The sequence below is a fragment of the Pseudopodoces humilis genome, chromosome 7 (genome assembly GCF_049639895.1).
Source record: "Pseudopodoces humilis isolate 2021_Gansu_Grassland_sample_001 chromosome 7, ASM4963989v1, whole genome shotgun sequence".
Classification (NCBI taxonomy): Eukaryota; Metazoa; Chordata; class Aves; order Passeriformes; family Paridae; genus Pseudopodoces; species Pseudopodoces humilis.
The window spans coordinates 7,490,373-7,767,305 of NC_142206.1; the positions used below are offsets into that span (position 1 = coordinate 7,490,373).

The window sequence follows — 276,933 nt, forward strand, 5'->3', positions numbered from 1 at the left end:
GGCTTAACTTCAGAAATAGTTTTGGCATGTTGTATTTTCTGGTTCTTTCAGAGTATACTTAGGTCGATTCTATGCATAAATTTAGAAATTCATCTTTTTAATTGATGGTCTCATATGACTGTGGGTTCCGAGAAACTCTGCTGAAAGTAGATTAGCAAATATTATGTTGTAATAGCCTTTGCCTTCACATACTTTTTACCAGCACTGAAAGGAGAGAGATCTTTTTTAGCCCCAAATTTCACTGAAGGCAGAGGCTAAATCAGTGCTGTAGGACCTAACAATGTCAGGACAGCTGCATGGCTCTGTGAGGGACTGAGGAAAACTCTTAAGTTACCCTGTGGCTTCATCAGACCTCAGTACTGGCAAGACAAAGAATGAAATGATGACATGAGGACTTCCACTCTTCTAATATCCTTTAAAGAACAAGGAAGGATTAACTTGAGGGCTTGAGAAACAGTTTCTCACCCTATTTTTGCTGACATGCTCTGACAATATATAAGAAAGTATCACAGCACTTGTGCAAGCAATGAAATCAAAGTTTTACAACCATGCTATTGCTTAACAGGATTAGTTTTCTGTTCTGAGGTTGTTTTTTCAACTCTCATTTTATCTGCAGAATGAAAGAAAAATTGGAGTGCTGCAAGTAGGTGCTGATTTTGAAACATTTCCAGAGTGAGATTTTCCTCAGTAGTGCATCCCCTCAGTGCTACCCTGGTGATGCTGCAAGTCTGACCCTGCCTCTGTTGAATGTGAGGGGTTCTCCTCGTCAGGAGGTGTAATTTGGGACACAACTGGAATTTTGCCAGTTGTCAGAGGAGGGGAATGTGTTTCCACGTGGCAGGAGAGGGCTGGAGCCTCGGTAAACCTGCTTGGAGGCTGAGCTGTGCTAAGGCAGGACAGAAAATGACAAAGCTGTAGCAAACTGCTCCTGCTACCTGGCCAAGAAAACCTCAGTGCAGGACAGTGTGAACCAGTCTGGTTTAAAGGATCATTCCAAACTGGATTTTGAATTTATTCAGGAAAATTGCCACAAAACCTACAGAGTCTTTTGGGGTTTTTGTGTGATGAGAAGATTTCAAGGAGGTCAGACCAATGCAATGCTGATCTTCTGTTTAGAATGTCTGTCATAAATCAGCCTTGGGGCTTTTCTAAGGCGTTTTAGAGGAAAATTTGCTTCCAGAGTGATTCATGGATTTTTCACTAATTAGCTAAACAGCAGTCACACTTTCTGAAAAGCAGGCACCAAAGCAGCCTAAATCCAGATTTAATGTCCATTAAAAAGGAAATGCTTTAGTGTTGGGATTTATATCAGTGTTCTGGTTCTCAGGAAAGTACCGCATTTTTATAAAAAAGAAGCTATGGGCCAAAATTTTTGGGCCAAATTCAAACCAAACCACAAGATAGATTGGTACAATATTATTTATGTGTATAAGCTTGATGTAATCTTATGCTAAATCTGAATATCGTTTTTCAGAGGCTATGGGAGCAGGATTGAGGAAATAATTTGACCAATTAGGGATGTAAGTTTTACAAAACTAATTGCCTACAAAAGTTAAAGTGTTGGTTTCAGAGTTTAAGCCATACCTCAGCTATTCAAATTATGGTGTGACAGAAATTGGAGGCAAAAGATATGAAGAGAACAAATGTAATGGATTATTATGTTCCTTTCCCAGAGCGTCTCACCTCTCTATGTCACTCCTGACAGATGTTGGAGTAATATGCCATGAAATCCTCCCCGAAAGAGGTGCCATAACTGCAATGCAACCTATTCTTGCCTGTCATTAATCTCAGTTGTAGAAAGATCTTCTCATGTGTGCTGTCTCCTTTGTTGCCCTTCAAGACTAAATATATATAATACAGTACCAGATTGCAGGTTGTTACTGTTTCATGACAAGTATTTATATTTTTGTTATCACCTTTCTCCATAGTCTTTCCTTCCATTCCGTTTCCCTAATCTTGGTTTCCCTAAATCATTATATGGGATCTCTGATAAACCTTACTGCCATTTTTCTGGACTTTCTCCAACTTGCCCAAGTCTCTTTGATCTAGATCTTATCAGCAAAAACTAGAGTGTGAGGATTACCTCCCAGGTCTCAAACAAGGTACTCCTGCTAACATACAGCTTGCTTTTACAGCAGCACAACACCATTAACTCTGGCTTAGCTTATTTCATTTTCTGCAGAACAGGTTACAATGAAATGTTAGAATGTTAGCTCTGCTCACCTTGCTCCAGGTGGCTCATAGAGCCTCGGAGCAGTGTTTGCTGGCTCTTCACAGAGACAGGATCCTGGGTCTGAAAGACCAGGCATCCACCAAAAACTCAGAGAAGTGACTCCCCAGGCTCTCCTTGTAAAGAAAGGACATGTGATTTTTACAGCTGGCTTTATCATAACTTGTCCTTAACTGAAAAATCTTGATTAGTTGTTATGAAGAACAAACTTAGAGCAGAGACCTGAATCACACTCATCTCCCTCTTGAAAAAATTACTGTTTGTGGGTCGTGGCCTCATCACTGTCCCCCCTTTCGTTGTTGTAGGGCCCACTTTTCTCTCATACAAACCAATCATAGGAATGAAGATTTTACCTGTGCAGCTCACTGTCTTTTCTTTCTTGAAGAATTGCATTTTAGTATAGAACAAAAATTGTATATATATTGTATATATATTGTATATGTATTGTATATTGTATACTTATATAAATGTGATATTTTTGTTTACCAGCATGTCAGCTGGTAGCATTTCAGAATTTCACTACAGTGTCTGTGGCTTCTCAACATAATGGCAATATTTACAGTAGAAAAATTGGTTACACTTTTAAATGTGCTGGTTAAATTATATCAAAGAGTATAATATCGTAAAGAATCTAGTGTAGAGAAAGTCATTATAAAATAGCCCAGATTTCTCTTATTCTCTACATATTAAAAAAAAAATTATTTGAAAATTAAAATCCTTTTATTTGTAGCTGGGGGTTGCATTAGATAATCTGATTTCTTAAATAAATAAAGAAAAATCCAGTCATTCCGTGCCTTTTTATTTAATCTGCTTTGAACCTATACCCAGCACTGAAAAAGGCAGAACGAGTCCCTTGGAACAGATTGTTTCAGTAAATGTCTCACTTTCTTAGTGCAGTGCTGCAAAGTACCCCCCTCTGCTAGATTTTCCATGAACACTTAACCTCTAGTTTTGGATTTATCAAGCAACAGAAGAACCTCATCCTGTGGAAATCCTGTCTCTTTTTTACAACTTCAAAAATAGACAAACTGGTCAACTGCCCTCCTTCTCCATCTCATGTACGAGAGAAGAGATATTTGCAGAAAGAAAATATGTTTGGGGAGAGCAGATGACATATAGCTAAGGGGGAGGGGGGAAATAGGACAAGCGTTCCAGCTGGGAGTCCCTCCATTAGAGCTGGCAAGGAGCAGCCAAAGTGCCTGCCAGCATCCAAGTGCTACATCATCTCTACGTGCACAGGAGTGGATCTATTGGCATTTGTACCTGTTGGTTTAAATTTACACTCCTTCCTGTGAAAGCTTAAAGTAGAAATGTTGGCACCTGAAATCCTGTAATCACCGGCTCCAGCCCCGGACCGAGCCACACTGGCAGGAGAAGGGCTTGGAATCAACCACAAGGCAAAATTTAGCTTTTCCCTCCCAGAAAGGGGAAACTGAAATACGCTATTACAACAGAATCGTCTGGAATTTTATTATTTTAACTTCAAACGCGGGAATATTCTATGTGTACAAAGAGTAAATTATTCCCTATTAACTGTTAGCATAGGAAGAGAAGAGTGGAGTTAGAGAGAAATATCAGACTGGCAGCCCAGTCTGAAATTTAAGTTTTCCTGCACTTTATTTCTGTTCTTGTAACTGTATAAATCATATTAAAACAGCAAAAGCAAAGCCGAGCCATTCCTTTAGGTGCTGCCTAATATTTGTAAATGCATCCTCAAAGAAACTACCTTAAAACCAGAACAGGAGTGGTGAAAACGGAAGAGATTTTAAATCAAATACTTAGACTTCTTCTCCCGATGGATTCCCGCGGTGAGCGTACGTGCGAGGGAGCTTCTATTTAAAACGAACTTTAAAATTTGGCAGAGCTGGGGGGAGGGAAGAAGAAAACTGTTCCAGGGAGCATCCCCTCTGCCACCCCCTCGAGGGCTGCAGCTCCTGGAGGGCTAGGAAGACCTTACAAGGGGAAGGTGGGAGAAATCAATCGAAAAAAAAAAACCCAAAAGTGGTTTGGGTTGCCATTTGGAAAAAAGCAGAACCCAAACCCCAAAAAACGAGAGGGTTTTGCAATCGTCGTTCTGCAAAACGGGGGTGGCGAAGCGGAGCAGCGCCCGCCGGTGGCCGCCCCCGCGCTGGGATGGGAGGGAACCGGGGCACCCCGAAAGGCGGATGGCGATGGACACAGAGATCCCTCCCCGGACGGCAGCCCCTCGCCAGTGGTTTCTGTACCTTCCTGCGTTTTGTTCTAAACTTCCCATCATCAGCAAAACATCCGCCGCCGCGCGGCTCTCCCGAAATTTACCCCCCTCCCGGTGAACACACGGCTCCCGCCGCCCGGGAGTGACATCGGAGGCTGTGAAAACACGAACGAGGAGCCGCCGGGATGTTCTCAGGAAAGCTTTCTATCCACTCGAACAGCGACAGGCGCCATCCAGCCGCGCTGTCCGCCTGCTCCCTGCGCGGCCCCGCAGTGCGCGCAGCGGGCGCGGGGCTCTGCTCGCCGCCGTGTCGCTGCCGGGGACGGCGGGAGCGGCACGGGCGGCCCCCCCCGCCGCCGCCGGGAACCGGGGAGCGATGCAGGGCAGCGAGGGCAGGGGCGGGGCCGCGTCACGCCGAGGGTCCCGAGAACGCTGCGCATCCCCGCCCGACCACCGCCCGCCGGGGCATCGCCGGCTGGGCAGCCCGGGTGCCGCAAAAGCCCAGCGACTTCGGGCGGGCACCAAAGGCTCTCCCGGTCTCTCGGGGGGCGGTGGAAGCGCTCTCTGCGCCCAGGGGCTGCAGAGCATCTCTCCCGGGCCGCTTCTCCCCCTTTCCGCTCCGGATGGCAGCACGGTTGTGTCCCCTCAGTGTCGAGACTCCCCGCGGCCGCCCCCGCCGGGCCGGTGGCCCGCTGCGCCTGGGCAAACACCGGCCCGGGCAAACATCCTGAGCGGGCAGGTGCTGCCGTGACAGAGGATGCTCAGCGGTGATGCATGGGCGGCGAGCAGCTGCCCGGTAATCCCCGCCGGGCAGCGCGGGGGCGAGCCCCCCTTGCCGGGTGCGCGGAAAGGCGCTGCACCTGCCCCTGGAGTTGTGTGATGGAGACGGTGGCGATGCTGATGGCTTCCTCTCGGAGCGCGGAGTTACTCCGGCCCGAGGGGGGGCGGTGCCCGGTGGGGCAGAGCGCGGGAGCCGCTCGCAGGTGCCGCTTGTCCCTTGCCCCGGTGACGAGCGGCGGGTGCCGCCGCCTGCGCTCCCTTCTCTGCCGGGGAACAGAGGGGGCCCCGGTGCGCTCCCTTCGGGCAGCGATCAGCGCCGCCGCCCGCCGTGCCCCTGCCCCGCTGCACGTCCCTCCCGTCCCCGCCGGTGCGGACCCCCCGCCACCCACACGCGGCTGCCGTCGGGGCGCCGGGACAGCGCCGGGTACACCCGGGCTGCGCTCCGGAGGCGCGGCGGCGGCCGGGGGGGCGGGAATTCCCGGGGAGGGAGCGGCCCCGCTCTGCAATGCGGCCCCACTGCTGCAGAGGTCGCCACGCGTGAGCGGTGCAGCGGCGGCAGCGGCCCCCCCGCCCCGGCCGCGCCTCGCCCCGCGCCGCGTTTTTTGTGAATGGGACGCTCAAGGAGCGGGCCATGACGTCACCGCCGGGCCCAATGGGCGCCCAATGGCGGAGCGGGCCCCGTCGGGCGGCCGGCTCGGTGATTGGCTGGCGGGCGCGCGCGGGCGCCCACGCAGGCGGCGGCGGCGGCAGGTATAAAAGGGGGCGGCGGGCAGTGCGTGACACCGCGGATCGGCGGCGACACCGGCACCGTGCCCGCTGCTGCGCTCCGCTCCGCACCCCCGGTAAGCTCCCTGCGCGGGGCGGGCCGCGGCAGCCACGGGGCTCTGCCGGGGAGCGGGGATTTGGTTCCTCCGTTCACGTGCTCGTGTACGCGGGGCAGAGAGAGCCAAGGCGGCGGGGACGGTCCTTCCCCGCTCGGTCACTTCCTCGCCGATGCGACTTGGCGTGTCCGGCCGGGACAAAGTGCTGCGGCAAAGGTCACGGCCGGGGAGCCGCGGGGAAGAGGGACATCCTTTGGAAGCGGGCTCATAGCTCCCGTCGAGTACGGGGAGCCGGCAAAAATGAGGATGATGTGGTGGTGCTTGTGATGTGCTCCTTGGAGTCCACTGATGCTGTGAGAGAGGTGTATCGCAAATCTTCAATGATAGATATTTTTATAGCTTTTGTGCTTTGATTTTTAACTTACCCTCTTTGATTTTTAACTTATGCTCTTCTCTGGTTTCAGAGTATAAATATTTATTAAGATTAAACTACTTAATTCTTAGTGTAATCTGAACTGGGATGTTAGTGGCAAGAAACAAGCAGCTTCAGGTGCTAGCAGGGGCACTTGGTTCTCAAAAATGTTAAACGCTTATTGTTTTTCCTTGTGATTTGTATCTGTCCGTGTCGGACACACAGCCTGTGACATTGTGTGCAGTAGTTGGAGGAACGTATTTTCTGCCAGTCTGAGGAAGACTGCCTTGAAGTTGAATGCAAACAGCTGCAGGTCTGAAAAGCCACATTTTTCTGCTCTGTAATAGTGCCAAGCTATAATAAAATTTTGAGACAACTTAAAGCACAATAGAAACTATCAAAATAAATGGAAAGGTGAATTTAAAATAGAAAGCTGTTCGTATTTGTGCTACTTGTGGCTAGGAAGCAATGACCTCCTTAGTGGAACTTGCAGGATTGAGAGGGTTGGAAAACAGCCATTGCTTGATGTACCTCTTTGTTGTAGAGAGGAAATCATGGTTATGCTGAAGATTTCATCTTTCCTTGCTGTTTATGCCTTGGTTGTGTGCCAGATGGACAGCTTCCAGGCAGCCCCAGTCAGGTAAGAAGCTGGTCCTGTTGCTGAGTGCTCTGTCTGAATGGTATGAAAATGCTTAATATTCTTGAGAGGTCTAGGAAGGAAACAGACCACGGTGAAGGAGAAAGGTGGCTGCTTTTTGTGCTGTGGCGTTTTGATTCCATCCTTAAACAGCCTAACGCTGCGCGTGAGGGGAGCGCATCGGGGTTTGCACATTCACACCCTTGAAAGGCACTGTCAATGACACACAGCCTGCCAGACCTCTCTCTCTGCAGCACTCCGGGGTTTATTCACCCTGTTTCCCTTGCCTCTGCCTAGACCTGGCTTGGAGTCCATAACGGACCGAGTGACTCTCAGTGATTACGAAGCTCGGAGGTTATTAAATGCGCTGGTGAAAGAGTTCATACAGATGACAGCAGAAGAGCTGGAGCAAGCCTCTGAGGGGAACAGGTAAGGACTGCAGTCCTGGGCAGCAGAAAAGCAGTGTGGGAGGGTTACATGTTTGATATTTAGCAAAAGCCATTTGAGCAGACCCTCTGCAGGTCAAGATCTTTGTTTTCTTGGGATTATAGCTAACTGGTAAAGGATGAGTCTGCAGAGAAATCCTAGTGTTGGTGCCAAGAGAATGGCTTCCACCTAGTTAACCTGCCTCTGTCTGTCTCTTACTTCTGAAAGTGGAGGGCGATTTGAGCTTGAATGAGTAGGTTGTGTTAAAATATGGCAGCAAAAGGTATGTCTTCCCAGTGGGAGTGTCAGGGGGTTACTCAGTCACTCTTGGATTCTCTGTCGTTCAAGTGCATGCTGTTGTAAGGCATGGAAAGTCCCTGGCAGGAGGGATGTGTTCCTCCTGATGCACGCAGCACCACTCTCCCTGGGACCAAAGGCATGCAGGAGCATTTGCATTATCCTAACAGGATTTGCATTGCAATGCATGGGGATGGATGAGACACTGAACAGCATGTGGGATATGGGGGAAGTTCAGCTTCCTGACCTCTGACTATATGAGCATCCAAAAGGCTAATGGACTTGCTTGTCAACAAAATTAGATTCATTAACGAATAGTGTTTTCCTTCTGACTGCTTTTGTATGGACTTGCCTTGCATGGAATGTGATGCAGAGAGTTTGGATTTATTTTGAATGAATTTTTAAGTTTCCTAACGGTATATCTTTTATGTAGGGAAGAAATGCATGAATGTGCATGTTTGAGGTTACTCTTCCTTTGGGCATGTTTTTATTTCTTTCCCCCTTGCAGCCTGGATAAACCCATTTCCAAACGCTGTGCCAGTCTGAGTACTTGTGTGCTGGGCAAACTGTCTCAAGAATTGCACAAATTGCAAACTTACCCTCGCACTGACGTCGGGGCTGGAACTCCTGGCAAGAAACGGAATGTGCTGAGTGACCTGGAACATGAACGCTATGCAAACTATGGGGAACCCCTAGGAAACAACTAGACATGCTTGTTTCTCCCCCTCTCCCTTTTTTAACCTGATGCATGTGGATCTAACTTTGATTGCTAACTTTGCTGTGTTCTTTTGATTCTGTTTTCGACAGAGAATGTTTGAGATGGACCTAATGTTAGGAAGACCAAGAACATAACATGCGTACCAAACTAGGGGAAAAAAAATAAATAAAAATGATCAGCACTGCCTTGACATTCCAAATGATTTTCTTAGACACTGATTAAAAAAAAAAATCTAAAAAAGGTTCTTCATTTCTGGCTGCTAAACGTACAAGTAGATTCTTTCTTTTGTGCATGCCATGCACTTGTTCAATAAACCTATTTTTCTATAAGGATCAGATCTGCTCAGTTTAAGTTTGTTTTAGAATGTGAGACTTCTAGATGAGGCTTGAAAAATTTTGCAACTTATCTTAATGTTCAAGAGAGGCAATGCTAGTAACTTCTAGAAAAGTTGAAAGAGCTTAGAAGTCAAAGTTCTACATATAAATTGATATTTACTGCTGTAATCAGGCATGCATGCCATGCTATTGATAGGAACCCTGAGAAGCAAAGAAATCAGGAAGGCTCATACATATTCTTTCTAACGAACTAGAAATGTAATCCTGTTTAAAACTGGGTACTGAACATGTCCAGGTAAGAATTTTGTGATCTTCTTGTCTTATTTTACAATAGATCTTTGCACTATATTTAAAACTTATGTACCTTTAAAATATTTGTGTTGATTTGCAATTCACATACATTAGGTTGTCTTGCATTAATAGCCAAACCCAGATGTCTTTACAGTTCTGTTGCAGCACTGTACTGATCTTGTAATTTGAGGCCTCTTTCAAACACTTGGCATTGATTATAAAAACAACTCTTCATTATTAACTTTAATAGATTGCTTTGTGATGCTTACTGAGAAAAAACCCTCCTACTGCAAGAAAAACTCATTGCTTTGGTAGAAAATTCTTCAAGCAAGGATTGTGTGAATGCATATTCTTTGAAGTTTCCCATCCAGCACAACTGTTAGGTGTAGTCTGAATTGTGAGCAGAGAACTAATACTTTCAAAGTCTGAACTGCTCCATGGTGAAGTTCTGCAGTAGACAAAGATCTAACTGGAGGAAAGAGAGGTTCTCCCATTTCCACTGAGTACCTGGAAGCAGTGTCTTTATGTGTGGTTGAGCTCTGAAGGCAGCTGGTCAGAGTGACTGACAAAGCTCCTGTAGTGATCAGTGATGCTGCAATGCCATGTGTTTTCTGGCTGTTGGGGAGCACAGGTGTTGGAGTGAGAAGTGAAAAATCTGTGTCTGCTACTGCCTTTCAGGAACACCGCCAGCAAAATACAAATGTGAGCTTCTGGAGGAAACAGGGATTGTTTAAATTCTCCTGATCTGAACCTCCTCAGCTCCTTTCCATGGCCATAATGCCTGGCTGGAGGCAGGCAGTAGCCCAGGTGTGCCTGAAAATCTGGCCTGGATTTAGTCTTCAGCTGCTTTTATAGAGTGAGCCTGACATTGAGAAAACCATAAAGAGGCTTCTTCTAGCAGGTGTAAGCTGTGCACAGAAGGTGCAGAAACGCCTTCTGCACAGCCAGCCTACTTTTAGTGCTGCAGAAGGGCCTTTGCTAGTCACAGCAATGTTTTGCTGCGTGCAGGGTCCATGCTGTGGGAACTAACTCTTCCTTTTCTTCCTGAAAAGCAGTGTAACAGCACAGAAGAGGGCCTGCAACACAGCCACCTGTGTGACCCACCGCCTGGCAGACTTCCTGAGCAGGTCAGGGGCCGTGGGCAAGAACAACTTCGTCCCAACCAACGTGGGCTCCAAGGCCTTCGGCAGGCGAAGAAGAAGCGTGCAGATGTAAGAAGCTGAGTGGTGATGTGAGCACGGTAAATACGAGGCACCAAACAGAACCTGGGGCATCACCAAGCTTTTAGTTTTGAGGGGGGAATAGCAGACCTGCAGCAGTAACCTCTGAGAAGACAGGGCAAGTAAGTGTAAAAAGAAAAAAAGATGTTACAAATAGAACAAGGATGTGTGTAGACTGAAGAAGAGCTTTTGGAGATGTTCCGCTTGGGTAGCTACCTTCACAGTGCATTAACTAAACACAACAATTTGGTTGGAATTATTTGTTTTACCTCTAACATTTCATTATCAACATATCAGTAACTCTGGTTTTCTTTTTTGCAGATTGCAATGAAACTGAAAACTCGACTTTAATTTCTAATGGAAGCAACTCTTCTTCATAAACCAAGACCACCAAAAAGATTAATTTTTCATCCTTCTATTGAAAATGTTTTATTTAATACAAATGAAAACACTTCTGTTATGTATAGTAAAAGAGAATCTAGTTATTAAAGTTAAATTATTGTATATTCTTTTTATATGCAACTCTATTTCAAATAAAATGTGACGGCATCTATTATTTATTTATCTTCCAGCTTATGTGACCCATGCTACTTATCCTGGCCCTACTGCCAAATCTCGGGGATTATACTAAACTGCTGCCTGGCAAGGCATATGTGTATTATACAGTGTGCTGTGCCTTGATGTAAAACACTTAACTATCCTGATTGTACAGTATGTTTAAAAAAAAAAATCACTTCAATATTGTATTATTTGTGAATTTACGCAAAATTAAAAAAAGTATTTTAGATACACTTGGATTGAGAAACTGATTTTTCATTTGGACATGCTTATGGAGACATGTGGCTCTAAGCCAACATCATTGCAGATCAGCTAGTCCATTGATCTGCTCCAGCCTTATTAACTATAAATACTATGGTTTGAGTCAAAAGTTCAGAACAGAAAGAATAGCTGCTTTTTATATATATATATATATATCAAAAAAGCCCCAAATGAACCAAAAGACACCCCTTAGTGAGACCTCTGCTAGAAAAATAAAGCCACAGGTACATCTAGTAAAAACATGGAGACAAATTTCATCATGTGTCATTTAAATATTTTTATACAGGCTCTAGTTCAGATGAAATGGCCTGACATATGTGGTAGATTTTTCTGTAAGGTCAAAAAGTGAATTAGGAAGAGAAAGAAGCTACAGAAATGTACATTTCTTTGAAGCAAATCCTGAGACAGAGTCTATTTAGGGATCAGGGATAAATAATTAGAGTGAGTGGAGAAGAGGGTAGCTGGATCCATTCCATGGACTTCTAAGTGGTGCTGCCAACTTCCTTCTCAAAGCTGCTGCTGTTTCAGTTTAGTAGCTGAGTCAGATATTTGTTTAGATTTGTTTCATGCTTTACAGCCTGACCCTAAAATCTGCTTCATCAGTTCAGATGCATCCCAGAATGGGTGAGGGAAGAGGCCACAGGGGCTCACATGGTCCCAGCTCCCTGCTCCATCCTGCAGCACACAGCACAGGGTTGCATCCGGAGGGTTCTGGGTTATCTCTGTGCAAAGCAGAGGTGAAGGTTCTCACGCTGTCTCTGTGTGTCTCTGCTGCAGGTGTAGTGCAGAAGAGGAGCTTGGCCAGCCCGGTGTGGACACTGAGGCCACCCAGTGATGACACTTCCAGCCCATTCTCACTCCTGGCTGTGGGTTCACTCCTTGGGGAGCACCTCTGAGCTGTCTTTGTGCAAGGATCTGCTTGGGTTAGGCCAAACTGCCAGTTTTGGAGCCTGAAAGCTCCAAATGTTTCAGGTATTTTCCCCCATTTTTCTTTACACAAAGTGGGGCTCATGTGCTGGGATTGCCTGGCTACCTCAGCAACAACTTTCCCTGTCACTGCAGATCCTTTGGGCACAGGTGGCAGCTTGTTTCTTTTGTTTCCTAATACAGCACTCAGCAGCTTAATCTTCTCCAAGATAGAATGCTAAGTACAATTACTGGGGTGAATATATGTGATTTAGTGATTCATATTCAATAAGAAGACAAGCAGTGTCCATAGGCCCCTTCTGGCTTTAAAATTTAAATGGTCAGTTTATTTTTTCCCATTTACAGCCATTCTCTGCTGACAGACACCTGAGGCTCTGCCTGATCAAATGCCATCTAATCTAGAAATTATTAGTCCTTTTAAGTTTAACAAAGTTATGCATCTTTCTGTCAAAGGGATTTCCTCAGACCAACACTGCACACCACAGCACAAACCTAACACATAAAACATTCTAGTAAGCCATGGTGATGGCTTTTACCTTTTCCTGAGTGTAGGAAATTTGGGTGAAACCTTTGATACATGGTTTTTGTGTTTATTGTTGTTTTATTTTTCCCCTTAGGAAGTACCAGCTACTTTCCCACCTCAAGATCTGTTCCTGTTTTATCTTCTGTCTCATTTCTCCTTAGGATGTCTGTCTGTACATCAATGCAATACACTTAGCAGTACATATGCCTGTAAAGGACAGAGGGTTGAGCACTGTGGAAGCAAGGAGAAATAAAAAAAGACCTTTTCCATGGTGTGAAGGGATAGAAGCCCTTCATCACTAAACTAAGATGCTCAGAGCTTCAGAAGAAGCAGATTGTTATTGAAACTAGAGAAAAGCAGAGATGTAAGCAGTAATATTTTAAATAAAAAATTTGTAGTTTTAAGGCAGTAAACATGGTAGAAGGAATTGCAAAGCTGCTAGAAGGTGGTCAATTGCTTTGAATGACTGTGAACAAGTGGAAGAAATTGCTTCCATTTTTAAAAGGTATTGTTCTGAGTAATATTACCCAAACTTGTCAGCTCTGAAGTAAACCCCAAATTTCTGCTCCAGGAGAAAATCTATTTTGGAATTAACATTTAAAAGAGAAAAGTGTGGTTTCTAATGTACTTTTCTTTCCATTTTAATATATTGCAGTTCTAAGAATACTTGAAGCTGGTGGGAAGTATAACATTGGTGCAGTATATGTGAGTGGCACCAAAGCCAAGTTACTTAGAATTCAGTATTCATGCACGAGTGTCTGTCTATGTTCTTGTTTATGAGGCAATACCAACCTGAGCATAGTTTGGTTCTAATATTTTTAGATGTCTGTCTGTGTGTGTTTTCTTTAACCACAAGGTTTGGCTTTTTTTTTAATCTGAGTGCAAATGAAGTCTTGGGAGACTTGGCCTTTTGCAAGCAGGGGCAAAAATGGAAGAAATTTCTGAGAAAGAAAGAGGACAGGTGGTGATCTGCTCCTAGACCTGACCCAGTTCTTGTTTCAGGATCATTCACCAGGACATTGCTGCACACACTGATAGAGCATCATTTTGAAATAACCCAAGTGGACTTCCACTGTGGCAATTTTTTTTCTCCTTCTGTTAGTGAAATTTAATTCATCTTCCTGAAAGCTTCCATTATCTGCAGTGTGAGAAAGGAGCAGAGCTAATGTTATTGCTTCTGACACTGAACACTGCCAAAAGCAACTTATATCAGGCAGTAGTAAATTTTGGTATTGGTTATCTAATCCAGCATTGTCATGTCTAATTAGCAGATTGAACATCTCTAAGAGGTGAAGAGTTTAAAACATGCTGGAGAGTTCGGATCTGTGCATTTTTCTAGACTGAACTGTCTCAGAACAGGTGAATACTTCTCAGAGATAAACTGGGTGCTTCGAGCCTGGCTTCACCCAGGTTGAGCACTGGCAGCTTGGTTCCAAACTGGTCACAATCACTGCCTCTGGCAGCTCAAAGGGCTCTGCTGTCTCTTTACTGTTCTAAAAGGCACCACATCCTTTCCCTATTCTCCACTTTGGATGCTCCTTATGCCTTCTAAAATTCTTCTTTTCTGCAGAAAATGTCCAAGGAGTATAGTACCCCTCTTATTTCCACCCACCACTCCCCCCAGAAAGGAAATGTTTCCAAATTACACCTAACACTGTCATACTTTCTCTGTGAACTTTCCAATCTCTGTGAGATTTCTGATTCAACAGAGTAATCAGAATCATTGCAACATTTATCTTTTCTTTCTATTCTTGGCTTCACCACAGCTCTTATTTTCACCAATTACTCTTTTGGCTGAGGCTGAGCTGCGATCCCAGCTAAATTATTAGTGTCACCTCCACGAAAGCAAATAATTGCCTTCCAGTCTGAATGTGAAGCTCGAGGGCTTTAAACACGGAACAGTTTGTGTGGTTGCGACCCGCGGGTGCCGAGGCGGCGTTGTCTGGGAGCTGCCTGCCAGGCACCCCAGGAGTCCCCCTGAGAGGTCCCATGTCCCACTGGAGCTCAGGAGGTGGACAGGACAGCCAGGTTGGTGTTTTCTGTCACTAGCTCCTGTCCTCACCCAGCAGCTGTGACCCAGACTGTTGGGCATGCTGGAGGGTGCCTCCTCCTCCTCCTCCTCCTCCTCTGCCAGGGCTGATGGGGACAGCAGGATCTTGGCAGGACCTCTGGAGACGTGGAAAGAGGAGCTCAGGCTGGAGCAGGTTTGTTGGCAGGACTTGTGGCCCCAAGAGGGACCCAGCCTGCTCCTGAAGGACTGCACTCTGTGGAAAGGGATCAATACTGGAGCAGTGCATGAAGTGCAGCCATGGGAAAGACTCACACTGGAAAAGTTCGTGGAGGACTTTCTCCTGTGGGAGGGGCCCCACTCTGGAGCAGGGGAGGAGTGTGAGGAGTCCTCCCCCGGTGGAAAAAGGAGCTGCAGAACTGACCACAGCCCTCATTCCTCATCACCTGCACTGCTGGGGGGAAAGAGTAGAGAAATTTGGAGTAAAGTTATGCCTGGGAAGAAGAGAGGTGAGGGGGAGGCGTTTGTAAGACTTGGTTTTACTTATTATTATTTACCTGTGATTTGATTGTAATAAATTAAGCTGATTTCCACAAGCTTAGTCTGCTTTTCCCATGAGAGTGAATGCTGAGTGAACTCTCCCTGTTCTTTTTTCATCCCGTGAACCTTATATTACATTTTCCCTCCCATGTCCAGCTGAGTGTGAAGAGTGACAGTGAATTTGGTGGGAACCTTGAGTCTAGCCAGGGTCAACCCACCATACTAAAGGAACATAATCCCGTGGCTATTTGGAGCCTTTATAGGTTTTTTTGTAGCTTTGCAAACAGTTTGAATGTTCAAATATATTGTGTCAGGCACATTAATTTGCACATTATTCTGCTGACATTCTTGAAAGACTATTACAGGTCTTCACTGTCTTTTGTTGTGGAGGGAGCCAATTATTCTAGCTAGCATATATTCCTAAAATAGTTGAATAAATAGTTTATAATTCCATTTTTAGCTCATGAAATGGCCATGATTTTATATGGAACCATATCTAATTTGTTAGTTGTAGTGGGTAGGAGTGGCCTGGAAAGTGCATCAGGGGAAGGATGACAATCCTTCAGTGACTTCCATGTGGACAGGCAAATTTTATCTATGGAATAATTTTAGTAGCTATGGGGAACTTTTTAGCATGTCAGTCCTGCTAGGCTGAAGAAGACAATGTTGTCAGGATCATTCTTGAGTGTGTACATTTTCCAAGGAAGCTTTCACTCTTAGTTAATGCAGTCCTTCTTTATCATTCTATAGTTAAAGACACTATCTAAGAGTTAAATTAGTTATGAAAATTAATATTGATTTGTGTTCTTAATGTAATAGAAGCAGAGAATTACATAGAAAAAGGAAATAGTTCTGGCCTTTAAATACTGGAAACACAGACTTTAAATTAAAACTGCCATAGTTTTTGTTTAAAAGGCTTACAAATAAGCAGATCAGAGACCAAGCCATTGAAGCACTTCATGTGCATTGAAAGTGAAGTCAAAGATTTTATTTTTCATAAACTTTGTACTTTGGCTAGCTCTAGTTTAAGCTAAGTAAGTCTTGGTAAGGTTGCACACTCCAGTGGACAAAAGGTTTGTTTGAAGGTGCCATTTGCTTCTTCTTCATGGCTTATGTTCTCAGAGGAAACAGAATGTCTTTATTGCACCTTTTCCTAACAGACAGTGGCAGGGCTATGTGTTACCTCACTCCTCATGTGTCAAAGCCCCAGCTTTGTAATCCTGTGTTTTAAAGCCACATATATTTAGTATTTAACTTAATGAAGTGCCTTTGTGACTGAAGTTTTGGATAGGATTTGTGTCCCTGTTCTGTATTCCGGTGACTTTCTCCTCAACCAAAGTTCCACTGCTCGTTTGTTATGGCATGTTAGATTTGCAGAAGCTACACTTCACAGGCTGCCCCTGGTGCCAGTGCAATGATGTGGCAGGTAGGACTGGAGGTCAAGCCTCTACTCTTACAAAGACCTGTAATCTGGCAGGTGAAAAACACTTCTAGTTCAGGTGCTTTTGATGATATGTCAAGTTAAATTAGCTTGGGTTGTCTCTGTCAGCCAGCCAGCTTTGAGCTGATCATGCTCCATCAGCCTGCTGAACTCCAAGAGAACTGCTTTCTCCATTAGGTTGCTGTGGGTTCTCTGGCTATGGACACCGGGATCATCTGTCCTTATGGCTGATTCCCCTCCCCAGCCAGGTGTTGCTCTCGTATCAGAAGTTCAACCTGAAACCTGCTGGGTGTCACAAAGCACAGCCTTCAGCCTGCCATTTGTGCATCAGCTTTTTGTGTGCCATTACAGCTTTTTGCTGTACACCATATTATGACCTGATTTAGCATCCCTTATGTCTCACAACTCACTTTTTTCTCAAGGCTGCTATTTCCAATTTGGTTGGCATTTCTCTGGTGAGCTCAATCTCCTTTACAGCATTCACAGAGGACTCTAAATTGATATTGATATAATGTGTACCTATAAAGCCCATTTGTATCACCACAGAAGTATAGAGTGCCTGTAAGGTAAACAAAAATCCAGACTAGTATTTCCATGCCTTCATTTCAGGCTCAGGTTAAAGTTGTATCTGTGAGGAAGAGAGGGAAAGGTGTCACTTTCTGTTTTAGCAAGTTTTTAGTGACTACATAGAAATGAAAACTATAAACCTGCTCAAGTTAAGGGCGTGATTGGTAAATACATCTTCTAGAAGCTAGAGGGCACAGGAGCCACAGAAAGCCTCTGGTATAACCCAGTTACCAGGAAGTGTGAGTGAGTCAGAGTAACTTTTGCTTCTTTTCACATAAAAAGGCATTTGCTACTTAAGTTCAAACAGGTTTTTTTCTCTTTCTGAAGAGAAGTGACTGAAAATCAGAATTGCCTTTCTGGAATTTTATCAGTTTTGCAGATGGTCTAAAGGAAAATCAGTTATTCATATTGCTATTGATATAAATTAAGTTGCCAATATATACTTCCCATTTTTAATTCATATTAGTTCAGTAATAATATAGTTTTCGGCAGGAGCTCCTATCATTAACCACTTATAGAGAACTACTGACAACTTTTTTAATGGAAAAGGTCAAAGGTAATTTCATGGCCAGAGGAGTGTTGCCATCAGGCCTAATAATCACAGATTTCAGATTTTCACTTGTCTAGCTGGTCTGGTGGAAGCATTTGATAACTTTTCCTCACCCTTAGAGAGTATTTCTGTGATAGCCCTGGTGTATTTCATGTTACTTGGTGACTTACCAGTGTAATACCTGTGAGAGAAGGATGTTGGGAAACTGTGGTACAGACCAATCCTTGTCTGCATTTTGAAATGAAGTTCACAGGCCTTATCCAAAGTGTGGAAGTGGAACAGAATATCCTGACCTGCTCTTTGGAAGACCTCCCCAGATTCCAGTGTGTTTTGTTTTCGGTTCCAAGTAAGCCAATGAGAGAACTTTGCCAGTCTGCAAAGAATACAAGATGTATGTATGGATTAATTTGTGCTGAGTTTCTCAGGGCAGTTGACTTTCTTTCTTAAGCAGAAAATCAGAGGTACTGTGAATTTGTAGGATTCCAGCATCACAGAAAGGATTCCCTCCAGCCTTTGGGAATTCTACATTTTCCACAGGCTTTATGCCTAAAGTCAGATGGGTGCTGAACCACAGGATGATATTCCAGTAAACAAAACAGCACTGGTGGAGTACTGAAACTCTGCTGAATTATTCATTGGGTCCTGAATGATGCAGACAGAGTTTTCATAGTAAACAGCCCTGTGGATGAGAGCAGTGCCAGGCACAGCCCTGTGCCTGTGCTGTGCACCTGGCCTGTTTTCTCAGGTAAGCATCTGCAAAAATTCATGTCTTTGCATAAACAGACTGGAAAAAACATTTTTGATAACTGCCAACCAAACTCATCCTGGAATTTATGACTCATCTTGGAATAGTCAATCCAATTCCATAAACCCCACTTAAGTGCAGGCTCTAGTGCCACGGGCATAACATTAAAAGCACGTTCAAGCACTTTGCTACAAAGCAATGGACTTCTACACATTTTCAAAGGGATCACATCTTCAAAGAGAAGCACATCTTCAGGCTTGTTGGCTGAAACATGATGATGTCTTGTAGTAAATGTCTCACATAGCTACAAGAATACACGATACATCAGCCAGGTTCCAAAAAAACAGTTTGTAGCAGCAACACAATTTTAGCCCATGAAGCATTTTCCCAGCTGGCCTTTGGAAGCTGAGGAAAAACGCAACCTCATCCCAAAGTAGGTATCTGGAGGTACATTATTGCCACTGCTGTCACGCTTTGAGAATGACCAGGGATGTGTTAATGTGAGTAGGAAATTTAAAGGAGGGTGTCCAGCTTGAGCAGAGAAGCTGGAGTGGAGAAAACGATGTTGGTGAGGCCAACTGTGTCTATAAAACTGAACTGGTCTTCCCAATAAAAAAATATCTGGAGGTTTAGTTTTGGATGGTGCTGAGAGGGAGTGTCTGCTGAAGCCTGCCAGTGGTGATGGTGAGTGAAGCAGTGTTTTGTTCCACAGCTCTGGAGGAAAGATTACATAGGGAGAAGGAAGAAACCCCTCTGTAGAATGAATTGGGAACCCAAACCTCCCACCTTCGCAAAAGCAAATTAGTTTTCCAAAACCCCACTATAAACTTTGGTGGAAGCAATAAAATGTGCAAGATTAGGTCATGATAGTCTGGTTGCTGGTATCCACTCGTGGCAGGGCAGCACTGGCAAGGAGAATCATGCTGTCACTTCAGATTTGCGCTGGGCTCAAATGTGGTGGTGATGACAGGTGCTATGAGAAAATCCAAGGGCAAAACTGTGGGTAATACCACAGGGTTTGAGAAACACGAGTTATAAAATGCTGTTCATTGGGTGCCATCTCTACTGCCTGCTCAGTGAGGCAGAACCCTCAAAAAAAACAAGACAAAAACCAAAAAACAAACAAAAAATAACTGAAGAAAAAATAAAAAACTAAAAAACAAAAGAGTTTGAGCATATTAGCAGGGCAGCATTTTGAACTGGACAATAATGATCCAAGGAAAAGCTGGTGCACTCAAGCTTTCCCTAAGTGATTCTGCATCTAATATAATGTATTTTTAACATTATATTAACGTAAAATCCTAGCATATAGTGATACACAGAATAATTTAACTCAGCTGATGTCCTCTTTTAGATGTGTGGCTTGCTTCTGATGGTATTTACCACTAAGATACTCATTAAAATTTATCAAGAACAAGGTGCAGAGCTTGCTTCCTCATCAAGTGTCATAGAATAATTTGGGGTTTTTCCAACTGTAACGTATTTTAAAAAATATAATTTACTGTTTATTACAGTGTTTTTCTTGCTCATTAAAGACAAAGTAAAGCTTATTAGGATGTCTTGTAATCTTAGAGTGAAATGTAGTAAATTAATCTGATACATTATCATAAGGATCCAAAAGTTATTTGTTTTGCTACCGGATATCAAAGCACATGGCTGTTGGAGAATGGAATTCTGCTTAAACACATCTTTTTTCCTGACAGTAATTTGTGGGAGACTGAGACATGGCCTGTGCTAAGGGTGCAGGTTTCAGTTCAATATAATATTATCAACTTTATGCAGTACAAAGCAGTCTTTGCCTTTCCTATAGCAGATGTTCATCCCACCTTTGACAACTCCATTTGGTGAGACCATGTTGCTAGACAGAGGCATGGAAAACTTTTAGTGTTGTTTCCCTGAAATTGTGCATATTTATGTGCTGCCACTGTCAGAGGCCTCCCTTTTCCTGCCTCGTGACTGCAGCTACCTGCTGGGTTTGGCACTTCATTCTCTCTGCTTGTCTTGTAAGAGATCATAATTTATGGGGAGAAGGGAGAGTATGGGAAACCATTCACTCTAAAAAGTAAAGTACTCACGATTTCTCCTGCACAACGTGCTTGCAATTTTTGACTTGATTTTTTGTGATATCTTTGCCTATAGGGCTGAAATCGGATGATGTTCAGTTCCTGCTTCTCTGAACTTTTGACACTCTCACTGGCTGTTTTCTGTATGTTATTCCCTATCCAGTCCAGATGTTTCTGCACACGAGCCACCCAGCCATTCAGCTTGTTTTTTTTGGAAGGCAAAGCCTTGATTTTGTCTTGTGATGGAGGACAGCATTAGAACGTGGAGAGTACCCATTTTTTTTCTGGAAGGACTCCAGTGGCTGCAGCATTCTTGCGTGATTGGATGTGGTTACTGCCCAGCTGCTGCTCCGAAGCTGGCTGTGGCAGAGGTTGTGTGATTTCTGCAGTGTTTTTTTGGCCTGTTTTGGGTGCCCTGTTTTGTGTGCCTGAGACTGTAATTTGAACTCGTGGAAATCCCACAGGAATGGTCCTTGGGATCACTGGCCCTCCTCTCAGCCTGTGCTTGACTGATGCAGCCTGCACTCCCAAGGGACCTTGATGTTTTAAACCCAAATTTGGATCTTTCCCTCCCTTGAAACATATGTTGACGTGTAGTATTTCTAAAAAAAGGTTATGTGAAAAACTGGTTGATCACTCCTCAGGCCAGATTTCTAAACCAGCTCTGCACCAAGAACATCTCACCAGGATGATGGGGCCTGCCTGAGTGCTGCTGCCATAAACAAGACAAAATTGTGAAGGAATGTTTGTCAGAAAAGCTGACTTTGGGCTACCTTGGCAAGATGCTGATTAAACTTTTTGTTTTGGGCCACGGTTCTTGTCTGGGTGGGAAGAGTGTGTGGACACCTGGCTTTCTTCACAGAGCTCTTGGCCCAGGTTAGGCTGTGTGGGAAATGAAAAGCTGGGTTTCCTCTGACTTTCCCTGTGGCTTGTACAACACATTTTACATTATTGCGTTGCTGGAATAAACCCATGAGAGAGGCAGAGGAGGCAAAAGGAAGTTCATGTTTTCTAGACAGAAAATAAAGAACAAACTTCAGCAGGGATTGTGAGGGGGCTTTGGTGTGTGCCTTGCTGCAGGCACTGCCCAGTTACTGCTGGGGGCAACACAAAGCAAAGGCTGAGAGCGAGAGCACACAAAAGTGAGAATCTGAAAAAAGTGAAATGAGAAAAGATTAACTGGAAAGGGCTGAAATCCAAACCTTAAATTCAAAAAGGGAAGGTAATTCTGTTTCTCCCCCTTTCAAGCTTTTGGGAGGCCAGTTTTGACTAAAAGGTGTTTGGAAGAAGAAATGTGCCCTAATCTTAAAAATCTGGGATGCTATTTAATCTGCATTGGATTGTTGTGGTTTAACCTGTCAGGCAGATAAACACCACACAGCCATTCATGCCCTCTCCCCACACCCAGTGGGAGACAACTGGGAAAAAAGAGTGGAATTAATGGTTTGAAATAAAGACAATTCAGTAGGAGAGAAATGGAAGAGGAAATAACAGTAATAATAATGATGATAAAAGAATTAAAATACACAAAACTAGTAATGCAGGATGCAACCACATCCAGTTGCCAGGAAAAGAAAAGAATGTTGGTGGTACCATTAGGAGTGTTAAGGAACACTGGTATCAATGCCAGTACTCACTGAACACTTTGAGCACTTACAATGAGAATAATTAATACCAGTTTCCTGAGAAGGTGGTGGAATTTGCCAAGCATCCAAAAAACCAGCAGACCATTTTCAGGTCCCAATTATTTCCTGATGAACTGCTTGACCCCAAGTGCCTAGAGCAGCCATGACAGTGTGCCTTTGCAAAGCCCCTTAGAATAGATGCATTCAAATACAGCCATAATTACACCTCTCCTCACAATATTATATTTCAAATCTCCTCCCAGTAATCAGAATCACTGCAGTGTGTGCGGAGTGAAGAGCCCCTTTATCCTTACAGCAGAAAGCATATGAACTGTTATGAGCTAAAGAAGTTTAATAATGGGAAAGGCTAATAGAAAAGGCTTTGAGGCATCATCATAGTCACAAAAAAGGCATGAGGAAATCTGAGAGAGAGTGACAATGCTGCCCCTTTACCAGAAAATGCCCCGATGGAGTGTGAGTGAGAACAAGAATCCTCTGCCTCCCCCGCAGAAAATCACAGCTACAGAGGAGTTGTTGTATATTTCAGTTTGTTCCCATGGTTTTAATCTTCAAACTTACTCTAATTATTCCTATTCAAGGCTGATTTATGTTTGGCAAGTTTAAGTTAGAAGGAATTCCCTTTAACGGAACAAGACATGCTTGCAGGCAGGATGGGGGGAATATGATGTGTTCAGATGCAGTGTGAGGCAGTTATTTGGCCAAGAAAATCTCTCTGACACTGCCTGTGCAGACAGATTTTTCCTTATTTTCAGTAGGCCCTCGGTTTTCTGTCTCCTCTTGACAAAGACCAGCAATGTTGACTTCATAAGAGATTCCTTCCAGTTTGTGTCCCAGGGTTTTTTTGGCACTCATACATAGCTTTTTCTAACAACTGTATGTTTTTTACCTGAGCAGTACGTAACACAATAGTAAATCCATAAGAAGTTTACACCAGCTGTGCTGTGTTATGCTGCTGCAGCATTCTGCTTTCCAGAATGGAGGACAAATTTTTGTCAGCTGTCCTCAGTACCCTCACATCAGGACTGGGATGGGGACCTTGCAGGAGGGAGTGGGACACACCTGGCAGCTGTGTAACCGGGAAAGTCTGAAAAATTCCAACCTGTAGTAGGTACTAAGGGACTACAAGCTGCATCCAAATCGGTTTCCTACTAGGGGAAAAGTGAGGAATTAGCTGCTCTTGCTCTTTTCAGGAACTGCCTGTCATCTGGAAATGAGCTTGAGGGGACTATTAGAAGGAAGCAGGGGAGCCATAACGGGTGTAATATGGCACATGGCAAGGAACTGAGAACAGGAAGTTTAATAAACAGCATGGAAATCTGTGGGAAAACAATTGCTGGTTCTGCTGTCTGTACAGAGATGTGCACTTTGCAGTTTCCCCTCAGTGGGAGCAGGTAGCCAGCTGGGGAGGTGACCATTTTCCCAGGTAAAAAGCAACCAGCAGTGGCTTTATCAGGGGACAGAAAGTGAGACCACAGAGCCAACAAGGGGCTGAGCTAGAAGGGGAGCCTGGAATTCTGGCCAACCACCCCCAAAGGCATTGCTTCTGCTGCAGAAAGTGACTGATGTGCCTGCTATCACCTACACACAAAGATACACCAGCAGGCTGTAATTTGTATTGGAAACAGGGGAGTCAGTGAGCTCTACACTCATAAGCATTACTTCTAGAAACTTTACTGAAACAGTCTCCAAAGTCTGTGGACTGTAACCATACAGTGAACAAAATGTGCTGCTTTGACTGAAAACCTGTAATTTGTTAGATTAGCAGTTTGCAGAGATAGAATTTAGCACTAAGTGAGGGTTTCTAACTGAAAAAAAAAGAGAAATAGATATTGATTTGTCTGATTATATGCAAGGTTTATTTAAAGTGGAGATTAGTCTGCTTTAAAAAAAAAAAGTTGTATTGAGTAAATGTATTATGTGTTCAGTGCATTTATTGTTGGAAGCATGGGATTCCCACATATGGTATTGTTTATTTGGTTTTAAAATGTATAGAAAGAAATGCGTTTTTGATACCAAATTATCTTACCTCTGAAAAAGTGTACGTGACCCCAGGTTATATCTATGGTGCTATCAGAGTAGCATCTGACTTAATAAAGGAGATTTTACATGCCCCATGGTCACTGGTATTTCTGAGGTGAGTAACAAGGACTTTGATGGTTTCTCTGTGGAAAGCATGCTGGATCTGCATGACAAACTGAGTGAGATGGAGCCATATCTTTGTGGAAGCCACACAGGGGTGTTTTCCTTGTCCCACTTGGTCTCCATGAATCCTGGGGAATGAAGTATGGCAAATGACAAATCCCTGCTGGATTTTTTTTTTTCTCTCTCTATTTTCATTAACCTCTGAATAGATATTATTTTAATTAAAGTAATCTTGACAGCACCTATGAAAAAGCGGTGGGGGTTGTAACAGCAATTAAGTGTTTTGTCAAAGATGATAAGCAGCCTGGTATCACAGGAAGGAAATTAACACTCTGACCAATAACGGAACAGTAATCTTAATCCAGTGCTTTTTGCCTCTTAGGAACTCTTTAAAATGGATGGATTTTGGAGACCAGGCAATTTTAGAACAAGACAGTTAAGCAATCAGTGCAATAAAACATCTCCACTTTAAAAGTCAATGTCATACTGGTGTAATAGTGGCTGATGGCCAGCCAGCAAGAAATGTGGTGTTAATTAGACCTTAACAATGCAAAGCCTTGATGGTTTTCCTATATTTTCTATATCAGAATGATTGGGAATTGTATTCAACATCAGGTGCTGGTGGTGGAGCTTAACAGTGATCTACATCAGTGCCAGTTTGGGTTGTCCACTGCAGAGAGAAGGCTTGGGAATGCTGGCAGCCTCTCTCTGCTGTGAGGAGCAGAAGGTTTGAGAGCCTTGCTTGTGTCACCACAAGTCTTTTATTACTTAGGAGCTGCTCTGAGCACATCATTCACAGGTCTTTTGGTAAATTGCAGACTCCCTAAATTATTTTTGCTCATCCTAAAAGCACCGTTCATCCTCTTGATGACACTGGGGCAAGTGGAATTAGAACCAAAGCCTCGTGCTGGCCCATGCAGGGAGGCACTGCTCTGTCCACAGGAGGTGCAGGTGGAGCTGCTGTGGGTGCAAGGACAGGCTTGCCCTGCTCAGCACAGTCACAGGGGGCTGGAGAGAAAGGCTGCCCAGGAAGGAACAAGCTGTAGAAACAGCCACAGTTTTACTGTGGGAGAGGATGGCAAGAGAGTGAACTAAAGGTTGGAGTCAGATGGAATCTTGGAAGAAGAGGACTGGGAACAGTCCATATGTAGGTGCCAGAGCAGATATGGGCAGGCTTGTAGGACATGGAATGGATGAAGCTGTGTTTATTCATAAGGTCTGAGGTAAAAATGAGGCTGAAGAAAGTCTGTGGTTCCCTGGGCACCCCTGTGGCACTTCCTGAGGTAGATGTTTCTCTATACGTCACCAGCGAAGGATTTCCAGATATCCTGTAGGAAAGGAGCAAGATTCAACTCCTATGTCAACAAGAAAAGGGCTGACAAGTTTAATAGGGACAATCCTGCCTTGTCCTTATCCTGCCTTCTCTGATGTAATCCAAGCAGAACTGCTCCTTGGCATTTAGGACTCGTTTCACTCTTCTTGTGCCCCCCTGTGCACCAGCTTGTGCTCCTCTCCTCCACATTCTCTTGTCCCACTCTCAGCAACATGAGAATTCAAGAATGGAGAGATAGCACATCATGATCCTGGTTAGAGAAACCTGCTCTGTAATGTGCCTGAGATGTTTCAAAGGGAAGCAACTTCCTTGTCCTTCTGAAGCTTCTGTAGCCCACTCATTTCTAGTCCTGTGTGGGTAGCAATGTGCACCCATCTACACAGGGGTTTTTTAGACTCTCTTTTTCATCCCTAAAACTAAAACAAATCTCTGCAGTTAGTTGAAAGCTGCATCTCAGAAGGGCAGTGATTTGAGGAAGAAGATAATAAGTAGCAAGATGTTAAAGAAAGATCTTATTTCTTGTTTGCTTTGCAGTGTGAAAAGAGTGGATCCTGCTTTTCCAGAGACTAATTCAAACACAGTGTGAGAAAATTCCTACCCCAAGGACATTTACACTGTAAGGGAATGTAAAAAATCCAAGCAAAAAAGCAACATGTAAGTTAAGAACCAGGGAGCAGGGGGACAGCAAGTGCTCCTTTCCTTCTCTGTTAAAATATGTATCGTTTGTTCCTTGCAATCCTCCAACTTAGAGCTCTCTCACATCTTCTAGTGCACGTGGATGAAAGCTTTGACCTGAGGAGTGATGACAGCCAGGACCAACTCACTTCTTGGACTAAATCAGAAGGGAGATTTCTACAGCTTTAGGAGCAGTGTGTAAGGTAGCCCAGCAGGCAGCAGTGGCTGGAGATGCTCTGAGGCTGGGCAGGACCTGGAGACAGGGACTCAGAGCTGCAAAGAGGACTAGAAATCAGTGCATAATGGAAAAGAGCAGCGATGGAGCACATCAGGAAAGGGTGGATGAGAGCAGAATAGCAGCCACTGTGAAAGGCACAATGGATGAGGAAGTTGGAGCAGAGAGGAGAAGGCAGCAAGGACAAAAGTTCATCCTCTTCAATGATGACAGAGTTTTGGGGAATGGAACTAAAAGCTTCTCTTCTGAGGAAAGTCTCAGATCTGAAGAGCTCCACAGATCAGTAATGATGTACACCGAGTTTCAGAGTCAGCTTCCAGACTGAAGGTACAGGGGAAATGGCCAAACTTTTTTACTGATAGAATAGGAGCAAAAATTAAATGCAACAGAAGCCAAACATAATTTCCCAAGTATTTTCCTACTTTACAAAGCCAGAAGTTTAGAAGGTTTATTTTGTAAGACAGCAACATATGAAGTACTTCTAAGGAAACACCTGTGTTGTGTAAAACCAGTAACATACCAGACATAACATGGGTGGTAAACCAAACTCTTAATGCTCTGCATAATATAATGAATTTTTTTTAATTAAAATTATTTAATTAAAAAACATCAGCCCACACTTGTTGAAACTGTGTTGGTGTCCCACTACTGATAACAATTTTCTTTTAAAAGAGAAGGATTTTACAACTTTCTTCCAGTTAACCACATCTGGATTTTTAACTTCATTTAAAGTTTTTTGTGTGTTTTTATATCAGACTGTAATTGTAACAGAATTGTTATTTAATCTCCAGATTTATCCAGTTCCTCCTTTCTGGACTATCTTACATTTATCAGGGTCTTTAATTACATTCCTCTACTAGCTGACCACTACAAAAATTGAAATCCTCACCACAAATCTGTAAAAATGTTTCCACTTGCATTGGGAGACAAAAATAGAATAATTCCATGTCTTTTTGGACGGATGCCTAGCTGAAACTATGCAGGGTTTGACTGACAAGAGGATGTAGTCTTTGCTGAGAGTGCTTTCTTTAAGGTCCTTTTTAATCTTCAGGAACATTTAAGCAGATGAATGAAGAGAGGATTTATGCTAGTTTCCCTTCATTTTTGTTAACTCTGCCTGGTTTTTTGTAACTTTTTGTCTCCTGCAACAAAATCTTTTCAGCTCTTCGGGGTTGCTGAATATATAATCACAAGCTGGTAAGTAGTAACTTCAGAGAGTTTTGGTTTGAAATGGCACTCTATTCTTTTGTGTACAGCTGTGGTAGAGGCATAAAACCCCTTTGTGCAGATAAGGAAAAGCAGAATTATTTAAATGCTCAGTATTTGCCAGGGTTATAACTGTAAAGTGTAGTCTTTCAGTGGTGAATAAATACAGTTGACACATAGCTCAGCCTGTGAATGCAGTGGAGAGACTTTACTTGAGCAAGTTGGGAATTATTTTGTGTCTGAGTGAGCTCTCCTCACTGTGCTGCACGGCACGTTATCCTGGGGAATGTGGATGGGAGTTTACAAAGCACAGCAGGTAACTGGCTGCTTCAGTTGGAAAAGCAAAAAAAAAGGATATTTGTTGGTATATACGCAAGAAGATGAGGACAAATGGTAGTGATAAGCTGGGTGATAATATTTGGCCACAGTTTTCTGGGGTGTTTGTGAGATTAAACCCATTGAGGCACTTTGCAAAGGGCAGTGAATGTGTTAAACGTGAAGTTTAAGCAGTTGAGCAACTTTTTCTGTCAGTGCATTTTGGGCTGGAACTTTGGTACGCTTTGAATGTAAGAAACAAGGTGAATGCGTGTGTGATAACACAGCTTTTTGAATGATTTCTTCTGCTGTTCAGGGCTTGTGTTTCTGTATCTCAGCATACATTTTTGTGTTGCTACTTTATTTTGAACCATACCTGCATTTCACGTGAATGGTCTTATCTGATGTCTGTGGAAAGCAAACATAGCTCAGCTTTTAGGAACTTTGAATTTCTAAACCTGGCGTACGCTGAGGCAAATATTTCCTCTTGGAAAGGGAAAGCTATTACTGGGTTAGGTACTGTTTCTCAGTTGCACATGTGGCAGTTTCTACAGACAGACTGAAAAGAAGCTGTAATGGTATATCTATGTTTTTTTGTTTAAAGTGGTTCATGTCCAGGTAGGGCAGGGGAGTGTGTTGGCAGTGTAAGGACAGATGTAACCGGGTTCCTTCTAGAACAGGGCCATTTTCATGGAAACCTTTTTGTTCCCTGCTTCTTCTTCCTCTCTTTAAGTAAATGAAGCATGTGGTTTAAAGTCAAGGCTGATAGATACTAGAATAACATAAAATCTAATTTAGTTTTCATAATATTTTGTAAAAACCCCCACCTATCTGGGGCTTGATATTCCAGAAACCTATGCCTATGGATGAATATATATGATGAATCTCACTGGAGCTGATTGACACAAGAATATAACATGTACTTCAAAAATCTTTGCAGTTTTATGTTGCAGGAATCTAGTCCTCAGACAGTTTGATTTTTGTCTCCTGAAAATCTCACCAATAACAATGTACACTGTGTTGGGTGTTGAAATTGTGCTGCATGTATAGAGAGAGACAAAAATGAAATATTTTATGGGTTTGCTAGAACTACATGGCTGTTTGTAGTGAGAATAATTGGAAGGCTGAAAAATTGATTATGCATTTTTAGCATTTTACTATCTGTAATGAACAAAGGTTTGTTTCCTCCCCATTTGTAAAGAGGAAACCCAAGTGTTTCTTTGCTTCCTATATACACCCTTGTACTCTTTGAGGTGGCTTTAACTTTTCATCAGTGTCATATGAGGTAAAATGTGTATTAAAGCATTAAGGAAAATGGGGTTAAGACATGCACTGTCTAATAAAAGGAATTAGTCTTTTTTGGCAGTCATCCTTTGGCCTGTGTGATTTTTTTCCAAAGGGCAAGGACATTCCTCCTGGTTTCTTTAGGACTGCCATTCTGTGCGTGGATACGTTTTTTACCCATTGACCTTTTTTATTTATTTTCTTGAATGCCAAATATTTAATGTGTCATTTCTGGCAGAAAGTTCTGGTGATCAAAGAGGAAACAAAATGGGCTGGAAGCAGTTTGCTGGAAAGGCACACACGGGATGGCACGGCCATGGAAAGCTCTTTTTATTTTTTCCTGCAGGAGTTGTGTACCAGTCCTCATACCAACTAAATGAACACAGGAGGAAGCACATATTTTCCCGAGCCTGGGAAACAAATGTGGTCTCAGAGTGCAGGGTTTACTACCAGGATAATCAGCTAGAGTGGTGTGAGCGACCGCCTGCCAAATTTCTTTTGCCTCCTGTGTACCTGGCCCAATTAACTCCATTCTTCATTCTTCAGTCATCTCCCCAGGTAGCTACCTGGTCTTAATGGGCCATAAAACACATGGCACTGGTCCATATGGAAATGTTTTGGGGTTTAGGGGGTGTCTTAGCCCTTTGTAGGGGCCTCTGAGAGTGTCAGAAGCAGCAGTGCTGTCCAAAAGGAAATTCAGAGGATGTACCTGTGCCCTCTTTGTGATTACTGGAAAAGTCTCTTTGGGTAATGTAGGTCATGAGATGAAAGCTGGATTAGTTTGGGAGAGCTGGACCCAGTGGAGTAATTTCAGCTAAGCACAAAGGCAAGAACTTCAGCTGGGATTAGATACTGTTGTTCTTATCTCTTAAACAAGATTTCTTTGCGTCTGCCTGCCTGCCCCCCTCCCAAGTGGGGATTAACCATAACTTTTCTAATTGGGCTTGTAAATGGATTGTGCTTAATTACAAGTCCAGCAGCTCAGTTCTTTCCCTGCTATGGCTCCTGTGCTTCCTGGACTCCCACCCTCCACCTGCAGAGGTCCACGGGGTGGGAGGTAACAGGGGGGAGATGGTCTGGTGAAGGACATTAATTCCACAGACTTCAGACTCTGAACTTCTGCAGGTGGAGCTCCGCAGGGAGGGAAAGCACCTCGTGCTGGGATCCCAGCAGAAGGCAAGAGATCCACAGCTTTTGGGTAGGCTCACGCTTGAAAACATTTTAGCAGGCTTGTCACCTTTAAAAGAGATTAGAGCTAGCTGTTAGTTCATTTCTACTCCAAATATTCATTTGAGTGTGTGCTCTATGTTATCTGAATATGTATCTAATATGCAAGCGGTATTGCATGGAAATCGTTTAGAGCCAAGGAATGTATTTGCTTACCTGTTCCTTGGGGTCTTCCATGGACACGTGCTCAATCTCAGGATATTATCCAGAGCCTCAGAATTGAAACTATTGATTGATACTGGAGTAGACCACTGGGACTCTGCAAAAATTTAGAGCTAAGCCCTAAACTTCTCAGATCCTGCCTTCCTTTGTATATTTCTGAGTATCTTTGAAATCCAGTTCCTCTCATGAGAACTGAGAATTGGAAAGTTGGATTTCTGACTCGTATTTTTCTGGGAAAGTGGAGATGTATTGGGATAATACACCTGCTCTGTTCCACTCTAAGTCATCTAGGAAATTTAGAATATTTTGTGAATTTAAACCTGCGCAGCTCTCCTGTCATACAGGAAAAACCTGTAGAATCAAATTTACTTCTCAAACATGCTTATTTTTGCACCTTCATCCTCAGTTAGCTCAAGGGACAAAAAGCTTGTTTTGGTGGTCCTGAGCTCTGTCACATGGAGCTTCACATGAAAATTACTGATACCAGAATTCCAATTTACCAAAATTGCAATAATTCAGAGTTACTGAGAAGTTTTGTTTTTTTTCAGATCTAACAGAGACCAGGGATAAGCTGCTTCTAGAGAAATGATGCTGTTTTTATAGCCTCACATCCTCAGACTCTGCACTCTGGCAGAGTCCCAGTGTAGTCAGTAGAGCCACATTAATTTGTCTCTGGCCAGGAAAAGCTCTCATAATTTTAAGTAAGTCATATGTACGTGAAATAATAATATTTAAATCAGTGAATTTGTATCATACAAGCATGCCTGGAGAGGGATGAGATTAAAACCAGAGATGCTGGTACCTGTCAGATTAATTTAGTGACCTCTCCCTGCAACCCCAAACTCACTGACTTCTAGGATTGTTAGGGAAACCCAAAATGATGGTGAGACACTGAGAGTTCTGATGTTTTTTGTGTCCTTGGTTAGGAAGGTGTTAAAACCAGTCCTGGAAGTGAATTGAAATATCCAGAGTAAGAGTTTTCCAGAGGGGGCTGTGTTGACTGAGGGTGGAATTTGCACTTTCTGCTGTTCTCCTGCTCTCTTAAATTGTGAAAGGTGTAACAAACCCACTGGCTGTGGGGGCTCCCAAGGAATGGCTCACAACAAAGTAATTCAGTGTTGGCCTACTTCAAGCATTCTCAAAAGAAGCCAAGCCTGGTGTTGAGCTGGAGCACAGTCCCAGGTGGCTCAGAGCCATCCTGCATTGCCCATGCCAGGCTGTCAGGCTGTCCAGGTCAGGTCCCTGGGGTACAGCACCCACATGCTTGATGTGACTGTCTTAGCTGGGACACAGATATGCTGACCTACTCAGCAGTGGAGCAGGGTTAGTGAAAATGTTTCAATGCTGTAATTTTGGCAGAGCAAACATGAAAAGGAATAAAAATCAGATCATCTGGGCAGCACGGGCTCCATCTCCCATTAGGGGTTTGCACACAAGAAGACAGTGCACCTCTTCTGAGGCAGGAATCCTGGCTCTGGCCAGAGTTTAAATCCCCATTTCTTTCCCTAGCTGTGCACCAGATACACCCTCTCTCACCAGGTCTGTCTCCTGTTGTGAGGATGAAATTTTCCCTCTCCAGGTTTCGCCTTGCCAAGGTTCCGGTGCTACAGGGAGGTCATTTCCAGGGCTAGACCCAGAGAGGCAAAAGCAAGAGTGCTGAACAAACCTTGGAAAAAGTTGATCATGCCTTGGCTAAAGTCTTTATTCCTCTGGCCTGCTGAAGGTCTGCTGAGGGAGCCAGAGAACTCATGCAGCTATTGCAGCCAGCTGGGAATTCCTGGTGCAGGAGTTAAAACTCACTCAGGCAGTATGGCTGGGTCTGTTGCTTTCTTCACTCTAAAATATGTCATCCCATGCTAATCATGTCAGAAGTGATGTATGACTAATAAATAAGGATATTTCAGGTGTTGCCTTTGATGATGTGTCAGTCAGACAGTGACAGGGTGCAAGCCATGCTCGCTGGGTCCTTTCTGCAGGTGGAAACTGCATTGGGGTCTGCACATCAAGCTGGTGACCAGGCATAAAAACTTACCCTCAAAAAGTGTCCTGGAAGCATTTCTCTAGAACAGAACATATTGCAAGTAGTGAGTTTCCAGCCAGAGAGGGCTGCTTGAGTAACAGCTTTTCTGTTAGCTAATTTCTGTCCTTAGGAGGAAGCTGCTTCCTTCCTCTCTTCATTTAATTCCTTTGCCGTGTGTTGACCTTCACCTGTGTGACTCGCTCCCTGAAATCCTCCTGGGAGGATCAGTGTCAGTTCTAATAAGCCAGCTGTCACTTTACACCAAACAGAAAGTAAGTGTTCCATCTGTTAAATGGGCCAGGAGAACCCAGAGGCTTTTTCCACCATCCTCGTTTTTTTTTTCCTAGGGGAAAGTGTTTTTACTTTGATGTGACTGAAAGTGCATAAAGCGGATTTGAAGCTGCAGATTTAAGTGTCTTGAATGAAGACTGCCACGTAAGGCTTTTCTTTATTTATCAGCTGGACTGAAAGGCGATCACAGTGCAGGATCTGGGCACAATGAGTTTTCTTGTGTTTCCAGTCAGAAGATAAGGGATACGCCGTGTCAGGAACACGCTGGGAATTTCTTTCCTTTGGAAAGCTGCACAGGAAGACACGGGAAAAGTAAGATTGGTGCAGGGTGCAACGCTGCTTCTTGCTGGGAGTTTTGCCATTGACTTGGTTGAGAGCAGGACAGCTTTTCTTTGTCACAAATGTTTATTTATTGTTCCCCTTCTACTGCTTTTTGGTGCTGACAAGCACAACCTGTGCCTCTCCACCAGCTTGCACTGGGTTATATTTACACCACTAAGCACAGGAAAGTATTTGAGAGTGGAAGTGGAGGGGAGCACTATATTTTTGTGCCTTTCACACAATAACTGGTGTCTGAATTCAGCAGCTCGTGGAGCACAGGTTTTTAAATGGTGTTTGACAAAAATGAAATCAGTTTATGTCACTGACTGACCACCACTGGGGAGCACCTTGAGACAGGAAAAGAAAGTGGCAGCTCCGGCGCGCGAGAGGAAGGCCATGGTTTATTTCCATGAAGCTGGAGGTGGTGTAAGTATGGCTGCTTCTGGGGATTTGACTCTGTGCTGGGGGTTTTGAAGCTGAAAAGAGGGCTGGATGTGGAGTCAGATGAAGATGATGGAGCATTTCCCCCTGGCTGTGCAGTGAAGCTCCGTGGAGCCAGCCTCTCTTCTCAGGGAAGGCGAGGCCGCTCGGCTCTCAGGGCAGCTCAGAGCCTTGTGCTCAGCATTGTATTGAAAATGCTCCACAGCACTGCAGCCATGTCCCACCAGCTCTCCCCTCCCTGTGGGCAACCTCCCAGGGGCTCTTCAAACTTCTCCTGTCACAGCTGCTCCTTTGCCAACAGAGGCTAAGGGACAGCAAGCTGCTTAGTGCATGTTACAGGGGCTGCCCAAGCTTTGCCCTGGAGATGATCCTATCTCCTTCCTGGCTGCAGAAGTGGGGAGGGCAACTTGCCTCTTTTTCCTCTGGACATTTAATTTGTCCCTGTCTCAGAATCTTCACAGGCTGGAGGCTTAGAGCCAAAATCTTTCTTCATTAGCACCCTAATTTATACTCCAAACTAAGTGTTTGCGCTGAAACAGATATCTGAGAATGATTTCAGGATATTTAAATCTAGTTAAGTATCCAGTGCACCATCCCTCAGCCTGACTGAGCTTTGAAACTGGGTGTGTATGACAAATATACATCTGTCTTCTCTGTGTCTTCCCATGTATGGGGAAAGGCCTTAAAAAATTCAGATCTAGAGCCCCATGGTTGGCCCTGCTCTGCAATGAGCAAACTGCATAGAGAGGGTTCTGGCTTTGTTTGTTCTGATTTTGTGTTGGATTTTTTTCTTGGATGTGTTCCTAAGGCTATGACTTGCAGAGAGTGGTGAACCTGATATTTAATAATGGTTCATTTTTCCTTTTTTGCCCCCCTTAGTCCGCTTCAAACAACTACAAAATGGGGCTACCTAATCTTTAGACCTCCCCCTCTCCCCAGAACTTCTGGCTATAGCAATACTGTACCTTAAACAAAGTACCTGGTAGCCACTAAGCCACACAGCTTTGAATAATTGACTTTCTCAACAACAGCTGAAGTTTGTGGCTTCTCAAGTGAATGGAACTAAAGCCCACAGAATCATTGTCTGGTCAAGCTACTGCCCAGGTGGGAAGCAGTGCTGGGTATTGAGCCAAAACTTTCTGTATTAAAAACAAAAAACTGATAGCTTCATTTTCAAGAGATCTAGGATGGAATTTATTTTAAATAAAAGTGCATATATAAGTGTATGACTATACAAACTTCTATATGGAACCAACAGCAGATAATCAGCCTGAAAAATGTGTAAGCAACAGATGTCTTTCAGCATGTGCTACTTGGATGTAAACCTAGAAAAAGAAAATAGATTGTTTTATGGTTAGATCTCATCATGTAAGGGAAGTAAATAATTCATAGACTTGGTGTAGTTCCTTGCTGTTATATCTGGAAAATAGGCAACACACAATTCAAAAGATAGTTCAGACCTTTTATCTTTGATAAAACTTTGTCCACGTCACTCCCTCTGGAAGTGAGAACTGTTGCTAATTAGGAAAATGAAATGTTTCCCTGTGTAGGTACCAGGCTCTGAAGACAGTTAAATCAGTATTCTCTGAGAGTACTGAAACTGAGCCACTGAACACTTGTTGATGTTTAATCAAATTGTGATTTATGGACTCAGGCTTCCTTCTGAACTTTATATTACTTAGAGCCTGTCTAAGTGACAGTTTCTATCCTAGAACAAGAAACCCATTTTGATATGATATAGCACATTTTTCACACAGTGAGCCTATCTATTGCAAACTTTGCCCTGTCCCAGATGTAGGGATTTTGCTATTTGTTGTATGCATACATGAATGAATAAAAATATAGGTGCTCTTAGCAGCTAGTGATCTAGATGTGGGTTTTAGGCTGTATAATCTTGGACATTAAAAAAAAACTTTGGAGGAGCAGATTTAAAACATCAGCATCCTCAAATTGTCTCATTTAAAATATTCTCATTGTTTTTGGCTGGAAAACCGCCTTACTCTCATCATTTACATTAGCCCTTCTACAAGGCAGCTGTGAGAAAGCTTTCCCGGCCAGAAAACTGCTTTTCTCTGTCCCATATGTTAAGGATTAACTGGCTTAGTAACTTTAGGACTTCATTTCCCTTTCCTAACTGTATTCCTCAAAAAAAATGCTGTAGGTAGGGATCCATAGCAATCACTGACTGTGATGATCCTGGGTCTGCTGCAGAGGCACCACCTGTGCAAAGGAGTAGAGCTCTTGGGAAATGTGTTACCACAAGGAAAGAAACAAAACCAAGCATGAACTGGCCAGACAGTCAACACTGGGTGATTTGGTGAGGAAATCTAAATCACTGCTTTTTCTTAATCCAGTGTCATTTTGAAATTAGTAATGTGTTTGAAGATGGGATAAATCTTAAATATGCTTCCTGGTAAAGTGTCCTCTAATCTTTCATTGCTACTTTTTTCCCCTCTACACGTGGAGAGACAATTAACTGCCTGTAAAATGCAGGGTTTGGAGAGAAAATTGTGATTTTGTATTATACATGCAAACCTAGCTCTGCATTTACAAGGTGCAACTGAGCTTGTAATGAATTACTCTTATCATAAGTAGGCATGAATATTTGCATTGATTCCCACTTCGCTGCTGGTCTTCTATGCTTTGGAAGGTGAGGTGACTTGTTAATTAATTATTATTATTTTTCCTGCTTAACTAGAAATAGGTGTGCATGCTAGCTGGGTTTATTTTTAGGGGACAATGGAGTATGAAAAAAGAAGCTTGGCTCATAATTACTGTGTGAGTAGAAAATATGTTCCCAAGTGTGTGTTAGGGTTAATACAGCCAACACCTGTGAGAGCCTGTTTCGGTCAAACAGCATATGCTGTAATATCCTTAGTAAATAATTTGGACCTAGTATTCCTCTTCTGAGTGTATGAATCTGTCCTCTCCACCCCTTTCTTCTTTTAAGTCCCCAAGATCTGCTTTCCTTTTCTGGAAAGCCCTCACTGTGTGTTAATCCAAGAAAAGAGTACAACTTCCCACTGAGACCTTTGGAACATTTGTGTACAGCAGAGATTACGTCCAGCAAAAGCTGTAATTTATACAATTACAGGACCCAGCACATGTTGCAGAAAGGTCAATGATGAAAGAGGCCTGGGTACTACACACAGGTCCAAAATGATGTAACAGTGAATTGTAAATGTCTTGTTGGTTTGAAGGGTGGCAATGTGGAAAAAATAGAGTCATTGTCTCAGTCTGAGTGTCATGGAGAGGGTTTTGTGCAGATGTGAAAGCAGAGAGAGGAAATGTTGTAAATTACCAGGACTACTGTGAAGTCCTTTGCTCACCTGTTGCTAATAAAGTACAAAAGTGGCAAAACAGTTTGGTCACTGTTATGAATGTGCCACTGCTGTATTTTTTTTTTTTTTGCCCAGCAGAAACTGGGAAAATACAAAAAATAGGGAGGACAGAGGTGTTACATCTCTTTCAGTTTGATAATTTAAATTTCTAATGCTTCTGGATCCTCCACACTCCCATCATGGTGATGAGTGGAAGTCAAACCATCGCCTTAATTTTAGTGCTGGTTTGAGCATGGTAATTATCAAGGTGAGGTTTGATGAAGATTGACAGAAATGTTCTGGTTGTAGCACAGGTTCTTGTCCAAACTAAAGTCAAAGGTGGAATGCTGCTGTCTGGGTGCTAAAGACTGTGTTCTGTTACTGCACTAACAGATGAGAGAGGAATTTAATTTCTTTATGAAGTAGCTTCATTCAATTGTCAATAGGGAGCTATTTTAAGACCAAAAAAACCAACAAAAAAAACAAGGAAAAGCCTTGTTCTAGAGGTGAAAAGAACAGTGGGACTTCAGAATCCTATGTATTTCCTTCTAAGAAGGATCATTCTCATGAACTGCATAAGGTGAACACTATTCTTGTCTCTTTTGAATGATAACTTTTAGTGAGAATGCAGGTGCCCACTGTGCCATGCTCAAGAGCAGTGCCAGAGCTCACAGACTCTGCTCCACCTCCCACTAAAACCCCACATGCACCCAAAAATGCCCTGGTGGCAAGATGTGATCCAGATAATGTCACTGGATTCAAGAATATTCTTCTCTTTGTCATGGTTCCTCGGTGGTTTCCATGGATAAACATGCCATCTAAATGAGGTGTGCATTTTCCTAGAGTGAGGTTATTTCACGAGCAGATTTGGAGTTATTGCTGTGCAGAAGCTGGCAATCATTCCTCAAGGACAGGCAGAAGAATGAGTTTGAGAGTTAATCAGGTTCCTTACACCTTGTGTTCTCTTCATGGTTTCTGCCTTTATGATCCTAATCTCTTGCACTTCATAGCTCAAGATAATTTTGGCTTTTCTCTTGAATCTTGCATTTTTTTGGACCCAGATAGGAAGTCTCATTTTATGTTTCTATTTTCAGCAGAATTTTACCGTCATTCTCAAAACCTGAGCACAACAAACTACATCACAAAATAATAGGATATAAAACTTACTGTAAACCAAACAAAACCTTTGTATAGTATTGTGAATCTTTGTACCATTTTGTCAAAGGCAGACTACAGTTAAACAGGCTTTCAAAACAGAAAAGTTAAATTAATCAGCTATATTTCTATGGAAAACAAGTGAGGCACTTCTTAACACATGAATGAATTGTTCCTTTAGAAAATTGTTTTGCACCATTATGGCTTCAAGTACCATTTATGTAGACTACTAATGAGAGGCCTCTGTAGCAGCTAACACAGCAGGTATGGAAAGGGCTCAAAATTCCCAATTCCTTTCAAAAGTGAATACAGTATATCAGAGAGGAGAGGAGAAGGGGAAAAGAGTAAGGAGCTAGAACTCTTTAATAATAATAACAGTGAACTAGCCTGAGGAGAAAAGTTCCTATGAAAGGATAATACATAAAGAGTTCTTCACACTTCCTCAAGTTTTTTGGGGTTTTTTTTTCTGTTAAAAATAAGTTCAAGATTTATAAAGATTTTTTCAATTTAAGATACTTTTTTTTTCTTCTCTCTTCCCTCTCACAGCCTAGGTACCTCCAAAATAAATTGAAGGAATGGGAAATGGGGTAATTGGTTTGAAGAAAAGGAGACGGGGAGGCAAAAATTGAATAATATTGCTAAAGAAGGAGTTGCTTGAAGGAGGCATCTGGTCCATCACAGTGTTGTAAAAGTATTACTTGAGCTTTCAGGCTGTAGTAGCCCAACTGCTTTATTAGTTGTTGCATATGCTAAATATAAGTAAATATAACTCTAGATTTGGAGAAATAATGAAGTGTAACTTCGTGTGCCAAATCAATACATTCATTGCTTGTTACGGATTTGATTCCAGTGCCCATGGGTGGGGATGAGATCACATCTGAAATTCCAGACAAACTCTGTCATGGCTCCAGGTCTCTGCAAAGCAATGCCTGACTCTGCAGTGCCTGTCTCCCTTTGACCTGTCTCATGACTGGTATTTTTGAAAAGAATATTTCAAGTTTATGAATGTTCCTGGTTTTCGGGTTGGTTTTTTTTTCGCTTTCCTTCCCAGAAAGCCCAAAGGCCCCAGGCCAGGGTCTTCATGGTGAGGAGACCTGTTGTTTGGCTGGCTTAACCTCTGATTTATTGAGGCTGAGCTGCTTTACAATTTCCAGTAAAAAACAAAGAAGTACATTTGTGTCAAAGACTTTTTTATTTTTATTTTGATTGCTGCAGAGTTTAACTGCCTCAAACTGGGGCCAGCCTTTGTTCTGTCTTGCAGTTAAGTAACTCTGGCATTTATGATAGCCTGCAATTACTGTACAAGCTATCATTTTTCCATTTCAGAAGTTAGCATTTCTCCATGCTTGTAGCATTATCTCAGAAGCCACAATTATGTGCATCCTCAGGAGGGGGAAGTGGCTGTGGCACATCACTTAGTGTGGTGTGACCAGACTAGGGAAGCGTATTTTGGGGGTTTCTTTGATAAGTGCTCTTGTGGAGCCAGGTTTTCAGAAGTGTCTGATGAGAAAACTTTGATCACAGCACACACTGCAAAGACTTTTCCTAGGAAGATTTGAGGCTATTCATTCTCAAGTGATTTAAACATATAACTAAGAAAGGTAAACACAAGGTAGATTCTAGCAAAAAAAAAACCTAGCAAATACCCAAAGTCTCATTTAGCTTTAGGCACACTTGAGAACATGATCCAGGAGAAAAGAAGGACCAAAAATTGTTTCTAAGTGGGCAATGGTCTCAGACATCTTCAAACCAATCTGCAAGGACACCACTTCCTACTGGAGCTGCTAAAAGAGCAGATCAGCTGTGGCAGACCTGAAAAACTGTGCTGTGCTTGATTTGTTTGTTCTGATTTGCTCTTTGGCTTCCTGGAATTTTTAGGATTCAAGCTCAAATATGTGGTACCTACAAGCAAAGCAAGAATAAATCCCCACCTTGCCTTTTTGTCAGAGGTTTGCTATTTATTTTTTCAGGCTATATGCAATCTGCATATGACACAGAGCATGTGGGAAGGCAGGGATTTTATCATTCATCTCAGATGAGATGGGTTCCTGATGGCTTCAGTGCTCTGGAAGCTGAGGGATATTTGCAGATGGATTTGGATTAATAAGATCTGCTGCAAAAATAGACGCAATTTTAACAAAACCTTTCACAAGAGGCATATAAATTCTTCTGCCTTTTGCCAATGTATTAACTAGGGTTGTTGAAAAGTTATGTCAATCTCTCCTTCACCAGAAGCTGTGGGGGAGAATTATGTCACAGCCTTTAAGTATGACAGATCTCTATTCTTGTTGAGTTAATCTGCCAAGTTAACTTTTTAACTAGTAACTTTTTACAAATATGTGGATTAACTGTTTATTATATAAATGTAGTGCAAGATCACTGTCAGTTTATTTTTCTTTAATGATATGATATGAGATGATATGATATGAGATAAATGATATATTATAAATATAATATGATATAATATGATATAATATAATATAATACAATACAATATAATATAATATAATATAATATAATATAATATAATATAATATAATATAATAAAATATAATATAATATAATATAATATAATATAATATAATATAATATAATATAATATAATATAATATAATATAATATAATATAATATAATATAATATATTTAGAAGTAAGTGTAACCATGTTCGAATGCTTTGACAGTTTGATGTACTCTGATGGCCAAACACTTCAGTTTTTCTTTTCTCTCCCATGACTTTGAGACAGCTGGTAAATGCTTCATTCTGCATAAAGGGCAGAATCAGCTGTGTTTATTGTTAAACAATATAGTGCTGATTTGGTGAAGAAGAGATTCCAAAAACCCAGGGAAATACAATCCTAAAGCTTGGCTGACATCATTGCTTGGCAGCCTGGTTAATATAGGAAGTTTTGTCTCCTTCTCAAAGTTCTTTGGAGTTCAGGACAGGCCTGTCTTGTGTTCAGTCTGCCTGTCCTGGTCTTTTCCATGGCTTTGCTCTCATTTGGTGGAGGGGAGGCTGCAACCCCTTTCTGCTGCAGCATCACTGCCTAAGGCCTTCTCTCCCAAAGACCACACTCACAGTTTTATGAGGCTTCTGCTGTAATAAATCACATAAAGCAGCCACTCATACAGGGCTTGTAAAAGCTGACTTTGTGTTTTGTCTCAGTGGTGGTCTGAACAGTGCTGATACTCCTTGCACCTGTTGGATATTAATAGGAGAAAAACAGGATACCATTTAAAACTTATATTTTTAATGTTGTCCATTTAAGCATTGCCATGGAAGCTGACAATATGTTGATAAGAGAGATTTTTCCCTGCATTTTAATTTGTGCAGTTAATGCTGTGCTTACATGAGAAATAGTTAAATGCACAGTGGTTTCTTGACATATTTATAAAAGTACAGCGGATAGCCAATTAGAGGAATTAATCACAAAATGATTAAATGCCTAGTAGAAATCTAACTATGAGTGAAAACAGGTTCAGTTCTGTGGATGTCAACAGAGCTGGTGAATGGTCTGGAGCACAAGTCCTGTGAGGAATGGCTGAGGGAGCTGGAGAAGAGGAGGCTTGGGGTGGTCCTTATTGCTCCTTACAACCACCTGAGAAGAGATGTGACATCTGACAGGATGGGATGAAATGGCCTTAGGCTGCAGCAGGGGAGGTTCAAGCTGGACATCAACATCTCTTCAGTGAAACAGCCGAGCATTTGGAATGGGTGGAGTTGCCATCCCTGGAAATGCTGAAGAGATGACTGGATGTGGCACTTAGTGCTGTGGTTTAGTTGACAATGATCTTGGAGTCCTTTCCAACCTCGATGATTCTATGAGTCTATGAAATATCTGTGGTTCCTTTAATATCTTGAATGGATAAAAGCTCTCTTGGAGCCTTCAGAAAGGTTTTTTTGTTTGATAAACTTAGCCCAAGTGTCTGGTGTCTCAGTTTTACAGTAACCTTGCTTGTGTGAGCAGGCAGCGTGGTGCCAGGGAGGCCAGGAACCTTCAATGTGTTACTAAAACAATCAGATTTTGCCTTTCTGTACAAGTACAATGTGGGGAGTGAACAAAGCTCTCAGTTTAGACTGCTGTGAAAGAGAGGGAATTACCTTTAAGGAGCCCAAGAAGTAGCTATGCCCATTCTCATACCCCTTTAAAGCAAAAAGCAGCCAGATGCCACTCGGATTTTAATGGCAATTGGATGCAGTCTCTCCTTGGACTGTGAGCACTATTTTTTAATATTTCCCTCAATTATTGTGCAAATGGATCAAAGCCAGTACACAAATACGTTAAAATATAAGGAGATAGTGAGAAAATGCTTATGGATTGTCCTAAACATTCTTCTGAAGTAGCAAAAGTGGTGCAGAAAGGGTCTTCAGGGAGATTGTTTGAATGTTGAGCAGCTGGCTGAAGTTCAGTACAAGTCAGCTCTGTTGACAGGGATCCATCACAATTCAGAGCTGATCAATATTGGTTCACAAGATGAAAATACTGTTATGAAACTTGCTGCTTCTCACTGTACGTGGGTGTAATTTATACTTTTCTGCAACAGCACCTTGGAAGTTCAGTCTTTTAAGTGCCACTAGAAATTATAGGCAGTAGTGTCATCATCAGCTCAAGGCAGGTTTTTAAACACTGCAGTATCAAAGGAATATTACCTGGTCCAACAAAACTTTGGTGATGAATGAAGTGATTGTGCTGACAAGACGTTGGGAGGTTCACTTGATAAATACATCTTTTTCTTTTCATTTTATTTAAAAGGAGGGATACAATCTTACATCCTACCATATTTTTTTTCCTAGTAACCTGGCTTTCAAATCACAGTGTAAGTTTTCATTTCTCATGTCCAAAATACCCATTTATGCCAGTAATTTCTATGTAGGGGAGCAGAAGCTGCAAGATTAAATTGCAGATGCTTGTGAGCCAGTGTGCTGTGTCACCCCCACAGTGTGCTGACACAGTGTTCATGTGTTTGGACACTCTTTTCCCACAGATAAGTACCCCTTGCATCACCTCTTTTTACCAGAACAGGACAGTACATGCACAGATGCTTTAGAATATTGGTAAAGAATGAAAGAAACTTGCATATAACCAAAAGAAGCCTTTGTTTTTTTATCCTTGTTCTCTCTAATTTTTTTTTTCTAAACGATAAGCTAATTTTTATCTGAGCTTGAGTTGTGAGTTAATTGCTCCTTGTTCAACTTGTTGTTCACAAGATACTCTCCTCTTGTGCTATTTTTTCTGCATGAATACATGTTTTCTTTTGCAAGACCATTCTTTGCATACAACTACATATTTTTGGTACTGTTTCTTCATTGAGGCACACTTCTAAGGTCTTGGTGGCTGTCCATTTAGTGCATTTGTAGTATGAAACCTGTGAAAGTCTGTAAAGCCCATTGCTGTGTCTCTTACTTTGTCATTGGAAACAGATTGCCAGCTACAATCTGTGTGTATTTAATTTGTCTAAAAAAACGTGTTGGCCAAATTTTCACATTTTAGAGTTATTCAATTTACCCTAATGGTCTTTAACTGAGAGTTATGTTCACACAGTAGAGGATAAAATAGACTGAATTTTTTTCTCAGAGCTATTAAATTTTTGAACCTGATGAGCCCCCATCTAGTCCAGAAAATACAGGTTTTTGAGTGTGTTCAGTATCTCTATCAAATCTGGCAAGCAAGAGCTAGATTGCTTGAGGTTATTGGAAGGGAATAGAATAGTTCAAAGCATGGGGTGTGAAGAGGAATGTGATTATTTCTACAAGGCAGAAACTTGCTTTATTTGACAAAGACCGTGCTCAAACCTTAATGAAATGATTTGGCTTTAAGCACAGGCTCTGTACCTCCTGGCTGGACGTGCATTTTGCAGAATCAGGGTGTGAGTGACTCACAGGGCTGCACAAGAACCAGGGACAGAGAGGGACTGGTGCTCTGAGCAGGAGCACCACATCTGTCATGGAAAATGTGTCACTTCCAAATGAACAACCGAGGCAACAGCTTCCATGTAGACTTTAAGGTAGGTGGGCTATGCTGCCATTCCCTGTGAGGCATTAAAGCAATGTTCTGAATCGAAGCTCTTGCATCAGGGGTGTGTTCTGCTCAGTGTTGCTGGTACTGGGAGTTTCTGTTCCACATCTCTCTCGAATACCTTCGAGAGTTGTGTCAAAGCCTTAGAAACCATTGGCACTCGAAGCATCTAAATGGTGAAACAGCAGCTGTGCTGAGACAAGCCAGAGGTGGCACATGCACCACGGGGTGTTTGGCAGGGTTAAAGGCAAGAGCCAAAGGACAACACAACTGATTTTCAGTGAAGATTCACAAGCAGCTTGTCTGAGAAGTGCTGAGCTTGCTGGTCCTAATGTAGCAAAGCATTTCAGCAGGTGTCAGGTTTTAAACATGAGATTTTTCAATTTGTTTCACATGAGCATCCTTAAGTAGTTTGCTGGATTGGGATCCTGGCAGGACTGAAACCTTAAATATCTTTGCCCATTAAGCAGCATAAGTTATAGCAAGAACTTTGGATTTGCAGCTTTTCCTTAAATTCTGTAACATAATGTTTCTCTGTTGGTAGTTCCTGCTTCTTTAAGAGCTTGAAATAATTCATTGGGTTTTATAATATTTAAGAGTCTACATTTTCTTCCTATTAGATACGCAAACATGTTTAAAGAGCTTGGAAAAAAAAAAAGAAATCAATCAATAAGCCCCACAAAACTAATACTGATGAAAAATACATCTCTTGTAGAACTTTGAGGCTGTCCATAGAAAAAATTGCAGTCTTGTCAAGCAAACCATCACAGAGGAGTACTGGTTTTCTGGCCTGCCAAAAAAAAAAGTGATTTTGAGAGCTGTGTTTGCACTTAGTGTGGAGGCAAAGATGAAGCACATCTAGCAACAGCTCAGCTGAGCTCAGCTTATCTGAGCTGTAAGAACTCACACTTAACAGCAAACCATCATAAATAATAGATTAGCTCTACAAAAGGAGTGCTGTTGAGCTTGATTCTGCTTATGTTTCATGATTTCATTACATGCCTTTGTGTCTGTCTGGTGATGATGCCTTTCTTTTTTGTGAATTTTCTTCATGCTGTTTTTGTATATGATTGAAGAAGGAATTGGGAGACTGGATGGCAAATAAGGAATGCAATGCATTTTTTAAGAGGTGTTAGTTGTTTGCCAAAACTAGCTGAATTAAATGACTTTTCAGTGTAAACAGCCTATGTTTCTTTTGGCTGATGAGAAGAAAGCTGAAGCAAAGCTGGGAGAGTTCTCATGGTTCAGGCAGCAGGACCTGGACTGTGCTTGCCCAGTTTGCACTATTGTATAGTAGCTTGCAGGTTTCCTTCTAAAACAGATTTTTTGTACATTGATTGGGGGTCCCTTTTGGCTTGAAAAGAGGGAGAATACAGCAGTTTTTCAGTGCATAAGGGGTGTGTTCCAGCTATAGATTCCCTGTCTGCCCAGCTAATGAGTCTGCCTGAAGTAGATGGATTTCAGCAGTTTACAGTACTGAAAACTGGGCCAAGCAAGAAAACATAGAGGATTTGATTTCATAAAGAATTTTACTTAATAGAATAAAAAGTCTTTAAATACAGATCTTTTGGAAAGGAACACTATTACTGCTGCTCCTCCAGCTGGATAGATTTAAACTTGTAATTACAGAAGCATACTAAATAAGCTGGGCCCCAAAATATGGTATTACTTGCCTCAGTCACAAACCTGACTATTATTTTGAGGTTGAAAATGTTTTCCAAAGGGATGAATTTGCCCTTTCAGCTCAATCCCATATATTCCATTTTAGTAATGAAACGAGATCTCAGCTTTCATTCCTTGTTCCAGTGGAAGAAAATGGTACTAAGTCTACTTTAAACATTATGTCAACTTCTGGTCAAGATTTTGTTTTATTATCTGACTCTATGGTGGTACCTAAATTTGCAGGTAGGCCAGTATTCACAGGAACTGTGAAATAAGTAGAACCCTGCACCATCCATGCCCTTCCTGGTGAGTCTCTTAATTCAATGATGGTACATGTCTCTTGGAGCAATTCTTTGACCTTAGATCTGCCAGTTTGTTCAGGTTACTGGAGGGGGAGCATGGGGAAGATGTAGCAATGTCTTGGGCAAAATGCATGTGGGTTTTTTAAAAAATATTTTTGTTGGTTTTTTTGTTGTTTGTTTTTTTTTTCCCCTCAGGACAAGTTTTTGCACCCATTACAGTGTGAGAGCAAAGTATCTATGCAGGGCTGAAGCATTTCCTGCTCTGCAGGCCTGCAGCAGGCACAAATGCACTCAACAGTCCTACAGAGAACTTGAAAAAGTGGCTTGAGGGATAAATGTCTGCTTGTTTATTGGAATGGATTAAAAGAAAGAAAAGTAAATGTCATGTCTAAGTACTAAGATGTGCTGCTGTGCTGTGTAAAACAAATTGAACTTTACATCTACATTGCATTAGTGTGCTGCCTTCTTTGCTGTTCACAATTTATAGTTTTGAAAAATACTTTCAACCCATAATATGAGCATGTCTTTAGTCACATAATTTGCAGGAACAGTTTATGGTTTAAAAGGAAGGGATTTTTTTCCTATTCACATTTTGGTTCATATAATTACTTTTTAAATTTCATGCACTTAAATGTGCTTGTAACTGTTACAGGGTGAAGTGAAGCCTGAATAAAAAACTTAGTCTTTGACTGGAAATGAACATTGCCTTCATTCACAGTGATAAGGATATCTGTTCTCTGTTTTCCTTAAGTCAGGCTATTTTAATTGTGATAGTAATTAATATTTTTTTCAAATGAAATATCAGTTAATTTTAATCAGATATTTTGTGCCATCAAAGTTCTTTTAGTACTCGGCTCACAGTAAATTGTTCCTAAATGTTATGGGTAAAGATGCAAAATTTTTGTAGGAGCAGCTAAATGCTTTTCTGCTTTATGACATTTCTTCAAATAATTTTGATTTTAAAATTATTCTTCATATACCTTATTTAATAGTGAAAACAAATGAGGTGGTTTATTTTTTTTAGCTAGCTTGGTATTGATAAATTCTTAATATTGGCAAAATACAAATTTTATCCTTCTGGGTCATACACTTTTAGGCTGTGCTGATCCTTCAGGAAAGCAGCTTTTCATTTTCCCTTAGTGGTCCAATGCTGCAAAATAAAACCAGCATACAAGTGAAAGGAAGGGTAGCTTGAGTACATTGAGTTTTCTCTGTGGGACAGAGGTACCCAGAGATGCTGCATTTCCCCTGCTGTTTGCTGCCTTCCACATGCTGAATTCTAGTTCATTGCCTACTTCAGGCAGGAGTGTCAAAATTTCAGAAAAAAGTAGAATAGTTGTAAGCTTACATTAAAATAATGGGCTATAGCATAGTATTTTTAGATTCCAATTCTCTATAGCAAGGGGAGTGAGCCATATTTTCAGCTGGTATAACATGGCACTGCTCCATGATTGCTATCTCTTGTTGATATCCATGCTGTCCTCCAGTAAAACAGAAGCTGTTGATTCACTGTAGGTTTTATACTCATAATGAATCTATATTAGGACATTGTTTTACTTCAGAAAATTAGTTTCCTGGTTCCTGTGTCAGATGTGAGCTTTATGTTTATTCTGGAATCCACATTTCACCCAGAAAATGTTTGTCAAATTTGGAAAATATTTCAGATTTTTTTTTTTTTTTCTTCTTAATTTGAAAATCTGATCCTTTGATTCTGATCTGGTCTTTTGAGGCTTTTTGTTCTTCAGTATCTCCGTCATGAGATCTACTGGCATGTGGAGGAAAAAAAATATTTGAAGACTTGTTCACTAGAATGGAAGGGCCTGTTGATAATTAGCTGTTTGAAAGACAGATGGAACACCACCAACAGATTAAACAGGTGGAAAATATCCGCACAAGAACTTTGCTGTAATGAAAAACAAACCAGTAGAAAATAACGTGTGGAAGTCTTGGAGTGCTGGCTGGGTTGTACACTCTCCCAGGCACTGTAATTGGGAAAGCCAACCTGTTGAGAGTCTAGTGCATGAATAATTAAAACTAGGTCAATTTGTTCTCAAGGGCCACAATCTGAGTCATTTTCAAACATGAACTTCCCTCATATAAAGAAACTGCACTGCCAGGCATACACTGCATATAGGATTTGAGCGTGCCTTTTCGGCCCAAGTGCAAGGGAGCTGGGAGTTTATTGTACCAACAGTGGACTGACCTTCTGGTATTTCATTTTTTCTCCTGTTTGTTACAGGCCAGGTAAGGTGTTTCAGGAGGGGTGGTTGATTGTTTTCTTTGAAAAGCGGTATTTATTGTGTGTCACAAAAGATCACTTGGATGTTTTGTGATGGAGCAGGCAGATGAAAGGGTTGATGTCAGACCCTGCCAGAGCAGTGACAGACTGAAATGTGTGCTCTTGTTTTTTTGAACTTGAGTCTTTATCAGTACCAGTTCAACACATTGATGTGTAAACTGTTAGAAGCAGAAGCCAGCTCCTGGGAGTCTGCAGCCAGTAATCCCAGGTCAGGCTGAGGGCTGTGGTTCTATTTTCTTTTAAAGCTGTGGTATTTAATATCAATCTTTATCTTGGAGCCTGAAGAGATTGTGTATTGGATTCTGGAACTCCTGTTTCAAAGATAGCACTGAAATGACAATTTTACCTCTAGCCTGTTAGAAGAGCCTTTAGTTTTGATTTGGTTCCCAAGTGCTTTTTTGTGGTTTTTTTTCCTTTCTAACAGAAGAAAAATGAAGACACAATACCTAATGTGAGCTGGAAACTTTTGTTTCCTTGGCTGCTTCTGTTTGCTAGCCACCAGTTCATGCTACATCAGGGTGCGGATGTGCTAGAGATTCATTTAGTAGTCGTGAAGATAGTGATGTGGCTGCTGTAGTCTCTCTACACACAATGCTTGCAATTATACATGAAATTCCATCAGAAAGGTCTGAGTGGCTGCAATAGCTCCACTGAGAAAAAGAAGGCAGAAAGTGAGCTTGAAACATTGTGTAGTGATTTTTGCACATTTATCTATCGTGTCTTAAAGAAACACACTTCGATTTTTCGAGATCTGATTTCTGTCCCTTACAGTTTGTCCTCACTCTCCCACAGTCCACAACTATTCTGCCAAATGAAAATGAGAAAACATACTAGCTGTGTCTGCACTGAGGAAGTGGTTTGCTTATAAATGGTGACCATACAAAACCTATAAATGCTGATACCAAAACTATAGTAGATTATACGGATGTGGAAATGGGGTCTGTTTGCTAGCTGAAGGGAAAAATCTTGCTGCTGCCTAGGCTTTTTGCCAAGGCACAGCTGAAGTGAGGTTATTTTAGGTGTGTGTTGTGAGAGCTTTTTGTCCCTTTGATTTTTATGTAAGTTCTTGTATGAACACAGCTATGAACAAAGAGCAAGTCTTGTCTGATTTCACATTTTCATGGACTTGCAACTGAAAAGGGGAGTGCATGCTTGGACAACTGAGCATGGGACAGGGCTCCCAGTGCTGCCTTCAGCCCTGAGTTGGAGCTGCTCAGCTCCCTGACATGGCTACAGTGGTGTGTGGGAGACAAAACTCTGGCGGCTGTGGGGTGCTGGTCTCCACAGAGCCCCATCCTCTCTCCCTTCTCCAAGTGCCTAAGCTATCCAGCAGAGACCTCCTTGCCAGCCCTGAGTCAGAGCAGCTATTCAGCACAAACTCTTGTTCTCATCCTTGGAAAAGGCAGATCTGGGAACATGAAGTGGATAAAAAGCTGGAGGTGGATTTCCCTAGAAATACTGGGATAAGGTCATGATGCATGGCACAGTTACACAGGGTAGACTCAGTGAGGTGAAGAGCTTCACATTCATCTCTCAAACTGAGATTTGCTGTTGAAATTCTGTCATCCTTTTAACTTATAAGCTTAAATTTTAGTATTTCCATACCCACATTATTGGTTGTTTTTTTTTTTACCTGGGACCTTTGCTTTGATGTAAGCTACAAAATCAGTTAATCAATAGATTTTCTTTAAAGGAACAAGCAGCAATGAATATTCAGCAGTTGTAAAAATGCTCTTGAGATTGCCATCTAATAGAGGTGAGATAAAAAGTGGAAGCTGATTAGAATTCCAGAAAATGGGATACTCATCTATTTATAGGAATTTGAGTCTTTATATGCCAGGTTTTATAATTTAGTGGTCAGAACACCCTTGATTTTAAGCACTTCTGGAAAAATCATTAAATGAAGGAAAAGTAAGAGGAATGTTAAAAGAACCAAATTATGTTGATTTACAAAAGAAAAATGCAGCCAACATGAATTGCAAAATGTAACTCTGTGCTGTGTCTGAAACGTGCTCTCATCATTGCTGAAACATTGCCCCATGCCAGGGACTTGCTGTCTCCAGCACAGACTGATGTCCTAAGCATGAGATGCAATGCCACTTTTCATGGTGCATCTTCTTTATTTTCATGGTCATTTTCAATGAAAGTGCCTCCCCAGGGCAGCTTTTTCTTTTATATCTATTTTCTTGCATTCTTTTTGCATTCGAATGCTCTTGCCTCCCCCATTTCTAACTCCTCTCCTATGGAGAACGCTTGTAGGACTTGTGAAATGAAGGTGACCTTTCGTTGCTGTGAAAATGTAAAAAAAAAAAAAAAAAGTTTCTGGACTTCCACTTTTATTAAACAGCTCCTGACATTGTGGAAGACCTGGAAACCCCATGTTTGGTTATATTAAAACTACTCTGCATATATTTTTTAAAATCTAAACATGTACAAATCATGAAATTAAGGGCTGTTATGTGATGACGTACTCAGTATCACACGCGGAAATGTTGCCTGTTTTTATTTATCTAAGTATTATTATAGCTAGAAAACCATGTCAGGGGTTTTGAGAGGGGAAAAGAAGGCTCAAAAAAAACTAGGCAAAGCTTGATGCTATGTGAGCAGAGCTGGGCTGCTGCTGTCACTTACGGTGCTGTTTTCCAGCCGATGTGTGTGCCTGACCCTTAACGCCTGTGAATTGTGATGTTGACGCAAATGCAGCGCACCTGCCTAAGGTGGAGTGAGCTTGCACTCTGTATTTTGGTGTAATTTCACTTTCATGTGAAGGATGTTCAGGTGCTTTGTCAATACTGCTTACAAATCAGGTCCATTCCTAGCAGCTCATGTCCTTGTGCTGGTGAAAGCTGTGCTCGGTACGGACAGGGCTCCTGCTCAGGACAGCAGCAGTCAGTGGGGATGAGCTGTGAGCATTCCTGCCTGTTCCATCCCAGATGCTGCCCAGTGACTCATCCTAGGCCAAATCATTCCTTCCAGTTGCTGCTCCTGTATTTTCTTGGCAGCAGTCTGGCCAGGTTATCCGGCCAACTTGGCCGTGCTGTCACTGCTGGTGGGAGTGGTCCACTATAGCCTGGCCCAGGGGAAGGGAGGATTTCTCCCTGAAGAGCTTAGGGAAAACTCAGCTGGAACATTGGCTCCCCCTGCCTCCTCCACATCAGTGTCTTCTACTCCGAGCAGCCTACTCTGAGCAACTGCTTGGAATCTGATCAGCTGAGCAGAAATTTTGTACACTCAATATTCAGTTTTCAAGACTGCTTCCTGTAGTTTTGGTGTGCAGCAATTTTACTGGTGATGTACCTTGAATGTCTCAGTTCCTCTGAGCTTTTCTGTTTTCTGTCTGGGGGAATTTTGGAACTAGAAAAATATAAATGTTCACTATTCGGTGTATAGAAGTCTTTTTCAGTGAATTAAATTTTTTAAAATGTGGATCCAAGTTCACGTTGTCCTTGCGTTTTGTCATCTGTGATTTTTTTAGATTTCCTTTTAATAATTCAGCCTTCCTGTGTGATTTCAAGTGCCACACAAAGTGTTTTCACTCCCCTTATCTACTAGATGAAGGGCTGGACTGAAGTCTGTTTTAAATCAGTGCCTTTCAGGCAGGTGGAAATAGTGGAAATTAACTGCGGAATGTTTCAGAGGTTCCTCACAGGTTTAAAGGATTTAAGTCCAAGCCACTTCCTTTGCAGAGGGAATGGCAGCAGATATGTTTAGTGGGAGAGCAGGAGGGTGAACAAGGAAGACATTGTATGAAGAGGTGTAGGTAGAGCAGAGGCAGCCACCAGGGACTGAAAGACCAAAGTGTTGCTTATTAAGGTCTAGAACTTTTATTACTTTGTATTTTATTTATTTGTATTACTATAGCATCTGAAAAGTATTTAAAGGAGAAAGGATTTTCTGCAAATAATAACAGAGAAATCTTTACCTAGCAAAAATTTGCATAGCTTAGAGCCACTGACAACTTTGACTAAAATTTTCTAAATGTGTTTGGTTCTGGCAGAGCTAGAAATTAAAACATATTCATAAGAGGATGAAGGTAGCTAGGATAATTAGCAATAAGAATTGATTTGCAGAAAACAGGATCTGGAGCCATTGAAATGCACATCTTCCCTAGGAATACAGGGGTTGTGTGTTTGAGGCCTTTTGAATAATCTGGCCAGCGCTGTTGGCTATAAGGCACCAAATGACTATTAAATTTATCCAGCCTAGCTGTGGTAAGCTGGTCTTTGGACAAAATTCATCACTGCAAACAGCCAGTCTGGATTCCTTGCTCATGGAAGTGAGTGAACACATGCTAAGAGCAGGAAGGGTTTCGTTGTACCAGCAGCTTTAGAAGAATTGAATAAAATCAGGGGGAAAAAAAAAAAAAGAGTAGTCCATTTAAATGCAGCCTCTGAAGAGAGATACTGGCAGCAGTTGTATTTTCTGTGGTGTGTTCCTTGCAGTCCCCCAGCAAACCTTCAGTGCCTGGCACAGGCAAGTGCAGCTCCCATTAAGCTTAGCAGGAGCTGTGCTTGCTGAACTTGGCCCTCTGCCTGTAGAAAATTAAATGTGTTGGCAGGTTAGCCAGAGGAAAATGTTCTTCTATTTGGGGTGCTCGGCACTTGTTCTGAGGCATTCTGGGCTTGTGGAAGAGAGAAATTCTCCAAAACTAGGGCTAGCCAGGAGGGCTTAGACAAATTGCCTATTCCTTTTTTCCCTCAGACAAATTCTGGGAGGCCTGAGAGCCGTACAAGTGTGGTCACTGGCAGGTTCAGCACACGTGGTGGCCTGTCCTGCTCCTTGGACTTCATGTTCCTGTCTATAGTAATGAGAACTACTTGTTCATTTTCTCTTTTATAAAGCAAAGGTTTGACAGGGGACAGCAAAGTCACGACTTCTTTTTTCTCCAGGTGTCATGGTCAGGCAAGTGTGTATGCAGTGGGGATTGCAATGTGCATGTACTCACACCCCCTTCAACTCCTGGAAAAAGGGTAGATGAATGTGTGAAAAGATTCTCAAATCAAGGACTGGTTCTGAGTTATTGCAGTACAATCATACCCTCTTTTTCTGGGCTCTGTTTTAGCCCCAACTTGTACTTTATTTGATTTTCCTTCTGAATCCCCCTCTTAATTTGTGAGAGTAGCTGAGCTGTCCTGTCCTGGGATTTCATAAATTAAAAATACCCCACTATCGAAATGTCTTGGGACATTGAGTCCTTGTTTTGGAGAGTGAGGTACTCAGTACTGTAAATCCCATTACAGATAAATGGGATTCAGAATTGCTCATGCCTATTTTTTCATTTAAATGGAAACTTGGTCTCCTGATAGCATATGGTCATTTTGTGTGCTCCTTGAAATTGTGCCCAAATAAAGAAGTCCTGTTAGATGCTGGTATTCCTTGCGTGGTATGATGACTTATTTTTGAAATGGACAGAATTATATTAACTGAAGTTGCAACACTTCAGTCTCTCTTAGAATGTTTACAATAAAAACCTGATGCTGACAAGTATTGTGGAGTGTATTTATTCTCCTGCTGTGGATTAAACAATTGATTCTGGAAGATTAAAATGCCCTACCTGCCTTCTTGCACACTTCTGTTTTGCCATGTCAAACAATATAAAATGAATACCGCACTTCCCTCTATCTAATTGAATAATTTACTGTAAATAGCTGTCATTTACTTTAGAGCAGTAGGGGATCATTAGCCAAATGGATGTGAGTAAGTCATGCCTTTAATGCGTTAGAGGGGCCTAAAATGGAATCATCTAAATGGGACCATCAATACAGCAATGCTGAATTAAGTCAGAGGCACTTAAAGCTTTAAGTCCTCCTTCTTGTAAATTACATGCTCCCTCAGAAGAAAGATAATCAAGAACTTGCATAAAATACAGCATCTTTGTTTCAGAGCTTTATTTTTGATGAATAAAACAGAACAATTTAGATGACATGATTGGTAGGTATAACTGTGTTTTGGATTTCCCTCCTTTTAATTACATCCCTTCCTTAACGATTGAAGCCTTCCTGCTCGCGAGCAGCTACTCGTGCTGACTAATATTGGCTCTACTCAATGAATAAGTAAGATGAGCAGGTAATAAATAAATATTGTCTTGACTTTTATGGGTATATGACCTGATAATTATTTGCAGAAGCTGGTGTTTGGTATATGTAATTTTAGAAAGGTCCCTGTCAATCTTAACTCCTAAATGTACAATAAGTTTTTGGCTTCTTTCACCACTGAAGTCAATAGCAGGGCTGTTGGGAACTTTAATGCATTTTTTCCTCTCATTGTCTCCTGACCCCATCTAGTTCTTCCATTCAGTTTTCTGTTATCCTGGAAAATGTTGGTCTTCAAAAGTTAAACCAGAACCCAAACTTTCAAGGACATCCTAAGAGGAGGATGTAATACAAAGAGCAGTTTTCTTGAGGTGGGACAATTAATTTAAAAATTATTGTAAATAATTTAGCTTGGTAGTAGTAGCATAGTAATATATTAGTGTAGTTTGTATTGTCCATAAGGATTTCCCTTTTGAAGCTGAGGTCTCGCCAAACTAAATGTTTCTGTGGCTGTGTGATGCCAGGTTCTGGGTCACAGTGACTTTGTGGGAGCAAGTGGCACAGGTGCTACAAAAAAAGCACTGCCTGTCTGAGTTTTGATTTTGCAGTTTTATTCTTCTAAATTTTTGGGGGCTCTAAGGTGTTAAACTTCCTGATTTATTTTTCCATGTTTAGTCCCTACTGGATTCCCCTCTTAGTCACCTTCACTCAGGATTCAACCATTTCACATTTTTACTGAAATCTATTTTTGTGCCTTACGCATTTCACTCTCACATGTATGAGGCCTTCAGTTCCTGGAATTAGATTTGGCTGATGCTTTAGAATCAAGTTGAGGTTCAAGGGCTGCAAAAAGGCACTCCCAGCCCCCACCTTTCCAGACACAATCTGTCATTGCACTAAAGAGAATAGAGGAATTTGGAACTTTATCACTTCAGCATATGGAGAGAGGTTAAATTAGCTGTGAGAGGATGGTGATGCACCTTGTTGTGAAAAGCAGGATGATTTCTCTATTTTCATTCCCTGGATGTAACCACTGCCCTATGTTTCCTGTAACTGATTTTTTTTTCCGCCCCATCTTACTGAAATGCTTTTTTTTAAAAGGTAAATTCATCTTGTGCTTTGAAACTTTTCAGAATTTGCTTATGAACCTCTTTCCCTTTTATTGGATGAGTCATGAGTCGAAAGCTCTGTCCTGTAGTTCTACCATGAGTAATGCCTAACATTTTCTTGGGTTCTCTTTTAGAAGACTATTAAATTAAAAGAAGAATCTGTTTTTTGATATCTTAATGGACAATTAGGTGGCTGGGTCTCAGAACTGATTTACATTTACCACTGCAGTAATTTAAATTCTTTTCCTTCAATTTAAGGATGTCACTTTTTTCCTCGTGTGTACATGTTGCTGGTCACAGCACTCTGTCTTTAAATAAATAGAAATATTTCAGGTTTTGGGTCTGCTGTACAAGTGCTGATTGTGCTTTTGGGGACAGTTTTCTCACTGTAGTCTGTATTGACAGTAGCTAGGAAAGCTGGGCCATGCACAAGAGCTTCAAGTTACCTGTGTGACATTCAAGTCGTGGCAATGAGTATAGATGATATGTGGCTTCAGGATCCTGTTCTTTCACCTGGGCACTGACTGAGAGAGGTCATGGGTTATTTCCCTGAAACCTCTGCTCTGTGTCTTGTCCAGATAACGTGAATCCAAAGAAACACTTCTGTGTGCATTCTGGGGCAGACTGTGCCTGACTGCTCAGATGGCAGATCCTTCCTGTGGGATGCCAAGGCACTGGCACATCAGTGGGTGGGCACTGGCAATACCTAGCAAGATATTTGACATGCCTGACCCTCAGATATTTACTGGTGTCATGTAATTGGCACAGGCAGTTCCTTGCATCCAGCCGGTGTTAACGCTGGATTGTTGATAGCATCTCCAAACTTAGGCACAAGGAAAATAATGAAAGCCACAGTGGCAGGTGGAATGTACACCCTGTCACCCTGAGGGGTTGGGAACATGTCTGTTTTCTTGCTGAGGCCAATTATTGCCTTAGGTTGCGCTGGAAACATCGGAGATGATGGGCGTTTCAAGATTGGCAGAGTTTTCTGAGGAAAATGAAAAGACAAAGGAAACTCTTGATCGTGGAACTATCTCTAGAGGCAGTAGATGGAAAAGTGCTGGTGTTTTAATAGTGAAATGAGCTCACTGGAGGGACTTTGAGTTTTCTTAACTTCCCTTGCAAATGGGAGATGATCCACTGCCCACATATCACAGGTAACCGAAACAGGTCAGAAGACTGAAATGTTCAGGGCAGTGGATCAGCAGTGTGACTTCTAAGTTTTGGTGCATTTGCAAGTGGAACAGTCAATGCCAAAATTCTGGAAATGGAAGTTCATGGAGAACTTTTACACTTCTTTTCTCTTACCAGTCTCATGTGTGGAAGGTTAATAGTGCAGAGACTTGCACTGGAAATGAGTGAACAGACTGCTTTCCAAAAGTGAGTCTAATGTGTGTCTGTTTGACTTGCAGGGAAACAAAGTTCTGTGGCACAGTCATAAATAACTGCAAAGCTCAAGCTAATATTATGGATAAAACCCCCTGTAGTCACTGCTATATTTTTCAATGGAGAGGAAAAATAAAGTCCAGAATCTGAGCACTCCTAAACCTCATGATTACAAATTCATTGAATTTGGCTGCTAATAGCAAAATTGGCTTTGGGACTTTTCCTTCCAGCTAATTCTGGTATATGTGTCTCTACTTGTGCCATCACAAACTGTTACAACCTCATGATAATAATGGGAAATATTTATCAAAACACTAGCCCTGTTCTGCAAGGAGATTTGTACAGTTCAAAAGACAATTATTCTTTCCTTTCAATATCAATTTTTAGAAAATCATGAGAACAAACAATGCAGCTATCCTGGAACAGACTGTGTAGCAATTCATCGTGTACCCAGAACTTGTGTGCCAGTTCCTTGCATAATGGGTTACTGAACATCAGCTGATAGACGTGAAGTTGTTTGACTTCTGTAATTTGCTGCATGTCTGGGAGTTACCAGTGTAAAAGAAGATACAGGCTGTGACTTGTATACCTACTGAATTTGGGAGGTTTCATAATTAAAAGTACTGTGACATATAGTCTCACTTTTTAATTGAAACTGCAGAGATTCCTACTGAGCTACACTATTTTCAGGCATGGCATGGTTGTTCACACATGCATCAACATCCAAACTTTACTTCCTAATAAACAGTATTCCTCTCCTTCTATTTCTTATTATTTTGCCTGTGGTCTCCTCCCTTGCCCTTCCATACTAAAACTTCAGCCTGTGAATTGGGAAGGGGGGAAAGATTAAAAAAACAAAACCAGCAACGATGTCGACAAAAACCCCAAAACCCCAGACTCGAAAAGCTCCAATGAAAGCTGCCCTGTGCAGGGCCAAAAGATGGACTTGATGATCCCTTCCAATTCATCATCTTCTGTGGTTCTATGAACCTCATCATAGTCTACAGGTTCCTCATGAGGGGAAGGGGAGGGGCAGGCACTGATCTCTCTGACCACCTCTGGCAGGACCTGAGGGTAGGGCCTGGACTTGTGTCAGGGGAGGTTTAGGCTGGATATCAGGGAAAGGTTCTTCACCCAGAGGGTGGTTGGGCACTGAAACAGCTCCCCAGGGAAGTGCTTGCAGAACCAAACCTGCCAGAGTTCAAGAAAAATTTGGATAATGCTCTTGGCACATGGTGTGACTCTTGGGGATTGTCCTGTGGAGTGCCAGAAGCTGGACTTTGATAATCCTTGGAGTCCCTTCCTAATCCAGGATATCCTGTGATCCTTACAAAAACTGCCATTCCATCGGGTAATAGTACCTGAAATTTTTTTGCTTGGCCTTCCAGAGCTCTGCAGCCAGGAGTACTTGGGGCACACAGACTGAGTGCAGCTCATTGACTTGAAGAAGGATTTGCACTTTCTGCTCCCACATCCAGCTTGATCTCTAGTGTAAAAGTAATGTGAGCAGCCTGGAAAGTCCCCTCGAGCCTTTGGGTTTGCTTGCAGTTCCTGGATGTGCTCTGCTCATGTTAGACCCACCCCTGAGATGCTGGATCTGGGAATAATCCTGCAGAGCAGTTTTGCCTCTAGCCCTGCTGAGGATTCCCTCTTTGTGGTATTGTTACAGCTTTTTGGCTCCTCCACAATTTTTGTGCGAAGGACAGAGGAAGAAGAAAATGTCTGGTGATTGGATCCTCTTTGGCAGTGGTTCAAAATTATAAATGAAGTATTTTCTCCTTACAAACAGAAAAAGCTCGCTGCTGCTTTATGACTTGTTCTTTGTGTGGAATTATAATGACTGGGTAGCATAGTTTGCTGACAGGCTGTCTGGAAGTGCTATTTGGAGTCAATTAAAGGAAAAAACAAGAAATAGAAACTGTGCTCAAATTTTGCCATAGGCTCCACGTTCTTGTTTTTTAGTGTATAGGGAATTTCACAACATGCTTTGACCTTTTTTTCAGCTTTCAGGAAGTTTTTCTACTGGATTTTCTATGTCTGTCTAGAAAAGGCAGTCTTGAAGGTAGAACTTGCAGTGAGCATGAAGAGAGCTGGGATCCTTGAAAATCTGTAGCTCAATCACATGTTTTACATTTCCTTTGGTGTGTTGGTTCATCTCGTCTGCTTGTTGCCCAAATGGATCTCCTGCACTTGCATTCTGTTAAGTTACCTTATGAGCAGGCAGTAACTTTGATCTCAGCTACTTTCTTCCCTTTTAACTTTCCTGTACTTCTCTGATGTCCTTGTTTTTCTTTTCCCCAATATGGTGTAGAAAGGTGAAAAAAAAAATACGCTGAACTGAAGTTGATTGAAAGAAGTAGGGAGTTTATTAGTAATTAATATAGAGAAGTGGTTTAAGAACTAGAGGTAGCACAACCACAGAAGGCCAAGAATAGCTAACCTTTAGATAAATGTGTGTTTATCTGTACTGGTCTAAAGCTGGTCTTAAGGTTTTCAGAGTTATGACCAAAAAAGAGCAATTTGATATTAACTCTGTAAAATGATAAATTTAATCACCACTGGGAAATATTGTGAAAATACAACCTCCGTTTACCATGCAATGCCTTGTGATGCTAGTCCAATACAGCCTTGGCTATGACCTGAATTAATAATATTGTTTTGCTCCTCTCTGTTAAAATGTCAGTTTTGTTTTTCTTTTTGAGGAATATCAATGTAAATAAAGATGTCTTTTAGACTTCCTGTCTGACTAACAGGAATGGCTATCAAGATGAAATCTTTTCATTAAAGGTAATGGTTTGTACACAGAGATGTGCAAATATTGTCATGTTTCCTTGCAGTGAGTTATTTGTGTAGGTCTCTATTCCTTTCCCTTTGAAGTGGTTAAATACAGTGTTATCTTCTCTATGTACTTGCTTTCAGCACTAAACTCTGGAATATTTTGTTTCAATTTTTACTTGCATTATGTTTAACTTTGGGTTAGTCAATTATTTTTCTTGATTTTATGCCTCAATAGGGAAAGGACTTTCTTTTATTTCTTTTCATGTTAAAGTCCTTTTGGAATTTTTGCATGTTTGTAGGGGAAATAATGAATCTTACCTCCAATTTCATTACACTTGGAAGAGTCATGTTATCTAATAACAGAGAGCTGCGATATCTTGTAGGCATTTCTTCTGAGCAGCACAGTCTACACTTCTATGTACACTCTAAGGTGCAAATATCTCCTGTTTTCCCTTGTGCCCTACACAGTGGCTGCTGGAAAGAACAGCCCTTTTATTTCTGATCTCTCTACACAGAGACAAGATGAAATCCTGGCTATGTTGTCAGGGGTAAATGAGACCAAAGCAGAGCAATTTCACTTAATTTATTCAGGTCATTTATTGTCAGCACAAACCTATGACCTCTAATACCACACTGGGGTCCCCAGCACAGGAAGGACACAAAACAGCTGGAGTGAATCCAGAGGAGGACCACAAAGACTTACAGGAATGGAACACCTGTTAGGAGAGGCTGAGAGAATTGGGATTCTTCATCCTGGGGGAGAGAAGGCCCTGGGGAGACCTTAGAGCAGCCTTCCAGTCCTGGAAGGGGGCCTGAAAGAGAGCTGGAGAGAGACTTTCTACAAAGGCACATAATACTAGGAAAAGGGATGATGGCTTTAAACTGAGGACAAGTCTAGATTAAATATTGGGATCAAATTCCTTACTGTGAGGATGGTGAGGCACTGGGGGACGTTGCCCAGAGTTGTGGATGGCTCATCCCTGGAAGTGTCCAAGGCCAGGTTGGATGGGGCTCTGAGCAGCCTGGCCTCTCAGAATTCCATGGCAGCAGCTTGCCTTGCTGCCGCTCTGAGAACCAATAAACGTTTTCAAATGGTGATTATTCTGCACTGCATAAAATGCAAAGTATAGCTCTGGAGTGCACCAACCTAACACTTATTATTCAGCTCCTGAACCTCAAATATAAATTCTTTTCCAGTGAAACTGACTCTAAAATGCTAATTGCTAGAAATGTGATCACTAATCGGTTTGTTCCCATAATACTGGCAAGCAAGACAAATTGGTGTGTCCCTTTCAGAAGGGGAGATTTTAAAGACTTTGGTAAGATTAAGAAAATCCAAAAGATGCCTGTGACTGTTCTAGCGGCCTGTTGTGTAAAATAATTTTGAGGGGAAGCGGGTGAAAAGAAGTAATCAAATCTGTTATGCCCTTCTTTATCTCCTTATTTTAAATATTTTCATAATGTAATCAGTGATGATGGAAACTCTTTTTTTTCTAGATATTTTGTATTTTGAATGGGAAAATTTGTTAAAGATGCATTGTAAGAAAATTCATTCCTTGGCAAAAGGACTTACTGTAATACATGTGATGACTGAACTCCATTCCTAATCTTGGAGAAAGCTGAATTACTTGGATAAATATGTTCTATATATATATTCTACTTAGTGTGTTTCATATGATCCACTATCTAAAATAAAGATATGGAAGAAGTCCAATACATCTTGCTTTCAAATCAGGACTTTGCCTCGTGGAGATCATAAACATTTAATTTTTTTTATGTTCAAGGGGGTTTTTAAAACCAGGAAGTGAATTAAGGAATTCCTCTGTATGCAGAGGAATGGTACTGGCTTCAGATTTTTTTTTTCCTTCCACCCTCAAGGATCTATACAATAATATTCCTTGTCTGTTGTTTTCAGGATGGTCTGTTTTACTGAGGTTGATCCTTATTTATTTCTCCCTCTCCATCCCCCTGGGTATTTCCAAGGTAAAGCTGTGTAAAACAAGGCTAAAATGAGAAATATCCAGAAAAAAAAAGAAATAGCACGAACTTGAGTTTACATTAATTGCTACATCAGATGTGTGTGTGTGTGTATAAATATATATACACATGCTCCAAACCTCCATATACATTATAATATATTTTAAAAATATTTAGTGTAATTGGAATTTATATGGAATATATAATAAAATAATATAAAAATAAATTTCTATTACATGAATATGTAACAGAAACGTATAATGAATATATTATAAAATATATAATAAAATAACTTCTTTTACAATTATGGAAATGTAAGTGAGATATTAAGAAAATATTTAAATAAATGGATGTCAGTAAATAGATATATATTTTTTTATATGTGTATATAGTCAAGGACAAGTTGGATGAGGCTGTGGGCAACCTGATCTCGTGGAAGGCAATCCCACTGAAACCCTGTGGGGTTGGAACTAGATGATCTTTAAGGTCCCTTCCAAAACAAACTGTTCTATGATATATTAAAAGTAATTTTTTCAATTGCAGAGACTCACTTAAAATGAGATCCTCTCTCTGAAGAAAGCAGAGAGAAAAGAGGGGAAGAAATATGCCATTAAAATAAAACTCCTCTGTGACTGAAAGTGGATTTATGCTTCAGATTGTACTTGAAGTGTAAGGCATAAACTATTCAGATTATTGGTTCTGCAGGAGCCACTGCCATGAATGAATGCCATAGGCAGTGCCTTTTCCCACCTCACCCTCCCAGTTTTAATTTTGCATTCTAGGAGTGTGGTCCATAGATCTGTGTATATGATCCCATGCTAGTCCAACCCACTTTAATGCACAGTTTGAAGGGCTCTTCATTATTTTTGCTCCTGGTTTTATGGTTTCTTAGATTCGTGACACACAGCTTCATTTTGAATTGGCTCTTACTATTGTAATTAATTCAAGTCCACATAAGCCTCTTATAATGCAGAATGACACAGGATCTTGAGTCCTTAAATGGTTAGTGTGGAAAAACTTCTGATGGGCTGGATGTGTTGCTGAAGGACAGAATGTATGTATTTACTTTCTGACCTCTCACATAAATGCTGTCAGAATTTTGCTCTTAGTTTGATTTGTGGCATTCCATTAACAGTTATTCTGTGTATAGGAGAATAATAACTAATGATTCCCAGACTCCCAGAATTGTAAAATAAGGGCAAGCACTGTTTGGCAGAAAAGAGATTGTACTTTACAGACAGGAACTGTTCATATTAATCAAGGGATATCTGGTCTGAAATTACTTTTAGCTAATAACTTCTTATTCTCAGGTTAACCATATTGCTCATAGGTAGCATTCTCTTCTAATTCAGATGGTTATTAATAATCAGAGGCTAGTCATGTGGATTTCTGTCTCTTTCTGAGAGATCATGCTCTTGATTGACCTTATGTTAAGATATTGTTAGTGTTGAAATTATGATGGTAGGGGTTAGAAAGGTCATGGTGAAAGGTCACAGATTTGCCTTTTGATTTGAGCCTTTGCAAGGGTGAACATGTGTGACATGAATGAGCTCAAAAATGTGAATTTAATTGTCTGGAGTTTCAGGGATTAATTATAAGGACATCATTTTGTGATAGAGAACTTTAGGACCATTAGTAGTAGAAGAAAATAAGTCACTCTGAGTTCACTGGAAAACATGCTGTTACCATGATACTTTTGGGCATGGATGTTGTTCCTAAAAGAATCCTTATGCTAAAACCCTCCTAGTTTCTAGTTTGTTAAATATAAGCTAACACATTGAATGATGGAGAAGAAATTTAAACTAGGAGATTTTACAAGCTGCAATTTGTTTTCCTAGCAGAAATAACATGTTTTGCAGGGTGCTGAAAAGCACCTTGGTGCTGTAGAAGCTGCTCTCCATTGCTAAACAGACTGGAGCAGCAGGAGGCTCCCAGCAGGGAGTTCTTGTGAGGCAGGAAGGGTTTGTGGTGGAACAGTGGGAAAACAGCTGCCAGCTGCATCCCTCTGCCAAAGAGGTGCTGCACAGGTTTCCCCTGTGCTGCCAAGCCTGGTGCAAGCTGGGCTGAGACTTCTCCTCCTTTAATTCACAGGAGGGCTGTTTGACAGTTTTTTAAGATGTTTTTAGTTCTTTGGGAGTTGCTGGCAAGGTCTGGTACCTGTCCGTGAGCAAGATCCCTCTTCCTGCTTATGCAGTTTTGGGGATTTCTTGGCCATGGAGGTCATGTCCTTTACTGACACTTTGCTGATTTCTGTGAGCAATGATTTCATGCTCTTTCAGGTGTGATGCTTTATTCTCTTCTGTGATCCTGTTCTCTGAAAAAAGCTTTTGGCTGACTGTATTGGATGGGTGGTGGAAATGTAGTTTGTGCTCTGCTTATCTACATCTATTCCTTGAGGAAATAACATCTCAAAACCTAATTCAGTGTTGAAATCACAAAGAGAAAAATGCAGGACACAGAGCCTACTACCTTGAATATGTGTAATTCCCTCATGCACGTGCTGCTGCCTACCAGAGGAGTCAAACAAATTCTAAGTCAGCATTTATGTTGTGATACAAGGCTGTGTGCAGATGTAAAACCTTATACAAAGTGTTAAATAAAAGGCTTCATAATAGTCCAAGAATAGAATTCTATTATTTCAGGCTTCTACCGAAATTACCAATATTGCAAACGACAAGCAGTGGGGGTTTTGGTATGTTCTGATTTGGTTCTTTTGTACAAATTTATCTGGACAGCATCTCCAACAAGGGCCTAATCATTGGTCATGGCAAAAATATTTTCAGTGGATAAAAATATTATAATCTAGTACAGAAGTCTACTGATGTTATCTTTTATTATGTATACACTTAATAAAAGTGAGTGCATGTGTAACATCTCCATAATCAGCTTGAGTAGAGGACTTTGCTCTTAGGAGTGCTGACTAGAGCTCATCACTGTGTTGTGGGCTCAAATAAAAAGCAGAATCAACTAAATGGATGGGCTCATCAGCTCTCTCCTAGTCTTTACTAGGAAGTACAGTTGTCTTGGTCTTACCTGGAAAGTGAAATGAGAGCACTGGAAGCTGAATAATATCTGCCATGGAGCTCTGTCATTGCCCAGCAGGTGGAGGAGGCATTCCAAGCAAGACCAGAAACCTGTACCACAAATCACTGGTGTTCCAACCTCTCTTGTGATCCTGGGGGCACAGTGGATCCCCTGGAAAAATGCCAAGGGAGAGAATTTAGTGTTGCCAACATTAATTTGGGATTGAATATTTGACCTAATATCTAATCATAGTCTTGAGCCAGACAGTTTGGTTAAGATATTGTTGTGGCTTTTTGCTGTCGTTCCTGGAGCATAAGTAACCTCTAAGTAGGAGTTGATAATGCTTTTAAAGGCTCTCAGACATAATATAAAAGTGTGTTCTGTGGGAAGACAGCATATAAAAACTTGAATTTTTGTCAGGTTTCTAATTTATGGGGAACAAGGACATGTAATAATCTAATTTATGTCTGTGTACATTATGTCGCTGATCACAAGTAATGGAGTACAAGCAGCTGCTTTGATTTGTATGTGTAGAAATTGGTAGTGGGCTGAGCTCATGGTGAAGTAGATTTCGCTTGCCAGAGGAGGCAAAAGCTTTAGATTTGATTTAGTGTTGGTAGCATAAGAAGGTAAATCCAGGTCTAATGCTGAGCAGAAAGAGATACTATGTGTCCAAGAATCTGTAATTCTGAAGGCTTAAATATTGGGTTTTTTGGTCCTTTAAATGACAAGATTTAGGAGGAGAAATAAATTTTGGAGATTAATGTGGATGTGTTCAGCTTTAAGGGTATCTCCTCCAAACAAAGACAGTGATTATTGTGATATTTGGTTGTTTCCAGTATATGTGAATATACAATTGTTTGTATCTGGTAATCTTAAATATCTTTAAAAAAGAGAAAATATTCTACCAATGGAAATGAAGATAGCTCATTTATTCCATTTGTTAGTGAAATCTGTATATCGTACAGTAAATGCTTTAAGTTCCCATCCCCCAACATAAGGTGTTTTTTTTTTTTCAAATCTTACTGTGTCCCAGAAGCAGAAGAATATATACTAATATTTTCATACTTGGGCATATGAACCTTCAGTCAAAACCTATGAAATATCTGCAGTCTTTTTAAATCAGAGACTTCAGTAACAAATAAGCTATTTTTAATGTGGGAAGGTTTTTTTGCTGTTGGTTTTGGCTTTTATAATAGATTCTTCTCCTACATTTCAGTCTTCTTAGCTTATGCATCTAAAGAAGGAATAGGTTAAGTTTGTTCTGTCCAGGAAAATTTAGGGGGTAGTGAGGAGCACAGGATGACACCATCACCAGAGCAATCTGGTGCTAACAGTGGGCAGAGCATGTGAACCCATCACGTTGTTGTAATAGTTTTATGTGCACAGGACGTGTTTGTGAGATCTTGGGGAAAAAACAAGGGCATGCATTAGTAATGAGATCAGTTTGCTAGGAAAGGGAGTGAGGAACACTCTGTGTCAATTAAGAGCAATTTGGGGTGGCAAATATCTTGAATGCTGGCTGACTCAGCTTGCACAATGTAGCCAATAACCAAACAGCAGAATTTCACAAGCAACTACATCAAAAACACTCTGCCTCAACTGGTGACACAAGCAACAGTAATTTCCTGTGTAAAGTATTTTCCCTAGGAGTGAGATCCATTGATCCCAGTTTTTTTCTTCGCATCTAAGAAGGCATAATTTTCCCACTGTTCCAGTCTCCTTGTCCAAACAAATCCATTTCCTCCTCCTTCCTGAGTCATAGATTAATCTTTGCTTTCAACTATTTTGCCTTAGTTTTCTTCTAGCCACTCTTGTACCTTTTTTGTAGAATAAATCCTCTATGATTTTTGCTGCAAATATGCTTTGACAGGTTGTGCTCTAATGTAAGGTAAGGTTAATTAAAAGAAGAGGGAAAGAAACAGAACTCTTCCTTTTGTGAAAATGAGTCTTTCTTCTCCTTTCTTGTCTTTTTTCTAGTGCAATAAAGCTTGGATCCATCTCTTGGTCACAAGGTAAAAATGGAAATCATGGAGGAGAAAGATGTGTGCAGCATTTAAAATGTATAAAAAATGAAACTGTCTAACATGAAAGGGTCAAATATTTCAGTAACGTAGACATCAAGGACCTTTCTGTAAATGTAGTACTTAACAATCCTGAAATCATATTGCAGAGTAATTAGGACTGGAAGGGACCTCACTTGCAATCTTTCTCACAATAACATGAAGCATTACTATAATACTCAATAGATTTTCTCTTGCATTCAAGTTAATATAAAACAAATGAGGCTAAATAATACCTCAATACTAACTCAGAAATGTTCAACCCAGATGTCTCTGACCTGTGCAGTAGTCCAGGATCTTCAGGAATATGGAAACCCTACATTTTTTATGCTGTGAAATGTACTTAATGGCCTTGGTTATCTGCTGGAGCTGTGGGGTACCTGTGGAAAAGGAGACTTTTGATTTGTTTTAATGAGCTCTCTCCACAGAAGAGCAGGAAAATGCCATGCCAACCTGGGCTGAAGGTGCCTGAATTTCCCTTGGTTTACTAAATGACTGTTTTCTTTCTAGATTCCAGCCTATGGAGAAGTGCACATAAGAACAGGATAAATATGGCTTTTACGGGCGAGGACCGCTTAGATTCCCTTTCCTTACCAGTTCAGCGGTAAGTGGTGCACTCTGTCACCCAGATTTGATGGTTAAATGATTCTGAGGCAGCAGCTGCGCTTTCCTTTGAGGCTCTGAAGATTCTTGAAAGTTCATTTTTAAACTCAGGTAGCATTCCTACGAAATTTGTAGAATGAATGTGGAAATTTGAGATGTATTTCTTGAGACTTTTGGAAATTTTTATAGCTGGAGCCTGGTAAATCATGGCAGTGTTTCTGCAGCCATCATTTTAAAGGGATGACCATGTTTGCAGTAGCAGTGTGACTGTACTTACTGGACAGCTTCTTAGTCATGATGGAAACAACTGGAACCCTCTGCACTCTGTGAAAACTGCTGAAAGCTTTAAATATAGATTTGTTTAGAATGGTTGACTTTGTTCTGGTGTAGACAGAGTAATGATATAAAGGCTATGGTAGAATGTCTCAATGTAGATTTTAGGACAGAAGGCTAACCAGCAGATTTTAAAAAATATTCTTGTTGCCATCTAGTAGCTGTCTGCGTGTAGAGTACTTTTGCTTTTAGCCTGATACATGTGTCATGAAAAGATAAAAAAAATACAATAACCTACAGTCATTATGTGTCACAACTGGGTTTGCTTTGTTTTTGTTCAGGGGAGGAAGGAGGGTGAGGCCTGCTGAACACAGGAATAAAATCAGAAATAAAAAGGATTTAAATTTCAGCCTTTTCCCTAGTCTTGTTTCTTCAGGTCAGACTGCAATTCTTTGTTGTCATTAATTTACAATTGTAATTGACATACAATCTCAAAATACGATGTTTTTCTTCATCAGTAGCTTAATATTTCTCTACCTTTCCTTACCCTCAGTCTTCCAGCAGATATTTTGATATTGCCATTAAATTCACAGTCACAGTAACACCATCTAAACATTCTCTTCTGGAAGAAATGGGCTAGTTAAGACTTAGAGCTGTAGAAAATTAGCTGCAAACAGAGCCAAGGGAATAGGTCCTGAGGGTGGCCAAAGGCTGATCGGGGCTGAGGGTGGCAAGATTTATTTCCAATACATAAATGGGGATTATTAGCTTGAGTGTCTCCTTGCTAGCAACTGGAGATGTGCAGTAGGAAAAATGCACTTAAGAGGTAACAGCAGCACAGAAATGAAAAGCACTGAATTTTATAGGCTGGAGACTTCTAGAAAAGGAAAGAGCCTGTGAGTCAGGAGTGCAGTGTTGAGAGAAGCAAAGCTCTGCCATGTTATGTGAACAAAACCACCCTACAAGCACTCTGAACTGTATCTTAGCACAAGAAGGGGTTTGGAAAAGGCCCATATAGCAAGCATTGTGTTTTGACAACGAGATTGACTCAGCAGGACAATTGCATATAGAGAAATTTAAATATAAATAAATAAGTACTCTCTCTCACCCCACAATAAAATAAAAAGCTCCTATTCTTTTTTGTTTGTTTCTATTTTGAGAAAGAATCTTTTTTTCCTACAGATGAGGGTTATTTGAGATAAAGGCCCTGTAAGAAATGGGCAGACTGAAGTTGTCAGTGGTCAGAAAGGTGAAGGCTCAGAGAAGGTTGGAACTGAAAATAGGAAAAGGTGTTTTTATGCTAAGAATTCAGCAGAAAGGACACAGAATGGACTAGATAAAGTTCAGAAGCTGTACAAAATGCTTTTTTTGATTATTTATAAAAGCAACAAAACCCACTCAACATAATAGCTTTTCCAAAGAAATGGAATTTTTATGAGATTAAGTAGTTTCTCTGGGTTAGAGAAAGGAGTGATATGGCTCCTACTGGGCATTTAAAAGAATTAAGGGAATTTTCAAAATAACAAGATTAAAATATTATTAATTCTTTATTGTTCCTGTATACAAGGCTAGGATTTATGACTGTCTCAGGATTCCAGTTCATGTTCCTGCTCTTTGTGAGAGGGGCTTGAATTAACTTCTTGTATCCTGTCACAGAGGAAAGGTAGCTCAAATCCAGCTGGGGTTAATCCTGTGTGGGACCACAACCACACCTTGCTTCATGCTGAGCTCACAATCTTTCAGAATGTCGTGGTTTTAAAGCAGTAACTAAAAAAATTACTTATTTCTTGCTGTGAGATATGGATTAGAGCAAGAGCAAAACAGGCTTAAAACTTAAAAAGGAATAAAGAAAGTTTATTAACAAACTACAAGAATAAGAACACCAGAATAAACTTCCAGAAAACCCTTTTTATCCCCTACTACCCACCATTCCCTCGTTCACATGACAACAGAGACAAAAACTTTGGAACTTTGGTGTTTAAAACAGTCCCAATTCTTGCTAGAGTCTTTTCATCAGTCTTTGTAGAGAAACAGAAGTCTTCTTCTGCTAATCTATGGAGTTTCTCACAAGAAAACTATTTCTATTACAGCTTTCTATTTTTCTGATGCCAGTTGCCCGGAAATCTGGTCATCAGTTTACTCCTCCCATTTCACATCACTCTGAGGTGTGTATGGGTCATGAGTCTAGGGATGTCATTTTAAGGATGAGTTATTCAAAGGCAAAAGTCTTCTTCATCTGCCTCTGTGAGCTCCACTGGAAAACAGTTTTCTCATTGCCCCTCAAGGCTTCAAATTTTTGCTTCACTCTGTTCCAGCACTTCACTGTATCACAATTACTCTACTTTTTACTCAAAATCCACACTTTGAACACTCTATTCCTCCCTATATACTCTGTCATGAATTAAAGGAGTTTTTTCAAGACTTTTATTACTTTTTTTTTATATTTATTTATTTTATATTTATTTTTAAATTTTTATTACTTTTTTATTACTTTTATTTTATTACTCAAGTTTTATTGTCCATCTCCATAGCTTTAACAGAAAAATATTTCAGCTTATAAAGCATCTCCTTATTCTCTACCTTTTCTGAAGCTTAATTCTTTTCTTTACTGTCTCTGATAGTTTATAAATCTCTTTACATGTTAATTACTCTCTTTTTCTCTCTCTGGATAAAAGGATTAATCTGCAAGTCTCATCTGGGTAATGAAAGGGTTAAAATCTTGCCCAGGCTTTGTAGATGGTTCTGTGATCTCTGCTGGAGCAGCAGCTGGAGCTGTCTGCGATGGAAGATTCCTCATGGCTGCTCTGGAGAGTGTGGTCACTGTCTCAGCCCGCTGCAGGTCAAGAGCTTTTTTTCTTTTCTTTACTTGGCAGTCTCTGGTGAATTCAGTCACGGCAAAAACTGCAGCGGAGCCAGGGACCGGCCTGGCCCGGCCAGAGCCCGGGGCAAGCCCCGCAGGCCCCATCTCCCGGCCGGGAGCCGCTGGGCCCAGCCCAGCCCCCGCCCGGGCCACGTGGCCTGGGCAGGGAACGGGAGGCCAGCCGGAGCTCTGTTACCTTTCACAGCCAGGAAACAAAGAGAGACAAGAGTGCTCTGACTTTACATCTTAAGGAGGTGTTTACAAGTTGACTTCACTTTTTAATGGTCAAAACTGCTGTCAATTCTTAGAAATGACTGAGAATTGGTCAGGAGGAAAGACTCCCATCAGCCACCAGCAGCTTCAATTTCCTTAGCCCCCAAAACCACCTTAAAGGTAAAGGCACCCCATGACACAGAAGTAAAAGCTGGCAGGTCCCTAAGCAAGAATATCTGTCTCCATAGGGAAAGTGTGCCATAATTATGCAAACAGATTCCAAGTGTTTCCACAGTGGTCATTGGAGTCAACAGTTACTTTGGCTGTATAAGGAATTTAAAACTGGGGCCTTAAACCAAGTCTCTGCACTTCATGAATTGTTGTTTACACTCTTTCCTTAGATTTTATGGGAAATCACAACTTGAATTGGAGTCTCTAGAGAACTGAGTCACTGTGTTAATGGTTTTCTAACACACTGTCTGAGCTGCTGTCTCTAATTGACATCTAGACTACTATGATAGAGTACTTAAGCTATGCAGTGTCCCAAGGAAAAACAGATTATTGTTACAGAAACTTTATTTTCTGTTTCAGTGAGTTAGGAACTTAAGTGATGATTTTGTCTCTTAGGAGAGAAAACAATTGGAAATAGATCACTTTTATAAAGTAGTAATTTACTTACTTTCCAAAAGTTGTAATCCCATGTAAAGCACTTTACAGGACCATACAAATTATCTGTTTTCATCAGTGAAGGCCAGTTCACCATAGCATGTGAAGTGTGTATTTATTCCTTAGAGATGCACATAACCCCATTCTGAAATAGCTAGTTTTAGTGTAGCTTTGGGAAAGTGTCAGTACCCGTTCTTTATCTTTATAAGATAAAAGATATTCTTATCTTTATAAGAGATAATGAACTTCTACATTGGCTTTTCCATCTAGAATAAATGCTACCTTTCACTTTTGCCCCTGTCCTTCAACCTGTGAAATGAAAGTTCATTTGCCTTCTTGTTTTCTGAGTTAAAATTGTAGTTTACACAGGCTTTTTTCATTGTGGACATGGGGGTTTTTATACTTTCCATACTGGATGGTAAATTAAACTTAAGACAGAGCTGAATCTGAAGTCATTCAACTAAAGAGATAGTATTCATCACCAAAAGTGAAATAGGATGCTGTTTTGGCTTCTTGGATTATGTGTTCAGTTCAGGGCTGCAATTGGAGAAATGATCTTTTATCAAAATTAGGTTAAAAAAAAAAAAACAACCACAGTGGTCATCACCAATTTCCCCTCTTCCCCATAAAAACCTCCCAACCCCAAAACAGCAGCCAAGTAGAACCAAAGTAAAATTAACAAAACAAACTGAAGAGAAACCTTATCCTGAATATGAGTCATAAACATGCACTAGCAGCTTATAAAACCAGTTGTACCCTGGGCTGCATCAAAAGAAGTGTGATAGGGCTTTGAGCAACCTGGTCTAGTGGAAGATGTCCCTGCTCATAGCAGGTGGGATGGAACCACATCATCTTTCAAGACTTTCCAATGCAAACCATTCAGTGATTCCATGAATTGATTAAAACAGCTTAAATTAATTTAATTTAATCTAATTAAATTAAGACAGCTTGCTGTTTTTCAGATAGCAAACTAAGGCTACTTCCAGAACTTCAGGAGCATCCATGGAGGGCTGGGCACCATATTATTTTTGCAACTCTGTTGAGTACGTCACTCTTTGCCCAGTGGAGATAGAAGTACTACTTGAAATGATGCAGAAACCTTTATGGAAACAGAAGGAAAAAATAATTGTTTATATTTGGTATCAGTTGGCATTTAGATCATGTTTGTTGAAAGCTGTGACTTGAAACAGAAGCAAGAGAAATTCAGGACTTTATACTGCAGGAACTGCATTGATTCTGTTTCTCTGCCTAATCAGGGTGACAAATTTGTAGAACTTTATGGAACATGAAGAACTTTATGTCCATAAAGAACTTTATGAACATACAAAATGAAAAGCAGATAGGTCTATAGTTCCAGAAGTGAATCTTGTTTTAAAAGGAAAAAAAAAAAAAAAAAAAAAAAAAAAAGAAGGAAAGAAAAAAAGAAAAAAAAAAGGGAAAAACCCCAACTTCATCAAGTACGATCAGGAACTGAATTATTTCAGGGACCATTCACATCACATTTTGCTTCTACTTTTAGAGATTCACATGGCCTCTATACAGCTGAAAAGAGTTATTTTGAGGGGTAAGATATGTGCAGAACCTCTCAATGTGTTTAATATTGTGTTCATATGGGGCTGGCAGGAAAAGAATGGATCCATCCATTGGTCTCTCTCCACAGTGTCTAAAATTTCTCAGTACTCAAGATATGATTTAGTGCTCCAAATCAAAGGCAGTGACGTTTTGTCATCCTGTCATAGAAAGTGAATTCTGACTAAAATGGTATCTGATTTTTTATTTTTTTTGAGTTTTCCAATGTCTTGCCCCTTGCATTCTTTATGTGATTGGAATATGTTGGTTTTGATGCCGTTGTTTTTCTGGCCCTGAATTTTGGGCAGTGAGTTGTTTGGTTGCATGGCAGTTCATTGAAATGTTTGCTGTTTCATTATCTACCTATTTTCTTAGATGTCAATCCCCAAGTGAAGGATTTCTAGAGATGTGAATTCCATGAATAAACATGAATAAAGGTTGTTCTCCTTCTTTTTCATTCTGGTCTGTTCTTTTTTTTAAACCACCTCAATTCTTCTTACCTTATTTCCAATCTAAGTGGCTTCTGTAGTTTGTTGCCACATCTCTCAGTGTTTGTTCTCACAAGATTTTCCCTGCTTTTTCTTTTTTTTTGTTTAAATAGCACTTCTTTTAGTTTTCAGTTATAAGACTGTTCTCCAGTTATAATTAATCATGAAATCATGTTTAAGTAGAAGTGCTATAAACACTGTCTGAACAGGAACCTCTTCTCTAAGTGCTGAATTCTTTCTGTTTCAATTTCCTATAGTGTTTGCTGCTGATAACTAAGGGTTTGTTCTGTATTTCTGGCTTTTACCACCTGTGTCTGCAAACTGAACTTCCTGTCTAACAAGAACTTCACAAAAAGCAGAAAAAAACATTTGTATTTCTGATTTTTGTGTTTTACAAGCTACTTGCTGTGCATAGATCTTGCCCTGTTAATTAGAATCCTACATTCCCTATGATCGGTTTTATTTGGATTGCGCCAGGAACTTTGTTGTTGTGGCCTCTTGAAAGAAAAAAAAAAAGAAGCAAGTAATTTGTAATATAAAATTTGTAATTTAAATTATTTTATTTGCAATATATAAGCTAGGGCAGAAAATTTTCAGAGTTCCAAGTTCAGTGTTCTTACTTGGCTCTATGAATTGCTGCTTTGAGTTTTTAAAAACCATTTGCGAATTGGATGCTTGCTGAGGAATTGAAAATATGTTTTGAAAAACTTCCTTTTGCAACAGGTTGTAGGAATAGATTATGATAGAAGAAAGGAGGGTGCTTTGCCAATAATGCAATAAAATTACCTTCTGTTGACAAGAAAAAAAATCAGTTATTGCATAGCTCAAGGCACTAATGATACCTCATTTAATGACCTTGTATTCTTTTCCTTTCACTCAGTTTACCCTACAACAATTCAGCAAATAATTTTATAGCTTCAGAAATGGAGCTCACCATACTATGAAGTATTTCTGACTTTAGTGATTTATATCATACCAAACTGAAAGCTGAGTTGTTTGTATGGAGTTTTGATGGTGGTTGTAAAACAGATTTGTGAATCTGTATGGTTCTTCTGGGAAGGATTTTCAAGCATCCTAGCTGACTGAGTCCAAAGGGTGATGTTAGTAAAGCAGCAACTATTGATTTGCCATCATTTGGAGGCATTCATGAGGAATATGAGCTCAACAGATTTTTTTTTTTTCCTTTGAATCCATGGGTAAAATATCTCTGTTCCTCTATTCAGGATGTTAAAAAGGAGGTCAGCAGTTTAGCAAGCAAGCAGCAAAAATAATTGCATTTCACTTGTACTTTGGGCATTTTTGGGGTCTGTAAGTCTGCCAGAATGCAAGATATTTCCTAACCTTTTCCTTCCGATAGTTTTATCATTACATCTCTATATTTAGTTGTATGATGTACTGTAGAAATATGTTATACTGCTTCCCAGAGCTATGCTGTAAAATATTGTATGTTGAACTGTAGAAGTCACAAGAGAATTTTGACTTTTAACCTGAAGGAGATTTAAGTTTGTCCGCTATAGTAATTGTGAAGTTATGGTGGCTTTAAAATGTGAACAAATTGATGAATTTAAACAATCTGTCTGACTGGTCTCACTAGACCTTTCCTTCATTAAACTCGGTATTTCATATTTGTGGCTTGCTGCTACTTGGAAAATACTTTTAAAAGATCAGGGACCATCTTTCATCCTTTAAGACAATTAAGAATTTATTCTGAATCCCTCATAAGGGTCAGTAATGTTTCACAGTGTGGCACACAAGCAACGTAAAGAGCTCAAGGTAGTGTTGGTGTAGCCTTTATTATGGAAGAAACTCTGCCTATTATTTTGAGAATGAGCATTTTTGGAATGTGGGGTTTTATAGAGGTTTTTTATTCTCTTTTTGTGTCTTAGAGGAAGTTGCTGTCTGCACAGTGAATACCTTGTGTTCAGACCACAGTGTCCTCTTCAGAAATTAATTTTAATTAACCCTCAAATTAATGTCTTTGGAATCACAGTGAAAGAATCATGCCTGAATGTCAGGTTACCTTATCTGCCAGGCATGGATGATAGGTTCTGATTGCATCTTCACAAGTGTTGCATGAAGTTTTTATAGAATATATCAATAATCCTGTCAACTTTACACCCTGTATCTTGCTCTTGTAGCCACTGGTTTATGGCTTTGACTCCATGGTTTGTGCTTCTCTGTTTTCACTGATGCTAGTGAAACAATTTCCAAACAATTCAGATGTTGTTTGTGGTCTTTGTTTACTTGAATTCTCATCTTTATCACATTTATTTTTTCTGTAGCACATTTCAGAACAGATGCTGAGCAGGTTAAACATCTGACACCACTCCTGTTGGAGTGCTCTATTTTCAGAAGACAGACTTGCTGGTTATTTCTGTGTTCAATTAAACATTTTACCTTGAACATGGGAACCTTCTTTCCTGTTTGTTAATCTAACAACGTGAATGATGCAAACATGACACAAATGCTCTGATCTCCTTTAGTCTACCAAATATTTTTATTGTAATTTGATACTTTTCTGCTTTATGAAGCCTTCTAACCAGGTAGAGGGATTCTTAGAAGTTTAGGATATTTTAAGTGTACTATGAGAAGCTCATGGAATTCTAAAAATCGTAAAGTAACTGTATTCATAGTAATGTTAGTACCTTTACTCAGAATTTTATTTTGCTGTTTTTTATTATGATAATGGTTTATACTTTATATTTCCCTTAGCAGTAACATTATTCCTTTTTAGTTCACAGGTGGTGTCCCATAAATTCTCTCTCTCTCAAAAAGAAAAAAAAAAGAAAAGGAGGGGGGCAAAAGTCAGAACCTGCATCTGTTTAATTTTGGTGCAGTGTTAAGTGAAGTACATAGGTATCTTGCTTATTTGCCATACATCCTTTGAAAAAATACTCCTAAAACACTACTCTAACCCCTGTTTTGGTTGAGTTGCTGTGCAGTCATGTCATGATTTTATGTCATAATGTTTCAGCCATTGGTAGCTGCTAGAAACCACAGTCTTGACTTCTGCATTGTCTTTGTGAGCTTCCTGGTGTTAAATAATCCTGAACCTGAACTGCAAGTGTACACCTACTGAACCCAGTGTATTTGCTGTGGGGAAGAGACATGCAAAAGAAACATCTCCCAGAAAAAAAAAAAAAAAAAAAATAAAAATAAATAAATAAATATTTTTTTTTCTTAAAAAAAATAAATCTAGTTACCATGGTTGTCTGGTCCTTTCCAGCTCTGATAATTTGGTCATGCAGAGAATTTGCAAGTTAGAGTCTTCAGGATGGCAAGGTTAAGCAGTATTATCTGTGAACAGCGCATTTTACAAGAAAATCACAGAGCCTGCAGTGTCTAATCTTTGACTTCTTTACTATCTAAGCCTTTCTGAATTTTGAAAATTATAGTAAAGACAGTGTCTTTGCTTTTCCTTTTACAGAATGAAATTATTAGTTACTTGTTTTACTGAGACACATTGACTTTCTATGCAACTTTATATATGTCAGGTAATCTGAATTTAGTATTCTTGCTGGCATAATATTGGAAACAATGGTATGAATTTTATTATTTTCTTTTTATGGCAGGAAAGCATATGGGACACCACCTGTGAGCTAAAAGAGAAAATTGTTGAGGGAGTTAAAAAGTAAATTATTACCAAAATAGATAGACTATGCTGAAATCAAATAGCATACCATGGAAACAAAAGTTCCATGATTTTCTCTCCTTTTAACAGTTAGGCCATATTGCTGTTATTATCACATTGGTAATGTAGCTGGAATTATTCTAGTTAGTCCTGGAAGGAAATTAAGGATTAAATCCTGTCTTTTTCCAGTACATATCTATATAGATTTATATATCCAGTATATCTTTTGTGTACAAAATTCAAGCTGCTACGAAGCATTCTAGGGACCTTCCCCTTTACTGTGCTAAGAGAGGGAAAAGAGCCAAGTTGTCTTCCTTAACAGAAATAGAACTCTTCAGGAACCTTGAAAACAACGATCAGACTAATGAAGGGATCCTAAAGCTCAAGGAATCAAATTCACTGAATTAGTTATTGACTTATTCTGAGAAAAGATGGTGTTGTCTCTGTCTTCAAAAGGGCAGTATGGTTTGTTGAAGCTTTGATTTAGGACTAGATATCATTCCTCCTGATTCTTTCCTGGTTGTAATGCTGATTAATCTTCTTCCCTCAGGCAAACCACTTTACCTTCCCTTGTCTTTGTGTTCCACCTCAGCTGGGGAAACACAAAGGAAGTTCTTACTGGCCCACCTCCATATATTTCTATTTATGTGGTTCTTATTCAGCACAGTGTTGTGAGCTGAGTTCCTGTGCCTTGTAGTGCCTGCTGTGGGTGCAGCATCCTCCTGAACTGGGGCAGGTGGGAAATGTTGAATATTACCTAGCAGCTGTTTCCAGTAAATGCAAAGGGTATGTTTCTGTTCACAAAATCCAGTTTGTTCCTTCCTTATCTTACATTTTATCATTATTTTCACAGTGGTGAGAGAGTTCATTAAACTTTCTTTACTGCCGTGGCCATAACAGAGACTGATGAATAAGTACCTGTACCTTGGTATTAATGAGGTGTTTTTCCACAATTAATTTTTAAAAAATTAATTCTTTCATTAAAGATATTTTAATGGTCTTACTATGACTTATCTTTTCAGCTGTTTAGGACAAATACTACTGCCATACTGCATTAAATGCAGTATTTTTCTCTTCAGTTCATGTTTCCTGGGAATTTCTTCCTTATTTAATTGCCTGGTATCTCTTAATCGGGTTCACTATTGCTTGGGGTGGTTGGGAGGATCGTGTAATCAGTTGTTCAGTAGCCTGTAATGAGCAAATTTAAGAAAGCTATAAGGACAATGTTTCAACTTTGTAAATATTTTTCTTTGTTATTTTCTCTTTTTGACAAATAATATAATGATCCTAAAAATGCGCTGGTTGAGTGTGACCCCATTTCTGGTCTCATTAAATTGGCTCGTGTCTGTTAGTGGTTGGGTTTATGAGCTCATATTAACCCTGAGGGATTTGGAGAGCAAACAGGAGTTTAATATTTAGCTGAAGTGTGACTGTTAACAATTCCAGTTGTTTTGTTTTGCTTCTCACAATATTTCAGAAAATGTAGTAAAGTGAAAATATATATACACACATAAACATACCTATTGTTTTACTTAGAGCAATATACATAAAGGACTATATGTAATATTTCACTTGTCTCTAAATAAACAGCTTTTAACTATCCTACACGTGTAAAACTGTGCTTCAAGTATTTGAATTTTGCATTTTTCTATTTGTTGATACTTTATTGTTGAATCTGGTCCAGGGCTGTCGTGGAAGCACAGAAAACATCTACATCAAGAATATAATATTATCTTCAACTAAAGTTATGGAAATATTTTCCCAATATCTTAAATGTCAGCAGCACCGATGTCAGGGTAAAGATTAAACAAGAGCAAACCAGTGAAAAGCTGAGAAAATTATCCAAGGAAAAAAGGAAGAACTAGGCAATGGTATCCAAGTAGGATACAACTGAGGTTGTTCAATGGATGACACAATAGGTGAAAGTTTGGGAAACATTTGGGAAGTGCTATAGAGCAAAAAATATCTTGTTCAGTATCAGCTGTGCACAAATCAGCATTTTGATTTTGATGTATTATGTATTACACAACTGAACTCTGGGATAACTGTGGTAGTGGGAAGGGATGAAAGCAAAGGGCAGGCAAATGCTCTAGTTGGAAAGCAGTGAAATCAGCTAATGGTATGTATTCAGATAGTTAACCTTGTTTGCCAGGATCCCAGAGAAAGGGAGCCTTAATTTGTCTGCAAGCTCACTTGAATTCTGGGCCAGAGATTCCTATGTTTTGTGCCATTGATGCAAAATGATGCTTCTTACTTTATTTTTGAAACTTTTTAAGTTTAAATTGGAAGTTTCAAAACTAATTCACTTAAAATATTTAAGTTAATATTTCAAGTATAAAATCTGCCAGGCTATCCTGTCTTTAAGGCTTAAAGGAAGTGACCTTGTGAATATTGCAAGTGTCCAGTCTGCAGCAGTGAAGAGGCCTTTATTCATAGGTGTCTGAGTTGGTTTCCCAGTCTTGAGAATATCACTAAGTCCTCAGGCTTCCAGATTTCAAGTAACAATCCTAATAGCTACTGCTGTTTGACACTTTCTTATAGTCCAATGCACCCAATCGGAGGAGAATAATGGAAGACCCACATATCTTCATGATATTATTTTCATGTTGTTTTGAGAGAAACTTCTCTCAATAGCGGTTCAGGCACAAAGCTATTTTTTTTCCATCTCATTTAGAAGCAAACAAACTTTTCCCAAGCCTGTCTTCCTGGGGCACAGTCCCGATGTGGAGGCGTAAGGGCTGTGTTTGTGTTGTGAGAGTGAATCAGGAAGCCATTAGATGGCAACACTCCTGGCTTAGTCTAACCCCCTATTGCTCTTGGCTAAAGTGTCAGGAGCAACCTGGAAAGCAATCAGCTGCTACTGCCAGGGGAAAATAAGATATTTTGTCCTGCTCCAAAGGGTTGGAATTGTACTGAACATTCTCTGTTTAACAGCTGGATGAGAGGTTGATCTCAGTAACTTTGAACATGTATTTTTGTTGTTGTTGTTGTTGTTTGGTAAAATGTGCAAACAGTCCAACTGAGTGAACTGCTGCACAGTTGCCCTGCTGTGAAAGAGGAGGTATTTTAAAGTGCACATTGGTCCCAGCATTGTTCTGCTGCAAATGCAAGGTGCTCGGTAAATGCTTAAATTGAAGACTTTTTTCTACTTAAGTTAACAGCTTGATAACAATTTAAATACCTCAACAGATTCCACAACAATCTCAATTAATTTTCCAGCATCTAAAACGTGATACTGCTCTTTGCTCACCAATTAAATTTCAGTGTGTGTATGTATGTGTTTATGGGAGAAACACGGAAGGTTTTTGGACAGTTCTGATGTTCTTTCAATTGAAATTTAGGTCAGCATTTGTCTATCCTTTTTAATTTGACACTGAATAAGGATGTATATGACATACATTTAATATACTGGTTATAGTGTAAAAGCACAGAAAATTTTATTTGAACTTACTCTTTTAGCAAACTTGTTCAGGGTTTTGTCTTTCCAGAAAGAAGCCTAAAACTACATTTGGAAGACATAAAATGAGCTCCATAAATTTCAGAAACTTATGGTCTTTCTCCATGTTCTGTTTACTTCTGTCTTTTGTAGGCATTTTTTCCAATGATCCATCTTTTTGGAGGATTATAACTTATTTTTTACATATAACTTTCTTTCTCTAGTCTGTCTCATGAAATGTTTTAGCATTATTGCTCTTTCCACTTTGTGTACATGATGCTTTTGACAATGACACTTGAGTTGAGATTTTCTTCGAATTGCTTACAGGGACAGGTTGCAAAGAAAGCCAAAGCTATGGGGGAGGTTGTGCCCCTGTTGGAATCATAGAATGGCTTGAATTTGAAGGAACCTTAAAGATGATCTAGTTCCAGCCCCCTGTACAGGGACAGGTTCTACTAGGCCAGGTTGCTCAGAGTTCCATCTAGCCTGGCTTTGAACACTTCCAGGGATGGGGCATCCACAGCTTCTCTGGGAAACCTGCGCCAGTGCCTCAGCACCCTCACAGTAAAGAATTTTTTTCCTAATATCTAATCTAAAACTCTTAGTTTGAAGCCATTCCCCTTATCCCGTTGTGCTCTTGTAAATAGCCTTTCTCCATCTTTCTTGTGGGTTCCCTTTAGGAATTGGAAGTCCACACAACTTGGAGGGTTTTATGACTTTTTCTCCCCCTCTTCAGCATTTTATTTGGATCCCCCTCAATGTGTGCTTGCACTTGGACCTGGGCTCATGCTGTAAAACAATGCTCACACAGAGGCCCTGTATGAAGGCCAGGCAAGGCCAACTTTTGCACTTTTCTTCTACCTCTACCTGTTTTATACTCTGAAGAAATGCCTTTGGCAAATATGATCACCTCAGCATTAAATGAATCAGGAAAGAGGAAATGGATATGCTGGAACACACATAATATTTCACAAATGTGATACAGGAACTGTACCTGCTTCCTGCAGGTATATTAACCTTAGTTTTATTTGAACCTGTAAAAAGCCTCCAATCACTCTTGCCCCCAGATTAAAACAGTGCTGCTTCTCAATTTAGGTCCTTAAGTAATCTATAACTAGAAGTGAGTTTAGTTTTATATCTCACAGAGCATCAGTGGTGAAAACAGCCCATTAACAGCTCTGTGTACATCCCTGCAGCTCATTAGGAGACTTTTCTACGTCAATCAGATAAATGTGGTATAGATGAGCTTATTTACTGCAGTTGTATGAGAGAAGATATGCTGGGATTTCAGGCATTCTTTTATGTCAGAAATAGTAAAGCTTTTTGCTAATAGGCAGCAAGATGCTGCTGATATTTGCCTTAACACTATTCTCCAAGCTTTTTTCTCTGGTTGTTTGGAAGCTGAAAGCTCAGAATGCTGTCACTCTTAGGCACCTGTGCAAGGGGTAACAAGTGGTTTACTGACCCACGTGTAAAGTTATGAAAGGATATCCTAACCAATAGTAGAGTGACACAGATATTATCTAGTGTGACCTAGAGCATTCCTTTGCGAAACTCTTCTTCAGTTTTCAGAAAATATGAAGTTAGAAAGTGAATATTGTATGCCTGTGCAAGGAGATTATTTCTCAACATCTTAAGTCTGCAAATTAAATAAAAGGGAAATAAGGTTTCTAGGATTGCTTATCAAGGTATTGCATTTGTTTTTCCCAAAGCTGAAGCTGCAGAGCAAATTAGCTTTACCTCTGCATAAAGGTATTTCTTACTTGTTCCACTTAATAATTTGAAACCAGCAGAGGAAGATCTTCCACTGAGAGCTTCTATCTGTAAGAACATCCCTCAAAGCAGGGACTTGAGCCCAAATCCATTATAAATGCCCTAATATTTTTCTGGATAAATATGTGTATATGTATTGATAGGCAAATTGTTCCAGCAGAATTTATTACATGAGACAAATTGTTGGAGCAGCAAATACCTAGCAAATGAAATATGAAGTTAAAATATGTTAAAAACACAACTTAGTGATCTGAATGAGGAGATATATGGCCAGGTATTAACCCACAGTATTAACTTATGCATATAGGTGTGCCCTTAACTGGGACTGCAAATTAAGTCTGATACATAAGAACTGAGCTGATTAAAAAAAAAAAGGGGGGGAGGGGAGGGGAGAATGGGATAGAGAAAGAGAGAAGCAATAAAATTGTTCAGAAAACAGCCAGACACTTACAGATCTGATGTATTAAACAGAGTTTTGGCATGGGGTTTGTAGTCTCATGCATCTGGTAGTTACTTTTTTTTGTGAAGTATCATGACATTTGATTTCAACTGTGTGTGTATGGACACAAATAACATAATGGCTTCATTTGCATGTGCCCTGTCATGATTTCACTCCTGCTGTCACCAGCTATCATTCCAGGCAGCTGTAAAATACAAGAAAATCTAGTTCCAGTAAGGTTATGTTCGGTGCAAAATCCAACTGTACATTTAATAGATCAATAGTGCTGTGATACAAAGGTGATATTTCATGGCTAGAGAAAGAGGATGGTCTCATCCCTCTCCAGTCTCATGGAACCAATGACACTTTTATTAATATTGCTGTTCAAAACCTCAGTATGAGACTTTGACCTGAATAGGGCAGTCTAGAATATCTCAAGCCCTCAAAACTTCCAAGTTCAGGTCAGATGTCTTTGGAGTTGCAGTGGTGTAAAAAAAGGTGGGAAATCAAAAAACATAAGGACACAGCTTTTGTTGTCAGTACACATCTGACAAAATACAGACAGAAGATATTTAATGATACTTGTACTGATCCAGATGGAGTAAGTTTGCAGCATGTAGCATGGATTCCCTTCCACCCCTGCGTCCTACATAGAGAATTGAATGTAACTTTAAAGTGTGAAATTGTGGTGAACTGCTCTTGTTTTGCTCATGCTTTCTTCATAGATTTCGATGCGTGTTTTCTGATCAGCCTTAAATAAGTTCATTGGTATTTCTTTTCTGCTGCCCACTGGAAGTGGGTGGTCTTTGCCTTCAGTACACAGCAGTAGTGAGAAGCAGGAAATCAGAGACATCTTGTTTGGTTTGACGACCAGAGATACCTATCAGTACCTTTTGAAGAGTGTGTCTATTCAAATTATTAACTTCTGCAGTATACTGAAGAGGAATGATGGATCTTTCCCCAGATAGGAATTGCATAATTGGATTTTGTCTTCTGAATCCAGAAAGAAGGTTCAGCTGCTTTTCTTTTAGTTGGATAATGTCCAGTATAAGAATGAATTTAGTGAAATAAAAATTTTGTGGGAGGGGGACACTAGAGAGAGAGAAACTACATTTCCCTCCGAATTAGAGATGGTCCAAAATACACAGTGTTAAGCCTACAAGTTGTTTTAAATTTAGTATTTGGGTTTCAGGAAGTTGAGTCCTTCCAGGAACAGGTGTCAGGTGAGAAGTGGAATCTAAATTACACATCTTTTTGCTCGCACTCTATGTGCCAAGTTAGTGCCGAGGTTGCTGCCTGAATTTTTTTTGTTAGTGACGGCTACAGAAAAGTACATCTTGTTTGAGAATTTAAGCTTGAAAAGCTGTTGAGCAGGTGCTTTGAAAATTTATGAAGTGATGAAAAGTCTTTAATAAAGCTAAATTGATTTATCCTTGCACTTCAGATAACAGTAGAACATAGAAATCACATAGAAAACTGCATCTACTTTATTTGCTTCTCTATATAGTGAAGTCAGTTATTTTATTTTCTGTTTACATAATGGCAGCAGAGAGAGTTCTTAATCAGACAAATCAGAGCTTTTTTTTCCTCAGAAGACCTTACTCTCATAATACAGGCTGCAAAAGGGAAACTATAAGAGAATATTCAGTGAACAAGTGGCTTTATTTTGTGTGTGTTTCATGCATGCATTTTCCATTTGTGAGGAAATTCTCACAGTAATTTGTATGAAATAAATTCCTTTAGCTAAAGCTGATGACAATAATGGACTTAATATGATGCAATATTTCCTTGTTCCCATTTCTGATATATTTTCAAATCCAATTTGTTTGATGTGCTGTGAGGTATCATAAGGGATTATAAGAGGTCAAAAACCTAGTTCTGCTCATCCTTTCATTGTTTTTTTTAATGCAAAATACTGCTTCTCCCATAAAGCATCCATTTATTCATATTTGGTGACAATTGGAGGCCAATTAATTGAACCTGGGATGTATTATTGCAAAACAGTGGTGTTGACTACACTTTTACATCCTGATAGCTGTTTTCCAGGTTCTTTGATGGCCACTAAGCATTTATTATTGCTAAATAAATAATTAAGGAGGGATAATTGGCTTATTTTTGAGCAATAATACCAGAATGAAGTTGGGTTTTTTGAGTTTTGTTTTGGGTTTTGTTTTTTGATTTTTTTTGGGGGGGGAAACAACATTATTCTGTTTTTAATGCACTGCAGAATGTGGAGCCTGCATGCCCTTATGAATCATGGATAGCTCATTTGTGCCAGAGATTCGCTGACAGTGATCCAAACCCTGCTCTTGCTAAATGAAGAGGAATAAATAGATATTCTGCTTCCTTCTACTCACTAAGAAGGGGGGAAAAGAAGGAATTCTTATTGTGTCTTTTCTTTTTGTCATCATTTGTAATATTCTCTCAGTCTGTGTAAAAGCCACTCGGTTCTGTCCTCAGGGGTTTGTAATTCTTTTCACTTGCTCCCTTGTGAAGGTGAGATTGACACCTGTGCAGTGGGGCTCTTGGCAGCCAGATTTGCTCCCTTGCTCCTCTTTTTACACTTGATATTACAAGTTGATGTGAACAGCAGTGAGGTGAAAAGTCCTGGCTAATGAATTATTTCCCAGGAATGAGAAATCTGTGGGATTTCTAACCCACTCATCTTTACTTTTGCCAGGAAACCAGGCTGTGTTTGTTTCTTCACCTCATTCAGTGTTGTGAAGGACCCTCCTGACCTCTTGTCTATTTCAGGTCTTGGAATCCAATTGCTTTGGATTTTATATTTTAATGAGAGTGTTCTAGTTCAGGCATTCTTCACACTTCAGCTGTTGTCCACCATTCAAAAGCAACTCTATGGTAGTAAAAATAACCATTCATTTCCTTTTTGCTTTTCCTATTTGGCTCTCAGAACTCTTCTTAGAGTTTCTTGCTTGGAAAAACTTTAGTTTTTTGCTCTTCTTCACCATTGTGTTACAGTAGCATCTGGAAGCTCCAATCAAGATGAGAACACTGTGCAATGCTCAGTGCAAAACCGAGGAAGTGTCACTTAGGCTAAGCAAAGAGAGTTTAGCCAGAGAGAAGGATGGCAGGAGGTAATAAAGCTTCTCATAGTATTGGTAGGAAAGCAAAGAATAGAGCTCTACTTCTGAAATTTCTGCTTGAATGTATCCACTAGACTGGTCTTCTGCTCTGAGTAACATTATTGTGGCTGGAAAGCCACACAAGAAATTCAGTAAATAAAAGTCTGGTTGTGTACAGCCTCCCATCACGTCTGTATAGACAAGTAGGGCAAAAAGAGAAAAATACTGCATTTTTCTTTCTGATATGAAATAAAGCAAAAAGCTTACAACCTTAAACAAGAGTTACTCAGAAAACATTGTGGGAAGAGTATATTATGTTACTGAACCTGCATGGTCAGTCCAGACCCATGGGAAAAAGAGATTTGCCTGGGTGTCTCAGTGTTGGGTGGTGGTTCTCACACCATTCTGGCCACCTTGGTGCAATACTCATTGCTTATGCACATTCCACATCAAGTGTGTTGTATTTGTTCTTGAAAAATTAATTCTGTGAAGAGCATTGCTTATGGAATGGAAAGAAATCAAAGTTGGAAAAAATTCTATCAAGTTCTCCCTTGTTTATAGAGATGTACAACCTACACTATGCCTGGGCAGTGTTTTCTTGCATCCCATGGTGCACCTTCCAAACTCTGGAGGTTCTAAGCATTCACTATGCATTCGAATGTCCATTAGTACACTCAAGGAGTGACATCCTTACTTAACTGCAAAGGATAAGAAAATCCATTGATACCACTGAGGAAAGTATTTCCTACAATTCCTTCCTAAAGTTGTATGTTTTTGAGATTTAATGTTCATTTTAGGAATGAACATTAATTAATTAGGAATGATTTTTTTCTATATATTTCTAATATTTTCTATCTATTTTTGCCAGCATTGGATTGACAGTAGAAGACTTCATTGTAAACAAACAACTCTGTCTGAATTATTGGTGGAGGAAACAGTGCTAAACTCATTTTTCCCTTATTTCTAGTCAAAATATCTGTTGCCTCTTTCTGAACAATCTTCCTCTAAGTTCTCATCCATCTAGCATAGTAAAGTTGTGCTGCACATCCATAGTATTGTTTTGCAAAGGTGGTCTCTATTTCTATGGTATTTGTAGTTTGGCCTGTAACAGGAATGCACATTGCAAGGAAAATGCCAGAGTCAAAAGATGAAATGAAGTTGCTTGGTTGCAAGCAAACAGTTCCGTTTGTTTGCTTATTTCGTTTATTCCTTTGCTTTAATCTGTTTTATTTCATTAATGGGGCTCTAGGATTTATAACAATTGATACAAAATAGAGAAGATTCTTAATACATTAAAGCACAAATTTTCTGTCAGTGGACCGAAGTAATTTCAAATGTAATGGAACCAGTCTCCTTTTAACTAAACAGAGATTTGCTACAGTTCTGCCCACGTGGATGTGAATGCCCCTAGTTAGCACAAAGGGTGTTGGCAGGGAAGACCACTCCTTTCCATGCTTTCCCCAGAAATACTGTGTCAGTCTCTTCTCCAGTGTGCTGACAAATGACTTCCTGCAAATGCTATCCCCAGAACCCGAACAGTGTGCTGACAGCCAAGAAAAGGACTTTGCCTATGCACTCTTGGATCTTTTTCTCCGGTGCCAATGCAGGTTTTGTCAGAGCCTCCTGCCTGGCTCCTAGGTCTGAAATTTCCTTCTTCAAGTGTGAGTACAGCAGGCAAACGCTCGCCTCCTTCTCCTTCAGCCTCTGAAGGATTTCTTCCCTTCTTTCCTTCCAACAAACAATTCCCTTCCCTTCAGTGAGGAGCAGCTGGTTGATGTCAACAGCTGCCATCAGCAAAAGGAGCACCCACAAGACTCCCATGGCAGTTCCTTCTTTGAAAGAGAAAGATAGTGTAACCCAAGATTCAGATTCTCAAAAGAAAAAGAAGCTTTGCACTGGAATAAAACTTTTGCATCCTTCCTAGCCCTGAAAAAAAGCTGAAGGCCAGAGGCACTCCTCAGTGCATGCCTGTTGCTGCAAGCTCCAAACTTGGCTGCACAAAGAGGCTCCATCAGCACGTGCTGAGGGGGAAGGTGAGGAAGGTGTGACCCACAGCGAGACAAAACAGAAATGGCCGTGTTTAAAGAGGGAGAAATCCAGAATTTTAGATGAAAGAGGAAATAAAGTCCCCCAAGCAGGAGGAGGAGAGGAGAGGCCTAACAAGCTGGTTGCAGGCCGATGAGGGAGACATCGCCCAGCTGCTCTCAGGCCTCAGGGTGGCTCAGGGCAGGTTGGATACAGCAGGACCCTCTGCTGGGAGCGATAAAGTGCCGTGAAGGAACTGCTGCTACGGAACTCACATGCTATCACTTGTTCACGTGAGTTTTAAATCTCAAAAGAGAGGGTTTGTCAGTTTGTCAGGCTCTCCCTCTGCTGTTGAAGGCCTAGAGATGTTGGAGATACCTTGACAGAACCCAAGAGGGTGGCAGAAGGTCACTTACCAGCAGGTGCCTCTGAACAGTGGGTGCAGCACCTCCCTCCAGCACCAGCCTTCTCTTGTTGCCCTGGAGACAGTCCTAGACTGGTGGGGTTCCAGGGTCATGGAATCCTAGAGTTGCTGAATCCTGGAATCCTAGGGAAGCACAGATTCTGGCGCTGATTTTTTTTTTACTTTGAGATGATGCTAAGCCATCAGGTTCCCAAGAACATTCTCCATTAATTTTCAGTCAGTTGCTCGTCTCTTCTCAGTTCCAGTGTGGGATTATGTTGTTCTCAAAATTCTTTACCCTTGATTCTTTCCCTTGGGGAATTTGCTTTAAGCATTTGTCAAAAGAATCATGAGTGCCTCATACCCAAGCCTCATCCAAAGTCCACTGAAGCCAGAGATGAAGTTTAATTTCAGTTTTAAGGAGTGTTGGAACTACATTTCTTCATCCCATTTTAAGTTGGTGGTTCACATTTGCTGCTTATATTACAACCCTCAGGTATCCATGGTTATGGATCACCAGAAGCTGATGCCATATTACATTTCAGGCGTTCCAGAAAAATATGCTTTATAGCAAGGTGGCTCAGAATTCCCATTTTCAGCAGAAAAACAATGGACTCTCTTGTGAAAACATTTTTACCTCAAAATGTTTTATGATAAAGCACAATGCCATCATGAGCAAAGCATGATGGAAAAAGTGATAGTACAGCCTGAGTCTTTGTTTTTAGAGCTGACTTGAAATGCAGATATGGTGTGAGTTTGGCTTTTCTTGTTGGTTGTAATTATTGAATCTGCTTTGTTTGCATTTAAACCTTCAGTTACCCTGGCTTTCTGGTTCAACACCTGCACAAAGGAAAATGAAATGCAGCCAGGAACACTAACCACATAGTTTTGGCACTGTAAAGTGAATGGAAAGAGAAGGATGTGTGTTTGAGATAGAAGCAAAACACAATATACAAAAGGCAGGAAAAATACTCTATTTAGGCTGCTGAACTTAATAAAAAAATTTTATAGTGACTCCAAGTGTAAAATAGCAGAATTAAATGTTTGTATGTAAGAAGTGAGAAAGGGTGGAATAAGATTGAATTGGAAAGGAAAAGGAAGACCTTCTAGTTAGGAGTAGTTAAAGGTTTAGAATAAAACTGGAAATGAGATGCCAATACACGAACCTGCCAAAGATGCACAGTAATGAATAATCTATCATTCTCTAGGGCAAACAACATTACTTTATCCCTTTCCCTCTGAACAAAGGAAGTTCAGTGATTATATAAATGGTATTTACTATTAAATGCATAAAAGTAGTGATTAGACAAAGCAGTAATGACAAAGGGTACTTTTGAAAGTAGAGAATTAGAAGTGGATTTTAAGTATTGACAAAAAGGGGGAGAGTAATTGAAATCTCAGTGGTATGCATTTGGGGGTTGGGAACTAGAAAGCCTGCAACAACCTGTAGTTTATTCTATGGAAAAAAAAAAAAAATAGGAGGAGGACCTACATATGCTGGTTGATTGAGATGACTGTGACTGCCTTTGCCAGTAAGATGTGGTGATGAAAGCAGGAATCTCAGTCCTAGACTGTATGAAATGAGATTTCTGCTGGAGCTAAGGTTGTACTAATATCACTCAAAATTACTGTTAGACTTTGTTTTGATATCAGACATGATATCAAGTCTTTCAGTAAAAAAAATAATTTCACAGGGACTACAAATCTATTCAAAGCAGGGGCCTAGAAACTATATAGTTTCATAAAAGGAATCTGAAGAATTTTGCTTGTCAAGTCTTGCAAATTAGAAGCTGGGAACATGTGTTTGCTTTCTAGAAATGCATTCAAAGATAAAATCATATTTAAAAGGAAAGATGAAACCAAAGGGGAATGAACTGGCTTTTAAGAAATTCAGATTAAAAATAAAAAACTTCCAACCAAACTTCCACTATGATTCTAGAATAGCCATTTAATAGTACATATTTGAGCCCTCTATTTTTAGAGTGATTTTTAAGCTATTTATGAGCAAATTATCAGATCTGGTTGCTTCTAGTATCAGATGTGTAGGTTTGATGGCATAAGATTTCCTTTTCCATCTTTTTACTTCTACAGAAATATATAAACCTGTGCACAAATATTGATTTTTTTTTAATAGGAAACTGCTTTCTTATTTGAATGAGACCACCTAAAGTATTTTTGCCAACTCATTCCAGTATTTCTGACACTGTGTTACTACTTTCAGTCTTTTAAATTTTTGTTGAAGGGTTAATGTTCTGATGGGAATCTTAGGAAAGCCAACATCAGGCTTTTCTCACCCTTTTTTTGACAGTTTTAGCTGGAGCTGCTGTGTAATAGATGTGAACAAGGGTCTCCAAATTTCTCTAGTCTCCTGAGTGATACTGATCTCATATCTCCCTGTAAAATGCTTGTTGCTCCCTTCATTAAGTAATCCAGGCTTTACTTAATCAGTAGGGTTAGGACCTTAAATGAGTAAATAGTAGAAGGTGAAAGGCTAATGCTGCTGCTTATAATGCATGTCATAACTCCTTTAAATAAGGCGCAGAGAGCTGTAGTTTTTGTTATTAAACTACAAATTAAGGCAGATTTGGAGGAAGAAAAAAACAATGTTCAATGAGGCACTACTGCTATTTTCATGGACTCTCATGTTAGTCTCCAAATTAGTCATTGCTTGTGATTGTGTCTGAGCACTTTCACTGCCTGTGGCCCCAAATTATGTCCAGTGTTGTTTTTCTCCTTTTCACTTTCATTTCTAGTTCTCCCTCCCTGCCAGGTGTCTCTCTCTTGCAGCATATTGTTCTTGTAAGGCCATGAGGAATATTGTCCCCTTCAATTACAAGGGTAGCCTGAGCACGGGGGAGCAGCAAACCAGGATGAGCTGTCTCGAGCACTTTCTCTCCTGTTGCTGGACTTCTTCAGTCTTCTTCACAATGCATTTATGGGAGAGAGAACTGCGTGTGTACTCAGGGATCTGCAATTTAAATGTGTGCTGAGGGCAACATCCCTTCAGGATTATCAACATGCTTCAGTCACCATGTCAGATTTTAAACTCCTGGAAGAATCTGTGCAGAAGTTCTGAGTAGATCTGTCATGCAATGTTCCATGAGGCATATTCTTCTTACTTTGGGCTAAATGAAGTCAAAAGTCGTGGATTCTGCCATTGTGCACAAAGCTAAGATCTCTCAGTTCTGCTGCCTCATCTGTCAGGAAAACTGTAACTGTTGCTGTCATTTGCAAAGAGATTGAGTTGTGGGATCCTTCATCTTCAGCACTACTTTTGTCTGTGTACTGGAGAACAGTTTGTTACAAATCATCAGGTAACATGCTGAACATAAGAACCGATATCCTTCACAATCCAGCAGATTATTTGTTGCCCCATCCCTCATGTCCAAATTTTAGAGTGGCTAAAATTGCCTGTTTCTAAATCTGGTGGATTCCTTAAGTTGGATCAAAGCTCAGTAAGTCTGATTTGAGTCTGTAACAGTTTGTTAAATCTGAATATGCCAATATCACAGGGTTCAACATATTTAGTGGTTTGGAAAACTTGGTTTACTATCTTATAATAACATTGTAAATACAATAATATTTATTCATTGTTAGTATGAAGTAATGATACTATACAAATATAAATTCAACAGACATACTTTGGTTGGTAATCGTTGTGGCATTATTAGCATGCTCTTTGTTCAGCTTTGCCTGAAAAGAGGCCAATTACAATGTCATTATCTTGCTGATAGTGGGGCTTTTTTGCATTTTCCTCCTTTCTCTCAGGAAATGATATTATTTTACTGTGGTCTTTAACTTCTGTGAGCTCAGTGGCTTGTGTGTTTGTTAAGATAATTACTGTTTTACCAATTTAATATGCTAGGCAGGAGGTAAAGCTCCTCAAAACCAGCTTGAACAGTGCCTCAGTATCCCTTCAGCTGGTGGAAGATGAATAGGACTGGACCTACTTAAACTATTCCCATGTACAGAAAATTAATATATGATAAGTGTATCCCAGACTTAACATAAACTAATCAGCAAGCTTAGTTAGTCTGTGATTTTACAGAGTGATTTCCTTAAGTTCTGCAGTGTGCCAGCAGTTCTGGGCTGGTATAATATTTGCAGACATTTTTAGAGGAACAACTAACAGTGAGGATTTCTCAGAAAAACATAAAGATCTGAGGAGAACACTGGTGCAGTGTTTAACACTAAAATATTTATATGGCCTTTAAAAGAGGTCTGATGAAACAGCTGTAAGTTCACACATCATACCTTATATATTACAAGTGATTACTCTTACTGTGTTTTTGCTTTTTATTGTGTGTTTCTGTGTTTTTTCTTTCCTTACAGACTTTTCTACAAAGGTGATCTTTGAGTAATTCTGCATTATCCATTACTAACTTAATTTGGGAAAGTGGTTAGACTTTGGTAACTGTAACAATTGAGTTATCATTGAGGCAAATTTAAAAAAAAAGCACTTCAATACAGCCTGTTAACTTTTTTAAAACCTAGAAACTAGCTTTCATCCATGTGTTCTAAAGGTTTCATTAATTCATACTAAAGTCACCTTTTGCTGCAGCAAAGTTGGATTGCTAGTGTTCCATTGGAAAAGAAGTAGGTAAAATTAAGAGGAAAAAAAAAGAATACCCTGCAAACCATCTGGCTGTACTTCTATCTTGCTGCATCAAGTACAAAACCTAAATATTTGTAGGATTCTATTACCTTAGGAATGATCTACACAGTAAGTGCACTCGCTTAAAAAACAGAAATTTGATTCTTATCTACCTTAAAGCTACTCTGTGTATTTTAAGCTATCTCTCCAGCTAGCCCTACAAAATTTTGCCAAAATCAGTGCAAATACAATACCATGTATCTACAGGGCTCTTTTATGTGATGAATATCATATAAAACAATGGAAGATAAATGAGCACTGTCTCTATGGCACTTCACTCTCTCCTTCCACTGAGAGTTGAGTTCTGCTGACCATTGTATTGATGTAGAAATTGGCCCTGGCTAAATTGCATAGCCATGAATAATTCTGAAAAGTTGAATAAGAAAAAAAATAGAGACTATTTATGTTCAAAGAGGGGGCTAAATTCATTCAATAACTTGTTTGTTGCAAATTAATTACCTACCACTAATTAGTATAATAAACTTGTACACAGTTGTAAGATTTGGCATTGACTTTCACTGTAGGCTTATCTGGAAGCAGTACTAAATGCTATCCTTAGGATTTGTAATAAATCTGTCATATTAGGTGAAAATGGATAAAAAGGCTAAGCCTTGAAAACATAATTTGACTGAGCAGAAGCCTTTACACTTTATAAATATGACCGCTGGAATTATTCACATGAATTGATCAGCTCTGACTTCGACACAATGTTATAAAACATGCAACTTTTGCACTTAGTGAAACTCAGTGCTAAATTGGAGATATAACTCTTTTTCATGATAACATTTGCAATTTCAAACAGAAGTGTATGTGCTTCAAGCTGGAAGTTTTAAATCCCATTATTCTAAATTTTAAATCCCCCATTTAAATGTGGGATTTAAGTGATCTAGTCATTAACTCTCAACTTTTGTAATCATGTAACACCAACACGAGAGAGATCAATCATTTTGATACCAATCCAGCTTGTCTATCCTAAAAATCTTGATTTTTGAAGTTTGAAGTTTGTTAGTTAACAAACTGGTTAAGAGATGATAGAAAACAGGAAAATAAAAAAAGGGGGTGAGGGGAGGAAAAGAGAAATGCTGGTAAGAGTGGTAAGAGAACTTTGAATATCATATGTCTCTTCTTAGATATTTAAAATAGGAGTATTTTTAAATGTCTTTACCCAAGATGAAATTTACCTACAATGTGGTATGTAGTGCAGAAACATTTGTATTAAACAAGGTCCAAATATCTTTAGAAGTAACTCACTTCTAACAGGCTGTTGCTCTAAGCTGGTCTCAGCCAGTGACACCAGAGGATCAAAATTACACAATTTTTAAAAGACTATGTTTTTTGGCAAGCACACTAGAATTCAGAGTATTCAAATTGCTTGTTACTCAAGCTCACTTGAGTGCTCTTGAAAACTGTGTCAAATACTTTACAACCTCAATTAAAACAGAATGACTTTTAAGAAATGTTGGAGACTTCCTCTTGAATTTTCTTTTTGCACTGAATTATTTTTACAACTATTTTTACATTAACACTGCTTTTATGATGTAGGGTCTAGATAAATTGCTTTTTTGTCAACATGGCACAGTGTACCAAATTCAGTAATTTTAACTACTGGGTAACTACTATCCATCTATGTATCTATACATCTTCCTTTAAAGAAGGAAATCCTAAAGGCACAGGAGCAGGCTGTGCCCACGTGCCAAAAGATGAGCTGGTGGGGAAGAAGACTGGCCTGTCTGAACAAAGAGCTTTGGCTGGAATTCAGGGAAAAAAAGGCAACTTTATCACCTTTGGAAGAAAGAGAGAGCCACTTGTGAGAGCTACAAGGATGTCATGGGGTTATGCAGGGTGAAAATTAGAAGAGCTAAAGTCCAACCAGAATTAATCTGGCTACTGCTGTAAAAAACAATAAAAAATGTTTCTATAAATACATTGTCAACAAAAGTGGGACTAAGGAGGACATCCCCCTTTATTGGATGTGGGGGGAAAACATGGTGACAGAGGATGAGAAAAGGCTCAGGTTATCCAATGCCTTCTTGCCTCAGTCTTTAATAGTATGACAAGCTGTTCTACAGCTTCTCAGCCCACTGAGATGGAAGATAGGGGCAGGGAACAGAATGAAGCCCCCATATTCCAAAGGGAAATGATTACAAAAGTCTACAGGATGGATGGGATCTTCCAAAGGGTACTGAGGGCCCAGGTAGAGGTGCTCACTGGGCCATTGTGGGCATGATTTTCTGAGTCTGAGAGAGTTTTCAGCCTCTCAGTGGCTGATCTGTTCCCAGGGGAAAGTTTCTTGAGAACAGTTTTCTCTCAAGGATTGTTTTATGTAAATGGGTTTTTGGTTCCCAAAACAGTGGTGTACAGATGTACTGAATGTGTTTCTCTTGTTCCACAAATGGGACAAGAGAGGTGTTGTTCCCTTTACCAATCATGTTAAACCTGTATCAGAACACCTTGTAAAAGGGGCTGAGAAACCCCAAATAAAGCCTTCTTTGGATGAAAACCTCTGTCTGCTGTGATTCAATCCACACTTCTATTTCATGTCCACTAGTGACAGGCCACTTTGCATCATTTACCAGCACGTCTCTCTGTATGGAAAGGTCCCAGGTGATTGCTTTTTAGCCAGTGTGACATTTGTCTTCCAGAAGGGCCTAAAGGTGCATCCAGGGAGCTACAGGCCTGTCAGCCTGACCTCAGAGCCAGGGAAGGTCATGGAGCAGCTCATCCTGGGTACCATCATGCAGCACATCCTGGACAAGGGGATCAGACAGGGGTTCAGGAAAGGCGGGTCCTGCTTGACCAACCTGACCTCCTCTGACAAGGTGACCCACTTAGTGGATGAGGGAAAGGCTCTTGTCTATCTGCCTGGACTGCAGCAAAGACCTTGAAACTGTTTCCCACAGCATTCTGCTGGAGAAACTGGCTGCTCATGGCTTGGATGAATATGTCCAGCAGGAGCAGGGCAGGGATTGTCTCTTGTGCTGGGCACTGGTGAGGCCACACCTGGAGTGCTGTGCCCAGTTCTGGGCCCCTCAGTTTAGGAAGGACATTGAGGGGCTGGAGAGAGTCCAGAGAAGGGAACAAAGCTGGGGAAGGGTCTGGAGCACAAGTCCTGTGAGGAGCAGCTGAGGGAGCTGGGGGTGTTCAGCCTGGAGAGGAGGCTGAGGAGGAACATGTCTCTTTTTATTATTGCCTGAAAGAAGGATGGAGCAAGGTGGGGGCTGATCTCTTCTCCCAAATAACCAGCGATAGGACAAGAAGAAATGACCCCAAAGAAACCCAGGGGAGGTTTATATTGAAAATTAGGGAAAATTTCTTCACTGAAAGTGTTGTCAAGCACTAGATTAGGCTCCTCATGGAAGTGCTTGAGTCACCATTGCTGGAGGTATTTAAAAGCTGTGTGGAAGTGGCACTTAAGGACAGGGTTAAGTGATGGACCTGGCAGTGCTGGTTTAATGGTTGGACCTGATGGTGTTAGAAGTCTTTTCCAACCTAAATGATTCTATAACTCTATGACCATAAGGGTCTGAACCAGTTACCAGATACTTTTGCCAAATTAGAACTGTGGGAAATCACAGAAGTAAGGTCTCTTATGCTTGATAAAAACTTGTTTAATGTATTTAATGACCTGAAAAATAGTTGTAAAAGCAGGACCATATGAGACTGTAAAATGCTAGAAGAAATTATGTGTTAATGAACATAAAGTAGTACATGTGAGGAGGTAAAGGGAACTGAAGCACAATTTCTTTCTTCACATGTATATTGGACTCTATATTATGTATTATCACTCATGGAAAAAATTCTGAAATCAAAATAAGTGTATTTTCAGAAAGGTAAAAATGAAACAGCTCTCTGGAAAATGTTTTAGTAAAAAAAAGAAATAAATTTAAGAATTGTTGGAAAATAGGGACTGTCCAGAAGATGTGCTTCAAATGTATAAATTTACCCAAATCTTGTACATTGTGTCCTGTTTTCCCCATGACATCTTGGGACATAGGGAAACTACAAAAAAGCTTTTTGAAAAGTAAGTGAATGATCAGAAGGCTGGAATACTGTCTATAAGGGGACAGACTAGATAGACTGAGTTTCTATACCATGGAAATAAGATAACATAGAGAAGATGGGATAGAGCAAACAAAATAATGAATTGCATGAAGAGGGTGTATACAGAACCATAATTTCATTTGCAGAATCTCAGAATATAGCAACTAAACTGTGTACAAATCTCCAGGCAGCAAGTTTAAAATAAACAATAAGAAACACTTTTTCCTACAAAACAATGAACAATGTGAGACACTGCCACTAGATGTTGCAAAGGCCAAAAGTTTAACTGAGTTCAAAAAGGGATTAATGGCTACTTTTGTTTCATGAATTGTAAAAGCATCCTACTCAGACACAACTTCTGGCTGAGGAAGTTCCTAAACCACTAATTGCCAGAAGATGGGAAGGAGGGGTTGCTCAGCTCTTGCCACACTTCTTATAATCTTTCCTTATGCATCTCCTAATGGGCATGTTGGGACCAGGATAATGGGCTAAACAGAGTTTGTTTGGGTTTTTTTGTCTGAACCATTAGGGTTGTTTTTATTTTGTAGGCATAGATTTTTTATTTTTTTTCAGTAATGGGGAGACAAAATGGAAATTTCCAACTTGTTTTTTTGAATTCAGTAAATACCATCTAGAATATGATTCTTAATAGCTAATTAGGGATGATCATACTTTTTTGCTTTCCTCATTTTAATATGTAAAAAATGAGCCTACAAATTCATCTGCAGAATGCTCAAGAAAATTTTTTCTAAATAATCTCCAGTGAGATTTGGATGAAGGTGAATTATTTATGTATTTCATTCAAGTGATAATGATGTGTGTCTAATTTAAAGGACAATGTGTCAGAAAAGCTGACATATTTAGCAGGGGAAGTTTTCTGTCTGGTCCTGTTTCTGTTCTGTCCTGTTTCTGGTCCTGGTTTCTGTTTCTGGCCCTCTAGAAGGAGATTAATGGTATTATTTTTTGCTCTTGTTGTCAGTTAAAGAATACTAAGTTTTAGTGAAAGAATATCCTACATTCTACAGTTGTACTTGTGGCAACTAGTAGGAACAGAAGCAAACAAGGAGAGTTTCTTTAACATCTATGCTTTTTCTTTTTCTTTTTTTTTTTTTTCTTGTATAATTCTTATTACCTTTTTTTTCTCCTTAGAGTGTAGAATGGCTTTTGGGACTAAAGGAAATACAAATTACATTTTTGTTGTTTATTTTTTCATTTTTTTTCCTCACTAACTTTCTATTCTAGTTTTTTGTCCATGTGAATTTATAATGTAGAAGTTTATTTCTACTTACTAAACAGAGATTTAATTAATTGTCACAGTGCACTTTGGAAATGAAAGATACATTACTCTGTGTCAAATGAGTTTATCCTGTTCTGCATGCAAACTATGCACATGGTTATAAATCATGGTCTCAAACTTCTAAAGTTGTTGTTTTTGTTTATTAGGAAACCTTGCTTCAGATCCAAAAAGGCAATAAGGAGACTACACATAGCAAGAAGAAAGTGGGCCTCAATCGATCATGAAATGCAATTACACAATATTCAGAGCTGAGTGAAATAAAGACCTTAAATAGCAATAGCCTGCAAAGTTCAAAATTAAAAGTAGTTTCATCATATATTGTAAAAAGGGAGATTGGATCAATGAAACTGATCTCTTGTATCTTGTTTGTTGTCAATTTACATGAAACAATATTTGAGGTGAGCCTCCTTTTCCTGTGTATGCAAATGCATTTTGTTTATTTATGGAATATTACTGGTCTGATCTGGCAGGAGATTTCTTGAGTTCAGCTGGTGCTCACTGTATAAATGGAAGCACAAGAATTGAAAAAGGCTTCCACCTGGTCCTCCTTAGCTAATGTAATTGCAGATTTTGTTCTAGCAGTATGGCTTGTATAACAGCACAGAACGTTACTGCTGTGTTGCTGAGTTGCAATTAATCAGCATCTGAATTAAAAGAATAAGGTCTATAATACAAACTTTCTTTTGGCCCTTTCTGGTATAGCATCATAAAATCTGAACATGTAGATTGGAAAGGTTGACAGAAGATAGACAAGAATCTATTACACTGTCATATTAACTGTAGGATACCAATATAAGCCAGAAAAAAATATTTAAATCCATTTTCTCTTGTTTTCACTTGATCTAATTCTACCTTTCATTTTCAATTATTTGGAAAACTTTAGTGTGGTTTGGGTGAGAATTAAGGTATTTTTATTAGGATCTGGTGCCTTAAAAGAAAAAAATTTAGGCATCTTCATCTCAAGACTATGAAATTTGCGATCCCTCAAAAAATGAGCTCAGAATCCGTGCAACTTCTGCTTCATGTAGCACATTTTACTGGCTGGAGGGTACAAGGACACAAAGTGCAGGCTCACTGCCCTTGTGTCAGGCTACACTTGTCAAGGAGCTTTTCAGCCCTACTGGTTCACATCATATTTGTTGTAGTGTAAAAAATGTGCTTTGGAAGTCAGTGTGCAAACTGTACAGAGAGCAGTGAGAAATAAGGGGGAAGGTAAAGGTCTGGTCAGGAAGTAGAATCCAGCTGAAGTTTAAGGAATTGTGACATGGAACAAATAGATGTTGCTGGCAGTGTTGTTCAGTGTCTTGGTTCAGCTGTGTAAGTTTGGAAGGGCTTTGCAGAGATGCTGTAAGGTAAAATTTTATTTTAAGCACCTGATAGGCCAAGTGTCTAGAAAAACCTGATAGTCCCATAAACAACAAGTAAACACCCATAACTTTGCTCCTTCTCCCATCTTAAACTCGGAATGTACAAGAAACATTTTCCCCAAAAAACATAATCAAAACTTCTTTTTACTTATCTCTAATATCCACTGATTTTTCAGGTATCATTTTATAACAGAGTATGTGGCATGAAAGGGGTTAGAAATCCAGAACTTGCTTTTGGAGTGAAAAGCTAAATGTGTCACTGTGTTACTGCAAGCAAGCTGTTTGTTCAGTTATTTGCCTTTTGTCAACCAATTGCAACCTAGTAGTGAGTGCAGCTGTATGGTGCTACTGGTGGTTATTCTAAGGTTGTTTCGCTTTTCCTCATTCTTCCCTCTCCTTCTTTGCCTTCCAGCCTGCACCTAATCCAGGTGGACTCTGTTCAGCGATGGATGGAAGACTTGAAGCTGATGACAGACTGTGAATGTATGTGCATTCTCCAGTCCAAGCCCATCAGCATTGAGAAGGACGAGCAAAATGAACTCATCCTTTCCTCACAGCACAGCACTTGTGATAACTTGCAGCTTCTGCTGAAGAGAGCTTGGATCATCAGCACCGAGCTGAGCAGGATTGCTCAGAAGCTGGAGAAGAACAGGTGGCAGAGGGTGCACAGCATGACGGTGAGAGTCAACTGCCACGTGCGTTCCATGATAAACGAGTACAACACCTTCACCAGGAGCTCTTCAGAAGAAATGCACCAGGTGAGAAGATGCCTTAGCTGTGATGTCATGTTTCTATCACTTTATGAGTTTTTATTTTATTGTAATAATTAAAACTTGCTTTAAACAATCTGTCAAAAATTCTTGCATACTGATACTGGTCCCCGGTTTAAGACTTTCCAATCCCTTTTCATCAACGGAAATATTCTTGACTTACTTTGGGTCCTATTTTATCGTCAGCTGTTCTGAATGTTAATAATGTTGACAAATTGCATGGAAATAATGTTTTGCTTTTGAGGACTAAGTATTTTGGCACCCCATCTCTGAGTTCCTTTGCATTTAAAATACAGAAAATTATACTTTTTTGTTAACCTCGGTTTTATCTCTACCTGTTTTATTCAGAAGAGTAGATGAAGGGTGATCATATGAAATATTATGTTTCGAGAGGGTTTTTGATTAACAAACAAGGATTATTTATTTTTGTAAAGCAATTGTGTGTATGGATATAACTTTAAAACCACTTTATCTTTCTCTCTCTGCAGCTTGAAAAGCTTTTAATAGACAAGTGTTCAGAATTTACAGCATTCACAGAAAGGTAACTTAAATTTTGTAGCTGAAACATTAATTTTGGTGTTTTATTATGTTGTAGAACTTCTAATGAGAAGCACAAATCCATAGGCACCCTTAATTTTTTGAACTAGGCTGCTGTGCTGCTGCAAGGCTTTCTAAATGTTGTCTAATGTCTAAATGTCTAAATCTCCAGTGCATGGAGTTGCTTTTATCTAAATGGCATCCTAATGAAAGATGGGACCTGCTGTTGCACAAAGAGTCTGACATAGGTGCAAAGCTGCATGCAAGTGGATTTTTCAGGACTTTTAGACATCAAGGGAGAAAGTCTGGCTGTGACAGATATCAGTGACAAAGTTCCCTTCTAGTTCTGTGGAGTTGGGATCTCAGCTGGTGTGAAAACTTGGGTTTTGAGGCTCATACTATGTGTTCCTGTATGAGCACATCCATGCATTGGAAATCAAACTAAAGTAAAGATACATTCCTTTAAATTGTAGGTATAGGTTTATTCATCTCCCTGCACCCTGGAATGCTGAGACTGGAAAACAAAAATCTCCGTAATTCTTCTCATGCTATTTCCACTTTCTAACATAAGTTACCCATTTCCTCCAGTACAGTTCAATCACTCTGTTTTGGTTTACTTTAAACATTGTGCAAGTCAATCTATTTTGAGAATATCATCAGGGAAAAAAAGATCCAATTATCCGGAAATAACATTTTTTGGAGAACTATTGCTTTTTGGCAAACCCACACCACTCACTTTGTGTTTTATATTTCACTATGAGACACATTGATTTAATAATGAGCTTCAATCTCAAATTGTCTGTCCCAAGTCAGCCCTCTCCCTTCTTGTCATTTTGATAAAAAAATTATATAGGTGGCTGACAGACAGATGAAGCTCAAAAGGTGACCTGTGTAGAGAGGCTGATCCTCCAGACTGTATCTTCCATTACAGTGGCCTACCTGGGTGGAAGATGTTTTGACAATACAAATTAATGTGTTTCTGTGAGGAAGTATTCATTATTTTATTTGAATTATATAAAGTTTTCCATCTTCATCTAATTTCTTCAATTATAGCCAAACATCACTGGTTACAGGATAACTGTACCAACTCTGTAAAGGTATCTTTCTGTATGGAGGGCTAAATTCAATTTTTGATTATGCTGTTTAACTCATCTGGACACACATTTCTTTCTTCATCCTTATCCTGCTATCATTAAACTATGACAAAGAAGGTAAAGAAAAGAAAATTATTAAAAGCCCTTCATTGATCATGAAAGATGGGTGGATATGCACAGCTGCAGTTGAAATGCAAGCACCCAAGAGTGAAACTTTCAACATAAGAGGAAAAGAGCAGTGTTGCACTGTATAAACACACAGCATCTGCAGCAAAATTTGGCCTGCAGTCTGTGAGGTAAATTGTCATCCCAAAATTATTCAGTAGTGTCCACTGTTATCCTTTCATGGTATATTTACTCTGTGTAGACAAAGCTTTGATTGAAGTCTGGAATGATGCTAATGACACAAACTCCTTGTGAACAGCTGAATTCCAGTCATATCCTGTGATTAACATAGGCCTCACCTCTGACAATCAGGTCTGTTACATCTTTTTTTCCTTCATCCCTTTCCCATCTCTTTCTTTTCAGGTGCTTACAGACAGAAGATAAAGAGATTCTGAAGTCCATGAAATCTTGTGTTAATGAAACACTCACAACCGTTGCCCAGTATTTTGGCCAGTTAATAGAGCTGGTTTTAACACAAGAGGCACAGGTTAGTTCATAGTAAAAAAAACCCAATCCAAAAAGGTCTTCTAAAATTGTTGAATCTTGAGGGAAAATATCCATTAAGGCTATCCAAGGCTGGGTTGGATGGGGCTTCTGAGAAACCTGATTTAGTGGAAGGTGTGCAGGGAAGATGGCAACTAGATTATTTTAGAGGCCCCTTCCAACTCAAGCCATTCTATAATTCTGTGATTAAGAGAAGGATTAGAATTACAGCTCTCAATTTTCAACAAACCTATGATCAATACCTCAAATATGTTGCAATGAGATTTAGGTGTTCGTATTCTCAAATTCTCCAATAAACTCAAATCCCAAACAAAATTATTTTTTAGCTCAGCATGTTACTTATTTTTCCTGATATCTCTTACTTGCAAGGCATCTAAATGAGGACTTCTGGTTGCCCATTCCAGCCTTACCCATTCTGTGATTCTGATTCTGTGAAATACACTGAGCAATTACTCTGAGGCTGCAAATGCATTATTTTTTTTCCATTAGATAATTATCAAAATAATAGCAACTTGCAAGTCTAGCCAACCAACCTTCCTTCCTTCCTTCCTTCCTTCCTTCCTTCCTTCCTTCCTTCCTTCCTTCCTTCCTTCCTTCCTTCCTTCCTTCCTTCCTTCCTTCCTTCCTTCCTTCCTTCCTTCCTTCCTTCCTTCCTTCCTTCCTTCCTTCCTTCCTTCCTTCCTTCCTTCCTTCCTTCCTTCCTCCCTCCCTCCCTCCCTCCCTCCCTCCCCTCCTTCTCTCCCTCCCCTCCCTCTCTCCCTCCCCTCCCTCCCCTCCCTCCCTCCCTCTTTGCATGCTCTATTCTTTCTCACATATAAAAACCTCAAATGTAATTATTCTCAAATAATTTGTCCATGTTTTAGAGGTGATGTTATGCTGAAATTTTGTGTTGTTGCATCAGAAAAAGAGGAAAGGAGAGGCTCAGTGAACACACATAGTTAAAATGTATTTATTGGAGTGCCAAAACAAAATTAATGCATGCTATTGGTTAAACTGTAACATGTCCTGATGTGTTAAGATGGCAAAAAAAAAAAAAAAAAAATTGTGGTGGTTTCAGAAACATCCCTTGTAGTTTTAAAGGGTTATTACTAGGAGGTGAGAATATTCCAAATATACTTGCAGAATTACAGTCAAACTAACAAACTACTTCCTAATTCTTTTTGTTTGGAATTTATGAGAACTACATGAAATGAATGAGTCGAAGTGTGTAAATAACTTTGCATATTTCAAATTCAGTGAGTAGGTTTCCATTGTTAAGATGTTTATTCTTTTCAGTCAGAGGAGCAGTACTTCACTGCTGATATTTCTGCCTTTGGGCATCTTGGCACCTACTGACACACCTGAAGTCCTACTTCCTTTTTCTTTTAAGGGAGTGGAATTATTGATGCTACATCATCTTGTGTGCATTTGTGTGGCTGAAGGACTTGGATTAGAACTCATTAATAAAAACAATTTTATGAACAGCTTTCTGAGCCGCTCAGTCAGGCTATGTGCCCACATCTGCCATAAAAGCACATTGTCTGGGGGTAGTTTGCTGCTCTGAAGCAGACTAAGTGTCTGTGTGAGAGATTTCAGCTTAAATTGCATAAAGAGCTTTTTTTCTAATCAGTGTATCGGGATTTAATTCAGGATAGGTTCATATCAAATTGTGAACTCTTAAGCTATGTCTTTTATGGAGAATTTTTCTAATGCATTATTATGGAGCATTTTCCTAGTGCTAAAGGTGGAAGAACAGAACCTCTTAAAGGCAAGGTAATTGAATTTTGTATAAATAACAGTGTAATATGTGGGATACTTCCTTGCATTTCTTTCAAAGCTGGATTAAATACAAAAATGCTTACCTTCCTCCTCCTAGGAAATAGAATTATTTATTCTAGTGATTCTATGTCTTGTTTCAGAAACATTAAATGAAATAAACTTCATGTTCTTTTTACAGCTGTGTCTCTAAAGCTGCAATGACTCAAATGCAAAAGCAAGATAATTATTTACAAACATTAAAAAATATTTAATCTCTTTCATACATTGGAGAAATAAACTATATTTCTTTATAAGAATGTTTATTTGTCAGTGATGTTTTGACTGAGAGTAGTGATGAACCCAGAGCCTTAGAAGGTAGTGTAAGAAATGGTGTAGCAATATTCCTTATAAATAAGGTGGAAATCTTGTATCACCATGAGATTCAGTTTCTACACTAATTAAATTAGTTGCCATCTTAAAATTCTGGTACAATCCCAGATCAAACACAATAACAATTTAATAAATAGCTGGAGAGCTCCACACCAAACCTTCTCACACATGTACCCATTGTCTTGCCCTGTTAATATTTTTAAATATCACTATCCTTGGTTACACCTACTCAGATGCAGTGATAAATGTGTGTTGTCAGTCTGACTCCTTCAGGTTTTTTTCCTGTATCCCCCAGAACCTGCTGAGGCAGATAGAGCTCTCGGGCAGTCTGTACATCACCGAGTCGGCCATCAGCAGTTTATTCAGCCTTGCCCAGGAAGGCGCTCACCTCTGCCGCATCATAGCCAAGGTAAGGGATGGATGGAGCAATCCAAAGCAAACTAGCCGTGCAAGAAGCTCATCTCACTTAAGAGCAACAAAATTTACTCAGAGAAACTACTTTTTTCTCTTCTTCTGGTGCTTTTGCAAGACTTACAACTCTACAGAGTTTACTACCACAACTATCTCAGTAGAGGTTTTTTTTCTAAAGAGGACCACATCCCCCCAATCTTTAATATAATTAAGCACAATACCCGTGCAAGCGGCTTCAGAAGTGTGGTCAGTTCCAACAGGCTTCTCAGCATTGCTTCAGTTGCAGTTGTCTTTGTGCCATCTATCTGGAGGTATTATCCCTCCATCATTTTGGGAACATTTTAGTGTCTCTCCTTTTTAAATACCAGCCATGTAAATGGAGAGAAACTTCACAATAGACCATGGCTGTAGCTGACTGTGCAGAGAAACAGCAAGACCTCTTCAGCTGTGTGTACAGGGGGGTTAGAGATAATATTAATTATATATATATAATATAATATAATATATTATATATATTATATATATGTAACATTGTTGTATTAATTATATATATATATATATATATATATAATTAAAGATACAAATTTAGAGATACTTTGCATCCAGTATTATCCTTTTACAGAAGACCCATCACTGCAGTTACTTCCGTCAGTGTGTGTTCTCATTTGCTGAGTAGTTGGTGCTAACTTTTGGTATAAATGAGTCATTCTGTCAAAATCCATGATACTGAAAATCCCTGCAGAGTTTGGATCTTGAAAAAGTGAAAAGGGTGGGACATGGTGTCTTGTTGAAGATAGGATGATCACAACCACAGGGCATGCAGAAAGAGGAAAAACCTCCCTTCCCCAGCTACTGCTTGTGAAGTGCTGTGCCAGTTCCTTGTCCTGCTCAGAGGCAGGGTTAGACAGCAGCATTTAATTACTTCTGTGTGCCTTTAGATGGATATTTGCACCATAAAAGGTACTCCTCTATTCTGAAGGCTGAGAACGAGCCAGACTGAGAAACCTGTAGTAGATTGTGCCAACAGCCTGAGGGGTTTGTTTTTTTCCTAAATTGGTATTTGAGCTCCACTCAGTGGTACCCAAAAACAGTGGTAAAATGTTGAGTATTGGAGAAGTGCAGAATTAACTAATTAATGAAAAATGGTCTTGGGCTTTTTATCATTTTACAACTTCCATAACAGTTTAATTTATCAGAAGTGAAGTCTGACCTTTCATAAATCACTAAGCTAACATATTGCTAAAACCTGGGCGTGTCACAGGTTTACAACTGAGGAAATGCATCCCCTTATGCAAAGAACCCTAAGTGGTCTTTGGCTGCCAATTTACAGCAGTGATTGCATCCCCTGTCCTGTGTCTCTGTGTGCCCTGTGCACTGGAAAATGTATTTGTCCAGACTGACCATTATCCTTCACACTCTGCACTGCCTCAGTTTCCTGCATCAGTGACCAAGGGGGCAGAGGAACTGTAACAAACCAGAATTTCAAATGGGTGAAGAGCTCTGTTCAGACAAGAAACTGAACAGCACTGAGCCTTGCTTGCTTTGGAGGTTAACTTGCACCTTTCCAAAAGCTCCCAATATGAATAAAATACGTTTTTATTTCTTGATTGCAGACTTGTCACATTTCCAGTTTTTGAGCAGATAACACATGAAATGCTGCTCGTGCTGTAATTCAAGTTTCATTTGAGACAGGTTTCACAATCTCTGAAGTAGAAATAAGACAGGCACTGGCTTTCGTTCACTATGACAGTAAAAAATTCAGGGGGATTTCAAAACAGAAAATCAACAAAAAATTAGAAATTGTTCTCAGTCATTATAAGGGTGGAAAAGGATTGAAGTCATGCAAAGATTTCAAAATCTTTTATAGAACCCATAGTTCCCTCAAGAGCTGTCATAGTATCCTTGATAAAACTAGCCTGATTATTTGTTTACCGTGAAAGTAAAATTCAACAGATTTGTCTATGTAACCTTGAAGTCTCACTCTCCATGACAAAGTGTGATCTTGTGGAACACTACTGTTAGGTTTTTTCCTGTCCCAAGCTATAAGTTACAACCCTAAAGCACACCAATCTCAGATGTGGCCAAAAAAAACCCCAAAAAAAACAAGATAGTGTTGTAAAGCTACAATATTACAGGAGCTGGTCTCTCATTTTACATTTTGGTAAGGGTTTCAGTCTTCTCTCTCCTTCTCCCCCATCCCCTGCTAATATTTTACAGAAATTTAAAAAGTCTATCAAAGACTCTCCTCTATGCTGGAGCATCACCCATAATTTTATTCCGCCTACAGGCATTCTTTAACACTTTCTTTTTTAGCATGTAACTTTGTAATCTGCTGTGAAAAAATCATGTTGCTGAATCACCCTGGAAGCCAGTAGTAGTTCTCACTAGCTGTCAGAGACATAAAACCTAAGGTCTCTAACAAAAATGAGTAGTAGCATAGGCAAGATAAGAAAATCAACATTACTTGGAGCAAACGGGTTATAAATAGATTTCGATTTGTAACACCTAGAAGAACTGGTAAAAATCTGTTTACAAGTTACAATAAATAGGTCATAGAGTGATAAAGAAAATAGTATTTTTTAAAAAGAATTCATTTTACTGATGATAGAGTCCAATACCAACTGTATTGAGCAGAGCACTGTGATAATAGGCTTGTAAAAGAGAAGGGAACAAAAATGAAGATATTCATACCTCATAATAGCCCCCTTGGAGAATACTTGACTATTTGAATTCCTTATTGCTGTACAGCAGATCACTTGCTCCAAGAGGATTCTAATGCACCTTGCCTTATTTTCTTTATATGCCAGTTTCTTTTCTAGCAAGTATTTTTGATGAAGATCTTTTTGGAGATAATCTGTCAAGATAATTATAAATGTTGTCAAAGCCTTGATGAGAATTTACTGCAATTTGTGTCATTTCAGGCTGAAACTGCAAAATATTCCACCTTAGAATTAGATGCCTTTTTGCTTCCCCTCTTCATTCACTATATTGTATTTCAGGTGATTTCATTACCTAAACCTAGCCCTTCTGAACAGCATTCCACAGAATTCCTGTTAATCCAATACAGGAGAGAAGTGGGTTGTCAAGCAGTAAAGCAAGAGTCCCTCTCTTCCTCTGAATGTTTACCCACTTGACCAATTTACGTATGTCCCTGTCAGATGGAATGGTTTGGCATCACTGCAAAAGATCCAGGGGATGAATCTTGTGAAAGGTGAATAAACTCTGAGAAATGATCTGACCCCCGTGAGGGCACTGGTTTTGACGAGCCATGGAATCAGGCTCAGTATTTTCCACCTGTCCAATATTTCACTTACAGATCTCTTGGTTCATTACTCATGGTCAATATTTTACAGCTTAGTAATGGCACATGAGACACAAAATAAAGAGTACAGATCTCCTCCTGACAAAAGCAGTGATAAATCACTTCCTGTCCATCAGAAGCAAAATCAGGGCATTTGGCATAGAAAAGGCTTGAAGCAAATGTGCCAACATCACTTAAACATTACTAAATTTGTCCACAAACTTCTGTTTATTATGGCTAAAGCAGAGGATCAGATCACACCTGATTCAACTGAACTGTGGGAAAATTCAAACTGATAATGTATTTTTTGAAAAAAAAACACAAAAAAGCTACTTTTTTCTTGGGAATGCCAGTGCAATAGCTTTTTTCCTCTTTTTGACAGATAATTTAATTACTGCTGGGTGAAAGAGCAGTATCCTTTTGTGGAAGGAAAAATATGACTGAAACTTTTTTGTTCATGTACTGACTCTTTTTTAGTTTAAAGGCTCAGAAATATCTTTCTGCATTAGGCTATATATAGCAGTACTAGGTATAAAATAACAGACACATGAACACTTCTTACAATTCCAGAAATAAGTTTTACTCCTAACAATCTTAAGTGAGCCTACAGTTTTAACTGATGCCACAGAAATTCCATATACTTATACAAAAATATAATCTAAAATTTCTATCTGGAACATATGTTGAAGAGTTAATTTTGTCTAATTTTATAGGACTTTGTATAATTCTTTTGTTAGACTGAACAGAAAGTTTTGCTTCATCTATTATCCACTACTGTATTCAAGCAGAAGTAGTATAAAAATATAGAATTCTGAAAATAAGTAAAGTCTGAATTGTAGCCCAGAGGTTTCAAGTCAGTATAACCTGTGGAGCTTTCAAATAATGGTTGAGGAAAAAATAGATTATTTCTGTGAATCTAAAAATACTTTTAAACAGTGTGTACTGAAACAGGCTTAGAAAAAGGGTGTGCTTTTCACTTGCTCCATGATTTCAACTATTTTTAATTAATGCTGTAATCTGAACACTTTAGTCTGAGATCTTTCATCTGTCATCAATCTCTTAATATCATTCATCCTCATCATATGTCTGATTCTACATCATAAAAGGCATATCTAGTCTACCAGGTAGCACAATATTTTGAAATGAAAAATAGTTTTTAAAACACAATCACAGAGTGCTACATTGTTGGTATTTATTTATATATTTACATTTGTTACCTGAAATTTACTAAAACATATCTTCACAGGCTGTGCTGGAAATTAATTAAGGATAGCTACTGTAATAGGTACTCAAGTCTTTGTCACTGTAGTATTTAAAAAAAAACTTTTAGGAATGCAAATTTTATTTATTAGAGAATGAAGATTTGGATTGTATCTGTTTAGAATTTGACACCCATTTCCACCTTATTTTCAGTACCTCTTCAAACATATGACCTTCCTGCTCATAACTTTAACATCAAGTAAATTTTGTGTGGAGCTCAGAAATGTAGAGTAATAGGAAATACATGGTAACAAAAACCCATTTTATACTGATAACATGGCTGAAGGATCAGTTAAATCCCACTCTAATTGCCACCTATTGATGGTTCTTTGTAATTTTTGCAGAAATGTCAGGTTTAATTTAAATAGAGCTTGTAACTGGTAGAAGTCAATCACTTAAGCACACCTCCTGCTGAGGTTGTATTACTTTTTCATCACTTAGTGTACAAGCATTAATCCACTTGAGTTCTCTGTGTGAGCTTAGCACCTCTTTGTTGATGTAGTTACGACAGCTATTTTGGATAAACTACTAAAGAAATCCGTTCCCCATCCCAATCTTGATTGAGTACTAGGGAAACCTCTAGTACTACTTTCCTGATTGCTGTTTTTCCCCTGCAGGAAGGAGGTGTCGTTGCTCTCTTTAAGATCTGTCGCCAGGATTGTTTCAGGTGCCTTTATCCCCAGACCCTGAGAACACTGGCTTCAGTTTGCTGTGTAGAGGAAGGGATGCACCAGCTGGAAAAGGTAGGCACTTCAGGATTCCTTACCGACCATGTCACAAAATAGAGAAGCCCTGTCATTAATGTCTTTCAGAAATGGATAATTTGGAACTGTGTTCCATACTATGCTCACCTTTTCTATGCTGAACACTTCTTCAGTCTTCAAAAAATTAGTCCCAGCAATAGCATTATCCTATTATCCATGTACAAATAAACTTTATAAGTGGGGATAATTTTGTAAAACAGGTAAACATGTTAGTGACTCCATCAAAAAAGGAGAACAAACTAGAGACATTATATTTTCTGGACTCTCTAAAGTGTTTAGAAACTCCACTGTTTCAAATTGTCCTTTGAAGACAAAAGGCTTTACACTTCTTTAAATCTTTTCCTGATAGTCTGATAGGGTTCCTGCTTGTGGCAGTGCTGCAGCTTGTGAGAGTTGTAGTTGCACAGAAAGAAGTGGGACATATATAGTCATTAGTCAATCAAAAAATCTGTCTGCTAATCAGTAACAGCTTTCATAACAGCCACTTTTAACTGTGATGGCCAACATCAAAACATTATCCAGATAAAATTGTATCGACTTCTTAGGCTCCTTTCCTTTCTCACATTCACTATGTACTGCTAAGTTTTGGAAAAAAAAAAAACACTTCTGATCACTAAATCATGATCTCATCCTTTGTATTTCATAAAACAGTCATCTTCCTCAGCTGAATAATGGCCTCTTCAAGTTAATGATAAATGATTTCACTGCCTCTTTACATTGATGTGTCTTGTAATTTACTGCCCCAAATTCAAGCAAACTGTGACAGAACACCTGCAGCAAAAAGCAAGTCTCTGAGTTTACAGTAAATGAAGATGACTTAAATTTTTTTTGACATAATGCCGCTTCAGACTGACACCAGAATCAGTCTAAAAGGATCTTTCATTATGTCCACTATAATGGTGGAGTTAATAGAGTTAGAAATGAAAAAGATTGATTAAAGTCACCCGGTCCAATTCCTGGCAGCGTCAACATGTGTTTAATGTGGCCCATATCAGAGCTGATGGAACAGGAGTCCCAGGGAAAGCCAACAATCTCAAGCTCACATTTCTTTGATCTGCTTTAATGTTGGCCCCAAGTAAAATTGTTCAGAGTAAAGTTGATCACAATCAGGATTGGAGCAAGATTTAAAGGATTTTTAAATTAATTCCCTACATTCAAGGTATTTCAATTCTTAAATCATCATCTTCAAATATGAATAGTTTTTTTCTTTCAAAATTTGAAGTACTCTTCTAAAGAACACAAAAGAGAGTTAAAAGTATTAGCAATCTTATAATACAGAAGTTATCATAGGACTTCTTATCTGGCAAAAAGGGTGTCTTCTTTTATCCAATGAAGTATCTGTGTGGTGGTGAATCATTTAATTTCTCTAATATGAATATCATTATGCCACCTAGTGCATTAAAATATTAGTGCAATTTGAACCGAGTTTTTAATGACAGAAACTTCGTTTAAAAAAACCCAAACCTGGTTACCAAGCAATTCAGATTAAGCAAATCAAGACTAAAAAAAAAATAAAATAAAATCTATGACAGCACACCCCCCCCGTATTTTTCAATTAGATTGCACAGCCATTGCAGTGTTTAAAAAACCACTTATAGGAGGGCAGCAAGAGCTATTATTTCTTATGAAACACTTATCTGAGAGGTGAACTAAAAGGGGGCGGTACACTTTCTGCAGTAATTGCAGTGCTTAATTACAAAAGACATCAGGAATATTGTTTATTTTTCCAATGCTCTTTGATCTTGCCAATTCAGTGCTCATTTCTAAAGAGGTAGAAAATTACCTATTTTAATAAAAATAATTTCTTTCAATTTTTTAAAAAAATCAATTCTTGTTCTTCCCAGCCACACATATATAAATATATCACACTGGAAAAAGCCATTATCACCTTTTTTATCAGCCTGATAAACAAGCTGATCTTCGCTATAATTGCAGTGATAAGGTAGTTGTTGCAATGATTAGCTCTTCCTCTTTTAGGTGAATCTAGTTGGGTCTGTGTACAATGATGCAAAATCATTTGGTTAAAATGTGAGTTTGGGACAATTATTTCACTTGCAAGTACTTTACCGAATTTTGATAATATACTGGTACTCTTTACTGTACATTGAAGTGCAGAGCTCCAGGAATTGAAGAGTGACAAATTAGGTAATTAAAATAGAAAAATGGTGAAGAAATAGTCTCATTCTGTGCCTGAGGACTGCATAAGTAGATGTTCTCTGTAAACTGTCCACAACAAGTGGTAATTTTGGTTCTTCTAGCTGCTTCAAGCTGCTTGTGGGTGTCTGGTTGTTTGATACACTTTAATTTTGTAATCCACTGTGACACCAACAGTTTTGAGATCATTATTTGCTCTGAGCTTCCTGACCAGTCCTACTTAAAAGTGGAATAGTGAGACCCTGGAAAAGCAACCAGGACATATTCCTATAGATGTTTGTCCCTGTACCCAAGAGAGCTTTGTCATCTGTGTCTTGTGGCACTGAAGCATTTTTAGGGGAAAGCTCACTGCACCAGAAAAGTTGGTTATTCTTGTTCTGGGCATTCCAGAGTTTATACAGACAGATACAATAAGTAATACAGGTAATTGGGAATAGAGAAAATAGATAAAATCCCTAAACCTCAAAATGAAAGGAGTTTGTGAGGGTTGAGCATGACAGAAACTGAAGAGCAAGTTTAGTGCTGCACATGCAGACAGACCTGGTGGTGTGTCCTGCTCTGAGGTTTAGGACACAAATACAGTGAGGTAATGGGAGATTGGTTCTCAAGATTTGTTGAGGGTTCTGAAGAGAAGAACATCTGAACATTCATGAATGTGTTTTGCAAATTAATTCACCTCAATGTAACAAGGAGAGTTGGAGACACAGAATTGGGATAGATTATTGTGCCTATTTAGTGACACTTAAGGTTCATAAAAAGTAAAAATTGTGATCTTGTTGATGAACTTCCTGCAAATTGCATTAGGAATAACTGTACTTCAAGTGATGCTTTCATTATGAAGACACACACACAAAATATAACATATATGGTCTTCAACATGGAGCAAGCTTGCCCGGAAATAGGGCTTGTGCTTGAATAGATTTTATTTTTCTCTAAAGCAATTCTTCAGGCCTTACCCCTCTGAGCATACGTTAGGTCCTTGTTTTGCAGAGCTGTCTGAACAAAGTGTCTCCCATACATTTGGTGACATGCAGCCTCATTAAAGTCTAAAAACTGTGGCAGTTTTTCTGCCTCAGGGCTGTCTGTACAAAAGTTGGTGGTGGTGGTGCTAAAAGGCATAGCTTTCCAATTTTTACCCTACTGAAGCTCAGTTACGTGGTTTTCCCTTAGGCTTCTGTGGCAATAAACATCCTGCTGCAATAAAATAACTGCAGAGCTGGTTCAGAAGCAAATAGAAAACAGTGCAATGCACTGCATTTTTTTTACTGTGCATGTGGAATGTTATCACATTAAAAAATGCAGCTTAGGTGGGACCTAGATCAAGGGTCAACTGCCACAAAAACAGGATGATTATACAAACAGCCAGCTGCCTAAATTTTAACAGTGTGCTGAGTATGGTTACTTACATTGTTTAAACCACTCCAGAAAGCAAGACACCTGGAATCAGCTCATTAAGAGGAGATAATCCAGAGACACTGGTGACAACAGCTGTTACTTTCATTAGTAAAACCTTTTTAACAAATGGCACAGCTTTTATCACTGTGCTTTAAGGGAAATTGCCCAGAAATAGATTGCAAATTACTTTGAATCCTTCATTTAAAGCACACTAAATCAGATTACCTCCAGAACAAGAAGGGTAAAGAAAGTATGAAGTGCAATTATTTGTGGCTGAGAAACTAAAACCTATTACTCACTGTGAACCCAGTCTGAGTTTAGAAAAACCATATTCTTATACACAGTAATAATATCTGCATGATGGTAATGCTCTCTGTCCAGATACAGCTGAAAAAACAACTATTTCTGGGGAATGAAGTAATATGTATATTACAGAACCTCCTACTACAACTTATTTATAGTTTTTGAGGTGAATGTGTGTGGATTACTTATTTCAGCTCTAACCACTTTGAAGTTTCAGTTTCAAACATCAGTTAAAATCATGGAGTAACTTTGTCTCAGGTGAAGTCTCAGCTACTGAAACCACTGAAGTCCATGTGACCACATGGTGAGACGGAAATGGGAGCTAAGAAATTCTCACTGTGAGAGTGGTAGAGCCCCAGAACAGGTTTCCCAGGAAGCTGTGGATGTCCAATCCCTGGAAGTGTTCAAGGCCAGATTGGATGAGGCTTTGAGCAGCCTGGTCTAATTGAAGATGTTCCTGCCTATGGCAGGGAGATTGGAAGTAGATGATCTTTGAAATCCTTTCCAACCCAAACTAGTCTATGAATTATGGAGTGGGCTTTGATTATGAGAGCTTGGATCGTATGAAGGTAAAGTCACTAATTTGAAAGGCTGAATGTAAATGTTAGCTGGTGGCCCATGGATTTCACTGAATGCTCCACAATGGTGAATATTTTAATTGTCATATTACCTGGTTGGCAGTGGGAGTAACTTTGTACAATGCAAGCGATGGAAAACTTTCCTGATCTGAAGGAATTATATAGCTTCCTTCATATTTCATTATTCCAAATGCAAAATGTCAAGGGATATTATTAAGAATACTCTTCTAGAAAAGGTGTGTGAGACTGCCAGTTTAGGTAGGAAGAACCCTTAGGTTGCTACATTTAAAAGCATGTCTGCAGGTTGTTTCCTTCTTTTAGGAAGGAAATTTCAAATTTTCTGAGAAACAGGGAAATGTTGGTTTTTATTGTGGCAAATGGTGGCTTATTTATAGGATTTCCAACAATGAGAAAATTTCAGAAAGAGCATATCTCTGCCTCAGCCTGTTAGCCCTCAGAGGAGAGCTTTGTGTTAGTTAGTTGTGTTTATTTGCTTCTTAGTTGAAAAATTATCATGGCCTATTTTATTCATTTCAGAAAAAGGATTAGATGGTCTCAAAGATGATTGAAATGGCATGGTTATTTTATTCTAAAATGAGTTCAAGAACTCAAATGATTAAGATTTAAAAAAAAAAAATTGAAAATGGTAATAATTTTCAAAGTTTAGTTTTAATATGTGGAGAGTCAAATTTCATGTTATTCTGTTTTCTGAGTGAGACAGGATAAAGCTGGGTAATAACAACAAAATACAGGATTCTTAGAAGCCATTGGACAGTGTCCAATGCCCTTCTCTTACCTCTTTCCCACAGAAAACAGGTAACATGCAATGTTTCAGCCCTTTCTGAATTTTTCACAGGCCATGTTGGCAAACACATTCTTAAGGCTGTTTTATAAAGAGGAATACCATTCTTTTATGTTCCCTAAAGCAGTGCTTGTTTACAGGAGAAACTTGTGAAGATTCATGCTTGGGAAGAGCCTGGAAACTTACTTTCTGCATGCTCAAAACCACAGAGCACTGGCTGGCGTGCTGAAAACATGTGAAATGATTTAGGTGGATAGGGTTCAAGTGATGCATTGCTTTTACAGACCTTTGGCTGGAGAATCAACTCTTCTGGTCTGCATAATTCACTTATTCTCATCCTGGAACACTCTTTTGGCTCATCTTCCATCTGGCTGTTTGTAGCCAGGCTTTGAAATCATACTTGTGAAGTTACAAACAGTAAGTAGGGATGGATGAAGAGGTTTCTGAATTTTGAGAGAGAAGGATAACCTTTTAAAGTCTAATTCTGGCATCTTTTGACACACAGAGCACAGCACACTGAAAGTTGGTGCCATTGGTAGCTGGAGCTGGGAACTGTCCCACTGCTCAGTGAGTAATTGTGGAACTCACATGAGCATGAAGAGCAATGAGAAAGAAATATGAGTCAAACTTAAGGAATAGCAGTAGGGACAACAAATTGAAGCTTCTCACATAGCCTTTTAGATAGCCAGGCATATCTGTTTCAGTAGCTGAGTTTGTGGCACAATTAGATAATGTAAACTTCTACGCTTGCAGCTCTTTAATTTACTGGACACTTCTTCTAAGTAAGGCTGTTTAATTAATTGGCAGTGAAAAATGTGCTGTGTTTGGCAAATTACATTTCTGTCAAAGCCCCTGCAAGATTCATTAAATCATATCTGAGAGTGCAGGAGCTGCACTCAACTGCTGGCTTCGTGTGTATTAGGTGGTTCAAGTTTTACCTCTGATTACACATCTACATGTACAAAATTAGTAAATGTAGCCTCTTTCAGCACCTTCCCAGGCAAGAGCAACAAGACTTCTTAGGTCTCTGCAGAATCTGAGCTTCTTAGACGCAACAGCCTGCAGTTCTAAGGCAAAATAAGGAAGTCATGAAAGTGATATTTGTGAATACTCAAAAACAGTGTGGAAAAGAGGTTTAAGAAACCCCCATCCCTCCTCCCAAAAACCTCACAACAATAACAACAAAAGAAAAAACCCAAAACCAACTGGGAGCCAACCTTTGAAGTAGCATTTGATTTTTTGAAAACCTTCTGCCGTTACACAGCGGATTAAAATTTGTTCACTTTATGGTAGTACCCATTTCATCATGCAAAAAGGAAAGCAAGGAGGTTTTTTATGCCTCATTCAAGAGATGTAGAATTGAATAAAGACAGACAAATTGGTGCAGGATTATGGTACATTGCCAGATCTCCACAGGAGAAAAGTATACACAAACTGCTTTGGCTGAGGTCATGGCCATTTCAATTCTGTTAAAATGCCTAATGGAATTGTAGTGGTTGTGTTGCCGTAGTCCTGATGCTCTGAAGAGATATGTATCTGTTGCTCTGATAAAAGATATTACCTCTCCTTACAAACCTTGCGTCACTTAAATCATATTATAAATTTTAAAAGAGGGAGAAAGGAAGTGTAGGACTAAAGATAAACATTTTGATAATACTGGTGAAGGAGGTCAACGTGAGACTTGGCTAAGGAGTTGGTGAATACCTGCCTTGGGCTTTGAAGGACACAGATTCTATTGTTTATCAGCAGATCCTCATTTAGATATCTGGCCTTGCCCAGATTCTGCAAACATATAAATGTGCACTCAGCCTTAAACTTCTGATTAATTTAATTGAAAAAAACAAGAGAACCACTACCTGCTAAAAATGTCAGCAGATGTGCACATCTGTTGGTCTGTTCATGACTGAGATTTCCGATGGCAATAAATTTCATCAAGTAAATATTAATTTGTTGACTATTGAACACAGTGCTGTGGCACAAAGGAAAGCTTTTAGAGTTAAATAGGTGAAAGATCTTTTTGGTAAACTTTGCCTTTTCGTTGGAGTGCAACAGGCAATCTATGAATTGAAATATAAAAATCTAACTGTAAGTTGTTAACATCTGTTAACAATTTATGGATAGATTTGTATGTCAATTCAAAGTAAGCTCTCTTCTAACCTAACAATGAATACTTAATGTCCTTTGCCTGTAGTGTGAGTCCTTCCCCATCACCCACAGATTTAGGCTTTGTGAGGTTTGTCCTGTACTTAGAGCAGTATATTGCTTCGTCATGGATCTGTGATAATGTGTCCACATGCAAAAAATTCATTGCAGTCAAAGCAGCCCTCTTTTATTAGTTTGTTTTTTTCATGTTTCAGCAAGATCTGATCAGAAGAAGCCATTGCAGTGGCATTCAGGTATTATCACTGCTGTGCTGGGAGTAAATTTTGCCACTGTTATACTTCTTTCATGGCTCCAGAGCAGTGTTCAGCAAGTGAGAGCTGATTAAATGAGGTGTACTTTGGCATTTGGTTTCCATATGGGATGTAGTTACTAAAGGAGGAACAACCACAATCCTTATCTATCTCTCAGCTCTGCCTTCTTATACGCCTCGATTTTATTAATTGAGATGCAGGAGAGACTCTACAGACCTTTTTTTTTCTTCTTGTTTCAAAAAGATAAATTTCACTGAAATATATTTTAAAAGCTGAAAGGGAAAGTCCCCAGGCTTTGCCAGGTTACTGAGGTGTGCACTTCAAATGGCAAGATCAACTTGGAGCAGTGCCTGTGGATTGCCATTCCCTCCAACTCCATTTCAAAAATTTGGACTGGTGCCAGGTTACTGCTCTGCACTTGTTTGGCTCCCATATAATTTACACATGGTTTTTGCAGTCTGTTCTGTTAGTATTTTATGCTATCTATTGATTTTATATTTCGCTAAGTATTTTATTCCAAGCACTCCAAATAGCTCTAGATTTATGTTTAAAAAGTCAGGATGTTAAGAGAATTTTATAAATGAAAAATAATTTGGAAATCACCAGATGATGGTATTTCTGTAACAATTGAAAGTATTACCTCAAGTGATGACAATGATCACGGCGGCGAATAATCCACGAATGACGTCCGAAGGAACAGAAGCCAGCACATCAAATACCAGGTGGGTTTTCCCTACCTAATAATAATCATCATCATCATCTATCAAGCAAATTTAATTTTAAGATGAAAGAAACAGCTTACTCAGCTCCTAAAATGAAGGCAGAGATTAATGAGAATCAATTGAAGCATTTAAAAAGAGTGCAAGCAGAGAGCTCTTTTGGACCTCAAATATTCCCCTTGTCCCTGACAGAGGCAAGAAAACTGGAAAGAGATGGCTTTACAGAAAGACCTAACAGATGGGTAACTTTGATAATTCTTTTCTCCTCACTCAGCAGGAAACTGTTGTATCTCATATCTGCATTCATAGCCAGGTGTAAACACATGTACCAGATGTGTTTAGGTTGCACTTTCTAAATAGCTTAGCTGTAGCCATGATAAAGGAGAGACAGGAGTTAAAATGCTTATAAAAGGAGACAAATGCAAGTAGATTGTTCCCCTCTATAAAATCTGTTAATAATAATAAGTTGTGCTGATCTAACCAATCCATCCTGTTGCAGATTTCATGACTCAGTATTGCAGATTAATTTTCTGGATCATAGAAAAGTCCAAAGAGTTTACAGCTCAGAGGTTCCCTTTCTTATTTGGTTGTTCCTTGAGATCACCTAAAACCTCACTGGTTTCTGAGACCTCTGCAGGAAGGAGAGAAGGTACCTTCCTGCAGAGATCTGGTGACACATCAGGGATTTAAATGCCTCTGGAGCCTGAGGATTCACTACCAGCATTATTTGTCCTTCTATTCCTTCTCTCATGTTTATTTTCCCACCTTAATTAACTATCACTCCTAGAGTTTTCTAGTGCTCTGTATGTCTTCTTGTGTGTCTATACCTGCTTCCATAACATTGATTTTCAAAAAATGTTAATACACATTTAATTTTGAAGAACTGAATTCTCAGATGCACATTACCAAAAAAGCAAAAGGAGAAAATCCTTTCTTCTTTCATCTAATAGCAGCTATGGGATACCTTACTAATATAAAACTCTACTTTTACAGAAGTACTGAATGACCAAAACTCTCAAAAATAGAGAATTATTTCTCCTGGTTCCAGGTAATTTATATTTTTTTCCTTTAGGTCATATCAGTTGGAAACAAATAGCTTTGTATGTTCATAAATGAGCTGATCTCAGTCATACATGAGTGTAACATGATGGAGGCTGCTAGACAAAGTGACTGGCTTACTTGGTCTGGAAATAGATATTGGTCATGTATTGGGGTTACAGGACCCGAGAGCACTACAGAAAATTGGTTTTCATCACAAGAGCATCCATGCTCTGAATCAACTTCTCATCTTGACTGTTGCTAGAGGACACAAAGTATTGGGTGAAGTTCCCAGCAAGAACACCACATGCAACCAGTTTTCCTGTGGCTGAAAAGCTTCTATTCAGGGTTTTTTCAACCCTTATATAGTTTTTCCATCCAGGTTACCCTGACTGGTAGAAGGAACAGCACCCCCTTTGGTCCCATTGGTGGGACCAGAGAAAACACACCAAGGACATCTGTTCAGTATTGTTTTGAGAAATACTATTGTTTACAGTAACTAAATTCTGGAGAGAAACTGTTCCCAGGAACTTTTCCCCTGGGAACAGATGAGCCCCCGACAGGCCAAAACTTCTCTCAAGCTCAGAAATCCTGTCCACACTTGACCACTTCCTTGTGCTTGCTTTTTGGTACTAGCAAAACACATAAACTTCAGCTCAAATTCAGCTTACAACTTGGCTCTTTTCCAAAGCCACTTTTGCCATTCTTGTACTCCCATGAGTGCTACTACCCTTCCTCCAGTTCAACGTGGTGCTAACAAGCCCTTGCATCCCTGCACTTGCCAGAGTTCACACTTAGGCAGGGAGGCTCTAAGAGTCCTGCTATGACACAATTCAGTCCATCTGTAAGCTGGGAATCTTTTCTAGCTGCAGATACTAAGGAACCTTTGCAAGTCAGGTCCAAGAAGGGCTCCCAAAATGAGAAATATCTGGATTTTATTATAAGAGAAAAATCCACAAGTTTATATTTTGCAAATTTTAATTTTATACAGTTGCTTGTGGTTTTTGTTTGGCTTCACACAATGCTTGCCAAAATTACTGTCAAAATATTTGGTCAAACCCTCTTTTCTCCTTCCTCATCTCCAGTACCTATCACTGCAAGAAAGTCAGAAAACTCTTTTAGAAAACAGGGAAAAAGTATATGCAGCAAATTTTTATAATACCAGCTTTCTCCAGTTCTAGCCCTGGCTGCTATTAAGCATTCTACCAGTAGGTTTGCCTGGTTTAAATGAGTGCTTAGCAGTTTTAACCTTTACCCCTCAAACAGCATTATAGAAACAAAAAACTCAGGGTTTTCCTGGTGGTAATATTCTGACTCTGCTACATGAGCCAAAGACTAGCCCTTAGTGGAGGTGACTGTTTTCCCAGAGGTAGTTGTAAAAAAGAAACAGAGGAAGTCAAACCCAGTGTTATCCAGCTGGCTAATTAGATGAAACCTGGTATCCTTTCCTTGTGATGTACATTTGAAGTCAGGGCTGGCATTACTCAGGTGAAATGTCTTGCACGTGCTCCTAACAAACCAAAGGAAGTTAATTGTGTGAAATTTTTCTTACTTCAGTTTTGTAATGAGCTCACAGCTACTATGTGGCTTGACTCAAACTCACCCATGATATGTAGGAGTCTCCACATATTTCTTAAAATAAGGGAAGGTTAAGCAGTAATTAATGGCAGATGATGTAGAGATGTGTTTGTGTGTCACTGTAAGGGGACTTTTTTGCTTAGGTTTGTTTGCAGGAAACCACTTAGGTCTGGCACACTGCCTGATTTACACTAAAACTTTCATGTTTCATAAAGCATCTTTGAAAACACTTAAAGAGCTGTTGGAAAAACAACCTCTTCTGGTAAAGATAATAATCCTGTTAGATAAACATCTAACAGCATTGCTTGTATATTTACCTGACCTGTACCTTTCTTCTCTTGCCTATCATTAAGTTCCCAGACAGTAGCTCTTTCACTGACTGTTCATTCCCTTGCCAGAGCTGTCTCGAGCTTTTCCTTTTTGAGGGCTTTCAGTTTGTTCTTTTGCAGTCCCTGGGAATGGATGAGCAAGCTTTTGCATGGATCAGGGCATACTCCTATGTTTATCTGACAGGGATCTTCAGCTGAGATGAAGAAGGAATCCTTATGGAACCAGCAGGTTGAATTAAGAAGACAGAAGCCTTTCCAGTTTTGTAGGAACTCATCTTTGTCACTTTGTTCTCACGAAGGTGTGGAAGAGTTTTCACAGTAACTTAAATTAGCCAAGGACCAGTCCTGTCTGACCAACCTAATGGCTTCTGTGATGGAGTGGTTACACTGGTGGACAAGGGAAGATCCACTGATATCATTTATCTGGACTTCTGTAAGACTTTTGACATAATGTTCTCATACTGAGAATCCTGTCACACTGGACATGTATGCACTTCCTTTATACTTCAAATATAACTGACAGATTATCTTATTTTCTGTCACCACTTTTTATTTGAAACTAACTGTTAATTTAAAGCTCAAGAAAATAATATTGAAGGAAGATATAAAGAAGTACTCGTCCAAAGATGGGCTCTTGAAGGACCCCACTCCTTCAGTGATGACTGCTCTCCATCTGGACACTGAGGAGTTGACTACTGCTTTCTGGTTCTGACAATCCAGCCAATGCATCATCCCAAAAACAGTCTGTGTCTAATCTCAAGCCTGCTGGTGTAACCAATGTTTCTTTCTAGCTTCTGTTGTGTCTCCATAATGACACACTTGTGAATCTCTGCCAAAGTCCGAATGTCTTCTTGTTTGTCTTTGTTTAAAAATGGTCTTAGCTGGATTGCAAAAAATGGGCATTTCTGGCACAAACACTTCAGAAAATTGGATTTGGAAGGGAGGCTAAAGTCTTCTCTTACATACATCCCACAAAGACTTGTTGACACTCAACAGGGGATCTATAACACCTGCCACTGAAGAAGTTGATTTTTCCTATTCAATGTGCCATGAAATTCTGTGATGTCATTACTACAGTGGTATCTGACAGTAGAGCAGGAAGTGTCTTACTAGTTTTACTGGTCCCTACACTGTTCTTAGTTACAGCAGAGACATCAATATGCCAGCTAAAGGTGCTCCCTCTGTCCCTCAGGGCTTCATATCCTTTCCTCCCACCTCTATGTACATCCATACTTTGTAAGGAATGAGCATCTTCTACACATATCTTGAGTTTTCAAAGAAGCCCCTCTAAGGAGAGTTTGTGACAGGCTCAGTCTGAGTGAAGGCAGTGCAGAGCTGGATGCTCACAAAGCTGAGCCCAATGCCACTGGAGAGACCGTGTCACATAAAGATGTACAGCAAGAGCCATGAAACATCTGCCTGTGTTGACATAATTTCCTAGTCACTCTATTGTCTGTTAATTCTCAGCTTTACTGACCAGAGTCCCTGATTAACTATGGCTTATAAAATAAGGGAAGGAAACTAAACCTAAAACAAACAAAAAAAAACATATCAAACCCTTAAAAGTAAGTAAAATTGGAAAGCTATGCTGGGGTTTAAAGCCTTCTAAAACCCTGACAATAGCCCAGAAGAATTCTGAAGGCAGAAGAAGTCCCCTTGGGAAAGTATTTCTGGTGGCCGTGCACAGGCTGTTTCCTGAGCTTTTGGTGAGGTAGGAAAGACCATAAACATCCTAATTCCTGGAAGTGGGACTGGGCCCTTCTACCCAGAAATTTTTAGTTCAGCTGTTAATAGAAAGACAGGTATTTCCCAGTTTTTGATAGCACAAATTAGTTTATAAACCTGAATTTCTTTCCATCTGTGACCTTTCCTTTACGTCATCATGCGTATGCCTAATAGACACACATCAATTTAGAGCGCAGGTAGATAGCTCTTTTGTCCTGTTCTGTTTCTAACATGATTCAGTAAGTAGGCATAGTGGAGGCAACTGCATGGGTGATGGTCACTCCTGCAGTTTGCCATGTCTGCTGAGCAGCAGTTGGGGATGCTGAGAAGAGCACTAGAGCAGAGCAGTTCTAATAGAGTGAAATTCTGCCTCTGTCCCAGTCTTCTTTTGCAAATAATATATACAATAATAATATAAACAATATTGGGCAGAGTCGCTCAAGCTTCTGTTTGCAATAAAGCCTGTGTCAGAATATAGCAGATTTTCAAGGAAGTATTTTGGATCTCTGCTAGAAAAGGCTGAGATCCTTCCAAAGGCCAGTGACTATAGATGTTTCTGTACTTATCAGTGTCACTGTCTATGAGTGTTGAGAGGAGTGAGAGGAAGGACCAAATTACAAAAGTAGACTTAATAAACATTGATACACTGCTTTCCCCATCTTCAGCAACTTCAAACGATTGTGGTTATGTCAGCTTTGCCAAATGAGGAGGATAACAAATCATTCCAGGATGGAAGGCTGGCATGAAAATCTCCTTCTAGCAGTATTTTGCCTGGAAGAATTTTGCATGTGTTCTGTAAGCTCTCAAAGCACTCCATTAGGTAATATTTATTTATAGACTAAACGATATAGATTACGGAATATATTAATATAATGTATATATGTAAATATTTTTATGTCTTAATATAATATTAGTTGATATTACTTAGTTATTTCATTAGTTATTTATTTGAGGCCTGGGAAAAGGAAATAAAGCAAAATACAAGAACTGGGATAATGTGAAATAGAGCAAAGGCGATTGAATTGTCTGCCCAGGATTTTAAAAAGTGATTCATAACATTAAATTTCAGTCTTTTTAGATTACAACTTGAATCACCAGAATGGTATCTATCAAGTTGTGCATACCCATCCACCATCAAATGGTAAATTAAATCCACCCCATAAAACTAATACTTAATTGCTATTAATTTAAAAGTTGGCTGATAATGTATTTTCAGTGTTATTGCCATCCTTGGGATGTGCACACAGTTTGAGAGCACTGAGTGAGTGTTTTTAAGGTATCTGCAGGTCTATGGTAAGATTTTACCCTTGTGCTGCTTAAGCTGTCATCAAAGCGCTTTAGATGGAGACATAGAGCAATAGAATAATTTGGGCTGGAAGGGACTTTTAGAGGTCATCTAATCCAGGCCCTCTGCAGGGAGATTAAAAAAGATAGAGCAAAATAGAGGGCTAAGTTGATTGTCAGTCAGCATGGAGGAAGAGATCCGCACATGGGGCAAAAAGGCTTATTCAAGCATAAAATCAGGAAAGAATCTGAGCACTTTTGCCTTAGAGCTTTTCAGCTGTAGAGATCTAGGAAGAATTAAATCATCCATATTGATTATATAATCAATAAAATTATTATCACGTGGCGTTTTAAGGTCATAAAAAACAAGTGATAATTCTCTACGTATGATCTGAAAACTTCAGGAGAGGGAAGCACAAGTTAAGAGTCAGTTTTGCCAGGCTGTTGACACATTATGCTATGCAATAGTGGCACCCAGTGGAGGCTGGAATTACAGCAAAGTTTGTGCTGCTCCTGTGTATGGTCTTCCCAAATCTGTCCTGTGCTCAAGAAACCAGCAGGGGATTTGGGAAGACAGGTTTATGAGGACCAAAGCTATGCACCACTGAAACATCCTGCTAAATCAAGACAAGCCATGTCAAATGGGCTTTTAATCAAAAAAAATTTAGGTTCTCTTATCTCTTTTTACAGATTTACAACAAATCTGGATTTACAACAGGATAGACTCTCTGCCTTAACTGCATTGATTTTAAAAAAAAATCCTTAAACAACATCTAATGCAAGAGTATCCTTGGGAGAGTGGGGGGAAATGCCTTCTATTCCTGCTGCCCTGAGAATATTGCCTGGATAGTGGCAGTATCAGCCTGAAAATCTTGGAGAGAACATGAGGAGCAGGATGTGTGCACGGGGGAAAGGAGGATCAGAAGGAAAGCATGGCTCCTTGTTCAGTTTCAATCTGAAAAAGCTGCAAGGTGCATGAGAGAGGAGTTGAGAACAGGAGGAATGCCAAGTGTCAGGTAGGGAAGGAATTACCAAGGGAAAATGTCTTCAAGTTTTAAATTCAGGTAATGCTAACAGCAGCACCATTAAAAGTAAATGGGCACTAATAATAAGCTGTAAGTAGAACAACCCCTCTCAGTGTGAAGTCCTCAAAATGTCACAAAATGAATGGACTACTATTTCAATTCTGAAAATGCATTATTTACTATGGGGTGCCCATGCTGCTCCATGGGGAATGAGGCTACCTGCACTTGTCATCTTCTGGTTATTGCTATCTCAGGTGTGAGACTATGTATTGCAGACAGTTCTGATGAACAGGGATTTGGGAATAACTGACATGTAGTGCTAGAGAGAATGGAATTAATTAGAATAATGTTCCTGCAAACAAGGTGCTGTTCAGCTGAGATTTCAGTTCCTGTTATATGGTGGTCTACTCATAAGATCACAAAAATGTGATGAATGAGAATGATGATCTGAGTTCCTATAAAATGCACATCCTTAACTGCTTTAGCACTCTCTGCCCTCTGCATTTATTTTAGCCTTTCTTTACAAGCACTGGATGCTTTGGCATTTTGTCCATGCTGGAATTATTCTAGATCTGCAAAGAGTTGCTGGATGCAGCAAAACACCTTCCAGGACTTCCTGTTGATCTGGTTATTATTCAGTCTGAAAACCACTCCATTTCTGGAGAAATGAAAATTCATTTGAATGATAATAAGTATCATTATTGTAAAGGCCTATATCCACATACGATGTGGCTGTAGGTAAGTTTTTATCTTCATTTTTATCATAGCACAGCATACGAGAGGGAAATGAAGTTACTCATGAGTAAGAACCTCCCCCAGATGTGTAATGTGAACTTCACAGCTGATCCAAACATGATATTTTACTACTTTCTATGCTGAAGAAGCAATTATAACAAAAGAGACGGCCAAAGAGCTTTAGAATAAGTTTACAAATTATTTTTGAGCAAAATAGTTGATTTGTTCTGAGAAAAATAATTAGAAGGCTTAAGTCACCTTTTAGTTACTAAAGATTGCTCCTGTCTCATCCTGTATCCTGGAAAAGGAACTGGGTTACAAGTCACAGGATCTCACCTAGGAAATATTCATGGATGAAGACACATGACTGACTTCCTGCTCCTGTTAGCTAAATTTATTTATGTATTTAAAGGTCGTGACAAATTACTTTTCTCCTCGTTGAGAAAAGGATTTTTTGATGATTTGTGCCCCAGGAAACTGGCAGTGTTAGAATTTTCCAGCCCATGGATTTCTGTGTGGCTGTATCAGATGAGGCTGAGAAACATACCCTGCACCTTTATTTTACCAGCTTTACCAGTGTATTACTGACATTGATGTTACTCTGAGTAAAAATTCTGTGTTTGCCGCTCTCCTTTGGTTCATCTTCCCTTCAAGCTCCTTTAAACATGAAATAACACACTTTCATCTGATTTTTAGCACATTTCTCTGTTAATAGAATTTATGTCTTGTATTAACCAGCAAAAATGAAGCACTTGCCACAAAATGTATGAAGAAGGTAAGGCTCTTAGGACCTGGGGCATTGGATAAGACATTAGGACAGAGAAGTCAAATTAATCAGATCAGGACTTCCAGCCCAAAAAAATAGGACAGGTAATTGAGACATACTCATGTAATTACAATTGATTTTGCTTACAGAAAAAAAAAACCAAAAAACAAAAGACAAAGAATGACAATTGCTGAAAGTGGTAATGCCAAAGGAAGTGATTTTAAGTTGAGATGACACTGGATTTTTTTCCCCTTTTTTTTCTCTCTTGGTTACTAAAGAAGGTATGAGTGCTGATTTCTGATCCTTCTAGGCCTAAAAAATAGAGTAAGCCTATACCAAAAAGTAGTATTTTATGGTTCAAATAAAGAGAAAATAACTGAGAGAGGGAGATAGGAAAGGACATAACAATCAAAAACCTTTTCAGTAACATGGATAAAGATTTATAATTGAATTGAGAGATCAGTTAAAACTCATTAAAAGCTGACTGATTAGATTGTTGGTGTTTTTCTTTTTTCCTTTAAGAAGAATGGTTAGTGGCCAATTATTTTGAACAAAAACATTTGCACTGTCCTTAAAAATCCTTAAGGCTTTGAAATAGGTGCTTGCGCTTACTTTGGCCATTCATCTTTGTAGTGACTCCTGTATTTTACTTCTGGTTTAAGTTGCTCTTCCTTAAAACTAAGGATCTAAGCCATAAGTGCCAGTAAAAGGCCAGCCAGCATCTCTGTGGCTGCTAGACAGCTTGTCCATGATGTTTGGCAATGGAGATGACAGAGCTATTCTGCATTTTTTCTGCATTAAGAGTGGGAAGAATTAGCTTTCTGTCATGGCAAGGACCATCTAGAAGGTGGTTTGGATCTACTTTGCTTTAGAAATATCTTTGCTCAGTGATGGGACTAATGAATCTCCAGAGTTCGTGGTGAATCTTTGCAGTTGGCAATATGGAAGTTATTTTGATGAGAAGCAATATGGAAATAAATGCTATTGGTGTTTGATATGGGTGTTAGTAAAAATCAAAAAGTCAAAGACAAAACCCCAACGATTCAAACTGTTGTATGTACACACACAGAGCTGCTTCAACAACTGGCAGTTCTACAAATATTTTGAAGACAAAAGCCCATGTGTTCAATGCAACAACTGCTATTTAGGTTTTTATACAGAGCTTTAGAGCAGATGTTGTGAACAGAACACCAAAATGCCTAGGCAGTCTGAGAATATTCATACCTGTAAAGACCTACAGTGACATTTGGGACAATATGGGATGTGGAACACTTCTTAGCTTAACTAGGTCTAGTTGCAAGGACTTTTATTGAAGGCTCCTAATTTCACTGAAGAATGCTAAACCTTCAGTTTGTCATTAATATGACTCAGCTGCAAGGCACTTTTCACACATTTTGGGTGAAACCAAGCCTGAGGCATGCTCTTCATTTGTGGAATGTGAGAGAACCAAGAATCCTTAGCAGACAAGAGACTCCCTTCAAGACAGTTTTAAAGGAACTTTACTAGAACATCTCTTCCTCTTATGTAGAGAGGAAAAGAAAACAGGTAAGAGAGACTGCCCTGAACTTTTTGTTTGGAGGCTACTAATCTAATTATAAGCAACATGGGGGATATTTTTAAAAGTCATTTGCATTTATTGGCTACGAATTTGGTATAATTTGTTTATGTTGAATCTTGCTTTAAATGGTTTACTTTCCTCATCAGACATCAGTCAAAGTAAATTTCAAAAAATATGCTAAATTCATCTTTGGTAAAAAATAGTGGGAGAGACATAGCTCAGACTTTGCAGTGGCTTTTCCCTAGCAGTTGCTATCATTGCATTTCAGTGCATTCAGTGCTTTCATTACACTTTCCCAAGGGTGAGAAGGATATGACCAGGACTCTGCCTGCTGCTCAGTGAAGTTGGACATATTTGTACTCTGAGACATGATGCTAATACAAATTGAATGTCCACTGTTCTTTCTTCCTTTTGTTCTTTGTCAGCTGTAGAGATGAAATATTGGAAAAATGTTTCCCTTGAAATATTTTATTTACAGTCTGAGTTATTCTAGATTAGATTGCCTACCAAATGACATAGATTTTGTTTGTTAATGCTTTTGGGAATGAGGACTGCACAGGATAGTCTCAGGAGAAAATCCAGTAAATAGTTTCATTCTCAGCAAGGCCTGGAATGCCTTTTGGTTCTTCAAAACGGTGTTTTCTTTCCTGTGTATGCCTCAAATTTGAGTTCTTTCTAAAAGTCTGATACATTTTGATTTAAAGTTACATTTTTTGGCCCCGAGGATTCAGTAGCTCTGTTTTCAGAGTGAGGTGTATATACCTCAGAAACCTAGCTGTCACACTTCTCTAGTATCACTGCTAGATGTCCAATTATGTTATCTTTGATTCCTCTGAAACAGACCAGATCCTAATCCTGGGATCTCTCCTGGATCCAGGAGAAACCCAAGACCATTCCATGGAGACCTGCAGTGGCTCCTCTTACGCTCTTTATGGACTGGCAGATGGCAGAATGCAGCTTGGTCGTGTGAAATTTCTAGTCCAGACTCAAGCTTTACAGATTTGGGGGATTCAGTTGGCTTGAAATATGGAATGAGAGTTTTTACTGCTCTGAGAAGTGAACCTTGAGTGCTAATATTTAGTACTTTGTAGTTGTTACATTCCTTCTGTCATAACATCCCATGCATTTTTCTAAGAATGAGAAAACTGTTTTAAGGATTAGGGATAATATTAGAAAAACAGGCAGTGACTGGATGACAGAATCAGAACAGTGTTTGGAATTTTCCTAAACGTATTTGTTTTCCCAGATCTGTGCGGCTAAAATAAAGAAAATTGAGGCTTTATCTTTGCCATAACATAACACTTCCACATTTATCTATCCAAAATACTTGGAGAAGATCCTGGGCTATTGAAGCTGGAATCTGCTCACTAGAAAAATTCAATTTCAGCCAGTTCTAACCTGTTTTTCTGATGTGAGATCAGCTTATGAAAAAAAGCTGAGCTGGAAATAAGATTTTGAATGCAGATTGTAATTGCCCCAGTATCAAAGTGCTGCATGGTACTAATCCTTGGATTTTCATATGTTGGAAGAACAATCTCTACTGAAAGTGTAACAAAATTTGTGGTTTTGTTCCTCCTAGTTCAAACATTAGCTTAATTCAAAATATATGTGTTTATTGTCCTTCATAAGAGTGGTTCTCTTTGTTGAGACCTGTTAAGGCAGCAAAGACTATTGAGTAGAAGAAAAATAAAAATTCAGCTTGTAAAAATACTCAATTTTCTCAGTGTCTTAGGATTGTCCTTATTTCTTCTGATATAGAATCAATGTAGCAACTGTGTTTGACCAAAGAGCAGCACTGGAAGGTGCTAATGGAGAGAAAAACATCTGAGATCACTTTCCCTGGTGACTCCTAGTAGACCTCTGACTGCTCATAAAGACTGTATGTGAACAGCCAATCTTAAACTTGCATTTCTTAGGCTTAAAGCAATTCTGAAATTATTTTATTGCCACTGCAGTCATAGACATAAATCAGTGTTTGCAGGAGACCCAAGGAGATTTACCTAACTGTCAGGAGAGGAACCTTGGGTCTGCTGTAGCCAATAAAGTTCTATCAATTTTCACTGATGAAAACTGCCCCTTTTTCACTTTTTTTGAATTTTTTGTTTAAATAAGGGTAGCAGTTTCCTCTGTTGTTATTACAACATGAATGGACTCTTATTGAGTTGCTCACTAAAAGTTTTACAGCTAAAGTACTGTGAGAGTTTTCATTATAAATGGGTATCATAAAGCTCTATAACTTGCTTGTAAAAATTCTCTGCCAATAAAAATCTGGCACATCCAAGGTTGGTTCTGGAGCTAATTTATTTAAAATAACTTATTAAAATAATTGAACAGCCATTGTGAAGTAATGAATGTAGCAAACAATTCTATTAATGTTTGGTGCCTCATAGTGCTGTTCTTAAAAGCAACAGAAATTTTGGGAAGAGAAATATGAGTAAATCACTGAGTCAGCTTTGGTAACTATGTGAATTTAGACACAAAAACATTTTTCTGAGCAAGTTACTGTGTATATTTAATTCATTGCATTATATAAATATTCTACTATTGTAGTGCATTTGATTAGTGTATATATGATTCAAATACTGCTGAAGTCTTGATTTTAGAGAGTGGATATTTTTTAGGCTGACTGACACCATTGAAAAGAGAAATGTTTGCAGGAAAATTTTTTGCATAAAGATCTTTTTTGCAAAAGTGTTTGCAAAAACCTCATGTTTAAAATAAGAGTAAAAGAAAGTAAAACATTCTATGCATGTCCATTTCTCACTTTCTCTACCTCTCTAATGTAAATCTGCTTTCTACTGTGGTGTTTCCATTGACACAGTTTGAGAATGGAGTAGGGTGGTATTTGGGTGCAAGTCATAATGGTATACACCTGGTCAAGAATTTTAATTCAATGAGAGAAGCTGTATGTGAAATTACAGTAATAATAACAACAGGGATTATTAAAATTATTAATCAAATCTGAAGCATAATTAAGATTTCAAATTTTTCACTTGAACAAATCCAGAATTCTAGCAGGAAGATTGTCTTTCCTGAGAGAGGAGAGACACTATGAAGAGTTAGATTAGATGATAATGAGTGGCTGTGACCTCCATGCTGCTCTTTTTGGCTACAGACCCTTTCTCATTATCATAATAGAATAAAGCTCCTCTAAAAATGTGATGTGTATGAGATTTTTTTTTCCTCATGAAGAGCTAAACCAAGAGACACTTGAAAATAAAAAACATGGTGTCATATCAAAACCTAGATGATACAAAGTAATCAAACACGTTGAAAGAGTGTCCTTGCTTTTAAATGCCAGGCACCAGGTGTTGGAGAATATATCCTCACACCATGAAGCGTCTGTGACATTATTTATTTAAAAGTAGATGACTGGAGCATGTTTTTTTTCGGGAGCACATCTCATTTTCTGGAGTGCCCTGCTACACATAACCTGGAGCCCCTGATTGTTTATAGGACTAGTTGAGGTGGGTATTTTCCCTTTTCTCATGATCCCCCAGAGTAAATAAAAATGAGGGCTATGTGAAAATGACTAATATATGGTCTTTCCTTAATTCAGATTTTAGGTCCCAGTATCTTGTTCAGCATTCTTGTACACCACTTGACAGTTCCTCTCATCTTGTTGACAAGTCCTTTTTTTGGGTCTATGTGGCTTCATTGTAATGGATTTCAGACCCCAAAATATAATGTATAAAGCCTTATCCATTATTTAAAAGGAACAAACATGTACTTTCTGGAATCTATAATGCAGGTACAGCTACCAAGAAAACCCTACAAATAGAAATAGATTCTTGCAGCTTAAAAACAAACCACTGTATCTAGCACTCAAAAATGCAGGGCATGAGAACCTGAGAAATATTTGGTGTCATGTGTCACGCAACTTCAAGAATTTAATCTTTATAAATATGTGAGCATAAATAGTTCTTCCTTATTCTTACAGGGTCCTGACTCTACAGGTAACATAGTCATTACTGGGATTGTTTGACAGAATAGGAGAAAGAAAATGTAACAAATGTTGAATACAAGGGTCATTGCAAATGTCTTTTTTCCACCCCCCAGCCACTGTGCTCGTTTGTGACCAGTGGTTTTCCCTCTGTTTTATCAATGCATCCCAATTCTGTGAACACCTACTTGCACTACAAAGGATTTCTGCATAACTGCAAGTGAATTCCTTTGTAGTCTCTTCTCATTCCTCTTGTAGCCACTCAGTGCTTATCCTGTAGAGATGGAAGGATATCACAGTGGAGGAGTAGATCAGGAAAGCTGAGCTTATCCTTGGGTGTTTCACTATGTTTGTGGAGAGTAGTTTGAAGCAATGTAAGCTGTGATTTATGGGAGTGGGAATATGTGGATGTTGCTAGGCTAGTAGCAGTGCAATGCCTGTTTCTTTTATCAACCACAAAAATACTTTAAAATACTATCTTACCCTTCATATCAGTCCTCAATATTGAGGGAGTTCAAAGCCAGCTGTTCTCTTATCCTGGAAGCAAAGACAAAAGAGAAGTCTGGATGTCGACCTTACTGATTTTGTCCATCCTTTCTGTAAATTGACTTATTCTCTATTATCTTTTGACAACCATTTGTACTTTTTATCTGCAACAAGCTTAGAGCATCTCTGAGCACAGAGGAACATGAATTCTGAGGTGCAGGGCTGCTTCCTCTTGGCTTCATAGGGATTGCACAGGATTTATCTTTCGACTCCTAGACAGTCCAGAGTAAGGAACTTCTTATTTCATCTTGCTCTGCACTTTCTTTCTCCCTGCAACGTTGATGTAAGGTTGCTACTCAGGCATTGCCTCATTTAATGCATCCTTCAAGCTGATGCAGCCAAATGTCTTTTCTCTTATGCCACATAACAACATTCCTACATCAACTTTACACTTCTCTTCGATGGATAAACGCCAGAAAGAACAAATATTTCCTCATCAGCTTGACCACATCTGAAAGAGGGTAGTTTTAAAGGGAAGCTATAGTCAAAGCTGCTGCAAACCAAAGCACAACTCACTGCTAGTTTAGATACAAAGCTAAATTATTGACAGGAGTTTCAAGGATAGAGCTGGGAGCTGTTCAACCTCTATTCAGCCCCACATTATTCCATATGTACAAAACAGGGCTTATAAATTAGGTGCCATGGCCACTCTTGTACAGCATTAGTTATAAAAATCATTGCAGTTTTGTTCACTGGTCACTGCTGCTGCCATGGAATTGTTGCAGTAATTTGGATTATTTGGGATTATATTTGGGGATGTTTTAATGCCATCACTTTGTTACTGTATCATCTCATTTAATTCCATTACTTGGTAACAAGTCATCAAAACAACAGTATATGGGTTTTGCTGGATGAATATGATAATCCTCCCTCCCTGCCTTCTGTCACAGTTACCCTCATCCTATAAATTTTGATGTGCTTGGGTTTTTATCCACCTTTATATATTTGGTTTGCCCTGCTAATGTTCTCACCTACATAGTTAACCTGTCCTAGCCTTCAGGTAGGAGGAGCATGTGTGAAAGGATAGAAGACACCCAGCTCTGATCTATAGGTTCTTGACTGTTGGGTGCAGCCTCTGCTTTTGAAATTCTCCTCTGGGAAAGCTGAGATTGTTTAAGGGGTGATCCCCTTTGTGATATTGTTTCCACATTTGCTGCCCTACCTCTGGATCTCAACATCTCCATTTTATTCTTCTGTAAAACTGCTTTGAAATTTGCTTCATCTTCTTACCAGAAGCACCCAGATTTAGGCTGATAGTGTTATCCATGGATTTGGCAGTGGAAAATCAGGTGACAGATGCCTGCAAGACTCACTAAATGACTCTGGAGATCAACTTAGAGAAGGCAAAAAAAAAAAAAATTGACCAAAGTTTTACCAATATGTAGGGATCATCTGAACATTAAGTGAGCAAACAGGAATGGTAGCAAAATCATGCTATGAGAAAAGGCCTTGAGCAGCATTTTATACAAATGAACATGGACATTACTAAGAGGAAGGTGGTGGGTCTTGGTTCCCAGAGTAGCATGATAAAACTGCCTTAAACCCCCTTATGGAAAGCAGAGAGTTAAGATTGCTGTTGTGTGTGATATTTCAAATCATGAAGTCATTAGTGTAAGTCATCCTGAGTTTTGTATTGGTATCTTTAACAAATGCCTAGTTTTATTTATTTTTAGGAGGAAGGACAGGTATACTGAAAAAAGAAGACTCTTGCCCCAGAACTCATTCATTCCTGTTGTAGAAAAAAATAAATTGTTTCCTTTCAGAAGACTTGATCTATGCAGTAACATGGTCACACATTTATTTTGTCACTTGGATTAAGTTTCTACAACAGGGCTATGCTCATAAGGATGTAAGTTCCTGGCATTTTTCCAATTATCAATACTGAAATATTAGTGATCAAGCGTTTACTGAATGCCATTCCTCAAATGCAGGGGCTCCACAGCATCTTATTGCATTCATGGAATTCATTTGTTTGCATTATCTGGCTAACTGGTTCTTTTGTATTGCCAAGGTGATGAACAGATTTGACATTTAGCTGATTACTTCACCAAAATTAAACAGAAAACAGGGCAGCCATCCAAAGTTCCTTTCAGTGCGAAACCTAATTATAAAAATGCTTTGAGCAGCAATTTCTTTTTGGATGTTAAAGTGCTTTTATTAGATTGTTCCCCTGTCATTTTAAAATTTATTGCTAGACACTTATAAATGGGGTTGCCTGTTGAAGTAGACTTATTTTATTTTCTATATTTAAGATGAGACGAAAAAATGTATGGAGCAAATTTTAGCCTGAATTTGTTAGTATTTTACATGTTTCTGAAAAGGAAGGAGACTAACTAGTGCTAGATTTCACAGACCCAAAATATGTAATTTATCTTTGTGTTGAATAAAATCATATCTGCTTTTTTTATTCACAATTCAGAAACTCCCAGTTTCCAAAAACTATTACTTAGAAAATAATGAAATCAAATATGTGATTTAAAATTTGAGTACAGCCCTTTATTTTTAGAAGCTTGTATTATTAATGTAGATTTGCACAATTACTGGTGATAGAAAAATCTAATGATGTTCTTGTACCTGTCTTTCATAAGCCATTACCTGTTCTCAAACAGCATAAAAGTACTCTTAAATCATTTCTCAGGATCATTGAATATAAGTTGGCCAAGTGAATTTTAAGCAGTAAATTTAGAGCTGAAGACTGAAGTGGGTCTTAGAAGAAATTTCTTGTGAAGTATTTTTTTAATGTCTTGGAGTATGTTTAACTTTTTATACTGCCTGTTGTTATTAACATTCTTTGGATCCCAAACAAGGTGTGATCTAGGGAGATTTCAAAATGATAAAATTGTGGGGTTTTGCATATGATATTGTCTAGCACACTTTGGGTACTAAATCATCTTTTGAGGACATAGATTAATTCTTGACACTGAGATCTATTAATATACCTTGAAGCCCAGTGAATTATGTGAATCTGCTGCTCCAAGCTGTAGAATTCTGCCATAACTAGGAGGAAATATTTTGCTGTAGGTAGATTAATGTTGAAAGCTTGTCAAGAAAAAGTTTAGCATTGAAAATTTGTTCTTTCTCTTTTTGCCAGTACTAGAGCTTCTACGATAAATACCATTTGTGATCTGAGGAAAAATAGAGATACAATTTCTTTTATATTTATCTGTGTTACTAGAGTTTCAATGATATAGTCTATTCCCTATTAAAAACTTCATCCTAGTGAATAATCTTACAGAGGGTATTTTTTACTCCTATCTGAGAGCTTTGCGCATAAAATACAGTAAATGTCAGTGATTATCAAAAAATTTAATTCATTGCAGGACGTGTAATTAAGATAACTCAACATTCTATGTTAACAAATAGAAAAAAGGAGAATAAGAGATTTGCTAAATACTAATTTGCTAAATATTTTTTGAAGATAATGGATAAGACTTAACAGGGACATTATGAAGAAGCTTTGAGTTGACAGAATGCAGTCTGAGCAACAGAGCTAAGAGCAAGTGTACAACGCAAATGTGGGTTTGTTTTTTGTTTGAGTACTGAAGTACATTTCAGTACTAAGCCTTCTTAACTCCTCTTTGTATTTCTAAAGTGTCCAGAGCTGAGGGTGTTTAGCCTGGAGAAAAGGAGGCTCAGGGGAGACCTTAACATTCTCTGCAGCTCAGTGAAAGGAGGGTGGAGCAAGGTGGGAGTCAGCCTCTTCTCCCAGGCAGCCAGCACAGGTCAAGAGGAAAAGGCCTCAAGCTGCACCAGGGAAGGCTCAGGCTGGACATCAGGAAAAATTCTTCATGGAAAGGATTGTCAAGCTTTAGAATGTACTGCCCAAGGGAGGTGGTGCAGTCACCATGACTGCCACAGCACTGAGTGCCACGTCTGGTGTTCAGCCTTTGGCTAGACTCAGTGATCTTGGAGGTCTTTCACATCCTAAATGATCCTGTGTTCTAACTACTTGCTTGTCAAGGTGATAAGTTGTTCAGGGCTATGTTATATGGTGAGAAACACATTGCTGTAGATCTGAAAGTTCACACATTGTGCCCCTGTACACAGAGAACACTCGCTTGCTGAGTTTTGCTGCTAACAATGGTCCCAATGGATGTGCCCTGTTGCTTTCATTGTGCAGTGGGTCTCCTATAATTTAAACCTATATGTGTGTGTATGATCTGTCTGCCTGAACTGTGTAAGGACACTTCAAACACTCCAGAAGCATAAACTTGTCATTTCTCATTTTTCTGTTTCCCTTTGAAGTAAGCAAGGGATGTGTGGACCTGGCTTTAACAGAAGTGCTGTGCAAGCTCGTCAGGAGCACCTTTGATCCTGTGTTTGCTTTGTGACAATTTCAGGGAAAAGTGGCAAAAAAGTAGACCTTAGTGCACACTCAGGTTTGAGTCTTGTAGTAGAGCCTGAGGCATAGTATGAGGCAGAGTAGCAATTAACGTTTGCTTATCAGAGCTTATTCTTGAATTTATGTTTAACTTTAGATGTCTGTCAGAAAAAATTCTGCTGGTCCAAAGTCGATTTCACAGAACCATTAAGCTAGAAGGAACTGCAAGACTTTTGGCAGGACAACAAACTCGTATGCTGAACTCATTTGTATTTGCTAAACTGCGACTTCCTGCAACACAAAGGCCACCAAGTTTAAGTTATTTCTGAAAATAAATTGAGTAGTTTAGTCACCGCCAAGAAAAGACAAATGGAAAACCATCTTTGGTTGCAAAAGTGCTTCCTACAGTATTTCTAACTTCTACCTATTGTTTCTCCCTAGGTTGATGGGATCCTGTGCCTAGCTGACATCCTCACTGACACCAGTCATTCTGAAGCTACTCATGCAGAAGCAGCAGCAGTAATTGCACAGATCACATCTCCACATCTCACGTTCACTCAGCATCTCAGCAGCTTTCTGGAAAATATGGAAGAAATCGTGACAGCACTTGTCAGTAAGTTTTCTACAGGACTTCTGAGTCCATTAAAAATAGCAGATTAGGGTACGACTCTTTCATTAGAAATATTCCCTAAATAATGTTTACCATACTTACCTTAACAAATAAAATAACAATTTTAAATTCTGAGCCAGAGAATTCTGCAATTACATAATATTTTTTACTCCAAGCTACATGTGAATAGATTTATGCATATTTGTAAAAATAATATCTGTATGAAAATCTGTCTTAAGAGCCTCAAGAAAGACTCAGCAAAGCATCTTCTTATGTGATTTTTGTCTGTAAAAGAGGTATATTGAGAACTGCTAATCTTTATGTTGTATTTTCCAATTTTCTAGAACTCAAACTCACCACTACATCTGCATTTGTATGGTAATTCAGAGGAAAAGTAGAGTGTCATATAATTTATTGGTATTGTTACAAGAAAATAAACGATCTGTCTTTCTTGTCTAAGCCCCTGATACATGGTAAAATGAGACAAAGGTAACAGCAAGATTTTCCTTAACTTGGGTCAGTGAGAATAATTTAGAAAAACAAGATGACATTTCCCATTGTTTTCTAAAGAGAGGAATATCTTATTTCTGGCACTGTGCTCTCTCCCTCTCAAATACCAGAAACTTTCATTCAAGCATTTTCGTCTCTCTAGTCTGGAAATTCGGTTTCCCAGAGCTCTGCATCAGAATGAACTCTTTGGGTCTTCTAGTTTGATTTCTCATGTATAATAAATCAGTACATTTGGAAATTTTTCTAGTGAGCCCAGTGGTTACAGTTAAACTGCAGCACTTCCATTTGAATGCATGATTTTGTGGGGTTTGTTTGTTTGTTTTTAAGAAGGAAGAAAGAGTAGTATGAGTGTCTGAGGATTCTGTGGTGGCAGGGTATTATCTGAGGTGTATTTAGGCATTCTCCAAAAGGCCCAAACAGAACTAGTGATGCAGAAATCAAGGGAACAATTTATTCCTGATGTCCAGCAAAAAATGGAGAAGCTTGTGCCCTGAATCCAGCAGGTGGAATTAACCTGTGCTGAGCTTGGTTATGTTGTAGACACTGGCATCTGACCTGTTTTTTTTCAGATTATTTCTTGGTTATTATAGTGTACCACAGTCAAGGGCCAATCTGAACAGCCTATCCAGAAGGCACTAGCTGGTGGATCATTTCCTCAGTTGCTGCTGTTTAAGTTCCACAGGAATTTTAGTGGCATATATTCTGCCCAAGAAATGCAAGCATTAAAAATAGAACATGTATAACTTTGCAAGAGCTATTTCAGTAATCAGACACCAGTTTCCTTGTGATATTTATAACTCAGTAATTGATTACAGTAATATTTAATTTTTAAACCATGCAGAAATCCCATTTCTAGGTGATTCACATCTTAGTTAAAGTACATATGTACAAGGGATTAAAAGACAGATGTCTCTTAAGCACTTCTTATTGAAGTTGAAAAACATGCAGGATGATTTTTGACTACAGAGAATTAGATTTAGGGATAAGCAACATGTATATGTACTTTGTTGTAAAGAAGAAGATGTATAATAGAATTATTCTCATACAGATAATTTACTGTTAGCTTTCTGCCTCCTGTATTTAATTTTATTTAGTTATATTGAGCTTTATTTTGAACAACAGGCAGTGAAATATTCCCAGTAGAATGGTGTACTAGGTAGAGCATATCATTCATCAGAGGTTGTAGTGAGGTGGATGTTGGTCTCTTCTTCCAAGTAAAAGGTGATAGAACAACAGTAAATGGCCTCAAGTTCTGCCAGGTAAATTTTAAATTGGGTATTAGGAAAAATTACTTTATGGAAAGGGTTGTTAAGTGCTGGAAAACTCTGCCCAGACGACTCTGCTTGAGTTGCCATCCCTGGAGGTATTTAAAAGCTGTGTTGAGTTGGGCACATGGTTTGGTGGTGGACTTGGCAGTGCTGGGTTTGGTTGGAGCCCATGATCTTAGAAGTCTTTTCCACCCTACACCACTCTATGATGCTATGTAATTGACAAAATTAAGTTTATATTTTTTGTTTCCTTTTTTTTCTCCATGTTTATGAACTTGATATTGGCTAATAAGATCACTACTGCAAGTTGCAGATGCTTAAATATTGTCTTTAAATGCTGCAATGAAGGAATTACTTTTATTCAGCTTATTTTCTGCATTCCTAGAACTGTGCCAAGAAGCCTCATCAGGTGAAGTTTTCCTGCTGGCTTCAGCAGCTCTTGCCAATATTACTTTCTTTGATACCATGGCTTGTGAAATATTGCTCCAGCTAAATGCAATGAAGATTCTCCTAGCAGCATGCTCAGACAAACGCATAGTGGATACTCCGTATTCCAGGGATCAGGTGAGGAATTTCTCTGCAAGCCACTGTCACATTTGTGTAAAAGCCAAAAGATTTTAGCACTGTGTCTGTTTCGACATTGCCAAACCTAAGTTTCTTTCATATGACAGCTTTAATGTGATTTTCAAAAAATAATTAAAAAAAGCTGCAGTCCCATTTATCTAAGATAGCAGAATTTATTGTTCCTCATCATGAGTTAGGACAGAGACCCAGACAGGTTGTGGAATCGCTGTCTTTGGAGGAATTCAAAACTTGACTGGACAGGGCTTTGAGACAAAGTTATATATGGAGCCTAAATACACAGTTGTCAGTTTAAAGATGAATTATCTCCAAAAGCTGAATAAGGACCTGATCCCCAGCCCACTGATGTCGTTGGGCTTTGGACCAAGTCCTGTCTACCTGGTAGATGGTTTGCAAATTTTTATTGGCAAATACTGCTAATGTACTTTTGCCTTTCCCTTTCCTTCTCACCACTATTTTTAATTTTTAATTTTTTTTTAGTAAAGGGACACAGAATACTAAAGGTCTATGGTATTGCACAGACGAATTATGGTAGACTTGGGATCTTCACTGCCACAGAAGTTTTTTTTCACCCTTAACCAGGAGCCAGGCCTTGGAAATTAAGGCCCAATTGACCCTAGAAACTAATTATCGGTGTTCTAGTGGGGTGACTAGGACTGTTTTAGATTATATTAGTAGCACTTACTAATTTTTCAGCTCAGAACTGTGTATAAAAAGATAGAATTAAGCCATAATTACTTAATGCCCTTTAGGCAGAGGTATCAGCTGTGGTGTTGACATGGCTGTCTACTATCACATATGTAAAACCCTTCACATTCTCTTTTTTTCAGTCTTCCTACATGCTCTCATGGTTTTAATTTCTTTATTTCTTTATGCCCTCATCTGAATTCTGCTGTCAGCTGTGAATTTGCAGTTTTCTCTGTGGGTAGCACAGCAAGCCCCTTCTTTTTAGGAGGAAGGCAGACATTGAAAGAAATACATATGGCTTTTTTTAGGTGACAGGCTAGTTCCAGGCCTTTTGCAGCTTGCAAGATGCAAGTTCATCTCACCAGCTAGATGAACAGCAGACTGAATGGCTTCCTTCCAAGAGCTGAGATTTCATCCCCCATAACACTTCACCTTCCTCCTCAGAATGAAAAAGTAGAGCAGAAAGGGTGATGCTCTCTGTGGCGTGCTGCAGGAAGCTTCTGAGCTGACTCCTTGGCTCCTGCAGCAGTGGGAACTATAAAATAATACATAAAATTTTATATAAAATATATAAATATATATATATATATATATATATATATATATATATATATATATATATATATATACACACTGAGGTGGAATCTGAGTGCTGCTCATCTTTAAGAGCTGCCAGTCAAGCAGTTTTGGTAATTAAATAGCCTTAAGAGAAGGCTTCCTTCAAATTCCTGAACAAGTGTGTGTTTGACTGAATTGCTCCCCTTGTTTCAGTCTTGTATTTGTGGGGTGGGGATGGTATCTGCCAATTACAGCAGTTTCATGGAATATTTTGCCTTTTAATTTGCTCTGTGTAAAGTTGCAATGAGGAAAATACACTCAGCTGAAAAGAAAAACAGCACTACAATATTATATTTTATAAGGGCATTATAAATTACTATTTTGGTTTTTGACTGTAAATCCTTCTAGGTAAGTAATGTAGTCAATATCTTTTTCCAATCTATATAATATTATGTCCCAGACAATAGACATTTGCCTAGGGAGATTTACATTAAAGATGAGTAGGTTTGAAAATTTTTAGATTAAAGATTTTATTTTGGATTATGCAACAAATGTTAAATGTATTTTCATGGATTAGTGTCCATTCTGAATGATCAAGTCATGTTTGCCAGTGAAATAGATGGTTTGGAATTGACTTATACTAAGGGTTGAAACAGTTAAACAAAGTAAAATATTAATAAAACATACAACAAAGTATGGTCTGAATAATATAAAATTTTATAAAATAGCCCCTCAAACTTAAATGCTCTGTTTTTCATACAAAACTTTAATTTAAGTAACATAACTACTTATAGAAAACTACCTAAAATTTCTAAATATATTATTACTTTAGCATTAACGCTGATTTAAGAAAATTCTATTTTGGTAGACTGAAGTGTGCTTCACTATGAGCCAAAACTGGGAGGAAGACAGCTGAAATGCAGAGAAGGAACACTGAACTTTGTTTTCCTTTGTGCCATTGTATCTCATCTTAAATTCATACAATATCCTTCTATACAGGACATAGAATTACTATTAGTTATCACCCTTTGTGATGGTAGAAATAAATAACATTGTGCCCAGGTGTTGGATATTGGGTAGATGGTGTACTGCCTGCAAAAACTATTTTACTGCTCAAGGACCTCTAAAATTATTTTGCCTTTTGACTTCAGGAAAGTCTTTTTGTCCAAATGATAAAATAACCTTTCCCATCATCGCTATCCAAAAACCAACCTCTTTCTTCTTTCATTTCCCAGGCTGTGTTAGATTAGGTCAGGAAAGAAATCTAGAACTGAGAGCTGAACTTATTGATGAACAAGATTATAGTTGTCCATTTTATAGAAGCATGTGACTGTTTCCACAGCCAGCAACATTATACTGAGATTCCTTAGTTTTGTAACAAAATGCATTGTATAAGAACAGTCATCAAGCAATATTTTCCAGATTCCTTAGATCCTCGTTTAGGTCAAAATGGATATGAATGTCCCACATTCTGTTTCTTTCTGCAGACAGTCGTTTTCTGAAGAGCAGGTTTTTTACTTCAAGAAAGCATCAAAATATCCTTTCAGAAGGGTTCATGCCTAAATTTAGCAGTGTAGTATAAGCAGTGTTAATGGAGTTTAAGATCTGTCAGAAGAGGGGTTCAGCCAAACTCCTTATTCAGGATCTTCTTGACTTTAGCCATCATCTTAGACTCAATATAGAAAAATATGAAATATGTGTGTTTGGGTACACGATGTTTATGTGTGACTAATTTTTTCTCTCTGCATTCCCACTTGTCTCTTCAGTGCTGTCAATATTCTCACCTTACCTGTGAAGTTGTGGAGGTATAGCCTAACACCTTTGATCTTCTCTTATACAGGCAGACAAAGAATTAATGTGCAGTGAACACATCCATTTTAAAGTGGTTATTCCTAAGTCTAAAATCAGTGAATTATGTTTCAAAACAGTTTAAGGTGGAGAAAGACTTTTAAGCTGGAAGGAAAAATTGGAAATGGTTGCTGTTATTTTTTTTCCTAATAAATTCTTTCCTGTTTGTAGTTGGGAGATGCTGCTGGGTTTGACACTGACATCTTCTGTGTCATTTAAGCTTTTAAATCCTTAATACCATTCTTCCTCTAGGTTCCTCTAGATTCTTTTCTCTGCTCTTCACCTTTTTTCCTTATCAGGCATTTGTGTTTGTTTTTACTGCCTTCCCTCACTTTTTCCCCCTGCCTTAAATGAAGATTGTAGTGTCAAAAGGAGATTTGAGACAGATGTTACTTTAATACAAAGAAGTTTTGATTTTTAAATGTTGCTGAATCCCCCGTGAAAGATTTTGAGAGTAATGTTTTTAATGAGAAGGGTATTAACAGTTCTTTAAGATTTCCTTTGAAAATCCCTCTCTGTATGGAAGAATCTTGCAGCACTACTTTTCAATCTGAGTTTCTTGAATACTGGGGAGTTTACTAACAAAGCCTTTTAAAAGGGTATCAGCACTGTTTTCTTGCACAGGTCTCTGTTAACATCCTGCTCTGACATTAGTGCCATGATCATTAGATATGTGGTTGGAATTCCCTTCCCTCTGAGAGGCCTGACTGTGCACTGTGGTTGATAAAGTGTACATTAAAACTGTGGGATCCTTTCCAGTATCGACTAGATCACACTGAGAAAACATGATTTCAAGTAATATAGCTAGAAAGAGAACTGATAAATTTAAAAATTAAGTTATTTTTAAAAGCTTAATAAATCAAGAGAGAAACATGACTGCTAGGAACAGATGTAAAAATGAAAATTATGCCAAAGTCACCTGACTATCTGAATTTTAACCACACCGTTATATTAATGATATTCCAATTAGTTTCGTATGTAAGATTGTAATAATTTTCCCAATGTCTTTTGTTTTTCTTTTTAACTGCTTATCTCTGTCTTTTCATGCACATGTGACCAGCTTAACTAATTACCAGTACTGACTGGCATTATATGGTCAATGCTATGGATAGTTGTATTTCAGGGGTCCAAAACTGACTGTCTTAAACACCAAAGCTTTTTGAGGCAAAATTCCTGCTTAGTCACAATTATGCCTTTCATATTTTAGATTCTGTGTGGGATAAGACAATGTGCTCCCACTTGCAGTGCAAGGGGTTCAGTTGGAAGAATAAAATCTCAACTCAGTCGAAAAACTAACTTGTGTTGAAAGGCTAATTTGTGCTCTGCTCTGGGGAGATCAGATCTCTTGGGTGCCTTTGGCTGGTTGAGTCTGTTTCAAAACATGTGAAGCTTTTCAACGCCTTGAAGGAAGTCTGAGAGAAAGTTCTTCTTTCCCTCACCACAGGTTTTAACCTGAAATACAGAACACTGTGGCCACTAGCTCAATCACTCATTTAGTCATGAGCCCTGGTTTATGGGATGTGTTCTTTCACAATGGGACCCATACAGGGTGCATGTCCTCTGTGCTCCTTCAAAACAAATCATGTGAGAACCTGGCTATTCTGCCTGTTCCTTATCTAGATTAGTCAGCAATAGGAAGTAAAGTAAATAAAAATGTGGTAAAAACTTCCTTCATTCCAAAATGTAAATTTCCTACAGCTTTAGTCTCTGTTGCTGTGCCTCAGCATGCCAAAAATACAGTTCCCTGGCACAGTCTCAGAATAAACCTAGCATTTGAAGCAGATTCTGTATCCAACCACTGTTATTATTTTGGGGGGATGTTAGTTGCTTCTGCTCATCTAGGCATATTTGTTTTCTGTTTTCAGGAAGAAAAACTAAATTCCCAATCACAAAAATGGCTATCAGAAGAAATTGGGGTTATTTTCTATTTTTATGCAATATCATGTCCCAGAGAAAATTTCCAGAGATTTCTTAGTGAAGTTTTTTCTCCTGATAGATAATATCTTGAGAGATTTTTTCTTCCTCAGTTTGCTGTAATGCTGTTTCTTGATGCCTGCTAAATGCACTCTTTTGCTGTCTCCCTGTGGATGGATCTTGAATTGTGACATTCAGATGATTTTAACCTACCTTCAGAAACAGAGATTCTGTCTTGCTTCTGGATAGTTTTCTGTGCCACTTTGTTTCTGAGGATGGCTGTCTGGAACTTTACAGACACACCATGATTTATGGTTATGTCATTTATTTGAATGAATTACAAAATGCTCTTATAATATGTACAAAAATTAATATTACTTAGCAATGAATCAACCCTAAAGGAGTAATTAACTAAGAGAATTAGCAATTCTATATTGATTTACTTTGCCACTCTATTAAATTACTTTCTAATTCTTGTTTTGAGCTTGTGTCTTTCTTTTTTATTATATTTTAATATTTTATTATGTCAGGACTATTGATAAAAGCCTACTGAGCAGTGTGCCTTCATTGTTAAGAAAGGTATATTATCACCACACCTTCCACCTCTGTAGACACTTCCCCCCCCCACAAATGAGGTAAGGGACCCTCAATTGTGGAAGATAGTGGCCTTTTAGCTGGCTAAAATGTGTGCTTTCATCCTCCAAATCCTTTGGCATCTTTCTTCCTTAGTAGCTGGTTTCACAATAAAGGGAAAAACTTTTTTAAATCTGCCACTAAGGGAAAGTTTTCAGAGAAGCCTTCTGTTTCTTACATGTTCTTTAAGTTTAAATCTCTCTGATAACTACAGATTTACACTCTCAGTGTATCTTATTTTCTAGCAAAGCATTTATATCTAGTTTTCACTTTTCCAACAAAGATTCAGTACCTTGTACACTGGTTGATGAGCATTAGTCACCATTAGTTGTTTAGAAAAGTTTTATTATAGTGTTAGTAATTACATATTTTAGCAAAAAAAAATTCCAAGGTGACTGTTGTTTGAAGAAAACTATTTTAAAGGTTCTTGATTAACCATGGTTTCTCAAATTTAAATTGCTCTTGACAACTGAAAGTCTTACAGTTTAGGGCAAAGCAGACTACAGAACTTAAAAGGACAGTTCACCACTCATAAATTCAATATGTGTGGAAGTCTGAGGGAGTGGAAGGAAACTATGTGGAAATAGAAACAAATTTTAAATTATGAAGTATATATATAATAACCAAAAAAGATCAAGACTGCCAATTTTATAATAATGTATGATATTGTCATTAGAGATGTATCTGTGTTTAATACCTCTTCTTATTTTGCCTATAAAAATTGACATTTTTAATTTGATTTCAGATTAATTTCCAGGGCAGCTTCAGGACTAAGATGATGATACTGTATTGACATTTGAAAAATATTAAATAATTACATTCTTTTTGAAGTTAAGTTATTAAATAGGGAAATTCTCCAGGGGCCTTAAGGTGTCACCCTAAAAATTAAACCTTCTGATCTTGTTTTCATAGTTTATAGCCACTTTCACAGGAAAGTAACTATAAACATAGGTGTTTATACATTCTTTCAAAGAAACATCTTTTGATGGGTGTTTCTCAGAACCAGTGTGATTGGGAAAGTGGTAGCCTAACTATCCAGTCCCTGGTCATTGTTGAAAATCTATTAATACTGGAGTCACAAAAACAAAATCCTTCTTTTTCCCTATCATACATCGAACCATGTCTGTGCGAATCATTCCGTGTCCTACAGCGACATTAAGGGGCCCCTCAAATATCTCTGCATACTCACTTCATCAACAAACCATTTAAAGATGAACCTTCAAAGCTTCTTGATTTTGGGTGTGGTTTTTTTTTAAATTCTGAAAGTTACCTACTTAATCTCTTATTCTTGTGAAAAAATCTTGCCACTCCCAGTGAAATCTCTGCATGTTGATACTTTGCTAAATTGGTGCTCCTTCAAAAGGTGCTAAAACATGAGCTGGTCTGAGAATTCCTTTCCTGACGTTTTGCCTTTTCCCATGTCTCACTGCCCCGTGGTTTAGGTGTGTAGAGTTGAGCACACCGAAACAGGCAGGTGTTGAGCACAGGAGGAGCCCTGGAGGTCTGTTCCTGTGCTTGTAACTTGTGACACTGACCTGAATCATGCATCCAGCTTCCCTCTGATAGCAAACAAATGTCACAGGCCTTCCAGGACCTGAGGGAGCCAACAGGGAACATGGAGAAGGACTTTACAAGGGCACATAGTGACAGGACAAGGGGAATGGCTTCAAACTGAGAGAGAGAGGGCTTGGATTAGATAGTAAGGAGAAATTCTTTGCTGTGAGGGTGGTGAGGCACAAGAACAGGTTGCCAAGGGACACTGTGGATGTCCCATCCCTGGAAGTGTCCAATGCCAGGCTGGATGGAGCTCTGAGCAACCTGATCAAGTGGGAAATGTCTCTACCTATGATAGGAATTGGAATTAGATTATCTCTAGAGTCCCTTCCAAGCCAATTCTCTGATTCTGTGCTGATTATTTCTTGATGAAGTCTATTTTTCTGTGGATTTTCTCATTAGTACAATGAATTTAGAGCTTCCAGATCACAGAGAAAACTGCAGCCACCAGGTTTAGCAGGCTCCTGCTCTAGAGAGGCACCCACAATTCTTGATGGGTTTGGATAGCAGAGAATGGAATGTGGAGCAGCCTGGGTCAGTCTATGAGAGAGCACTGCTAAAATACAGATATTGGAAATGTGTGGGTCAAGATCCACCTCCAAAGCAGATCTGCTTAGCAGAAATACAGGTGCTGGGGTAGGGAATTATGCTGGATTCCCTGACAAAATTTGCTTAATAACACATTTACAAATCTCACAGATCAAGACATCACTGGGGTAATGAAACTGGTGGCAGGCTTCAGCACATTCCTTCTGCATGGTAGGAAGGCAATGACCAGAACTCATGTATCCTGTCATCAGGATTTCTTCTTTCTTACACTTGGAGTTGACCACAAGTTCATTGTATTCCTTAGGAATCCAGAAAAATTGCAAGAATCATAAACTGAGTCAGGTGCCAGTGCTTTGTAATCAGGGAGTGTGCTCTTTTACAGGATCAATTACTTGAGCAATTAATGAAATTAATATTAAAAATTACAGTTGAACAGTAGAGATTCCATGTTAAATAGCTGAAAGTCAATTATTTCAAAGTAATTTCAGTTCTGAAAGAGGTTTTGGTGTCTATCTTTTTTCAGTAATTTTCAACTATGAAATGAGGTTTAGGCAGTCACTTTTATCTGTATCTGTTTGTGTGCTCCACGTCTCACAATAGCAACTGAACTGGTTTGCTGATTCAACAGGACTTTGTAGTTATTTTTGAGACTGCCTAAAGCTTTTGAAATTTGGAGCCAGATAATGGGAAAAGAAGCAAAGATAAAGACTGCAGTGTGAGCCTCTGTATCATTAGACAAAAAAGAAAAAAGAAAGTGGCAGAGAACCTACTGGAAAACATTTATTTATGGTTTTTGATCAACTCTAAATCCAAAAGAGATAAGACTTCATTAATACCAGTGCTCACAGAAGTGTCACTTTCTGAAGCAAATTGAGTCTACATTTGTTTGTGTTTTCCTCTAGAGTTCATCCTTAATAGGAAACTTCCTTGAATTTTGTTTGTATTACAGAGGAAATTTTCATGTAAGTTGCATGAACTTTAAAATAGGAAAGTGTAGGAGAAATAGAGCATTATTCTTACTATCACTCCTTATTCTGCTTGCCTACTGTATTTTTACATTATCCTCGTTTTTTACATATTTTACATCACAGGAAAATTTACTTGGGAAAAAAAAAATCTATCCTTATGGAGTGAGCTGATCTATGACTTAACTACCTTTTGAGTCCTACTAAGATTTTAAAATTAATATAGGTAGAACTTGATGGTCATTGATCATAAGGGGTTTTTTTACACCCTTCTGGATAAGGTGACATGCAAACCCTTTAGAGTAGTCCATAAATACTGCAAAATATTGGGGCCACATAATCAACATGAAAGAGATATATATATAGCTATAACCTCAAATAATTTTTTGGTGTCAAAAGATGCACACAAACTGTTTTTATGTCTGAAAATACTTATTAGAAAAAATAACTTCAAGCAGTGGAATAATTGACATGTATTCAAACTGTGGTTAATTGAATTCTTCATCTGTGTCTTAGAGAGCCACATGGGGTACAGATTCTGCACAGAGGAAGCAATTTTCATTAACAGGATATAATTTAGAATGAGAAAACATATACACTCTGCCTGCAACACAGTTAGTAATTAATATGGAATAAATACATAGACATACACCAAGTTACCATATTTCTACCTGTCACTCTATAGAGGTTCAGCAACTCATTTGCACGCTAAGTATATATATTTATTCAGAGAGATGACACTGTAACACTAACTTCAAAAGTGGAAGACCTTTCTGTCACAGCATCGGAAATGAGTCATCCTTGTTTTTAAAATGGCAAAGTGAGATCAGAATGGTGATTTGATCTCATGCCTCCTCACATTTCAGAAGTTTGCTGGTTTCTGAACTGACACTGTACTATTAAAAAAGCTGATAACCAGTTCCAAACTGACCATTATTTTTGAGGCTGGTCAATTTTCCTGAATTAGATTAGAGAAAATTTGAAACCTCTTAAGAAAGAATATTATTTCTGTTTTGCATTCTGACTACCTCTAGCATTTATTATTTGGTCTCTCACATATGCTGTTCATATTGGGATGTGTCGGCATGCAAAAAGAAAGCTATCTGAAGGATTGAGAAGAATGTTTTGCAGGACGTGTGAGAAAATACGCAATATCAGTGAAGGGAATGGCTGACTGAAATCCAGCAGCACCGCAGGGTGCAGTCTCTGTCTGTGGCTTGCTGCATCACTTTAAGCAAGCTGAGTTTCACCTAATCTCAGAAACAGTTAAAGCTATTTGGGATAAGAAATTCTGTAAGTCAAGATCTCAGAATGTGCTTGTGCACATATCAACACTGAATGTGTTGGTACAAAGCCTAACCATGATTCTTTACCTCTGGAAAGGTATAAACAGAATTTTAAGTCCAGTTGCTTTTGAGACTGTGCCTTGACATGCACACAATTCTTGACTCCAACGAAACTGAAGAATATTCCTTAAATATTCCCTTGAATCAAAGCTCAAAACTCCAAATATCTTGCAAGGATTTCTTAGCATTTCACCTGAACAAATTCAGCACAATAACAGCACTCCCAAATATTTTCCATATTTCTGCTATATTTATTTTGTGAACCACAGTTATATTTAATATTACTGAATTGTAAGACTAGACTTTATTCTTTCCTTCTCCTTTTAACAACAGGTGGTAACAATATTGGCAAACATGTCTGTGTTGGACCAGTGTGCTTCAGAAATCATTCAAGGAAATGGTATGTATATAAATTTTATGTATTTATGTATGTATGTATAAAAATAAAAAATTAAAATTTGGTGGGAAACATTATTTCTGCAGAGTCTGAGTAGATGGGAATGTAGTACTTACACAGTAAAGGAGAAAGGCTTCACTAATAAAGCTTCATTTTGCATCCTGTCTCTGCTGGATATTGCACATTGCTGCAGGGTGCAAAATGAGTCCTGGGAATGGTTCTGCATAACCAAAATATAATGCCACTGTTTTAGGAAACTTTGCCTTTGTGACCACATTGCTGGTGTTCTGTGTGTGTGACTTATTCCTAGATGCAAAGTAGCAAAAAGTGTTTCAGCAACCTGTATTGTGGTAATACTGGTAATATTGTGGTAAGATGTAAATGCCTTATTAATGCACCTGCCAGCAAATTCAAGGCCAAGCAAGATAGTAAGATGGGTGCCTTTGCTTTTTTTCTTTTTTTTCTTTTTTGGTGGGAAACATTAAATTACAGTGAAAACTCACATATATTGCTTTGCTAGGCCAAGTAGGCCGAACTCATGCTAGACACTGCAGTGGATTGTCAGGGACAATGACAACAGGTAAAATTTGTGTGTATACTCTGTCATGGAATTTCACAAGAAGCATTTTCCCCCTGGCTTTTGAGAGGGGTTGGCACTCATCTTGTGTAAAATCTTTTTAGTGACTGCATAATGTTATAATAAGCAGGTGCTAGTCAGAGGCCACATTCTGAGAACAATCTTCAAATGCTGGAGCATGTAGGTACTTTCTTCTCAACTCTGACTTTTTTGTATGTTGATTGATAATTATCTAGCTGCATGGCTCTGATGATAATTCTCTGAATTATTTATGCAAATATTTTAACAGTTCAAATCCTCTGATGCTACCTGATGTAATCTGGATGCCTAATAGCATATGGAGTCTAATAGTACATAATTGTCTTTACACTTAAAATAATCTAGAAAAAAGAAATCATCATCTTTTTTCTTTTGTGGTGCTACAAGAAGAATATCAGCTCCTACAGACAACAATAAATTAGTGAAGTTGCTTTGACATTGATGACATTGTCTCTTCTGGAGAGAAGAGTTAGTCACACAGTAAACTTCAAGAAACAGAATTTCATCATTTCCTTCATTAAAGGATTCCTCATTCTAAAATACTCTTAAACAGTTTGAGAAGGAAACTTTCAAAGGCTTGCTTAAAAACATATAAACAAACAAAAAAAAATACTTTAAATGAGAGTGAAACTTCATTTAGAGACCTGAAATATGTCACTACAGATTTTTCAGGTCGTGATTACCTTTAGGTTAAATTAGAAGAAAATAAAGAATTACATTTGGTAGACTGAAATAAATTAGTGAAATCTAGAATACAAACTTTTAGAGGAGGAAAGAGTTAATAATTTTCTAGATCCAGAAGTTCTGTAGCTTCCTAGTGAAGAAGGACTTACACATAGATCACATGCACCTGGGTGCTGATGTCAAAATTGCAGCCTTCATTTATGTATGGTGGCTGGTCTGTATTAACCCAGCTTTCCTCTTCCCTTCACTTTTTTGCACTGAGATTTTTTTTTTTGTTGGAGAGAGGATAACGACAGCTCTTGCATTCTTTTAGGTGTTCAACTTTTAATGGAAATGCTCTTTGAAAAATCCTCCTCGGGAAATCCAGCAGAAGCTGCAGCTTGTGAGCGAGTCCAGCAGAAATCTGCAGTTACCCTGGCACGGCTCAGCCGAGATCCGGAGGTGGCAGATGCAGCAGTAAAACTCAGCTGTAAGGATGTGCCTCCTGCTTAATGGCACTGAAAGAGGGAGGAACTGCCAGTCATGGAGAAGCTCTTTTTAATTTTTAGCCTCACTTGGGAAACTTTATGAAAGATATTCCATATAAAGTCAGTCCAGAGGATGACTGAGGATATGGAGCTAAATAAACCTCTTCCTCTTTCCCCAGAGGAACCTGAGGTGCAGCACCCACTCAACACGTAGCTGTGCCTTACTGTGCCAGCTCACACTGCTGCCTCGGGCAGGATCTGTCAGGGCACAGAAATCTGGGACCCCAGCAGCTCCAGGTGTGATTAATCTGATGGGAGGGAATGTGTTCTTTGACTAGGAGTTTTTTTAAGGGTGTGTGGGATGATTGGTAGGGAAGAAATGGAGGTCACAATTTCCACTCTGAAATTGCAGCAGCATGTAAACCAAATGTATTTGTTTATGCTTTACAATCATTAATTATGACTGCTCTGAACTGCAGAGCTCCGTGGAAAGTCCCTTAAGTATTTGCATATCAACTTTGCATTAGAGATCATATCTACTAAAAAAGATAAACATGATGAATCTAAAAAATATCACAAAATAAGAAGTTGTTTTTCTGAAGTATTTCTCCTGACACTCTTTTGTGCACTCAGGTATTCCTCGCCTGATTAAACTTTGCAGATCACCAACAGAAAGAAATAACAGTGATTCTGTTTTAGTGGCATGTCTGGTATGTACATTTTAGTCTTCCTTTCATGCTTACACTGGAAAATTAAGGAGAAAACATCCCTTTAGATTTCAAAATGCATAAGTATTGCAGAAATGCTCTAAATTCATGTCAGGGTCTCCTGCTTTTACCCTTAAGCATAATCCTGTATGCTGTCAATTATTCATCCTTGGATTGAAGATTTAAGCACATAAAGAAAAAATGGCTTCATCTTCACATTATTGGGCACCAAAATATTTCCTTGGAACACTTTGGAATTTAAGGATTCATTAATTCCTAAGTCCCATTCTGTGATGGTTCTATGATTATTGAAATTAGCCTTGAGTCATGTGGGTAGCAACCCTTTATCAGCATTCCCACATATATATAAAAATATTTATGTAAAGCATCCAAAAAGGGGAAAAGATATGTCTTGCTTCCACTCCAATCCAATTTTTTGTTCTATTTATGTCACCAAGACAATATAGTTCCCAGCCAAGGAGTGGGCAAGAGAAGTTTAACACTTTCTCTGCTCAAGAGAAAGATCCCATCTGCACTGCATGGACTGTGAGCCAAAAGCCAGAGCTGAATGATTTCACCAAGCATTCTGTGAAAGGGCTCTGGGGACACGTGTGATCTAGGCTTGGAGCACAAGCTCTGGTGAATGAAGACTGAAGAATATTGTTCAACAGTGCTTTATGATATTAGTGCTATTTTAAATGTAAAAGTAAAGCTCGGTTATTGCAGCTTGTTCACTTAAGCAGGTCTCATTCAGGATGATGAAAATATAAATGTGAACATAGAAAATGCTGTGATTATTCTTCCTACATGCCAGGAAGGCTTGTTAATCTTGAGTGGTTAGAGCAGAGACCACAGAGCAATGGCAGCAAACCAGACTATGATTCTTCTGTCTCACTGAGGTTGTTGCTGCACATTCCTTGAATCCATGCCTATTGCTTGAGACCTTACCTACCTCCCTGTCTCAGAAATTCTGCTTCTCCTGATGTTTTAGTAACTGCCTGAAGATGTTTTCTGATAAAAATGTGGCAAAAATATTGTCCTTGAGACATAAGCTGCTTCAAGCTCTGATAGGTATTGTCACTTGTGTCTGAGGGCTGGTACTGTACTTAGACCTGCTGCTCAGGTCTAAAAGTAATGTGGCCCAATAGAATTGTCATTTAATAACTTTGCATGAGGGAAGATGAAGACAGTAAGGAGAGATTACCCAGCAGCAGAATTCACAGACCTGCACAGTTCAGTTTTGAGTTCTGGCTGTTATTTAGATATGGTTATAATGGATTCCTGCAATGAAGACTTTGCCAAACCTGACTGCATTGCAATGATGCTGTTTTGTTTTTCTAGGCAGCCTTGAGGAGACTAGCAGTTATGAGTCCTGATGGACTGGAAGAGTCAGATTTTCAGCAGCTGGTAAAGCCCAGACTCGTGGATTCTTTTCTGCTGTGCACAAATATGGAAGAGAGCTTTGTATGAATGGGAGCCAAAAACCCTTGAACAATAATGAAGGTGATAGGTATACAGTAAGATAACACATGAACAATTTTATTTTGGTTTAGTCCTGTTGTTATTTATGACTTATTTATTCTAAACCCATGAACATGTGGTTTATCAGAGCAAAGGAACAGAATGAGAAAACTTGTTACTGGGGTTTCCATTATATTTTCCTGCCAAGACACACAAGACTTTATCATTGCCATCTAACAAAATGTTTTGTTTAATATAGCTGAATTAAGGTGATGAAGCCAAGAATTTGTTGCTCTGATGTTAAATGCTTCTAATGATGTTTTATCACTGATATTTTTCTATAGTTAGGACATTTTGTAGGTTTTTTTAATAAATGTTTTAGCTTCATCTGTATTAGGAGAAAAATAATTCTAAAAGCTGCAAGTATATACTTTGAAATGAAAGGGATGTTACAGTCTGAGTCCAGTTCTTAACTGTTGCTATTTTTTAATAAACTATGAGAGAAACATTTCAAAAAAATGTTCAAATACTGGCTTCAGATGATGCTAGTATACATTCTTAGGCTGTATGAAGATGTGCTTCATGAGAGGATACACACTAACAGCAAGCTCTTTATTCAAATTGACTGAAATTTCCTAGAGAAATTCACAGAATTCTAGGAAAATCTTTAATGGTGTGTGTATGTGTGTTTTATCTCATAATGTGAGATTTTAATGATTTTGTAATGATTTAAAATCATTACACAGTGATAATTTTCTCTCCAAGCCTTACAAGAACAGGAAGTGCTAATGCCCAGATGTGTTTTTAACATTCAAGCTACTGTTTTTGTGGAAAGTTGTTCACACCTATGCTAAACAATCTGAAGAGTTTATTTAAATGTAACTTGAATTTTCATTTTTCTGGTTTGCTAACTAGTCCTGTATTTTTAAAACTAAAATGGAACTCTTAGGATCTCTGGAAGCTGAGAAATGGATGATAACCTAAATAACAGATGTGATTTCAAAATCACTATTTTTTCATGAACATTCTTCTTAATTCTTGCTTTTTCTTTTCATTGACAAACAGCATATATTGAAAATTACTCAGCCAGCAATATCTTATTAGTGTTTTTTACCTTAACTTTTCACAAAGCACTCTTTAGATTATGAAAAAAGAAGTCATTTTTTTCCTCATGCCTTTCAAACATTGCTTTGGATCACTTTATGATCAGCAACTTCAGGGTACTAGGATATCTGCCAAAACTCTCCCACATTCCTTCCTTACTGTACTTTTCAGATATATTAAGCTGCTTACTTCATTAATGTTTCTTGAGAGTTATGTGGTGTTTAGATGAAAGGCACCAGGAAATTGTGAAGCTGTGATTGCCTTCCACATTTTCTGTATATGAGAAATCTGTCCTGCTTCAAGCAGTGTGACAATAGGGGCTACTTTTTTCTCCCTTGATTGTGAGGGTTAAGAAGTCTCTGCCTTAATGTCTTTCTTGTGAGCTCTTCATTTAATAAGCTCTATCTTGACTGAATTTTAAAACTTTACAAAATATAGAATGACCTCTGTCATCAGCAACGGTTCAAAGAAAAGTGTTGAATCAGATGTTCTAGTAAGCACAGAGATGAACTCTGCTTTTTTTGCTTGCCTTGAAACAGCTTCTTAAGTTTCCAAGATTGTTTAAATATATGCTACTGTAAAGCTTTAAAAATATTGTATTAGTGATGGACTTTAACACTTTCCTCACTAAACACAAAATATATGTGTGAGCCATGGATATATTGGAATAAAAAATGAATTAATAAATTTCATTAAAAACTAATTCAAAATAAAATCCTGTTGCTATCATTCTGATAACATGGCAATCCCTGATAAATCAAATCAAATTCTGTAGTGAATTTATGCACAGAACCTCATTCTGTCAGCTTCAGCTAACACCAGAGATATGAGTTTCTAGATGGAGTAGGGTTTATCCCATAATAGGTAAATTTAAAATCTCATTTTCCACACATGCACAGTGAACTGAAGCAGCTATTAAGAAAATGTCATCACGACTCACAGTGTTTTAATGTAATTTCTAACAGGTCAATTAAATATTCAGTGATCAGGTCAGTAACAACTAATTTTCCTCAAATACAGTAATGTGAACCCACATCGATTGAATTTACTACAGATACTCTCAATCTGCAAATATGGGTCCATAATTCTAGACCCATATTTTCCATTTAAATGTGTTCATATTATAGATTTGGCTGTTTATATTACAGAAGAAAAGTAAATTTAGGTGGAACTCATATTTGCAGCAGAAAATATATTTTGAAAGAGCCATTTCAGCAGACCTCTTGTCACCCAAGCGTCCTCAAAACCATTTTAGCTAGGTTTAGATGTTTTCCTCTAGAGCTGTGCACTTTATTTTTGTATATGCTAAAGTTTATGAGAAAATAAACATCTCTCTAACTTTACTTCTTGATTCATTTGGAAATAATAAGGCATTAAAAATACTGATATATTTTTCTCATTATTTCTGAATGAGAATTCTGGATTCTGAATGAATTCTTGATTCTAAATGTTTGCTTCAAAAATGACTCTTCAGCTTTTAAGCAAAACAAACAAACAAAAAAGAACAGCTGAAGCCAGAATAAACACTTTGGCTTTCAAATGCAGTATGAAATAAAATATTCCATAATGAATAATTTTCACTAAAATAAGTATTGTGGTGGCTTAATCCTCAGACTCCCTGAGCATGTACAGATACAGGTAGGAGAGAGAGAGTGGAGAGTGTGTGTAATACATTCACAAATCAGCTCATTTATCTGGACTCAGTGACCTATAGAGACTGAATGCAGGTTAGATATTAGTTTAATCTTCCTGGAAAATGAATGTCAAACTTGTTAGAAATGTTGTTTCACTTAAATTCTTCTGAACATTTTCAGTTTCATATGAGATTAGAAATGCTGAACAAACATGTAGTGAGCTGTAGGATTCTTTGTAATTTTGATTTACACTCCAGCAACTCTGGACAATGTCTTCAAATTTCAGCTTTAGTTTCAAACTGTTTACAGATATTCAGGGCCCAGATATTTCATTCATAGAATAAAGTTTGGTTATTCTCAGTTTATTGCATACCTGGTACATAAATCACTTATGTGGAATGTTACTTGTCTGACCTTTTCAGTTTAAAATAGTATTTGTATCTACAAAGAATAAAATAATGTCTTTGTAAATTCCATACCTTAACTATTTTTTGGGGTTTCCTGTTAGTATCCAAAAGATTACTTCATTTGTAGGATTTTGGCTTTGTACAAGACTGATTCTGATCTCTCATATGGATTGCTACAAATTTTTGTGTTGACCATCTCCTTTTAAATAACAGAAATGAACAGTCAAAATAACCTTGGCTTTTGTATTTTGAGGAATCTGCTTTCATCTTCAGTTTAAATTTATATTAAATATTATGTATTTAAAGAAGCACTCTAGACACTGTAAATTATTCACCAGTGTTCTCATTTTTAAGGGGAAGGGAGGGAAGATGGCATTAAGCATTGAAAGAAAGCTCCAGAGTGAATTTGTTAATTGGAGTTGGAAGTGCAGAACTGGTGGGAAGGTGGGTGAATAATTTCAGCCATAATTATCTTGACAAGATAAAGAAAAACATAGAGTCATCTATTCTAGATAGTTATATGCTTTGTGGAGACCCTTATCTCTATTTTCTGGCTTGCTCTTGGACCTGAGTTTCTCTTTTTCCAGCTGTGACAAATTTCTTCCTCTTGGGAGTATATTTGTGTAATTGCTAGTTTTCTAACTGAAGAAAGTTCTATTCCAGGGTCTGGTCCTGCTAATTATTATATTGATAAGGTTTTTGCTGAGGAACTAAGTAACAAAAATAGCTTGTTAAATAGATGTAATAAGGATCACCTAGAACAGAAAGAAATGTTTATTGTTCTTACCACAAGGGGAAGGACCAAAATATCCTCCACAAAAACCTGAGAGAAAGCATAGGTATATCAGCTTATACTTTAATATTTTGGTACTTTTTCAAGCACACCTGCTGACTAAGAGCTTATGAATTGATCAGTTGTCAGCCAAATAATCACAGAATCAGAGTGAAAGGAATGACAGATTTGTCTTTACAGACGATCTGTGGGTCTGCTGGTAAATAAAACTAGCACTTAGAGATAAAAGAAACAATGGGAAAGATTCCACTGATGGATGAGTGGAAAAAAGGATATTTGCCTTTACACTGTAGGTTTGCTGGTAAATGAAAATGGATATTGAAAGATGAAAGAGACACTGGGGAAACACCATAAAATCCTAAGAATTAAAAATTAAGAGGGAGGGTTATATATATATGTTAGAGGGGAATCTTAGGTATCAGGCATTCCAGGAAGTCTGTGCCTCTCAAGTACCTCAGCCTATGGGGAAAGAGAAGGGATATGTGGCTGGGAAATCAGGATAAAAAGGAGGCTACATCCTCCAAAAACTGGAGAGACCCCAGGGGAATGCCCCATGGCCTCTCCCTTTATTCAAATAAAGTAAAAGGACTCCTTTTACTTATGTCCTTTTTGGACATAAACCTCTGGTGTTTGTGGATTAATTTTCCTGACAAGAGAAATAAAAGAAACACACTGGACCTAAAGACCAAGCGCTGGAAAATCAAAGATTTTTCTCTTTCATTTTTAACATCCAGCCACTGACTTTTTCTTTTAATAATTGATGTGTGCCTAGAACCCAAAGAAACCTATGGGAAACCAGTGGGGGGAAAAAAAATAATAGCAGGTAATGCTGCTAATTTGCTTTGGAAAGAAATGTAAAAGGATCAAAAGGCTTAAATGATGTGAACAAGGAGCTGTGTATAATGCAGTGCCTAGCCCATCACTCTTGTGACCACCTGTGTTACAAATCACTGCTCACCCTCTCCTTTAAGCCTTGTTTGGGTTTTAACCAGTTTTTGTCCATGTTTCTCACATTTAGAATGTGACCTAATAATGCATATGTCTTCTAAGAGATCTACTTAGTCTGATTTGATTTCTTTATACCCCATATTGTAAAAATCTCCTTTTTTGAATAGTTCTGAAAGGATAAACCTAGCAATAATATGTCTGTTATGTATGCTTATCCAGCAAGAGGAAGATTCTGATAAATCAAGAAGGTATATCTAAATGGATCCAGAAACAGTCACATGTGTGCATCAAAAGAATAATTATGGGCCCAAATAATCTAGGGAAGTCTTATTTGATGCTGCTTCTTCTGACTTCTATAAGTCAGTTTGCTTGCAATGAAGTAAAGAAGACCCAGAGGTAATCCAAGGTTTCCAGGACCTTGCTATAGTAATATAAGTAACATAGAGTAACATAAATATATGTTAGACCTCTACACATCTATAAAATAAATATAAATAAAAAAAAATATGAAACTATGGATAAAAATCCTTTTTTCAGAGCAGCAATTAACACAAATCAATGAGTTTAAAAGTTTATCCTATCGGTAGGAGAACTGTTATGTGCTTTATCTAGGGGGGTGTCTCGGTTTAGGGGACAGGTGTCTGGTAGGGAGGGCAGGAACCTCCCTTGGAACAAAAATGTAGACCCCCTCCCTCCGAATTACTATAATTTTGAGATCAAGGGGCTCTCAGGCAGAGATCTGAGGAATAAAAGTTCTTTACTAGTATGTAAAATGGGGCAAACAAACAACAATAACTACAGCATTAGCAACAAAACAGAACCAGGGTACCCGTGACAGCTTTCTCAGCTGAGACGGGAAGGGATGGAGGAGAGGCTTTGCTTCACAAACCCCCTCGGGCAGTCCCGGTGCTCCTGCAGGGCTCTGAGGAACACTGAGCTGGAACAGCAGGGATGAGCTGAGATCCTGGGCTGGTGGCTGAGGTGGATCAGCAGAGGGATGAGCTGAGATCCTGGGCTGGTGGCTGAGGTGGATCAGCAGAGGGATGAGCAGAGGTCCTGGGCTGGTGGCTGAGGTGGATCAGCAGAGGGATGAGCTGAGATCCTGGGCTGGTGGCTGAGGTGGATCAGCAGAGGGATGAGCAGAGGTCCTGGGCCGGTGGATGAGGTGGATCAGCAGCTCTGTGGCAGTGGCTGGCACTGGCATGTTCCAGCAGGACAGGGCGGGCAAGGCCACCAATGAAGAAAGAAAAAGGAGAAGAAGAATCAGCAGCTCCATCTGGGTGATGGCGAATTCCCTTTGCCCAGCCACAGCAACTCACAGCAAGGGTTCTGCTCTTCTGCTCTACAGCTGAAGAAACCAGCCAGCCCCCAGCTGCCACCGACCTCGCTTTTTCCTGCCCCCCTTCCCACCTGGGCCCAGACAACACAATGCTTTCTTAAGTACCAGCAGTAAGATTTCTCCTCCAGTGAAGGGTAAAAATTCCCTAGGTGGAAGAGAACAAAAGGAAGGACACCTAACCCCCAACAGGGTGGCTTGCATCCCAGGGGAATCCTGCTCCATTTCTAATTCTTGGAAGCAGAAGCCCACTCACAACCATGGATCCCTGGACACAAACAGCGGCACTTTCCCATGGGGAACAAAACTCACCCACTCAGGTTCCTGATGTCAGTTTGTCAGAAGCATTTGGCACTCCAAGGGCAGCCCAAGCTCTAGGTGGGGGTGGCTTGTGCCCAGGAAGAATCCTGCTCCTTTCCTAATTTTTGGAGGCAGAAGCCCACTCCTGGCCACAGGCCCCTGGACACAAACAGGGGCCTTTTACAATAGGAAACAAAACTCATCCCCCAGGTTCCTGATTTTAGTTTGTCAGAGGCATTTAGCACTCCAAGGGTGGCCCAGCTTCTGGGTAGAGGCAGCTTGTGTCTGAGAGAAATCCTGTTCTGTTCATAATTTTTGGAGGCAGAAGCCCACTCATGACCACAGGCCCCTGGACACAAACGGCAGCCCATTTCTGTCGGGGTCAGAGGAACAGAATGTGCCCTTCTCTGTGATGCCTGGCTCTGACACCCAAGAGAGCACTGAGCTTCACATAACACCATGGAGACAGCTTTTAAAGTTAAATAGAGAAACTGGAAATGTGAGTGTGTGAGTTAGATAGAGTTTTCTTAAGCACTGGGTGAGAAAGTTAGAGTTTAAGGTTTAATGTATTTTAAAAAATATTTTAGAGTTTAAGGTTTATTAAAAAATAAGAGACAAGATGGAGGACTTAGGGCATTGTCCCTTTCTCCTTCTTCCTCCTTCTTCATCTTCTTCTAGGGATTTTTGGGTAATAATGAGTGATTGGATAGAAGACACCACAGTGCAGCACACAGGTGTCGGGTCATTAGGTCACTAAGAAAACTAACTTATTTGGCATTTGATTATTGGACAAATAGACATATAAAAGACCTTGAAGAGATTCTTCGTTAGCCATTTCGCACCTTTCTGTCTTATTGTATGTAACTCCTTGTACCCTGTATATATGTAATATAAATAAGGAAAGAATAAACAACTAAGCCCAAACACGAGAAAACAGCCTCTTTCATCAGTCTCAGTCCTGGGGAAAAAACCCTGCCATCAATGTCACACCCCAACACCCACTCAGGGTCCTGATGTCACTTTGTCAGAGGTGTTTGGCACTCCAAGGGCAGCCTGACTTCTAGGTGGGGGCAGCTTGTGTCTGAGAAAAATCCTGCTCCATTCCCAATTTTTGGAGGCAGAAGCCCACTCCTGGCCACAGTGCCTTGGACATGAACAGCAGCACTTTTCCATGGGAAATAAAACTCACACCCCAAGTTCCTGGTGTCAGTTTGTCCGAGGTGTTTTGCACTCCATCGGCAGCACAAGTTCTAGGTGGGGGTTGTGGGAAACAACAAAGGTAAGAAGACTTTCAGAAGCTGTGAAAATGGGACTCAGAAAAGAAAAAGCAGAGAACTTAGAGCTAGCTGCAGCTGCAAGGCCTGAAAGTAAAGAAGATACAATAATACGATATGCAAGAAAATGAAACAATAGTTGAGTTTTTAGGCTTGGCCAAGATAGACCTTAAGACTGCAGAAAAATATGCTTACCAAGATGGTAAGAAAGCTTAATAATTAAGCTTAATAACAGAATATTGTCTATTGTTAATAGAAGGCAAACAAGCAAGCGTTGTTTGAAGCAGGTGTACGTGTGTTTTGAGTGATTGGATAGAACAATTGTCTATAAGCTTTAGCAACATGCTATTGGCTGACAAACTTATAAAATATTCTGTAACAAAGAGATTTTGAGCTGTTTGTAATGGACATGAGCTTGTGCCACCTCCTGTATCTGTAGCTGAGACCGGTGCCCGAAATAAAAGCTCGTGTCGCATCACCCGGCAGTCCCGTCCCGTTTGTGAAAAATTAACCTCCAACACCAGAGCACCATCCCCTGCATGTTTCCCTGCATCCCACCAGGGACATGGTGCTGCACAATCTTGGTGGCCACAGCTGGGAACTTGGTGAGTTGGAAGCAAAGCTGAAGGGTTTGTCCACTAAGAAGTGGTGATTTATAAACCAAAGCAGAGTGGCATTCCACTCAAGGGATTTGGGATTGGTGGTGGTCCCGGTCCATAATATTTCTGATCATTTTCTTTGGATGCTGCAATCTGCTGGGTTGAGGGAGCTGTTCCTTCACATTTCCATTTAATTTTCTGAATTTTGTTAATTCTCTGTGGAAATCTGCTTTTAATAAAAAGGCCCCTGAGGATATTGATGATGTCCCAGGTTCCTGGGATTTACAGGTGTGTGTTCACACCAAGGATTGTTCTGGCTGGAGGAAGCTGCACCAGTCTCCAAGGAATCTCACTCTGGGTTGGTCTTTTCTCCCAGTTCCCCTGGGTTTGGGGTTGCAGTACAGCCTTGCCCTGTGGATCTTCTAGAAGAGTTTTGGGTGTTTAAAAGGTTATTTTATATTCTGCAATATTTCTCTAGAACTCAATTAAAAAGAATAAAACCGTATCAATGTGGTTTTAATTGGTTCATTTGCATTGGTTAATTAAAGCAAATCATTGAGAAGGGGCTTGAGCACCCCTTGGTTGAAGCTGGCAGCTCTTCTTTATTGTCTCTTCATTCTTTGAATTTCTTTTAATTATTTCTTAAGCAGTTACTGCAATTAAGATACACAGCGAGGAGAACAGCACTGCTGCCCTGCTGGATTGGGAAATTGCAATTCCTTGGAGAGATTGAGGGGATGGGGAGCTGAGCCTCAGGCTGGGTTTTGGCAGTAGGAATTGGGTGAGGAGGGAAAGAGGGGAGATCCCCCAAAACTGGTTACAGCCAATTCTGCTGGGTTTGGGTATCCCCACCCCCAAAAAAGGATCCTGGTTAAAGGGGACTTGAGGAAGCAGCAGGATGTGCTGGAAGGGGCTGTGCTGGGACCCCCAACCCCTGGCCAGGGATGGTGGGCAGGGATGGTGTCCACAGAGACAGGGCTGTGCTGGGATCCCTGCTGGAACCCTGGGCACAGAGAATTTCAGGCTTTCTGTGCTAACAGACACTGACCCACAAGAGAACATTGTATTTGAGGTGAGGCAGTGGAAAAGCCTTCCAAAATTAAGTAATAGAACTAAGATTGTGGGTGTGTATATAATTTGAATAGAAATGTGTTATATCACATAGTAGAAAATTTAGAGTTTAAGGTTTTGGGACATAGTAACATATATGTAGCAAGATGGAGATTTTAAAGCATAGGCTTGTCTTGCTTTTTCACTTTCTTCATAGGTTTAAGCGATATTGTGTGATTAGGTAGAAAGGTCGGCAGTGCAGAACACAGATGTTTGGTTATTAAGTTAAAAATAAAAAAAATTAGTTAGCATTTTATAATTAAGTAGTTTACACTTAAAAAGCCTTATAGAAAAAGACCTAAAGCTCCATTTTTACCCTATTAGCTTAGTGTGCTAAAAAATTCATAGTCTGTGAAACTGCAATATAAATAAGAAATAAGAAACATCTGAGTCCAAACAAGAATATTTGGTTCTTCTCCTTGGGTTGGGATTAATGAATGAGAGACAGCATTCCTGCTTGGACTTAGATGTTCACAAATTCCAGACAGGAATGCTGGGCACTGCCAGACCTTTGGGACACTGCCAGACCTTTGGGACACTGCCAGACCTTTGGGACACTGCCTGATGCAGAGATTTCCCACTTTGTTCTCTCAGTCTCAGCACCTGGCAGTTTATTAGAGCCCCACAGGTTGCAAATCCCATGGGAGGAGCTGGAATCCCAGTCACACAGCAGCCAGCCTGGGAGAGGAAATGAGCTGTTCCACAGATGTATTTTTCCAATGCCTTTTTAATTTAAGGCAAACCCCGCTGCTTCAGAGCTCTCAGTGGGGCTGGGGGAGCTCAGCTTTGGGCTGTGCCCAAGGCACAAATCGGAGCTCAGAGTCACAGACTCACCCTGGCCAAAAGAGCCTGCCTGGAGCACCAAAACATGGCATTTGGGCTTTCATTCAAGCCCTGCAAAATGCAGCACTTAAATCTTTTTTGGTGAAGCCCAAACACTGGCTGACTGACCCTGGTTTTCCCCAGCACAAGACATGGTCTCTGCTTCAAGCCTCTAAAATGCAGAACTAGATCTGAGATCTGAGATCCAAATGCTGTCTGAGGGACTCTGGTTTCAAGGCCCTCAAAGCAGGACTTAGTGTCTGTTTCTGTACTTGGCCAAACAAGCCCAGTTTTGAGCCCCCAAAATGCAGCACTGGGTCTCTCTTTGTGAGCCCCAAAGCTGCTCCAATCTGTCGGGTTCAGAGCCCCCAGAAGTGCCCTGGGCCATGGCCAGACCCCAGCTGGGCACCAGCAGCAGCTCCCTCACCCCCCAGTGGGATGGGGAAGAGACCAGAGACAAAAATACAGTCCAGGGGGTGAGATCAGAACAGTTCAATAATGGAAACCAAGACAAATACAATAATTTAATATTAATGACCACACGTAACAGTGATAGCAACAAGAGCAGTGATAACAATGAAAAGGAGAGAAGCCACTCCACAGCCCCACTTTAACATTATAAATCCAAAATGTAATCCAGAGCACCACAAACTCCCAGTGGAATTTCCATATTCATGTTAATTTCTCTGTGGTCCATCCTAGGGATTTATGGACTAAGGGGGGCACTGGCTGCTCCTCTGGGCAAGGGAGAGGCTCCTGTGCTATTCCCATAAACAGAATACCTGGAATTAGTGCCCTGGGAGCCCAGTCTGGTGCTTCCAGTGACTGGGGGTGACCGAGAGGGTCTTTACCAGCATGAAATGAAAATGACACCCTGGTCCAGTGAATTTCCAGCAGGACTGGACACTCCTGGCCAAGGTGACCAGTCCATGAAACAGGACTGGTGACAATCCAAAGGGATTTAAGTTGGAGACTTAAAGTCAGAAACTCCAATTCTTTTCAGCACCTCTTGCTTAAATGTTTCCCTGCTGGAAGAGCTCAATTAGTATTTTTATTGACCAGACTGCCAAAGCGAGGGAAAAACAATCAGCATTCCCTAAATGCCTCCATCACTTCCACAGCCATCTGTAACCCATGGCTGATGGGCAGGAGCCTGCCTGGAACAGACTCAAGGGGTGCTATTAATTCCATTATTCCCAAGGTTTGAATGATTCTGGCATTATCCCACATCCCTGAGTGTGCCAGAAACCCCAGAGCTCCAGGGCTACAGCCAGATGCAGGCAGGTGTTTTTCCTTCTCAGTTTTTTGGGAGTGTGGGTGAAGGTCCCCTTCCCTGTCCGGCTCTGGAAGCTGTCCCTGCCACAGACCCCACAATGATCTGAGGCCCTGTTGGAGCCAATTCCCTTGTCATGGCCCACATCCTACAGGAAAATGGGAAAGTGCCCAGTCGGCCCCAGTTCCAGTCAGGAATGTCTCAAACAGCACTGTGAGCTGTTCCTCTTGCTCTGGAAGGAAAGCTGGGATGAGCCCAATTCCCAGGGCTTGTGCAGGGACTCCCTATGGAACAGCACTTCAGTTTTTCAGTCAGGGGCTTTTCCTGGCCCTTGAGGCACAGGATGATCCATACAGGATCATGCATACATGATCCTCCCTTCTTTCTCACACACCACAGACTGAGGTCCTGCACTTTTTGCCCCCCTTCAGAGGCTGCAATTGACAGTGGGATTTTCTCACTTTTCAGCAGACCAGGGATCATTCTCCAGTGTCTCCAGGAAATTTCCAAAGCTGAGCAATTCCCGAGTACAGAGCTCAGGACAAGGGAAGAACAAAGGTTTCAGCACTTAATATTTTTAATTTTCCTTTCCCACAACAACTTGCTCTGGCTCTTTCCATCTCAAAAGGTTCCTTGTCTTTGTTTCAGCCTCAGAGGATTCTGTGAGGAGATTTCACATCCACAAATCAAGATCCCAAACCCAGAGGGCTGTCCATGAAGGTGAAGCAGTGTTGGCTGCTCCAGTGAATTTCCTCCATGTGCACAACTTAAAAACCATTACAGCACTTCACCATTACCATGAGCTGGTGCTGTAACAATGAAAAACTGATTTTCCATGTCCAGAAGCAAGAGATTGTCCTGGTCAGGCTGTGAGACCACAAACTACACATTGATCTGGGGGCTGTGACTGGGATTCCAGCAGGGATTGAGCCTTGTGTGTGTGCAAACCCAGTGTGGGACTGGGCAGGTTTTCACTGGGGGAAGCTCTCGCTTTATTCCTTGGCAGTTTTTCTCTAGAGTATTAAACAAAGAGGGAGGCCTTGTCCCTAATCCAATTACCACAGGGCAGAAAATTACTGTTTTTTGTTTACCAGCTACAAACAGAACTGGGAGCTGCACAGAAAAGGTTGGGAGCTGCTGCTTCACCACATGGTGTCAGCAACAGAGAGAAAACACAAAATATGTATCCAAAATCAAGGATAAAATAATTCCTCCTGCTTGAAAATTTAGATAAGATAATCCTCCTGCTAATTCTGCCCTGGAATGACAAAGAACTTCTCCCTCAGACCCCCAGAGACCCCTCAAAAGCCAAAGTGAAGTGGGGAAGGAAGGAAAGGCACCTCTGCCTCACCTGCTGGAAACAGCACAGGTTCTGCTGCTCCTGGGCACTGGGAATGTGTCCAGAGACAAAAGCACCTCCCCAGGCTGGAGGGGCTTTCCTAAAGCACCACCTCTGGTTCACATCCTGCTGGCTTTCCCCTCCCTTGGGAAAGGAAGACTTCATCTAGAGCCTGGAGAAGGAGGAAACAAGGAGGAAACAAGGAGGAAACAAGGAGGAAACAAGGAGGAAACAAGGAGACCCAGCCCATGGACTGTTCAGATGAGCCATGGGGGGACACAGAAGCTGTGCAGGGATTTCTGCCCCAGGGGTCACATTCCTTCAAACCCAATGCAAACTCACTAAAATTCCACAAATCTCTCCTAAGGCCCATGAGAACCTGAGTAAGTAAATGGAATCAAATCCTTTGTTCCATTGGCCTCACACCCCAAATTCCAATAGGACAGATGAGTCCCTCTCTTTAGAAGGCAGTGTCTCCTACCTGGACCTGTGCCTTGCCCAGCCTTTGGTGGCCGCTGTCTCCATCCTCCCACACCTCCTCATCCTCCTCCTCACCAGGGTTGGCTTCCTCATCCTGCAGAGCAAACACAGGGACATCACCAGCCTGCTCATCCCAAACCTGGGCAGCAGGGATGGACTGGTGGGACCCTCTGGATGGTCACCCCTGTGCCCGGTACCATCCCTGCTCCGCAGCCCATTCCTGTTCCTGGCTTGGCATCTCCTTTTAATGAGATGTTAAACCACAAGCGTTTGCTCTGCTGGGTTTTGGGACATCAGAGACTCCCCTGAGGCACTGGGCAAAGCTCCTGTTCCCACGTCCTCTGCCTCCCAGAGCCCTGCTGGGGCTGGACAGAGCAAAGGAAACGTCTCAGTTCCTGCTGGAAATTTCCTCCTGTGCCCATAAACCCACAGAAACTGTGGCTGCTCCATCCCTGGAAGTGTCCAAGGCCAGTGTGCAAGACTTGGAGCACCCTGGGCTGTGGATGGAATGGCAGGGGGTGCAGCGAGGTGATCCTTAAGGTCCCTTCACACTCAAAACCATTTTGGGATTCCATCATCTCTCCATGCATTTATTTTGCACCATTTCCTCTAAGATTTAAATTCTCAAATTTAGATCATTTGTTTAAAGAATAATTTTTAAATTATTCCAAGAATAAAAAGGGGAGCATCAAACATGCAAGAATCATCCCTATACCCATCAAATCATTATTAATTTGAAGTCTATTCCCTCATCTCTGTCCTTTTTTTGCCTTCCTGGAAAACGTTATGATCCCAGAGTCTCTCCAAGAGATCACTGGGTTTACTGGAAGGTTTGCTCTGTCAGAGAGCCAGGGGCGTTTGCAAAACTCGTTCCTCTGCATCTTTATCCTTTAACCTTTCGCTTTCCCTCGGCACACCGAGCCCTCCCCTGGAAGTCGGATCCGTTTGTCGGGACATCGACTTTCCCCGTTTCCCCCGGTCGCTCCGTCCCCGGCCCGTCCCCGCCGCCCGCTCGGGGCTCTCCCCGTTCCCTGCTCCGGGATGGGCCCGGCCCGGCCCCGCTGCTCCCCGGGGCTCCCCCGGCTTCCCAGGCTCCCCGGCCCGGCCCCGCTGCTCCCCGGGGCTCCCCGCCACTGCCGCTCCCGGCACAGCGGCCGCGGTTCCTGCCAGGAGCGCAACCGGGAACGGCCCCGGCCGAGGGTCCCGTGGCTCCGCACGGCCGGTCCCCGTCGTTGTCCCGGTCCAGCCCCACGTCCCGGTGACGGTCCAGCTCCACGTCCCGGTGCTGGCGGAGCAGCGGGAAGCGCCCGGAGCTGCAGTACCGGGTGTCCCCACAGGGCGGCAGCACTGAGGCTGTAGCAGCCACCGCGCATGCGCAGAGTTTTCGGGGCGCTAATAAATCGCAATTTGAGAGAATCCCAGATCCCGGATTTCGGGTGTTCCAGCGGGAGGAGCGAGAAAGAACTCCGCATAAATAGAGCTGTTTCTAGGTCCTTCGTACAGATCATCTTACCTAACTTTTTCAAGCCCTTTGTTGTTTTATTTATATACACAAAACGTTGTATTTTTATTTTCATGCCCTATGGATCCATATTCAGAACTCCTTACGGTCTAAAATCTTGTCTATAACACAGCAGATTTGTCTTGAAATAAACTAATAGTAATTTTGATATATATAAAAATGAGAATCTTTACACTTTCTACTATATTACTCATAAATTAATTTTTAGGTATTTTGGGGCTATAACCTCCATTTTTTGGGGGTATCCCGCCTATTCCCCCCTCATTCCCCACTCGCTGGCTCCACCACCACAGACATTGGGGTTCCCCAAATGACACCATCACCTCCCACACTCACCCACGTCTCTTTTTCCTCCAAAGAAGGCACAAAAATGTCCAAGTGCCCTCACCAGCAGCTCGGTGCTTCAAGCACGTGGACATAGCCCCAAAAAAGTGGGGAAGAATCGAGGGCAGGGCAGCCCCCCAAAGTGTTGGAGTCCCCCAGCTCCTGTCCCACAGGCTGGCAGCTGCCCCATGGCGCAGGAAGTGTCCCCAAGGATGGTGTCTCATCTTCTCCCTCAGGTTCCACCACGTTCCCCCCCACTCCAGGCAGTGAGCTCCTCAATTCCAGATGTCTGATCCCTTCCCAAGGCCGCTGCCGCAGGGAGATCCCCGGGAGGCTCCCGGACACGGCTGGGCTGTGATGGAATCTGTGATGGAATCTGTGCTCCCAGAGCCACCTGACAGCTCCTTGCACTGCTCCTGCACATCTGGCCCAGCCAGGGGAGCTGAAATAAAGCCTGGAGATTTAAAGAATTAACTGGAAACACAACCCCAAACCTCACTCACTAGGTGGTAAAAAGGTGTCTCTGTTTACACACATCCAGGAAAAACAGCCCCTCTGGAGAAGTGTTGTATTTCCTTTTGCATCAGTTGAACTGGCACAGCTGCCAGCTGATGCCATTAAATTCTCCATCCCCAAAATCCCTGGTTACCCTTGGCTGTGGGGGTTTTACTGTCATAGTTAGGAGGGACCCCTGGCCAGCTGCAATGCCCAGGAGAGATGCCATGGGACTGATGGGAATCACCATCAGAAGCAAGGCAGGAATAGGTGAATTCAGAGCACCACCTCAAAATGTTGGGGGAAAAAAGCCTGTAACATTCCTCCATGACACAGTGGGTAGGTTTTAGGTGGGGTGACCACACAGCCTACATGTGCTAGTGCAGGTGAGAATCCCTGCACAAGGGTTTTCCAGCTACTCCAGAGGCGTGAGTTCCTGTTATCCCTTCACCCCCCAACTCCTGGCATTATCCCTCCCAAAACCACAGACACCTATGGTCCCTCTGTGTAGGGGTAAAACGGGCTCGAGGTGAGAGACTTCTCCAGGTCAGGCTGCACTTGGGATAAGCAGTTTATTATTTAGGTAAAGGGTGAAAGAGATCTGTTTACACTGCCAGCCACAATGTAAACGTGCTCAAAGAGGGAGACAGAGAGTGGAAAGAGGGGTCTGAGAGCATGAGGGTGGAAGGTAATTAAAGGGGTAGAGAGAGAGGGGGGGGAAAGAGGGGGTAAGAGAATAAGAGTGGGAAGTAAGAGAAGAGATTAAGAGAGCAAAGTTCTTGGTGCAATACATTATATATTTTTCTATGGTGAATATTCTAATTCCAAGTAACCAACCAGTACATGACACACATTCTATAGAATTTACATATAGCCTACAAGATCTACTACATTACCAAACAGTGTTACATTTTAAACTCTAAAAGCTACTTTCCAAATTCTTCTCTTGCTGCTTCGACCTTTGGATTCACTTATCAGCAGAAGATAGAAATTGTTCTATCAACAGAGATTGTCCTTCAGCTGGCTAGGATGTTGTTCTTTGGTTATATAGTAACTAGCACTCAGTATCCTATAGCTCAAAGCTAGCTTTCATTTCTATTTCGATTCTAGGTTTCATATTCTCAGAATCTTTTGCTAAACAATCATATTCATAAGGTTTCCCTGTTTCATCTTCCCCAACACCTCTGCCTCCATCACAGCTGTCACTTCAGCCTCCTGCCAGGCAGAAGTGTCCTGGAAAGAGGAACTCAGGAACAAAACCAGGGGAAGTGAATCTGTCTGTATGGAAAGAGTCACAGTTTTCACAGCAGAAACTTCGTTTATTCCCCCAAACTTGCAGCACCTGCCCTGTGCTGCTGAAACAGAAGCCCAGCCAGGCACCAGCTGGGCAGAGCTGGATCAGTGTCCTCAGCACCTGTGGCTCAGCATTCCCAAGCAGGAGGTGCTTTCTCCAGCTGGAGACACGGCAGACCCCGGGGGAAGGGCAGGAGTGGGGCAGAGGAGGCTGCAGAGGGCCCCTAATGTGGGGCAGAGGGAGGGACAGACATCTTCCTGCTCCCCACCCCCTGGTCATAGTTTCCACTCTGTCATTTGTCACATGTCCCAATTCCCACTTCTCCTTTCCCTTTTGTCAATTCCCTCAGCCAGCTCATTTTCACCGCTCCTGTCCCACCGCTCGGACTGCTGAGGGTCCAGCCATGGGCTGGGGGCTCTGGGGGGTCTTGCTCACCTGGGCACTGCTGGCGTGGGTGACAGGGGCTGGGCAGTCCCAGGAACTCTTGTCCTCTTCAGGGTTTGGGGTGTGCAGCAAGAACTTGAATCTCTCACGCCTGGAAGTTCTGCCGGGGGGGGGCTGGGATAACCTCAGGAATTTGGATATGGGCAAAGTCATCAACCTGGGCTACTCACAGTGCAAGACCACAGAAGATGGATCTTACCTCATCCCAGACGAGATCTTCACTATCCCCCGCAAGCAGAGCAACCTGGACATCAACTCCGAGATCATCGAGTCCTGGAAGGATTACCAGAGCATCACCTCTGCCTCCATCAACCTGGAGCTGTCACTCTTCTCCTCCATCAATGGCAAATTCTCCGACGACTTCCACCGCACCAAGACCCACCATGTGAGAGACCAGGCTGTCACCACTCGGGTGCAAGTCAGGAACCTGGTTTACACTGCCAAGATCGACCCCGAGGCGGCCCTGGACAAGGCCTTCAAGAAGCAGCTGCTGACCATCGCCAGCCACCTGGAGAACAACCAGACCCTGATGGCCGATTTTCTGGCCGAGGTGCTGGTGGTCAACTACGGCACCCACGCCATCACCTCCGTGGACGCGGGAGCCACCTTGGTGCAGGAAGACCAGATCAAGGCTACCTTCCTGAAGGACAGCTGGGCCACACGGAGCACCGTCACCGCCTCGGCCGGTGCAGCCTTCCACAGCATCGTCAGTGTGGGAACCAAAGAATCCCTGGAATCCAGCTCTGCCTTCACCAAGCAGTACCTGGAGAACCGCACCAACTCCAGGGTGGAGAGCATCGGCGGGACCCCCTTTTACCCAGGCATCACCCTGAAGACGTGGCAGGAGAGGATTCAAAACCAGCTGGTGGCCCTGGACCGCTCGGGGCTGCCCCTGTACTACTTCATCAAGCCGAGCGCGGTGCCGGAGCTGCCGGCGCCCACGGTGCGGAGGGTGGCCCAGCGCGTGGAACTTGCCATCCGCCGCTACTACGCCTTCAACACCGCCCCGGGCTGCACCGACACCTCCTCGCCCAACTTCAACTTCCATGCCAACACCGACGATGGCTCCTGCAAGGGCACCAGGGCCAACTTCACCTTCGGGGGAGTCTTCCAGGAGTGCGTCGGCCTGGGTGGTCCCGACACCAGCGCACTGTGCCGGGCGCTGGAGCAGAAGAACCCCCTCACCGGGGCCTTCTCCTGCCCCGCCACCTACACCCCGGTGTTGCTGGGTGTGCAGGAGCAGGAGGAGGGTCACAGCCACCTGGAGTGCCACAACAAGTGCACCTTGGGCATTTTCTGCCACCGCAAGTGCCAGGACGTCTTCTGGCTCTCCCGGGTGCAGTTCAGCGCCTACTGGTGCGCCGCGAACAGGTCGGTGGCTCCAAACTCGGGATACCTCTTTGGTGGGCTGTTCAGCACCCACAGCACCAACCCTAACACCGGAGCCCGTTCCTGTCCCTCGGGCTACTTCCCACTGAAGCTCTTCGGCGAGCTCAGAGTGTGCGTGAGCCAGGATTACGAGCAGGGGACCGAGTACGCGGTGCCCTTTGGGGGCTTCTTCAGCTGCCAGGCGGGGAACCCCCTGGCTGGGCAGCACCACGGCACGGCTGAGGACCCCCACGCCAAGGGCTGTCCCCCGGGCTTCAGCCAGCACCTGGCACTCATCAGCGACAGCTGCCAGGTGCAGTTCTGTGTCCAGGCCGGCCGCTTCACTGGGGGCTCGCTGCCGCCCGCCCGCCTGCCCCCCTTCACCCGGCCCCCCGCCAACCTGCCGGCCGTGGACACCCTGCTGGTGCGGGACGGGGACAGCACCTGGGTGAGGGACGGCCAGAGCCCCGTGTGGCGGCTGGCACGGCCGGAGGAGGTCCAGAACGTGGCCGAAATGGTCAGGGGCCGGGGGCTGTCAGGGGGAGAGGTGGCTGGAGTCACCGTGGCCGTGCTGGCGGGGCTGGCCACCGTCCTGGGGACAGCCTGGTACGGCCACCGGCGCTACAGGGCCAGGGGGTACCGAGCGCTGGGCACAGGGGACAGCCCGGCCCCCGCCAGCCCCGAGCACAGCACGGTGCTGAACGTGAGCGAGGGGTACCAGCAAGAGCCGGAGGGGACGGTGCCCTGAGTGCCCCCTCCCCTTGTACCCCAAACCCAAAAGAAAAGGAAGGAGCAGAGGGGCCCCGTGGAGGGTTATTTCCCAAGTCCTGCATGCTGCAAGCTGCAACCCCTGTCTCCATGTATATCTATCGGGATAGATATACACACGCATGCAGAGAGGCACGGAGCAGTTTTATTTCAGCCAGCAACTCATCGTGTAGTCAACAGAGCATTAAAAAAAAAGGAAAAAAAAAGTCACGTTGTGGAAAGACTTACTCACAGTAAGAGCCATCGGGCTGGCACCGCGGAGGGTGGGGAGCTCTCCCCCTTCTCGCCAGGAGGGTTTTGCATAGCTCCACACAGGCTTTGTCTGCACTGGGGAAAACCCAGGGCGTGCGTGGAGGAGAAATCACACCGCTGAGAGCCACCCGACCAGGGGCGTGTGCCCGGGGAAAGAGGGTTTCTCCCTTGAGGTAGCAGGTAACAACCCACGCTGAGGGCGGCTGGTGCAAAGGGACATCAGGGGGACTCGCGGTGCCCACAGTGCCCCTGGCTCGCCTGGCCACACAGATGACTGACAGAAGACAACGGAGAGGCCAGGCCGTGCAGGGACCGCCAGAGTCCCCTGCCATCCGCTTTATTGACCCCCAGCCCCTCCACGGGGTGGCCGCGGGGGTGACGGAGCCTCCAGGCCACGGAGAGGAAGAACAGCAACGACAACAGAACGATGCACAGCAGGACGGGCCCCCCCTCCCAGCAGCACGGAGGGCCAGGGACCCCCCCAGCACCCGGCACAGGTGGCTCCAGGAGCCCCCATGAATCCCTGGTTTGGGATGGAAGGGACCCCACAGACTCTCTCATTCCTAACCCCTGCCCTGGGCAGGGACACTTTGCACCAGCCCAGGGTTCTCCAAGGCCCAGTCGCCCCAGACGGCTGACAGGGACCCTCAGAGCCTCGGAACACACTTCCCCCACCCCCATCACCCATGCTCTCCTACCCACACCACCCTCCTGACCCAGCCCGTGCCAACCCCTCACCAGCCACCTTCCCCTCCAGACCCCCCCAAGGCCTCTCCGGGGGCAAGAAGGGGGACACTTCTCACCCCACCTGCACCTGGCCCCATGGGGACCCACAAGTGACAGCCCTCCCATGGGGCAGAGCCCTGTCGGGGTTGGGGGCCCCACAGCCCCTGTTCCAACCCCAAGCACCACTGTGCCCAGCCCCAGCCTGGCTGCAGCACCACGTTCTCCCAGGCTGCCCCCCCAAATGCCCCCCCATATGTACATATATACGACAAAACCCCAAAACACGAGGTATATAGAAATTCCAACGTGGGGACGGCCCCATACGAACAGTTCAAGGAACCCACTGCAGGGGGGTGGGATGTCATTGTCCCGCCCTACACACACTTCCTACCACCCATCAGCCCCTCCCTGGCATGCAGAGGCAGGGGCAGCCCAGACAAGGGGACCCTGCAGGGCACAGCTCAGACACAGCCAAAAGGAGCAGGGGGTGCAGGGCTGGGGGAAACTGAGGCAGCCCAGGGCCCCCCCAGCCTCCACAGACACAGGAGACCAGTGGGGAGGTACCGGACAGAACGAACAAACAAACAAACGTCAGAGCGACGAGGCAGAGCAAAGGGGACTCCCGTGGCCCCAGCTCCCACCCCAAGCCAGGTCCCAGCCCCAGGTGGGTGGCAGGGGTGTTGGGTCAGGCTGGGACTGGCACAGATGAGGAGAGAGGGGAGCCTGGCACCCCCCAAGCCCTCAGCACAGTGACAGCGAGGATAGGACACCATCCAGAAGGGTGGCCAAGCCAGCCTGAAGCCCCACAGCTGTGTGTGGGGATGTTCCCGCCCTGCAGGAGTGAAGGGGATGGCCAAAAGGACCTTCTCCCACATTCCCAGCCAGCCTGGGGCACTGCGTGGCTGCCACTGGGAGCAGGGGGCTCCAGGTATGCCCTGAAAAGCCCCCAGGCAGACATCTCCAGCAGCTTTATCCTGGTGGGTGCCGGCACAGGCAACCCTTTCCTTGCCTCCTCGCCACGGTCTCAGTCCTTCTCCTGCGCCAGGCTCTCCTCCGTGATGCCCTGGGCTGCCAGCTCAGCCAGGACATTGTCCAGGTAGTTGATGTCGGGGTAGCCGTGGCCAGTGAGGTTGGAGCCGAACTCTGTTTTGTGGTGGATCTCATTCCAGATCACCGTGTCCGACTCGCCCGTGGTGCTGGAGGTTCCGATGGCGAAGATCAGCCGCCGGTCCCAGGCCACCAGCAGCAACTTCAGTACCTGTGGGGCCAGGAATGGGGCGGGCAGCGAAGCAGGGCAGCATGAGCAGCCCACAGGCAAGCCCTGCTGGAGCATCCCAGCCCAGCCTCCTGCCCCAGCCAAAACAGGGGGACCAGGCTGCCCAGCCTGCAAGGGAAGGTCACAGGGCTCCTGCTGGATGGGCTGTGGGGAAAACCCACATTCCCCTGCCTAAGCCATGTTTGCCTTTCCCACCCTGGCACGTCTCAGCCAGCTCACCTTCCTGCCCTTCTCGCTGTCTGGCAGGTAGCAGTGCCGGGGAAAGCCACGGGCCGTGAAGCTCTTCCCAGGGTTTGGATGCTCTGGTCCCTACGATGTGGGAAGTGGGAGAAGAAAACCGTTCTGGAGCTCAAAAGGATGCTCTGGGCACAGGGCAACCCCCCAAGCCTTGTTGGGCACTAATGGCCACCATCCTCCTGCCACCAAGCAGACAGGGACAGCACTCCCATGCAGATACACCCCAGACTTCCCACAACATCCTTATTGACAAGCAGCTCCTGAGTCAAGGCACAAGCTGCAGAGGGACCTGGGGGTGATACAGCAGTGACAAGGGCCACCAGCCCCTCCCCAGGTGCCCCCTCAGCCCACCTGCACCCCCGGGGGGATGTTGTAGATGATGCGGATGGTTTTGCAGTCGGCGTGGCCGGGCAGCGCATGGGGAATGATGTGATATTCCATCTTCCCGGGAGGCTGCGTCCCTGTCTTCACCCCATAGATGGTTTTGCAGGTGGGACACTGCAGACTCCCATCCTGAGAGTGGAAAAAGGGTGACACAGTGAAACCAGTATCCCCAGCATCGAGCCACGCCAGGCACTGAGTCCTTGAGCAGCACTGAATGCTGCTTTAATCGGGAAAAACATCACTTCAAAAATTCTTGGGAACCTAGGATAGGACTGGGAGAATTCACTATCCAACTCCAACCAAAAACCTGAGCTCTGTGTTTCTCTTCCACATCAGTTTTCCAGTCCTCACTGCTTTCCCTAGCTCTGAATTGGTGGCTTGTTTTCCTTTGTTTTTTCAAAGAGGGAAATACAATAAATATTGAAAATCTCCAAATAGTGCATTTTCCAGGGAATGTCAAGCACGAGGGGTATTGGAAAAAACCCTCCTGTGGCTGGAGAAGCACTGCCTGGCACCAAATTCCAGGTAGCTCTGCTCAAACATGCAGGGATCAAAGTCCACTCCGTCAAGGAAAACAAGCACATAAAACCAGGCATAGTGGGGGGAAACACACCCACACAACTCTGAGTTCTCATTTAGCAGCCCCCAAGTGCTGGCTGCTGACAAAAATTTAACTCTGAGTCAGGGTGGGAGCCGAGAGTCCTCCAGGGCAGCCGGGCTGGAGTTCTGCCCCATGGAGAGCTCGTGGAGCTCAGCAGAGGCAGCTGAGCCGGAGGTCCCCCGGGGCCGCAGCCTCTCACCTTGTTGCCGTTGTTGTACATGGCCACCAGGCAGTGGAGGTGGAAGACGTGGCTGCACTTGACCAGCTTCCCCACGAGGTCAGGCTTGACAGCCGGCTGGGGCCCCTTGTAGCCAGAGGGGGCAGAGAGCCGCTCCATGCAGATGGTGCAGTCCTGTGCCGGAGGGGAGGACAGGGATCAGAGGGATGGATGCTGATGGGCTGCCCTGCTCTCACCCAGGGACCTGCAGGGGCTGTGCATGCAGTCCCCCCTTTTTGAGGACAGGGCAGAGCCACGCAGGGCACTGGGATATCCCTGCACATGGCACTGCGTGTGTCCCCAGCCACTCATCCCAGGGCAAAGCTCATCCCAGGACACTCGGGCACAGCCCCGCCGCTCGCACCTCATCGGGCGGATGCCGCACCTTCTGCAGGTACTTCTTCAGCACCTCCTCCGGGGTTTTACCTGCAGGAGAGCGAGAGTCAAAGGATGGGAGAAACCCACTGCCAGGGGCAGCAGAAGGGATGGGGGGCACAGGGGAACCAGAAGGGCGGGAGGGACAGTCTCTCTTACCTTTCTTGGCCTGTTTCTTGGTGGTCTTGCGGCAGGAGTGGGAGATGCCGGGGATGGACTGGATCTCGCTCTTGCTGACGGGTGGGGGGTGCAGCACCAGCTTGGGGGGCCGGGTCAGGCACACGGGCAGCCCGGCCGCACTCATGAGGATCCCCGTGATCCCTGCATAAGGAGGTAACAAATGGCACTGAGGAAAACCAGGAACACCCCGAACCTCAGATGCTCTCCAAAACCTGCTCCACTGAGGCTGTTTGTCCCCCCACACCCACTGCAGCCCCATCCTCACCTGCCAGTGCTGGGTTGACAGGGCTGGAGCCAGTGAGGTTCTTCACAGGAACGGTGGGGACCCTGAGGGGAGCCAGCAGACACCAGGTCAGGACAGGCAGGAGGCACCCACATCCCCACAGGGCCCAGGGGCCACACAACAGTTGCCTGAGCAACTGCACAGGCCCTGGCTGGAAAGAGAGAATCCCCCGATGGGGCAACATGCCCCCCCTGCCCCACCACCGCCTTTTCTCTGGTGCTTTAGAAACCCTGACTGCATCTCCATTCATGGCCCCTTTTTGTCACAGCTCCCCGGGCCAGTCTGTTGTTTCTTTTCCTCTTTTCTCCTACGGCCACGTCACAGTTCTTTCCCCCGCTCCCCTTGGGGCTCTCTTCCATGGGAAAGTTTCCCGGCAGGTCAGGAGCGAAGGGAAGGGGGAGGATGGAGAGGGAGAGGAAAGGGGCCAGGCTGCAACAGAAGGCTGATGGCAGAGCCAGACAAAGGGGAGAAACAGGCCCATTAAATGTCCACCCCATCACAAAAAAACGTTTTTGGAGGGTGGGGGTCTGGAGGGACCCCATCTCATGGGGCCTGAATGGCTTTTCTTTGGGCCTTTTGCAGTCCCCCACCCAACCCCTGACTCCAAGAGAAAGAGCAGCCTCAGCCTCTTCATTGAGATGCAGGAGCCACCCCATCTCTACTCGGGTCCCCAGGCACCTGCAGGGAAGGCGAGGGGCCCAGCAGAACCCACTACCCTCCACAGGAGGCTGGGGACCACCGAGGTGTCTCCCACCACTCCCAGGGATGACAGACCCCTGCAGTGGGGGCTGCAGCCCCTCTGTGCCCTGGGCAGGGGGAAAAGCCTGTGCTGTCCCTTTCTCCGCCCAAGCACCCTGTGGGACTCACCCGGAGGCGATGAGCACGCGGGACTGGGCGATGGCCAGGCGCTGCAGGTGGCTGCGGTTCAGGGTGCCGAGGCTGGGCCGGGAGCCTTTGCCGCTGCCCACGCCGGGGGGGCTGCCGGAGGCACTGGCCGAGCTCAGGGCGGGCGTGCTGGCCGCCTGCCGCCGGCCCCCCTGCGCCGCCAGCGGCTTCAGCGCGCCGCGCACCACGGCCACGCCGTCCGGCGCCTTCGGCCCTGCCGCGGGCAGCGGGGGCTTCGGGGCGGCCGGCGGCGCGGGGGCGGCTTTGCGGGGCTGCAGGGTGGAGGTGCCGGGGCCGGCGGGGGCTTTGGCGCTCATGACCAGGAGGCACTGGGGACAGGTGGAGGGGGGGACCGGCGGGGCCGCCCCCGCCCCGGGGCTGGCCGGCCACGACTGCGACTTGGGCAGGGTGCCCGACACCAGCGGGTAGACCATGTCGAGGCGGCGGCGGGCGCGGCGCTTGCGCTGGGTCTGCCGGTTGATCTGGCCCATGGTGGCGAAGTCGATGACATAGCAGAAGCCGATGGCGCTCAGGTCCACCCAGGGGTGCTGCTTCTCGTAGGCGCGCTGGATGGTGATGCCCACGTCCATGTCGTAGGGCGTCCACGTCCCGCTGTCATTCTCCCACTCCCAGACGACTCCCTTGCCCGGCGCCGAGGACGGGTCGTAGTAGCTGCGCCGGACGGGCCGGATGGTGCCTGAGGGAGGGTGACAGATGCCGTCAGAGCCTGGCGCCAGCACCGTGGCAGACAGCAAAACCACCCCAACCTGCCCCACCGGTGCCGTTCCACGCGGGGACAGCATGGCTTTCCGGCTCTGCTGCTGTCCCACCCTGCCAGGGGACTGGTGTGCCTCGGTTTCCCCAGAGGGCAGGGAGCCCCACAGCCTGGGGGTGCAACCCCAGTGCAACTGGGCTGAAGGGAAGGGCAGATTTCACTCCCACTGGCCCAGGGGCCCAGCACAGAGCCATTCAGCCCTGATGAGGAAACACAGAACCACAGGCTTGGCTGCTCCAGCCTGCTCCCAGGGACCTCCTGCGGGAGCCTGACGAAACCAGGCATTAGGGCACCCGAGTCCTGCAGTGCCTGTCTCCCTCCCAGCTCTGGGCTGGAACAGGTAAATAAAAGATTTGAGGGGCAGCTCCGAGCCCCCAGCAGTGACACACACAGGCCTCACGTACATAGGGGAGCGGGGCTCGTGCCAGCCCCACCGTATGCAGCTGCCAAACCAGCCTGCCATGAATATCCCAACTGTGGCACAGGGAAAATCCTCGTGAGGCCAAGCTAAGGAGCTTGAGAGGGGCCCTGCACCCGGCTCCCGCTGCCCCATCAGCAAACATTAGGACTGGGACGAGAGCAAAAAGCACCAAGGCTTTGTGCCTTGCATCCTTATTTTGGCTAGGTGCTTCCTTTCCCACCACTCCCAGCCAACTAGGACGCATTCGAAGCAAGGACACAAATTTTGTAAACTCCTACAATGAGGAGAAAGCCGTCCTCTTTGGGATGTCTCACAGCAGGGCAGGGCAGGCTGTGCTGGCTCCCAGGGTCCCATCCTGAGCGTGTCACTCAGCGCCCAGAAGTGTCTGGTAACAGGTGGAACAAGCACCACTGCCTCCAGGTCCTTCTGCAGAACCCCATGGCTCAGCCCAGCGTGAGGAATAAGAAAGCACTCTAAGAGAAGCAATAACAAGTCTGCTGCTTTGGCTTTTCACCACGTGTCCTGCAAAGCCTCCAAGAATTTCAGTCCCTTCTCACCCCCACCTCTCCGTGGAGAGCAGCCGCCACCGCAGGTCCCGCAGGGACACGAGTGGGATAAGAAGAAGGTGTTTATCAGCACCCTGCTAAAGGGGCATGGGGTGCAGCTACACCCCAGCCAAGCCAAGCCATCTGCCCTGACCTGCCAAGGGGTACCCGGGGCAGAAAAGCCGAGGGGAGAGGGGCAGTGATTTATCCTAATCCGGCGGCGGCATGCGGCATCTGGCGGTCCCCAGGCAGCAGTGTGGGAATGCTGTGTGTTCCCCCAACCCCGCGCCGCCAGCCGGCCTCCCATTCAACAGGGGAAGAAAGGGAACAATAGCTATTCAGGGCCTGCCAGGGTCGCGACCCCCCCAAATCAGAGCTGTTTAATGACCCAAAATACCAACATCCCCAGCAACCCAGGGAGAGACAGAACAATCTCCCTTTCAGTCCTCCACCCTGGGCAACAATAGCCCTCAGAAGCTGGCCCCCAGCCACCCTGCTCGCAGAGGTTCCTTGTCCCCACACCCACGGGCAGGGGAGGGTCGCCGCCAGCCCCCAGGGCTTCTGGAGAAAGAGGGACAAAGGAGGGTGTCTGGCACTCTGCTGCACCCCAGGGACAAAGCACACTGGCCATCACGGGGGGGCTGGGGGGTCACAACCCCCCACGCTAATGCCCTGCCACGGGTGATTGTGCCCCACATCTCTGACAACCCCAGGAGGTGGGGGACGGAAACCCCATCACGCTGGGGACCCGCGCACCTGCCCGTGCCCTCCCTGAGCATCCCTCCACCTGCTTGTGTCCCTGCCCGGGGGCTGCCATCCCCCAGGGCAGGATCTGTCACCCAAGTGCCATTCAGCTCTAGGTCGATGGAGGCTCAGAGCGGGCACAGAAGGAGCCGGGCACGGCCCTGGGAAGGGTGTGCAGGAGACGGGCTCTCCTGAAGGGAGAAGGAAAGGCCACGGGGTGGGCGCAACAGGGCCCGGGGCGCTGCAGCAGCGAGGAGGGCGGGCAGCCACGACCCCCGGCGGGGGAACCAGGGATGCGTGGGCAGGACCGGGCAGCGAGGGCAGGGCGAGGACCTGAGGATCAGGTGGGAGAACGTCGGGCGAGCTGGCACCGCGGCCGGGCGGAGCGGGATCGGGCACGGCGGGGCCCGGCGGCGCCGCTCGGTGCAGCCCCGAAGCGGGGGACACCGGGAGCCCCCGCCCGCCCGCTCGCCCTGCCGGCCGGGCCGCGGGGCCGACTCACCGGTGTCCTGGCGGAACTGGTGCATGGACTGCAGGTCGATGATGTAGGGCGCCAGGCGGCTGTCGGCCTGGCCCAGCACCACGCTGCCGCCCGCCCGCGGCCCGGCGCGGGCCCCCGCCTCGATGTGGTGGCTGACGGCCGGGCTGTAGGGCCGCCAGCGCCCGTGCTCGTTCAGCCATTCCCACACCACCACGGCCGAGGCCAGCAGCATGGCTCCGCCGCCCCGGCCGCGGCCCCGGCTGGCTGCGCCGCTGCCGCCCGCCCCGGCGGCTCTCGCATGCTCGGCGCGGCGCAGGGCTCTGCCCGCCCCCGCCCGGGGCCGGAGCCGCGCACGGCCGGGCCGCCCCTCGGCCCTGCGCGCACCCGCGGCGCCGCTCCCGGCCCGCTCCGCCCGGCCCCGCCCGCACCGAGCGCCCCGGGCCGGGGGCGGGACCGCGCACGTCACCGCGCCCCGCCCCGGTGGCACCGAGCGACCCGCGGCGGGCGAGGGAGCCCTGCCGCCTCTGTCCCTGTACCCCCATCCTGCACCCCGGCACCTCCCACTGTCCCCGTATCCCTGTCCTGCACCCCGGGTCCCCTCTGTCCCCGTATGCCCTGTACCCCTGTCCTGCTCCCCTGGGACCCCTCCCAATGTCCCTGTACTCCCACCCTGCGGCCCGAAAGATTCGCCCCGAACCCCGTAGCAGGTGTGCAGCACAGGGAGCCCCTGGTGTGCACCCATGCTTGTGGGGACCCCCCAGTCCCTGCCTGCCAGCAATGGGGAAACTGCTCCATCTGCTGTGACACAGGAATGTGCTCCAAGAGCTCCTTCAGGAAGCTGCCCCCTGAGCTGCCCTTGACCGTGGCCCATTACATACAAAAATGGTTTCAAAGCCCAAAATTACCTCATGCCTGAGGGGCATGCGGGCTGTAACCCCAGCTCCTGCACCCCAGTTCTCCCAGCTGCCTGCCTGGCTGCCTGTGCTGTGACATGGGCACCCCTGTGCTGTGGCAACCCTCAGACTGGAGAAGTCAGTGCTGGCCCTTCCCTGCAGGTCAGGAAAACAGTCCTGAGGAGCGTGTTCTTCCATGGAGCCCCATAAGCAGCTTCCCAGGGCAGCCCAGCATGGCAGGATATTGATGACAGACTGGTATCACCTCCTTTTGTGCTCCTGTGCTCAGACACACCTAACACTGATTTCCTTGTATATTAAACACCTGGACTTTCTTGGTTTGGGAGAAGTGTACAAATTGCCCCTGTGTCCCAGGTTGGGCAGCACAGGAAATCCCCCGGTCCATGGTTCACCTCAGCTTGGAGGCAACTCATCCCCAAACAGGTGGTGAAGCTTCTCTCCTGACAAACCTGTTTCCCAGGCACTGCCCATCCTGCTGAGTGCCTGCCAGTGGCACTTGTGGTGAGAAACCATTAGACAAGATCCAAAAGAGAGTAAAAAATGAAGGGAAGAAAAAGGGAAAAGGAACAGGTGGGGACTAACTGCGGCAATGCCAGCTGGCGGGCATGGTGGTTAGAGGATGAGGTGAACCACAGAAGTTCTCCTTTTTCCAGCTCACACTTGGAGAGACACACAGGGCTACGCTTGAGGCGTATTTTCCTGTAAGAAGGGAGGGCGCCTGCCCCTTCTCAAGAAAGCAGCACAGCCACAGAGAGCCACTCCTAAGGGTTTTCACCTGTTCCTTTAAGGCAGACAAGTGCAGCCAAGGCTACGACAGGGAAACCCAGGGAAATCCTTTCCACTGACTCAGACGGGAGAAAAAGGCTTTCCTGCTATTAAAAAGGGAAAGTGTTGGTGAACATCCACCCACCGCAGCTCCAGCTCAGGATCAAGAAGTCAGGAGCCAGCACTGCAATGCTGGCGTGGGATGGTGGGTGAAGCAGTGGGACCAGCACAGCTGAATCCCACTGGCCTCTGGTGCCCTGTGGGCAAGGAGCACTTCCATTCTCACCCAGCACCAAGGCTTGATGTCAGGGAGCAGCCTCAGCTCAAAACCTTTCCAACCCCACAAACTGTGCCCAGCCACACGTTAAGCCCTAAAACCATTTATTATTTTGAAATTAAACACGTCCATGCGTTGCTTTTGATGGCTCCATCCCTGCTGCAATTTGGGAGTGCAGCCCTCCCTCCCCCCTCCACTTCCCTGTTCCCACCAGCAAATCCCTTCTCTTCCCAAAGCACAAAGTTGGATGGTTTCGGTGGGTTCCAGGTTGCAGGAGACCATTGCAGGGGTCCTCAGCAGCATTAGCCACACGGGTACAAAACCTCCCCTCAAATTCTTAATTTATGATTCCAAAATGAACAGCTTCATTTGCCTTCAGCCACCTGGATCAACTTCACTTCAATCTGTGGCAAAGTAAATCCAAGGGCGTCCTGGCACCACGGGAGCTCAGCTGTCGGGCACCCCTGTCCTCGCCAAATCACTTCACTGGTGATTCCCTCAGGGCTGCAGCTGAAAAATAGCATTAAATCCCAGCCAGCTCAGACGTCACCGCCTCTGCACGGCACGGTGGGGGCTGGCTGGCAGAGAAAGGCTGGGAGCTGAAGCCTCTCGCTCAGCCAAAGCCTGGAGGTTTGCATTAATGGACTGCTTTTTCCCATTGTTTCTGGTTTGAGTAGCTGTTCCTGAGCATTGTGGCTGCTCCACAAATGCAGGTGCACCCAGCTGGCGATGTAACAGGGGAGGAGTAAGGAAGGTTGCAAAAGCCCAGGGAAATCCCTGGGGCAACACCATGTCCACCTTGGGTCTCCACTGGTGCTTTCACCCTGGAGTGCAAGTGCAGCACCGAGCTCAAACTCTCTGCCAGCAGCTGATATGGGAGGATCGGATTGCAGCCCTGGCCGGCTCCCCAGGATCTGAAGGTCACCTCGTACCCGGCCTGTGCTGCCAGAGAAAAGAGGTCTGTTCCCACCTGGTCAAGTGGTGAGGTTCAAGGACACACCCCAGATGTCCCTGCCCACCCCCAGGAAGGTGAGGAGGATGTGAGCACCCGGCCACTGCTGAGCTGGAGGGTGAAAGGGGAGAAGAGCAAGGTGGCCTCAAGCACACAGCAGCGGGCAAGAAAAATACTTGTCAGAAAAGGAACTTGATTTGACTAATCCTGAAAAAAAATAATGGCCATAAATTGTTATTCCAGAGCACAGGGAAGCATAAAGATTGAAATAATCCAGTCTGAGCTGCAAAGCTGAGGGCAGGCAGTAAGTGGCAATGAAGAAGGTGCATGTTCTTCCTCTTAGGCATCACCCATAAAAAACCAGACCCCACCAAACCACCCTTGCCCCAACCCTGCAGCCTCGTGTGGTCAGTGGGGAGGGCAGGATGGCACTGGGGGCTCAGTCCTGGGCTGCTCTTTGTGTTCCCAGAGCCCCCGTGCCTGTGCAGACGCTGCTGGTGCTGGGGCAGGCGCTGTGCCCGGTGCTGTCCCAACTTGCCACCACAAAGCCGCTTTGTGCAGAGCCGGCCGGGCACGTCCCCGGCCTCCTCCTTGCTCTCTGGCTCCGGTCTCCCCTCATGTTGCCTGTCCTCTCGCAGGCTAGGGAAGAGGGCAGGACCACACCAGGACAGGGCACAACTCCTGTGACCCACCACCTCCTCCTCCTCATCCTCGCACCATCTCCTTCATCCCCAGCTCCTTCATCTTCCCCGTGACCTCCCAGTGGGCCACATCCCCCCAAACCTTTCACCTCACTGGGATGGACCCTTCCCTGGAGGGGGAACTGGGCAGCCCAGGCTCTCTGGTGAGGTTGACTGTCCCAACTCCCCCAAGAAGTACATCACCCTGGGAAATCTCCCAGCCTTTTATTCACTCAGCAGCCAGCAGCCATCACATCCAGTCGTCAGGAGAACCATGGCCCAGGAAGCTGCGAAACATCCCAGCACTCCACAAGGTGAACAATGTGGCTGGGGCTGTTAGATTCTCCCATGCCATTCCCAGTCCTAAAATAAGTCCTGCAGGCACTAACCTCCTTGCAGAGGGGCTTCTGAATCATAGCTAAAAGATCCCCTTTCAGTTAAAAGATCTCTCCATTGCCATGTCCAAGTAGTTAAGAATTCCCCTCCTGATTGCTTCCCCCCTCCCCAAAAAGCCCCCAAGCAGTTAGAGCAGAAATTCAATGAGCAGCAAAACCAAGCCGGGCAGAAGGAAAGAGTCCACGTGCAGGAGTCTGAGCCTTGTGCCTTGCAGCTGGCGGGCAGGTCCCAAGACTCCTTTCATCAGGTGATGTTTTTCTGTCGATTCACTCCTGCCCTGTATCCACGAGAGCCCCAAGGCAGCATCTGCCTGCCATAGGCAGCGTCCAAATTCCAAAGACAAGGTCAGTGCCGCTGGGGGAGCGGCAAAGCTCCTTCCTGGGGGAGAATTCAACCGCCCAGCAGGAAGAGCCCAAGGACCCCTGAGGATCCCCGCTCCCTGCAGGGTGGACTGCAGCGTGTGCCTCAGTTTCCCCACGGGGAGCAGCACTAAAAGCACAGGGATTAATGACATGGTCCCTCCCTTCCATGTCCCCTCCTTCGCTGTCAGATGCCCTCTGAGAGGGTGGGCAAGGAGCCCCAGCAGCACCCAAGACCCCCCCGCCCTGTGCTCGCCTTCAGGGGCTCTCGGCCAGGCTGGGGGCTGCGCCGGTGGCCGGGCTGGGCTTGGTGAGCTGCCGCAGGTCCCGCACGGACCTCACGGCCCACTGGGCCAGCTCCCGCAGCACGCCCAGGCCCCGCAGCTTCTGCTCGAAGAGGCTGAGGCGCGGCGGGGGCGGCGGCCCGTCCCCCTCCTCGCCGGGGACCCCGCGGCTCTCCAGCCGCAGCAGCTCCTCGAGGTGGTAGGCAAAGGCCGAGACCTGGAGCAGGACAGCCGCCAGCGCCCGGCCGAGGCCCTCATCAGCCTCGCCCAGCTGCTCCCGCTGCTCCTCCAGCATCTGGGCCAGCAGGGCGCGGAAGGCCCGGTAGGCCGCCAGGTTCTCCAGCAGCCGCTGAGTGCCCGTCTGCTCGTCCCAGCGCTCCACCGCCGCCAGCGGCACCCCCTCCACCGCCGCCACACTGGCCGAGGCGTCCAAGCCCTGCTGCTCCACCTGCAGGGTGAGACCCGCCGGGGATCAGCGGAGGCAGAACAAATGTGGTGGGATCCCCAGCCCTGAGCCCCGCAGGTGTCGGGGCGGTGCGAGCTGCCCGAGTCTTGCCCAGGCGTCAGCAGGCCCGGATCCAGCAGGACTCCGTGCCCCGTTCCTGCCACGGGTCGGAGTCCTCACACCCCAGCACAGCTGCCCGGATCCCACCAGTGCTCCCAGCCCCGCGGCAGCCAGAAGGAGCAGGGCAAACTCACGTAGGCATCCAGGAGGTCAATGACATCCGCACGCATCTTGCCGGCCAGGCGGATGCCGCGGCTGCAGAGGTCGCGGCGCCGGAGGGCAGTGGAGGGGCTGTCTGCCGCCGCCATGGTCCCGGCAGCTGTCACGGCCACCAGGCTCCGGGCGCAGCACCCGCCCGGCCCGGCGAGGACAATCCCTTGCTGAGCTGGTGCATTCCAGCCGGGAGCTCCGCTCACACGTCCGCTGGCCTGGTTCTCCCCCTCTTCCGTGCCTGGAGCCTGGCACCACGCTGCAAATTCCCGCCTCTGGGATCAACAGCGACAGATTATTTCCCTAATTCCCCCACGCATCGCTACTCCAGGCTCTTGCCCAGAACTGTCTGGCCCAGCAGCAACAGGCTCCCAGCCCCGGCTGACCCACTCCTCCCTCCCAGCCATAGTGAGATTAGCCGCACGCTAATTCCTCGGCTCATTCCAGAACGCGGGAAACCACTGCCGGGAAGAGGTGAGCAAAGCCCGGACATTGCTCAACACCTCAGCCGGGGCAGCCGGCTGGAGCCTGAGAGGCCGAGCAATGCTTGAGGGCAGCCCCCAGGCTGGAGATCCCGCAGCAGTCCCAAGCCAAACGGCAACCCAAACCCTGGTGGAAGGATCAGTGCCTGATGCTTCTAACTCCCCTTTCCCAAAGGAGTCCTGCCCTAAAGAGGGGCTGCAGATAGGGAAAGATATCCCAGCCACCCCGGGAAAACTCTGGCCCCCTCACAGGTGAGCTGCACACACCAAGACAAAAACAGCCCTTTGGGTTGGGTTGGTTTTTCCTCAGTATATTTATTTTAGTTATGCATTACCCAGACCAAGAATGAAAAAAAAAAAAAACCCAGGAGTTGAAAAGCAGCTTCCCATGAATACCACAGTGTGCCTGGCTGGGGGGTCCCAGGGATGGAGGGGTCCCCATATGCCCAAGCAGCCTCCTTGCCACCCTGTGGCTACTGCAGAAGCTGCTGAGCTTGGGGAGCCCCTGGCCATGGCAGCCCCCAGCCCCAGCCTGGTGGCCCAGGGTTCCCAAAGTGCTGCCTGTGCCAAAGGACCTTGTGCCCCCTCCGATCCCTCCCCAGGAGGAGAAAAAAAATAAATACAGGGGGAAAAAAATACAAAAAAGTTTATTGCAAACTACTACAATAATTTATTGAAGCAAACTGCATGCGAGTGAAGGAGAGACATCGAGGGGAGGAGGAGCTGCAGGAGGGCTGTGTCAGTTTTAGGGCTTCAGAGGGACATGGGAAGGGAGCTACACATCTCTCCTGCATCAGGGGCGAGCAGGCTCTGGTTAGAGGACAGACAGGAACCTGGCCCCGGCCAGAAAAAGAAAAGGGAGAGCTACAAGAGGTGTCATGGAAGGACAAGGCAGGGAGCAGCAGGGATCAGAGGTGTCCAGACCAGGAAGCAAAGGAAATGTTTGATTTTGCATCCCAGAAGTGCAGCCAGGGGCAAACCCTGCTCACTGGGGTGGACGTGGGACGAGGAAACCTCCCCCAGCCTGGTGCCAAGTGCTGGGTCACCAGAGGTGAACAAGCCCTTGGCTCAAAGGCCTTTAAGTGCCATCCCTCTACCAACAAATGCCCGAGCACTCCTTTAGTGTTCTGTGCAAGGCTCTGCCCACCCCGCACCTCCCACAGGCACAGGGGGCCAGCAGAGACTCGGCTCCAGCAGCACCATGTCCAAAGGACACAGCCAGCCTGCCCTGAGGGCCACCAAGTGTCCCCAGAGAGAAGCACCACACTGCTGAGGGTGAAACCATCAGAGCTGGGCTGAATTGCTGGCCTCAGTGTGCTTGCTGTCCTTCTCTGGCCTGCAAGGGGAAGGGACCAGCTGCCACCCAGAAAGTTTCCTGCTGTAAACCACAGTAAAGCAATCCAAGCAAGACAGTGGATCATCTCAACTGAAGGAACTGGTTTAGTTTAACACCATTCCACCACGGTCCTTCCACCAGGTGTGCTGGGCCCCCACATGAGCCAGGCTGCTGCCACAGCATGAGGACGTGGGATGCCCACACCCAGGGCACGGGACACCCAACTGCTCAGCCTCCATCCACCCCAGCACCAGGAAGTGCTTCGACTTGCTCTGACAAAGGTATCAGTGCAAGCGGGGAGGGAAGGAGGGAGGGGGCAAACCCAGACAAACAGCCCGAGAAAAGCCAGCACGTTTGGGCCACAGATGGATTTCCAGGCATCACAGGGGACAGAGTGGGTGTTGAGAGTCAGTTTCCTGTTAATCCAATTAAATCCCACGTTTTATTGCCGTTTTCCACACCCCAGGTACCCGATTTCAACAAGCTGCTGTGTGCTACAGACCAACCCAGCTGATCTTGTACTCAGACAAGATACTTCAGCTCTGCTCCCAACCCCAGAAACCCAACCAAAAAACAAGCAAACAAACAAAAAACCAGGTTATTCTTCACCTCTTCCAAAACCGCTACGAATTCAAGGCCACTGAATCTCCACACAAAGTTTCAGAGAAGAGCAAAAAAAAAAATCCAAGTCTCCATAGCAGACACATCTTATCCTATGTAAACTGTTCCAAGGGCTCAAAGCTGCCCTAACTACACCAGCAGGCAACACCTAACCTGCCACATTTCAGGGAAAGCTGGGGTGTCTGTGCAGAAAAGAGAAGCTTTCAGAACACGGCTACACAATCTCCCCGCCAAAATGAGGCCAGGGAGAAAAGCTGACAGCCCCTTAGTCCCACATCAATCTATTGCCTTGGATAAACAAGCCTGAGAAAACCATATCCAGTCCCTGCTAACTGTGTCTTTGTCTAGACCTGGAAAGGAGAGGCAGAGTTGGATGAGGAGCACCACATCCCCCAGCAGCAAGTAGCTCACGGCTGTCCCGAGTCACAAGAACAAGTTCCTGGCTAACAATGTCCCTCCCCAGCAGGCTGGGGGCAAAACAGGCATTTAATGCAAGGAGCTCACCCGGAGCTGGGAGGGAGGGAGGGAGGGAGAAACAGCCCATCACTCACCTCATCCTCCTGCTAACACGCTGCTGCAGAGACTCTCACTGCACACAGGCTCTCCTCCAGGGGCTCGCCCTCTACTCTGGAAAAGCTGCGAGACACATCTGACTCCGGAGCGCTGCCTTCACCTCGGCTCTCTCAGCTGCTGGCACGATGGCACTGGAGCTCCCTGCACTGGAGCCTACTGGGAAACAGCCTGAACCCCTTCCACCCCCGCCCCCTAAGAACAGAACTAAAAAATACCGACCCTTTTTTAAACAATAAATAAGGAATCTTGTTACCACAACACAAAAACGAAGCATGTTCAAAGTGCAAATTACTGTCGTCAAACTGGGATGCTCCTCCTTGCCTCTCCCACGCAGGGCTCCTGTAGCCCCCGGGCCTCTCCAAGCAAACATGATCTACGAGCCAGGGCGTTCCCTCCCTCCACTTCCTGCCAGGGCTGGAGCAGGGGAGCGCGGTGGGAGCGGGATGTGCACTGCTGCTTCACAGCTCACCCTGCCGAGGGGCTAAAGTGCCAAACTCCCAGCCCCGGCAAGGAAGGAGGAGACTGCAAGGACCAGACTGCAGTGGTGCATAGAAGTCGGGACCAGGGGCAGAGGGAGTCCTAAGGAACTTCTCCAGAGCATGTCCAACGCTTTTTAGTTTGCCAGTGGGGCCACGCCAAGGAGCCAGAAAGGCAACTGCTTTGGGGTAGAGCGAAGGGTTTCGGCAGTGCCCCCTCCCTTGGAGAAATCCGCAGCTCAATCCAACTTGCTCTGGCAATGGCAGCACGCGCCCCTTTCCACAAAGGGGCCGTGGGAGAGAGAGAGAAGTGGTTGGGAGAAAGAGGATGTGCTGTGATCCGCGCTGGAGGGGAGCAGACCCTTCAGTTATTTACTAGTATTGTAAGTTTTGTTTAACTTTCCTCTCTTTCAGTAAGTGCCTCCTCCTTTTCTTTTTTTTCCTTTTCCTTTTAAATACAGAGTCCCAACTGTCCCAGCACCCAGGTGCTCCCCCACCACTAGGGTCCAGTGGAGTCTGAATCTTCAATGAGCACCTCCGTGCTGGCTCCCAGCATCTCTGTGTTCATGACCAGCCCCTCTGGGTTCGCACTGCTGCCGCTGCCCACGAAGAGCTTGCCGTCAGCCACCAGGCTCACACGCTCTGCCCCGCCACAGTAGGGCTTTGGCATCCCCTCTGGGCTCAGCAGCAGGCAATCTGCTGGGGGAGTGCTGCCCAGGGGGTCGGGGAGCAGCGGGAGGCCTTGGCCATCTGTGGGCGGCACAATGGCCTCGGGATTAGTGCCCAGGATATCGGTGCTGGTGATCAGGGCACCCGCGTTGGCAGCCAGTGCTTCAGCAATGAGCACTTCGGGGTGACTCTTGGCTTTGTGGGCCACCACGCTGTCCTTCTTCTCGAATTTCTTGCCACAAATATTGCAGGAGAACTGGTAGAAGGAGTCTGCATCGTGCTTCTTCATGTGCCAGTTGAGGGAAGCCTTCTGCCGGCAGGTGAATCCGCAGATCTCGCACCTGGGAGGGAATAATGAGGAGGTCACAATGAAGGGACATCCACAGACGCTCATAGGGACAGTAGTAGCGAGGTGGCAGCCCAGGAAAACAGCAGGGGCTCACTAATGTCAGTGCAGCTCCAGCTCTGATTTTATTTACTGAGGGTTTATGTTCCCCAGATCCACACCAAGACGCTGTCCCAAGGAGCAGATGACACAAGTGTGTGTCCAAAGAGAGCTGGGACACCAGGAACAGGCTCCAGCCCCGACTTCAGAGCTGCTCTGAAATGGGTGCTTCAGGGGTCCCTCAGAGCAGGAGGGTGAGGCACAGGCAGAGGTACTCACTGCAAGGGCTTCTCGCCCGTGTGGATCATCCGGTGCACTGCCAAGTTGTGGGAGCTCTTGAAGGCCCGGGCGCAGTACTCACAGATGTAATCCCTTTGATCTGAAAGACAGCAGCAGTTGCAGCATTGCTCTCCCACAGACCTGCTCCCTTTCCCAATTCTCAGGCAGTGCAGGTAAAGCTGCCCAAGAAGGAGCAGAACTACAAGTTCTGAAATGTTCCACAACACACCAGAGCAGCTGATCTGGAGAGGCAAGGCATGATTAAGACTCTCCTAAGAGCTAATTATCCACTCTGACCAACACTGAAAGACTGGAAAAATGGGATAAATCAGACTTTATCTGTAGAGGTTTATTCCTCTACAGAGGAATGATGATTGATGATGATGAGTGATGATTGCCAGAAGGAGAATTAAAACCTCTGCAGTCTATTTCTTAAAAGATGGTAATCCAGAAGACAGTAATACCCTGCTGCTGCAGATCTATGCCACCTGACTTGGCTTCATTCTCCCCAGACGTCCCAGAGGCTTTTCCATTTTCACCCCTGTCTGTTCACTGACCTGAAGAGGAGTTTGTATCTATTTCCCACCCCTCTGTACCTGTGTGATGTTTGGCATGCCGCAGGAGCTGCTTCTGGAGCCGGAAGAGCCGACCACAGGAGGGATGAGGACACACGTATTTTTTCTTCAGTAAGTGCTGATATTTTATATGATGCTGGAAAGAAAGAGTGGAAGTTTGCAGACTCTTCATGGATGAGTGAAAAGCTGAAGTTCACTCAAGTTTAGATCTCCAGTGGAAAATAAAACACACATGGACATCCAGCCACCTGACAGACACTCACACACACGGCTACAACTGGTCACAATGAAGTCCTCCAAAATGACAGCGTCAGAAGGGGTGTGAGTGCCAGTGAAGCCTTAGCTGCCTGTGTTCCAAGCACCTCTTCCCTGCCCTCCCACGTGCCACAGAGGAAGTGAACACTCCACCAACCTGCAGGTACCGCGGGTGAGCCAGGACCGTGCCGCAGCCTTCCATCTCACAGCGGACATACTGGATCGGAGGCTTCTTCCTGGGAAATCAGCAAGGAGAGGGGCAGTGCTTGGCTGCTTCTATGATCAGGTGATTCTATATCTATTCTACTTAGAATCACAGTTTCTGTGTCTGTGAGGAACAGATGTGTCTCATCACACAAATAACAACTGCAAGCACAGCAAAGCACTATGGCTTCAAACCCCCTGCCTGGGCTGTGACAGAGTTGCTGTCCAAGGGCCACTTCCTCTCCTGACACTACTTGAGGGCTCTCCCTAGAGCTGGGAAACCTCAGGAGACCCAGAATTCCCAGAACCTTATTGCTGGGCAATGCCACGGGAGGGATCAACTGAGAAGTGGGGAGGGGACAGGTTCACTTGGAAGAAATCAAAGCCACACCTACAGTGGTGGGAAAAGAGGAAAGACAAGGCATGCTGCTATTTTTGTTTTTTATTCCCTTTAAGGCAGAGAGATGGCTTTGGGACAGTTCTTGTCTGCATATAGGACACAAGGGAAGCAAGTCTGCAGAACAGAACTGGTTTGAGAGGATCATTTACCTTCTCTTGGGCAGCCTTGGGCTCTTGTCATCCTTTCTCCTCCTTCCCCTCCTGTAACAGGGATACAGAAACAAAACTGAGAGAAGCTTCTTTACATTAGCAGTGGACAGAGAGATTGAAGTGCTGTGCTGCTTCATTAACTGCATGGATTAGAAAAAAAACTGAGTGCAAGTTGGAGACACAGGACAGAGAATTCCAGAGAAATAAATGCTTCACATTGTTTGCTCTCTCAATACTTCCCATTTCCTAATGCCTTTTTCATAAACATATAATTTTGCCAGCATGGTCTAGAGCCGACAGTGCACCCTATTTCCTCTGCTTTGTTGGGGAACATAACACACCATGGGAAAACATCCATCTGCCTGAGCAGGAAGAACGGGACTAATGTTCCAGCAGCTATTTCACAGGCCTCCAAATTAGCCACAGCAGCTTCTTTATCTGTCAAGACAGAAACCTAGGCTCTGTCTGAGCAGACCTGTAAACTGCAGCCTCCCAAGCCACAGCTCTGCCTGCCTGATCCCACTGCTGCAGAGACACTTGGAGTAGATTGATGGAAGTATTTTCTAGACGCTGCTGAGAGCTCTGTATTGATGGCAAGCCAGGAACATGCTGAACACACACTCAGCACTCAAGCCAAGCCCTCAGAAGAGCCACAGGTTTTATTACACACAAAAAGTAGCGTCTGGTTCAAACAAAACCTCAACCCTCAGAAAGCAGTCTCCAACAGACAAAAATGTTCTCAAAATATCAGCCTCCTCACTCCCCTCCATTGTGAATCAGCAGCAGCTGAGGAACAGCAAGAGAAATTACACCACCAGTGTGCAGCAGGTCAGCAGAGGGAGCCCAGGCTGTTCCAACCACTCAGAGAGGAGCTGAGGTACAAAACCAGCTCCTTTTTCTTTTTTCCCCTTACATTATCCCAAAGAATGGCTTTGACACAGTCACATAAACCAATCTCCCTCTGTTGGCAGGAGAAATGCTTCAGCCATGAATTCCAGACACCCAAAGGTGCCAGGCCACTGGCAACTGAGTGGCAAAAATTTGTTGTTTTACTTCTCAAAAACAAGGGGAAAACAGCTGATTTTCCTGAGCTCTGGTAAAGTCCTAACTGTACAAAAAGGACACTTACCACACACACAAGGTATTCCAGTGACAAGATATCCCAGTGTCTGCCCCCAGCGCACGGGAGGAACGCTGCCCTCTCCCACTGGCTTTCAGGATCCACTTGAGGCATCCCAACAAGCCCATCATAAGGACACCCTGAAGTATTTCCCTCTGTGTGGTCACACCCAGGGAGGCTGACTAACCACAGGATGATGAAAAACCCCTCCACTTAAGCTAAACTCTGATTTTTTTGTGGCTGAACACAGGGAAGATGTGAGGGCACAGGATAAACAGTTCTGTCCCATCAGCTCTCAGGCCCAGAGGAGGAGAAGGAGGAGGGGGAGGGAGGGAACCAACAACAATTAAACACTGTTGTACACCAGCAAGAATGCAAAACGCACAGCACACACTGGCATGTGTAACTGCAGAGTTTACTCACTTCCTTGGTGGTTCTTCATCCTCCTGAAACTCATTCTCTTCTTTCACTTCCACTTTAATCTCTTTCTGCCTTTCTTTCTCCTCCTTCCCCTTGCCAGCTTTTCTCCTTTGCTTTGGTGCTTCCCTACAAAGACACAAGTACAACACGTTACTCCTATACTCTTCCCACTGCCTGCTTCTTACAAAGATTGAAACGAAAACTGGACCCAAGTTCAGGTCTATTCTTCAAATCCCACTTTCAAGGAGAATTAAGAACCAGGCTTAGGGAAGCACCCAGCAGCCAGCAAGGCTCTAAAGGCTTCAGTTCCTGAGAGAAGAACCAGAGAGAAGGCCAGAGAGTTCTGGCCAATGCAGGAAATATTTAGAATCATTCCACCAGATCAACTACCACAGGTGCTAGCACAAGCATATTAAGCTAATTCAGGTAACATGCCCATACTTTTTGGTCTAAACCCCCAGTAAGTATATAATCCAATATACTTCTCTAGGTGGGGCTTGTAGGTCTCATCTCTGGGATCATCTTTGAAGGGAACTTCTTCCTCACTGATGAGCATCTCCTCATCATCGTCGCTGCCAGGAGAAAAGGAGAAGAGAGGACTTTGGCTGCAACAGCTTGGCCACCACTGCAAGAATATCCGTGCACCATCCCCCAGCGTGGGAAAGACACTATTACACAGCACTTCCTCATCCAGCATGACTGGGGAAAGGTAGTATCTTGCACTGACCGAGGAGCACAGTGACAACCAAAACAGGCCGGGCAGAGATGTGTCCTCTCCTGAAGCCACCCACCCACAGCAACAAAGCTATCAGGTGGAACACCCAGATTATGTCTTAGTATCAATTTCTCCACACTATCTCCTGACATCTGTGCACACTGGAGCTGCAAAGGCAAGGGACCAAAGGAGACACAGCTACTGTCGGTCCCACAGAACATATCGCACAAGAACTTATTTTCGAGCAACTCAGGCTCACCTTGAGACAATGAATAGGAAGAAACACCACAAAGTAACATGTCCTACCTGACTCCATCTGGAGACTGATGCTCTTCTGTGACCACTGAAAGGAAAAGTCACCATTAGGTTTCAAAGTGTGTTCGCTGCAGTGAGCTCATCTGTCTCACGGTACCTCCGTCGACATTCAGAGCCGGGAGTGCTGGTGGCAGAAGGTACCCGTGACAAGCAGCACCACGCCAGCACCAGCCACACGCCCAGAGTGACACCCACAAGCCGGCTCCCTGACCATGCCCAGGCCCTCCGTGCCACATACCGTACTCCAGCTGGTCGGCGTTGGGCTCTGACTTGCAGATGAGCTGCAGGGAGCTCGCCTTAGATCTGGAGGCGCGGGAATTCTCGGAGTCGCGCTGGCGAGCGGTGGCCGCCGTCCGGCTGCTGCGCCAGCTCCGGCTGGGCCGGGCCGTGCCCACGGGAGAGCCATGGCTGAGCACGCTGGACACTTCCTCCTCTTCCTTCTCTTCTTTGGGAGCTGAAACAGCCATTGTAGTCTCTTTCATCATAGTACAAAATGCCTAAATCCCCTCATTAAATCACACCTTAAATCACAGCAGCCCCTGCCTGCTGTGGGAACCTGCTCAGCCCTCTCTGCTGAGCCAGGACACTCCCCAGGCCCTCACCTCAGCAAACCTTCCCTTAAAACTCTCCTCACATTCTCTCTAAGGAAAGACACTAATATTTTAAAGCAGCTTATATTTCCCTCGGATAAAGGCTTCTAAGACGATGACTTGCTGGCTCTAAGCACAACAAAAGAGACACTCATAAAGCTCAGCAAGTGCTTTATGAAAGGCCAGCTTCAAAGTTGAGCCATGTGAAAAGTCCTGTTTAGAGAAACCCCCAAACATACACTTCACTGGAATTGTACACCTGGCAATATCCCTGAGGGATCTGAGCCGGATGTTTCTGGTGCTGTGCTAGAGCAAGAAGCATCACAAATGCTGTTAGCCTGAGGTCTCCACACTTATTTACAGCTTGTACAGGTGGTTTCCTTTTGGCTCATGGCTGGTCTCCAAACATGCTTTGGCAAGATAACAGAGCTGGCTGAAATGTCTTGTGAGCAAATTAATCCCTTAAAAACTAAAATTCCCAAGTACAGTTCATTTGATCTCACTCTTTGGGGCTTGCTGTGACGCTGGGCCTTCATGAACTCAGTACCCTTTGAAATGTTACAGATGATCACAGAATGGTTTGGGTTGGAAGGGACCTTAAATCTCATCTCATTCCAAGCCCTACCATGGGCAGCAACACCTTCCACAAGTTGCTCCAAGCCCTGTCCAACCTGGCCTTGTATACTTCCAGGGATGAGGAATCCACAACCTCTCAGATTCCTCCTAGCTTGCAATCTCCAGTTTTGCATCAAGCCTCCTGAACCGAATGATCCTTTTTCTCCTAGCACGTAGCTTCCTTTGCATTACTCACTGTCTGATCCTTGATTAAGAGGGTGGGAAAAAGCAACATTTGGCTGGAGAAGCCTGACTGGAATCCCGGATGTGAGGCATCACACTGTGTTGCAAACCATCAAGCTGCTGTCTTGCACATATAAACCTCACCATCAGAGCATGAACTGCACCTTCTTGACTTTTTTTAGCAGATCTCAAGGTGACTGCTGCATGTTCTCAGTCCTCATGGTAAACATCTCAGGTTTTTGAATGCTAAATCAAACCTCAAAGATACTTGAAACCATCCTCTAGAAATTCCCCCCTCAACCACTACCGTGTTGCCAGGGATAGCACACACTGCTGCTCTGGAAGAGCTGTATTTCCTTGGAAGATCGAGCATTCAGCTGATTACTTATCATTTTAAAAATCAGGCTCACACAGCTGAAGCACACCTGCCTCAGAACACACCTGGACAGAGCACAGCTCTCACCCAGCAGCTCTGCTTCCTTCCTCTAAAGTGAAGGTCTTTGACAAGCCTTTTCCCAGGACTTCTCCTTCCTACTTCCTCTGCTTCAGTACAGTTGATTCTAACAGATTCAGAACATTTTTACATGCAAAGAATACCCAGGTACCACCAAAACCCATCCTCAGGAGATGTATCAAGTATTTACTTTGCCAAAGAACTCACTGTGATACAGAGCTATGAGATGAAAAAACTTCTAATTCTAGACCCTCCCAACACGGTCCCTGGTCCCTGTCCAAGGGTTAGGGCTGCACCAGGAAACTTCTGTCTGTCAAGTGTTCATCTGCAGGAACAGCTGGAATCAGCAATCACCAAGGCCTTGCCCAAAATATGGGAAGTCCTAGATTTGGAATAAATTTTAGTCTCTTTTTCCTTTGCAACAAATAGATTAAAAATTGTGAGCAAATGCCAGTCTCTGGGAGAAGGGACAAGACAAGGAAATCTGGAAGGACACTCAAAGTGAAGTTGTGGCTTTGTTTAGACAACCAAAAGACAAGACTCTGGGCTCTGCTCTGCTTTTCAACAGAGCTGAACTTTGATTTCTAAAGCTTTTGAAAGCTTCTTACTGACCCTGCAGACAGTTTCAGAAAATATATGTGTGCAATTAAGTGCAAGGAAAATAAACAATTAATTGCTAAGCTAAAAAGCTGTTATAAAAATAAATGTACCACAACATATGCACACCTCTGAAATTTAAGGCAGTAACCACACAACAGATAAGGCATCAAACACCTGGCTTTATAATGGCATGGGCAAAAATGAAACTCAGGAAAAATATCCAAGTGCAGAGGTCCATCCAAAGGACTGTTTCCCATCAGAGCACTGTGGAACCATACAGATGGGACACAGGAAAATCCTTGGAGGGTTTGGGCAGTTTGAGCTGTTTAAATTCAGTGCATTTTTATAAGGTTTAGTTTTAAGTAATGACATTTCTCTCTCCAAACACTGACAAAGCCTTAAGGGAAAGCAATCACTCCCAAAAGGAGCATGAAGCATTAAGAATAAAACTCTTAGGCATAATGTGAGTCCTCTCTGTACAAACCCATTTGGTACTACCTGAGTCTAAAGTTTCCCTTCTTTTTTTAAATCTGCCAAACCTGATTGTTTTCTTAGCAAAACCCTTGGATTTGAGAATGGGCTTCCAGGGAAGTGACTCTCCTGACTAAAATGAAAATTATTCCCACAAGGATACAGAACGCTGTGGGAAGCCAGACGCGAATTCTGCTACGCAGCGACCATAGCTACACAAATTCATTTGTAAGCTGAGATTAAACGTTCTACTTATGCATCCAATATTCCTGCAGGCACACGTCGGGAAATCCTGCGACTGCATGACTAAGCAGGCGACAGGGAATAGCCAGGGAACCCAGGCTGACACTGCAGCTGCCCCCAAGCATGCTGCCGTGGTGACAGTCACACTTGGGCTGTGACACAACACACACCTTTGGCCCTCCTCCCCCTCTAAACTCCCCGTCAGACCTGTACAGCTGGAACTCCCAAGGGGATGCTGGAGAAACCTGACCCCATGGCTCTGTACCATGGCTGTCCCAGGGAATATTCCAAATTGGATGTAGGAGTTGACAGTAAAGGCTAATATTGCAATGCAAAAAAAAAAAAAAAAATCAATTCCATATCAGGAAACACCAGTACAGAATTCCAAGTCTTGACCAGAACCGCTCACCACCTTATCCCAGCTCCATCCAGGGTGAAAGGACAAATGGGACTGTGCCTTCCAGGCTCACAGGGGACTCCTGGCTACCAAAAACCCTGTGGTGCAAGAAAAGCTGCTGCTTGCTTACACTGGTCTGGCTCCTTCAAAAACTTCTGCTAAAGCCCAACAGGAGGAGGAGGGAGAAGCCCCTCTCCTGTTCCTGCACAACCTGTCCAAGGAAGACACTCCTCGGCCTGTTTCCAGGGCCTCTCCAACCAGCACAAGGTGCACAAGGGCTCCATCCAGTGTGCAGCCAAGACACAGGAGTGCAGCTTCCTCACTTCTGTGCTTCTGTAGACTAAAAAACAAACCAGAAACAAACAACCCCCACCCCCCACGGCACAGATTTCCTCTGGCCCAGAAGAAGTCAGCACTTTCTAGTGCCAGTTTCCATGCAACTATTCCTACAATAATTTTGGGTGCAAATCTGAAAAAGACCCCCAGAAGTTTAACGAACACTTTTCCACTCTCACCTTCAAGCACAGCTGAAACTCTGAGAGCCCCAGTTAAAGGCTAAAATTGCTCGAGTGCAGAGAGCCCCCAAACCTGGGAATTTCAGTCTGACAACATTCACTTCCTGGGGTAAACACGGAAACATTCTGCCTGTTTTCTACCACTACCAATAAATATTTCTCTTTAAACCAAAAAACCAAGCATGACCATTAAAGTTCTAACTCTATACACGTATGAGGCTTAATTTTTTTAGACAAAAGGTGGAAGCTCTGCATTACACTGCCAAACCTTTACATAAGCAAAATCTGGGCTCAACACACAGCGGTTAATTCTGCTTCAGTCTGTAAAAACACACCTTGCCAGCTGGAACTGTGATGGATTTCCACACCCAAATGGAATAAAGACTTGTAGGAGGAAAGCTAAAGAGTTACCAAAACATGAGAGTAACAGCAGCCTCGGAGACACAACTGCTGGCAAACAAACAGCTCCAGCAGAAAGGGGAATTCATCTGCACAGGTGTGTGACCTCCTTTCCTCAATGCTTCATTCTGCCACAATTCTCTGGTGCCAGATCAAAAACAACACTACACAAAGCCCTTTACTTGAACCCGTTTCAGAAGTCATCACCGGGTAAGGAGCGAAGCCCTCTAACTTTTTTTGTATGTTTTTGGGTTTTTTTGTTTGTTTGTTTGTTTTTTAAACAAGAAAATAAATAGGTGCATAAAGTTCATAGTGTGTACTAGAAAACAATTTTGCTCCAGTTCACAGATGTCCACAGTTGGGGCTTTTGTGTTCAGACCCTACTCACGCCCCCAGTTGAATAATTTTCTCTTTCACCCCTTAAGACGTCAGCCTAAAAAATCCATAATCCACTAAAGCTAGGAAACAACAAGTGTGAATATCTGAATACTTTGAGTTCTACACAACTTTCCGAGGCCTCTCCAGGACCTACTCCTATATTTCTGAGCACAGAACAGAAGTGAACCCAGGATTTGCCAACGACATGGGACTGCTATGCAACAAGAGCTGTCAAACCATGGAGCAGCCCAGCCTCAGGCTCCAACAGCCATGGAAAGCCTGAGTGCTTTTTGGGACAGTAAGATTTTGCAGGTTGGGCATGTGCCAACAGCAGCAGCTTATCAAAGTTCCACAGTCTTGAGAGAGACTCGGAAAGAAACTGCATATCACCCAGCACTAAAACATTCTTTAAAAGGAAGATGCAAAAGGAGGACTGGGGCTAGCCCGTGGAACACCCCAGACTTTCCAGATGGAACACCAGGAGTGAATAATTCAGCTCTTACCTTTACCAGCAACTTTATCTGCGCACCTGAAAAAACATAAAAGCAAGCGTAAGAGCCAGATTCTATGGGATGGGGGTAGCAAAAAGGAACTGAATGACATGGAGATCAGCCCAAATTCCTCAAAGCCCTGGTGCCTCTCTATCGGATGATTGTTTTAAAACCCTTATGCCAAGGTGGACTGTTTCAGCCGCAGGAAGCTGAGGGGAATTATTTCTGGCACCTCTGGGGAGCCTTTTCCTTCCTGTACCTCAGGACCTGGAGGGGATGCCGCAGAGGGGCAGCCATGGAGCCCTGCTCCCTCCTGTACCTACCCCATCCCAAGGGACCGATGGGGCCAGTGGTAGAGCGAACACTTGGCCAAAGCAGCAAAGGCCCAGCCATGCCCAGGACAGTTATGACCGATCCAGGGGGATTTTTGTGCTCTTAGAACAGGGCAGAGCAGCTATACTGCCAAAGGCTCCGGTGTCCTGCTCAGGATCGAAGGTGCAGCGAATGCAGCATCTCCTCCCGGGAAGGCAGATCCCACCGCCACCCTCACCCAGACCTTTGGTAGACAGGGCCAGACAGCGCTGGCGCCGCGGGGGACCGGGACAGCGGCCGCTGCCCGAGGGCGCTGCGCAGCCGGCGATTCCCGGGACACTGCCCTTCCTGGGAAGGGACTGAAGGGGCCGGCCCAGGCCGGAACAAAGGGGCGGCGGCGCGGGGCAGCCCGCGGCCGGAGGCGGCCCCAGGACCTGGGCCCGTTGGCGCGGTCGGGCAGAGGCCGCCCGCAGCCCCGCGCCCGCGATCCCCGGAAGACGCGGGCGGAGCCCGGCGCTGCAGGGACTCACCCGGCCCGGGGGGCCTTCCTGGCCGCGGGCGGCGTCTCGGCGGCAGGCTGCTCGGCGGCGGGCCGCGCCCCGGGGCTGCTCCGCCGGCGTCGGGGATACTCGGCCTTACGGCGGCGGGACGCGGCAGCAGCGGCGGCGGCTCCCCCCGCGGCCGAAGCGGCGCGGCCGCGCTCCCGGCCGCCCCTCAGCACCCGGCTGCCGCCAGACTCCTCCCCCTGATCGGCGGCGGGCGGCGGCGGTCGGCGGCGGCCCGAAGCCGGCGGCCTGTCTGCGGCGGACGGCGGTGCCGGGGCGGGCGGCGGCCCGGCGGCGGCGGCCCCCGGCCGCTCGGTGCCCGCCGGCATCGGGGCGGCGGCGGCGGGGCCGGGACGGCCGCGCCCCACCCTCGGCCGGGCACGCCCGCCCCCGCCGCCCGCGGCCAATCAGCACCCGTCGCCCGCCTTCACGCGCGGCCCCTGCGCCCCGCCCCCTACCCGCGACCACCAATCAGCAGGCGGGACGCGGGGGACGACCCTGCCTCCTAGGCCCGAGTCCCCCCGCCCGCCGTGCTCTCGCCTTGCCCCGCCGCTCGCGCGCCGCCTGGCCAATGGGCGGCCCGCCCGAAGCGGGGCCCGCCTCCCCACCGCCGAGCGGCCAATCAGCGCGCTGCTCCTGCGCGCGCCCCGGACTCGCGCCGCCTCTCGCGCAGGCGCTGCCGCGGCCGCTGCGCTCGCGCTCCCGCTCCCCCCCCCGCCGGCCCCCCCCGGCGCCCCCCCCGGCGCGGCCCCCCCGGGCGCCGCCCCGCAGGCCCCGCCGCCCGGACCGCCCGCCCGCCGCGCGCCCGCCGCTCGGCCTCCGGCACCGCCGGGCTCCCTACCGCCGCCGCTGCCTGCGCCCCTCCGCCTGCCCCCGGGCCCCTTTGCCCCTCGGGAGAGGCCTCGCAGGAGAAGCCGCTCGCCGCCCCGCCCCACGCGGCCGCTCCGTGCCGTGGGGCTGCGGCGCCGCCCGTGGTACCGGCGGGGCCTGGCGGCCGGGCCGCTTTTGGCTACCGCTTCTCCTTTAAAGAAAAAAAAACGCCCCCTCGGGCGGCGGGTGAAAGTCGGTGACAAAATGGTGGCCGGCGCAAGGGGGGCGGAGCACACAGCCCCAGCCCCGCCCGCTTCCGTCCCGCGGCCGCGCATGCGCGGTGCCAGTCGGGAGTTGTAGTTCCACCGGAGATGAGGCTGCGCCGGTTCCCCGTTCCCGGCTGTGTCCCCGCCCCGAACGGGCCCTGGGTAGGAGCCCCGGGAGCGGCTGTGCGGGGGGACCCGCCCCCGTGATCTCCAAGGCCCGAGCCCCTCCCCAAAACAACCCCACCAGCGCATGGTTCTCCCACAGGAACTGCATTAACACATTAAACCCACACAAAACCCCAAAGCTTCGCCCCCACAGACGCTGAGGGCACCACCCGGGAGCGGGTTTTGTCACGGTCGCCACTTGGACCTGGACTGATCCTGGCACAGTATTCCTTTGCCTTGGCTGCAGCGGGATGTGACACCAGGCCGGGATCGAGGGCTTGGATTGGGGAAGAGGACTGGGACGTGATTGCTCTGGAGCGGAGGGTTTGGCTGATCTTACCCACAGTTTTAGGACAGGAGAACAAAGGGTAACACTTCCCCAGAACAAGGTGCTCCTCATCCTCCCTCAGGAGACAGCAAGAATCACAGGGGTTCAAAGAGCCCACAGAGTTCAGCTGGAAAATCCTGTTTGCTGAACTGGTTCCCATCAGAGAGAGGGCTCCGAGCTTCCTTTTGCTTCCGCATTTCAAGTCCTGAGCTTTGGTACGTTCCTAGAAAACAAAAGCATCCAACAGTTCCTGAGAGTGTGCTAATAAACCCCCTCACTGTGGAGAACCACACTCCCCTGACTCAGACACTAGGAAGGAGGTGAATGTCCTTGCATGAAAGCTAAAGAAAACCTCAGGGTCTTTGCAGAGGGATTTCTCCTGTCCCTGCTTATTGTCAGCCCCATGCCAAGCTGTCCCTGTCATTGTTATGACTGATTTCCCCTCTGCAGGCAGGGCTGGAGTCACTTCATTCTTGTTAGAACAGGGAAGTGGAGCTCAGGGCAGGGCACAGCTCAGCCTTTGGCCTCTGGATTCTGTAAGGACAAGTTTTAAGAAGTTCATCTCCAGATGCTCATGTGCACTCGAGCTCACACATCACTAAATCACTGAGAAAGCTAAAAATAGCCTGAAACCTTCCGCAGGCAGGAAGGTTCTGCTGTGTGCAGAAAGGGAAGCCCCTGACAGAAGGATCCCATCTCCAAGAAGCCCTGAGGAGTGACACCAGCAGTGCCTCCTCTCAGCTTAGGGTGGCTCTCAGCATTCCTGGCCTGAAACACTGCTCGGACACAGCGGCTTGGTGTCCCAGGGGCCTTTTCCTGAGGTGGGGCTGGGCTGGATGTCCCTGCTGTGAGCAGGCAACAAATTGGTGTCAGGAGTGAAGTGACTCCTGAGGTGGCAGCTCGAGGGGCTCAGCTCCAGCCCACCCAGGGACACTCTCAGCAGTGCCCAGGAGCAGGGCCAAGGCAGTGCCAGCCTGACCCCTGTGGGTACTGGTGCCTCCCCACAGAGGACAGAGTCTGTGGCTCATAACCTTTGCTCACGAGGTTTTTCTTGTTGGACTAAAGAGGATCCAAGCCAGGACATGGTGAAGCTTTGGCAGGGCTGGTGGCCAAGGTGACTGAGATGTTGTTGGTCACCTACCAGGTGCTGCCTCCTCCAAACACCCAAACAAGAGCCTAAAGGACATGCCAAGCCATGTGCACCCACCTCTGCCATTAACATTCCCTCAGTCCCTTGGAGCTGTTTCCACATCCACTGTCTGTTCCCAGCAGCGCCAGGAGATTTCTCTGCCAAAAAGGGATTTGCTGTTACCTGGAAATTGATGATGAGGCTCCAGAAGTGTCCCACAAAGGCAAGGTTCTGCTAGAACGTGACAGAACTGCTCCATCATGCTGCCACAAATCCATTTCCACCCAGCACTGAGACGCCATCCCTTCTCACATGTGGCCAGTGGCTTTCAGAAAGGGCCTGGGTCAGCAGGACCTCCACATCTTGGCTTCTGGAGCTCCTTGGGCAGCCCATTGGCCAGTTTCTCCCCTCTGCAGCCTTAGCCTGGGCTGTTTGTGGCTCCCTGCGTCCCAGTTGTGCCTGTCACATGTGGTGTGAGGCACACAGCCCACAAAGGAAACCCCGGGTGACAAACCCCGGTGCGGGGGGCGGAGGCGAGACCGGAACAGAGCTGGTGCAGCCTCGACTGCCATCTCAGCACCTCGGGGTGCTGCCCCGGCCCTGGGACCCCACACCAAGGCAGGATGGAGGATTTGGGTAAGTTGTGACTCTCCAGACCTGATCTTGCAGCCAGGCCAGGCTTGGGGTCACATTTTTGGCACCTCTGGGGAGCCTTTTCCTTCCTGTACCTCAGGACCTGGAGGGGATGCCGCAGAGGGGCAGCCATGGAGCCCTGCTCCCTCCTGTGCCTCCCCCATCCCAAGGGACCGATGGGGCCAGTGGTAGAGCGAACACTTGGCCAAAAATGGAGCCAGCTTAAGAGCAGGAAATGGGCTGTGGCAGCACCACAACCCTGGCTGCACCCAGCAGGAGCTGGGAGCTATCCCTGGCCTGGGGTGGGGGAGCAGCCACACTGCTGTGGGCATTCCCTGTTTCCCAATGTGAGGGACAGCCGAGGCAGAGAGGCAAAAATGAAAAGGAAAAGTGCTCGGCCCAGCTTGGGGGAAGTGGTGATCTAGACACACAGGATGGGCCCAGGGTGAGCTTTTCCCTGCCAGGGCTTCTGCTGGGTCAGGTTGGGGACTGGCAGAGGTTTCTTTGCTGACGTGGTGTGCGGGGGAAGGACCCTTTGCCCCACTCTTTGGGAAGGTGAGCACATCCTGCACTGGGATGGGCACCTTGGGGAGGGTGCTCAGGACCCCTCAGGGGCACTGGCAGCTGGCCAGCAGGATCTGCTGTGACACTGCTTTTGCTCCTGAGATTTTGGGAGTGGTACAAGACCACAGGGTGGGCAGCTACTGGCTGTGGGGCCTGACCCGGGTGTATCTATGCAGATGCTTTGCTGGAAGAACTGGAGCAGAGCTCCTGCCTGGCCTCCAAGGAGCGTGCTCTGCAGGGACCAAGCTCCTGCCAGGATGCCCAGCACGGTACCCTGAAGGTAATGCCTGGGCACAGAGACCTCTCAGCTCATGATGGTGGTGCCGGACAGGGGAAGCTGCCAGGGGAACTCCCTGAGGGCTCTGCCACAAAGGCTTGTCCTTCCAGGTGCCGCTGCCACCTCGAGCTCAGCCTCCAGGAGAAGGTTTGGATTCAGTGTACAGGTAAAAATGGCCATGGGAGGGCAAAGCCATCGGGGGCTGCCCATTCCTTGCTGGGATCTGCCACCCAGGGTCACCTGGGACAAACTGTATCCTGCACACCTGCAGTGTTCCCTGTGGTGGCCTGTGGGAAAGGACTCTGTTGGCAGGGGTGGAGGGGTCTCGGTCCCAGCCTTGGGGTGGACACCACAGCATCTCCCCTCTCTGCCACGTCCAGCACCCCTGTACCAGTCCCAAAGCCGCTGCTTCCCTCACCCCCACCCACGGAGGCCGCCTGGCAACTGGACGAGCTCCTGGCCGACCTGGGCCACACACAGAGCAAGGTGAGCCTTGGCCCTGGAACAGCAGGCTGGGGGGCTTGGCCCTCACCCAGACCTCACCATCCTCCTTCCCAGCAGCTGGCAGCTGCAGGGCAGGGAGCCAGGGTGCCCATGGAGTCCTTGCTGGACAACATGCTGGACAGCCTCACCCGGGACCTGCAGGAGCTGGGAATCACGGCCGCACCTGCCGGCATCTGCGCCACCTGCCGCAAGCCCATCGCTGGCAAGGTGAGTCCCTGCCCCACCCTGGCACCCCTGGGCATCCCCCTGGACCTGCCCTCACAGCCCCTGTGCCTCCTTCTCGTAGGTGCTCACAGCCCTGGGCAAAACCTGGCATCCCGAGCACTTCACCTGTGCCCGCTGCGGGCAAGAGCTGGACAAGGGGCCCTTCTTTGAGCAGGGCGGGCAGGCGTTCTGTGAGGAGGATTATCACCAGGCCTTCTCCCCGTGCTGTGCCTACTGTGCCGGCCCCATCCGCGAGGTGAGTGAGCGAGTGAGTGAGCGATCCCCTGGCCTCCCCCTGGCTGCCACCACCAGCCCCCTCATCTCGGCTTTTTCTGCAGAAAGTCCTCACGGCCCTGGAGCAGACCTGGCACCCCGAGCACTTCTTCTGTGCCCACTGTGGGAAGGTGTTTGGAGATGAGGGTATGTCCCAAGGAACAGGTGTGGGGGTTCTGCCCCCATCCCAGGTATTCCCTGCTCTTGCACTTATCACTCCATCTGACAGCTCCCCATGGTCTCTCTTTGCCTTCTATCCTGGTTACCTCCATGTCCCACTGTCCCCAGGGTGAGCCATCCCCAGATAGGTGCCCATCCCAATCCTGTCCCCACAGGATTCCTGGAGCGCAACGGGAAGCCGTACTGCCACCAGGACTTCCTGGCCATGTTTGCCCCCAAATGCCAGGGCTGTGAGCGCCCCGTCACGGACAACTACCTGTCGGCCCTGCAGGGTGTCTGGCACACCGAGTGCTTCGTGTGCACGGTGAGTGGGAGGGCGGGGAAGCACACAATGGGGGTGGCTCCCAGGGCCACGCCAGCCTTCCCCTCTCCTTCCCCCAGGAGTGCCTGACTGGCTTCACCGGTGGGTCCTTCTTCGAGCTGGAGGGACGGCCCTACTGCGAGCTGCACTTCCACCAGCGGCAGGGCACCATCTGCCACGGCTGCGGCCGCCCCGTCACCGGGCGCTGCATCACGGCCGCAGGGCGCAGGTACCACCCCGAGCACTTTGTCTGCGCCTACTGCCTGGGCCGGCTGCACAAGGGCACCTTCCGCGAGTGCGGCGACAAGATGTACTGCCAGCCCTGCCACGACAAGCTCTTTGTCTGAGCCCCAGCTGCCCAGCACACAGCCTCCATGCCTGGATGTCCACAGTATTGTCCCCACCATCATCATGCCTAGCATTGTCCCTGCTGACCCAAACACGCCTCGTATGCCACCCATCAACATCCCTGGAGCTGGTTCTGCTCAGCCAACTGCCCCCAGCCTTGCTGCTGCCAGGCATCATTCCTTGTTCCCATCCCTGCACGACATCGCTGGCACTGCCCCTTGGACCTGAAGCAATAAAATACCTGGTCCTGCTTTTTCTCTGCTTACTGGTGGCTTTGGGGACAAGGGTGCAAGGCAAGGTGGGAGGGCTGGGAAATACCACATGGTTTGTCACAAAGTGATGCCTCTGGGAGCCACGGAGAACAGCACCACTCCTGGAAAAGGCACCTAGGCCCAGCAGCAAAGCCAGAAACACCAAAAGGACAGGCACACATCACACTTTAAAAACTTTATTTATATAAAAAAATCATTTTGTTTTAAAAGCGTTACAAGAGTGTGCACAGGAATCAGACAAGGAACGGCTTGGCGCTTCCCCCTCCCCACCTCCTTGGCCCCCCTCCCCACCAGGGCCAAGGAGGAGAGAAGGACGACGCCGTCTTTTTGGTTCATTTGAAATTAAAAATTAAAAAAGGAATTAGTGTTTTACATATTTAAAGGAAAAGAGAAGAGTTAGACCCCAGAACAAAACCCAACCGAGCTGAGGTGGGGCTGGAAGCAGGGCAGACCCAGCTGGAGCTGGGGGGGAACTGGGGCAGGAGCAAGGCACCAGCTCTGCCCCTGCCACCTCCCCGTGCCCTGAGAGCCCGCCCTGGGGGGAGCCCTGGGCTGGGAGGGCTCCTGCTCCAGTTTGCAGCCTCCTACAGAGGCTTCCAGTTGCACAGGGAGCCCCAGGGCCCCCCAAAAGATCACAGCACATGGATGTGCCCCAGCACCACAGCCAAGAGGAGGAGGAGGAGGAGCACACCCCAACTCCATGGCAGCCCAGGCCAGGATGCAGATGAGCATCCCACACCCTCTCAGTGAAGGCAGGGATTCCCCCCAAAACAGGCTCCCAGCCCCACTGCAGACAGGCAAGGCTCCCAGCGGGGAAAGGAAGAGCTCAGCCCTGCCAGAAGCCCAGGAAACTCCCCTTTTCCAGGGAAGCAGCCGGACAGTACGATTCAAAGAGCTATTTCACAGTGGCAAAAGAAAGGCACGTGTCAAGAAAAGGTCAGCGCAGCAGCGCCGTGGGATCCCGGCTCCAGGTGCCCGGCCCAGTGCGCCCCGAGCCGCCCGCTCTCCCCAAAACCCTGCTGCATCTCCTCCCCCTACAGGGACCCCCTTCCTCACAGAAGGATCCTCCTCATACAGGCACTGGGTGGGTGCCAGGGCCCCATCCAGACTCCTCTGCAGGATCCGGAGCTGGATCCCCCTTTCCCATGATCCCAAAAGCCTCATCTAGAGCAAAGCAAGAGACATTATTGCTGGTTTTCCTTCCCCTGGCCCTTGTGCCTCCGGCTCCTGGACCCCAGTCCTGCAGCCCTCAGGGAGGAGGGACGCTCCTGTTGTCCCCACGGCCCTGGTTGAAGAGTGATCCCACATGAAAAAATATACCCTATAGGCAACAAAACCAAACCAAAAACAAGGCGGTGGTGAGTGAAGTCCCAGTCCCCGTCCCTGCAAGACACCTTGGAGCAGGGGGAAGGTGTGGGAGAGAAGGCAGCTCCTGGTCAAGGCAGAGATCCAAGTCCTTGTGCAGCATCCACGCCGGCTGATCCGGCAGAGTCAGGCAGGAAGGTTTTACTCTCAGGAGGAAGGAAGTGGTGGGGGATGGGAGGAGGAGTTCTCAGTGGTGGTGTCCCAGAACAAGGAGGTGCAGCGGCCTGGAGGAGACCGAGTGGCCTGGGCTGCCCTGGGGACCCGGCCCAGGCATTTGGCTGGATGGTTGGCACAGAGAGTCCAGCAAAATTCCAACAATAAGACAAGGTAAAAGTCGGTCCATTCCACCATGAAGAGTTATATATTTATATATATAATATATTATCAACTCAAAACGGAGCAGAGGCAGGGAGGCCAACTAGATCTTCTGCTGTGGAGAGAGAGAGACAGGGACAGGTGTTAAGGCTGGAGTGGGTGTGAGGGTGGAGGCAGGATCACGGCACCAGTGATTGCAGCAGCAGTAATTGGAGCAGGATTTGGCTGGCCAAGCACCCCTAAGAGCACAGCAGGATCTGTCACCACTGTCAGATTGGGCAGGACACCGTGGGACATACCGACATGGGGGAGGGCACAGCAGCATCTTCATCTGCCTCCTCCACCTCAGGCTGCGACTCCTGCCCCTCCTCCTGCTGCAGACACATGCGGTTAGTAGGGGCCATGGCATGGGGGGTGTTAGTTAGGTGGGAGCCCAGGTCTCCCCTCCTCTGCCAGACAGGACAGCGATGTGGCATTTCCTACACCCATCCCACTCTTCCTGAGTTAAAGAGAGCTGCTCACCATCAACGGCACTGCCTTCACCGGCTCCATGTCTCCAAGGTCACCAGATCGGTCCAGCGTCCTGCTGTGGTCCCTTTCGTTGAGTGTGGAATAGTTGTCTGGAGCAGGAGAGGGGACAGTCAGTCAGTCATGTCACCACCTCCATGGGGGGCTGCACCACTCCCACAGGAGATGTTAACTCCACCCTGCTCCCCACATATGGAGGGGGAGTCCCCTCTCCTACCTGGTCCCATGTTGCTCATCTGGATCTCCTCCCGGGAGGATTTCTTGTCTGCAAGCATGGGAGAGCACATCAGGGACAGTTCCTGCAGCCAGAAGCTGCAGAGAAACTGCTCCCTGCCCTGACTGGGGGATCCCAGGCCCAGCTGCAGCTCTGTGACTCAAGGACACCACAGGACCTACAATGCCAGCCCCAAGAAGCCATCCAAGCCCTAACTGATGGCTCTGATGGCCAGGAAAGCCACCCAAGGCCCATGCTAATGGCCCTGTGAGCAGCTGTGGCTGCTAGGGAAGCCAAAGCTGGAGAGCAGGAAGGGGACAAATGCCAGCTGTGCTGAGTACCCACAAGGCAGAGGGATGATGGCGGGCACAGGTGCTGAAGGCAAGCACATACCTGTTTTTTGGTTCCTGTCGATGAGAGGCAAGGTGCTGTCATCAAAGGAGTTGCCTCCCTGGGTCCGAGAGGCATTGCTCAGGTTCACCTATAGCAACAGTGACCGCTCAAATCCTGGGCCCAGAGGTTTCTTCCTCACCAGCACATCCCACCCCTACGGCACCAGCACAAACCCAGGAACCCTCCCACAGCCCTTGAGTAAGGGGTCCAAAGTAACCAGAAGGTGCTGAAGCCCCCCACTGCACTCCCATCAGAATGGGGGGGCCCTGCCTGGACCAGGGCAGTGCCTCCAGCAGCAAGGGCAGGCTCTGCTTTTGGGAAGGAAACTGAGCCTGGAAGAACCCTATTCCTCAACACTGTCACAGCAGCACTTAGTGACAAAATTCCTGCCTCATGCTCATGTGGGACACAGACACTTTGCAGAGTGATCCTAGCAGAGACTTCCTGCTGGCCATTAGCTGAAAAACAGCACAGGGACACCTCTGTGGGTGCCCAGTGCCACCAGCAAGGTGAAGAGCTGCAGGCCAGTACTGTCAAGCTCCAGAAACACCCTTCTCCCTGCTGCAGGACCCCACCTAATGCCCTGGCCACCATGAGGCATCCCCACACCTGGAAGTCTGACTTCTTCCAGCCTTCCTTCTCAAGGGGCTTCCGCAGCTCCTTATAGCCCCAGACTGTCTGCAAGACGAGGGCTGCTGCCCGAACTTCTCTCTCTGAGCGGTTCCTAGAAAGAGGCAAAAGAAGAGATGCTTGGAAACCCAGAGGAAGTGAAGCCCCTCTCCACCCCAACACCATCCTTTGAGCGGAGCCTACCCAGATTTGTTTATCAGCACAAGCTTCTCAATCCCCTGCGTTTCCCGGAGCTTTTTGGCCGCCTCGAGGTTGTCCACGATCACTTCATTGATGGTGTTGAGGATTGACACCACTGTGTCCTCAGACAGGTTTTTGGCAGGGGTCTGCTGGCCTCCAGGCAGGTTCTTCACTAGGTTGGGGATGGCATGTTTGCCTGGGAAGGATAAAGAGTTGGGCATGAGCAAGCAGGGAACAGGGCTGAAGGGAAAACCACTGACACGTGACTCCTTTTGCTGTCCCTCTTTCTGGGAGATGCTGTGCCCACACATTTCCCCAGCAGCCAAGAGGAGAAGGAGGAAGCTCCTGCCTAGCCTGCATGGATACAGGGAGCGTGCCACCCTCACCTATCAGCTCCTTGTTGCGCAGGTCCACGGCCAGGTTGCGCAGGGCCCCGGATGCCGCTTTCACCACGCGCTCGCTGTCGTGGGTCAGGAGGTCGGCGATGGCGGAGAGCCCCTTCTCCTGGCGCAGGGCTGAGCGGATGTACCGGCCGTACTGCGGGGAGGCACAGGGCCACCGTGTCACCCGGGGCTGGGGACACCGCTGCCAGCCCCCACGGGTGGTGCTCCCTGCGCCCCTTCCCTGTCGCACTGCCAGCTCTGTGGGCACTCACCGTCCAGCTGCCAGCGCACAGGTTCTGGATGGCTCCTGCTGAAGCCTCCAGGATAGCTGGAGTCTTGCTTTCCTTCAGGAGGGAGATGTATATCCGCACCACTTCTGGCTGGAAGAGGAGCTCGTAGCCTGCCAGGAGGACATGGGTAGGAAGGGGGTAAACCCAAGGGCTCTGCTAGCATCAGCCTAATCCAAAGGAGCACTGGTGGAAGCTTCTACCCAGGCTCCCAGGGGGTAGGATCCTTGGCCAGGCTGCCCCAGGATACCAGAAATCCCAGCCACTCCTTGGTCAGGGGCTGTGATTCACATGCAGTGAGACACTTGTCCCCAGAGGCTCCTGGGAATGACCCTTCCTCATTCTCATGGCTGGGGAGACAGACAGACAGATTTTAGCTTTAAATCATGCCTGTTCTTCATGCCCAGGAGTGAAAAGCAGCCAAGAAGGCAACTGTGCTGCAAGTCTGAGACCACCACAGAGGGCTGTGTCACTGTGCGGTCCCTCAGCCCCTGGGGCAGTATTTCCCTCTGAAGCCTGTCCTAAGGCAGCACTGACCTCATCCATGTATAAGATCCTCAGAACTACTGGCAGAGCTCATGTTTTGACAGGTCCTTGGGCATTCCTGCCCCAAACCCAGCTTCTGCCCCTTGGAGAGACTCACTTCAATGGGAAACAGTTCCTCTTGCTCTCTCCTCTCCCAGAGCCGCTGCGGCAAAAGCTGCCCTGACATCCAAGCCCTGCATAATCACTCGAGGAGCATACCTTTGGCTGGAGTTGTTCTTTTGGGAAAATCCACTGTGTCAGCACCAGGGTCTTCTGGGAGCTTTTTACCTTCAAAGTGCAAGTGGAGAGGTGTGAGACCCCTCCCCTCCTCACCTGCCTCAGCCCAACAGCTCTTTGCCACTTGCAGGAACAAGCCCAGAGGCGAGCTGAAGCCAAGCGACCAGCGTGTCGCAGGAGGGGACATTGGGGGCATTGGCCACGCTGCAGGCAGAATGTGCCCAGCTGGGGAGAGGGGCAAAGAGAGCTGGAGAAAGCACCCAATTAAACCACAGAAAAAGTAAAACCAAGAGCGCACTCACCTCTGGAGAACCACTCGTCTATTGGTGAGGCGGAGAGAAGGACAGGAGAGAGGGGAGGCAGGAGGAGGGAAGTGCCAACAGCGTCATGGGGCAGATCATTTGGCAAGAAAGCAAAGGGAAGGGGAAGGGGCAACACAGGAGAAAAGGGAAGGCGTGGAATTAGTGGACATGTATCCGTCACCAACCCACCACCATAGACACCCACCACAGCTTGTGTCAAACGCTTTGGGCAAGCCAAGCAACAGCTCCCAGAGCCAGGGAAGCAGGGACCATTGCACCTCCAGAGAAAGCTGCCCTTCAGGCTTCACACGAGATGTCCAAGTAGGAGCACAAATACCCCAGACCACCCTCAAGACCTGTCTCTGTTCCCCTCCCTCCCTGCCCTGTTGCTGCTGGCACACGAACCTTTGCCCTTCTTGGCCCCAAAGCAGCTGGCGTTGTGGGGCCCAGCGTTGTTGGCAGGGACAAGGGGTGTCTCCTGGTAGCGCTCGGCATGGGGGATCTCACGGTGGACTTGGTAGGACAGGTTCCTCAGCAGGCACACACAGTTCTCCACCAGCTGGAGAGAGAACCAGAGTGTCTGACTGAGACTGGGAGCAGCACTCCAGGTCTGCGAAAGAGGGCTCGGCCCAGCCTTAAGCTTAAAGCTCAAGGAAAATTCAAGCCAAGACATTATCCAGGCTGATTGGGAAGGCCTGAGCCAGGGAACAGTGGTGTGGGGATGAGTGCCACAACCAGACCCCTGCTGGGGGGCCAATATTCCTACCCCAAATTGCAGGCCGAGTGCCAGACACATTCTGGTCCAACAGTGCCAGGTGCACGCCACAAAAGCTCTCCCTTTCCCAACACCAGTCCCACTGTGGTACCTTGCTGTCCAAGTCCTTCTGGCCAATCTCAGACTGCACAATGTAGATCAGGGCATCCACCAGCCCATCACATTCCCGCAGCTTCCGACGGGCCTCGCTCCGCTCCGAGCTCACATTCCTGACAGGCAGGAAAGAACCATCATGGGAGAGACAGCTGAGGGCAGACAAGGGGCAACCCACACCCCGCAGAGCTCAAGAGAGCTAACAGCTCCTGTAGCTCCCCTCACTGAGGGTAAATGCCTCCAAACTCAAGGTCTGCACCACCAGCAGCTGTCTTACGAGAGCAGCTGCTCCACAGTCCTCTGGAAGTGCCAGGAGTGTTGCAGCCCAAACCCAGGCCAGTGCTCTGCCAGATCCATACCTAAGGCAGCCAGCGGTGTTGGTGAGCACCGACTCCCACTCTATATGGCGGGGTTTGGAATCCTCATTGGGCTCCCGCTCCCAGCCGGAGCGGGGAATGACCACCTCATCGGTCAGGGCATGTAGCGCGTGATCCACAATGGCCATTTTGATGGAATCGTGCGAGGACAGGTTCCACAGCGTCCCTGCAATGCCACAAGTGGAAGGTGAGCACTTGGACCCTGACCCCACCCCAGGGGCCAGCCTGTCCTGCCCTCCCTGGAGCCACTACCTGTGATGACCTCGGTGAGGTCCATGTCGTGGGCCTTGCGCAGCAGGCGCACCAGCGCGGGCACCCCGTCGCAGTTCTTGATGGCGATCTTGTTATCCTGGTCCTTGCCGAAGGAGATGTTCTTGAGCGCTCCACAGGCGCCGTAGTGCACCTCCTTCTTGGGGTGATCCAGCAGCCCCACGAGCACGGGGATGCCCTTCAGCCGGCGCACCTCCGTCTTCACCTTGTCGTTGCGGTAGCACAGGTGCTGCAGGTAGGCAGCTGCGTTGGACTTGACGGCGTCCAGCCGGAAGCTCAGCATGGCTATGACCTCCGGCAGCTCCGGCTGGCGCCAGTTCCCAGGGGCCGGGCCGCCTTTCCGCAGGCTGTCCAGGCTGGCCAGGCTGCCCCGCTCGTGCTGGGCCAGCGGAGCCCAGTAGTACCGGTCAGGAGCCACTTCATCCACCAGCATGTCTTCATAACTCCTAGGAGAGAGGGCAGAGGGCGTCTGAGCACAATCCTGGATCTGGGGGAGGCGGTGCCCCTTCCAGCCCAACAGAAGGGATGAAGCTGGATCTTGGTCTCTGACCCCTGCAGAGGCAGGAGCCAGCCCTGAGGCACAGGCAAGAGCCAGCACCACAGGCAAGGTGTGCTGCTGCTCTGGGGAGAGGCTGAGCTGGGCACCAAGAGACACACAGGCTCCAGGGAACCTCATGGCTCCCAGGGCAAGCCTGGAGAAGAGCTGTGCTCCCAGACCCCTGCCCTGGCCAGGAACAGCTCATCCATAGACTGGCAGCACTGGGAATGAGCCCAAACCAGCACATAGAAGTTTAAAGTGTAACTACCGCCCCGCATACCAAAGTGACATTTCACACCCCCAGAACATACACCTCTCAAATACCAGATTCTCTCATTTTTGCAGTCACTGGCACTACAATCCTTCCCCCACCCCGGCAGAGGAATCCAGTGATTTCCAAGAGAAAGGGATGGGAGGGGACAGCTCAGTCACCCCTGCTGTGCCAGGGCACAGAGGACATTCAAACAAAACCAAAGGAGAGGCTTCTACCTCCACTCCAGCTCACACCTGCCCCAGGGGCTGGCTCAGCCACCTCCGGAGCTCCTGGATCAGGCACAGACACCTTCTGTCCCTGAGTATCCTGACAAGGATAGTGGCAGGTCCTGCTGCTGTCACCACTTCCCTTCCTACAGCCTCTGGTACATGACTTGTCCAAACCACCAGCTTTAGAGCCACTTCCACAGTCACATAACCCCTGGGTGCTGTGGCACTGGGCTGCCAGGCTGGCTTCCAGCAGGTCCCAGTGGGGACATGCCCCATGCCTGGCTGCTCAGAGGTGCCGAGGAGCAGCAGCACGAGGCTGGAGCGAGTCACAGCCACCAACACTTGCCAACACGGCTGGCAGCTGATCCCACTCTGATGCCAAGACTCGCACTCCCCGGAAAGGACCTCCTGTCCCACCGTGGTGCTGGATCCTCCCCTGAAATTGTGGGGGATCCCACGGTGCTGGATCCCCTCCAGGCAAGATGGGGCTAGCAAGGAATGGGAAGGACCCCCTTCCTTCCTTCCCTGCAGAGAGGGAGCTCTGACAAGACCCCGGAGCAGGGGCCGGAGCTCTCTGCAGCCGATGGATGGCAGCCAGCACGCACGGCATCCTGCGGCTCGAGGCACTCCTTCTGCTCCTCGTGCCTGGCGAGCTGCCTCCCCGAAGGAAGTCGTTAACAGCCAGGCTCCTGCTCAAGACAAACATCTCTGAGGTGGGGGGATGCTGCTCTCCCTGTTCCCATCCCTGTGAGCTGGGCAGCCAGTGTGGATGGTAACTGAGAAGGTGGGGGACAAGCCAAATTCAACAGCGCCTGGATTCCACAGATTGCTGTGATCTTTATCACTCTGCCCGGGGAGAGGGAGAGCTGGCTCAGGGGCCCACCAACCTATCTTTCATACCCTGAGCTGTTCCTGCAACTCCAACAGAGCTGACCTTCTCCCTCTACGTGACCCACATCCCTCAGTCTCCCCACCTGGCTGCAGCTCCTGCACTTGACTCCTGTAACTGCCTTCCCCCAGGATGTGGAGGAGCAGGAACCCTGACACCTTCCTGCACAGCAGAGAGGACTCCTGGTCTCAAAGGCCACCCAGGGAAAGTACACAAGCCAGAGTCTCTGGCTGGACAAGCAGTCAGGGGCTGGACACACCTATATAACCCCTTCTGTCCAAGGTGCTCCCTAAGGGACCAGGACCTGATGGCCAGTGCTCAAAACTGCCAACCCTGGCTTGTCCTGGGCTGCCCAAGGAGTGAGAAGCCTGGAGCAGCCCTGCCTGCCCTCCTCCAGCCGGCACAAGCGACACAAAGCAAGGAGGCCGAGGAAATCCATCTGGGTGAGCAACCGCCCCGACTGGTTCACCACAGCCCAGAAGCACTTGTGCTGGCACCAGCCACAAGGACAGACAAAGCTGCTCCTTCAGTCCCTCCGGGAGCCAGGAGCTATCATGGATTTATAGCGTCCACCTGGATCAGGCAGATCTCCACAGGGGCTGGGAAGAGCCTCCTTTACCCCAGGTCTCTCCCTGTTGCCTCTGTTTTATGTCCCAGGAGCTTAGGCTGCCTGGGCCCACTCTGGGGCACTCAGGAGATGCTGACACAGTCCCTTCCCCATTTCCAGGACTCTGGCTCAGCCCCTCGCTCCTTTGCTACCTCACCATGCCCAGAGCCATCCCCCAGCACCTGCCCAAAGCTCTGCTGACAGCCCAGCCAGGAGGAGAGCAGGAAGCAGCACTTGTGCGGAGACAGCTGGCACAAGAGACATGGGCAGGAGTCATGGCCTCAGGCAGGTGACATCCTGAATACCTGGCAGGGCAGGAAAGACCACCAGGACCCTGCTCTGGCCTCTGAGGACAGCAGAGCCCAGCAAGCTGGAAGAGCTGCCATCACCAGACACACAAAGGGGAGAGGCTGCTGCTGCCAAACAGGTTGAGCAGCTTCTCCCAGTCGGGCTGTGCAGGAAAGCTCCTGGGGCACTGTGGGGCCGAGCCCTGCTCACCCCAGCCTGGGCTAAGCTCCCCTTCCCTGGGCTGCTCTTGGCTCAGGGAGAGCACAGTCATGGGACTGCAGTTGCTCCCGACACACAGCCCACACAGGCACCGCTCCCAGAGGGATATGCCACACTGGAGCACTCACAGCCCTGGTGGCACAGAGGGAAGGGCCTGGAGCTACATCCAGCTGCCCACTGGAACTCCTCGCTGCAGGACGACTGGCTCTGGCTCAATTAGCACCCAGGTTTAACCACCAATTAAGCAGACAATTAGAAGCAGATACAAATTTTCTCCTGTGTGAGCTGCGTATGACTCAGCTCACGGTGTTGTGGTGCATGGTCCTCCTTCCTCCAAATAAAGGTCAAGGGACCCCAGAGCACCCCAGAGCCTCCTGCCACATACCTGAGCCGCCGCCGAGCATCAGACGGGGTCCCCGCCCTCCTGGCCGTGCCATAGTCAGACATGAGCCCGTAGTCCACATCTTCAAAGCCCACGCTGCGCTGGTCATCCTCCAGGCCATAGGGCTCAGGGTGGAAATGGTTGAGGTCCATGTTGCTGCCCCCAACACGCACCTGGGGCTGGGGGCCATAGATGTCCTGGCGGCTGGGGGCCCGGTAGGTGTCCATGGAGGGGCGGTAGCGCTCGTCGATGCGGGTGACACGGGACAGGCTGCCGTAGCTGTGGTCACTGCCCGGGTACCCGTCCTCGTAGGGGCGGCCGTAGCCATCGGGGTAGTGGTAGTTGCGAGGGAGGGTGGCCGTGCCCGCCTGGCCCAGGTAGCTGCCGGGGCCCCCGTTGCCGTTCTTGCGGAAGTTCCTGTCCATGGTCTGGACATAGTTGCTGGTGACGGGGGACGTTTCCAAAGGCAGCCCATCAGGCCCCACTGGCACCTGCTGCACCGTCCGGGTGGTCACGGTCTTCACCACCTTCTTCACCTGGCAGGGGTGACACACGTGGTAGGGCACGGTCACATCAGGAAACCCACCGTGTCCCTGTGCCCCCGGATTCCCCTTCCAGCCCAGCACTTCAGGAACATTTCACACCCTGTTTCAGCTCATGGCAGAGCACCCAGCCACCACAGTCCCCCACCATGCCCTGTCCCTCCACGGTGTCCCCAGGCCCGTACCGTGGTCTCTGTACGCCGAGTTGTCCCATCATCTGACGTCTCCACAGACACGACCGACATGGCCCCTTCTGGGTCTTCCTCCATGGTGTACGTCTCCTCCACGATCTGGCCCGGGTCCTGCATCCTGGGGATCGTGCTGTACAAGAGGTGGCTGTGGTCCTGAGGGGAGAAAGCAACAGGCAGTCAGGCCCTGTCACCAAACTGGACCTTCCTGGCCTCAGCTGGACAAGAGATCTTTCTTCACAGGGAGCCCTGATACCTTTTGGAAAAAATGTACCTTTAAGCCAGAGGGGCCACATGAGGAGCCCAAATCACCCTCTCCCATTTCGTCTAGGGACATTGGAGCCATGTACCCTCCCAAAGCAAGCAGGCTGCCCACAGCCACAGGGCTGAGCTCCCCCTACCTGTGGCCCGTTGAGCTTCAGATCTGAGTATTTCTGCCTTTCCAGGTCAGCATCGCCCAGGAAACGTCCGTTCTGAAACACAACAGGGCAGCAGGCCCATTACTACACCAATCTCCCACGGACCCATGCTCATTTCCCTGCAGGGCCCTGAGCAGCCCATCTCATGCACCTGACAGACATCCACCATGCAGCCCACCGGAGCCCCCAGCAGAGGAATACACTCCTCAGGAGGGCTCTGTGCCACATGCAGCACATCTCCTCCAGGTCAGCCCGGCCAAGAGTTGGAGGAGACACCTCAACATCCTAGCTCTCCCATATGCTCCTGATGGAACAGCCACAACCCTTCCCTGCTCCCTGGCAGGGCCCTGGACACCTTCTACAGTTCCTGACGGAGGAGCCACCAATGACCCCAGAGGCCCCCCTGGGCCTGAGAGAACCATGTGGAAGCCGATCACAGGGTGCTGCTGTTTGACACCTGAACTCTTCCTCTGTCCACCCTGCCCTTCCCCACAGGTCCCTCCTGGCACCACCACCTTCCACAGCCAGAAAGGCACCTGGCTCCTGCACACCACCACGCACCAGCCCTCCAAGCACCCCTCTCCAAGACTGAGCCCGAAAAAGTGAGGAGACACCTCAAGCCAAGGCAGATGAAACCACATTTCCAGCCCTGTAAAGAAGATCTCCCATCTCTGCTTTGGCCATGTGGGGACAGACAGATTCCAGGGATTTGCCCTTTGTCACGCACAGGAGACACATACACACCCCAGCCTCAGCATTTCAGCTGCCCTCCAAGCAGCCGAGCAGGATGGGGAGCAGAGATACCCTGGAACTGACCACAGCCAACCTCTGACCTTCCCAAAACCAGAGCAGAGCCAACCTGGCAGCAAGACCCTCCAGGCTGGCACCTCCTCTCCTGAATCCTCTGTCTGCCAAAGGAGGTCTGCACACCCCCAGACCGACTCCAGTACACCAGTGCCACAAGAACAGCCGGGCCCTCCTCCACCTCCCATATCCAAGGAGGGCTGAGGGGAGGCAGCTCCAGGGGCTCCAGGAGCCTGTGCACGCCCCTCTGCCGAGGGGGTGTTTTACCTGGTGCCGCCGGGTGAGCGTGCCGTTGGCCAAGCCCGGGCCGGCGTCCTGTGGGGAGACCCGGACTCGCTCCAGCTGGGCTGAGACATGGCGCCGTTCCTCCTCCAGGGCCCGGGTCAGCTTCTCGAACTGTGCCTCCTGCTCCTTGACAGAGGCAAGGATGCTGGCGGTCGACTCCACTTCCGAGTCGTCCATGGGTGACGGGTGCCCAGGGTGGGCAGGGCGGGGGGCACGGGGAGGCACAAGCAGAGGCGGCTTGGTGTCAAGGTGAGGGTGGGAAAAATGACCCAGAAGGGCAGGAGCCCCTCTCTTCACTGCACACGATTTTGGGGGAGGAAAGGAGGAGAGAAGAGCGGTCAGAAGAGACTGATTTTGTTAAGGCAGATTTTCAGAACAGGGGAAAAAAAAAATAAAAAAAATCTTACGGCATTAACACCCATTCCCACCCATCACCAGAGAGCTGGCAAGAGGGTCCTGGAGCAGGACTCAGATGCAAACTGTCCCAGCATTAAAGCTTGGAAAAGCGGCACTGTGGGGACAGAAGGTCCCCCCAGCACAGCAAACAGCTGGGGCTGAGCCAGGTTCAGAAGCACTGCTGTGGGCTGAGGGAAAACCTCATGGGCAAGGAAAAGCTGCGGGCAGACAGTGCAGGAGGGGAGGGCATGTCCCCTGGGTGGGGCAGGGGACACTCCTGAAGAATGAGAAGTGACCCACATCCTACTGCTTCCTCCAGGGAAGGGTGGAGGGAGAGGGCCATGTATCTGCTCCCTCCTCCCTGGTGCAGTAAGAGATGGGGAGACAACCTTGGCTCCACAGCTCCTTCCTCGCCAGGAAAGAGGATGGAATGTAATGGGGATCCCCCTAAAGGGGATCCCATGAGCCCCTCTGAGTGCTGCCAAAACTCACCACCCTCCAGGTATCCACCAGGGCTCTCCCTCCAGGGATCCTCAGCCCACAGACCTGGGGATGGGCTTTGGCCTGGACCCATCCAACACCCCCACCCAAAGGAGAACAGCAAGTGAGCCACAATCAACATTTTGGTACAGAAAGGCAATATTCTTCCATACAGACCTGTCAGAGGAGGAAGCTCAGGTTTGATTGGCAAAGGCACGGGACAGCCAGGTCTAGACGCAGAGAGTCATGGGAGAAACAGCCCAGCCACCACAGTGAGGAAGCAGGAGGGAAGAAAGCTGCAGGGACAGCAGGAGCAGGTCAAAATCACACACAAGAACCCCTAAACAGGAGGTAGGGTGGGCACGGAACTGGGAAAAGGGCATCTCTCTCCCACCCCCTCCCCTCTGAGGGATGGGTCTGGAAGGGCTGGTGGGCAAACACGGCACTGCTCCCACAACAGCCCTCCAGCTCCACGGAGACTCCACACCCCTCACTGTTCCTACCGACAGGAGAAACGGCAGAGGCGGAGAGGAGTGGCCAGGGCTCAGCCCTCCACCCCTCCTGTGCAGCCCAGCCGAGTCCCTGCAAGCCCGAGAGGTTTTCCCAAAGCTGTGCAGTCATGGCAGGCATGTGGGGACTCGCTCGAGCCAGGCAGGCAGCACAGAGGCTGCTTTCCCACGGTCTCCAACATAGGCTCTGCCCACTCCACTCCCCGGTGCCACCGCCCCACAGGGCTGATAAGGACGACCCGGGGCTGAGAGCTCACGCAGGCAGCATCCCTGCTCCCATCACCTCGTGCAGCCCCTCCAGACCCAGCCTGCAGTACATGCTGGTGCACAGCAGCTCAGTCAAGTCTTCTGATTTGTCAAACCCCTCCTCACTCCTCGTGTGGCTCTGCTCCCCAAAGCCTCCCTTGGCTACAGGCGCATGTCAGCCACGGTGGCACCACCGCAACGGAGCCCAGCCATGCAGGGTGGATGTTTTCCAAGGGCTTTGGAGGGCACCCACAGCACGTTCCACCATCTGGTCGCTGTCACTCTGTCATCTGCCTTCATCAATAAAAAAATCCAGTTGCTCTACTTGTGCCCACATGGTGCCCAGCAGGAGAAGGAGCTGTGGCACACCTGGCCCAGCCATGGACCCCAGGAAGAATGCAGCCCACCACCCTCTGGAGCCCAAGCAAGCTCTCGGAGGTTCCCAGACATGACTCCTGGCTCATGCATGTTGCTTTCCACCCCTCCCACCTTGCAACAGGTACTCCCTGAGGCTTTTCCAACAGATTGGCTCCCCAAGCCTTGTATGGAAATGCAGGGATAGCTCTGACCCTTGCTGCTCACCTGTCCTGTGCATTTTCAGGATTCTCCAAAGGAGAGGCCTGGTGCCTCCCAGAACGGTGCTGACACATCCCAACTCTCATCCCTGAGTAACACTCCCTATCTCTGGCGGGCTACCGCCCACTTTAAGCAGGGACACAGATCCCAGCCTTTCCAGGGCCCTGTGATGGAAGGGGAGCAGTTCCTTGCCACATCCCAGCGTTGTCCAGCAGGACATGGACCAGTCCTACCACCCCAGACACCCTATGCAACTGCAGCATCCAAAATCCCAGCCAGCAGTCCCCCTGGCTTGTTGGGTTTGTTTCCAGAATGGTACTTCAGCAAACCCTTTAAAAGATGGGAACAGCCCCCTGTGGAGAAGCGATCCTCCACAACCCAGCCTCGTCCAAGCAGCTTTGCTCCCTGGCTGGCCCTCAACAGTCCTGATGCAGAAGAGACAGACTTTTAGGGTACAGGAGGGCAGAGGCAGCTCCCTGAGTCCAAGGTGAGACTTAGCTGGTCTGGTCTCATGAAGAGGATCATGCCTGCAGCAAGTGTAGACTAGAAGGGTCTGGCTCTGTGAGAATCACAGACAGGAGAGACAGGAGCCCCGGAAGGTCCCGGTAGTCCCACATGGCTGCCAGGCAGAGCCCACTCAGCCCTGTGTGGGCACCCCAGCCCCAAATCCCCACCTCTGCACGTTCCCTGGGAATGGGGCTGGGAAACATGGACACTAACAATGAAACCTGCAGGGCTGTTAGGGCCCCAGATAAGGGGCTAGAGCAGCTGTGAGGCTGTTTCCTTCCCGTCCCTTCCACAGGGAGTAAACACAACAGCAGGGGAAGGAACAGGATAGGTCCCGCACCCTCCGGCTCCAGTGGATGCTCAAGAAGGGGCCACCTGAGGGTCTCCCAGCAGGATCAGGCCATGTTAAGCAGAGAGACTCAGTGTTGGGGGGCTGCACTGCCTACACAGTTGTCCTTCCTGCCCTGAGCACTGGACATGGCTCCATGATGTGCGAGGAGTGCCAGCAGAATGGGGTCTCTCCCAGTTTTCCTCTACCACCAGGACAGACCAGCTCCCTCCACCCTCATTCCAACCACTGTCTTCATTGATCTGGGATTGAAGACATAATTACAGAGAGGCAGTGCCAGGTCCAGAGAGGTCAGCAAGAGCTGTCCCCGCAGACACAGCCAGCACCATCCCAACTGGAGCATGGCCATTCCCTGGGTTTGGCACACAAACCCCAAACCCGCCCCTACACCCCCCAGCTGTGAGGAGCCTGCCCCAAATTCAGGGATAGGGCCCCTTGACAAGTCCCAGTGCCATCTGGGGCACTCAGTGGCCATCTCTGGAATGAGACAGGGAGGGCAGGAAGGGGAGAGCCTCAGCTATGCATCCTGCTCCCTCCAGCCAGTGAGCTACTTGTGACAGTGCAAAGCCAAGTACACAGGAACCCGCAAGGGTGAAATTCCAGGGATCGCTTTGTGCCCATTCCCCCCTTACTCCCCCCCAGCCTCTGAAGATCCAACTACAGAGCATTCTTCCAGAGCCAGACCCCGACCGGCTCTGAGGATGGCTCATGAAAGCCTTTTCATCATGGGAGAGGCACTTGCTGACACACCCGTTACTTAAAAACCCCAGCAAGCCAAAAATATTTCAGTTGGCTCAGTTCAGGGCAAACCAAAAAGCCTAAGGACAAAGCACACCCTGAGCAGCTTCACCCCAGGGGCAGAATCCTCTCTGTGCCCCCAGCAATCAGTAGGAGGGGACCCCAGGGAACAATGCATCGACCCAGGAAGTTTCACACCTAAATCCCCCTGGCCTTATCTCCCAACTTCCTGGCACCAATCCCACCCTGTGCTGTGCCCACAGGGCCCAAAGCCAAAGTGGGTCCACTGGAAAGATGTCTCCGAGCCTCGAGAGCAGAGTCCACTTGCTGGTCAGGAGGCAGCTGCCAGCCCACCTGTGCTGGAGCTTCCCTACCACAATCTTCCCACCTGGATAAAGGCTTGGACACAGCCAGACAGGCATCCCAAACCCTGAGCCCTCCACAGCTCTTCTGCTGCAGTGAGCTGTAACATGGCAGGTTCTTCCAAAACCTCTCCCCCCAGCTTCTCCAGCATTCACACAGAACAAATCCCTTGCCTGGAAAAATAAATTTCTAGGGCCAAACCACAGACATACCCACCTAGAGTTCACCTGCACCCTTCTCTGCCAGAGGATAGAGTCCAGGCCTTGAAGGCTCCCGACCAGAAGTGTTTTCCTGGAGTCTGCTATGGAAAGATTAACCTGGGGGCCCAGACCAAGCCAGCAGATGGGGAATTGTACTCCACAGGCCAGGGAAAATGGACAAGATCCTGCAGATAAGACTCAGGCTGGAGGCTCGACAGGCAGCACTGCTGCAGCACAGGGGATCTCTGGCACAGTCCTCTACATGGATTCTTCCAACAACCTGCTCCAGCCCTGCTCCATGCCCCGAGTCCCTGGAGAGCTGTCACCCAAAGGTCTTGGGATCCCTGGGGCTAAGGCTGCTGCCTCAGCACAGAAGACTTTGGGCAAAGTTCAACCCAAGCACCTACAAAGTCAGAATCTCCTCTGCCACATCATCCCTGCCCCAGCACCCTGATAAGGGACACACCAGACTCACTGCCATTGTCCTGCTGCCCCACTGGAGGAGGAACAGCTCTGTCTGCCACATCCCAGCCCTTCTCACAGCTTCACTGCTTGTCTGTGACTCCCAAACACATGTCCAGCAAGGTTTGTCACCACAGCCAGACACCCCTGGCAGCCCCCCACACCGTGAAGCAGGAAGAAAGCCCTTCTCCAGCTCCATCAGAGCCAGGATGGACACAGCCCCTCATTCAGGCTGGCTGAGCCCCTGTGGGGCTCCTGGGCCAGACCCACCTGCCAGGCTGACAAAGAGGGATGCGCTTACTGAGGAATTTTGCAACACAATCCCCAACTCCACTCCAACAAATGGCCTTTCTCAGCCCAAGAGCCTGAGGAGAGCCAACTGGTTGCCCGCTCTCTGAAAGCCCTCAGCACTAGACCCTGTCCTCAAGAGAGAGAGGAAGCAACAAATTCACCTGGTTCCAGCTGCCTATCATGATGCACTTACGAAAAACAGAAACACCATCAATAATTCAAGCCTGCAATTGTCCGAGTGCTTGCAGTGCACTTGCTTTGCACAGGCTCACAGCCCAGCTAATTCACCACTGGCTTCTGGTCAGTCTCAATTACCTAAAAAATAAATGAGCCGGCATCCTTGGCATCTTTCCTCATGCCAAGCACAGGGTCCAGGCTCACACATCAACCCTTAGACCTCAGTCTGGCTGAAGCAGCAGGGCATGGGAGTAGAAGCACAGTTTTGGCTGTTTCTCTCCCAAACCCAGAGGCAGGAAGGTACAGAGCCATCACCTCAGAGTAGCCCATCCTGGAGGGACCCCTGCCCCCACTCCCCAGCCTACCCTGGTCCTGCCAGACCTTACATCAGGGGACAGGTTTCCCCACCTCCTGCTCTGGGCTCCAGCTGCCTCCCTGGCCCCCAGGAGGGCTCATCCTGCTGGCAGGTCACAGAGAACAGTGGACTTTGGGGAGGCTGGCAGGTAGTCAGGAGAGGGCTGCTCCAGCAGCAGGTTGGACACCGCCTTGGGCGACATGCCCTGGGTGCTGGTCACGGTCACGACAGGAGCCTGGCAGGTGAACACCCAGGAGCGGCGCCACGGGCAGGGACAGGCAGGGAGCTGTTCCTCCTCCGCCCTTCACACCCAACTGGTTGGACTGGCAGCAGGATCGCCACCTGGCCTACCTCACCTGCCACCCCCAGTGCCAGGGATGATGGCCACGTAGCCGGGATGGGTTGGGAAAGCCTCCCTTCGGAGAGGGGAGTCACCTGGAGATGCAAGCCTGGCGCAGATCGCACCTTATAAGGCAGCGGGCCGGCAGCCAGGGAGCAGGATGAGGAGGGAGCGATAAGGGCAGGGTGGGGCTGGAGGGGAGGAAGCAGAAGGAGGCAGGAGCGTGGGTCGTTCCCTCAGCCAGGGCAGGGGGCCGAGAACGGAGATTCCGATCGGGTCTGCAGGACGGGTCTGGACACAGCCGACGGTTGTGAAACACGGGCGATCCCCTGGGGAAGGGATCTGTCCCTAGCTGCGCTGAGGTCACCCGGCCGGTGCCACCCCAGCAGGGCGAAGAGTGAGAGAGCCGAGCACGGAGCAGTGCAGGGTCGGCTGCGGGGAGCTGGGATTGTTCTGCTGGAATGCCAGCAATCCTGCGGCGGGGCAGCTGTCCTCCCAGGCACGCCGGGGGCCACTCACCCCTCTCCGAGCACAGCCAGAACACAGCATGCCAGGAGCTCCTTCCCTCCAGGAGAGCAGGGAAGCCGCCGACCCTCAACTGGATGGAGTACCATGGCGAGAGGAAGGGAGATGAGCTTCCCTCGGCATTTGCAGGGAGGAGAGGGCCGCAGGAGGGCAGCCAAGCCGCTGGGCTCCAGGCAGAGACTCTGTCCACCCACAGCCCCCAAGCGGGACGGCCACAGGGCCGGAGCCTTCCTGCCAGCAACATCCTGCTGCATCCCACTGCCCACGGACACCTCAGCAGCCCTGCTGCCACGGGGCACTGCTGCGAGGGTCCCCAGCCTGGGGACAGTAGCAGGCAGGGTCCCTGCCACCCCTCTGCACCAGCCCCACGGCTCACACCCCCAGGCCCAGGAGATTCACATGTCGAGAGCCCTGCAGCAGCACAAAGGCGGCTCTCTCCTCGCTGTGGGAATTCGCAGCTGAGCGCTCGGCAGGGACAAAGGGATTTCACAGGCACATCCCCAGCCGGCGGCCGGCCTCCCTCCCCCCGGCGTCCCCGCTTCCTGTCACAGTAGCACCAGACCTCGGGGGCGCAGCAGCAAACAAACACCCAGCGCCGGATTCTGGGAATTGGGCCAGAGCATTCCCGGGGCAGGCCACGCTCCGGCAAGCCAGCGGGCTCCTGCTTCACCCCAGCGGCTCCCGGGGAGGGGGAGGCAGCAGCCCCCCCGGCTCTGCCACCGCGGCCCGACGCGAGCAGGTGAGCAGGGGGGATTGCAGGGCAGCCCCCTGCTCCACCCAAGGAGCAGTGGCTACCTCGAAGGGTGACATGAGCTGTCCCCACGGCCACAAGGCTCAGCGGAGGCTGGCGTCGGGCTGAAGGTCAACGCGGCCCCCCAGGCTCCAGCCACGCCAATGTCCCTGCCCTTCACCCGTCCCCCCACCCTCTGCCGGGCTCAACTTTCCCATTCAGCTGCCTCTCTCCTGCAGGGAAAACAAACACACCAGAGATAAGGGCCATATTGGCAGAGTCCAGGGAGCAAAGTCCCCTCAGTAAGACCCGCGCCTGCCTGCCCAAGCCGAGGGCACGGCAGATGGGGGAAACTGCTGTCTCTGGCTCCTCATCCCAGGGGCAGATGAGCTGCTCCAGAGCTCGCAAGTGCTGCTGGTTGTGCCCAAGCAGAGAGGCTGCAGTCTGGTGGCCAGCATTCCCAGCAGGATTAGGGGCAGCCTCCCTTCATCAGGCCATGGGCACAAGCACCTGCAGTTACCTGAGACAGCCCAGCACCTGGAGATATGGATCTGGGACCCCTCCTGGGCATAGAGCCCTTCCCACAGCCCTCTTCCTAAGGAAGCCACTTGAGATCATTTCCTGTCCCACACCTGCAGCTCCGGGAACCGGTTCTGGCTTCCAGGCCCTGCTCCAACCAGCGGACAAAGGAGCAGAGCCTGGAAGCACAGGGGAATCTCACTGGCACCAGGACAGGACCTGCACCACTACGGGCAGCCAGCACTATGTGTTCTTCTAGCAAGAACAAGTCACCAAGGAACTGTGAGCATAAGTGGGGAGAAGGGCAGGAAACGGGGCCCCCCAGCCTTCCCAGCAACCCCACGCGGAGTCTCCCTACACAAAGGGTACCCAGGCACCCCTGAGGCAGTCAGGGCACCCTTCCCTCTTCCAGGAGGAGACACCCTCCCCTCCCCACACTGAGCAAACAGGTGAAGTAGCATTTGGTGAGGGAGTGGCCAGGAGGGAATTGCCGAGATTAAGCCAAGCCGGCCTGAGGGAGCGGCCCAGGAGGAGTGGGACCCCCTGCCCCCCCCTCGCCCCAGCCAGCCCGGACTCCCCGAGCAGGTAGGGCGGCCACGGGCTGAGTCAGAGCACAAACCACGCGGGGCTGGGCTGAACACCCCCGGCTCTGGCTCCGCATGACCTCATCAGGTGCCCGGCTCTCTAATTGCACGCGTGTGTCTGCTGGAGATGGCTCCGAGGGCCCTGCCAAGAGCAGTAATGAATGGGTGAAGGAAAGCCACTGGAGAAGCATCAGGCAGGAGGAGCCAGGGAGTGAATCATGGCTGGAGGTGGGGAAAGGGGGTGCTGCAGCAGGGTGACAGCAAGTCCCCCAGAGTGTTCTAAGGCCCCACAAGGTGCACACACAGGCTAGCAGGAGCCAGCATTCACACAGAGCAGCAAGGAACAAACAGAACAGTGGGCCAGCAAGACTCCATCCTACCCCAGCCCCCTGGCCAAACTGTTTGCACCCCCAACCCTCACTGAGAAGCACCTTCCCAGGCTCCTGTGCGAGCTGAAGGGAAGGAAACCTTTGCTTCCTGGTCAGACGGGAGATGACATCGTGGCTTCCCTTTCCTGCTAGTTTCTAAACACGACGTCCTGCCAAGGGCCACTCCCCACTGCCCCTGGCCTGCATGCAGACGATCTGGAACCAGGCTGGGAATGCCAGACATGGGCACCACCACCAGCCCAGCCTCAGCCAGCTATGCCAGCCCAGCCAGGAGGTCAGCATGGCCCACCCAGAAGATCAGATGCCTGGCCTTCCAGCTTGTTGGAAGCGGTCTGCCACCAAGAAATACATCCGACTGTTAATCACCCATAGTACTATCACGTTCCTGTCCAGGGCTGGGAGAATCCTATGAGGAGAGGATGGAAGATGCTGTTTTCCAACCCCATGAGGCTCTGGCTGTGCCCCAGAGATGGGGTGGTTACCTGCAGAGCTATGGCAGCACCAACACCACAACCCCAGCACATCTGCCCCCTAAGCCGGTTCTCCAGCCTCCCTCACACACCTCATGTTCTCGTCTGCACAACGCCCTCAGAGCTCCCTGACACTGTGGGGCTGCCAAGGCTCCTGAAGGCAGGACAGGGCACCCCTGGGAAGCCAGCATGAGTCCCCTTAGAGGTCTCACTGCTGCCAGAGCTTTGCTCCGCAGGCCCATCCACCTGCCCTTCACAGGGCTGCTCCTCCTTTGGCGGCTGCCAAAAGGAGAATGGAGAAGGGAATTGAGTGGTTTTCCACCACAGCCAGCTGCTGTGGACAGACCCTGGGCAGAGATCAGGGGTGGCTCTGCCACACCAGTGTTTTCTGGAGGTAAAAGCAAGCAAGAAACAGAAGAGAAAGCAAGGATGGCACAAAGCCATCCTGGAGAAGGCAAGCTCCCCACATCAGAGAGGATTTCTCCCAGAAACACCCTGGGCTCTCTACCTCCTCCCCCTCAGACCCCAGTGAGCAGGAGGGGGACAACATCTCTTCCCCTGGAGCAAGCTGGCCTGCCCGCAGCCAAGCCAAGCATGGCAAGCAGCAGCCCTGCGTGCAGCAACACGCTCGCAGGAATGCGTTACTCCACTGGGCAAGGGGCCTGCCAGTAGCATGCAAACAACCCCGGTGACCCACCCTTCCAGGTCGGAAAAACTCGTCTTTGCAGTTCCACACACACTCCCTCCCACCCACAGCAGATACCCACATGCAGCCCAGCACTACTGCCTCCCCTTTCCGACCGGGCCAGGACTGGGGCTGGGAGCACCGGGAAGCAGCTGGAGATCCAGGGGCTCTTGTCAGAACAGACCGGCCCCAGTGTCATATGAGATGGGGGTGAGAGGAAAACGTATTGTCTAGGGACAGTGAGACGCCTTCCTCCTTCTGGACAGGGCGGGAACCAGTTCCCCATATTCATCCAGTCCAAGGTCATACAACTCTCACACGTGAGGCCACCTTGCTCCCTCCCCCAGGTAGCCACTTTCCTGTGCAGGAGGTACTTTCACAGTTGCAAAAGATGTGTAAGACGAGGGGAGAAGAGAGAGCTGCCCTCCCATTGCTCACTCCTGCGTGCTCCAGCTGCTCTCTCCCCATGCCTGGTGCTCACAGCCCAGCCCTCAGGGACCCAGCAGTGGCAGGTATAGCTCAGGTGTGCCCAGGAGGGCCAGCGAACTTTGAGCAGCATTCGCTGTGACCAGGGCCAACGCCCAGAGGAACAGGAACAGTCAGGGCCAGGATGGAGGTACAGGAACAGCTCCTGCCCTCACACACATGAGCCCAGCATGCCACTGCCACCAACCCCAGCCCACCCAGGAGCATCCCATATAAGCCCTGGAGCTGCAGATGTTTCCAGAGCACCACCACCCTGGCCAGGCTATAGGAGAGCTCTTCCCAGGGCTCAGCCCCTGCCGCAATTTGGCTGGACCCTTCTGTGTTTGTGCCAGAAAGACAGTCACACCTGGACAAGTATCCCACCAAGACTGGTACCACAGCAGAAACTCCACATCCCATCAGCTCAAATATCTGGGCATAGACCTGCTAAAATCAAACGCATGGTAAGTCTGGCTCAGGTCTGCACTGGCACAAGCATTCTTGCAATGGGTAAGAGCTCTGCAGTGCAAAGTCACCACAGACCTGCAGCATGAGGTTAGGGACACTGGCATAAGTTCCTGGGCACCCACCACTCCTGTCAGCATCCCCTGTCAGGAAAGCACATCTCCCTCAAGGCAGCAGGAGCCGGCGTGGAGGGCTGGGCAGCAGGGACCAGTCATTCCCACCTCAGTCCAAGGTCCATACACGGCAGACATCCCACTGCCAACCTCCAACCAGCAGCTGCTCCGGGCTGGGAAGAGCAAACGAAAGCAGAGGTGATGGGCACCCTGGTTAAGGGTTGGTCTATCCTGGCACCATGCCCAGCAGCTTGTGCTCCTTAGTCACTGGTTTGCCCCCACACCCAGCAGAGCCACCTCATCTCACCCCTCCTTGCACAGGCTACCACAAGGAAGCAGTATTCCTCACAGGGAAAAGTTGCTTCCTCCATGCAAAGAGAAATAGGAGAATCACACCCACTGCCATCCTGAAGCCCCCCAACAGGCTGAGGGCACATGGGAACACAACAGAGCACATTCATCCAGAGGCCCCACATGCAGCAGTCACCAGACAGAGCAGGGGGATAGGCACTCCTGTGCCAAACCAACACCAGCAGCCTTCCTGGAGGGAAGGAAGGTGGATTAGCAACAAGCACAAGACAGGCAGGAGCTGGATGGACTCATCAGCCTGCTACTGGGGGTTTCCAGCAAAAGAACTGGCTCTAAGAAACCATTTCCTCCCCCAAACAGCCTCCTCAGATGATATAAAGCAAAAAGAAGGTTGTGGCCACCTCAGAGAACTTGAGGACTTTGGTCAAGAGCCCGTAAATCCAACCCCTTTCCGACAGCCTAGCACTGAGGCACATTCCTGAACTCTGTGCCAGAGGACAACCTCCTCCGCTGGCCAAGCTCTGTGTCACACACTGAGGAGTGCCTGAATTACCCAGGTTCGGCTTTTGTCATCACATCCAGGCAACACCTGCTGTGTTTTATTGACCCAAACCAGCTCCAAGTTCTGCTTCTGTCAGCAAGGCAGGGATGGGACACAGCCAGGGTGCTGCAGAGACACAAGTGTTCAGAGCCAGGAGAACTCTGTACTTCCCTGGAGACAGCATCACCACAATCTTGGGAAAGGGCTCTGTCCTTGCCAGCAGTAAATGAGAGACAGTTATGAGGGGTTGTTGGAAAGGGAAACCAAGAGCTTTACCCAGCACTCTCCCCCTAAGGCCACAGACACTGGTAAGCTATTTCAAGAAGCCAGCAGCCTTCCAGGCACAATCCAAGCCACACTATTATTTTCTGGGTGTCCTAAAGCCACCTCCACTGCAGATACAATGGGCCAAGGTCTTATCTCCGTGCCAGAGGCTGGAGGAGGGAAGAGATGAGAGGCAATCCAGGGACAGACGCCGGCTCCACGGTCTGGGCTGGACCATTCATCTGACTCCCAGCCCATCTTTAGGGAAGGGATGGCCTCAAGGGCTCCTCAACCACAACGATCAGGCCCTGACCTCTGCGTCGGAAGGGAGGAGGCTCACCCCTCTGCGGCAGCCCAGGCAAGCCCAGCACACTCCACTGAGTGAGCACTTTCATCCTCCCACCGCTTCCAGGAAGGTTCCACGCAAGATTCCAGCAATGCTGCACAAGGCAAATGACAATTATCTGCACACTCAAGAGTCCAGCCAAACTCAGCCAAGTGGAAGAGCAGATCCTTAAAAACTGCCTTTTTGCTGTTGACAGAACATGACCAAACACCAACAGGTAAAGAATCTGCCTCAAGAAAGTCCTGGGAGCAGGATGGAGCAGACAAGGTAACCCTGGGGAAGAAGACTAACAATTTTCCTGACTAGCCTATTCCCACCAACCCGGTGGACACTGCCCCATTCCATTGGCAGCAGCCCCAGCAGTCAGGAGCATGGGAGTCACCAGCCAGCCGCTGTCCCCACCTTGCCACATCCAGGAGAGAGGGCACAGAGTTTACAACTTCAAACACAAGCTGTAAGCATGGCTTTACAGGATCCCAGCACACCTGCAAAGCTGAGAACAAGCTCAGTTCTCCACACCAAAGAGCTGGACAGTCATGTCCAAAAGCATCTGTGCAGTGTAGGGAAGGCGTCAGTGAAACCACAGGTAGCTGCAGTTCCATACCATCACGAGGCTCCGTGTACCCAGATGCTCCTCTCTGGCTCACCGGGAGCTGAGCAGAAGCCTGTGTGCCACAACCTGGGAGAGGAGCCTCCAGCTCCTGCTGGTCACAGGACAGCCCAGGCCCCCCAAATAACACCCTGAGTCCCATCGTCACAGGCTCCCTGGAAGGGCAAGGGCACCGAGCCTCAAAGAGGGAGGCACTCCAGCAGGTCCACCCCTCTCTCCAACAATCAGAGGAAGCTTTGTTGTCCAGGCTCCCTCGCCCAAACCCTAGGGCAGTCACGGAGGTGCCCCACCTCCTTTCTGCCAGCCCGCGGGCACTTCTCAGATGCCAGCAGCCCTCATGACTGAGAAGCACCCAAACTTTCTCACCCCAAGCTAAGTCTCCTCCCTGCAACGCTCCGAGGAGGCATAGGAATGCCCACAGAAAAGCGATGCCGGAGAAGGTCACCGGACAAGGCACGACGAGCGCTGGGTAGATGGGAGGCAGCCAGGCTGTCGCTAAATGACAGTGTGGCCAAGGGAGACTCAGAACGAAGCGGCGGCTGAGCAGCAGACTCCCGAGAACGGCTCCGGCACCGTTCTGCCTCCTCGAGAAGCGTTTCGGTGTCGCTTGTGAGCTTGGGCGGACGGGCCTGTCGGGCTGTTTTGAAGCTCAGAGCGATTCCATTAGGAGGAGCCGCAGCCCCACCCGTACACTTGACCCCCCCGGGCACACCGGCCCCTTCCCCGCCAGAACAAAGGCGCGGGCGAACGACGCACCGGGCGATGAGCCCGTGCGCAGACCGGCAGAGCCGAACTGAGCAGCCGGACGCAGAGCCGAAGAGCCGGGCCGTGTCTCGGCCGAGACCCCACGGAGGGACCTAGCCCGATCCTCGTCCGAGGGCGGGGGGGCCCGCCGGTGCCGGCCGCGGGAAGCTGGCACACGGGCCGCCTTTGTTCCGGGCAGGGGGAGCGGGGGGGGGCCCCGGCGGGGAGGGGGGCGCCCGCCCGGCCCAGCCGCCTTTGTGTCGCTCCCCGCGGGCTCCCGGGCGCCGCCGGCGCCCCCGCCAGGGCCCGGCCCCGCCGCCCCACCGGTCCCGTGGGGCGCGGCCGCGCCTGGCACGGGCTCCCGGGCAGGACGGGGTTCCCGGAGCCCGGTACCGACCGGCCCCGGCAGGACAGCGCGGCCAAGCCCCGATCCGGCCCCGCCGGGCGAGGACCGGCCCGGCCCGCCCCGCCGCCGCCGCGGGGGCGTGCGGCGCCCGGCAGGCGCCGGCTCGCACCGGCTCCGCTCCCTCCCCTCTGCCCCCTGAGCGGCGGCACAGACGCCGCGATTAGGACTCACCGTGGCCGGGCTCCTCGGCGGACACGCGAGGGGGGACGGTCCCGCCCCGCGGCCGGGGGGGCGCACCCGCCCGGCCCCCTCCGCGGGTCCCGCCGCGGCGGCGAGGCGAGAGGCGAAGCGGGCACCCGGTCGGGCGGCGGCGCGGGTCAGGCCGGGTCCCGCCGGGCGGCGCGGGGCGGTGTGTGCGGAACGCGGGGTCGGTCGGGTCCCGCCGTGCGGCCGCGCCGCTCCCGCACCTAAAATGGAAGTTAGTCCGGCGGGCGGGGCGGGGCGGGCACGGGGCCGCCCCCGGCGTCAGCAGCCACGACAAGGACGGGCGGGACCGGGGCGGGGCCGGGGCGGCTGTCCCGAGAACGGTCTGTGCCTCGCGTGGGATCTGCCCCAGCGGTGCCTAGTCTCCAAACCGGAGTCTACCTTCAGACGGCTCCACCTGGGGCCGTGCCGCTCTGGAGCAGACCGGCAGCATCTCAAGGTCCGGGTCCGCCCCAGCATGGTGTGACAGGGGGCTCTCTGGGACACGGCCGAAGTAGAGCCTCCTGCGGCCTGTCCCTCTGGAGCGGCGGGAAAATAGGTTACCCTGTCCAGGGTGAAACTTGCCCACAAGCAAGATTCCATGGCAGAATGGGATGCAGGAGGTCCCCAGGTCTCCTCTAGCTCTAGGAAGCAGGTGCTGGCGGGACCCCAGCCACAGCTCATCCTCCGTGGCGGAGGGGTTCCCCTTCCCTGGGAGGCAAGGAAGTAACTCCGGGCCAGCCCCGGGCTGCTCACATGTGGGAAGTCCAGGTCCCGTGAAGGTGACAGTCTTCTACCTCGTCCCTGGTCAGGCACCGGGGAGAACCCTGCCTGCTCCTGACTGCCAAACTCTTAGTGAGATAATGATAGAGGAAAAGAGTTGAGGACAGTTTGGGGTGGGACAGGTGATTCCTGGCGTAAATATGCACTTGGAGGCAGGGAGGATGTGATAACAGCCTGCGGATGGAGGTGTGAAGGAGGTGATCCCTAGCCCTGTGGGGATTGCTAAAGGTGGTGCAGAAAGGTGGAATGAGGCGAAATGGGATTTGATGCATACAAAGGGCACATCTAAGGAGATGATCAGGGTGTGGGACCCCCAAACCCTCTCTAATCTCCAACCAGCTGACAGCAGAGGAAGAGCTGGTCCACCCCTCCCAGGGAGGAGAGGGTCTCTTCATTCCACAGCATGCCAGTGAGACCTTCTCTCTGCATCCCTTCATCTTCATTGTCACCCAAAACGAGCAAGCTGGATCCCCTCTCAGCCTTGTGCCTCCAGTGAGAATTGCTCTCAGATTAGAAATAATCCCCATCTGTCTTCCCTTACTCTTGGCCGACACGAGGAGGAAGATGGGTGCATCCCCTGAGTCTCAGGTACAAGGAGGGAGAAGAGGTGCTCTCAAATTCCTTCTGGGAAGAAGAGTCTTCACCCACCTGACAACTCCCAAGGGGCAGCTCTTCCTCAGGGAAAAGGCATCAGAAACACCTTGCTCCTCCATCCCAGCACCAATGACACATCCTTCGAGGCCTCTGTCAGGGGCAGCTGGGTCTCGGAGGTTTCCAGCACAGTCACACCCTCCCTCTGCCCTTGTTAAAGACTAAAGGTGCTCTTGCAAACATGTGTCTGACACTGGGTGAGTGCCTCCTGTCCCCAGGAGGGAGCTGCACAGGGTTTATTCAAGCACTGGCCCTGCCCCAGCCCTGCCCCAGCAGCTGGAACACCCGGTAGCACTTACTTTGGAAGGCAGGCTGGACCCTGATCCTCCACCTTCAGCTCACTCTGCAGCAGATCACGCTCTTGATTGACTATAACTCCTGGGACAGAGAAGTCTGTCCCACTGCGTCCTGAGAAGAGGAGTGATACGTTACTAGCATGGGAAAGTTTCCCCTCTTTTACAGTAATTGCAGTAATAACATCTTGCACATCCCCTTTCATCCTACAGCTGATGCCTTTCCCAGATGAGACGCCCAGAAGTGCAGCTGCCACCGGAACAGAGCAAGACAATTTGTTTACAAGGCAGGCCTGTGCTCTCGGCAGCCGAGGGCAGGAGGAAGGGAAGGCTGCCGTCTCTGGGTCCACGCAGGCAGCTCAGGGGGATGGCCTGCATTGTTCCAGGTCAGGATAACAGGCCCTTCCGCAGCCCCTTTCCTATGGGAATCCCGACAGGTTGTTGTCCCTCCCTGCATGAAGGGAAGTGCGGCACCAGGGGGGTGAAGCAACTCATCCGTCCAGACACCAGCGCTGAAGGGGGGAAGGAGGGAAGTGGGGCCTGATGGAGCTTTCCGGCTCCAATTGGTAGATGCCAGGCCACAAAACAAGCCCAAAGCCCACCCTCCCAGTGCAGCTCGACATGCTTCGTGGTGTCCCTGCTTCCCACTAGCCTCCCACTGTGCTTGGGCTGTCCCATGCCCACAGACCATCCTGCTTTCAGCCTGGCTGCATCCCATCGTGCCCTCGAACTATCTAATTCCTGGTACATCTTTTGCCCAAATGTGCACATGACTGAAGCGTGCACAGAAATCTCCTTCCTTCCCAGCCCCACAAGGATCTATTGCCACTCACAGTCTCTCCTTCCTCTTTCCTTTCCCAGCCTCAGATCTTGCCTTCATCCATCCCTTTTGACACTGTGCAGGGTTCAAGGTCCCTCTGGAGAGCAGGGACTCAGAGGCAGGTCCTGCCCTGCAACATAGGCAAAGGGGACATAGCTGAAAAAATTATCCCAGCTATGAGACTTGAGATGGGAATTTCCTTTCTCTTATAGAAACTGGCTCAGAAACTGCTGATTTGAGAGCTTGAGAGACACTGGAAAGATGGGATTTGTCCTGTGAGAAGGCCTTTCTTCCTATCAATAGCAGAGGGAGCCTGAACAGCCTGGCACTTTAGGCCTCACCTTCCCCTCTGCAGTGAATCCCACCAGGAGATAAGCCCAGCTGGACATTCCCAACCCTCTTGAGTCACGCAGGGCTGTGCCCAGCCAAGTGCCAAGGGCCAAGGACACCCGCTGTACTGCAGGTCTGCAGCCTCTGAGCACCTGAAGGTGGTCAGAAAGATTCAAGCTCTGACATGGTCTGCAGTGAAAACTGCAATCCCGTTCTTTTTTTTCCAGGAAAATCTGGCAGCAGAAATGGAGTTTAGAGAGAGGGGTCAATGGGACAAAAGGCTGCTGGTGATTTTTCCACTCTGTGTTATTTGGCTTTGGATACTAGTAAAAATGACACTCATAAAAGGCCTCTTTTGTGTACCTACAGTGGGAGGGGTTGCTGGATTGCCAGTTCGAGTATCAGTGAATTTTAAGGGCAGATAAGGCCACTGGTGAGGGGGGAGAACAGCGCTGCAGCTGTTGGGGTACAGTGGAGTTGGGGCTTTGCCTGACAGGGATTAGTGCTGAAACACTAAAACCCCAGCCCTGCTCACTGGAATGTGGCTGCCCCCTTTGCCACTGTGGTCCCACTCACTGTCTCAGGACACTCCATGGCATCTGGATCCATGCGCTCCCAGTGAGGTCAGGCTTTCCAGGCAACAGCTCCAATCATTGTAATTCCAAAGGATTGTAATTCCAAAGGATTGCAAGGGGTGGGGGAGGAAACATCTCTATTTTCCTTCTATTTTTAGGAGCATATGATAGCACTTTGATATGAAATTACTTGTTTTGCTGCATCCCTTGGTATTCTGGGCTGGGCTCCAAGCCACCCGGGGGCAGTGACAGGCTGCCAGTGACCTCAAAGGCCCAGGACCAGCCACTTTCTTCCTTGGTTTGTGTCCATTTTGCATACAGCAAAAACAGAGAAGAAAAACCAACCTCACATGTCTGACCAGATGAAAATCCCTCTGCAAGACCACATTCAAAGACTTTGTAGAGTTAAACTCTATGGCGACATTCAGGCTCCTGTCCTTCTGCAGCTCTTGAAATTTCCACCCACTTGGGTTGTTTGTAGGAACAGCCACTGTCTCCAGGCGATGGGGATGGATTATAATCTTTGTTCGTGTATGCGGAGTGACTGATGCAGATGTTTGTACAATGGGTGCTTTATAAAGTGACAAAATACTTTCAAACTAAGTGGGAAGCATTGCTTGCTTGAAGGATGCCTTCCAAAGTACCATCAATTGTCCCCTTCAGAAGCTTGGGGCAAGAAAATACCATTTCTCACACGCGAGGGCACAGTGGAGTCTGAAAATCTAAACCAAGGAGCATCGCAGGGCTCTGAGCTCTTGAACCCGGAACTGCTCCAGACAGCAGGTGCTACAGATAGCACCTTCCCCATTATCAACTTCGTGTTCTTCGGTACCACCACTGCAGTGAACATGAGCAGCCCCGGCCTGGCTGTCGTCTCCGTGGCCCGACGAGGCTGAGGGAAGGATGAGGTGCAGCCCCTGCTGCGCCACCGGCGGTGGCCGCACCCAGGGCTGCCCTCAGCGCAGCCGCCATCACACGACAAAACACGAGCCGTGCCTCCAGCGCCCGGGCAGAGCAGGAGCACCGCGGCTGGGGGTGGACAGCGGGAAGGGGTCGGTCACAGCAGGCGGGTCTGCGCCGAGCACCGGTGCCGGTACCCTCCGATGTCGCCCCCAGCTCGCTCCCCGCCACCGCCGCCATATCGGGCTCGTTCCCGCCTCGCCGCCATTGGCTGCCGGGGTGTGGTTGGCGGCGGGCCGGGACAATGGGCGGGCCGCGGCTGCCGCGCCACGTGAGGCCGCGGGCGCGAGGCGAGGGTGGGCAGGGCCCCGATCCCGGTCTCCCCTCCTCGCTTCCGTGCCGCGGGCCCGGGACGCAGCCCCGGGGAGCTTCGGCGGTGGCCCGCGCCCCGCTCGGCAGGTAGGCGGCAGGCCCGGGGCGGGCGGCGGGGACCGGGCCGGGGGCGCCTCAGGCTGCGGCGGCCTCACAGCGCTCGCTGTGGCGCCCCCTGGCGGACGCGCGGAAGCCGGGGCGGCGGGGCCGGAGCGGGGCCAGGCGGACACCGGGACAGTGCGGGGACAGTGTGGGGACAGCGCGGGCTGTCCAGCGGCGCTGCCAGGCACGGGCAAACGGGGCTCTGCACACATCGATCCCGCCTCATCCCGGCCCCCAACCGTTTGGGACAGCCCGAAGAGGACAGGCAGGCGCTGGTCCCCGAGTCCCCAGCACGACGCTGTCTGTCCCTGCAGGACGCCCATGGGTTCTCCCACAGCCACCCCGCAGCTGCTGTACCGCAGCACCCGCCTGCTGCGCACGGCCTTCCAGCACCTCCACCAGCAGCAGCAGCGAGCCGACGTCTTCTGCGATGTGGTCCTGTGGGCTGAAGGTGAGCGGGCAGCATTGCCGAGGGAGGGGCCAGCGCACCTGGGGAGCTGCGGGGAGGGTCTCCGCAACCTCCTAGGAAGGACTGGGGTGAGCAGGAGGGGCTGCAGGGCAGTGACAGCCACTGTTGCTTTGCAGGTGAGGCAGTGGTGGCCCACTGCAGTGTTCTCTCCGTCTGCAGCCCCTTCTTCATGGAGCAGCTAGGCCGGGAGCTGCCCCCCCAGGGTTGCAGGGTGGTGCTGGAGCTGGCGGGGCTGAAGATTGGAGTGCTGCGCAAGCTGGTGCGCTTCTTCTACACTGCCGAGCTGGAGGTCACGCAGGAGGAGGTGCACGAGGTGCTGGCAGCCGCCCGCCGCCTCCGTGTCACCGAGCTCGAGTCGCTGCAGCTCTGGGGAGGACGCCTGGTGAGACTGGGACCCCAGCGGCAGCTCGACCGCTCCTGCCTGCATTCCACTCAGGAAGCCTCCACCATGGTGGCACCTGACACAGCTGAGCCTGGCAGTGCCAGCTCTCAGGTGCCCCCCCAGAGGCAGCCACACTCTCTGGGGCACACACAGCCCAGCCCCATAGGGCGGATGAGGCTGCGGAAGGTGGAGAGCTGGGGGTGCTGGGAGGTGGTGCAGGAGGTGCAGTCTCCCTCAGTGCTGCTGGGTGATGTGGGGGTGACAGAAGCACAACCCCCCCAGAATGTGGATACACAGGAGCAGGCGAGCGAGTGCTGTCCACCCCAGCAGCCCCGCAGTGATGGGATGCAGCAGCATGGAGACTCCCCTGTGTCCCAACAGGGCTGCCAGCAGGCAGTACCCTCAGGGACCCCTGGAGGTGACACTGAGGAGGAGGTGGATGTGGGGACAGGGGAGCTGTTCCTGCCCCCTGGCACAGTCTGCCTCTGGCCCTGTCCCTCGTCTGAGTCAGAAGAGGAGGTGGATGTCCTCACCTAGGGGGTCTGGCTCTCCCTCTCACCCCATTGCCTGCACCCCTTGGGCTGTGTGTCCTTGGAATAAAGGGCTGGAGCTGTGCTGTGGAGTACTAAACTTTATTGGAGATTGGGGGAACAACGGGGTGTGGAGGGAGCCAGGGGTCTGGCAGTGACAGAGCTGCAGCATCAGGAACGGGACTGGGGCTGGCAGGTGCCCCCCACTTGGTCCCGCCTCTTCATGGACGCTCGTGCCACATGCGCTGGTCCTGGCTTGGCTGTGAAGAGACGGAAGTTGGTCCCTGTTGGTCCCATCCCTGTCCCATCCCAGTCCCATCCCCGCTCACCTGGCCAATGCCTCTACGCCAAGCTGCTTTTCAAGGCTTCCACTACGGTCTCCGGCTGGGGGAACTTCAGCTTGCGGGGAGGTCCCTTCCCAATACCGCTCCACAGCTCCACGGCTGCAGAGATAAGGGGGATTATGGGATCAGGGGTGCCGGGGAGGCCCCACCGTCCCCCGGCCCAGCACTTACTGCTGCCGTCCTCCTTCACCAGGGACACCTCGAAGCTGTTCCTGCGCGGCGGCCGGGGGTTGATGTCCACGGGGAGTTGGGCCATGGCCCCGCGCAGGGCCGCGCTCACCGCCGCCGCGTTGCGCCCGAACACGCGTCAGCTCTTGCTGTGGGGACACGGCGGTCAGCGACCCGGGGGACACCGGCGACCTCACACCGCCCCCGGCACCTCGGCTGCTCACCAGTGCTCGATGACGACACGGGGGCCGATGTCCCCGGGGCTGCCCTCGTCTTTGGCCTGGGCCCGCGGCCGCTTCTGCGGGGCTTCCGCTGTCTCCGGTGCCTCGGCCGCCGGCGGCTGCTGGGCTCCGCGCTTCCTCCCGCGGGGAGCCATCCTGGGAGAGCCGAGGCGGTGTGGCCTACGCCGGAGCAGGAAAGGGGCTTCAGGAATGCCGCTCTGGGGTGAGAAGGGATCTCAGGTACTGCGCTGTCAGGGAAGTGAAAGGTGGGTCCCTATGGGGACAGTGCTGTGGGAGAGGGCCAGGAAGGGCCAGTCCCCGGCGATGCGCCATTGGGGGAAATGAGGGTCCCCGCTGGGATGCTGCTGTGGAGGGCGGGAATCGGCTCCCCAGGGATCCCGCCACGGTGTGAGGCTGGGGAGAGTAGGGAAAGCGAGGCCCCTGGGGAAGGGAGGGGACACACGCGGGATCTGGAGAGGCCGCGCCGCCTCCTACCTGCCGCTGGCCACGTGCCGGTGGCGCGCACCGCCGGGGGGCGGGGCCGGAAGGGGCGGGGCCGAGAGGGGCACCGGAGCCGCCCCGGCGAGTTCTGGTTCCGCCCGCGCCGCCCCAGCCAATCAGAGCGCGAGGGCTGCTCAGAGCCCCGCCCCCACACGCGGTCCGGGACCGGGGACACGGACACGGACACGGACACGGACACGGGACACAGGCACGGCACGGACCGTTTATTGTCAGTGATGGATGAGAGCGAGCGTTAACCGAAGCGGGGCCCCTCCTACCGCCCTGCCCGCACGCGGCCGGGGGGCACCGCTGCTTTCCCGGGGCTCAGCCGGGACAAGTCCCCACAGAGAGCGGCTCCGGGCAGGGCCGGGCGGGCTCGCAGGGCCGGTGCCACCAGGGTGATGGTGACATAGTGATGGGCGACAGTACAGGGCAGCTTCTACTTGTCCTTCTTGGTCTCCTCCTGAGGCGCAGCCGCTGGCACGGCTAGGGGCTCCTCAGGCCCCTCCTCCCGCGGCTTCGACTGCTTCTTGGCCTTCTGGTAGAGCTCGTTAAGGTTGAACTCCCGGATCACATTCTCCTGTGGCCAAGACATAGCATCAGTGGGACCTCGTGCTCCCCTTTTCTTCCCAGGCACGGGCCAGGCAGGGGAACAGAAGGCTGGAGGGTCCCACCCACCTCAGAGAAGGTCCAGGACACAGCCCGGCCCTTCTTGTCGATCTGCGGTCGCCGCATGATCTCTGTCCCACCCTGGAAGAGGATGAGGGTGGGCAGCTGCTTGGTGAGAGGTGAGGTGCTGACCTTGTACCTGTGTCAGGACAAGCCAACAGTGACCTTCAGGCAGCCTGAGCGGGCTGGAGGGTCACAGGGACCGCCCCAGAGTGGGCCCTGTTTGCCCAGGCTGTATTCCCCACACCTGGTACTGACATCTGTGTACCGGCCAACATCCACCTTCCCAAACTGGAGTCCTGAGCAGTTGTACCTGGGCAGGATGGGGACACATGGCTGTGAGGGATACGGAGGACCATGGGCCCCGTCACCCACCAAGATCCCAGTGGGTGCCACTCACTTGAGAGAGAGGTCGGCGAAGATGGGGGCAAAGGACTGGCACTCACTGGACCAGTTGGCAAAGAACTCAACAATCCACGTCACCCGCTTGTCCCTCTCCAGCTCCTCCTGCCACAGGGGCATGGGCTTAGGGGGGGTGGGCAGAGCCCCCACAAAACCCCCAGGGCTTGGGAGATACTCACATCGATGGTCTTGTCACTGAAGTACTTGATGTATTCAGGGCCCATGTAAAGGGGCGGCTTGCAGGTCATCAGGAACACTGCAATGACAGCACCCTGAGCCTCCCAGTGCCAGGAGGGCCAGGCTGGGCCTGAGCAGCGAGCTGGGCGGCCCCAGAGCAGCAAGGGGGAGCCAGGGCAAGGTGAATCTAGGGCAGGAAGACATCCCGGCTCACCTATGCAGAGCGTGAGGTAGAGCAGCCCCATGCGGATGTCGAGGCGGAAGAACAGGATGGCATTGGCCACTTTGCTGAACATGAAGATATTGCCGATGTGCTGCTCCACGGTGACTGCAATGCAGAGACAGCAATAAGGGATAGGACCAGATTCCCCCAGAAGGTTGGGGGTAACTTCAGGGAGGGCTGGATTTGGTCCTCCAGATGCCACCCCCACTCTTGTTGGAGGAGGCCCCATAAGCAGCCCCAGCCTCCCATATCCCCCTGACTCACTGGAGCGCCGGTTCTTCATCATGACAATGGCACTGAGGAACATGAGGATCTCCACCTCCCTCTGGCACAGAGAAGTGACAGCATGAGCTGCAAGTGCTCATGACACCTTGGAGCCATGCCTGGCCTGGCCTTGCACAGGGACCTGTGGCCATGCCAGGCCCTACTGGCCCCAAGGCCCTGCCAGAGCCCAGAAACCCCATCCCTCCCGAGGTAGAAAAGCGAGCCGTCCCACGGCGATGGGCTCGACCACTGCCTGGGGGGATCTCTCGGCTGGAGGGGGACATCGCAGAGCAACGCCAGGGCATCTCCTCCCTCAGCCGGGCCGGGGTGCTGTGTGAGCAGGAGGGAACCAGGCCAGGGCCGGGGGTGCGGGAACAGGCCCGGGAACAGGCCGGGGATGCGGGAACAGGCCCGGGGACAGGCCGGGGGTGCGGGAATAGGCCGCGCCGCCTCACCCAGTCAAAGTCACAAGGGTTGCCATCCTCCCGCTGCGAGGGCAGCCCACGGCAGAGCGGCGGGACCTTGCGCACGAGCAGGAAAGCGGCGGCGAGCAGCGCAGAGAGCGGGTAGTAGGGCCGGGCGAGCCACCGGCAGAGCCCGGGCAGTGCCCACAGCAGTGCCAGCAGCGGCGCCACCACCGCCATCTTCCCTCCGTCCCGCCCACTGCAGTAGGGGTGGAGCCTCCCCCCTCCGGCCAATGGCGAGAGGCGAGGCGGGCTCTCCGCTGCACCTGCGGGCCAATGAGAGGACAGAGAGACGAGGCCAATCAAAAGGCTGGGACGAGCCTCCCTTAGCAACGGGGGCAGGGGCGGTGCAGGGGCGGTGCTCGGCCAATGGCGGGGCGGGGCGGCCCCGCGCGGGGCACGCCGGGGATATGGAGAACTTCTCGGCGCTGTTCGGCGCGGCAGAGCCGCCGCCCGCTGCCGCCGCCGCGCTCGGATTCGGGCCCGCCAAGGCGCCGGGCGCCGCGGCCGCACCGCCGCCCGCCGCCTCGGCCGCCGCGCCGCCGCCGGGCGAGGACGCGGCCCGCAAGGCCGCCGGCGGCCCCTTCTACTTGCTGCGGGAGCTGCCAGGTGCGGGCGGGCCGCGGGGCGGGGCGGGTGCCGCCCTCGGCCAATCAGCGCGGCGAAATGCGGCCGTGGGGGGAACTGACGGCGCCACCAGCCAATGAGGCTGCGGGGGCGGGGTCACGCAACGGGCGGTCCGGTGGGGCGCTGGGTGGCGGGGGGTCCCCGGGGCCGGGGATCCCGGTGCTGGGGGGTGCAGGAGGTCCCGGGGCCTGGGTACGGCTGAGGAGAGGGTGCGAGGATCCCGGTGCAGGGGGATCCAGGGGGGTCACGGAACCTAGGCGCGGCTGCAGAGAGGCCTGGGGTGTCGTCGGGGCGTTTCCCCCTGCCCATATTCCCCCGCGGCCGCACAGGCACTACAGAGCTTACGGGCAGCACCAACCTGATCACACACTATAACCTGGAGCACGCCTACAACAAGTTCTGCGGGAAGAAGGTGAAGGAGAAGCTCAGCAACTTCCTCCCCGACCTGCCCGGCATGATCGACCTGCCCGGCTCCCACGACAGCAGCAGCCTGCGCTCGCTCATCGAGAAGCCGCCCATCTGTGGCAGCTCCTTCACCCCGCTCACGGGTGCCATGCTGACCGGCTTCCGCCTGCACGCCGGCCCGGTGAGCCCCGGGGCCTGGAGCCTGGGGGGTGGGAGGGGCCCGGCCTGGCCTGACCAGCCCCGTTTCTCCACAGCTGCCCGAGCAGTGCCGGCTGATGCATATCCAGCCGCCTAAGAAGAAGAATAAGCACAAGCACAAACAGAGCCGCACGCAGGACCCAGTCCCCCCAGGTAAGGGCTGCTGCAGCCACCCCCCTCCTCCCCTTCAACATCAGCAGAGCATCGGCTCATCCAGTGCTTGCATTTCTCCAGAAACACCCTCGGACTCCGACCACAAGAAGAAAAAGAAGAAAAAAGAGGAGGATCCGGAGCGGAAGAGGAAGAAGAAAGAGAAGAAGAAAAAGAAGGTGAGTGGCAAGGCTGGGGTTCAGTGCCCAGCCTGTGGACCCCTGAAGGGCTCTGTGAGCGGCCAAGGGGCTGTTGCCCAGCAGCTCTCACGTGTTCTGTCTCTGTCTGTCCTGCCTCTGCAGAATCGGCACAGCCCGGAGCACCCGGGGGTGGGCAGCTCCCAGGCCAGCAGCAGTTTACGGTGAGGCCACACCGGCAACGCCCTGGGGATCCCCCGGCCCATGGGAACAGCCCCAGCTGACCCCAGGGACTCTGGGGCTGGCCTGGCCCCCTGGCTAAGAGGACACCCCTGCAGCCCCCCAGGACCAGGGGCACGGACTCTGTGGGTGCTGGCCTCGGGCTTTTGTACCTGAAGAACCTGGAGCATCAAAGCCTCTTTTAGTTACTTTTTAAAGTCTGCTCTGAGGAGGGGCTGGTGGCCATGGCTGCTGTGACCCTCAGCTGTCATGGAGGAGCCCAAACCAAGGTGTCCTTGGAGCGTGCGGGGTGCCCTCCTCTGGATCCCAAACCTCACCAGCACCCACGACACCTTCCCTGGAACTGCTTTTCCCATGCCTGGAAAATTCTTACCTTCTGTGGGAGCAGAGTTTGCCTCAAGGCGGTGCCTCCCCAAAACTGGGCCAGGCTCAGCTCTTACCAGACCCCCTTCTCTCTCTCTCTCTCTCTCTCGGGATCGGGGGGAAGGCCGAGACCCTGAGGATCAGGAGCCCTGGAGGGGCTGCTCCATCCCTGGACACCAAACAAAGCACACGCACGGCCCTGGGGTGGCTCATTAAATATCCTTTTATTCCTCGTTTTAAAATGGCTGATAATAATAAAAAACCCTGTCGTGGCTGTGCGGGGCCACTGGAGCTATTGCTGTAGAGAAAGAGTCCGGTACTGCCGGCAGGGCTTTGGGGACGGGGAGCACAGGGCTCCTTGGCTGCGCTTTTTTGGCATGTGATGAGAAAATATTGCTTTCCGGGGACGCACCTGCCTCTTCCCCGAGCGAGCAGAAATAAAAACACCCCTGCGACAGCGAGAAACCTCCTCGGAATCATTAACAGAAATAAAGGCAACAAAACCAACAACCCCCCCCGACCACAGCCCCTGGGGAAAGAGAACAAAGAGCAAAAACTGCGGGTGGGGGATGCTGGGGCCTCTGCGCCAGCTCAGGCTGGGGATGTGGGGGTGCTGCCCCCACCCTGCCTACCTCCCCAGGCCCCCTCAAGGGGGATGGAGATTGCAGACACCACAGATCTGGGACGGGAGTGTCCAAGGATGGGTACCTGGTACCCCATGGCCCCCTTCAGGGGGGGAACAGTGACACCCAGCACCTACCACAGCTCCTTCCATGAGTGCAGGAGGCGGCCCCACGTCCCTCCTTTGGGGACAGGGACAAGGTGCAGGGGACCCAGGCCCTGAGCAGGGTAGTTTCTTCCTCTCTCTGGGCAAGATATATAATTTCTGCTTCTTTTTTTTTTCTTTTTTTTTTTTTAATATTTATATTTATATATATAGATATTTATATATACACACACCTGGTAACTCGGAAAGAGAAAAAAAATAGAATCCGTAACAATAATAATAATAAAAAAAAGTATTCTGGTTTAAAAACAATCCGTTCCTACCACGCCAGGCGAGCGGGTGATTGCACAAGGCCCACAAGTGGCTGGTGCAGCCGAGGCAGTGCTGGGGCTGCAGCCCCCCGAGCCCTCCCCGAGCCCCCCCCCGTGGGTGTGTGCCAGCCCCCATGGCCTGGGGGGGAGAGGGAGGAGCAGAGGGGGCCTTGCCCGGCTCTCACAGGAGTCCACAAGCCTCTGGCCGCCGCTGGGGAGGAGGGGAGGGAGCTCTGCCCCTCATACTGAGATCTCGTAGGTCGTGCCCCCCACACCCGAGACTTTTTTGACACCTCCGCGGGTGGGGCTGCTGAGGGGCACCGGCCCCGGGCCCGGCGGGGCTGAGCCCAGGCTCTTGGGCTGCCCATTGGACTTGCTGTAGGCTGTTCTCATCTGCACCTCGTCCCTGCAGGAAGGAAGCACAGACATGGGATCAGGAGAGGGGACAGGTCACTGGCACCCAGCATTGCCACAGCCCTGCCTTCCCTAGGGACCAGCACCCACTCCAGATTCTGAGGAGCCCATTGGGTGACCGAGAAGGTATGGGAGGCACCAGCTGTGTTCTGGGAAGAACTGGAAGATTTCCCTTGTTCTCCCCCCAGCATCTCTCCCCAGAGTGAGGTGTTCTACTGCTCCAGTGGCTTGGAGGGACACTGTGTGAGGGTCCCCCCACAGGCCACAGATGCCCCAGTGCCATCACAGTACTCACTTTGGTGCCAGTAAGGGCTGCAAGGCCACCTCCTCGATCTCGGGGCCGCCGGCCTGAGAGGCTGTTTTTTGGCTGCTGTAAGACACGGATTTGCCGAGGTGGGGGGCAGCGGGCTGGTCGGGGGAGCCCAGCGAGCGCACCCGCAGCGCTTGGGGGGGCTCGGGCTTGCCAAAGCGGGGCAGGGCCGGGCGGGTGAGCGGGTTCTTGCCCAGGGGTGAGCGCTTCGAATCGTCCGAGGAGGAGCTGGTGCGGGGGGCGTTGCTGGAGCCCGGCGTTGACTGGATGCCCGAGTCCGCCAGCCCCGCGTCCTCCTCCCGGCCCGGGGCCGGCGGCTGCTGCAGCAGCTTCTCCCGCTCCTGGATGGAGGCCACGATGTGGCGGGAGAGATTGTCATAGCGCACGGGCGAGGGCTCGCGCGGCACCGCGTGCTTGGGGGAGGCAGCGCTGGCGAAGCGGCTGTGCAGGTCGGTCTCTCGCTGCTGAGCGATGCGGGCCGACAGGAAGGGCGAGGTGTAGCCCACCGGCGGCTCGGGCTCCGGGCCCGCCTGCACCGACTCGAAGTCAGGGCTGTCGGAGGGCGTGAGCAGGCTGTCGTACGAGAGGCTGCCATTGCGCGTCTGGTTCACCAGGCTCTTGTAGGAGGTGGAGGTGGTGCCCTCCGAGCGGATGGACTGCAGGTGGCCCGTCTCGAAGCCCGTGCCCTGGGCCGACTTGAGGCTGGAGGAGCGGGAGCCACTGGAGAGAGGGTCAAAGTGGAAGCTCTTGCCAAAGGTGGGCGAGCGGAAGCTCTCGGGTTCCAGGCTCGGCTCCGAGCGGTAGCTGGGCTTGTGGCCGCTGTCACAGATGGAGTTGGGCTCCTTCAGGCTGTTCACTCGGCTCAGCTGAGGGGCAGAGGGGAAGCGATTACCCACAGAATGACTATGGGGCCCCTGTGGAGCTCCCAATGCACACCCTAAACCCTTCCCAAACCGGGAATGGGGTGGCATCCCCTCGGGGCTGGTCCTCCACGCCAGGCTGTCTTACCTTGGCGCTGGTGGAGTGGGGCAGGGCCGCCGAGCTGCTGCTGCTGCTGTAACCGGGCCGGTACTTGTACATGGTGGGAGTCGGGGGGCTGTCCTTGCCTAGCAAGCTGCTGTCTGCGCCGGGAGAGAGGGGCACGCTCAGGGCGGCTGTGGGCATGGAACGCGCTGCCCTCCCTGCCCGAGAACCGAGCCTGGGGCGGGTGGACTAGGGGCAGGGATGGGCTGGAGGGGAGGTGCACAGGGGTGGGAGAGACAGACTGGGAGGAAGGGTTGTCCCCACAGTCACATATGTGAGGCTGGCACTTCCGTGCTCCTGAGGCAGCCCTGGCTGGGTGACACCCTGGGGGTGCACGGCACAGGGGTGTCAGGGCGCTCAATGGGACACACACACCCCACAGTGGGCAGCAGGGCTGGGCAGCAGACCCCAGGCAGGGCCGGGAGAGCTGTGGGGTCTCCAGCTGCTGCAAAAAGCAGCTGCCACAGGCTCTGCCCATCACATCCCACCTCTGGCCAGGCCCACACGATGCCAGCCCCAGACGCTCTGTGCCGCTGAGCCAGGCCCGCCACCACTTCGCCTCCTCCATCCTGGCAGCGCGGTGGCTGCAAGGCACAGCTCCCGGTGGCTCCAGACAGCGCCATGCTGGCTCGGCCTCCGGCAGAGCAGAGCTGACTGCGAGCATCCCGCAGGCTTCTCCAAGTGCAAGGGGCCACATACACCGGCCCAGGAATGCTGATGCGCTCCAGGTCTGCCCTACGGCCTTGGTTCCTGGCCTGCCTGGTGCAGCTCTGGGCTCCCCTCCCAGCGGCTGCCAGGGCTCTGGTGCCCTCCTTACCCTCAGTGGTGGCCAGGGTTAAGTGTGTCCTCAGGCCCGTGTAGCGGCTGAGGTCGGGCTTAGGTGGGGGTGGCGGCTCGGCGTCAGCAGACTGGCTCTCCGTCACCTCCAGGCTCCCCTTGGACTGCAGAGACAAAGCGCAGGTGGGGTCAGGAGGGGCCGAGGCCTCAGCCCCCCAGGGCTGGCAGCACATGGACAGCGGCACTGGGGGCTCCCGCTGCCTCCCAGGCCATCCGACAGAGCAGGGGCGGCGCGTGCCCCAGGTGAGTGCTGGAAGTGCCAAGGAGGGGGAACCTTCAGAGGGTGCTGTGTGGGGAAGGATGGGACCAGTAAGGGCAATGAAGGGGGCAAAGCCTCATGTGGTCACTGCCACATGGGAGGGGGACAGTTCCCATCCCACAGGGACATAGAACAAGACGACATGGAGGGGGACAGGGAACGTGACCAGGCTCACTCGGTTCTCTACTCACGGATGCAGGGCAGGCTTGCACCCCTGGGCTCCGTGGAGGGCCCCAGCGCAGGCAGCGCTGGTCCCCACCTTCCTCACCTTTGTCCTTTTCAGCTCTGTCTGGATACCATTGTCCATGATCTTGACAGTGATCTGACCGTCTGACACCTCAGGCCGCAGGAACGGGGGTCTCACCAGCACGGTCTGCTCGGCCTTTGGGCGCCCGAGGTACCTGGAGAGGGGGTGGGAGGAAGGTCATATCCTGGAGCCTGGGATGGAGCAGTTTTTCCAGGGATGCAGAGGCTGGGCTCACCTGGGGGCTGGGGAGCTGCAGAGGACCCGGCTGACATTCTTACAGCAACCGTTGGTGAAGGGGTTGACACCCCCGCGGAACTTGCCTGTCACCTGCAGGATAAAGGAGTGTCACAGCCAGCCACGCCAACTCCCTCAGGACAACCTCCCAGCACAGAGATCCTGCGAGATCCTGCTCCTTTTCCTAGTCCCTGTTTCAGTGCTCAGCAACCACTGAGAGGGTATTCACCTCCTGGGCCCCAGAAGTGCCTGCCTAGTTCCGTCCTCTGACTGCACCCCAATGGATGCAGCTGCCCCTCAGTCATCCTGTGCTCTACCTCCCCACCTCACAGGCCTCCCCCAGTTTTAATCCAGCTCCTCCACAACCATCCTCTCCCGGGAATTCCCAAAATGTACCCGTAGGTGGCCTGGCCAGGCTGGCAGACACCCCCATAGTCCCCTGGACGTACCTGTTCATTGGTAGTGCGGCCCCTGGCCACGAGCACCACGTGGAAGCCTGTCAGGCCAGCGACGGGAATGAAGAAGAGCCCGGCCACACACATCACCACCATCCTGCCACAGCCAGCTAAGGAGCAGCCACAGCCCCGCTCGGCACCGCACCGCCCCCAGACCCCACCACCCCCTGCCCACTCCCACTGCCCAGGAGGATACGTGACGGCCATGCGGACACCGGAGAGCTCCTCCACCTGATACAGGACGTAGAGCAGCCCGAAGCCGAAGACGCCCATGATGTGCGTGGTGAGCGACAGCAGGAAGAGGAAGAAGTAGCGGTAGTTGCGCCGCCCGATGCAGTTGTTGACCCAGGGGCAGTGGTGGTCGAACTCCTGCCGGGGATGGGGCACGGTGAGGGGGTGCTCGCGGGGCTCCTTGCCCCAGGGGGGCTGGCAGAAGCCCTGGCAGCTCCTCACCTCCACGCAGTTGTCGCAGACGCTGCAGTGGGAGCAGCGCGGCGGGCGGTAGAAGCGGCAGGTCGCGCACCACTTCATGCGCACCTGGATGCCCTTGATCTCCACCGTCTTGTACAGCGGGGCCCGGAAATCGTCCTCCTTGTCCTCGTCCTCCTCAGCTGACGGGAACACCCCGGCATGGCGTCACGGCCCAACCAGCCCCTGCCCGCCCCAGCTGAAGGCTCCTGGCATCACCTTCCTGTCACCTGGCACAGGGACAGCCAGGACCCCCAAACACAGGCCGGGGGGTGCTCTCCCAGGCCCTGCCCCAGAATCTTGACACTGCCTGAGCCCCAGGGACCCAGCATGGGGTGCTGAACCCAGAGCTGCCATCCCTGTAGCGCTTGTCACTGCTTGATCCCACTGGGCAGGGCGAGGAAGGCTCCTCACCAGCCTTTTGGAACCCAGAAATCCCCTTTACCTCCAAAGAAGGGTGCAAGGGGGCAGCTCTTCCCAGCCAGAGCCAGACTCACCTCGAGGGAATATGCCTGGGTCCATGAAGGTGGCCATGCTGAAGTTGGCCAGCACGAAGAGGAAGACGACGGCATTGTAGGCAGGGATGACTGGGGACACGTAAAGACTGAGCCCCGGGCACCTGCGGGCACAGCGGCCGTGAGACCCTCGGACCCCTCACTTGTGTCACTCCCACTGCCTCCCACTCTCCTGGGGCTCCCAGCAGTGCATCCCACACCCAAACTGGAGCCACTTCTACAGCACAGCCTGACCCTGGCCTGGGGAGCATATGGGGCCACAGCAGAACGTGGTCCAGGCATCCATCAGGAAGCAAAATTCCCCTTTGGGAGGACCACACTGGAGGGTCCCACAGAGCCGTGGTGCTGGGAACAGGGAAAACCAGGCTGATGACATGGGGGGCACCCAGGGAACCTGCCAGAAAGCACCTGGACGTCATCCTCCCCGTGCCCCACCAGCTGCTTGGGGGCAGAGGGGACCCTGTGAGGGGACATGAAACCAGCACCAGCTCCGGTGCCTCCAGAGCCACTCATGTTCCTCACATCCCAGAGACAGCTCCAGCAGGACACGGGGACCCCAGCCAGCACCCAGCTCTTCCAAGAGGCCCGTGGGAGCGCAGTGAGGGAATCACCCTGCTCCCTCTTGCTCCAGCAGGCGGGCACGGGACATCGGGCTTCCCCCTTGCAGGCGCCAGTGTAATTCCCTAATCTGCTTTGCTGCTGGGATTTAATCCCACAGATCTAGGGCAGCATCTGTCCCTCTCTTCCCCCACCAGGCTAAGTGCCGATGGATTTAGGTGGCCGGAGCAGCGTGAGGCTGGGTGGGCAGGGCGACATATGGTGCCAGCGCCGTAATCCCGCACAGGTTGGGGTGAAGGGGCAGGCGCTGGCCCTGTCCCCTCCTCCACCACCACCCACGGGGACGGGTCCCGTTGCTGAGAGGCTGCCTCAGGAGCCATGGCAAGGCTCCAGCTGGGAATGAGCCCTTGGTGCAGGGCTCTGTCCCAGTTCAGGGCCCTGAGGAGGGCAGGGGGGCACCCCAAAGTGAGGAGCAGCAGCTGTGCCAGGGGGTACTGCCCCGGGCAGGGCAGGAGAAGTGGGCACACCCTTCTGGCACACACTTGGCAGCACAGAGGGTAAGGCAGGCAGGGCACTCCCAGCACCAAGCACCGCTCTGTACCCCAGGGGGGCTGGGTACCTCATCAGTGGGACCTGTCCTCACAGGCCAAGGCTGAGGCTGGTTCCCATCCAGGCACAGGGATGACAGCAGTCAGGCAGACTTTTGGCTGTAGGACATCCCTGGCAAGGAGCACAGCATGGCCAAGCCACTCAGCATACTCCTTCCTCCTCCTCCTCTCCTCTGACCCCTCCAGGCCCCACACACCACAGCAAGCTTCTCCTGCAAACCACCTTCCCCACGCCTCTTCCCCCCGGTTCCTGAGGAGCCGCCCTGCTAGGCACCCTGGGCGCTGCCTCCCTGCCCTGTATCAGGCTGGCATCTCCCAGGGTGGCATCTCCTGGCCCAGCCCCCCGAGCTCTGCCCCGGGCTGGGGAGCGGCTCCTCCAGCGGCACCGGCCATGCCGGCCTCCACTGGAAGCCGGCCAGGAGGATTCTCCACAGCTATGACAGGCTGGAGAGGAGTTCTCCTCTCCAGTCTGTGCCCCAAAATCCTCGGAGAGCAGTGCTGGAGGCACAGGACCTACATGACAGTGCCTGGCCACAACCCAAGCAAGGGAAGAATCACAGAACTCTTCAGATTGGAAAAGCCCTCCAAGATCAATGATTCCAAATGCTTCCCCAGGACTGTCAGGACCACCACTGAACCGTGTCCCCAAGTGACACAGTCACATGTTTTTTTGGTGACTTCATCACTGCCCTGGGCTGAACAACCCCTTCCATGAGGAAATTCTCCCAAACATCCATATTAAACCTCTCCTGGTGCCACCTGAGGCCATTTCCTCTTGTCCCATCACTTGTTCCTTGGGAGAAGAGCCCAACCTCACCTGGACACACCCTCCTGTCAGGGGTTGTAGAGCGTGAGGATACACCAGAACCGAGGACCCCTTGTCCCCGAGCTGAACTCCTACTCCACTTGGGAGAAGCCTCCCTGGCTCTGCTCTCTGCTGGACAGAGAGGGTCAGGGGGCTCATAGGAGCCCTAAAAGTAGGAAACGCCCTTCCAGAAACCCTGTGGAAGGAGCTCCTCTTTCCAGGAAGGGAAATCCCAGCCCAAACCTTTGCTTGAAAGAGATGGAGGGGAGCCAGGAAGACCTATGGTAGGGCAGTCATCCCACACAGGGAACAGCCAACAGCCGGGCTGAGCCAAGCACATGGCCTGGATCCTGAGACAGAGCCCAGGGAGAAAGGGAAGGATCCAGCTGCCTCAGAAAGCTCTAGGGCAGGCAGAGAGGGAAGGACCAGGGGAAGGGAACACCTCTGTGCTGTCCTGGCAGCCAGCCCTTCCTGGAGTGACACAGAGCTCCAGGGGCAGGATAGTGCCCAGCAGGTCCCTGGGCTCAGACACACTGACAAGACCCCTGGGATGGAATTCACAGGCCAGGGCAAGCACAACACCCTCCCTAGGGAACACCAGCTGCCTTCCTGGCTCCCTCACACCCAGGGACCCCCGTGCTGTGGGAGGGAGGGAGGTGGGAATCCCCACAGGGCAAGACCACCTGGTGGCATCTGGCATCGTGCTGGTGACCCTGAAGTCAGGGAGTTACCTCTTGGGACCATCCCCACCCATGGGAGGGATCAGGGTCCTCTGAAGGGAGCAAAGGTGCTGCCCATCCCTGAGGGAACCTTCTTATCAGGAGAGTGATGTGTTCCTGCCTTTTGCTCTCCTGAACAGAAGAGTTTGGGGCTGTGGGCCCTGCCTCGACCCCGGGGCACACAGGGCAGGAGGAGCAGGAGCAGGAGGAAGGCTCCTCACCATCGCAGCCAGCCACGCAGGTCCCGCAGCACCCGTCGGGTTCCCCTCAGGATCGGGATGCAACACGCTCATGGCCAGAGGAGCTGTTGGGACTTGTCCCTGGCAGCACATGAGAGGACCTGGGGAACCTCGGGCACCATGAGTCACAGCGGGATGCGAGACGGGCTTTTTGCTACCAGTCATGCCCGGAGAAGCCTGTCCCTCCCTGCTGGTATCCCCTCCCCAAGCCCTCACTCCCTGCACTCTCCCAGGCACAGCCTTCCCTCCCTGCCTGTTCTCCAGCCCTCCAATGGCCTTGGCACAAACACAATCCCTGCTCGCCATGACCCCCACACAAGCTTGGATCTGACAGGGTGCGGGCATGACGCTGTGTCCCAGTGGCGCTGCCAGCCCCGGGGAGGGGACAGGGAGCCTGAGAGCCAAGCGCACCAGCAGCTGGGACCAGCCAGTGGGGAGATGGAGGAATGGACAAATGGACCCCAAGGGGGAATTTCCATCCTAAATCAGCACCTGTCTGAAAGCCCAGCAAGCCTGGGACCTCCACTCATCCCAGGAGGAGGCGGGAACATTCACCCTCCCTCCAGTGCAACCGGCCTCATTTCCACAGCCATGTGCTCAGCAGCAGCTCCTAATTAAATTAATCAATTAAAGAGAGTTCTTGGCCCAGAGATACAAATCCTGGATAGACCAAAAAGTGTCCAGTGGATAGGCTGGAAGCAACACAACTGGAGCCTTAAGAGCCCTGCTGACCCCTGGCTGCTCCCTGCTTGGGGGAGGCCTCGCAGAGCCAGCCCTCACAGCTTCCACTGCACTTCCCAAAGGATGAGCCTTAGGTTGGATGCTGACCAGGCGGGGAAGGGCTCACGCAGGAGGCAAAACTCGAGCCTCACGTCCCTGCCAACCTGCTCCAGCACCAGGCAGACGCTGTCCTAAGGAACCCATCCCACCGGGAGCCCCGTGTGAACGCTGTGCCGGGTTTAATGGGATGTTCTGAAGTAGGATAAACAACATCGCTGACCTGCAATTACAGCGACCTGCCCGGGTGTTCCTGCCCCGGCCAAACCTGCTCCACGGCGCCGGCTCTGGCGCTGCCTCTCACCGCCCGCTGATAAGCGGCTGCTCCCGGCACTGCTCGCACCCATCGTGGCATGGGCTTGGGGTCCAGCTGGCCGGCTGTGCCAAAACAGAGCCAGCCTGTCCCCTAAGGTCACACACGGGGTGGCACACACAGCTTGGAGGGCACCGCCTGTTCCCTCTGCTTCTCCTTCATCCCCCTGGCACAGGAGCAAGAGTCAGCGACTTCCACAGGCATCTGGCAGCCTGGAGCAGCCAAACCCTGAGCCTGGGAGCCTGGTGACGGCTCAGTGTCCCAGCAGGGGACAGCCACACGCTGCTGAGTGACACTGCCAGCTGCACCGGGCGCTGGATGGGGCGAACCAACCCCGCTCCCCTCTTCGGTCGTCAAGTTCCCCTGTCCCTGCCCAGCGGCTGCCAAAGCCACGGTGACCTTCCCACCACCAATGGCTCCTTCCCAGGGAGTGGCAGCAGCCATGGCATCGGTCCCTTTGGCCTCCCACAGCTCCAGCTGATTCCTGTGACCCCAGTGAGTGGGAGAGGCTCTCCCTGAAGCAGAGGGTGCACGCCCTTCCTGCACCCTGCCGGCACCCCAAACACATCCCTGCTGAGACCCTGGGAATGCCCTGCAGGACTTGGTAGCCATTCCAGCTGCCATGCTCCAGCTTTCCTGCCTGGCACACTGTGCCATGGTGCCAGCCTGGCTGAGCCACTCTCTGCCAGGCTCCCTCGGCAACCTGAGGTTCTGCTCCCCTGCCCCTGGGCACGTCACTGAGGCACATGTCTCCAGGCAGGGAAGAGCAGCAGCCCAGGGATATCATCACGCCTCTCTAGCACCCGGCACCATCTCCCAGCCTGGTGGGACCCCAAGGCCCCTGTGACCTGCTGACCATTTCCCTGGGGCCCCCTCCAGGGACATGGAACCCTCGTTGTCCCAGGGCAGGGGACAGAACACAGCGAGTGATCCGCACAGGGGTCAGAGTTCTCCTCCCTGAACTTTCCTTTGTGGCTCGCAATCGATTACAAAACTAAAAATAAGACGTGTCCTGCCCCAGCCCACCAATCCACCTCGCCTGGCTCCAAAGGAGAAAGTGATCCATGCATTTTCCACCCACAGGTCACAAACCAGTTCCCAACCCAGCTGACCTGGAGCTGAGTGGTGCCTCACCAGGACAACCAGCACACAGCTTGCTCTGGGAAAACTCATGGAGTGAAATGGCTCCCGCTGTGGCTGCAGCACCCAGAGCTCAGTATCCCCCTTCCCTCTGGGAGGAAATCCCAGCTCCTCTCCCCTGTCCCTGCCAGCCCTCCCCACTCTGGCCGAGCAGCTGGGACTCACGTGAAGGCGAAGAAGAGGGTGGTGGCTCCCACTAGGAAGATGGCAGCAGCGGAGACCGGGACGTACTTGCTGGGTTTGAATCTCTTTCCAGAGGCTGCTGGCATGTTGGAGCTGTGGTGGGGGGTCCGCCCCGCAGCATAGCCCAGGCCCCAGGGGACTCAGAGCAGGATGAGAAGGGGAGGGGGACAGGGGCTGACCCCTACCCTGCCCCCACGCCTGCTCCTGGGGCGAGTTCCAACCAGGGTGGACAGTCCGGAGAAGGGTCTGGAGCAAGAGGCCCAAGAGAGGAGCCCACTCTAAGCTCTGTCCCGTGGGAGCTCACGGGTGCAGGGAAGGAAGGTTAAAAACATTAAAAATTCACAACAGAAAAGGGGATTTGGGTTTAGGACAACCGTTGGAGTGGGAATGCTGACGGCCCTTCTGAGCCTCAGTCCAGGCAGCAGCCCACAGGGAGCAGAACTCCAACAGGCAGGCTCTGAAGGGAGGGAATTCCCCAGGCTCAGGCAGGGCGCTCCCCACCCGGCCAGCACCCCGAGAAGAGCACCGGATCAGCAAACTCCTCGCAAAAAAGCCACTCCAGGAGCCTCAGGGAAGCCACTGCTCCTTTTTAATCCGCCTCTGCTGTGCCACAGCCCCCGGTGCTGCACGGGAGGAGGGGGTGGTCTCCAAGCAATCCCAGCTTCCTCACGGAGCTGCCCTGCCTCCTCCTCCTCCTCTCGCTGGAGGGGTCACGGAAACACTCTCCCTGATTTCACTGGGATCTGGGGCTGGCTGGTGGTGGCCGTTTAATTTTATTTATTTCTCTCTTGTCTGTTAAAGCCGAGGAACAGCTGGTGCAAGGTTGAGCTGTAAATCCTTTCTTTCGAGGGGGGCGGAGGGGAAGGTCTGGCAGACTGTGGGTTTTCCTACTTGCTCCTTTCTCCTGACCCCCCAGGCCCTTCCATGGGCTCAGTATCCATTTGGCGGTTGGGGAGCGACAGGAATTTCATTAAATCTTCTCTGCAGCAACCACTTCCCAGCAGGTGAATGGGAAGGGGGTGTTCAGGGAGCACCTTTACAACCCCAGCAGACACCAAAGGGTGGAAGTGGTGCTGAGCAGCTCTGTCTCACCCATGGCCCAGGCGGTGCGGCGGGAAAATCTCAGTTTGTTCCAAACAGCTCCATTTTCCCCTCCCCCTTCTTTCTTCATTCATCCATCCGTCCGTCTTTTAAAAAAAACTACATAAAACCATTAAAACTCGAGGTCTGGTGCGCCACAGCTCACCTGGAAAAAACAACAACAGAAATTAGCATGGCGAGAGAAGGGATGGAGCCGGCTCTCATTAGCCACAGCAGCCTGGCCACGGCGTCTCCCGTCCCAGCCCAGGGGCACTGGCTGCTGCAGGAACTCCAAGCCACCCCCTCTACCACCAAGAAACCCACCCCAAGCCCTGGAAGGACACCATGAACTCCCTCCTGCAGCTCCAGCTCAAATCCCAGCACCAGTGAGTGCTGGCTCCCTGAGGCGTAGGGGATGAGCAGAGGCTCCAGGACTCAACATAAGGGTGGAGACCATAGGAGGAAAAAACATCCAGGAATCTCACCCCCTTCCCTGGAGGGTAGGAGACAGGAGAGGCCCATGGAAAACACCAATCCCGTGATCGGAGGTGGCCTTTGCAACTCTGGATTCATTAGGAACTGTAGTGCCAGGAAAAGGAGGAGTGAATTTGAAATGACGGAGCTCAGGGTTAGATGGGATATTGGGAAGAAATTCTTCCCTGTGAGGGTGCTGAGGCCCTGGTACAGAGTGCCCAGAGGAGCTGTGGATGTCACTTTCCTGGAAGTGTCCAACGCCAGGCTGGATGGGGCTTGGAGCAAGCTGGGAGAGTGGAAGGTGTCTCTGCCCATGGCCTGACCTCCCCCAAGCAGCCACAAGCCCACCATCCATCATATCCCACCAGTTCCTGCTGCTACAGCCAGCACTCCTCACCTTGTCATTGTCTGTCACCCACCCTCCCCTTGCTGCCTGCACGGCGCTCCTCCAGGGCCAAGCGGAGCCTACAGCTCACTCCTTTCTCCCTTCCAGCTTTCTCTGCCTCCCCAGTTTCTCCTTCGGGGTGGGCAGGGAGCTCTCTAGCGCTGACTAAATGCGGGTGAAGGTTGGGAGAGCTGCAGCACCCAATTAAAGGCAGGTTTAATGACAAGGATGTGTTACCACCAAGTGGGTTCAGCCCCAGCTCACAGAGTCAGCCACCTTGGCTGACTCACCCAGGAACTGCTCCCACCACTCGGCCTCTGCAGGACAAAGCTCAACTTCCCACCCCAAGGCTTCCCTGCTCTTGGGAGGGAGAGGAAACGTGGGGCCAATGCTCTGCCCAGCCAGGAACATGCAGGTTTCACCTGGCAGCAGCCCCTGAGTGGAGCAGATTGAACAGTGACACCAGGGAAAGCTGTTTTTCGTAGCAGGGACAGAGTTCCCTGGAGAGCAGCAGTTTCCCAGCCCCGCTCTGCCTATTCGGGGAAGAGCCCAACACCCCACAGAGCCGAGCCCAACAGCAATTCCAGGGATGGGCTATCGGAAGTCCAGGCCTGACATCACGGCTGATTGCTTTAGCAGGAGCAATCTGCTCCCAGAGCACCCGGCCCTTTGAACGCTCCGCCATGGAGGCACGGCCACACCTCGGGTTCAAACAGACGCTGCCAGGCAGAAGGAGCTGTTCCCTGATAATTCCTCCTCCGGAGATCCCCACCCTGCCCTCGCAGGGAGCCATGGGCATGCGTCTTGTGGCCTTGCTCTGCCCCAGCCCTTCCAGCCAGAGATCCAGGCGCTCCAGCCCTTCCAAAGGTAATCCCTGTGGAGCTGTGCGTGCCAGAGTCAGCTCCCCATGGAATCGGGTACCCATGGGACAGGCCCATGAACAGGGGGAGAGCCCCAGTGCTGTCATTAGTGACATCCCAGCGAGAAGCGATGCAAATGCATCCCTGCTCCAGCCACCTATGCCCGGGATAACTCCACAACTCATCGAACAGGAGGCTGCTGAGCCCATCCCGGCTCCCAGAGCCACCACACTGCTCCCAGGAATGCCTCCCCGATCCCCCTGACATGTTGAGACCCTGCAGGACTCCCCAGCCCCAGCCCTGCTGCAGAAGCCCAGGCAGAAGCTGTCAAAGTGCAGCACAGTGTGACAGCATCTCTGCTCTGCAATCCTTAAGGGGTCCAGGAGAAACACAAAGAAAATCCACTCCAAATTCCCACAGACTGCACTAATTCAGGTCCAAATTCTCCCAAACACACATATTCTTTCCAAGCCATGTCCTTTCCCAGCCCTACAACCTCCCTACCTCTGGTCAACCAACCCTTTCCCTCCACTTTTGCCCCAAGTCCTTGGTCTCTCTGGCCACTTTGTCCCCATCCAGAAAAGCCACTCAGACTTCCCTGCTCCAAAGAGTCCCCAACTCATCTTGCTTACCTGTGGCCTACACGGGCTCTGCTCTTGCCTCCCATTCCTTTCCCTCTGCCAATTCCAGCCCAGCAACTCCTCCTCTCCTGCTGCTCCTCCAGACTTGCCCTGCTCCTTCCTCCCCCAGCGCCTGTGTCACTGCTCACTCCCCCTTCCCTCTCCCTCAGAAATTCCACCTGCTTTTTCCATCCCAGCACCTCCTTTTCGGAGCACTTTGCCAGTTCCACTCTGCTCAGCCACCTCCGAAGCAGTCATCTCCACTCTCCAGGGCTTCCCCTCCACTCATACAGGGGAGCTGCTCCTGTTTCCTTCATCTCCATTTCTGGGCATTTCTCTTAATTCCAAATTCCCTCCCTTGGGATATGTGCAAGCACGACTGCTGCCACCTTCCATTTCTTTGAGCCTGCGTCTTCTTTTCTTGGGTCAAGGCCCCGTAAAGCCTCAGTGATTTCCTCCTTTTACTCCCCTCCCAGCCCCGTGCTCCTCCTTCCCACCCCACTCTGCTCATCTGCTCCAGCCCCTCTCCAGCCTTTCCACACGTGGCAGGGTGCTCCATGGCTTGACCCTTCTGGAGCATGAGGCCCACCCCACGTCCACTGGGATGGGGACACGTGTCTCCAGTTCTCAACATTCCCTCCTCCCTCTCTTCAGCTCCTCACTCTGCTCCTGCCCAGGAAGGAGGAAATGCACCTCAGCATCAACCACACGGCTCCTGCCACTCCTGGGATGAACGACAAAGGCAGGACAGAGCTCCCTCCCTGTTACCGGCTCCCAAACCTGCGTCACTCGCCAGGATCCGCAGCTCTCGACCTGCCCCGATCCAGCCGAGTTCCCATGGCGCAGGGCAAACACACAAACAATTCCTTCCACGTGAGGCAACTCCCAGAGAGGGCAGATCCCAGGCTGCACGATGTGCTCTACCTGTTCCCACTTTGTTTTGATCAGCTGCATCCCAGAGCTCCATAAAGCCATTCCAGAGCTCGCTGCCTGGCACTGTGAGTGAGGGGCATCCACGGAACGAGGAACTTCCTCCTTCCTCTGCAGCTCCCTCTTCTCACCCTGTCCTTGCACAACCAGCTAACACTTCACACTCCAAAATCCATCAGACAAAGTGCAAACTTTCCCAAACCTGGCACTGTGGCCAGAGCAATGCCAGCGTGAGATCCCCACCCGTCACTGCCCTCTCAGGAGCACCTGCCCAAACAGGGCAGTCTGGGGACACTTCCCTGCTCTTAATTCCAAAAGAGGACGCACAGCAATGCATGTTTGGCCGCCCCTTGGTTCCAGGTGCATCCTGCACACCTGCCCTTCTCCCAGGTGGATGTACAGAAGGATCAACACAGAACATGGAGAAATATTCCACTGAAGACAGCCAGAAGGCTGCAATCACTCCGTGCTTATCTCCTGCCTGGGGCTTACACCGCTCCCAATCTCCTTCCCCAGCCCATCCCACTGGTTTACACGGGATTAGCCCCATTTTATGGGCAAAGCAGGAGGAACAATGCCTCATCCATTGAGGCCGTGTCCCAACGGGCCCTACAGTGAGCAAGCACAGCACCAAGCCTCTTGTCACTGTTAGGAGACACCGGGCACAGCGACAGGTGGGAATGTCCCCAGACAGGCCCCCGACAGGGGAGTTCAAGGTCTCCCCTCGGACCCACCCAATCACCACCCTCTCCATTCCCAGATGGGGCTCCTGGCCTCGGGAACCAACAGGAATAAACGCCCGCTAAAGCAGCAACTGGGCCCGGCAGAGGGATGTTGGTAACTGGATTAAGCTCAGAAAGAGGCTCCAAGATAACTCTGGCTTTGATCGAGACAAGGCCCTGGTTGTACTTTACATGTCCCAAAAACCCGAACAGCCCCTAATGCAGAGAACCCCGCTTCCCTAATGCCCAAATCCAGCTCTGTGCCGGGGCGGGAGCCGGCCGATCCGGGGGAACCACTTCCCAGAGCCACAGGGAGCACAAGGACAGCCGATCCCCTCCCGAATCGGCGCCGTCAGAGGGGTGGAAGCCCGGGGCTGGGGACCTGCACAGCTCAGGTGTTTGGGAATCTGGGAATTCTGAGGAGAGGCCAGGCTGGACCCCTGCCAGTGCCCCCCAAAGCCGGGAGCAGGGGCCGTGCCGTGAGGAGAGGCCGCGTTGTAAGCAGGGGTCCTCCTTCGGCCGCGGCACAGAGGCCGAGCTCCGGTGCCCCAGAACAGTGCGGTGACGGCGTTCCCGGGGGCACCGGGGACAGGCCGGGTGCGGAACGGCGCACTTGTCCCCCGGGCGCTCCCTGCGGCAGCTCCGGCCGCTCCCCGGCCCCGGGCGGTTTCCAGCCGCGGGGACGAGCCCCGCTCCGGTGCGCTCACCCCGCATCCGTGCGCAGGGGCGGCCCCAGCCCGCGGGGCACCGCTCCCCGCCAGCCCCGCCCCGCCGCTCCCGCAGCCCCCGGCCCGCCTCCCCACGGCACGGGAGAAGGTCCCGGTGCCGGCGGGGCCGCGGGCACGGCAGCCGGGGCAGGAGGAAGCGGCGCCCCCGTGCAGAGGCACCGCGGCCATCGGGCAGGCGGCGGTGCGGAACGGCGGAGCGGGGCCGCGGCCAGAGGGGCGGGCCGGGCAGGGGTCGGTGCCCGCTGGGGCGCCGGGCGGGAGGATCCGCAGGGCGGTCGGGGGACACTGGGGCGCAGCCCGAGCCGCGCGCGGGGGGAGCCGCGGGGGCAGCGGCGAGGCGGGGGCGGTCGCGGCCGGGCCCCGGCGAGGAGCGCGAGGGACCGGCGGGCCGGGGAGGCGGCGGCGGTGCCGGAGCGGCGGGGTCCCGACGGGGTCGCGCGGCCCACGTGACTCACCGGCAGGAGGCCGCGCGCGGCGGCGGCTCCGGGCACGGACGGCGGCGGCTGCGGCGGGCGGGACGCCACGCGCGCGCGTGCGCACCGCGCCCCCCCGCGCGCCTCCATTGGCCGCATCCCGCAGGCCCGCCCAGGGAGCGGCGACGCGCATGCGCAAAGCCGCGGGGCGGGCGGGCGCGCTCACGCCGAGGGGGCGGGGCCAAAGCCGGAGCCCCGGCGCGTGCGCGGGACGTACCACACCGGGGGCTGGAGGGGGCGGGCGGAGGACGGCCGGGCCCGGGCTCCCCCCGTGCCCGGAGTGCGCGGGGCCCGCAATCCCCGCTCCCCTCGGGACACGCCCCCCCCCCCCCCACCTCAGCAGACGCTCACCAGCGGCAAAAGCTTCCAGATTTAATAGCAAACTGTACAAAAAGTATAAAACCGAAATGCGGGTGCTGCACCTCGCTGGGGAGACAAAGAAGGGGGCACAGGGAGGAGGAGGAGGAAGTGGGGGGCACATCCCGCCCTTCCCCTACTTGAGGTCCATGAAGCGAATGTCCATGATGAGCAGGAAGTTCTTGGGGAGGGGGCGTGGAGCCGGGGACAGCACGGTGAAGACCTGGCGCTCCAGGTCCACGCCGGTGACCACGATGAAGCCTGCCACGCTGGTCTCGGAGATGTTGTCGTCGGGGCTGTCGGCAGTGCTGACGCTCAGCAAGTGGTGCACCATGTCCCGCCCCGGTGTCACCGGCACCAGCTTCAGCTGGTTGTCCTCCTGTGACATTCCCAGCGGCAGGCACGAGTCCGGGATGGTGGGCGCGCCCACCTTGTAGATCTTGACGTCAGAGAACTTGACGTCAAAGGCGTGGGGGTAGAAGCAGCCGCGGAAGCCGTAGAAGTACTCGCGGATACGCTCGTCCCGGCATTCCCGGCGGAAGTCTTTGGAGCGCTCCACCACGCCGCCGGACTTGGGCAGCAGCACGGTGCGCACAAAGTGGGGCAGGTCCCGCTTGAGCTCGTTGTAGAGGCGCTCCTGGTCCAGCACCACCACCACGTCCACCTCGAAGGCAGAAGCAGCGTGCACCAGCGCCTGGTAGCCCGAGCTCTTGACCCAGCCGCAGGTGTTGATGACGCAGCCGCTCACCGACGCCCGCCGGTTCACCTCGCAGCGCTGGTTGAAGACGTCGGCCAGGCACGACGTGATCTGCGGGAGGAGGGGTCACACAGAGGCACCAGTGTCCCCACGCTCTCCCCAGCCATGTCCCCAGCTCCTCCAGAACCCTCAAGGCCTCAATTCTGGGTGGCCACCCAGGGCAAAATTGTGGAACTGTAGAGTGGTTGGGGTTGGAATAGACCTTAAACACCATCCAGTTCCCTATGCCAGGGATGTCTTCCACCAGCCCAGGCTCCTCCAAGCCCCATCCAACCTGGCCTTGGACACTTCCAGGGATGGGGCATCCACAGCCTCTCTAGGCAACCCTGAAGGGCCTCAGCATCCTCACAATAAAGCAATTTCCTCCCAATATCCAGCCTAAATTTCTCCTCTCACCTGACTCTGTGAACCCGTTCCACCCCATCCTGTCGCTCCAGATCCTGACAAGAATCCCTCTCCAGTTTCCCTGTAGCCCCTTAGGATGGAAAAGGCTGCTCTGAGGTCACTGCACAAACTTTCCTCCTCCAGGCTGAACTGCTTCACCTCTCCCAGCCTGTCTCCGTAGGGGAGGTGCTCCAGTTCCCTTAATCGACTTCGTGCCCTCCTCTGGGCTCCCTTCCCACCCTGATCCGATAGCTGGGAAGGGGTGCACGAGGCTGCAGCTGCTTTTAAAACGTGTTGTGCTGCCTCCAAACAGCAGCAGCGGGAGCACCCCGGGGATTCAGAGACCGCCTGGGGTTACTCTGGGGTCAGATCCAACCCGGGGCGAGCCCCCCGTGCTCACCTTGTTGTACAGCTTGATGTTGGTGCCGGGCGTGGTGGAGCCGAAGTGGTAGACGAGGGGGGCCTGCAGGGAGAAGCCCTCCTCCACGTCGGCCGGGCGTTCGATGTACAGAGCGCCCATGGTGCCGGGGATGGACACCGAGCCCTGCCCCACGTCCAGCTCCACGAATGTGGGCCGGCGGCCCAAGCGAACGGCGTAGTTGAGCAGCAGGCGGCACACGGTGGTCTTGCCCACGTCGGTGGGCCCCACCACCATGACGCGGGGCCCGCGCTCGTCCTCCCGCTCGGCCTGGCGCCGCATCTGCTCCAGCGCCGTGTGCGTGTTCAGGTACAGCAGCATCGGCGTGTCCCGCGACACGTAGGCCACCTCGGTGCGGCCGCTGAGCTGCACGGTACAGCCGTGCCACGTGAACACGGCCACCTTGGCGCCCGCGTCGAACGTGAACTTCTTGTTGCGGGTGAGCTCGGTGCCGAACACCTCGGCCATGCCGGTCAGCAGCTCCAGCTGCACCGTCTGCGCCGCCTCCACCTCGAACCGCAGCTCCGTCTCCCGCTCCAGCTCGAACTTGGCCACCTGCTTCTTCTCTTCGCCGCCATCGTCCGCCATGACGGTGACGCCGGGGTCCCCGGGCCGGTGCCCCCCGCCCGCCGCCGCGGCGACGGAAGTGACGTCAAAGCGGCGCGCCGAGAGCAGCTGCTGGCCTGGATCACGTGGTATGCCTGGTTCACGGGGGGCGTGTCCTGTCCCGTTCCTGCGTCTCGTTTACATCTCATTTGCATATCGCCCGCAGTCCCTCCTCTAGTTTGCATCTCATTACAATGGGGCTCCCCCTCTCCCCCTCCAACCCTCAGGATGAGTCCTGGGCTCGTTTGCATGACGTTCGCGTGACATTTACACGCAGTCCCGCGCGCCTGATTTACATCTCACAGGGGGGACACGGGGGACACAAGGGGACACGGGGGCCCGGAGGGACAGGGTAGCCACGGGGACATGGTGGGGACATGATGGACCGGGATGTGCTCCGGTGGCAGCAGCTTATCCCCGGTGGCCGGGCTGACGTCGGAGGGCCGGGCGGTGACGTCACGGCGGCGGTGGCTGCGGGTGACGTCACGGCCGCGGGATGAGTCACGGTACCGTGATGCGGCTCCCGGGCACGCAGGGCCCCCCCGCGCCCGCCCCGGGGACAGCGGCGACAGCGGCAGCGGCGGCAGCGGGGACAGCGGCGGGCGGTGAGCGGCCCCCGGGAACCCACGGAACTCGGTACCCCCCCATCTGTCCCCCAGAGAGCCCCAAAGCCCCACCGAGCCCCGCGTCGTGTCCTCCAGCGCTCCTGACATTGCCCCCCCAGGGCGATACCCCTGTCCTCCTTCACCGCAAATATCCCCCCACCAGCAGCGTCTCGCCTCCCGGGGACCCCCGTCACCCTTCCCGGGAGACACAATCCACTCCTTGGGACCCCCTCATCGCACCTTGGAACTCTCATCAACCCCCCGTGAGGACTCCCATCATCTCCCCGTCGGGACTCCCGTCGTCCTTCCTCCGGTTCCCTATTCCCCCCCCACGCCTGGTACTCGCGCTTTTCTCCCTCAGGACCCCCATCATCTCCCCGGGGACCCCCACCCCAAAGGGACTCCCAGACGCTTAGAGAAGAGACCCCAGACCCAGCTTGGGACGCCCCCAGCCTCTCCAGTCCCTCGGGGCCCCCCCGCTCTCCCGCTGTCCCCGCTGCCCGTCACTCCTGCCATGAACCGCCCGCTCTCAGCCGGCCCAGGACGTGGAGCGCCACTCCTGGGAGACTGAGGAGGGGGTCTTCCCTCACCGCCCCCCTCCCCCTTCGCAGGCCGCCCCCCTTTTCCACCTCCTTCTGCCGGGGGGCCCCGGCGGAGCCCCCCGAGCCCGGCCGGGCGGGACGGCGGCTCTGGGCGCGCTGCTGCGCTGCTTCCCCTGCGGGCGGCTGTGCGGGGGCTGCGCGGTGCCCCCCCGGGCGCTCCCCCCGGCCCCCCCGCCCCCGGCCCGCCGCCGCCTGCCCCCGGCCGCCCGCCTGCCCCCGCGCACCTTCCGCAGTTACCTGCCGCGCTCCCACCGCACCTACAGCTGCGTCCACTGCCGGGCGCACCTGGCCCGCCACGAGGAGCTCATCTCCAAGGTGCCACCGCCACCCCCGGGCTGGGTGGGGACTGGCCCTCGCCTGCTGGGACAGTGGGAGTCCCCCTTGCCGTGACCCCGGGGGGGTCCCGGGACAGCGGGTGTCCCTTCGCCGTGTCCCCAGCGTGTTGAGCTTCTCCCCCACGGTGCCCCTGGCGCGGCAAGTGTGCCCCTGTGGTGTCCCCCGGGGCGGTGAGTGCTCCCCCTGCGGTGTCCCGAGATGAGGACATTCCCATTCCTGGATGGCCAGCATCGCCTCAAGGCGGGAAGCATCCACCCCCCCCACCCCCCACGGCGTGGTGACCAGTACGGTGCTCCCCTAGAGGTGACCGTGTCCCCCTCAGTGTCCCCAAGTCGGCAGGTGTCCCCCTGCGGTGTCCCCAGGCTGGTGCGCTGCTCGGTGGCAGTGCAGCGGGATGAGAGTGGGACATGGAGGGAGGGGTGCCGGGGGCCCTGGGGGACCCACCAGTGACACTCGCCGTGTCCCCGCAGTCCTTCCAGGGCAGCCACGGCCGTGCCTACCTGTTCAACTCCGTGTGAGTACTGGGGGGCACCGGGGATGGCAGAGGCCAGGGGAAGCCCCGGGGGTCCCGGGGGGTCCCCGGGCTGGGTGTGCCGAGCCTGTGGGACACTCTATTCTCGGTACAGGGTGAACGTGGGGTGCGGCCCGGCTGAGCAGCGGCTGCTGCTGACGGGGCTGCACTCGGTGGCCGACATCTTCTGCCAGAGCTGCAAGACCACCCTGGGCTGGAAATACGTGAGTGCCCCTAGCTGGGACCCCCCACCTGCTGCAGGCACTGCCCGGGGACCCCAACCCCTTCCATGGGCACCCCTGGTCACGCCAATCCCTTCCGTGGTCACACAAATCCCTGTCTGGGCATCCCAACTCCTTCCATGGGCACCCCCGGGCACACCAAACCTGTGCTGGTGACACCCCCAAGCCCTGGGGAGGGCAGCGCCCATCGGGGCATGTGGGGGCTGACACTGTGTCCCCCCCACCCAGGAGCAGGCGTTCGAGAGCAGCCAAAAGTACAAGGAGGGGAAGTTCATCATCGAAATGTCGCACATGGTGAAGGAAAACGGCTGGGACTGACGCGGAGGTGCAGCTGGGACTGGGGGGCACGTGGGGGAGCGCTGGGTGACCCCCTCTTTGGCACTTTCCCTGTGCCCCCGGTGCCCCCTGGGTGGCACCAGCCGCGGGGTTGCTGGGCTTTTCTAGGGCAATAAAGGCTTTTTTTGTAGGAAGGTGCTGGTTGTCACCTGTCCCCGGCACTACTACCACCCCTGGCTCACCCTGACACACAGCCTGGCACAGAATGGGGGTCCCTGGTGTCCCCAGCCTGCCCCTTCCCCTCACACGCAGGAGGCGGGAGGTGGTTGGTGCGTTTATTGGGACCCCGAGCTAGCGGGTAAAGTGAGGCACGGGATGAGCAGGGACCCTCTGGTGCCCTGGGGAGGCGGGGAGTGTGAAGGGTGAGGAGATGGGAAGGGAGAGAGGAAGGGAGGAGAAGAGAGGAGAGGAAGGAGGGACAAGGAATGCAGAGGGAGGGAGGGAGGGAAGGAGGGAGAGAGGAAAGGGGTAAAGGAGAGAGGGAAGGATGGAAGCAGGGAGAGGAGGAGGCAGGGATGGAGGGAGGAGGGAGAGGAGGAGGCGGGAGGGAAGGATGGAGGGATGGGAGGAGGGACGACAGGGATAGGAGGGGCAGAGTCAGGGCTGGGGGTCGCTGAGACGGCCCATGAAGACGGGGAAGTCGCCGGTGTCGTGCCAGAGGACGAAGAGGAAGGGGCGCAGGGCCTCCAGCACCGGGGCCGAGCGCGCCACCGAGGTGGCCATGGCAGCCGCCGCCTCCGCGCCGGCCTCGTCCAGTGCCAGCACCGCCCGGTGCAGCGCCGTGTCCACCGCGGCCGGGCCCCGCGCCAGCCCGCACAGCTCCGCGTCCAGGAACAGCCCGAAGTCTGCGGCACCGGCCTCAGCATCACTCCCGCGGCATTCCGGGACACCGGGGACACGGGCACAGAAGGGATCCAGAGGGGCAGGGACATGGAGACGCAGGGACACAAGGGACAGTAGGGATAGAGGAGGCACCGGGACACAACGGGGACACTGGGGGGAGCCAGGGGACGCTCAGGGATATGGAGAACACCGGGGAGATGGGGGATATTTGGGCCGCTGGGAACATGAGAGACACCAGGGATAATTTGGGGACACTGGGATATAAGGGGATATTAGGGGCAATGGGGGGAGCAGGGCACATCCGGGGCACTGGGGACATGGGTGACACCAGGGACACGGGAGTGCGGGGGGACTCAGCGGAAACCAAAGGTAAGGGGATACGAGGGACATTGTGACCTTTGGGGACCCTGGGGAAAGTGACGCCCAGGGGAGGGACCCGTGACATCCTGCAGGGAGTAACGTCACCGCACAGGGACTGATGTGACCCAGCAGCCCACCCAGCCCCTGTGGTGCCACCAGAGGTGTCCTTACCCATGCCGTGGACCACAGCCACCACGTCCAGGGCGAGGTCGAGGCGTATGCGGGGCAGGGACAGCGCGGTGGCCCGCGGCGGGGTGCGGACCGCCCGCCGTAGCAGCGCCAGGAAGGTCGTGGGGTCCAGCGCCCGTTCCAGGGTCTCCAGAGGCTCCAGGGGCCCCCGTGGCATCATCACCACGAGGCTCAGCCCCCCACTCAGCTCCAGCCGCCCCACCTGTGGGGCAGACCCCCACCTAAGGGCCACTCCGGGGACCTCATGGACCGGCACCCCCACAGTGCCACCAGGGAGGTGCCAGCCTGGCATCCCTCAAAGTCCCAGGGGAGCGAGGTCACAGCCTGTGCCCCTTTCAGTGCCAAGGGAGTGACATCAGCCTGGCATCCTCCTCGAGTGCCGCAGGAGTTATGTCACAGCCTGGCGTTCCTCCTTAGTGCCACTGGAGTGACATCATGCCCCAGCAGTGACCCCCCCGGACCCCCAGCACCTGGTGTCCGGTCCCGGCCAAGGGGTACCTGGACCTGCAGGCGGGAGTCGGAGAAGGAGGCCACCGGGTACTTGGCGCTGGTCATGGTGGGCACCTTGCGCGGGGGGTGCCCGGGCCGCAGGAAGGGCAGCGGCACCGTCTTCTTGCGGTCCAGCGGCGTTCGCCAGGCGGCTGTGGGGACACGGCACCGCGGCTGGGGGGCGGGGGGCACCGGGGGGCCACACGGGCCGGCCTCAGCCCATCGCCCCATGCCCGGAGGATGCCCGGAGGGTGGCGGGGCCGTACCGCGCAGGTGGACGGCGCTGAGCAGCAGCAGGCTGGGCTCGGGGGGCAGCGCGGACAGCAGCGAGGGCAGCAGCCCCTTGCTGGCCTCCCGCACCCAGGCGTTGATGCGCTGCAGGTCCAGGCTCTCGTTGCCGCTCAGGGCGTTCGGGCGGGCGCCGTAGAAGCGCAGGGAGTCGTTGAGGAAGCGGGTCCGGACGTGCAGCTCTGTGGGGCGGCACGGTCCCGGTGTCAGTCCGGGTGCTCAGCCGGCAGAGGAGCCCCACCGGCACCCGCCTCACCTGGGTCATGAAAGATCTGGGCGGCCGAGAAGAGGCCTGGCGCGCTGGCCAGCTGCTGCAGGGCGCCGTGCACGCAGTCCAGCCCCTGTGGGTACGCCAGGAGGGCGGCCAGACGCTCCCGGGTGTCTCCGCGGGCGCCTGCGGGCACGGGGGAAGCTCAGCGAAGTGGCCCGGCAGGGACAGCGGTGACACGGCGGTGCCGGTGCCCGCGGGCAGCCCCTCACCCAGCAGCAGGTGCGAGAGCCCCACGGCGACGTTGATGGGGGAGAAGAGCAGGTTGGCGTCGGGCTGGGCAGCCTCTGCCATGTGCTGGTAGAAGCGGAGGGCAAAGGTGACCAGAGCCTCGGCCACGGCAGCCCGCTGCTCCCCCGTGGGCTCCCCGCAGGTGTCGGTGGGCTCCTCGTCCCCAGGGCACGGCAGGGCGCTGGTGCCAGGCGTGGGCACTGCCGCGGTCCCATTGGCTGCCGTGTCCAGCTCCTCCGGTGCTTCCTCAGGCGCTGTGGGGCTGGGGGCATCTGTGACACCCCAGCCAGGCTCCCCGGCGTGGGCGCTGGGGGTGGGCAGGGCAGGGGTCCCCACGTCCCGCGAGGGAGCCGGAGTACGAGCAGGGGGCTCAGGCGGTGTCGGGGTCTCTGTGAGCAGCGCCATCCAGCTCGGAGAGGGCTCCAGAGTGAGCACCTGGGCACAGGGACTTGTGTGAGGGGGCATGGGGCACCCGGGGGGGGACTCAGGTAAGGGGGTATAGAGGGGTGTCGGGCACGGGGAGCCCGTGTGCCTGGGCCACACTTACCGGGGTGACAGCCACCGTGGCTGTGGCCACCAGCCATGCCAGAGGCAGCCAGAACGTCTTGGTGGGCATGCTGGCGGGAAGGCACAGGTCAAGGGCAGGACAGACACCCAGCACCCCCACCCTGGCACCCTGCACTTCCCGTATCCCCACCCCGTGCAGCCCCATCCCGGGGTGTCCCCACTCTGTCCCCCAGCGGGGGACCGGCTGTGGGGATGGAAGGGGGCAGCACCCCGGGCCCACCTGGGTGCCCGGCGGGTCGATCCCTGCGTGTCCAGCGGGCGCCGGGGGATCTGGCCAGGTCCGACCCTGCCTGGTTAAAAATTAAGGAGGTTCCCGTAAATCAGCCGGGACACGGCCCGTAATGCGGGGGCAGCTGTGGGGGACGGGCAGGGGGGTGCGGAGGCAGCCGGGATGCGGTCTCGGTTTGCTCCCGTCAGGCACCGTCTGCGCGGTGCTTTCTGTCACCCACCGCCCCTGGGACCCCCGGGGTGACGGGGGTCGCCGGTCGCCCCAGGCCCATCTGTCCCCACCCACGCGTGCCGGAGGCGCGGCCGGAGAACCTCGCCCCGCCCTCTCAGAGGCGTGACCCCACGGAGCCCATCCCCGTGGCACCGGGCGCTGATCACCATGGCCGGGCGCATCGCCAAGGTGGGCACCGGGACAGGACCAGGACTCCGGCGCCGCTGCGGTACCGGCGCGGGGGTCCTGGTGTTCGCACCGGACCGAGGGGGAGCCGTGCTCGCGGTGCGGGGGTGCCGGTACCGGGGTGGAAAAGGAGGTTCTGGGGAGTGTTAGTGCCAGTGCGGGGATACCGGGGTGCGGCAGAGGCGCTGCTGGAGGGCGTTAGTGCCCGGTGAGGGGGTCCCGGTACCGGGGATAGGCAGTGCTGAGGGTGTCAGTGCCGATGCAGGGGTCCCGGTACCGGGGATAGGCAGTGTTGGGGGATGTCATTGCCGGTGCGGGGGTTCCGGTACCGGGGATGGGCAGTGCTGGGGGTGTCCCGGTGCCGGGGTGCGAGGGAAGCAGTACCGGGGTGGAGGGTCTCCGGTGCGGGAGTGACAAATATCCCTGCACGTTTCAGTTTCGTTTCCCCGGCGGGGCGGCCCCTCCCAGGGGTGTGTCCAGACTGCCGGCCCCGTCCCTAAAGGTGTGCCCGGTAATTAAACCCTGCCTATTAAGGCGCGGCCCCCGGGTGACCCCGCCCAGGGGCGTGCTCCGGGTGGAGGATTGACCTATGGAGGGGTCGCTCGGGACACACCTCCGCCCTAAAGCGGCGAGTCCCGAACGGCCCCGCCTACACCTGCCCCACCCCTTGCCCGCAGGAGCTGGAGGAGGCTCGGCGCTGGGAGGGGGCCCGCGACGTGCGGCCGCTGGACGGGAACGTGCGGCGCTGGGGCGGTCTCCTGCTGCCCGTGCGTGGGGAGAGGACACGGGAGGACGTGGGGGGGCTGCGGGGAGTCCTGGGGAGCGGGGGCTGTGGGGGTCCCCTGCGCATGGGGGACATGCGGGCTTGTAGGAAGGATGTGACCCTTGGGACCGGGGCCGTCTGACTGAGTGACGGTTCCTCTCGGGACGGAACTGAGGGTCTCTCTGCGCGTCCTGGGCTGGGGACACTGGGTGGATGTTCCCCTCCTGAGGGGCTCGGGCTGGCACGGGGGAATCTCTACGGGGGGCACTGGAAGGAGAGGCCTCCTTCCCCCCGACGGACGCTGTGGCAGAAGGGGCTGAGGTGCCCCCCCCATATCCTGGCAGAACAACCCCCCATACAACACGGGCTCCTTCCGCTTCGAGCTGATTTTCTCCCCCAATCACCCGCTGGAGCCCCCCTGCGCCACCCTCCGCACTCCCATCTACCACCCCAGCGTGGACCTCGAGGGCCGCGTCTGCCAGCCCCTCACCTCCCACATGCACTGGGAGCCCACCACCCGTGCCATCCAAGGTGGGTACCGTGAGAACAGGGGCACAGTGCTGGGGGTTCCCCCTCTGACCCCCCTGCTCTGGCAGTGCTCCAGGACCTGCTGCTGCAGCTGGACAGCCCAGACCCCCAGCGGGTGCTGCGGCCGGACCTGGCCCGGGAGCTGCAGGAGCGCCCCGAGGACTTCTGGCGCCGGGCAGAGGAACACACCCGGCTCCACGCCGAGCCGCGCCCCGACACCCATACATAAGGCAAAAAATTCCCTCCATCACCTGCTCTGGCTCTGTGGTGCCTTACTGGGAGAGTGGGGGGCTCCAGGAATTGCTGCCCCCCACCCAAGTGCCAGCCCTGGGGGGTGTCACCTTCTTGGTGGCAGAGCCAAGGCTGTGCCCCAGCCTGGTGACAATGCCCAGACACTCACTTGGTGCCAGCATTACTCCCTCCAGAGACGAGGCCACCACCGCCTGGCACCATGAACTTTACTGCTGGGCGACAGAGCAGGGGACAAAGAGGGGGATGGCACAGGTGGGGGGCTGTGGGGGACCCTCTCAGCG

At 47.6% G+C, this 276,933-nt stretch overlaps 17 protein-coding genes across 34 annotated transcripts in view; 7 read left to right on the forward strand and 10 right to left on the reverse strand.

Moving 5' to 3' along the window:
• The first annotated feature begins 5,970 nt into the window (after positions 1-5,970).
• On the forward strand, positions 5,971-11,064 carry CALCB (calcitonin related polypeptide beta). 5 transcript variants are annotated; one of them, XM_088057896.1, is made up of 5 exons: positions 5,971-6,046; positions 6,982-7,077; positions 7,372-7,503; positions 10,194-10,381; positions 10,683-11,064. In XM_088057896.1, exons 2-4 carry the CDS (start codon positions 6,992-6,994, stop codon positions 10,354-10,356), a joined length of 381 nt encoding a protein of 126 aa, XP_087914022.1. In that variant the 5' UTR covers positions 5,971-6,046; positions 6,982-6,991; the 3' UTR covers positions 10,357-10,381; positions 10,683-11,064. The 5 variants fall into 5 exon arrangements, with proteins under 5 accessions (XP_087914022.1, XP_087914021.1, XP_005529064.1 ...); XM_088057895.1 differs by having other exon boundaries at positions 10,194-10,352; XM_005529007.3 differs by having other exon boundaries at positions 10,197-10,381.
• A 16,676-nt stretch (positions 11,065-27,740) lies between these two features.
• LOC102099466 (protein inscuteable homolog) lies at positions 27,741-155,491 on the forward strand. Its single transcript, XM_014257862.2, has 13 exons — positions 27,741-27,772; positions 67,475-67,568; positions 100,198-100,543; positions 101,044-101,096; positions 102,715-102,838; positions 105,278-105,391; positions 110,572-110,697; positions 138,373-138,544; positions 140,705-140,883; positions 151,289-151,355; positions 152,966-153,121; positions 153,753-153,829; positions 155,168-155,491. Exons 2-13 carry the CDS (start codon positions 67,516-67,518, stop codon positions 155,294-155,296), a joined length of 1,596 nt encoding a protein of 531 aa, XP_014113337.1. The 5' UTR covers positions 27,741-27,772; positions 67,475-67,515; the 3' UTR covers positions 155,297-155,491.
• Positions 155,492-172,643: 17,152 nt separating this feature from the next.
• MPEG1 (macrophage expressed 1) lies at positions 172,644-175,142 on the forward strand. Its single transcript, XM_005529118.3, has one exon. The coding sequence runs from the start codon at positions 172,745-172,747 to the stop codon at positions 174,899-174,901; it is 2,157 nt and encodes a 718-aa protein (XP_005529175.1). The 5' UTR covers positions 172,644-172,744; the 3' UTR covers positions 174,902-175,142.
• Positions 175,143-175,468: 326 nt separating this feature from the next.
• Positions 175,469-183,580, reverse strand: DTX4 (deltex E3 ubiquitin ligase 4). Its single transcript, XM_005529004.3, has 9 exons — positions 183,325-183,580; positions 180,320-181,034; positions 179,435-179,496; positions 179,149-179,310; positions 178,979-179,040; positions 178,597-178,749; positions 177,764-177,925; positions 177,395-177,484; positions 175,469-177,157 (listed from the first exon to the last, which is right to left on the reverse strand). The coding sequence occupies exons 1-9, from the start codon at positions 183,533-183,535 to the stop codon at positions 176,924-176,926; spliced, it is 1,851 nt and encodes a 616-aa protein (XP_005529061.2). The 5' UTR covers positions 183,536-183,580; the 3' UTR covers positions 175,469-176,923.
• Positions 183,581-187,423: 3,843 nt separating this feature from the next.
• Positions 187,424-188,751, reverse strand: CNTF (ciliary neurotrophic factor). The gene is made up of 2 exons (XM_005529117.3): positions 188,630-188,751; positions 187,424-188,378 (listed from the first exon to the last, which is right to left on the reverse strand). The coding sequence occupies exons 1-2, from the start codon at positions 188,741-188,743 to the stop codon at positions 187,905-187,907; spliced, it is 588 nt and encodes a 195-aa protein (XP_005529174.2). The 5' UTR covers positions 188,744-188,751; the 3' UTR covers positions 187,424-187,904.
• A 1,004-nt stretch (positions 188,752-189,755) lies between these two features.
• Positions 189,756-204,141, reverse strand: ZFP91 (ZFP91 zinc finger protein, atypical E3 ubiquitin ligase). Its single transcript, XM_014257916.2, has 11 exons — positions 203,798-204,141; positions 202,968-202,993; positions 197,858-198,073; positions 197,611-197,647; positions 197,072-197,161; positions 196,593-196,715; positions 195,050-195,100; positions 194,454-194,532; positions 194,063-194,177; positions 193,467-193,566; positions 189,756-193,143 (listed from the first exon to the last, which is right to left on the reverse strand). Exons 1-11 carry the CDS (start codon positions 204,139-204,141, stop codon positions 192,633-192,635), a joined length of 1,692 nt encoding a protein of 563 aa, XP_014113391.2. The 3' UTR covers positions 189,756-192,632.
• A 2,906-nt stretch (positions 204,142-207,047) lies between these two features.
• On the forward strand, positions 207,048-210,017 carry LPXN (leupaxin). The gene is made up of 9 exons (XM_014257854.2): positions 207,048-207,146; positions 207,884-207,987; positions 208,095-208,150; positions 208,365-208,470; positions 208,546-208,695; positions 208,775-208,948; positions 209,031-209,112; positions 209,301-209,449; positions 209,527-210,017. Exons 1-9 carry the CDS (start codon positions 207,134-207,136, stop codon positions 209,791-209,793), a joined length of 1,101 nt encoding a protein of 366 aa, XP_014113329.2. The 5' UTR covers positions 207,048-207,133; the 3' UTR covers positions 209,794-210,017.
• A 209-nt stretch (positions 210,018-210,226) lies between these two features.
• On the reverse strand, positions 210,227-237,009 carry CTNND1 (catenin delta 1). 8 transcript variants are annotated; one of them, XM_088058437.1, is made up of 21 exons: positions 236,910-237,009; positions 223,638-223,756; positions 222,567-222,880; positions 221,478-221,549; positions 221,074-221,232; positions 220,350-220,882; positions 216,923-217,386; positions 216,653-216,836; positions 216,292-216,409; positions 215,831-215,984; positions 215,426-215,443; positions 215,106-215,174; positions 214,347-214,474; positions 214,078-214,228; positions 213,695-213,887; positions 213,491-213,605; positions 212,882-212,969; positions 212,492-212,539; positions 212,269-212,366; positions 212,046-212,120; positions 210,227-211,858 (listed from the first exon to the last, which is right to left on the reverse strand). In XM_088058437.1, the coding sequence occupies exons 3-21, from the start codon at positions 222,759-222,761 to the stop codon at positions 211,850-211,852; spliced, it is 2,871 nt and encodes a 956-aa protein (XP_087914563.1). In that variant the 5' UTR covers positions 222,762-222,880; positions 223,638-223,756; positions 236,910-237,009; the 3' UTR covers positions 210,227-211,849. The 8 variants fall into 8 exon arrangements, with proteins under 8 accessions (XP_087914563.1, XP_087914562.1, XP_014113372.1 ...); XM_088058436.1 differs by having other exon boundaries at positions 210,227-211,861; XM_014257897.2 differs by lacking the exon at positions 212,046-212,120.
• Positions 237,010-241,577: 4,568 nt separating this feature from the next.
• On the forward strand, positions 241,578-243,135 carry BTBD18 (BTB domain containing 18). Its single transcript, XM_088057336.1, has 3 exons — positions 241,578-241,732; positions 242,062-242,198; positions 242,333-243,135. Exons 1-3 carry the CDS (start codon positions 241,578-241,580, stop codon positions 243,133-243,135), a joined length of 1,095 nt encoding a protein of 364 aa, XP_087913462.1.
• A 79-nt stretch (positions 243,136-243,214) lies between these two features.
• SELENOH (selenoprotein H) lies at positions 243,215-244,428 on the reverse strand. Of its 3 annotated transcripts, none has more exons than XM_088057338.1 (5): positions 244,357-244,428; positions 243,865-244,079; positions 243,644-243,789; positions 243,458-243,571; positions 243,215-243,388 (listed from the first exon to the last, which is right to left on the reverse strand). In XM_088057338.1, the coding sequence occupies exons 2-4, from the start codon at positions 244,014-244,016 to the stop codon at positions 243,471-243,473; spliced, it is 399 nt and encodes a 132-aa protein (XP_087913464.1). In that variant the 5' UTR covers positions 244,017-244,079; positions 244,357-244,428; the 3' UTR covers positions 243,215-243,388; positions 243,458-243,470. The 3 variants fall into 3 exon arrangements, with proteins under 3 accessions (XP_087913464.1, XP_014113405.2, XP_005529059.2); XM_014257930.2 differs by having other exon boundaries at positions 243,865-244,109; positions 244,357-244,422; XM_005529002.3 differs by having other exon boundaries at positions 243,865-244,041; positions 244,357-244,418.
• Positions 244,429-244,565: 137 nt separating this feature from the next.
• On the reverse strand, positions 244,566-246,751 carry TMX2 (thioredoxin related transmembrane protein 2). 2 transcript variants are annotated; one of them, XM_005529000.2, is made up of 8 exons: positions 246,553-246,751; positions 246,098-246,158; positions 245,825-245,938; positions 245,613-245,689; positions 245,432-245,538; positions 245,279-245,344; positions 245,041-245,170; positions 244,566-244,942 (listed from the first exon to the last, which is right to left on the reverse strand). In XM_005529000.2, exons 1-8 carry the CDS (start codon positions 246,739-246,741, stop codon positions 244,802-244,804), a joined length of 885 nt encoding a protein of 294 aa, XP_005529057.1. In that variant the 5' UTR covers positions 246,742-246,751; the 3' UTR covers positions 244,566-244,801. The 2 variants fall into 2 exon arrangements, with proteins under 2 accessions (XP_005529057.1, XP_087913463.1); XM_088057337.1 differs by having other exon boundaries at positions 244,808-244,942; positions 245,290-245,344.
• Positions 246,752-246,971: 220 nt separating this feature from the next.
• MED19 (mediator complex subunit 19) lies at positions 246,972-249,146 on the forward strand. Its single transcript, XM_005528999.3, has 5 exons — positions 246,972-247,170; positions 247,518-247,774; positions 247,848-247,944; positions 248,026-248,120; positions 248,244-249,146. Exons 1-5 carry the CDS (start codon positions 246,972-246,974, stop codon positions 248,304-248,306), a joined length of 711 nt encoding a protein of 236 aa, XP_005529056.1. The 3' UTR covers positions 248,307-249,146.
• ZDHHC5 (zDHHC palmitoyltransferase 5) lies at positions 248,887-266,141 on the reverse strand. The gene is made up of 12 exons (XM_005528998.3): positions 266,078-266,141; positions 259,806-261,069; positions 254,464-254,585; positions 253,952-254,109; positions 253,695-253,867; positions 253,493-253,595; positions 253,045-253,136; positions 252,831-252,963; positions 252,284-252,407; positions 251,452-251,564; positions 250,429-251,309; positions 248,887-250,125 (listed from the first exon to the last, which is right to left on the reverse strand). The coding sequence occupies exons 2-12, from the start codon at positions 259,907-259,909 to the stop codon at positions 249,960-249,962; spliced, it is 2,169 nt and encodes a 722-aa protein (XP_005529055.2). The 5' UTR covers positions 259,910-261,069; positions 266,078-266,141; the 3' UTR covers positions 248,887-249,959.
• A 312-nt stretch (positions 266,142-266,453) lies between these two features.
• CLP1 (cleavage factor polyribonucleotide kinase subunit 1) lies at positions 266,454-269,217 on the reverse strand. Its single transcript, XM_005528996.3, has 2 exons — positions 267,994-269,217; positions 266,454-267,260 (listed from the first exon to the last, which is right to left on the reverse strand). Exons 1-2 carry the CDS (start codon positions 268,597-268,599, stop codon positions 266,589-266,591), a joined length of 1,278 nt encoding a protein of 425 aa, XP_005529053.1. The 5' UTR covers positions 268,600-269,217; the 3' UTR covers positions 266,454-266,588.
• Positions 269,218-271,510: 2,293 nt separating this feature from the next.
• Positions 271,511-275,593, reverse strand: SERPING1 (serpin family G member 1). Of its 3 annotated transcripts, none has more exons than XM_088057662.1 (9): positions 275,494-275,593; positions 274,705-274,774; positions 274,465-274,534; positions 273,899-274,352; positions 273,675-273,812; positions 273,397-273,600; positions 273,140-273,282; positions 272,624-272,843; positions 271,511-272,094 (listed from the first exon to the last, which is right to left on the reverse strand). In XM_088057662.1, the coding sequence occupies exons 3-9, from the start codon at positions 274,531-274,533 to the stop codon at positions 271,847-271,849; spliced, it is 1,476 nt and encodes a 491-aa protein (XP_087913788.1). In that variant the 5' UTR covers position 274,534; positions 274,705-274,774; positions 275,494-275,593; the 3' UTR covers positions 271,511-271,846. The 3 variants fall into 3 exon arrangements, with proteins under 3 accessions (XP_087913788.1, XP_005529171.2, XP_087913789.1); XM_005529114.3 differs by having other exon boundaries at positions 275,439-275,527; XM_088057663.1 differs by having other exon boundaries at positions 274,705-274,770; positions 275,494-275,512.
• On the forward strand, positions 274,786-276,635 carry LOC102114071 (ubiquitin-conjugating enzyme E2 L5-like). Its single transcript, XM_088057664.1, has 4 exons — positions 274,786-275,112; positions 275,787-275,876; positions 276,217-276,403; positions 276,469-276,635. Exons 1-4 carry the CDS (start codon positions 275,092-275,094, stop codon positions 276,627-276,629), a joined length of 459 nt encoding a protein of 152 aa, XP_087913790.1. The 5' UTR covers positions 274,786-275,091; the 3' UTR covers positions 276,630-276,635.
• Positions 276,636-276,849: 214 nt separating this feature from the next.
• Positions 276,850-276,933, reverse strand: part of SMTNL1 (smoothelin like 1) — a 3,523-nt gene continuing 3,439 nt past the window's right edge. For both annotated transcript variants that reach the window (XM_088057969.1, XM_088057970.1), the window contains exon 8: positions 276,850-276,933. This exon is cut by the window's right edge and continues 139 nt beyond it. In XM_088057969.1, coding sequence (XP_087914095.1) covers positions 276,928-276,933 — 6 coding nt within the window. In that variant the 3' untranslated portion in view covers positions 276,850-276,927.

Bases quoted from the DNA above. Each gene is read 5' to 3' on its own strand.
- CALCB (XM_005529005.3), top strand. From the start codon at position 6,992: ATGGTTATGCTGAAGATTTCATCTTTCCTTGCTGTTTATGCCTTGGTT. The intron at 7,078-7,371 runs GTAAGAAGCTGG...GCCTCTGCCTAG, and splicing joins TTCCAGGCAGCCCCAGTCAG to ACCTGGCTTGGAGTCCATAA. The intron at 7,504-8,305 runs GTAAGGACTGCA...TCCCCCTTGCAG, and splicing joins CAAGCCTCTGAGGGGAACAG to CCTGGATAAACCCATTTCCA.
- LOC102099466 (XM_014257862.2), top strand. From the start codon at position 67,516: ATGGCTTTTACGGGCGAGGACCGCTTAGATTCCCTTTCCTTACCAGTT. The intron at 67,569-100,197 runs GTAAGTGGTGCA...TTTGCCTTCCAG, and splicing joins CTTTCCTTACCAGTTCAGCG to CCTGCACCTAATCCAGGTGG. The intron at 138,545-140,704 runs GTAAGTTTTCTA...CTGCATTCCTAG, and splicing joins AATCGTGACAGCACTTGTCA to AACTGTGCCAAGAAGCCTCA.
- MPEG1 (XM_005529118.3), top strand. From the start codon at position 172,745: ATGGGCTGGGGGCTCTGGGGGGTCTTGCTCACCTGGGCACTGCTGGCG.
- DTX4 (XM_005529004.3), bottom strand. From the start codon at position 183,535: ATGCTGCTGGCCTCGGCCGTGGTGGTGTGGGAATGGCTGAACGAGCAC. The intron at 177,926-178,596 runs GTGAGAGGCTGC...TTCCACTCTCAG, and splicing joins TGTACAACAACGGCAACAAG to GATGGGAGTCTGCAGTGTCC. The intron at 177,158-177,394 runs GTGAGCTGGCTG...CTGGCCCCACAG, and splicing joins ACAGCGAGAAGGGCAGGAAG to GTACTGAAGTTGCTGCTGGT.
- CNTF (XM_005529117.3), bottom strand. From the start codon at position 188,743: ATGGCGGCGGCAGACAGCCCCTCCACTGCCCTCCGGCGCCGCGACCTC. The intron at 188,379-188,629 runs GTGAGTTTGCCC...CTCACCCTGCAG, and splicing joins TTGACCTCCTGGATGCCTAC to GTGGAGCAGCAGGGCTTGGA.
- ZFP91 (XM_014257916.2), bottom strand. From the start codon at position 204,141: ATGCCGGCGGGCACCGAGCGGCCGGGGGCCGCCGCCGCCGGGCCGCCG. The intron at 195,101-196,592 runs GTGAGTAAACTC...TCCCTGTTACAG, and splicing joins GATGAAGAACCACCAAGGAA to GAGGGGAAGGAGGAGAAAGG. The intron at 194,178-194,453 runs GTTGGTGGAGTG...CTTTCTTTCCAG, and splicing joins CTCACCCGCGGTACCTGCAG to CATCATATAAAATATCAGCA.
- LPXN (XM_014257854.2), top strand. The intron at 207,988-208,094 runs GTAATGCCTGGG...TTGTCCTTCCAG, and splicing joins CCCAGCACGGTACCCTGAAG to GTGCCGCTGCCACCTCGAGC. The intron at 209,450-209,526 runs GTGAGTGGGAGG...TCCTTCCCCCAG, and splicing joins CCGAGTGCTTCGTGTGCACG to GAGTGCCTGACTGGCTTCAC.
- CTNND1 (XM_088058434.1), bottom strand. From the start codon at position 222,761: ATGGACGACTCGGAAGTGGAGTCGACCGCCAGCATCCTTGCCTCTGTC. The intron at 217,387-220,349 runs GTATGTGGCAGG...CCTCTCTCCTAG, and splicing joins GATGCTCGGCGGCGGCTCAG to GAGTTATGAAGACATGCTGG. The intron at 216,837-216,922 runs GTAGTGGCTCCA...GTGGCATTGCAG, and splicing joins CCTCACCGAGGTCATCACAG to GGACGCTGTGGAACCTGTCC.
- BTBD18 (XM_088057336.1), top strand. From the start codon at position 241,578: ATGGGCGGGCCGCGGCTGCCGCGCCACGTGAGGCCGCGGGCGCGAGGC. The intron at 241,733-242,061 runs GTAGGCGGCAGG...CTGTCCCTGCAG, and splicing joins GCCCGCGCCCCGCTCGGCAG to GACGCCCATGGGTTCTCCCA. The intron at 242,199-242,332 runs GTGAGCGGGCAG...GTTGCTTTGCAG, and splicing joins TGTGGTCCTGTGGGCTGAAG to GTGAGGCAGTGGTGGCCCAC.
- TMX2 (XM_005529000.2), bottom strand. From the start codon at position 246,741: ATGGCGGTGGTGGCGCCGCTGCTGGCACTGCTGTGGGCACTGCCCGGG. The intron at 246,159-246,552 runs GTGAGGCGGCGC...TCTCTGTGCCAG, and splicing joins ACCCTTGTGACTTTGACTGG to AGGGAGGTGGAGATCCTCAT. The intron at 245,690-245,824 runs GTGAGCCGGGAT...CTGTCATTGCAG, and splicing joins CTACCTCACGCTCTGCATAG to TGTTCCTGATGACCTGCAAG.
- MED19 (XM_005528999.3), top strand. From the start codon at position 246,972: ATGGAGAACTTCTCGGCGCTGTTCGGCGCGGCAGAGCCGCCGCCCGCT. The intron at 247,945-248,025 runs GTAAGGGCTGCT...GCATTTCTCCAG, and splicing joins GCAGGACCCAGTCCCCCCAG to AAACACCCTCGGACTCCGAC. The intron at 248,121-248,243 runs GTGAGTGGCAAG...CTGCCTCTGCAG, and splicing joins AAGAGAAGAAGAAAAAGAAG to AATCGGCACAGCCCGGAGCA.
- ZDHHC5 (XM_005528998.3), bottom strand. From the start codon at position 259,909: ATGCCAGCAGCCTCTGGAAAGAGATTCAAACCCAGCAAGTACGTCCCG. The intron at 253,137-253,492 runs GTACGTCCAGGG...TTTATCCTGCAG, and splicing joins GCCGCACTACCAATGAACAG to GTGACAGGCAAGTTCCGCGG. The intron at 252,964-253,044 runs GTGAGCCCAGCC...CCCCCTCTCCAG, and splicing joins TGCAGCTCCCCAGCCCCCAG to GTACCTCGGGCGCCCAAAGG.
- CLP1 (XM_005528996.3), bottom strand. From the start codon at position 268,599: ATGGCGGACGATGGCGGCGAAGAGAAGAAGCAGGTGGCCAAGTTCGAG. The intron at 267,261-267,993 runs GTGAGCACGGGG...CTCCTCCCGCAG, and splicing joins ACATCAAGCTGTACAACAAG to ATCACGTCGTGCCTGGCCGA.
- SERPING1 (XM_088057662.1), bottom strand. From the start codon at position 274,533: ATGCCCACCAAGACGTTCTGGCTGCCTCTGGCATGGCTGGTGGCCACA. The intron at 274,353-274,464 runs GTAAGTGTGGCC...CCCTGTGCCCAG, and splicing joins CCACGGTGGCTGTCACCCCG to GTGCTCACTCTGGAGCCCTC. The intron at 273,813-273,898 runs GTGAGGGGCTGC...CCGTGCCCGCAG, and splicing joins GCTCTCGCACCTGCTGCTGG to GCGCCCGCGGAGACACCCGG.
- LOC102114071 (XM_088057664.1), top strand. From the start codon at position 275,092: ATGGCCGGGCGCATCGCCAAG. The intron at 275,113-275,786 runs GTGGGCACCGGG...CCTTGCCCGCAG, and splicing joins TGGCCGGGCGCATCGCCAAG to GAGCTGGAGGAGGCTCGGCG. The intron at 276,404-276,468 runs GTGGGTACCGTG...CTGCTCTGGCAG, and splicing joins CACCACCCGTGCCATCCAAG to TGCTCCAGGACCTGCTGCTG.